General features: G+C 37.8%; 1 long non-coding RNA gene across 1 annotated transcript; it reads right to left on the bottom strand.

The window, feature by feature from the left end:
- Positions 1-57,680: 57,680 nt before the first annotated feature.
- On the bottom strand, positions 57,681-179,720 carry LOC309610889. The gene is made up of 2 exons (XR_014234208.1): positions 178,556-179,720; positions 57,681-58,941 (listed from the first exon to the last, which is right to left on the bottom strand). It is a non-coding gene; the product is annotated as an uncharacterized lncRNA (long non-coding RNA).
- Positions 179,721-288,358: the final 108,638 nt, after the last annotated feature.

Here is a 288,358-nt window from a genome sequence, read left to right as displayed (position 1 = left end):
TCTCCTGAGTACTTTACTTGTAAAGGATACTAGCTATGTATTTTTTTTTTTTTTCTGGTTGATTATCTTCTCCAGGAGAGAGGCTTCTGAGTAAAATTTTTAAAAAGAAAACAAACAACAACAACAAGCACATCTGCACAGACACAAACTCAGTTGTATGGATTGTGGGGAAAGAAACTGGGGTGATAAGGCTAGTCTCCTTTTAAACTATTCATTGATGACTAGTTAGACAGTTTTCATCCTATTTACATACAGCCTCCTTTCCACTTTGTGTGGCTTCTCCAGTCCTAGAGAAAGCTGTTCATCCACACAAAGCTACCCTATGCAGACCAGCCTCTTTGAACAGTTGCTGAGATCACTCACCAAATCTCCCAGAGGATAAATGGATGCTTGGATGAAAAGTCAACACCCTGACTGTTTTATTAAGCCTGACTATATTGACAGCACTGGTCTAGGTCATTTGAAAAGTACAACGATCATGTAGTCCCTGATCTTTGACCTTGGATAGTTTTATATCTACACAGGGAGAATAGATAAAGCATGTGAAACCTAATGCAATACACGTCTAGGCTCTAGTGTTGGCTTGGAAGATGAAGGATGAAGAAAGACAAAATGACCATGAACAGAAAGAGAAAAATGAATTCCTGAAAGAAGTGAGAATTGATCTGGATTCTCAGATTCTTGTTTTCAATGGTCATTTCCATTGGAAAACTTACTTATAAAGAGAGATCTCAAAGTTAAATGACCTGTATCTGGTAACTTCTTCAGTCATATTAGGATCCCCTAACTTCTCTGAGTTTTCCACATTTTTCCCATTCTGCTTTCCTTCCTAATGCATGACTTCTCTCCTTCCACTACTCCCTGGCTTCTTATAATTTTCCCCCCCATCTCCAAGGCCTTTGACACATATTCCCTATGTCTTGTCTTTTTCATGATTGCTTTGTCTCCGTTTAATCATATTTCTCTTCTTCTCTGATGTTGCATTGCCAGTTGTGAACTAAAGAATGTACCAATGAATTCAGGGGGGAAAATCCTGGGAATCTAATGTTTGGGTTGCCAAACATCAAAGAACTTTATGGATCCTCTGCCCAAATTGTGTAAGGGGAATCTCCGACCTAGAAGGGCAATGCCTTCAGAACTGAAGTATAAAAATGGATTTATACAAAGGATTAAATTGATATAAGTTAATCTCAGCTTTCACCTTGGGCTCATGCTCAGTTATTTTAAGGAGGGAAGAAAAGAATCCCCTGCATATTGATTACCTACTATGTACCAAGACTTGTCCTGGGCACTTTCAATCATTTAATTCTCCCAAGAGCCATCAAGGTGGATATTGGTATCACCCAATTATAGACTGGGAAACTGAAGCTCTGAGAGTTTAAGCCTATCACCCAAGGTCATGCAGCTGACAACAGCAGAGACTAGATTCTGTCTCTCTGCCACTGTTTCTAATATCGACTTGATTTCTACCTCCTTTCCGGCAAGGACCACTGCCACCAGACTCTCAGTAAAAATAGCAGTCTTAAGAGTTGTCTCAGCCTTGTAGTAAAGCTTTGATGCCCCTTTGTGTTTTAAGGAAGGACCCTGGCTGCCGTGCTGAGGAGAGGACAGCAATGGTCTCAGGCAGACCAGGAGGAGACAGGGCTGAGGGCTCGATCACACAAGTGTGGGTTGGAAGATACAGGAAGTTGACAGGTCAGAGGCTACTTTCCAGGGAAGTCAGCAAGGCAGATAGATATCAAAAGCCCAAAAAGTCAGAGTCCAGAGACTCAGTGATCACAGCGGCAGGGACAATGGTTCTATTGAAAGAGAGACATGAAGGCAAGCAAAGATCCTAGGACAGGCACTTCTTTTGTTGCCTGCTGAGTATGAGCAGCTTTGGATCCTAGGCATTAAAGAAAGTTAGAAGGATCTCATATACACACAGGAAAACGGTACCTCTTCTGGAGCATAAAACAGAGATGTGGAAATTGTTTGACTGTGGTTAGTGCTGCAAAGGAGCTAAATTTTATATTGGTTGATGCAGACAGGACTGGGTTTAAGACATGAATAGGTGCACCTTTTGCATTGCTTACACTTCATTATGTGTCTACAGAAATCTCAAGAGACAGTGATGTTTTATGACCTCCAACTTCATTATTTTATGCCTCTTCCCTCCACTTATGGCCTAGCATTAAGTATTACCCACTTACTCTTATACTTCCTTCCAACCCCTATCAAAACCTGCTCTTTGATTACATTTAGTGGAGAGTGTCTATGGGAGCATATGGGGCACATTTCTTTCATAGGGGCACTGACTTTACTCAGATGGAAGCCAGGGGGATTTCACTTAGAAAGACTCTGAGCAAAGACTGAGATGAGGCAGGGCCCTCTGGATCTCCTAATCTACTAAGAAGTGAGCAAGCAGGTGGCTATTCCACCCACACATAAGGTCAGCCCTGACAGCAGTAGGTTTTTTTTTTTTTTTTTTTTAATGTGTCCTGGAACCATTTTCTCAGAGTGACATTGACATATGCCCCCATAAATAAATTAGCAACCCCATCTCAGCTGACACATTTGGCAGAAACAAGAAGTTCATGTGCCAGTATGTGGGTTAATTTCCGTGCCCGTTCCACTGGGAAAGATCAAGTGTATCAGTGTGTGTTCATATCACTGGGAAGCAGAAAGCTTTTCTTTTCTTATTCTTGATTTTCACAGAAATATATTTTGACTTATCTATATAAAAGATTTATGTGAGAAGTTATTAAGCCAACAGAAAAGTGATAGAAAGACAGGAGGATAGGTTTGTCAGGAATAGATTTTTACAATTTACAAAAATAGAAATGGGGACTTCCCACAGCTTATCTCCCCAAATTCTCACTGTGCAAGGTGGATATTTATGTTCTTTATATTGTAAAGCTACCTCTGTTAAATCTCCATGTAGAATAAAGACATGGAAAAAAAGCAAAGAATTTCTAGTCCTTTCCACCTCATTCCCTCTAAAAGTGTAGTGACTGCTCAAAAATGTCTTTATGCCTTTCCATATAACCCAATCAACAAAGTTTGGAGAGTCTTGTATGTACCGCTTCCAGTATTAGGAATTCCTTGGGATAAGAAAAAAAAAAAAAAAATAAGTGGACAAAATCCCTGTTACAAATAGTTAACTGGGAGAAGCAATTACTGAAATAAATACAACATGTTTATCCAATAAGTATTGATTGAGCATGTGAAATGTGCAAGACCCCATGCTGGAAGCAGCCTAACTCATGCCCATCCTGCAGATAGGCAGGGCTCCTCATCTAGGTAACATAATTTTTACCACAAATGCTAGCTCAGTCCACCCAGTCAAGATATTTACAACAATGCATAGAGTGTTTTGCCCATTCATTTACTAATTCATTTACATATTTTCCATTCACTTACTGTACATCATTTACTCTTTTAAATGATGGGATTATGAGAGTGAACAAGACAGATGAAGCTCCTGCCCTCATGGAGCACACAGTCTAGAGACCCTCAGGTTTTTATTTTTATTTTTTTAATTTATTTTTCTTTCTTTTTAATTGAAGTATAGTTGATTTACAATGTTGTGTTAGTTTCAAGTGTGCAGCAAAGTGATTCAGTTCTACATATATAAACCTATTCTTTTTCAGATTCTTGTCCATTATAGGTTATTATAAGATATTGAGTATAGTTCCCTGTGTTATATAGTAGGTGTATATATTATATACAGTATTTTATATACAGTAGTGTGTATATGTTAATGCCAAACTCCTAATTTAACCCTCTGCCTCACCTTTCCCCTTTGGTAATCATACGTTTTTCTTTTATGTCTGAGTTTCTTTCTGTTTCATAAATAAATTCATTTGTATCATTTTCTTAGATTTCACATATTAGCGATGTCATATGATATTTGTCTTTCTCTGTCTGACTTAATTCACTTAGTATGATAATCCAACCATGTTGTTGCAAATGCCGTTATTTCATTCCTTTTTATGTCTGAGTAATATATATGTATATATACCACATCTTCTTTATCCATTCAGAGACCCTCAGTTTTTGATGAAGGCAACACAAAGTTCATTTGAGAGTGATTGCACCTATCTAATGTAATGAGAATAGTGTTATTCTTCCTGATGAGTGTTGGCATCCTCCTGGACTAGGAATTAGAATGGCTTCTAAATAATTTATCCCTTGAGCATAATCAATGCAACATCTCTGTGCTTATGTTTTCATGTGCAAAATGAGTCATAGATATTCAAGAACTGCCTTGAACAATGTGAAGGTCACTAGCCTCATGTGGCTATTAAAAGTAAGTTAAATTGCATTCATATTAAATATAATTTAAAATTTACTTTCTCAATCAAACTAGCCCATTTCAAGTACTCATATCCACCTGTGGCTAATGGCTACTATGTTGAACAGTGCAGAACAGAATATTTTCACCACCACAGAAAGTTCTTTTGGATAGCACTGCTTTAGAAGATAACTTCTGGTGTTAATACCTATGATGTTTATTTGTCTTTGGGGTGTTCGGCTGCAGAATTCAACATGTAGCTCCCTGTTATGAAATTCTACATCATCTTCTTACATGTAAATTACATGGCATTATTATGCAAACTCATGTAAATGTTTATGTTTACTTGCACAGTATTCTTCCTTTATTTGTGGCCTTGCTGTCTGTGGTTTCATTTACCTGTGGTCAACTGTGGTCTGAAAATATTAAATTAAAAACTCCAAAAATAAACAATTCATAAGTTTTAAATTGCACGCTGTTCTGTGTAGTGTGATGAAATCTCACACGGTCCCACTCTGTCTTATCCTGGAGATGAATCATCCATTGTCTAGCATATCCTCCCGTTGGTCACTTAGTAGCGTTCTCGGTCAGATCAACTGTCATGGTATTGCAGTGCTTGAGTCCAAGTAATCCTTATTTTACTTATAATGGTCCCAAAGTGAAAAAGTAGTGATGCTGGCACTTCAGATCTGCCAAAGAGACGCCTCAAAGTGCTCCAAGTGAAAAGGCGGAAGTTTCCGAATTAACATGGAAAGATAAAAATCATATGCTGAGGTTGCTATGATCTATGGTAAGAATGAATCTTCTATCCGTGAAATTGTAAAGAAGAAAAAGGAAATTGGCGCTAGTTTTGCTGTGGACCTCAAACTGCAAAAGTGGCCACAGTGTGTGATAAGTGCTTAGTTAGAATGGAAAAGACATTTAATCTGTATAATGAGATATTTGGGGAGAAAGAGAGAGTGAGACTACATTCACATAACTTTTATTATAGTATATTGTTAAAATAGATCTATTTTATTATTAGTTATTATTATTAATATCTTACAGTGCCTAATTTACAATTTAAACTTTTATCATAGGTATACAGGAAAATAGTAGTATATATAGGGTTAGATACTATCTGTGGTTTCAGGCATCCCCTGGGGTTCTTGAAACATATTCCCCATGGATAAGGGGGGATTACTGTATATGCCTTTACTCCCTACTACACTGGAAGCTCTTGAGGGCAGTGATCATGCCATATTCCTCTGCATTCTAAATGCTTAGTACCGTGTCCTGCAGATGGTAGGACCTCAATCAATATTTGGTGAGGAGGATAATTTCTGATATTCAATTGCACCCTAACAGACTCTGAGCTCTGCCTCTAAGCAGCAGAGTGTACCCTTTACTACAGAGAAGTCCCGAGGGACAGATCACGAGTTTGGACTTCTCCACACTGAGTTTGATCTCAAAGGCTATTTCTGTACATCAAGCCATCTGGAGATAGCGTGGGTGCCAGGCATCATGCCTGTGTAGTGATGTATCTCATCCCTTGGTATTTAAATGCTGCCTTGGCATGGGGCACTGGTGTCCACAATCAGCCACAGGCATAAAATAAAAGTTCTGACTACTAGTCGTGGGCTGCAAACTTTATTTCCTTGGTTGAACTTAGTTATTTCCTGGGTGTAGCCACACATCCACTTCTACAGCTGGGAGGATTCTCATTCTGGGTCTCTAAGAATACAATTACAAAGGCTTTATAATAATGAGAAGGAATTAGAGTTCTAAGGGATGGGTCATATCCAAATTCAGTCCATAAGAAACTAAAAAATGACATCTGCTCTGGAAGATCACGTCTGCTCTGGAAGATGAATTATTTTAAGTAGCCTTCAGCATTACTCAGTTGCATCAAGATCCAGCTGCCAAGAAAAAAAAAAATATTTTAGTCACTTAATGTTTCATGTGATAAAATAGTCTTCTTCTTGTCATTGCTTCCTCCCTTACTGAGGTCCATTTTCTCAGTCTCCTTGTCTGCTTGTATTTGCATCAAAGAACCTGTACCATTTTGCCCACAGTGCTGGCTTTGGACATTTGAAAGAGAAAATCTGAAAAACTAGGTCAGTATTTACAACACATCTTTTTTTTTTCAAGTCTTCTTCCTTTCAATATATTGAGCAAGGTGACTCGTATTAACTATTTGAACATATTCTGGAGGCCCAAAAGCATAAGAAATTGTTGGAGGTTCTATTATGAAATAATGGTAGAACCAGGACTAGAAACCAATGTGGGACTTGAAACAAGGTCAGAAAAGAAATTACATGGTAAGATTTCAGAGGTGCTGGAAAGGATATCTACTTTCCATATGTCCCTTTGCCTACTAATTAATTATCACGACTTTATTAAACACTAATAATGTATAGGAATATACAGGCAAATATGGGAAGTGTTAAAAGAAGTTCACTGGCATCAGGATATTTACAATTCCAATTTGGAGTAGTTCTGATAAAACTAACATATCAGAGTAATGTACATAACAAGAAAAATCAATATATATGCAAAAATGATAACTGAGCTCAGAGGAGGAAAAGAAACCTTCATGTAAGTGTTGTCACAGGTGAATTATTATTGATTGGTAGGAATGAAATAAAAAGTAGAGATTAGTCTCTCATTCGAAGAGAAGGGGAAAGTAAGAAAAATACATAGAGATTGGAAAGTCCAATGCTGATTTAGTCGTTGAGGAACAAGCAGAAATAAAACAGGAAAGGCAGGACGGATCCAGATTCTGAAGGTATTTGAATTCCTGGCTAAGAAGTTTTGTCTTTATCCTGCACAATTAAGAGGCACTTTTTCAAAGAATACTTTAATTTCAACCTGTCCTCCTGACCTTATAATATCATGCTTATTTGCATCCCTGTCTTTGTTTTTTGATGCTATTCACACTTTAATTCTCTTTCTCATATCAAATCTAATGAGTTTCAAAGCTCAGTCCAAATTGCACCTCTTCCAGGAAAGCTTCTTCAATTTATGCAGCAGTTATACATAAATTCCATCACCTTCCACTTACATGTTTGATTAGGTATGTTTCCATAATGTTATCTGTTATGCCTGTGTGAACCACATAACTCTGTACATTTAAAAACATTGTTAAACTGTAAACTACTTAAGGTCAAAGAACATCATTTATATCTCTGTTCTTTCAAAGTACAGGCTGGAGCTCATAATAGAGAGAATTATGTTGACTGGAATTGAAGAAAAGCAGTTAGTAAGGAGGAGGCATTGTGTTTACACTGGTAAACTTATTGAGATATAACACTAATAACTCTAAAAATACAAACTACAAAATAATCGCTGTATTATTTCTCATTCAATTTATGCTTTGGGAGTGATAGAGGCAATGGAATACCTGGCAGATTATAACATGCTTTATTCCTAAAACTTTTACAAAGAAAGCTGAAAAATTTTTGAGACATTTCAAAACCATTTTCTTAAGACACAGAATCTAATTTTGTGAATTCAAAGAGTTTGTAAAATAATTATCAGCTTTGGCAAAAAGTGCCTAAACTTTTGAAAAATTGATTGTTTGTCCAACATGTGTTGAAATCCTACTATCTGGGGATGTTGGGCTAGGCGCCATGGGTAGTAAGAGGATGTACCACAAAGACTTTAGAAAGCCTTTGGAATCTGCAGAGTCTATGCTCTTGTTCCAACTGCCCCTTGTACATCATTCCTTTTAACCAGTTATTGCAGTATGTGAAATTTCCTGCCTGTCCTTCAAAACTATAGATGATCGGTGAAGTCAGTGTCTTTTTCATTTTACCTGGGGTCTGGTACATAAGAAGTTAGTAACCAATAAAAGTTTGTTGAACTCAATTGTCATGAACCAGGATTTTTACCTCACATCCTTTCAATTAATAACAGATAAGATAATTCAAACCTCATGCCAAAGATGAATTCTAGGTCCTCCAAGACTTAATTGCCCAAGACATTCAAGCAAATAAATTATAAAGATGGAAAGACCTGGGAACTAAAGAGCCAACTATTGATACAACATTCTTTCTATGGATTAGAGACATAATTAGAGTGAAACAAATTGAGAATTTTTCAAAGCATTATTATTTGGCAGTGAGAGTCTGGACTTTTCTTATTAAAGAGGAAATAGCTTTTCGAATACCACTATGTGAAAACAAGGAAACAGACATCCTTTGTTGCATGGTTGATCCTGCATGTCTTCTCATAACACAGAGTAGAGACAGGAGTCTCTTAGTCCTATTTTTACTGTGAGAAATCAAGCCTCAGGGGATTCAGGGTGGGGTGTTGAAACTGAGTGACCAAATGAATTCAGTATATGTCTTGACTATTTAATTTTTAGCAGACTTCTTCCTCAGCTCATCCAACTGCAGACTGAAGGTTTTATTATCCCTCCAACATTTGGTTCCATTCTCTGACATTTTTCTTGTTGCCTGTGATTTTACAAAGCATCCACTTTTCACAAGTGAAAACTGATTTTGTCCAAACAGATGCTTGTTTCTATATTTTGCATTCTGGAAAAAATATGGATATGATTTGGTTGGGGAGGGGGCTAGAGAGAGATGGGGAATGAAATCGCTGGTGGAGACACAGCTTGAGCTGAAATTAGAAGCCAAGTGAGAGCTGTAAGCAGGAGGAAGGGGGTCTCCAAAGAAAATTTGTTGTATAATAAAATACTCATTGAAAATATTCTGACAGGGAGCCCTAACAAAATTCTCACATATCTTTGGCTAGATAATAAAATGGTTTCTCTCTTAAGTTTGTGTGAGAATCTATGGCAAGCTAGAATTGAACAAGTTATTCCAAATGAGTCAAACAATCAAGTCCTCAATCAACTCCTCAATCAGCAATCATCCCCTGAGCATCATTTTTCATCCTGATCACTTGTTAGGCTTGAATCAGGGGAATCAAGAGAAACACAAACAAACAAACAAAACAAGTAAACACATCTTAGATGATGTTCAGGAGATGCTCATTGTAGAGGTGGGAAACGGGGATAATATACATGCAAAAGGGGTGAGCCAGAGGAGACAGTACAGATCCATCCCAGCTACTATTTCTTTGGGACACAGCTGGCCTGTTGTTCCATAGCTCAGTCTACTGCTGTCTTACTCTGACTTCTTAACATTGCTCAGGATTGGAGAGAAGGCATAATACCTGATGTTCTACCTGCTCTGCAGGCACCAAAGGTGCTGAGGCAGTGTCCATTCTCCCCAGGTGACTTTGCTGGCCTGAGAAGTACCTCACTGTTCTTTGTGCTGAGCCAGCATATGGGAACTGTCTGTACCCCGTCCTCAGCATCCTTAATCACTGAAGGTAAATTTCATGTCCCCAAATAGGGTAGCTGGTACAAATTTTAGGGGCAGAAAAGCTTCCTAGAGAAAAGCTTGATCTACTAAATCAAGTACTGAAGATAGTAAGATCATCTTACCTTGTGAATGTGGTAAGAGCATCTCCTGGACAGCATCTCAACATTTTACTCCACCTACCACCCTTCTCCCCAGGCTAGGGTGTTGATTAAAAGAGATTCTACCTTTCTTCCCAGACACAGGTTACTCACAACAGTGAGTTGTCATGTTCCTCCCATTCTCCTGCAGCATCGGAGAAGGATATCGTTACATGTACTGAAGGCACTCCATGCCCGGTGCAGATTCAACACCACCAAGATGTGATTGGAATGGCTCCCTTCTAATCTGATTTGGCCTCTGATAACTGCTTCCACTTATCAATCAGAGCTCACTGCTGAGGACTTTGCATTTTACATCAAAGGTAATTATTACTTGTATAATTCAATTAGCAAACATTATGTTTCTGTTTGCCTTGTTAAGATGGTACCGCTGAATTTAACAATAACACACTTATTCCAAAGCTACCAAGGGACAAGCACTTATAATGTTGTAGCACTTTTTTTCCTTGTGTTTTTTCCCCCTCTTTTATTATGCAGACAGGTCATATTCAATTTTAAAATGAGAATGTTTCAAATCATGAATGTTAGACCTGTAAAAGGACTTGTAATCTTACAGAACTAATTTCTCAACTTAGAAATGAGGACACTGAGGTCCCAAATCAGTAATTTGCTCTAAATGATACCAGTCTGTAAAAGAATCAGCTTTCTAACTAATGTCTTTAGACACCAAGTTCAGTACTCATGTTTCCTTCTCTTTTTAAACTCTGGATGCAGAAAAGAGAAGTGAACAAAGTCCGGACTAAAGGAAAGAGAAAGTGATCCCGTTTGTGGAGTAACTCTTGAGTGCAAGGTATTTTATACAATTTAATATCTTACGCTGGGCACCAAGGCCCTAGTCTATACTCTGACACCAACTATCTACGTGACTTTGTGCCCTGGTTCTCCATGAACTTTGATTTCCTCCCTCTTGTAATCAAGAGGGCTAGACTAGAGTATTTCAGGAATTCTTTGCACTATCATTCTGGAGCAAGTCAGCCATCTCTCAGTTCAAGCATGTAAGTACCCTTTGAATTTTCTTTTCATGTTGCTACTCCAAGTGGGGAGGGGGTCCTTTTGCTCTGCAACAATATTGCTGTATGTTCCTGGTTTTAACCACAATTGGAAACCTCTCAGATAGTTTTGTTTTTGTTTTTGTTTTTGTTTTCCTCTCTTTATTCCTGAAACTGCTGGCATAGTCAGGAGGAAGAACGTGTAATATCCCAGGCAATGAGCACCATGTGGGGTGGGTGCTCAGAGCTGGGTCCAGCGCAGTGGAAGCCACTCTCTTCCTCTCCCTGCTCCGGCTATGTGGGCAAAGGTCTCTCCAGCAATCTGAAAGCCTGTTTCCATATTATCACTGATTTCCCCTCTCCAGCTTTATTAAGCATGTTAAGTAAGATGTTTTGCCATGTTCTTACAGAGTCTGTTGCATTGATTATTCACAATGCCATCTCCCCTCCTCCCATCCTGCTTAGTAACCTCCCTCCCAGCCTTGATTTATTACCCACTATATTGTTCCCAGCACAGACCTTTTTATCATTGTCACATATGTGAGCCTGGTGATGAGATATACTCAGTAGTGGCTGGAGGGGCAGGAGGGAAGTGTGGGAAGCAAGCAAGGAGGAAGTTTGCAAGTGATTGTGTCTTTTTCTAAAACTCATCTCTACTTATATTTTGGAAGATGGCAAACACAATTCTCTTTGTCTCTTTATAATATATAATTAAATGGATTATTTGAAGAACAACATTTAGACTTCATAGGCAAGTTATACTAGGGACCCTGAAATAAGTTACAAAGGTAAAGGCAAACAGTTATTAAACATTTAGTATGTGCCCATCATGATGTTAAGTGCTTTATATGGATGATCTCATGTGATTCTGTCTCAAAACAACAAACAAACCAAAAGCAAAATACACCATGTTACATAGATCCTGCTTTAATCCCATCCCTCTTTTTCATGTGAAGAAATTGAAGCACAAAGGGGTCTAGTCATACAATTATAAAAGGGTAGGTCCAAGGTTTAATCCTTAGATCTTTCATAGTGATTATACAAATTCTGTCCCCAGATTCAGATATAATGATAGAATTTTTTATTAATGATCTGAGTGGATTTTCCATTTCTGTATTTTTTTTTAAATAATTAGCTAAGGCAAAGAAAATACAAACTATGTTATAGAAGGACAATATATTAAAAGAAAAAAAGAATAAAAGGAAGGTAGAAGTAGAGGAAGAAGCTCTAGAAACTCACCCCCCCCCCAATTCTCCCATGCCTCCCATAAAGCAAAGGTGAAAGAATTACACATCTATGTGTTCATCACTCAGACTACATCACAAACATTTCATTATACTCCACCATCCATCCATCCATTCATCCATTCATGTATTCATTTCATTTCTTTGATGAGACTCAAAGAGAAGTGTGGGCAAAATCTCTCTTTGTTTTGATATTCGAGCACATGTCATCAACCAGAGTTCAACTCATTTCTGTCATTTTTTTTTCTTCTTTATATACAAAGAAATGCACAAATCTTAAATTAACTTTTATTGAGTTTTGACAAAAGCATACATCCATATATATAAACCTGTATCAAAATATAAAACACAGCAATCATCCCAGAAAACCCCCTTATATCCCTTCCCAGTGAAAGCCTGTTCCCATCCTCCAGTGGCAATCATTATCCTGACTTTTTTCTATCATAAATTACTTATACCTAATCTAGAGGTCCACACGTAGAGACATACAGTGTGTATTAATATCTGTGAGGTTTTTTAACACTGGGCATGTTTTTGAAATTCATTCATTTTCCCATTTATTAGTAATATGTTCCTTTTTATTGTTAAATAATATTTCATTAAGTGAATAAATCACCTTTCGTTTACTCATTCTCCTGTTGATGGACACCTGAGCTATTTCCAGGTCTTTACTATTGTGAATAAGGTTGCTAAAACATTTTTATATAAGAATTTTTGTGAACATGTATTTTCATTTATTTTGAGTATATATGGCGGGCTAAATTACTGGGCTAGAGGGTAGAAAGGTGTAAATTTAGTTTTATGATAAACTGTCAGAATGTTTTCAACAATGGTTACAAGTTCTAGTTGCTCTGCATTCTCATCAATATTTGGTGTTTTAGTCATTTAAAAAAAATTTAGCCATTCTGATGAGAGTGTAAATGTGTCTCATGGTGGTTACATTCTGATAACTAACAATGCTGAGCACCTTTTCATTTGCCTAATAAATATGCCTATATTTTCCTCTGCAAAGTGTTTGTTTTTGACCTCTTTTAATGGTGTTTAGCTTTTTTTTTATTGACTTGTGGGAGTATTCCTGAGTAAAAATCCTCAGGACACTAAAACAAAATAGGAACAGAAATCCATAGGTGTAAGCTACCATTGAAACTATCAGCAAGTGCTCTACTAATTCACTGTGACCAGAGATTTTATTTTAATGTATAAACTTTTGCCTTTGTTACTCTATATAGACTTTAATTTTTCCCTGGTGTAAGCAGAAATAGAGTGTAAAAACCACAAAAGAAAAAATAAGTCAATAAAAATGTAAAGAAAACAGGAAAAAGAAACAGAAAGTTGAAAGTCTTACAAAGTAAAATAAATCCAAATATATAATTTATTACAATAAATATAAATGGACTATACACTCAGGTTAAAATAAAAGATTGCCTGATTATATGAAACATACAATTATACATTTTCTACAATAAGTCCTATTTAAGATATAAGCACCCAGAAAAGAAGAGGAAGATTGAAAAAGATATATCATGAAAATATTAACTGAAATGCAGCTGATTTGGCTATACTAATATAAAAAAATATGTTGTAAAGTGTGCCACTACATAAAGGTTTCAGTTTGCCAGGGTGATATAATAATTCTAAATTTGTATGCCACTACTTTTATGGTTTTAAAATATACAAAATAAAAATTTAAAAAGCTGTGAAGGATATTAATAAATCTACCATCAAAATTTAAGAGTTAGCATGTTAACAATCATAGAAAAAAGAGAAAAAATAGGGAATAAGAATACATGCTATTTGAACAAAACTGTTCAAAACTGGACTGACTAAATAGACATACAAACAACAATGAACCCAGAAAGTGAAGAACACAGGTTTCCTTCCAGTTTATTTGAAACATTTATTAAAACTGATACTAAAATATACCTTAAAACATATCTCAACATACAACTAAAAATCTGACATATTCTTTGATGGCAATACAATTAGTTAAAAATCAGTAATGAAAGAAAACTAAAATCAAGACAGGAAAATATACAGGATTATCTATAAATATTAAAATAAAATTCTAAATAATGAAAAATTCCAGGTAGAAAGCATAGTGGATATTTAAATTACTTAGAAAAAGCTATGAAAAAACTACAAACCAAAACTTGTAAGACAAGTAATAGATAATTAGAGAAAAATAATTCTAAATGATTATATTACAAAATAAAAGAGCTGAATATCAATAATACATTATACATATTAGAAAAACAAACCTTTAGAATAAACATAAGGAAACTAAAGAAAGGAAATATTTTTTTAAAGAAAACAGAAACTAATAACATAAAAATAAAGACACAACCAAGAAAAATCATAAAATTAACAATGAATTCATTAAAAAGACTAATACAATTGACAAACTTCTGGTAATGGTGATCAAGAAAATAAGATAGGGGAGACCTTCAATATGGCGGAGGAGTAAGATGTGGAGATCACCTTCCTCTCCAAAAATACATCAAAAATACATCTATATGTGGAACAACTCCTACAGAACACCTACTGAATGCTGACAGAAAACCTCAGATTTCCCAAAAGGCAAGAAACTCCCCATGTACCAGGGTAGGGCAAAAGAAAAAAGAAAAAAACAGAGACAAAAAATAGGGACAGAACCTGCACCTCTGGGAGGGAGCTGGGAAGGAGGAAAAGTTTCCACACACTAGGAAACCCCTTCACTGGCGGATTCTGGGGAGTGGCAGTGGGTAAGCTTCAGAGACATGGAGGAGAGCACAGCAATAGGGGTGCAAAGGGCAAAGCAGAGAGAGTCCCACATAGAGGATCAGTGTTGACCAGCACTTACCAGCCTGAGAGGCTTGTCTGCTCACCCACCAGGGTGGGTCGGGGCTAGGAGCTGAAGCTCCAGCTTCGGAGGTCAGATCCCAAGGAGAGGACTGGGGTTGGCTGTGTGAACACAGACTGAAGGGGTCTAGTGCCCCACAGCTAGCCAGGAGGGAGTCCAGGAAAAAGTCTGGAACTGCCTAAGAAGCAAGAGACCATTGTTTTGGGGTGAGCGAGGAGAGGGAATTCAGAGCACTGCCTAAATGAGCTCCAGAGATGGGCACGAACTACAGCTATCAGTGCAGACACCAGAGACTGGCATGAAACACTAATGCTGTGGCTGCTGCCACCAAGAAACCTGTGTACAAGCACAGGTAACTATCCACACCTCCCCTCCTGTACAGCCCGCCACTTCCAGTGTCCTGTGATTCAGGGACAACTTCAGGCTGTTGCAAAGTCATGTTGGACTCTGCCACCTCAGGCTCGCCCCGCATTCCGTACCCCTCCCTCTGCCCAGGCCTGAGTGAGCCAGAGCTCCCTAATAAGCCACTCCTTTAACCCCCTCCTGTCTGGGCAGGGAATAGATGCCCTCAGGCTACCTACAGGCAGAGGTGGGGCCAAATCCAAAGCTGAACCATGGGAGCTGTGCAAACAAAGAAGAGAAAGAGAAATTGAGGCACTGGTATTTGAGAGCAACTGCAGACTTGGGGTTTGCTTTCTGTATCTAATTTGTTTCTGGTCTTATGTTTATCTTATTTTAGTATTTAGAATTTATTATCATTGGTAGATTTGTTTATTGATTTGGTTTCTCTCTTCCTTTTTTTTAAATATAGATATTTTTTTTTTTTTCCGTTTTCCCTTTTTGTGAGTGTGTGTATATATACTTCTTTGTGTGATTTTGTCTGTATAGCTTTGCTTTTACAATTTGTCCTAGCATTCAGTCTGTCCATATTTTTTTCCTTTTATCTTTTTTTTTCTTTTAGTATAGTATTTAGCACTTGTTATCATTGGTGGATTTGTTTTTGGATTTGGTTGTTCTCTTCTTTCTTTCTTTTTTAATTACTTTTTAATATTTTTTAATTTTTAATAATGTTTTTTAATTTTTTATTTGAAAATTTTTCTTTCTTTCTTTTTTTCTTTCTTTCTTTCTTTCTTTCTTTCTTTCTTTCTTTCTTTCTTTCCTTCTTTCTTTCTTTCTTCTCCATTTTCTTCTGAGCCGTGTGCCTGACAGGATTTTCATGCTCCAGCCGCATGTCACACCTGTGCCTCTGAGGTAGGAGAACCGAGTTCAGGACACTGGTCCACCAGAGACCTCCTGGCTCCATGGAATATCAAATGGTGAAAGCTCTCCCAGAGGTCTCCATCTCAACATTAAGACCCAACTTCACTTAATGACCAACAAGCTACACTGCTGGATACCCTATGCCAAAACACTAGCAAGACAAGAACACAACTCCACCCATTAAAAGAGAGGCAACCTAAAATAATAATAAGGTCAGAGACACCACAAAACACACCACGGGGTGCATTCCTGCAGACCAGTGGGACAAGATCCAGCCTCATCCACCAGAACACAGGCACCAGTCCCCTACACCAGGAAGCCTGCAAAACCCACTGAACCAAATTAGCCACTGGGGCAGGCACCAAAAATAATGGGAACTATGAAACTGCAGCTTATGGAAAGGAGACCCCAAAGACAGTAAATTAACCAAAATGAAAAGACAGAGAAACACACAGCAGGTGAAGGAGCAAGGTAAAAACCCACTAAAACAAACAAATCAGAAGAAATAGGCAGTCTACCTGAAAAAGAATTCAGAGTAATGATAGTAAAGATGATCTAAAATCCAGGAAATAGAATGGAAGAAACAAGAAACATTAAACAAGGACCTAGAAGAACCAAAGAGCAAGCAAACAGTGATGAACAACACAATAAATGAAATGAAAAATTCTCTAGAAGAAATCAATAGCAGAATAACTGAGGCAGAAGAACAGATAAGTGACCTGGAACATAAAATAGTGGAAATAATTACTGCAGAGCAGAATAAAAAAAAAAAAAAAAAAAAGAATGAAAAGAATTGACAACAGTCTCAGAGAACTCTGGGACAACATTAAACACACCAACATTTGAATTATAGGGGTCCCAGAAGACGAGGAGAAAAAGAAAAGGAGTGAGGAAATATTTGAAGATATTATAGTTGAAAACTTCCCTAATATGGTCAAAGAAAGAGTGAATCAAGTCCAAGAAGCACAGAGAATCCCATACAGTATAAATCCATGGAGAAACATGCCAAGAAATATATTAATCAAACTATCAAAAATTAAATACAAAGAAAAGATTATTAAAAGCAGCAAGGGAAAAACAACAAATTACATACAAGGGAATCCCCATAAGTTTAACAGCTTATCTTTCAGCAGAAACTCTGCAAGCCAGAAGGGACTGGCAGGACATATTTAAAGTGATGAAAGAGAAAAACCTACAACCAAGATTACTCTACCCAGCAAGGATCTCATTCAGATTCAACTGAGAAATTAAAATCTTTACAGACGAGCCAAAGCTAAGAGAATTCAGCACCACCAAACCAACTTTACAACAAATACTAAAGGAAATTCTCTAGGCAGGAAACATAAGAGAAGGAAAAGACCTCCAATAACAAACTCAAAACAATTCAGAAAATGGTAATAGGAACATACATATTGATAACTACCTTAAATGTAAATGGATTAAATGCTCCAACCAAAAGACATAGACTGGCTGAATGGATTAAAAACGAATAAAATTTATATATATGCTGTCTACAAGAGACCAACCTCAGACCTAGGGACACATACAGACTGAAAGTGAGGGGATGGAAAAAGATATTCCATGCAAATGGAAATCAAAAAAACGATGTAGTAGCAATTCTCATATCAGACAAAATAGACTTTAAAATAAAGACTATTACAAGAGACAAAGAAGGACACTACATAATGATCAATCCAAGAAGAAGATATAAAAATTGTAAATATTTATGCACCCAACATAGGAGCACCATAATACAAAAGGCAACTGTTAAGAGCCATTAAAGGGGATATTGACAGTAATACAATAATAGTAGGAGACGTTAACACCCCACTTTCACCAATGGACAGATCATCCAAAATGAAAATAAATAAAGAAACAAAAGCTTTTAATGATACATTAAACAAAATGGGCTTAATTGATATTTATATGACATTTATAGGACATTGCATCCCAAAACAACAGAATACACTTTCTTCTCAAGTGCTCATGGAACATTTTCCAGGGTAGATCATATCTTGGGTCACAAATCAAGCCTTGGTAAATTTAAGAAAATTGAAATCGTATCAGTTATCTTTTCCAACCACAATGCTATGAGACTAGATATCAATTACAGGAAAAATCTGTAAAAAATACAAACACATGGAAGCTAAATAATACCCTACTAAATAACCAAGTGATCACAGAACAAATCAAAGAGGAAATCAAAAAATACCCACCAACAAGTGACAATGAAAACACGATAACCCAATACCTACAGGATGCAGCAAAAGCAGTTCTAAGAGGGAAGATTGTAGCAAAACAATCTTACCTCAAGAAACAAGAAACACCTCAAATAAACAACCTAACCCTACACTTAAAGCAATTAGAGAAAGAAGAAAAAAAACCCAAATTTAGCAGAAAGAAAGAAATCATAAAGATCGGATCATAAATAAATGGAAAAAGAAATGAAGGAAACAACAATAGCACAGATGAATAAAACTAAAAGCTGATATTTGAGAAGATAAACAAAATTGATAAACCATTAACCAGACTAATCAAGAAAAAAAGAGAGTGTATATAAGTCCATGCCACTCTCTCACTTCGTCGCAGCTTACCCTTCCCCTCCCTGTGTCCTCAAGTCCATTCTCTACATCTTATATACACTACCAAATGTAAAATCGTTAGCTAGTGGGAAGCAGCTGCATAGCACAGGGAGATCATTTCAGTGCTTTGTGACCACTTATAGGGGTGGGATAGGGAGGGTGGGAGGGAGACGCAAGAGGGAAGAGGTATGGGGATATATGTATATGTATAGCTGTTTCACTTTGTTATAAAGCAGAAACTAACACACCATTGTAAAGCAATTATACTCCAATAAAGATGTTAAATAAAAAAAGAAAAATAAATTTAAAAAAAAGAAAAAAGGGAGAAGACTCAAATCAAGAGAATTAGAAATGTAAAAGGAGAAGTAACAAGTGACACTGCAGAAATACAAAGGATCATGAGAGATTACTACAAACAACTATATGCCAATAAAATGGACAACCTGGAAGAAATGGACAAATTCTTAAAAAGCACAACCTTCCAAGGCTGAACCAGGAAAAAATAGAAACTATAAACAGACCAATCACAAGCACTAAAATTGAGATTTTGATTAAACATCTTCCAACAGACAAAAACCCAGGGCCAGATGGCTTCACAGGTGAACTCTATCAAACATTTAGAGAAGAGTTAACACCTATGTTTCTCAGTCTCTTCCAAAATATAGCAGAGGGAGGAACTCTCCCAAACTTATTCTATGAAGCCACCATCACCCTGATATCAAAACCAGACAAAGATGTCACAAAGAAAGAAAACTACAGGCCAATATCACTGATGAATACAGATGCAAAAACCCTCAACAAAATACTAGCAAACAGAATCCAACAGCACATTAAAAGTATCATACACCATGATCAAGTGAGGTTTATCCCAGGAATGCAAGGATTCTTCAATATATGCAAATCAATCAATGTGATACACCATAGTAACAAATTGAAGTAGAAAACCCATATGGTCATCTCAATAGATGCAGAAAAAGATTTTGCAGAAATTCAACACCAATTGATGATAAAAACCTTCCAGAAAGTAGGCATAGAAGGAACTTACCTTAACATAATAAAGGCCATATATGACAAACCCACAGCCAACATCATTCTCAAAGGTGAAAAACTGAAACCATTCCCACTAACATCAGGAACAAGACAAGGTTGCCCACTCTCACCACTATGTTATTCAACATAGTGTTGGAAGTTTTAGCCATAGCAATCAAAGAAGAAAAAGAAATAAAAGGAATCCAAATCAGAAAAGAAGAAGTAAAACTGTCACTGTTTGCAGCTGACATGATACTATACATAGAGAATCCTGAAGATGCTACCAGAAAACTGCTAGAGCTAACCAATGAATTTGGTAAAGTAGCAGGATACAAAATTAATGTAAAGAAATCTCTTGCATTCCATAACAGTAATGACGAAAAGTATGAAAGCAAAATTGAGGAAACACTCCATTTACCATTGCAACAAAAAGAATAAAATACCTAAGAATAAACCTACCTGAGGAGACAAAAGACCTGTATGCAGAAAATTATAAGACACTGCTGAAAGAAATTAAAGATGATACAAATAGATGGAGAGATATACCATGTTCTTGGATTGGAAGAATCAACATTGTGAAAATGACTCTACTACCCAAAGCAATGTACAGATTCAATGCAATCCCTATCAAACTACCACTGGCATTTTTCATAGAACTAGAACAAAAAATTTCACAATTTGTATGGAAATACAAAAGACCCCGAATAGTCAAAGCTGGAGATAGTCAAATCTTGAGACTTCAGACTATACTACAAAGCTATAGTAATCAAGCCAATATAGTACTGGCACAAAAACAGAAATATAAATCACTGGAACAGGATAGAATGCCCAGAGATAAACTCATCATATATGGTCACCTTATTTTTGATAAAGGAGGTAAGAATATACAATGGAGAAAACACAGCCTCTTCAATAACTGGTGCTGGGATAACTAGACTGTTACATGTAAAACAATGAAATTAGAACACTCCCTAACACCATACACAAAAATAAGCTCAAAATGGATTAAAGACCTAAATGTAAGGCCAGACACTATCAAACTCTTAGAGGAAAACAGAGGCAGAGCACTCCATAACATAAATCAAGGCAAAATCCATTTTGACCCACCTCCTAGAGAAATGGAAATAAAAACAAAAATAAACAAATGGGACCTAATGAAACTTAAAAGCTTTTGCCCAACAAAGGAAACCATAAACAAGAGAAGAAGACAGCCCTCAGAATGGGAGAAAAAATTTGCAAATGAAGCAACTGACAAAGGATTAACCTCCAAAATTTGCAGGTAACTCATGCAGCTAAATATCAAAATAAAAAAAAAAAACTTATCCAAAAATGAGCAGAAGACCTAAATAGACATTTCTCCAAAGAAGATATACAGATTGCTAACAAACACATGAAAGCATGTTCAACATCACTAATCATTAGAGAAATGCAAATCAAAATTACAATGTGGTATCACCTCACACCAGTCAGGATGGCCATCATCAAAAAATCTACGAACAATAAATGCTGGAGAGGGTGTGGAGAAAAGGGAACCCTCTTGCACTGTTGGTGGGAATGTAAATTGATACAGCCACTATGGAGAACAGTATGAAGGTTCCTTAAAAAACTAATAATAGAACTACCATACAACCCAGCAATCCCACTACTGGGCATATACCCCGAGAGAACCATAATTCAAAAAGAGTCATATACCACAATGTTCATTGCAGCTCTATTTACAATAGCCAGGACACAGAAGCAACCTAAGTGTCCATCATCGGAGGAATGATAAAGAAGAGGTGGCACATATATACAATGGAATATTACTCAGCCATAAAAATAAATGAAACTGAGTTATTTGTAGTGAGGTGAATGGACCTAGAGACTATTATACAGAGTGATGTAAGTCAGAAAGAGAAAAACAAATACCGTTTATTAACACATGTATATGGAATCTAAAAAAAAAAAAAAAAAAAAACTGGTTCTGGAAAACCTAGGGAGAGGACAGGAATAAAGTCGCAAATGCAGTGAATGGACTTGAGGACACAGAAGGGAGAAGGGTAAGCTGGAATGAAGTAAGAGAGTGGCATGGACATATATACACTATCAAATGTAAAATAGATAGCTAGTGGGAAGCAGCTGCATAGCACAGGGAGGTCAGCTCAGTGCTTTTTGACCACCTAGAGTGGTGGGATATGGAGGTTGGGAGGGATATGTAAGAGGGAGGAGATATGGGGATATATGTATATGTATAGCTGATTCATTTTGTTATAAAGCAGAAACTAACACAGAAATGTAACACAATTATACTCCAATAAAGGTGTTTTTAAAAAAATGAAAATGAGATAAAAACAACAAATGAGTGTTAAGTTAGAAAGAAGTACCATAAAATGAATAGTAGCAGAGAATAAAAAGTGAATAGAAGAAGGTTATGAGCAATAATCCAAGCCATTTTAAAACTTACATGTAATTTTTAAAATTGTATAAATATAGATAACCAAATCTGACCCTACTATAAATAGAAAATAGTATTAAAATCATTAACATTTTGAAACGGTTAAGAATTCTTCCAAAGAGAAAACATATCTAGATGGTTTTAAATTTTTGAGTATTTTTGTCTTAGAATTTCCCAAAAGCTGACCTTGATGTAAAGATTTATGTGAAGCAGTTTCTTTGGGCAATGATCCCAAGAATCACTGAAGGGCGTAGAAAAGGAAGACAGGAAGGAGAAGAAATCCAATAAAAGATAAGCTGGTGAACAGTTTGCCTGTGGACAACTAAGCCTGATCCCAGGAGAGACTTCTGAGTGATTATATAATCACTGACTTCAAATTTTCCCATTTTGGAGAAAGGAAACTGGTGTATACATAAACTGACATCCATCTGTTAGTAGTTGAGGGCTGTTCCCAAAGGCATTTACTCTCCAGCATTGCTGTCTTGTCTTGAAAGTGGACCTACTGGCTTCCAATGGGCAGAGGAAGTCCTCAGACGGAGTCACTAGTGTTTGCAGCTAAAAACAAAAACAGACAAACAAAAACAACTGTCTATATGTCTGAGACTGAGTGCTGAGGGTAGGGTATTGAGACCATCTGCTATAACTAACCAGTACTTAAGGAGCAGATTATTCCACTTGCCCCAACATAGCTTTACTACTAAAAAGAAGGGAAATTACAGCAAATATATTCTTACTAGAGGCAAAAAAATTTAACTTAAATATTAGTAAATCAAATTTAGCATGCTATTAAGTTGAGTTTATCACAGAAGTGAATGTTTAATTTAACAGTAAACAGTCTATTAAAGTATTTTATTACATAAACAGATTAAAAAGAAAATAGCCATCTTGATAGACAGAGAAAGAATATTTAGTAGAATGTGATATCAACATACAACAAAAATTCCTGTTAAACAAGAAACAGAATGAAACTTTCTGATTCTGATCACCAAATCTGATATGTGGGTTCTTTCCCTACACCAAGCAATTCTCAGACACCAGCTCTGTGTCCTACAGTTCAAGTCATTTCTGACATTATTAACCTGTGATGGCACCAGATCCCACAAGTTAAAGGCTCAGTCATACAAGACTTCCCCTCCCACCTCTTCAGATGCCAATCGTGAGTCCAGTTTATCACCTGTGCTCTTGACCAACCATCTATGGATTGAAAGATTCCACAGTTCCCTCTTTGGGTTTGATTAATTTGCTAGAGGGGCTCACAGAGCTCAGATAAACATTTTACTTATTAGATTACCAGCTTATTGTAAAAGGATATAACTCAAGAACAGCTAGATGGAAGAGAGTCATAGGGCAAGGTGTAAGGAAATGGTGTGGAGCTTCCATGCCCTCTACAAGCCTGCCACTCTCCCCAAATATATACATGTTCACCAACTGGAAGCTCTATGAAACCCATACTTTTGGGGTTTTAGGGAGGTTTAATTACATATCTATGACTGATTAAATCATTGGCCATTGATGATTGAACTCAATTTCTAGCCCCTCTCCCCTCTGGGAGGTCAGGGAGATAAGTCTGAAAGTTCCACACTTTTAATCACATGGTGTGTTCTCCTGGCAACCAGCTCTCATCCTTAGGTGATTTCCAAGTCTCCGCATTAACATAACTTTTCACAGACATTTTTATTGTTCTCATCACAAAAACTTCCAAGAGTTTTAGGATCTCTGTACCAGGAATGTGATGAAGACCAAATATATCTTTCATATTATCAATCACAATATCACACACTTCCTTATCCTGATAAAGAGAAGCAACAAGGGAAACAAAAACCAGAGACAATAATCTACCACATGGGTAAATATTTTAAAGCATTTTCTTTAAAATCAAGAATAAGGCAAAGATGCCCATTATCATCATTTGCAATCAACATCATGCTAGATATCCTGGGCCAGCAAAGTAAGATAATAAAAGAGAAATTAAAGGCATAGAATCAGAAATATAAAGACAAAACAACTTATTTTCAGATATTATGATTGTTTACATAGAAAACCAGAAAGCACTTACAGAAAAATTATTAGTAATAATAAGAGAGTTCAGCAATGCAGCTGTGAGCTGTAAGATCAATACACACAGCCAATTGTATTTCTATATACCAGCATAATTCAGAAAAATATAATTAAATAAAATGTTTCCCTTTACAATAGCATCCAAAAATATAAGGTGTCTGAGAACTAATATAATAAAGGATGTGACAGACTTCTAGAGAAAATTATAAAAGAAGGCCAAAATAAGAGGAGAGCTAAACGATGTTTATTGATAGTCATTATAAAAATGTGACTATTCTCTTTGTATTCATCTGTGCATCAATTTAATTACAATCAAAACTCCAATAGAATTTTAGTGGAATTATTAAGCTGATTTCCAAATTTATGGAAAAGCAAATGACAAAAATCGCAAGACTTTCCTGAAGAAAATGTTGAGACAATTGTACATTCCAGATACTAAGATATAGTACCCAACTGAATTAACTAGGGCAGTGTAGAATTGGATTAAAGAATAAATTAGTTAACACATAGGGTTATATTATAGACTGAATGTTTGTGGCCCCCAAATCAATATGTTGAAACCTTAACCCCCAATGTGATAATATTTGGAAGTGGGGCCTTTGGGAGATAATTAGGTTTAGGTAATGTCATGAGAGGTGGGGTCTCTACAATGGAATTAGTGTCCTTTTAAGAGGACGAGAACCCAGAGCACTCTCTCTCTTCACCATGTGTGGATACAGCAAGAAGTTGGCCATCTGAAAACCAGGAAGAGGGATCTTACCAGGAACCAGATATTCTGGCACCTTGATGTTGAACTTCCTAACCTCCAGAACTGTGTGAAATAAATGTCTGTTGTTTAAGCCATCCAGTCTATGGTATATTATTATAACAGCCTGAGCTGACTAAGACAGGCTGAGACAATTAGTCATTCATACTAAATGCATATGTATATAATAAATGATATATAATAATGAATATACTATATATTATAAAAAGTATGCTATATATGATTATACACTTTATATAATATTATCTAATGTAATCTCACTATCTTATACAAAATACAATTCTAGGTGGAATAAATCTTTAAACATAAAAGGTAAAGTTTAAATTCTTCAACATAAAATACAGAACATATCTTTATGAGATAAGACATGAGAAATTAAAGACAAAAACAAAGAATATTAATATAATCATGAAGAGATACTGTATTAGTTTGTTTGGGCTGCCATAACAAGATATCACATATCAATGGCCTAAACCAGCAGTCCCCAACATTTCTGGCACCAGGGACCGGTTTTGTGGAAGACAATTTTTCCACAGAAGGGGGTGGGGGGATGGTTTGGGGATGATTCAAGCACATTAGTTTTATTGTGCCCTTTATTTCTATTATTATTACATTGTAATATATAATGAAATAATTATATAACTCACAATAATGCTGACAGGAGGCGGAGCTCAGACAGTAATGTGAGCAATGGGGAGCGGCTGTGAATACAGGTGAAGCTTCTCTTGGTTGCCTGCTGTTCACCTCCTGCTGTGTGGCCTGCTTCCTAACAGCAGGAACTGCTACTGGTCCATGGCCTGGGGGTTGGGAACCCAGGCCTAAAAAACGGAAATTAATTTTCTTACAGTTCTGGAGGCTAGAAATCCATGATCAATGTACCATGTGGTTTCTGGGATGACCTCTCTCTTTGACTTGAAGATGGAATCTTACCTGGTCTTTTCTCTGTCTGTATGTGCAGGGAGAAAGCCAACTCTCTTCCTCTTTTTATAAGGACACCAGTACTATTGGATTAGGGTTGCACTCTTATGTCCTCATTTAACTTTAATTACCTCCTTAATAGCTCTATCTCCAAATACAGTCACATGGGGGATTAGAGATTCACCATATGAATTTTGGATGGACAAAATTCAGTCCATAATAGACATGATAGAGATATTAATTTAAAAAATAAACAGAGGCATAAAGTTGAGAAAGACATGCAAGACAAAAAATAAAGGAATCAAATTTAGAACACATAAATTACTTATCAATTGGTAAGAAGAGACAAACAAAGCAATAGAAATCAGGCAAGAGACTTGAAAGGGCTTTCATAAAATAAGAAATACAAATGGACAACTGATTTATTAACACATACTCAACCTCATTAGAATCCAGAGAATTATAAATTAAACCAGAAGGAGATATCATTTTACACCACTTGATTTATAAAGATTAAAATGATTAAAATACTCAATAGCACTAATATTGACAAAGATGTGGAGCAGTAGCAAAACTCCTTTGGTATACAATTGGGCATCATGCCACACACATCTTTTACCCAGCAACTGTAGTCCTAGATAAATGCCTAGAGGCAATATGTCACATGAGGATCAGCAAGTATGGGTCCCAATATTTGTAACAAGATAAAAAAGAAAATGACTTACATATTACATATTTCTTTTCCAAATGTAAGTAAGATCAGGTTTTTCTTTTCCTCCACACGTACACAAGCCAAATTAAGCATCATAATGATTTTCTAATGCTTTTAGGGTTAAAACCAAAATCTTTATCATGATATAAATGTTTATGAACATTGTGGCTTTCATTGATTTTGTGACACTATCATAGATCTTTTTTATCCTTTCTTAAAGGTTCCTAGGTCTGCCTACTTCAGAGCCATTTACCTCCCACCTCAGTGTTTTCACTTGCTGTTCCCTTGCCTGGAATACTTTTCCCTCATATCATTATGGTGCTCATTCTTCATGACATTCATGTTTTTGTTCAAATATCTCCCCAGAGAGGACTTCCCTGGCCACACTACAGTTCCTTTCACTCCACCACTATTTCCTTACTCTGCTTAACTTTTCTTTATAGCATTTATCACTAGCTGAAATTAAATAATTTCTTAGACTATTTACTTCTTTTTCTTACAACTTCCATGAACCAGTCTCTTCCCAGCCATAAAGTCTGCTCCTACTATTACACTTTCATAATGCAATGGAACATCTTTGATAGCATTATCCACCTCTGAAATGTTTACATGTACTTATAATCATTTGACAACTGTTTCATCAAGAACATGTAAGTTTTTTTTTTTTTTTCCCTTCAAATATATGGCTAGGGTGTGGCTGAACCCCACTGACTCCATTTTGTCAGCTCCATCTTAGGCTCACAGTCCCACCCACTCCCATTTCTGCATGACTGAAGTTTAGCCCACTCACAGAAATGTGCCCAAGTCAGATAAGTTCCCTATCAACATTTACCCTTGCCTTCATCTGATTTGAAAACTGGAAGAGTGCCTTTTGCTGATGCACATGGTTAAAGTCATGAGACCCCTACTGGAAGGAAAAACTGCCAGGTCCTGTCTGTGTAAACAAGCCTTTCCTTAGCAGTCAGATTCGATTTTTAGCTTTGACCCCTTTAAATTCCCTTGTACCCCTTTCTGTGACATGGAGTGCAATTGCAAATGCCTCTGGATCATCGTCCACCAGATCCTTCTTATCTGTATATAAGTTACCCACAATAAACTGTATGGAATTGTCTGCTTCATTTTTCAGTCTCAAAGTTCCTTCTCAGTTCAAAGGATATTATTCAATATCTTCACCTCCCAACAGTGAGCATGTTGTAAAGTGCATGGTAGATTCTCAATATTCTTTGAATTCATTCAACTATGAATACATGGATATCACTCAAGTTCTTCTTGCTTTTGTCCTTTCTTATTGACCTCAGGTCCAAAGACAACTTCAAAGACTGGACCATCTTTATTCTTCCTTTTCCTGTCATCTTTTGTTCAGAGTAGAGCAAGACTGAAAAATAATGATTAATAAGTATATACATTATAGTGTGTGAGAGTTAGATGATTTAGTAATGAAAATCAGGAAAAACATATCAGGAAATAATGTGAAAAAAGGAAAATATAAAGAAAGTAATACATTTTGTAGCAAGAAAAAAAAAAAAAAACACAACTGAGATCCCTAGTAAATGCTGGTAAGAGACTGCTATATGTACCATGTTCAAAGTTTTGAGACCATGACACCTTGGAAGTCTTGAACATGGTGTGATGGTTTGTCTCTGGTTTCAGATGGAGCAGGATCTTGGTAGCAGGTGTGCTCAGTGTGACAGGGCATGAGGTAGAGAACTGGGAATGCAAAGCTGAAGAGGTCTATGTATTGTAAAATGATAAGGCACAGCACTTGGCACTTGGAAGTTAGAGTGGTCTCCAGGGATGGGTCACGTGCTGGTCACCATCAACATTTGAAGATAAGGCAAGTATTTCAGTATCTTAAACAGAGAAGGACAGTGGCATATGAAAGGTGGGTCTATGGCAGACAGAGTTCCAGGCACCAGGATTATATCTACAGGTTTTTGACAGCAAGATGTGGAAAGAGCAATCTGGTATGTAAGCAGCTTTGGCAGGGAGATAAAATATCTAGCTGGAACCAAGAAAAAGACAAAAACTTAATTATTTTATTCGTGGTATCAAGGGGACTCTTCACTGAATCTTGAGTACTCAGTCCCTCTCTATTAATAGAATGGAGCAAGGAAAGGGAAAAAAAAAGTGGAGGGAAGGAAACTAATAGATATTGGGCCCTTACTGTGTCTAGGTGTTTTCATTAATTATCTCTCTTAATCTTCAGAGCTGTTCTTCAAGATGGGTAAACACGTAGTGACGAGTGGTGTGTTGACATCACCTGGGGAACACCTTATCAACAAGAAATCTTTCTGGATGTTTTAATCACCAGTGGTCTCCATCCTGTGAGAATCACTGGGATGAGTTAATTCAGGAAGCTACAACATAACCTCAGATGCTTATTATACAGAAGAGGAGAATAAGGTTCAGAATGGATAAAGTATTTCCCAAAAGTGACTTAGCTAGTGTGGTAGGCATAATAATTTTCTTCCCCAAATATCTACTTTTTAATTCCTGGGACCTGGGAACATGCTATGATACATAGAAAATGGGAATTAAGGTAGAAGATGAAATTAAGGTTACTAATCAACTGACTTTAAAATATAGAGATTATCCTGGATTACCCAAGTGGGATCAGTGTAATCACAAGGATCCTTAAATGTGATAAAGGCAGAAGAGTCATTATCTGAGTGGTGGGATGTGAGAAAGATCTGATTGGCCATTGCTACATTTGAAGTGGGCCGTGAGCTACGACATGGGGACAGCTTCTAGCAGCTGGAAAAGGCAAGAAAGTAGATTTTCCCCTAGAGCCTCCATATAGTATCACAGTCCTCCTGACACCAATTTTAACCCTGTGAGACTCAGTTTGAATTTCTGACCTCCAGAAATATAAAATAAGTGTGTTATTTCAAACCACTAAGTTTATAGTAATTTTCTACAGCAGCTGTAGGAAATGAATATAGACAGTTAATTGCAGAATTCCAACCCAAGTCTCTGACTCCAAAGCCAGTGCCATTACCATTTTATGTGCTGCCTCACTGACTACCACCCTGCAAGACAAGAGTATGTAATTTATGTCAACTACAAAAGTCCAGTGGTCAGACTTGTGAAGGGTCAGATCTGTAGGGTGTCAAACCAGGTGTGAAACCTGGTTCTCCATGGATTGAGTTAGGCCACTGCTCTGTAATATACCATGTTTCGAGATGGGGGTGCAAGTCAGTAGTTCTAAACTTTGGGTTACATATTGGAATTGCATAGAAGCTTTTAAAAATTCTTTATTCCCAGGCCACATCTTCCCTTAAATCCTCATATCCCAGGTCAGCGATTAGCTATACTGGTAAATAGCATAATTTGTCTCCAGTAACCCCTGGTTCTCCTTCTTGGTCCCACACATACACTTCTTTTAGTCACCCACTCACTTTAATACTGCCTTTCTCAGTTGAAACCTACTTTTATAACTTCCTTATATGAGTCTAAATCCAGAAATAATAGGAGAGAAATACTGATAAACATGAATATATATGTATACACATATAGATATGAATATAAAAATATATATATACACAAAGTTAAGTGAAAACCTGTAATGTAAAGTTTGAATTGGAAATACTCGTACTATATATTATATATATATATATATATATATATATATATATATATATATATATATATATATATATTTTTAAAACATATTTTCCTACCTATTTAAAAGGACTGGAAACAATAACAAAACCATTAGAAATGAGCACATCTAGAACGCACATAATATACTCAAAATAACCATTCCCATTAAAAGAAAATAGGGTTCCTAGAATTCAGATCTGTGACAGAAAATATTTATTATGAACTGGGATATATTTTCATACCAGAAAACAAAGAAGATATCAAAGACTCTGAGGTTGTGTCAGAAGGGACAATTTGAATTAAAAAAATGAATTGGACATACAAATAACTAAAATGAATTGGATATATAAAATACTGTCAAATCTATGATTTGGCAATGATACTAAAAAGTTATTAATCACTTTAGAAAGATCTTAGGAAATGAGTCCATTATTCTGGAGACTAGTAAATAAAGTAAGGAAAACATTTGTAACACTGTGGTAGATTGAAGTATTGTTTGTAGCTGCAATTCCCCCCAGTTAAAGTCAGGGTGTACCTCCCCACCCTCTGATTTTGCCTTAAGCAATGTGATGAATGGATCTGGGGGAAGAGCAACAAAGTACCAGTTTTGAACAGAGGTGTTAAGAAACCTCACATGTACATCTTGTCCCCTTGCACTTGGGACATGACCATGAGTAAAACATGCCCCAACTAGCTTGCTGGTCCAAAGAAGAAGACAAAATACACATGGAGCATGTAACATGCTAGGTACAAAATCATTAAAGCCACCTCAGCCTACTAGATTTACACTTAGTATTTTGTCAGCCATTGTTGATTACTACCTAGATACACAATTTTATTAGGGATTCCAAAATAGTAAATATCTAATTCTAACATTCACTTTTTATTTTTTAGTTTGAATAGTTTGATAAAGAAAAACATTCCCTAATGAATTATTTGGTTACCTTATGTACTGTTTTAACAAAAGAGTCAGATATACCCTCAGCTATTGTAACAAATAGCCACAAAATCTCAGGAGCATTCGACACTAGTCTTGTGTTTGTCACATGTTTGGGAAGTTTATAACTAACGTGTAGGGTTGACAGCACCTGAACCCCTGGTAAATTTTAACATAAAAAATATTAAAAAAGAAAAACAAAAAGGATCAAAAACCAAACTTTATGTGCCTCCTGATGCAATGAACACCACGCTTATGAAGAATTCTTGTCAAAGTATCCTGCCTGTATTTGATAAAGGCTCTGCCTCGACTTCCAATTTATGGATACAATGGAAATAACAGCATATCAAACACAACAAGGATGCAATCCTCAAAATCCAGAATAGGGTAATGTTGTAGGGCATATTTCTTGGTTTCTTCAACAGATAGATTATAAAGATGAAAAAAAAGGAGGAAGGAACTTCCATGAAAAAGAAAGATTCAAGGAACTTGAGAGATCTATTTTAGATCCTAATTCAAGTAAACCAAATATAAAGAAACACAGAGCCATGGTGGGCGGACAGCAGGGAGCCAGTCGGAAACATTCACCTTTAGTCAATTAAAATGGAGAAATTAAATAATCCATAGGAGGGAACTTCAAGATGGTGGAGGAGTAAAATGTGGAGATCACCTTTCTCCCCACAAATACATCAGAAATACATCTACATGTGGAACAACTCCTACAGAACACCTAATGAATACTGGCAAAAGATCTCAGACCTCCCAAAAGGCAAGAAACTCCCCACATACGTGGGTAGGGCAAAAGAAAAAAAAAAAAAAAAACAGAGATAAAAGAATAGGGATGGGACCTGCACCAATGGGAGGGAGCTGTGAAGGAGGAAAAGTTTCCACACACTAGGAAGCCCCTTCACGTGAGGAGACTGCGGGTGGTGGGGAGGAGCTTTGGAGCCACAGAGCAGAGTGCAGCAACAGGGGTGCAGAGGGTAAAGCAGAGAGATTCCCACACAGAGGATCAGTGTGGACCAGCACTCACCAGCCGGAGAGGCTTATCTGCTCACCTGCCAGGATGGGTTGGGGCTGGGAGCTGAGGCTCGGGCTTTGGAGGTCGGATGCCAGAGAGAGGACTGGGGTTGGCTGTATGAACACAGCCTGAAGGGGGCTAGTGCACCACGGCTGGCTGGGAGTGAGTCCGGGAAAGAGTCTGGAACTGCCGAAGAGGTAAGAGACTTTTTCCTGCCTTTTCTTTCCTGGTACACGAGGAGAGGGGATTAAGAGTGCCACTTAAAGGAGCTCCAGAGATGGGCGCGAGCTGTGGCTATCAGCGCGGACCCCAGAGTCGGGCATGAGACGCTAAGGCTGTTGCTGCAGCCACCAAGAAGCCTGTGTGCAAGCACAGGTCACCATCCACACCTCCCCTCCTGGGAGCCTGTGCAGCGCACCACTGCCAGGGTCCTGCGATCCAGGGACAACTTCCCCAGGAGAACACAAGGCACGCCTCTGGCTGGTGCAATGTCACACTGGCCTCTGCTGCCACAGGCTCGCCCTGCATCAGTACCCCTCCCTCCCCCAGCTGGAGTGAGCCAGAGCCCCTGAATCAGCTACTCCTTTAACCCCGTCCTTTCTGAGTGAAGAACAGACAGCCTCAGGCGACCTACATCCAGAGGTGGGTCCAAATCCAAAGCTGAACCCCAGGAGCTGTGCAACAAAGAAGAGAAAGGAAAATCTCTCCCACCAGCCTCAGGAGCAGCGGACTAAATCACCACAATCAATTTGATGTATCCTGCATATGTGGAATACCTGAATAGACAACGAATCATCCCAAATTGAGGAGATGGACTTTGGGAGCAATGATATATATATATTTTTTCCCTTTTTCTCTTTTTGTGAGTGTGTATGTGTATGCTTCTGTCTTTGATTTTGTCTGTATAGCTTTGCTTTTACCATTTGTCCTAGGGTTCTGTCTGTCCGTTTTTTATTGTTTGTTTGTTTCTTTTTTTAAGTATAGTTTTTAGCATTTGTTATCATTGGTTGATTTGTTTTTTCGTTTGGTTGCTCTCTTCTTTCTTTCTTTCATTTTTTTATTATTAAAAAAAATTAATTATTTTATATTTTTTATTTTAATAACTTTATTTTATTGTATTTTACTTTATTTTATGTTATTTAATTTTATATTCTTCTCTTTTCTTTCTTTTTTTCTCTCCCTTTTATTCTGAGCCGTGTGAATGAGAGGCTCTTGGTGCTCCAGCCAGGCGTCAGGGCTGTGCCTCTGAGGTGGGAGAGCCAACTTCAGGACACTGGTCCACAAAAGACCTCCCAGCTCCACATAATATCAAACAGCAAAAATCTCCCAGAGATCTCCATCTCAATGCCAAGACCCAGCTCAACTCAATGACCAACAAGCTACAGTGCTGGACACCCTATGCCAAACAACTAGCAAGACAGGAACACAACCACATCCATTAGCAGAGAAGCTGCCTAAAATCATATTAAGGTGACAAACACCCCAAAACACACCACCAGATGTGGACCTGCCCACCAGAGAGACGAGGTCCAGCCTCATTCACCAGAGCACAGGCACTAGGCCCCTCCACCAGGAAACCTACACAACCCACTGAACCAACCTTAGCCACTGGGGACAGACACCAAAAACAACGGGAAGTACGAACGTGCAGCCTGCAAAAAGGAAACCCTGAACACATAAGTTAAGCAAAATGAGAAGACAGAGAAACACACATTAGATGAAGGAGCAAGGCAAAAACCCACCAGACCTAACAAATTAAGAGGAAATAGGCAACCTACCTGAAAAAGAATTCAGAATAATGATAGTAAAGATGATCCAAAATCCAGGGAATAGAATGGAAAATACAAGAAACATTAAACAAGGACCTAGAAAAACTAAAGAGCAAACAAACAGTGATGAACAACACAATAAATGAAATGAAAAGTTCTCTACAAAGGATAAATAGCAGAATAACTGAGGCAGAAGAATGGATAAGTGACATGGAAGAAAAAATATGGAAATAACTACTGCAGAGCAGAATAAAGAAAAAAGATTGAAAATAATTGAGGACAGTCTCAGAGACCTCTGGGAAAACATTAAATGCACCAACATTTGAATTATAAGGGTCCCAGAAGAAGAAGAGTAAAAGAAAGGGACTGAGAAAATATTTAAAGAGATTATAGTAGAAAACGTCCCTAATATAGGAAAGGAAATAATTAATCAAGTCCAGGAAGAACAGAGAGTCCCATACAGGATAAATCCAAGAAGTAACACGCTAAGACACGTATTAATCAAACTATCAAAAATTAAATACAAAGAAAAAATATTAAAAACAATAAGGGAAAACAACAAATAACACACAAGTGAATTCCCGTAAGGTTAACACCTGAACTTTCAACAGAAACTCTGCAAGCCAAGGGAGTGGCAAGACATATTTAAAGTGATGAAGGAGAAAAACCTACAACCAAGATTACTCTACCCAGAAAGGATCTCATTCAGATTTGATGGAGAAATTAAAATCACAGGCAAGCAAAAGCTAAGAGAACTCAGCACCACCAAACCAGCTTTACAACAAATGCTAAAGGAACTTCTCTAGACAGGAGACACAAGAGAAGGAAAAGATCCACAATAACAAACCCAAACAATTAAGAAAATGGTAATAGGAGCATACATATCAATTATTACTTTAAATGTAAAAGGATTAAATGCTCCAATCAAATGACATAGACTGGCTGAATGGATGCAAAAAGAAGACCTGTATATATGCTGTCTACAAGAGACCAACCTCAGACCTCAGGACACATACAGACTGAAAGTGAGAGCATGGAAAAAGATATTCCATGCAAATGGAAATCAAAAGAAAGCTGGAGTAGCAATTCTCATATCAGACAAAATGGACTTTAAAATAAAGACTATTGCAAGAAACAAAGAAGGACACTTCATAATGATCAAGGGATCAATCCAAGAAGAAGACATAACAATTGTAAATATTTATGCACCCAACATAGGAGCGCCTCAATACATAAGGCAAATACTAACGGCCATAAAAGGGGAAATCGACAGTAACACAATCATTGTAGGGGACTTTAACAACACACATTCACCAATGGACAGATCATCTAAGATGAAAATAAATAAGGAAACACAAGTTTTAAATGATACATTAAACAAGATGGATTTAATTGATATTTATAGGACATTCCATCCAAAAACAACAGAAAAAACATTCTTCTCAAGTGCTAATGGAACCTTCTCCAGGATAGATCATATCTTGGGTCACAAATCAAGCCTTGGTAAATTTAAGAAAATTAAAATTGTATCAAGTATGTTTTCCGACTGCAATGCTATGAGACTAGATATCAATTACAGGAAAAAATCTGTAAAAAATACTAACACATGGAGGCTAAGCAATACACTACTTAATAACCGAGAGATCACTGAAGAAATCAAAGAGGAAATCAAAAAATACTTAGAAACAAATGATAATGAAAACACGATGATGAAAAACCTACGGGATGCAGCAAAAGCAGTTCTAAAAGGGAAGTTTATAGCAATACAATCCTACCTTAAGAAACAGGAAACATCTCTAATAAACAACCTAACCTTACACCTGAAGCAATTAGAGAAAGAGGAACAAAAAATCCCCAAAGTTAGCAGAAGGAAAGAAATCATAAAGATCAGATCAGAAATAAATGAAAAAGAAATGAAGGAAACGATTGCAAAGATCAATAAAACTAAAAGATGGTTCTTTGAGAAGATAAGCAAAATGGATAAACCATTAGCCAGACTCATCAAGAAAAAAAGGGAGAAGACTCAAATCAACAGAATTAGAAATGAAAAAGGAGAAGTAACACCTGGCACTGCAGAAATACAAAGGATCATGAGAGATTACTACAAGCAACTATATGCCAAAAAAATGGACAACCTGGAAGAAGTGGAAAAATTCTTAGAAATGCACAACCTTCTGAGACTGAACCAGGAAGAAATAGAAAATATGAACAGACCAATCACAAGCACTGAAATTGTACCTGTGATTAAAAATCTTCCAACAAACAAAAGCCCAAGACCAGATGACTTCACAGAAGAATTGTATCAAACATTTAGAGAGGAGTTAACACCCATCCTTCTCAAACTCTTCCAAAATATTGCAGAGGGAGGAACACTCCCAAAATCGTTCTATGAGGCCACCATCACCCTGTACCAAAACCAGACAAAGACGGTACAAAGAAAGAAAACTACAGGCCAATATCACTGATGAGCATAGATACAAAAATCCTCAACAAAATGCTAGCAAACAGAACCTGACACCACATTAAAAACGTCATACACCATGATCAAGTGGGGTTTATCCCAGGAATGCAAGGATTCTTCAATATATGCAAATCAATCAATGTGATACACCATAAAAACAAATTGAAGGAGAAAAACCATATGATCATCTCAATAGATGCAGAAAAAGCTTGTGACAAAATTCAACACCCATTTAAGATAAAAACCCTGCAGAAAGTAGGCATAGAGGGAACTTTCGTCAACATAATAAAGGCCATATATGACAAACCCACAGCCAACATTGTCCTCAATGGTGAAAAACTGAAACCATTTCCACTAAGATCAGGAACAAGACAAGGTTGCCCACTCTCACCACTATTATTCAATATAGTTTTGGAAGTTTTAGCCACAGCAATCAGAGAAGAAAAAGAAATAAAAGGAATCCAAATTGGAAAAGAAGAAGTAAAGATGTCACTGTTTGCAGATGATATGATACATATACATAGAGGATACTAAAAATGCTACCAGAAAACTACTGGAGCTAATCAATGAATTTGGTAAAGTAGCAGCATACAAAAAGTAATGCACAGAAATCTCTTGCATTCCTATATACTAATGATGAAAAATCTGAAAGTGAAACTAAGAAAACACTCCCATTTACCATTACAACAAAAATAATAAAATACCTAGTAATAAACTTACCTAAGGAGACAAAAGACCTGTAGGTAGAAAATTATGGCACTGATGAAATAAATTAAAGATGATACGTACAGATGGAGAGATATACCATGTTCTTGGATTGGAAGAATCAACATTGTGAAAATGACTCTACTACCTAAAGCAATCTACAGATTCAATGCAACCCCTGTCAAACTACCACAGGCATTTTTCACAGAACTAGAACAAAAAGTTCACAATTTGAATGGAAACCCAAAAGACTGTGAATAGTTAAAGCAATCTTGAGAAAGAAACGGAGCTGGAGGAATCAGGTTCCCTGACTTCAGACTATACTACAAAGCTACAGTAATCAAGACAGTATGGTACTGGCACAAAAACAGACATATAGATCAATGTAACAGGATAGAAAGCCCAGAGATAAACCCATGCACATATGGTCTCCTTATCTTTGATTGGAAACTCTGGAAAGCTTTCAAATTTTGGTTTAGAAAATGTGCACAGGATTCTTTTGTTCTGTGAACAAGTGCTGCAGATACTACATTGTCTTCTGTTTACTCTTTATTGTCTCTTCTCCTGTTTTTGTTGTTGGTGTTGTTGTTTGCTAAACCAGATAACTCCTTGGGAAGCATGTTAAAGGTTTTGAAATTTAGATAAAATAAGTATTTTTTCCCCTGTAAATAGCAATGTCACACATTCTTTGGTTTCAGAAAGGCCTTGTTTGCCCATATGCATTGCAAAAATACTCAGTACAGAATGGTTAGCATTAGTGTTTTTTGTACTTTCATTTGAAAGTGCTATTTACTTTAGTAAAAACCAGACTGGACTAATTAATTTTTTTTTAGCCATAAAGGAGTTAAGTATAAAAATACTGGAGTAGAAACCCAAGGTCATTTGCACCATATTTCTGAATTAACATAGTGTTTTTTTTTTTTTTTGGTGATTCTCATAGACTGATGCTCTGGCAAGTGCCCATGGACTTGCTTCATGATTCAGCCTTTCCATCAGTGGAGAATCTTACCATCCTCAAGTTCTACCTCACATAGCTGGATCCGACAGCATCCTCACTCTTACTGGGTGAGAAACACTTTTCATCTCCCTCTATGAATCAACCACAGTTGCCATCAGGTCCCTGACATCAGCTTCCTTAAGTCCACAAGGAACATTCCACCTCATCACTCTGTTTTTTTTCTCACATTAGGATGACCATGGACCCTCTTCTTTCTCCCATCTTTTTAGTCTCAGGCATTATAGTATATATCAAAATATATTTTAGAAAATATTTAGCTTAGTTCTTTTTTCCCATCCCCTTCAGTATGGTCAGGTTATTTGGATTAAAGTTTGATTTTTTTGTTCTTTTTTTTGTTGTTGTTCCATTTTTGAATACCCCCAAATCTTGCTTGACCATTTAGTTATTTATTTTTTGACTATGTGAAAATTAATGTTGTTCTCAATGTCAAAATGATACAAAAGGCATACCCAGAGAGGAGTCACTAACTTCTATATTAATCCCATTTATTCTTTATGTCAACCGTGTTCCTCCACATACTCCATAGGTTATGAATCTCTGTAATCTCTGGCTTATCTTTTCCATATTTTATTTTTGCATAAAGGGCTACAGGAAATACAGCAGGCCATAGATACAACTTTCTTCCACCTTGCTTTTTTTCACTAAAATTATAGTCAGTATGTTAGTACATATGTGGAATCTAAAAAATGAAAGGAATGAATACAACAAAACAGAAACTTTCACAGCTATAGAGAACAAACTAATGGTTATCAGTAGAAAGAGGAAAGGGGGAAAGGGCACAAACTAAGAGATTAAGAGATACAAACTAGTATGTGTAAAATGAATAAACTATAAGGATATATTGTACAGCACAGGGAAATATAGCCATTATTTTCTAAGAACTTTAAATGGAACATAATCTATAAAAACATTGAATAACTGTTTTATACACCTGAAACTAACATAAAATTATAAATCAACTATGCTTCAGTTAAAAAAGTACTTAACTTGAATTCACTCCATATCAGTTCATAAAAATCATCTTCATTCTTTTTTATAATAGCTGAATAATTCTCCACAATATAGATGCTCCGCAATTTATAATTCCAAGCTAATTTTTAAATGTACCTGTGGGCCCTTTCAATGTATAGATTCAGACCTGCATTTATGAAAACTTTTCTTGGGTTATACATTTAAATATTAGTACTGTAACATTGTTCTTTTTCACTTTTTCTTTAGGGATTCTAAGTATGTGACCTTTATCCTTCTTTGCCTGTCCTTAATTTTAACCACTATTTTTCCTGAAACTTTTTATTTTTTTAAGTCAATTTCATTGTTTCACGTGTTTTCTTGGCTTTGTTCAATGACTTATAACTCTTTTTAAATATTATTTTGACACTATTGGTCTCTAGGCATCTTGTAAGTTAGCCTTTATTTCTGGGTCAATTTTTTTTCTTCTATTTCTTTTCTGAGTTCAACTGACTGTTTTTTCATTTCTTTCTCCTGCAGCTCTTTTTTTTTTCCCTTTGGCTAATTTTTGTTCTTCAATTTGAATTTCTGATTCAAAGCAATTTCTCTCTCCCAAAATGTTTGCTTGAGCACATAACTTAATTTGAGTGTTGTCTTATGATTTCTTGTGATATATAGCTGTTTGTTCATGGAGACTTTCATCACTTGAGGTGTATTAAATCTCATTTTCTGATTTTTTAAATAATAATTCTACATGGCTTTATTAACTTCTTTTTCCTGTTCATTTATTTAGTATTAAAGTAGTTTAGAGGATTCCTTATTTTTGTTTGTTTGTTTGTTCAACTGTATCAAAGTCCATATTCTTTAATGGATTTCTGTGTGTGTATGTGTGTGTGTGTGTGTGGTGGGGGTGATGTGTGTGTCCTCTGATTTTATTTTATTTTATTTTATTTGGTTCTCTTGGTCTTACATGACCCTGAATTTCCCTTTTTTACATATTTTATTCTTCACCACTCAATTTCCAAAGTTACTCTCTCTTTCTGCTTGTTTTTAATCCCCCAGAAGTTAAGTATGTTGAAGACTGTAACTCAAGTCATATGCATTTTTAAGTCTCTTTCACAAAGACTGTTAGACTGTGTTCTGATCTACCACAATTCTTTTTAATGTTTATTATTTTTACACATAGCATAGACTTAAGCTTTCTTGCATTGCTTTTATGTCAACATTATTCCCATGATTAGCTCTCTGTTCTCCTTTCCCCACAATTTTGCTGACCTGCACTCACTTGCCAAAAAAACCTTGCAGTAGGAAGTGAATGTGAGAGATTTTTTGCTGAGATTTGTTGCATTAAAAAAATAGTTATTTTGAAGTTAAGGTATTCTACATCTTCAAATTATCCTGAAGGTTTAAGGTTTTTCTGTATTGTTTTCAGCGATCCAAAATTCTCAAGTTATTAATTGGAAGGAAGTTTTGTCTTTGTATTCTCAAGGGTTCAGAAACACTACATTCCTTTGAGGCAGGCTTCTGTTTCTACTTCCTTTGTGACAGTCATATCTCTATGCAGTCCTCTGAGTGTCCCGGTTGCCTTTCATGGGTGCCAGAGCTATCAATTTATGATGGAAGAGAGGACTCTGTCCCTAGAGATAGTGTGTGGCTTGATCTGCTCTTCCCTTTCCCAATGGCTTGTTTCAAAAGGTTTCATTGAATTTCTTGCATGTTGTGCTGCTTGGTTGTACAAAATATCGGCAATGTTTTATAATAAGTAGCAAATAATTGTGTGCTTTGGTATTCATTGTATTACCATTAATCGTCATAAATTCACTGAGTGTATTCACACAAATAAGGAAGGTAATTCCAAAGACAGTTTTTTCATGAAACTTCCAATTTATTAATGTGTTTTCACCTTTAAAGACACATGCAAGGAGTTAAATCATGTTTTTCAATATCATCAGCATCAAAAATGCTTTTTGGAGTCTGTCAGTACACAGTTCTGCAAAGACCCATCTTTAGCAATTATAAATGATGGGAAATTCACCTTTGGCACTCTCTTACTCCTTTATTTTGGAATCACTGGCATATCCCAAATTCTCATTCTGAACCACTTCTGATTATCCAGATTCGCTGACCATCTTTGCCAACCGTTATGTTTAGGTGTGTACTCTATATTTCTCTCTCTTTTTAAAAACTTTAACATCAAACAAAAAACATTAATACCTCTTGGGGACATTTGTATGATTTTTTTTTTAACATCTTTATTGGAGTGTAATTGGTTTCCAATGGTGTGTTAGTTTCTGCTGTATAACAAAGTGAATAAGCTATACATATACATATATCCCCATATCTCCTCCCTCTTGCGTCTCCCTCCTATCCTCCCTATCCCACCCCTCTAGGTGGACACAAAGCACCGAACTGATTTCCCTGTGCTATGTGGCTGCGTCCCAGTAGCTATATTAGAAAATACTTTGTCTTAACCCAAAACAAGTGCTAACAGTAGAAATTTGGGCACTCTTGTAAAATAATTGAGGGACTTTTATAAGAACACTTCAGTTCATTTCATTTGAAAAACTCTATCTTTTACTCTTTATTTTTAGAAATATATCTTTAGAAACAGGAAACCTTCAAAGCCTGGTTTCACCATGTAGTATCTGTGTGTCTTTGACAAGGAAACTAACTTCTGAGCCTCATTGCCACTTCTATAAAATGAGAAGTAATATTGTCCTCTTGATGGATCATGTTGAGGTTAGGGCAAAGAGGATGTGACATTTTAAATTCTGATCCTCATCTTTAAAATAGGATAAGATCAACGATTATTTGATGATCAAGTGAAAATGCATATGCAAAGCACCCTAAATTACTTGGCACATGAAAGCAACCCAATAAATGTTAGTTCTCCTTCCTTCCTTACTGATGGCCTATCCAACCAAATATTTTGAAACCAAGAGGCAATCTTAATTGGAAATGCATATATTTGATGTTTCAGGTATGTGTTTACTGGCATGTGTGTTTACTAGAAAGGTAGAGGCAGGGCAGACAGTGGCTTCTTAAGGGGAATTTGCTCTTTTCTATTCCTACATGAATTCTCAGAGAGGAGATGGAATGCTGGAAGTAGAACACATAGAAATGGACCACAGAGCTTGGGCAGCACTGCAAACCCTTTGTGATATCTGTTACGTATGGCAAGGAAGGAATGGGATAAAATATTACTTGTGCCACTCTGCCTAAACTTTCTTCAGTTGCTAAGTTGACTGAAGATCAGTTTCCCTCCACCCAGTGGAATCCTTCCACTGACGTCTCACCATGTAGATCATTCTTGTTTTTAGATTCTCTGTTGGTGGTTCAGCCTTCCATTGTGCTAATGTCTTCTTTACTATATATTTTAACATCTGGTATGAGTTCTACCTTTTGGAGCCAAAATCAATCAATCAATCAATCATACAGTATTGCTCAGATGTTTTAGGGCAGGCATGCTGAAGGTCCAGTACACCATGTTCTACTGATACATCCAGGATTCCTCCATTCTTTTCTCACATCATAACATCATGCCATTTCATTTGTCCCTCTGTTTTTTTCAGCTCTTCATCCTGCCTATACAATGGAACTGTCAGTTGAAATTCATGCTCCAAATATGCTCTGCCCAACAGACAAAGCAGTGTTTGGACTAATCAAGTCCATTATCTCTTAAACAGATATAACCTGAAAGCACTCTTGCTTTCTGGCAGATACAATAAGCATCAGTCAAGGAAATCTCCAAAACATATTTTATGTAAGTTGTTAAGTTTCCTCAAACCCATGCTTGCTGTCCAGACTGTCATTTCTACTTGATAAATATCATCTTATTAATTTGCTCCCATATTTTCAAATTTCATTTCATCATCCACCAATCGACTATCCTTCCTAGCTTCATATTAAATGCAAACTTTTTTTAAAGTTCCATTGATTTATTAAAAATATTTATTGAACAACTAATCTAAATAGATATCATAGTTAATAAGATGTTCATAGCTTCTATTTTCAAAAAGATTATATGCTACTGATGGATACATACGGGTTAATAAGCTAGACTTTTTTTAATCTCTTAAGTGCTATACAGGGGAATTATATATCTGCTCTTCAAACAGGAAAGAAAGACACTTAAGGAGAGAGGGAATACTAAATGCTGGTCTTTTACAAATGTTAATTTCTTAATTAAGGTGTGTGTAGTATCATTTGTAGGAAAGTGACTCATATAGAAAATACATACCTAAGTATTTAGGAGTAATGGAGCATCATACCTATAACATACTCTCACTTGGTTGAAAAATGACAATAATGTATACATATATGTACATATAAAGAGAACAATTAGAAAAAATTACCAGTTGTGGAAGTTGTGATAAGAGTAGTTTTTCTTGCAGCATATCTGGTATGTTCTTGTTAATAAGTTTGAAATTATTTCAAAATAAGGGGTTAAATAAAAGATGGATAGTTGTTAGTCAGAGATGGGAAATGGAATAATGGTAGCATGCTGTGGCACAGTTCATAGAGTCAAATGTCAAGAGACCTGTGCTATTAAGCACACTTTTCATTGGATATTGATTTATATCACATATACATTACATTGTTCAAACAAAGGGAATCCTATGCCTGTGGGAATGTTAAAAGATTATGCTTCTTGATTTTTTTTTAAGATAAAATGAGACAGTAACATGCTAGTACTTATATAGATGGAGAAATTGGTAAAGATCTAAAGTCAGTATTTCGGAACTCAGCTTTGAGGAGGAAGGTGGCCTTTCCTCTTCTAACATTGTAAAAAAAAAAAAATCTCTCCTTCTCCCACTACCAACTTTAAATCCATTTCTCATAGGAGTCACAGAATGCTTAGTCATGCTCAGTCAGATCATCGGATGAATTGGCATGTTTCATTAGATGAAATAATTTTCAGGACACTTTTACAAAGTTGGAAACTTTGAAAGGTGTCTTAGAGTTTCTTGTCCAGAGTTTCTTGTCCTTCCAGTTTCCAATCCATTCTAACAAATAGACATCTGCACAGGGCATAAACTCTGGAGAGGGTAAAGTCGCCTGTGTTATTCTTATAGCTCCTACCCCAACACCTATGACCTCATGAAGCTGTAATGAATTCAGAATAAGGAGACACAGAACCTAGGATTGATGTCATCAATGACTGTTTGGGTGACTATGTAAATCACTTCTCCTCTCAAAAGCTTTAGCTTCCCATCTGTAAAAGGAGGGTACTGAACTTGATTTTCCATCTCTGACATTTTATGGTTCTATGAGCATTTAGTGTTGTTGAATCCTTCTTGTTATGACAGTAATTAGTGGTTCCTTTCTGGATTACTTGGAGCATTTTTGAAAGGTTTATAGCTTATTCCTGATGTAGATAAATGTTTTTAGAATATTTGGTTTTGCCTTTCATGAATAAAAAGGTGATTGAACAAAGCATGCATTTATCATTCCATTTATTGCCCTGAAACAACAAGTGTAATTTATAAACCAATAATACTTTAGGGAGTGTTATACACGTGTATGAAAAGAATGTCTTAAATTAATGGGAGGCCAAGAAGACACTAATCCAGCATCCCCTGGAGGAAGAGGTAGGAACTCAACCAGAAAGGAAACTTAGATACATTTTATTAGATAGTATAGGTGGTATTACTTTTACTGGAACACTAACAAAAGGAGAAAAAAGATCAATGACTCTGGGTTGGCCTCCTCCCTGTTTTCAAAGATGGATGAGAATGAGAGGGTCAGGCTATCATAATAGGTTCCAAGTGGAACCTGCAAATGCTGGAATATATACTAAAGGACACGTCTAAAAGTCTAAAAATATTCACTCTTTATAAGCCATCCACAGAAACATGATTGATTTTGTTGTTGTTGTTAAGTTTAAGAAATTCTTGGTAAAGCTATAAGAATTAGTAATCAGAAGAGCCTCACTTTACAACGACCATGACCCACAAGGAAGAACATCCTTTTAGAATTAATGGAATTAATGAGAACTATTTGATAACTGTTGTCTGTGATTATTAAATGGTTTACTTTGTAAACTTGTTATTTAGTGTGTAGCATCAGTAAAAGTGATTTCTTATTCAGAATGCCTTTCATTCTCACGTTGCACTAGCAAATCTCCAACATCTCACTCAAATGTGATTCATACTCCAAATTCCTTGCATTCTTAGTCTCAGTCACATAATTTTCCATGTTTATAGCCATAGCTAGAACTCAATTGTCTCTTACCTCTCTTATTTATCTAACATATAGCTAAAAATCTAAGAGGACACAAAATTAAATTTCTGAGGAAATAAAATAAATAGATGTCAGTAAGTTCATGCACTAAAGCTTTTATAAATGGTACAAAAGAGAACTATGTTATGATGTTTTGTAGGACCAATTTACTCTTAATTTACAAAACATACTAATGAGTTTGTAAAGATTAAATGAGTTAAAGTACATAAGGCACTTAGAAATTGCCTGGTACATAGTAAGCATTAAATAATAAAAAATATTATTTATTTTCCATGCCAATAAAATCCTAACAATAACAAACTGAAAGGGAGAGAGGTGCTGCTATGAGTGGATACACTCAAATTTGAGATCAGTGACACTGTCAAGTAATGGAAAGAGCTAGCAACACAATCAAAATCAGACATAACAACTCAAAACAAAGCCATAATTATTCATTTGGTATAGATCCAAACACATCTCAGCAGAATCAGAGGCATCACTGTTATAGTACATTCCAGTAATAATAGCTATTAAAAACAATAACTTTGAGTCATCAGGAACAGTTGAAATAATATTCAATATCATCTGTCTAAGAAAGCATGCAAATCTGTAATAAAAATTTATAGACTCCCATCCAAACCGGTTATGATATTAATGTTAACGTTTCACCAATAAATCCTCTGTAATCTAGAAAACCTACTTTCTAGACTTTTTGAATAATGTATATCTAGAGAGTAAAGGCTTATGTCAATTATGTTCATTAATCTTAGTAGTTTCTGGACATAGGTTTAGCTGCTCAAGGAGACATCCTATTTCTCAAGGACAAAAAGAGTATTTTTCTCAAAGTGCATGACATAAGAATGGGTATTTAATTGACATTTATTTCATATGTAACAAAATGGTGGATTCCTTTTTACATGTTTGGTGGTTGGAGACCATATTTAGGCTAAGAAAGAAAAGTATGTTCAGCATTCAATTCCTCTCTTTCTGTTTGCTGCAATAAAAACATCTCTTAGCTTCAGTTCACAAGAAGCAATGCCCAGAAGGGAATTCTAGTGAAAGAGTTTTGTTAAGAGTGGAATCTAAGATGAGAGCTATAAGACAAAGGATAGAGGAGGGGAAGAAAGCTAAGCAGGGATGCTCTCTTTAGTGGAGATTGGCTCCAGCTTGATTCATGGCAAACCCTGGAAGGTGACTGGTACCACAGAGTTGGTGCAGGAGAACTGGTTTATTCTGCCACCATGTCAGTAGGTCATTGTCTATTGAATGCAGCCTGGTGAGGGTGGAATTGGAGGATTACATCCAGATAAGGTTCCCAGGTGAGAAGTGGCTCCCGTTCAGTAGAGAGGCAAGTAAAAAAAAAAAAAAAAAAAGGTGGAAGTTATGAGCAGTTATCAGTAGATACCACGGTTACTGGGAGATGAATATACTGAGAGATGAGTGTACTGTCAGTAAAGGCAATTTTGGTGGCGTAAAAACAGCAAATACTAAAATCCTCCTCTTGGATCACTCAGATTCACTTACTTCTCACGTTGAGTTCACATCAGCCAGGAAAACCTAATTCATGATTCTGATTGTTCATAATTTCAGAGAAAGATTTGCTGCTGTTGCTGGTTCTGAGCTCTAACACGTCATCATTTTTGCCCATCTAGACTCTGCACATCCTCAACCAGCACTTCTACTGGGCCAGGTGGGTTGTCTGGTGGGGCGATTCAGACCCTTACCCTAGAAGGATGTGACCCCCTGATACCTTGCCTTTCTCATGTTACAGTACCTATCCATTTATAGTGACAGGCACAGAGTACTGAAATACTGTCCAGTGGATCACTTGCATGCCATGCATGCTTCTCTTTTTCCCTTTATGCAGCAGCAGCCCACCCCCTCATGATGATTGGAGTCAAGTATTCCTTTTTATGCTTGCTGGTCTACTGACAGGAGAACAGTGGGCTTGAGACAACCACAGCTTTAAATTTAATAATATTCTTAGTGCATTTCCTGATGGAAACACCTTGCCTCTGGACCCCAGGGCCCACTGTGGCACGGACTGAAAACCCAATTTCCCAAAGTGGGTCACTGAAGGTCATATGAAGCAGCAGCACCTTACTTTCTCCCCTTGAATTCCAGACCAATACATTCCTCTATCAGGGACATAGTATTGTATAATTGCCATTGGTTTAAAGTGTATCCTGGAATATAATCTAATTTAAAAATAGGCAGAGAACCCAAATAGAAAGGTTTCCAAAGAAGACATACAGTTGGGCAACAGGCACATGAAAAGATGCTCAACGTGACTAATCATCAGGAAAATGAACATCAAAATCACAATATAACCGCACAACTGTTAAAATAGCTATTAACAAAAAGACAAGAAATAGCAAGTGTTGGCAAGGATGTGGGAACACTTATGTATTGTTGGTGGGAATGTAAGTTGGTACAGCCACTATGGATATGGAGATTCCTCAAAAAATTAAGAATAGAACTACCACACGAACCAAGAATTCCACTTCTGGGTATTTATTTAAAGAAAACAAAATTTGGAAAGATATATGCTCCTCAATGTTCATCACAACAATATTTATAATAGCAAAAATATGGAAACAACCTAACTGCCTATTGACAGATAAATATATAAAGAAAATGCAAATATATATCTATATATGTATCTATATCTATATCTATCTGTCTATCTATATATCTCTTATGTCAAAACCTGAACAAACTTTTTGGCCAACCCAATATATATATATGTGTGTGTGTGTGTGTGTGTATAAAATGTAATAATACTCACCATAAAAAAGAATGAAATCTTTCAATTTGTGACAATATGGATGGACCTAAAGGGTATTATGCTAAGTGAAATAAGTCAGACAAAGAAAGAGAAATATTGTCTATTTTCGCTTATATGTGGAATTTAAAAAACAAAACAAATGGACAAATATGATAAAAGAGAAACAGACTCACAGATATCAGTTGCCAAAGGGGAAGGGTTTAGGGGGATGGGTGAAATAAGTGAAGGAGATTAAGAGGTTCAAACTACCAGTTATAAATTAAGTTACGGGGATGTGAGGTACAGCACAAGGAATATAGTCAATATTATTATAATAACGTTGTATCATGCATAATCTATAAAAATATCAACTCACTTGTGAAACTACACTTGAAACTAATACAATATTGTAAGTCAACCGTACTTCAGTAAAAATAAATACATAAATAAATACATGCTCAGTTTCTATCAGGACACAGATACATACGAAGAACTGTTTTTCTAATGGTGTATAGCTCTCTGCTGCTGGTGGCATGGCTTTGACTCAGAATCCAAAGTTTGTCCTGTGATTCTATTTTTGGAGCTTGCCAGAGGCTTAACCAGGCATATTTCTCGACTGTGTATACCTCTAGTCATATGGGTCCTTCTGGCTATGGGTCATGTGGCTCAAGTGACAAATCTTTACAAAGTCTGGATCTACTACACAATTCTCTCTCGCTCTCTACTCTGCTCAAAACTGACAACCTTCCATGCAACTCACTAACAAGATCAGAGCAGGATACCAAGTGTGAAATGTGCTGCTTCCAGAACTCAAAGAGGACTGCCAAATATTGTGCTTCTTTCTTGGTGGTAGAAGGTGCAAGTTGAAAGGTGCCAATACTTTGGAAGGGATGCTACAACATGTCCAATATTACTGCACCCCTAAACATGTCATTGATACATCAGGCCTCTCGGTAGGTTTTAGGTCCCACCATGTGGAATACATATGCTTTTTCAAAAAACCTAGCATATTTACTGTTTCATGCTCTTCTGGTTTAATTGACATTGTGTCATCGATACAGTGGACTACTGCATTGTTCTCCAGAAGGTCCAGACAGTCAAGTTCCCTCAGACTGTAAAAGAAAGCAGGACCATTTATATAGCTTTGAGGCAAAGTACACTATTGCCTTTCCCATCTGATTAGAAGCTTCTTCTTATCCTCTTCTGATGAGTATTGAAAAGAACAAAGTCATTATATTTCACTAGCCATCTTTGTAGAGACATTTGGTCCCATGTTGAGGCAAGGGCTAGACTTTGGTACTCCATTCACTTAGACATTGACTGCTGGTTGTACAGAGAAAAGTGAGTGTAACCTCTGAGACAAGGTGGCTCCCATTTAGACAAGGGCACTTTCTAAGAGAAGGAGTAGTAGTGAGTTATTACCACGGAATCTGGCAAGGGTACTAACAAGACCTACTACAATGTAGATACAGTAGTGGAAACATATGGTCTTCCATACAGTTTTGGAGGCATTCCTTGAAAGTTGCTTTGGAGTATGCTCAAAGAAAGATTAAGTGAACATTAGAACCTGAAAAACCTCATACTCATTTTAGATTAGCACTTGCAGATTAATATGAAGCAGATAAATATGATTTGTAAAGTATTTACTAAAAGATCAATCAGTGTTACTAATAATTCATCTATTTTCTAGTTTTCATAGTTTTGATTTTTCATATGTAAAAAATACACAATCGTGCAGATACCAAAAATTGTTCATTCAACAAAAGTTTTTTGAGTACTTCCTATGTGACAAACACTGGTTTAGAGCTGAATTCTTAATCAATTTTCCCTTAATCATTTAGAAAATATGTTGACATTTAATATTTATTTCTATGCATCATAAACAGTAAGTTATTTTAAAAATAATAAATGTCATAATTTTTATAATTTTTACCTTAGTATGAAAGTTTTATCTTGCAATATATAGTGAGCTCTTTTAGACCTATCAGAGTAACAATCCTACAGGTATTCTAGTATAGTGGTTTCAACTCTCTTAAAGCACTTTGGCACTTGAGTTCACTAAATATGAATTAAGTACTTATTATATGGACCTCATGTCTTCAGCATTATGGGGGTTATAATCTAGTGATCTTATGGGAATTTAACATAACCAATGCAAAAGAGAATTAGGAAAAAATTAAGCATTTTCTGGGAAAAATTGTGCGTGTGTGTATGTTAAAACTCAAGCTACACTGTCATTAGTATGTATCTGCAAGCCTTAGGACATAGTAGATTTGTTGTTTAGGGATAGAACATAGAAATATTTGATATAATATCAAGGAGTTACTTAAAAACTATAATTTTTAACTGTTTTTTTGTTTTTGTTTTTTGGATTGAGAAAAACAAAGCTCTCTCTTTGTTTTTTTTTTTTCCCCAGGAGTTTGTGTGATGCTGTTCCATTTTCAAACATTGTACATAGGTTAGGCCACAGAAGAGGTAGCCCTCACTTGAAAGAAAAGCTGAATATATAAGTAGTATAATTATACATGTTGACTGAAACCAGACTCCAAAAAATTACTGTGCAATAAATATGTGTTTTAATTACATGAACCAAATATACTAGCCATAAGCCAAACCCTATATTTTTCGTATTAAGAATATAGGTGAAGCAGGTGTTCTATAGTGTAGGGAGGGGTGGGGGCCCATCTGAAGAACACTGATGCAGACTGTCAAAGAAAAATGGGTTGTGAAGAAAATAAAAGAGACTTTAATGAGGTATTAAGGTCTAAATGACATCAATGCTGACAGAATCCTGTCAGAGAAAGGTTTCAGTGGGCCTGAAAACATGGCAAGAAGTGATGGGCTTAAGCACATTTTTGTCTTCGGTAAAACTGCTATTAGAGTGGGATTTTTATTATTTTGTTGGGTGTTTGATCATCTCATTTCTATTATATATTTCTTCTTAACCGGATCATATATTTATCTATTCATGTATTACGAATGTTCTAATTCTTATGTTTAAATATATGTTAGAGAGGACAAATAGTTTGAATTTATATAGTCATATTTCATGTATAAATAGTCCATCATAGTTTGTATCTACTGGAAAAAATAAGCCTCTTCTATGTAAATCTAGCTCTCCAAGTTCTAGGCCACTCAGTACCATGTACTAGGACTCTAGGAATTAAGATTGCCACTGTGGCAGTAGAAACGCCAAGGAGCTGGTAATATTCTTGGAATCACAACAAAGACCCAGTATGGAAACATCACAAGCAGTGCCTGGCATGAGATTTACAAACAAAGAGTTTTGGAATTCAAGGTCCAAATACAAGTCCATGCAATGAGTGGTCACGATCTACAGCAGGCAGACTGTGTGGGTCCAGGCCACCTGGGAGGAAATGCCAGGCACCTGGGCAGGAAAGGGACACAGGAGGAAAGCTTTGCTCCCTCCCACTCTTATGAGGGCTGGCCCAGCCACAGAGTCTGCTCCCTTGTAGAAGACTCTACCTTGGCTTTCATAGGTGTTGGACCCTTGGCAGATTTTAGAATTTCCCACAAGTGGTTCTGTATAAGGAAATTTAAAAAAGATAATGCTTCACTTCCTTTGTTCATCAAGTGAGTTAACTTTTTCATTAAGAGAAGTATAGTGACCTAATTTTTCATCTGTAAAGTACAGGTTTGCCTTGAACATTACTCAAAATGAGCATAATCCACCTTTGCTCAGAAAAAAAAAAAACTAATCTGTGGGAATTTTAGTTATATAATATTATAAAATCATTAATGTGGCAACACCAAGTGTTAGTATGTGAGAATTCAGAGTAAGTGGAACTGTCAAACACTGATGGATGCATGCAAAATGGGTACAACCATTCTGGAAAAAAAAATTTTTCAGTGTTGTGATAGTACTTTTATGTGTCAACTTGACTGGGCTAAAGGATGCCCAGATAGCTAGTAAATATTATTTCTGGATGTGTCTGTGAGGATGATTCCAGAAGATATTAGCATTTGAATTGGTGAACTAAGTAAAAATATGGCCCTCCCCAGTGTGGATAGGCATCATCGAACTTGTTGAGGGCATGAGTGGATCAAAAAGTAAGAGGAAGTGTAAATTCTCTCTTTCTGTTTGAGTTGGGGCATCCATTCATTTTCTCTTATTCTTGGACATTGGTGGTCTTGGCTCTTGGGCCTTTGGACCAAGACTTACAGCACCATCCGTACACCCCCACACCTCACACATCTCAGTTCTCAGGGCTTTGGACTAGGACTGAGTTTTACCACCACTGGCTTTCCTCCTTCTCCACCTTACAGATGGAATATCTTGGGACTAATCTTCCATAATCACATGAGCCCATTTCTGTAATTAATATCTCTCTAGATAGGTAGATAGACAATAGATAGATAATAGATAGATCGATACATAGATAGATAAGTAAATAAATAGATATATATATAGATAAACTATTATATATCAATAGTATATACAATTGACCCTTGAACAACATGGGGGGTTAGGGGCACTGACTGACCCCTGTCTTCCACTGCACACAGTTGAAAATCCTTGTATAACTTTACAGTTGGTCCTCCATATCCATGGTTCCACATCCGTGGATTCAACCAACCTTGAATTGTGTATCACTGTAGTACATATTTATTGAAAAAAAATATGGATATAAGTGGATTTGCACAGTTCAAACCCATGTTGTTCAAGGGCCAACTGTATACATTGATTTTTTTTCTCTAGTGAGTCCTGACTAACAGAATGGCTAACAGAGTTAAACATATACTTATTCTATCTCTCAGAAATTTCTCTTATGGGTATTTATCCTATAGAACTGTGTATATGTTTCTACAAAAATGTTTCTATCAGTACAAGAATGTTCACAGCAGCACTACTCATAATATCCCCAAATGGAAGCAACCCAAATGTTTACAAGGAGGGTTGAATAAACAAAATATGATGCATCTTACTATATAAAACTATGAAGCAATTAAAATGAAAAAAATACTGATACATATAATCATATAGATGAAGCTTAAAAATATTATGTTGAACAAAAGAATCCAGATACAAAAGATGATATACTGTAGGATCAATTTATTTATGTTCAAGAACTGACAGCACCCTGTATAGTGATGGAAAGTAGAATAATGATGATCTGGGAGTGGGTATAGATGAGGAAGGGGTATGCAGGAAGTTCCTGGGGAGCTGAGAATGTTCTATATCTCCATTTGGATGGTGGTTCTAATATTTATTTTGGCACGTCATTGTGTGCAACAAATTATTCCTTAATGTAAACAAAATCATGCCTGCTTCCTTTGTCAGAGAAATCCACAGATCCTCAGTTCTTGGTTACCTCTCTTTTAGAGCAATTGTAGTAGGGTGATAGGGTAAGGAAAGGTGACATTTTAATACATGATAGATGTTTCTCAATGCCTTTGCCATCTCTCCTTTGCTATTTCATGATAGGCTTTCCATTTTCTTTATAACTTCAGGGCTCCTTTGAGGTTGTGGGTCTCAGGGTAACTTATCTGTCTAGCTCAGGCTAAGGGTGTCAGGAGGTGTTTCAGACTGAAGGATTCATTCTCTTTTACATGGATTTGTCAAGGAAGGCTGTATGGACTGATGGAATGAGCCATACCGATACGCAATGGTAAATATGGACCCCAAGGAGAGCTGTTACTTCCTTCAGGCTCATCTAAGCAGGTCTGAGGTAATTGCACCTCCCCAGTTTGATGTGTCTGGAGCAACCTGCATCCTCCATGGTCCTGCCACTGGGGTTTTGGATGATTTTCCTTTAACTGAACTATAACCTACACACAGTAAGTGTACAAATCTTAAGTGCATAGCTAGAGGAATTTTCACTTATGTATATAACTGTGTAACCACCAGTCAGATCAAAACCTAGAACATCTAGAAATCCTCAGAAAATTCCCTTATTCTCCTTCCCAATCAGTGTCCTTCCTCTAAGGTAACCACTATTTTGACTTTTATCATCATAGATTAGTTTTGCTTTTGTCCTTGAATTTCTTATAAATGGTATTGTTCAGTATGTAATTGTTTGCCTCTGACTTTTTTTGAGATTTATCCATGTGCTTATGTGTATCAATAGTTTGTTCGTTTTTATTGCTGTGTAGCATTCCATTTTTAAAATATACCACAATCTGTTTCTCCAAAGACCTGTTTTATGTTTTATCTAGGATCGGCTATTACAAATAGTGCTTCAGTGAACATTCCTGCAAGTATCCAAATATTTCCAGATGGATTGCTTCCTTTTTAATATTGCTTTTCCTGCCCCTCTGATGATCTCTACCCCACACATCACACAATTGTTTTGTTCACGTTGCTCTCACATTCACTGATTCATTCATATTATCCTCCATTTATTTAGCTGTTTTATAAATATTTATGGGCACTTCTGTGTGTCTAGAACTCTGCTGGACACTGGAGATTAAAAATGAACATGTTACAACACACAGAGAATGCAAAATCTGGCAGGAAAACTGGACATGCATACATATCTTACAAATATGTTACTATAAGAGTTACTAGGTAAGACTAAGATCGAGTATGTAGAATGGGGGAAAGAGTGGAAGGAATAGGGTGCAGGTCCTAGTTCTGAATCAGAGAAGACTCCACAGAGAGGGTAGAAGGAGGCAGAGATATTCCTTTTAGAGTTTCCACACAGTGGTGTGGAGACTGGTTAGCAAACAGCTTCATCCCCAGGAGCTCTCATCTTGCAGGTCAGAAACTATATTTTAAACAAAGAGATTTAGATGCAGGTGGCTGAGTACCATACACTGAAGCCAGCTTATGCCTTTATTCTCCATATCAACAACAGGATTTAATGTACAAAGTTAAGGACATGCAATAAAATCTTATAAAATCATGTTTAAATTCTTCCTTTAAATTGTATTTTTTTAGCATAAGATTGGATTTGTAAACAAAATCTTCATATCAGAATGTATTTTCTATTTGACCCAAGTGTGTGAGTTAGAGCCAGTGCTGAGGGAACCTCTGTATTTAAATTTCATTACATAGAAATGCTCAGCTACCCATACTAAGGGATACAGGAAGAAAGGGACTGGGTGATTCTCAGTTTTCTACAAACATAGCCAGAGAAAAACTCTAAAATGACTTTCTGATGGGAGAGTAAACTTTGTTGTATAACTCCAATGTCAAAGAAAACAAAGCAACATGCATTTCTGTCTTTTTCTGATATTTTCACATGTAGGAAGAACAGCAAAGCTAAGACCAGTAAATAGAATTAATACATTGTTTTCCACTCTCCATGCTACCTCACTAATAAAAATTTTCTTCAGTTGATGGGATGAGGAAGTTAATTTCAGATCCAAGAATACAGACCTAGTCTATATTTGGGAAGAAAGACTTGGGACTACATTTTCTAGAGCAAGTGTTCTCGAAGAGTGATCCAGGCCAGCGACATTGTCATTGCCTGGATTCTTGTCAGAAACTCTAAGTGGAACACAGAACTCTGTTTTAAAAAGCTCTGCTAAAGTTTATGACCCAGTAAATCCAGTGGTATTACTAGTAATAGAGTATGAGTCCATAAAGGACACAAGGTGGTGTTGATTCCAAACAAGGAAACATGGGTGAAAATTAAACGTTTACTTTTGAAGGCATGAAATGGGAGGTACAAAAATAAATAAATAAATAAATAAATAAATAAATAAATAACTGCAAGTGACAGAAAACAAGATCAACAGAAAATTGTTATCTATATACTTTCTTCAAAGTTTTGTTTCCAAAAGCATCTAGCCCAATTAATGCTTGTATCTTGTTGGTGTTTTAATTAAAATAAAGTCAATTTTTATTACAAAATAAAGTATGTCCTCTATCTCAAATACATGATAGAAGACTACATTTTTTGGTAATCCCTCAGAGTTCCTTCTCTTCTTATTTTCAAAATTGTATTTATACTTACTTATCATATTAGCATAATCAGAAATGAAACAGTCCCTATTTCTCTTACTTAGGCATCCTTGCCCTTCCTCCTGCCCACTGCCTTATCTCACAATTAGCATGCACTGCAACTTCTGTCTGCAAATATTGTATCAAAATGATTGTTTTTCACATTAGTATCTTTCCTCCATAGGTATAATGCTTGAATTTCATGATAGTTACTTAGATTTAAATCAATGATGAGATTGTATCAGTTCTTCCTGCTGGCCTCCTCTCACACAACCTCTTCAGTAGTTAGTTTTCTATGTTGAGTAATTGCTTGTGACTAAAATTTGTCTGTTCTCTCTCTCTCTTTTTTTCTTTTGAGAGGACAGGAAGGGGAATAAGAGTTTGTTAAGAAGTGTGTCTGAGGAGACTTTCAAGATGGAGGAGGAGTAAGACATGGAGATCACCTTCCTCTCCACAAATACATCAGAAATACATCTACATGTGGAACAATTCCTGCAGAACACCTACTGAATGCTGGCAGAAGACCTCAGACTTCCCAAAAGGCAAGAAACTCCCCACTTACCTGGGTAAGGCAAAAGGAAAAAGAAAAAAACAGAGACAAAAGAATAAGAATGGGACCTGCACCCCTGGGAGGGAGCTGTGAAGAAGAAAAATTTTCCACACAGTAGGAAACCCTTCACTGGTGGAGACAGGGGGTGGGTAGGGGGAAAGCTTTGGAGCCACGGAGGAGAGAGCAGCAAGAGGGATGCAGATAGCAAAGCAAAGAGATTCCCATAGAGAGGATCGGTGCTGACCAGCACTCACCAGCCCGAGAGGCTTGTCAACTCACCCGCCAGGGCAGGTGGGGGCTGGGACCTGGGGCTCGGGCTTTGGAGGTCAGATCCCATGCAGAGGACTGAGGTTGGCTGTGTGAACACAGCCTGAAGGGGGCTAGTGTGCCACAGCTAGCCTGGAAGGAGCCCAGGAAAAGGTCTGGACATGCCTAAGAGGCAAGAGACCATTGTTTCGGGGTGCGTGGGGAGAGGGGATTCAGAGCACTGCCTAAACGAGTTCCAGAGACAGGTGCGAGTCGTGGCTATCAGCGCGGATGCCAGAGAGGGGAATGAAATGCTAAGGCTGCTGCTGCAGCCACCAAGAAGCCTGTGTGCAAGCACAGGTCACTATCCACACTGCCCCTCCCAGGACCCTGTGCAACCCACCACTGCCAGGGTCCCATGATCCAGGGACAACTTCCCTGGGAGAACACATGGCGTGCCTCAGGCTGCTGTAACATCATGCCGGCCTCTGACGCCACAGACTCACCACGCATTCCGTAACTCTCTCGCCCACACCCCTGCCTGAGTGAGCCAGAACCCCCTAATCAGCTGCTACTTTAACCCTGTCCTGTCCGAGTGAAGAACAGACACCCTCAGGAGACCTACACGCAGAGGCAGGGCCAAATCCAAAGCTGAAACTGAAGAGCTGGGCGAAGAAAGAAGAAAAAGGGAAATTGCTCCCAGCAGCCTCAGGAGCAGCGGATTATATCTCCAGAATCAACTGGATGTATCCTGATTCTGTGGAATATGTGAATAGACAACAAATCATCCCAAAATTGAGGCAGTGGACTTTGGGAGCAACTGTAGACTTGGGGTTTGTTTTCTGCATCTAATTTGTTCCTGGCTTTATGTTTATCTTAGTTTAGTATTTAGAGTTTATTATCATTGATAGATTTGTTTATTGATTTGGTTGCTCTCTTCCTCCTTTCTTTTTTTTTTTTTTTATTAGACGTATATTTTTTATTCCTTTTCCTCTTTTTGTGAGTGTGTATGTGTGTTTTTTGTGTGATTTTGTCTGTATAACTTTGCTTTAACATTTCTCCTAGGGTTCTGTCTGTAAGTTTTGATTTTTTTTTGTATAGTTTTTAGTACTTGTTATCATTGGTGGATTTGTGTTTTGGTTTGGCTGCTCTCTTCTTTCTTTCTTTTTTTTTTTTTAATTACTTTAATTTTTAAAAAAAATTTAATAACTATTTTTATATTTTATTTTAATTATTTTATTTTAATTTATTTTTTTCCTTTCTTTCTTTTATTTTCTCCATTTTCTTCTAAGCTGTGTGGCTGACAGGGTCTTGGTGCTCCGGCCAGGTGTCAGACCTGTGCCTCTGAGGTGGGAGAGCCAAGTTCAGGACATTGGTCCATCAGAGACCTCCTGGCTCCACATTATAACAAATGGTAATAGCTCTCCCAGAGATCTCTAAATCAATGCTAAGACCCAGCTCCACTCAACGACCAGCAAGCTACAGTGCTGGACATCCTATGGCAAACAACTAGTAAAACAGGAACACACCCTCACCCATTAGCAGAAAGGCTGCCTAAAATCATAAAAAGGTCACAGACACACCAAAACACAACACTGGACATGGTCCTTCCCACCAGAAAGACAAGATCCAGCCTCATCTACCAGAAAACAGGCACTAGTCCCCTCCACTAACAAGCCTAAACAACTTACTGAACAAACCTAAGCCACTGGGGAACGACACCAAAAATAATGGGACCTATGAACTTGCAGTCTGCAAAAAGGAGAGCCCAAACATAGTAAGTTAAGTGAAATTAGAAGACAGAAATATGCAGCAGAGGAAGGAGCAAAGTAAAAACCCACCAGACCAAAAAAAAAAAAAAAAAAAGGAAAAGGAAATTGGCAACCTACCTGAAAAAGAATTCAGAGTAATGACAGTAAAGATGATCAAAATCTTTGAAACAGAATGGAGAAAATAATACAAGAAATGTTTAACAATCACCTTGAAGAATTAAAGACAAAACAATGATGAACAACACAGTAAATGAAATTAAAAATTCTCTAAAAGGAATCAATAGCAGAATAACGGAGGCAGAAGAATGACCTGGAAGATAAAATAGTGGAAATAACTACTGCAGAGCAGAATACAGAAAAAAAAGAATGCAAATAATTGAGGACAGTCTTAGAGACCTCTGAGACAACATTAAACACACCAACAAAATGGGACCTAATGAAACTTAAAAGCTTTTGCACAACAAAGGAAACATAAACAAGACCAAAAGACAACCCTCAGAATGGGAGAAAATATTTGCAAATGAAGCAACTGACAAAGTATTAATCTCCAAGATTTACAAACAGCTCATGCAGCTCAATAACAAAAAAACAAACAACCCAATCCAAAAATGGGCAGAAGACCTAAAGAGACATTTCTCCAAAGAAGATATACAGATTACCAACAGACACATGAAAGAATGCTCAACATCATTAATCATTAGAGAAATGCAAATCAAAACTACAATGAGGTACCATCTCACACCGGTCAGAATGGCCATCATCAAAAAGTCTAGAAACAATAAATGCTGGAGAGGGTGTGGAGAAAAGGGAACACTCTTGCACTGTTGGTGGGAATGTAAATTGATACAGCCACTATGGAGAACAGTATGGAGGTTCCTTAAAAAACTAAAAATAGAACTACCATATGACCCAGCAATCCCACTACTGGGCATATACCCTGAGAAAACCATAATTCAAAAAGAGTCATGTACCAAAATGTTCATTGCAGCTCTATTTACAATAACCAGGACACGGAAGCAACCTAAGTGTCCCTCATTGGATGAATGGATAAAGAAGATGTGGCACATATATACAATGGAATATTACTCAGCCATAAAAAGAAATGAAATGGAGGTATTTGTAGTGAGGTGGATGGAGTTAGAGTCTGTCATACAGAGTGAGGTAAGTCAGAAAGAGAAAAACAAATACAGTATGCTAACACATATATATGGAATCTAAGGGAAAAAAAAAAGGTCATGAAGAACCTAGTGACAAGACGGGAATAAAGACACAGGCCTACTAGAGAATGGACTTGAGGATATGGGGAGGGGGAGGGGTGAGATGTGACAGGGTGAGAGAGTGGCATGGACATATATACACTACCAAATGTAAAATAGATAGCTAGTGGGAAGCAGCCGCATAGCACAGGGAGATCAACTCGGTGCTTTGTGACCACCTAGAGAGGTGGGATAGGGAGGGTGGGAGGGAGGGAGATGCAAGAGGGAAGAGATATGGGAACATATGTATATGCATAACTGATTCACTTTGTTATAAAGCAGAAACGAACACACCATTGTAAAGCAATTATACTCCAATAAAGATGTTAAAAAAAAAAAAAAACACAAAAAACCAACATTCGTATTATTGGGGTCCCAGAAGAAGAAGAGAAAAAGAAAGGGACTGAAAAAAATATTTGAAGAGATTATAGATGAAAACTTCCCTAATATGGGAAAGGAAATAGTCAATCAACTCCAGGAAGCACAGCGAGTCCCATACAGCATAAATCCAAGGAGAAAGCTGCCAAGACATATATTAATCAAACTATCAAAAATTAAACACTAAGAAAAAGATTAAAAGCAGCATGAGGAAAACAAGAAATAATGTACAAGGGAATCCCCTTAAGATTAACAGCTGATCTTTCAGCAGAAACTCTGCAAACCGGGAGGGATTGGCAAGACATATTTAAACTGATGAAAGGGGAAAACCTACAACTAAGATTACTCTACCAAACAAGGATCTCATTCAGATTTGACAGAAGAATAAAATCTTTACAGACAAGCAAAAGCTAAGAGAATGCAGCATCACCAAACAACCTTTACAACAAATGCTATGGAAACTTCTCTCGGAATGAAACACAAGAGAAGGAAAAGACCTACAATAACAAACCCAAAACAATTAAGAAAATGGTAATAGGAACATACATATCGATAATTACCTTAAGTATAAATGGATTAAAAGCTCCAATGAAATGACAAAGACTGGCTGAATGTATACAAAAACAAGATCTGCATACATGCTGTCTACAAGAGACCCACCTCAAACCTAAGAACACATACAGACTGAAAGGGAGGGGTTGGAAAAAGATATTCCATGCAAAAAGAAATCAAAAGAAAGCTGGAGTAGCAATTCTCATATCAGACAAAATAGACTTTAAAACAAAGACTATTACAAGAGACAAAGAAGGACACTACATAATAATCAAGTGATCAATACAAGAAGAAGATATAACAACTGTAAATATTTATGCACCCAGCATAGGAGCACCTCAATACATGAGGCAAATGCTAACAGCCATAAAAGGGGAAATCGACAGTGACATAATCATAGTAGGGAAATTTAACACCCCACTTTCACCAATGGACAGATCATCCAAAATGAAAATAAATGAGGAAACACAAGCTTTAAAAGAGACATTAAACAAGATGGACTTAATATTTATAGGACATTCCATCCAAAAGCAACAGAATGCACTTTCTTCTCAACTGCTCATGGAACATTCTCCAGGATAGATCATATCTTGGGTCACAAATCAAGCCTAGGTAAATGTAAGAAAGTAGAAATCATATCAAGTATCTTTCCGAATGCAACGCTATGAGACTAGATATCAGTTACAGGAAAAAATCTGTAAAAAATACAAACACATTGGGCTTCCCTGGTGGCGCAGTGGTTGAGAATCTGCCTGCTAATGCAGGGGACACGGGTTCGAGCCCTGGTCTGGGAAGATCCCACATGCCACGGAGTGGCTGGGCCCGTGAGCCACAACTACTGAGCCTGCGCGTCTGGAGCCTGTGCCCCGCAACGGGAGGGGCCGCGATAGTGAAAGGCCCGCGCACCGCGATGAAGAGCGGTCCCCGCACCGCGATGAAGAGTGGCCCCCGCTTGCTGCAACTGGAGAAAGCCCTCGCACGAACCGAAGACCCAACACAGCCAAAAATAAATAAATAAATAAATAAAAAATAAAGTAGCTATAGAACGCAGCTTTAAAAAAAAAAAAAAATACAAACACATTGAGGCTAAACAAAACACTACTAAATAACTAAGAGATCACTGAAGAAATCAAAGAGGAAATCAAAAATTACATAGAAAATGAATGACAATGAAAACATGATGACCCAATACCAATGGAATGCAGCAAAAGCAGTTCTAAGAGGGAAGTTTTTAGCAATAAAATCCTACCTAAAGAAACAAGAAACATCTCAAATAAACAACTTAATTTACTCGTAAAATAATTATAGAAAGAAGAACAAAAAAAAAACCCCAATGTTAGCAGAAGGAAAGAAATCATAAATATCAGAACAGAAATAAATGAAAAAGAAATGAAGGAAACAATAGCAAAGATCAATAAAACTAAAGCTGGTTCTTTACAAAGATAAACAAGATTGATAAACCATTAGCCAGACTCATCAAGAAAAAAAAGGAGTATATATAAATCCATGAAACTCGCTCACTTCATCCCAGTTTATGCTTCCCCCTCCATGTGTCCTCAAGTCCATTCTCTACATCTTATATATACTACCAAATGTAAAATAGCAAGCTATTGGTAAGAAGCCACATCACACAGGGAGATCAGCTTGGTGCTTTGTGTCCACCTAGAGTGGTGGGATAGGGAGGGTGGAAGGAAAACTCAAGAGGGAGGGGATAAGGTGATATATGTGTACATATAACTGATTCACTTTGTGGTACAGCAGAAAGTAACACACCATTGTAAAGCAAATTTACTCCAATGAAGATGTTAAAAAAAAAAAAAAAAATTAGTTGAGTCTACGGTGTATTACTGTATAAAATTCATCAAGCTGTATATTTTGAACTTCTGCAACTGACTGTAAGCAAATTAAACATGAATTTCAAAAGAAAAAAAAAAAGAAAAAAAAAAGGGAGAAGGCTCAAATCAATAGAATTTGAAATGAAAAAGGAGAAGTAACAATTGACACTGCAGAAATATAAAGGATTATGAGAGATTATTACAAGCAACTATATACCAATAAAATGGACAACCTGGAAGAAATGGACAAACTCTTAGAAAAGCACAACCTTCCAAGACTGAAGCAGGAAGAGATAGAAAATATAAACAGACCAATCACAAGCAGTGAAAATGAAAATGTGATTAAAAAGCTTCAAATAAAAAAAAGCCCAGGTCCAGAGGGCTTCACAGGCGAATTCTATCAAACATTTAGAGAAGAGCTAACACCTATCCTCTTCAAACTCTTCCAAAATATAGCAAAAGGGGGAACACCCCAAAACTCATTCTACAAGGCCACTATCATCCTGATACCAAAACCAGACAAACAAGTAACAGGAAAAGAAAACTACAGGCCAATATCACTGATGGACATAGATGCAAAAATCCTCAACCAAATACTAGGTAACAGAATCCAACAGCACACTAAAAGGATCATACACCATGATCAAGTGGGGTTTATCCCAGGAATGCAAGGATTCTTCAATATACACAAATCAATCAATGTGATAAGCCATATTAACAAATTGAAAGAGAAAAAACATGATCATCTCAATAGATACAGGAAAAGATTTCTAAAAAATTCAACACCCGTTTATGATAAAACCCTTCCAGAAAGTAGGCATAGAGGAAACTTACCTCAACATAGTAAAGGCCATGTATGACAAGCCCACAGCCAACATCGTTCTCAAAGGTGAAAAACTGAAACCATTTCCACTAAGATCAGGAACAAGACAAGGTTGTCCACTCTCACCACTGTTATTCAGCATGGTTTTGGAAGTTTTAGCCACAGCTATCAGAGAAGGAAAAGAAATAAAAGGAATCCAAATCAGAAAGGAAGAAGTAATACTGTCACTGTTAGCAGATGACATGATACTATACATAGAGAATCCTGAAGACGCTACCAGAAAACTGCTAGAGCTAACCAATGAATTTGGTAAAATCACAGGATACAAAATTAATGCACAGAAATCTCTTGCATTCCTAGACAGATACAACAAAAATCTGAAAGAGAAATTAAGGAAACACTCCCATTTACCATTACAACAAAAAGAATGAAATACCTAGGGATAAACCTACCTAGGCAGACAAAAGACCTGTAGGCAGAAAACTATAAGACACTGATGAAAGAAATTAAAGATGACACAAACAGATGGAGAGATATACCATGTTCTTAGATTGGAAGAATCAACTTTGTGAAAATGACTATACTATACTACCTAAAGCAATCTACAGAATCAATGCAATCTCTATCAAACTACCAATGGCATTTTTCACAGAACTAGAACAAAAAAAATTCACAATTTGTATGGAAACACAAAAGACCTTGACTAGCCCAAGCAATCTTGAGAAAGAAAAACGGAGCTGGAGGAATCAGGCTCCCTGACGTCAGACTATGCTACAAAGGTACAGTAATCAAGACAGTATGGTACTGGCACAAAAACAGAAATATAGATCAATGAAACAGGATAGACAGCCCAGAGATAAACCCACGCATATATGGTCACCTTATCTTTGATAAAGGAGGCAAAATATACAATGGAGAAAAGACAGCCTTCTCAATAAGTGGACAGCCTTTTCAAAAACTGGACAGCTACATGTAAAAGAATGAAATTAGAACACTCCTTAACACCATACACAAAAATAAACTCAAAATAGATTAAAGACCTAAATGTAAGGCCAGACACTATAAAACTCTTAGAGGAAATCATAGGCAGAACCCTCTATTACATAAATCACAGCAAGATCCTTTTTGACCCACCTCCTAGAGAAATGGAAATAAAAACAAAAATAAATGAATGTGACCTAATCAAGCTTAAAAGCTTTTGCACAGCAAAGGAAAGCATAATCAAGGCGAAAAGGCACCTCTCAGAATGGGAGAACATATTTGCAAATGAAGCAACTGACAAAGGATTATCCTCCAGAATTTACAAGCAACTCATGCAACTCAGTATCACAAAAACAAACAACCCACTCTAAAAATGGGCAGAAGACCTAAATAAACATTTCTCCAAAGAAGATATACAGATTGGCAACAAACACATGAAAGAATGTTAAACATCACTAATCATTAGAGAAATGGAAATCAAAACTACCATGTGGTATCACCTCACACCAGTCAGAATGGCCATCATCAAAAAGTCTACAAACAATAAATGCTGAAGAGGGTGTGGAGAAAAGGAAGCCCTGTTGCATTGTTGGTGGGAATGTAAATTGTTACAGCCACTATGGAGAATTGTATGTACGTTCCTTAGAAACCTAAAACTAGAACTACCATACGACCCAGCAATCCCACTACTGGGCATTTTCCTTGAGAAAACCATAATTCAAAAGGAGTCATGTACCACAATGTTCATTGCAGCTCTATTTACAATAGCCAGGACATGGAAGCAACTTACGTGCCCATCGTCAGATGAATGGATAAAGAAGATGTGGCACATATATGCAATGGAATATTACTCAGCCATAAAAAGAAATGAAATTGAGTTTTTTTGTAGTGATATGGATGGACCTAGAGACTGTCATGCAGAGTGAAGTAAGTTAGAAAGAGAAAATCAAATACTATATGCTAACACATGTATATGGAATCTAAAAAAAAAAACAAACAAAAAAATGTTGTTCTGAAGAACCTACGGGCAGGACAGGAGTAAAGACGCAGACGTAGAAAATGGACTTGAGCACATGGGGAGTGGGAAGGGTAAGCTGGGAAGATGTAAGAGAGTGACATGGACTTATATATACTACCAAATATAAAATAGATAGCTAGTGGGAAGCAGCCGCATAGTACAGGGAGATCAGCTTCGTGCTTTGTGACCACCTAGAGGAGTGGCATAGGGAGGGTGGGAGGGAGACGCAAGAGGGAGGAGATATGGGAATATATGTATATGTATAGCTGATTCACTTTGTTATAAACAGAAACTAACACACCATTGTAAAGCAATTATACTCCAATAAAGATGTTAAAAAAAATAATTCCAACTCTTCCTACATAAATTTGAAAAAATAAATAAATAAATAAACCACAAAAAGATGCCTGGCTTTCCCTCAGGTCACACTGTGATCGACTAAGTGGCACCTGTAACGAGGGACAACCCAGGTCAGACTTCACAGTGTTCGTGTTGCTCCCTTTACTACAATTAAAAATTATTCTACAAAGCTATGAAAGGCTATGGGAGACCGTAAAATGTGTTGGAGGACAAGAAAAAAAGTGTGTCTGTGTGACATGCTTCCAGATACTTTCTATCCTGAGCATATCTGTTGCTTTCAACCTAATATTCAAAATTTTGCACTTTAGATTTCTCTCTCTTTCCATATACGTATGTATGTAAGTATAAATCTATTTATCATCTATCATCTCTCTATCCACGTACAGATAATTGGTAATTATATGCTATTCTATTGTTTACCAAATGTAAGTTTGTGTGCCCTATGCACAGTGAGACCAAACAAAGGGAAACTTGGAATTTAGAGCAAAGAAAACTTTATTGCAGGGCCAAGCAAAGAGAACGGATGGCTTGTGCTCCAAAAAAGTTCGCCAAAGGGTTTCAGCAAAACATTTTTAAAAGCAAGACAGAGGAGGAGGGCTGTAAGGTATGGGTATGTGATCAGCTTGTGCCTAATTCTCTGACTGGTTGATGCTGCGATAACAGGGTCGTTAACATTATCAATCCTTAGGTGCCAGAGGTCTGGAGGTTACTGCTCATGATCATTAGGTACTTAATTTTTTTCCATTTGGTGGTGAGTTTTAGCATAAAAAAAACTCGGGAAATGTGAATGAGATACTCTTGTCTGGGTACTTCAGAGAGGAACTCCAGCAGAGTATATAGAGCAAGCATCTGTCGCTAGAAGGACCAATAGGGTCCTGCTCGTTTACACTATGTCCTCATTATTAAACTGTACCTTTTTCCTGCTAAATTGTGAAGACCATGAGGTCAGGTAATGAGCCAGTTTTCACAGAAACTCCTCAAAGATTTCATCAACAAAGAGGAACAAAGACATTGACAGCAGGAAGGGGGCATGCAGCTCAGGAAGATGGAAGATATCGCACATGTTTCTTCACCAATGGAAATTTATTTTATCAGTAAAATAAGAGGCAAAGAGGAAATCATCTGTGTGATTTAGGGGAGGAGTATTGAAAATGAGTAAGAAAAAGGTGTGAATTAGCTGATAGGGATGAATGGAGCACTGTTTCTTCTATACAATGAGATCTGCTTGATGTTAGTCATCGCTGATTGACCTCAGCTTAACTAGAAATTTTCCTTCAGCCACACTACTGCTTTCCTGGAGAGGAGAGGAGTTGGATTAAGCCAGGGTTGGGGTTGGGTCAGGAGATTATGACAGAGCAAGAAGGGATAAGGAAGTCAGGAATATGCAAGGAGTGATTATAACAATGTGCCCCTGGAATCAAGCTATAGAAAGGAGGAAGTGATAGAGAAAAAAGTAGTAGGTGCAAGAGGAAAAAAGTATCATTGGTTTTGAATTATTTGAATTATTTATAGTTGCAGGGAGAGTACTTGTGAAGTGAGCTGGAGAGATAGAAGGTGGTAAACAGAGGGATACAACACTGGAGAGTAGGACTGTGGATGAGGGTTGGGGAGTGAGAGGGAGAAAATCACTGAGGGAGTGGAGTACTCAAAGGACAGAGAGGGTGGGAGAGTGCAGTCCATTCTTACAGCTTCATCTGTTGCTCTAGAGCTTTAACCAATCTCTTTTTTCCAAATGACATCTCTCTGTCCTTCTAGCACCTTGTGCCTCTGATACCTGGCTATGAACCTCACTCAATGTCTGGCTTTGGCAGCCAGCCCTGAACATCTCAGTGGAATGACCACTTTGCTCCTGTTGGTGGTCTTTTCTGACAAGCTCCCTAAGTCCTCAGTTAACTCCAAGATCAACCTCCAGGGACATTCGAGAACTTCTGGATCCTGTTGAAATATCCTTGGAATCTGCCATTGCTCTAATTAATTTTAAATGATCCCTCTGCAAAAGCGCCAGGCCATATAGAAGCCCCAAGGCTGACTGAGCTCTAGAGGACATGCAGAGGAAACCTGTCTATCTTGGGCATTCTCCTCATCCCATCTAACACAGCTTCGTGAGAAGTCTCTAGGACCTGGGTCTCTGGGCCTACTTCTTGGTATATTAAAGAAGAAGAAAACAAATTTTGTTAATCCTTTAATCTTTCATAAAACCTTGCTTTAAAGATTATCTTTCAGAAAGGAAGGTAAAAAAGTCATACTTGAGAGAAAGCTTATTTATGGGATTCTTTGTCTTCTGGGAAATCACACCCACATTTTCCTAGTTCCATTAATCTTGAAGCTAAGTCTTAGAGATAAATAGAAATTAAAGGGTAAATTAAAATCCATTGGAGAATATTGACAAAACACTACCCTGTTTTATTAATTTTGAGACACCTTGGCATAATGGAAAGCGAACTGATGTCAAAATACATGAATGTTAGCTGGAGTAAGAGAGTGACTTTCTGCGTGACCTTGAGTAATTGACTTCATTTCTCCCAGGTGCAGGTTCCTCATCTGGAAAATGAAGGTGTTGGCCTAGGTGAACTCTAAGGGACCTTCCAGCTCCTACAATCTAAACCCTCAAATAAGGCTCAAAGGCAAAGGTAATATCATGATCCATTGGTAAGTCAGGTTTTAAAAATATTTTCACTAATCTTAGCTTTTCTGTTATTCAAGGTCATTGGACAAAGAACACAATGTTCGTAAGACTTTTATGTTTTAGTTGCTCCAAAGAGAAGAGTAGATACATGTCTAATGGTTATTATTGATTCTGAAATAATATAGTCAAGAGCAAAATATGGCTAGAGTTCTTCAATGAAAGATTGATAAATTGGCCTTTATTTATGCCCCCTTAATAATGGACACTAATTTGGATGAATCAAACAAATCTGAGCAGAAAAAAAGTAAAATATTTGGAGAGATCTTCTCTTACTATTTCTTAATTTTCTCCTTTCATCAACATATGATGCCAGACTAGAAACAAATAACTTATTTTTTCTTTTTTATTCTTTGCAAAACAATGAAATGAACTTCTTCCATGCATCTAATTGTGCACTGACCCCATTTGCTGCATTAACAAAATCTTCAAGTAAGGCATTTATCTGTATAACTGTATACTGCAGCACATGGAAAATAATTCTCCATGATCAAAATGATACAAAGGAGAAACAAAGGAATTGAGATGCAATATCTGAGTTCCATTCAACCTTTGCCAACAGTAACTGTGTACTTAGGCAATTCACTCTAGGCCTTGGGTTCCTCCTGTGAGATTAACAAAGTCTGACTACAGTCCTTTCCCATGATATTTTGTTATAGCAGCTCTAGCAGACTAATACAATGCCTAAGTCCTACGTGGGTGCAATTGTTATGTCATTTCTAAGGTCCCTATGGATTTGTGTTCTCTTATTATTTAGCAGAGTTTGTTCTGCTTGTGTCCAAAATTTTAACTGGCATTTAATTTCAGGAAAAGAGAGGTGGTAAATTAAGCTCAACTAGAAGGAGAATATAACCTGGAAGAGTTAAAAAAAAAAAAAAAAAAAAAAAAGCCCACTCTTTTCCTGACAAAGTACCACTGAGATTAGGAAGAAACAATTAGGAATAGGTGTGGTCAGGTATGAACCCTAACCTTCCTGCTTAGGAGCTTTGAGATGAAAAGTGGGAGGAGATGTGTTACTTAGGTAGAGGGAAAACACCTAAGACCGAGAAGATTTTAACTAAATTCTTTTAAGAACTTTAAGAGGAACCACCAGTTAGGAACCTCCAGAGCCAACATAAGACATTCATAATGCAATCAGGAGGATGAAATTGTGTGGACAGGGAGTGAGTAGCTAGTTTGCACCCTTGTCCTGCCCCAGCTCCCATGTAACATTCACACTAACTTGTAAGACAATGGTTAGGTTATAGGACCTTTTGTAGGGGTGGGGTGGGAAGAAGGATACTCAGGGAGACAAGATGAGGACAGGGGTGGGTGCCCCTGCAGCCTCTGGGTGGTCTGATCTCTGACATGAAGGAATATTACAGGAGATTAGAAGATCTGAACACCAGCAAATGGCAAGGAGAAGCTATGTTAGCTGGAAAGAATTGCTGGTCCTTATTGGAACAAGAATGACAGAGCCAAAATTTGTCAAGTTTTGGTGTCTGCAAAGGCACAAGCAGAACCCACAGAAGTTGGGCTTCTCCCCACCAAGGCCATGTGGCTTTATACACATCTTCCCAGGCTCCACAGGAAAAGAACTGAGGCAGGGCTCTGAAAGATGTGGAATCCATCCAGAAGCTGCTTTGCCTAAAGAGACTCCTAAAATTATGGAGTGGTGTTAAAATACTCAGATTCAAATAAACATTGTCCCCTCCCCCACCTCACAAGATGAGTGGGCTGACTGAGGAGGAGCACCACTGCAGTTTTAGAGGAAGTGAGGTGATGTATAGTCTTTGACTCTTCAGAGTCGTAGTGTGGTTGTCTTTGCAGATATGTGCCTATTTTAGCACAGTACATCCAAATCTTCAGGCTGTTTCATGCTCATAATAGCACTTAGGGACTGATTTGATTACACCTCTATTACAGGTTATGGAAAGACAAAAGGAAAGTGGGAGGTTGGAGTATCATGCCCATTTTTCAGGTAGGGACACAGAGACTTGATGAGTTTCTATAATCTACTCATGTTAACCCAGCTAGTAAGTAGTGAATTTGCAATGTGTGTTCATGTGGTAAGAATATCTATGGCAACACTGAGCACAGTTCCTGGACCAGGGCAAGCTCTCAGTACATGTGGGCTTCATCCAGCTTCACCCCTAAGGTTTGGGTAATTCCATGCTGGTGACAATTTAATACAATTGTAATAGGTGAAATGCTCCCCAGAACCTGGTGTGAACCCAGTTTAAGGCCGTGGCATCTGTAAGAAGAATAATGACACTCCACCTTTCCATTTTATGGAGATGTTATAGAAACAAAAGGATAAGACCAAGAATGTTAAACTATTTTAAACATAAAACACTTCAGAAATTATTGCTAATCATCAAGCTTTAATCATTTTACATTTAAACATCAGTTTTATTACATCATACATAAATCTAGATTTTCTTTTTCCTTTTCTTTCTTTCTTTCTTTTTTTTTTCTTTCTTTTTTTTTTTTTTTTTTTTTTTTTTGCTTATTGTAGAACACACTGGCAATTTAGATAAAATTCTTCCCTTCATGCACATTTTGGCCAAGGTGAAGTCTATATGTTCATATATCAAATAGCTGGTTATATGTGCATGTAATTTTAGGGGCCCTTAGAATTTTCTGTTTCTCCCCAAAGGTTTATATCCATTGATGCCTGATGTTCCTACAGTTAAATATTTTCCTTTTATGATAAATACTCTGTCTATAAATTTGACTACCTAGAGTAGTCAAATTTATAGACAGAAAGTAGATTATTGCTAGAGGCTAAGAAAAGGGGGGAATGGGAAGTTATAGTTTAATGGGTACAGAGTTTCAGTTTTGAAAAATGGAAAGACTTCTGGAGATGGATAGTGGTGACGTTTGCACAACAATGTGAATGTACTTAATACTACTGAGCTGCACACTTAAAAATACTCAAGATGGCAAGAAAAAAAAAAAAAAAAGTCATCCGAATTGCAAAGGAGGAAGTAAAACTGCCACTATTTGCAGATGACACAATATTATATACAGAAAAACCTAGACTCCAAAAAACTGTTAAAACTAATTTAAAAATTCAGTAATGTTGCAGGATACAAAATCAATACACAAAAAATCTGTTGTATTTCTATAAATTAATAATGAGTTAACAGAAAGAAAAATTAGTAAAATAATCCCATTCACAATTGCATCAAAAGAATAAAACACCTAGGAATAAATTTAATCAAGGAAGCGAAAGACCTGTGCATGGAAAACTAGAAGATATTGATAAAAGAAATCAGACACAAATAAATGAAAAGATATTCCGTGCTCATGATTAGAAGAATCATTGCTGTTAAAATGGCCATTCTACCTAAAGCAATCTACAGATTCAGTGCAATCCCTATCAAAATTTTAACTGGCATTTTTAATATAAATAGAACAAATATTTATTTGGCATTTTTCAAATAAATAGAACAAATAATCCTAAAACTTGTATGGAACCACAAAAGACCCCAAATAACCAAAGCAGTCCTGAGAAAAAAATAGCTGGAGGCATCATGCTCCCTGATTTCAAACTATATTACAAAACTATAGTAATTAAAACAGTAAGATATTGTCATAAATATAGACACATAAATCAATGGAACAAAATAGAGAGCCTCAAAATATTCCCATGCATATATAGTCAATTAATATATGACAAAGAAGCCAAGAAGTACAATGGATAAAGGACAGTCTCTTAAATACATGGTGTTGGGAAAACTGGACAGTCACACACAAAGGAATGAAACTGGACCACTATCTTACACATTACAAAAAATTAACTCAAAATGGATTAAAGACTTGAATGTAAGACCTAAAACCATAAAGTCCTAGAAGAAAACAGACAGTACACTCCTTGACATAGGTCTTGGTAATGATTTTTTTTTTAAACACAAATAAATACATGGGACCATATCATACTAAAATGCTTCTGCACAGCAAAAGAAATTATCAACAAAATTTAAAGGCAACCTACTGAATGGGAGAAAATATTTGCAAATCATATATCTGATAAGGAGCTAATATCCAAAATACATAAAGAACTTACACAACTCAATAGCAAACAAACAAACAAACAAAAAAAAAAACAAAAAAAATCAATCATTAAAAGATGGGCAGAAGATCTGAATATACATTTTTCCAAAGAAGACATAGAGGTGGGCAGTAGGTACATTAAAAGATGTTCAACACCACTAATCATCAGGGAAATGCTAATCAAAACCATAATGAGGTATCACTTCACACCTATTATCAAAAAGACAACAAATAACAAGTGTTCGTGAGGACGTGGAGAAAAGGGAACAATTTTGCACTGTTGGTGGGAATGAAAATTGGTTCAGGCACTATGGAAAACAGTATGGAGGTTCCTCAAAAAATTAAAAATAGAATTACATCAATTCCACTTCTGGGTATATATTCAAATAAAATGAAAGCACTAACTCAAAAAGACATATGCACCCCAATGTTCATTGCAACATTATTTACAATAGCCAGGATATGGAAACAACCTAAGTGTCCATTAGTGGATAAATAAAGACATTGTTTTATATATATATATACACACACACACATATATACATATATAAAAAACATATATATGTGTACATATGTGTATATATAATGTACATATAATGTATATACATGTAATTATATAATTCAGTCATAAAAAGAGTGAAATCTTGTCATTTGTGATAATGCAGATGGATCTCAAGGGCATTATGCTAAATGAAATAAGTCAAACAGAGAAAGACAAATACTGTATGATCTCTCATATGTGGAATCTGAAAAATAAAAAAAAAACAACACAAAAATCAAAATCTCATAGATACAGAGAACAGATTAGTGGTTGCCAGAGACAGAAAGGGGGTGGGTGGGAGAAATGGGCAAAAGGGTCATACACTTATTAAATAGAAAAAAACCCAACCCTCCACAACCACCTGATTTGAGTGTGCTGTATTTTCTCTGATAACATGAGATTTTAATAGTGTTCAAAAATGCTCTAACTAAATACAAATACTTTTAGTATTATAGAAGTATTATAAAAGTAACACTCAGGACTTCCCTGGTTGCACAGTGGTTAAGAATCTGCCTGCCAATGCAGGGGACATGGGTTCCATCCCTGGTCCAGGAAGATCCCACATGCCGCAGAGTAACTAAGCCCACAACTACTGTGCGTCACAACTACTGAGCCTGTGCTCTAGAGCCCATGAACAACAACAACTGAGCCCACGTGCCAAAATTACTGAAGCCCGCACGCCTAGAGCCCATGCTCCACAACAAGAGAAGCCACTGCAGTGAGAAGCCCGCGCACCACAACAAAGAGTAGGCCCTGCTCGCGGCAACTAGAGAAAGCCCGTGTGCAGCAAAGAAGACCCAATGCAGCCAAAAATAAATACATAAATAAATAAATTTAAAAAACAAAAAAACATGTTTTTTTAAAAAAGTAATACCCAATTACTGCAGAAAATAGAAAACAAAGAAATGAGCAAAAATAAGAAAATCAGTTAATCAATCATATATTATACACCTAGAACCCTGATCAGTATTTTAAGATAAATGTTATTTATTAAACTATAACATCTATAAATAAAAGGAGAAAAAAAGGAATAATTACAAATTCATATATCCATAATCAAGAGATAGAAAACTGGTCTCCAGGGGCTGGAGATTTGGGGAAATGGGAAGAGATTGCTAAAAGGGTAAAACCTTTCAGCTATAAGACGTATAAGGTCTGAGGATTCAATGTTAAACATGATGAATATAGTTGACAACACTGTACTGAATAGTTGAAATTTGTTAAGAGAGTAGAACTTAAGTGTTCTCACCAAAAATGTATATATATGGTTAACGAGTAGGGTTGTGAGATATTTACGGTATGCATAGTGGTGATGTGATGTATGTAAGTATTGTAAAAGGATTTCTTACAGATGTGTTAATTAAGTAAATGAGAAGAATCCTTTCACAATGTATATGTGTATTGTGTTGTTGCAATGTACACTTTGAATGTCTTACAATTCTATTTGTTGTTTAAAATAATGGTTAAAACAGTAAGTTTTATGTTATGTATTGTATTTACGTTATGTATGTATGTATGTATTTGGCCACAATTAAACATTTAAAAAGTTTTCTTTTGCCTTTTTCCCTTGCATTCTTGGAGCGGTGACATTTAGGTCTTATCAATCATTCACAACCTATATGTATGAATATAACCTTACACTGGGGCTGAAGAACCCAGGAGGTATTTATTGTATTTTCAGGGGGATGGAGGATGAGGTAAAGGGGAAAGACTTGAAGAAGGAGGAGAAAGGAGATTGGAGAATGTCACACAGAGGGAGAGAGGATATAGGACTGGGAAGCTCATGGCTGATCTGATTTTGTTACATTCACTCAACAAATACTTATTGCACATTTCAGATGTGCTGGGCACTCTTCTAGGCACTAGAAAAACACCAGTGAGTAAAACAGACATACATTCCTGCCTTGAGGAGCTTAGGTTCTACTAAGGGGAGACTGACAGAAGCAGGAGGATCTAGGTAGTGTGTTGAAGGTGATGAGAGAAGAAAAAGAGAAAGATAAGGAAGGAAGGTAGCATAGAGTGTGGTCAGTGCAATCCCTAATAGAGAGGTCAGAGTAAGCCTCCCTGAGAAGGCAACATCTGGTTGAAGAACTGTGGAGAGTTTTTCTTATATTAGGTAAATTACTAAAATCAGGAGAATTGTCTATGGGATGAGGTTTAGCTATTTTGTATCAGAGACTAACCCTGGTATTAATTTAAAACAACAGTAATATTACCACTCATCATTTATCCTGGGGAACCGGCAAGCTTTTCCACAAAGAGGTGTTAGTACTTCAAGTATGTTTACCTGGAGCCCACGAGCAGGGATTAGGCACTGGACTTCCAGGTCTTTCCCTCCAGAGCTGAAAAACTAAATCAGCAGAGGGAAAAAGGATGACCAGCCACACTACTGCTTTGTGCAAGGTGCTGTTGTCAGACTTTAAAAATTAAAAGAAAATAAAAGCAAAGACAAATAATAGGGTGTCTAGCTGGTTAGGTGTCTGACATATTTGTCTGGGGCAGTGCTTTTCCTGCAGACAGACACTACGTGCAATTTTGTCTCAACAGACACGGCCACGGGAACCCAGATGGCTGTGAACTGGGGACCCTGCAGCTTCAGGGCCTCAGTAGACAAAAGGCAGAATGGGTTTGGAGGGCGGCAGTGGGTGCAGACGAGCTCTGCTGCAGGCACAGGAGCCCAGGGTGGTATCTGCCATCAGCCCCAAGCCTGGAAGTCTGCAGAGGACACAGGACAGAGCAGGGGGCCCAGCTGTGGCAGCAGCTGAAGGGGGCCGCCTCCTGACCAGCAGCTCACAGAAGAGGTGCTCTCTCCACCAGCCTGTTGCCCGTTCTGGGCTCCTCATTACTAGCCACAAACAAACGAGAAATCAATATCCACATTAGCTTCATGCCACTGGAGTTCTGGAAAGCAATTTGGTTCCAGGAAATCTAAATGGTTTTGTGGCTGTGGGTGTCAGTTATAGAGTCATTGTACAAAAAGACTAAGAGTGCAAGGGGTGGGTACTGATCAAATAAAGTCCAGGGGAATAAGAGTACCCAGTAAAGCAAATGTCAGCTTTATGTCAGTGTGGAAATGTGGGCCCTGAGCCTGCTTAGCTGTAAGAACTCAAGGGGGCTGCATTGAGACATGGACTTACAGGGGGAGGTGGGCTCGGACCAGAACAAGAGGGTCTGGCTGAAGTGTAGCATAGAGAATAAAGATTCCAGAGAAGGGGTGGGGAACAGAGGATGAGGGGCCAAAAATGAGAGAGAGAGAGTAGAGAGAGTGAGTGAGAGAAAGAAAGATTTTTATATTCTCAAAATTAGGAAAAATCAGAAATGACACTCCCCAAATTTTTCATAATGGTTCATTTTGGGGGTTAAGAGATTAGATGGACTGAAGGAAAATTTTTCATTTCTTACTTTATACAGTTCTAAAGGTAGTAGGAATGTGGGTAATTTTTGTTCAGTGTTTTTCATTGAAAGAAATACACACATATAAACACATACGCACATACATATATACATACCTACATCTTCCTAATCATTAAATGGTGTGTTAGTTACATTCCTAAAATTTTAGCTAAAGGAGGCCTATACTTGTAGCTCAAAGTTTCGTTCCTATTTGTAAATCAAGCTTATCTCTCTCTCCAAATAAACACTATTAGAGGCATTTAACTGGCATGGGAAGGGTAGAATAGTAACAGGGTCAGAGGAGGCATCTAGGATCCTGTGCAATGCAGGAAGCAGAGAAGCCGTCAGGAAGGGAGAGACAGGAAGAGAGCAGAGAAGGAGAGAGAGTTAGGAGCACCTGAGATCAACGTGATTTTCTTCTCCACTCTTTTGAAGCCTAGTCACAGCTGCTAAAGACCAGTAACCCAACCTGAGGATAGAACGTGATGGCTTGTCTGGCTCCCACAGACCCATGTCCATCACTTAAAATGGCTTGTGGTGAGAGCCAAGTGGAGTTAGCCAGTGAACACAGGGCTCCATAAACTTATCTTTATCGATCACCTAGTGTGTGCTTATTTCAGTGCAAGGCACTGCCTGGAAGTAAAAATAATAAAGAAGGAAATCCTTTCTCTTGTAGTTTCTTTATAAAAGGCATCCACAGAGTATAACCGATGTCATGTTAGTAACTTGAAATCAGCCATAGTGGGAATGTTTATACCATGGAAATCGGCAAATACTACAAATCAGGGCTCCCAGACATAAGAAAGTTATAGAAAGTGTTAATAATACAGACTGAACTTAAAAGTATGTCATGTCTATAGCCATTACACTGTGAATAGCACAAAGAAATTGAGGAAACACTTCCAGTATTTTAAAACAATTATCTGAACAAAGAAGTCACTCACAACTCATCGACAAGCACATGAAGATCCATCATACGTCTTAGTTGTTTCACCATTGTCCGACTTAATCATTACTGTAAAACAAGAGTGGCAAATTACAGCCTCTAGGCCAAATCCAGGCTGCCTCCATTTTTGGTACAGCCTGAGAATAATAATGGTTTTTATATTTTTAAGTGGTTGAAAATAAAGAAAAACAAAAGGAATATTTCATGACACATGAAAATTACAGGAAGTCGTAAGTATCCTTACGTGAGGTTTTATTGGAACACCACTGTGTTCGTTTGTTTACGTATTGTCTATGACTGCTTTCATGTTCAGTGGCAGAGTAGAGTAGTTGTGACAGGGACTGTGCCCAGCAAAGCTTAAAATATTTACCGTCTGGCTCTTTACAGAAAAAGTTTGCCAACCACCGCTATAAAATGAAAATATCAACCAAAATTCAAGTCAGAACTACATTTAGAGTCAGTTCTTAAACATTTACCGGGACACCACTGGGCCAGATGGTCAACAATCTGAGGATAGTAACACAGGTCTTAGGGGGAGCAGGGAGGAGAGAAGCATGCATGCTGATCGCAGGAACACCGGCCTCTCCTCCTATTTGGTACCAGCTGATGGCACCATCTTCTTCTCACCACCCTACGCAACTCCACCTACCCTATTCCCCAAGCAGCACACGAAACCCCCAAGGCTTGGAGCCCGAAGTGCTCACTCATTGACTCAACATCAGGGATAAAGAGGCCGCAATCACTAAGCTCTTCTACCATGACTGGTAAGCACATCTGGATGGAAAGATTTGTTCCCATTTTTGTTCCATATTCCAAACAAAGGTGCTTTTTAGCTAGCAGAGGACTTAATATCCTGCTTCTCCATGTAACGATTTTCATCACTTATGCTTCTATTTTTCTTGGATTAATGATGACCACATTTGAACAGGAAAATGGGTAACCAATTAGCTTGAATTCTTTACAGTCAGGACTTGCTATGTGTCTAGATACACCTTTCTTAATCTTCCCTTTGAAACATGTTTTCTCATTTAGGCCAGAAGTAAATAGTACAAGTAACAGGGTTGTTTTCTCCCCCTTCTTCTTTTCTCTCCTTGAAAAATAATGCTGAAGGAATTGTTTTGCCATTGAAAATTAATGTAACCTATTATGTCCAGGAAATTTCTTCAATATATTACTTGCCAAGCCCCTTGGCCGTTGTGAAGAAAATAATTTTAATTCATCTCATTTTTCACCATTGAGTCAATGATTGTTTAACCCAAAATGCCATAGTGACTAAGTGCTCAAACCCCATGGTCTTTGGCTATTTTGAGGGGACTCAGCTATTACATCCACCAACCTGGGCCTTCGAAGCACCAAAATTGTCATATTAAAAGTGCTGCTGTCAACTTGCTTTTGTTTTTATTGTTTTTAATTTCTGCTTTTCCATTTTCTCTGCTATTTATAATGTTCTCTTTAAAAGTTCAAAAATAACATCTCTCTCCTTAGCCTGTTTGTTATTTTCCATTAGTGAGTGTTTCTTTTCCAGCTTCCAGCACCTTTCCCAGGGCACAGAGCAATGTCATCAGCTCGGATGAATTGACTGTTGTGACTATGATCCCCGGTGTGATTCCTATGCAGTTTTACCCAGTAGGACCAGGCCAGCATCCCAAAAGAATACAGAACAATGGTGATCAAAAGAAGAGTCTGAATCATCCATAAGCATTGCTAGAAGATTCCACATCAAATAAAGTCCACTGTAATTTTCAGATCTTAAGGTGATACTACCACATACTTATCTTTTCCATATTTAACTTCCTAGAGAAAAGCAAATTTGCTATCACCTTACATTTTGTATCTGAGATTTTTTCTTCTTTGTGCTTTCCTGCCCATGTTGTAGCAATAAGATTAAGACTCATTCTAGGTTCCTCAGAAAGCAGAGCCTGAGCCAAAGGCATGTGTGTGATGATGCTATATGGGGAGTATAGACCCAGGGAATAGAACTAAGAGATCAGGGCTAATAGAAGTAAGACACGGATAGAAAGAGTCAAATATCAGGATGCATTATGAGCTGGCCACAAATGTAGGTAACTGTTGGCTCAGTTCTATGAAGGTGTGTTTCAGAACTAACTCTTTGGGGTCAGAGATGGGGAAGAATTTTCTACGAGTCCCTAAACTTTGCTGGTCATAGTTCACTCCATGGGTTGTTAACCTAACTGCCCTGAACATCTGGGATATGCTTGCCTAGACTGCAAGCTGGGTGGATTCCTGTGGCTTCTAACACCATGTCCGAGTCCTGAGATACAGGCCTGAAGTCGGGTGATCAGATTGTATCAGCAGGAAACTTCTTGGAGCCAGTGGAACTGGCCACTGTAGTCATGGATGGAGAAAAGAGATGGATGAGGCTGAGAGATTCTAAAATGGTGAATTAGAGGCATCTGATATAAGTACTTAAATTCAGGGCAGGTGTTTGCAGCCACATTTTATAAAGGAGAGACAGAGTTGCAGAGGATTGAAGCTGCTTGTCCGGAGACATGGTTATTGAGGGTTTACTGGCTCTAGCCTGTTCACGTTACATTAGGCTATAATGTGAGTCAGCAACTGTGCTTGATGGTGCCAGATCCCAAGCTTTTCCCTCCAACCTACAAAACATTCCAGAACTGGGAGGAAGATCTTCCTCTGTCATTCTGAAAGCGAAGAGGAACTTTGTCTCCAAGTCACCCAAAGCCTACATGTGTTGGCCACAGCCTAGACAGGAATAAATCTATGCATCTATTATTCAAGATTCTTCTTAAACAATAGGAAATGAAGAAGTTTCTGTGGTTGGTTTGGAAAAGGTCATTTGCTCATTAAAGCCACTGGGGGACTACTGATAAATTGCTACTTGATTTCTGTACAATGTTTCTTTGTAGCTCAAATCTGCTTATAAGACTTTAAAAGGCCCATTTTATTCACTGGAAATGGACATTCAATCAGCCAACATTTTGTCAAGTACACTCTGTAGTGAAGGTATTAAGATGGGTGCTCTGGAAAATAACACGATACTAAAGCACAATCTTTCCCTTGGAGGGTTTTTAATCTAATGAGAAAACAAGGAACATAAAGCAGGACTGTTACTGACTGTAAGAAGTACTCTTGGTTGAGGTACAGAACTTGAATAGAGAGTAACTGACTCACACTCAAGAGTATAAAAGAAAGTTTGAGAAGAATATGACGTGTAAATCTGACCTTGAAGGATTAGTAGGTTTTCACCAGTAAGGGGGTGGTGAGGGATTAATATCACCCAAAACAAGGAGCTCTGAAACTGCATAAAAATATCTATCTAATGACAGATTAGAATATGGGGTGGCTGCAGAGGTAAAACAAAAAAGACTTATAAAGGGGAAAAAATAGCAAAAAAAAGCAAGTTGGAAGGTTTTTCTTGGATCAACCCAAGGAAAGCTTAAATGCCTGTTTGGTTTTGTTTGTTTGTTTTCTGTTATCATTGTCCAAAGCAAAACTTGGATTTTATATCATTGAAAATGGGACAGGAATTATTCATGACATTTTAGAATGAGAGTAGGGGGAGGGTGTGAAAGATATCACCCAAGTACTTTTGTCTGATGCCTTTTAACCAACACAGGCTCTGAGAGGTAAAGCACGTGGGAATGTATCTAACTTCCTCCCAATCACCGGGAACATCTTACTCCGGGTTCCTTGTCCCCAAACCAGCATAGGTGCACCAGCTCCTTTCCATTAAACTTGACACTTCCTGCAGGGATGACTGGGTGACTCTCTCCTGGGCAGTAAGAACCCAAGGACCAGCCCTTTTTCTTAGCAATTTATGGAAAAAAGCCCAATTCAAACATAGATTTCCATACCCACTGCAGGTCTTTCCCATTTCACCATGAGAACTTGTGAACTGCTTTGCCTCTGCCTGCTGTTGGGATTTTATCCCAAGGCAACCAGGCAAGCAGGTTGACCTATCCCTGCAGGGAGAGATCTTTGCATGGACCACAGGAAAAAAAAAAAAAAAAAAGTTCCACAAAATTTTATTTTACTATACAGCAAATGCTACAATCTTTTAAACTCATGAAAATGCTCACACCTGTAGGAACCTCAGCCAGTGCTAGTTTGCTATCCAGAGAAAAGTCAAGCCAATTCTTCTGCATATCACTAAGAGTTCCTCTCCCTTCATATTATTGGCCCTGCCATCCTTCTCTGTGTGTCTTTCAAAATTTCCACTTTCTGTGGTTCTTCCTTTCCACATTTTTCCACCTAATTCTCTTTAAATCTCCTTGCTTTGTAAGTAAACATTTCTACCTTCTCAGCATCACCACAGAACTTTGCTTCTTCTTACTTCTCATTGTGATGAGATTGTCCCATTAGCTGTAATCTCCAAATATTCCTGGAGGTTCTGTTTCTTTTGTCCAAGGTTTGGGAAATGCTGCTCTGGATGGATCAAACCCCAAGCAGAGACTGTTCACTTTTACCTGCATCACAAGCCCTGCAAGGCCCCATGACCATGTCCGGACAGTATTCTTTTATTCTTATGCAAAACAATTCCTCTTTTGAGACTCCAGCCACATGACTAGCAACTTCTTCAATGTCCTCTGCAAAACTCAGGTATTCGTCAACATTCAGTGAAGACTTTAGAACCTGGTTCCAGGCTTCCTCGATACCCTATCTTCTATTAGATTAAAAAATTAAAACCCACATGTGGTAGATCCAGTGGATGTCTTTGCCTTCCCAGCTCTTTTTATGTCATAAACTCCAGGGTCCACCACATGAGATACATGTCTGCCTAATCACTCCTTTTAGATAAGCAAGTGTGGGTCATGATTTGTGAACAGTAGTGAGATATTAGTGAGAATCAGAATCTTGGGAAGAAGTTGATCAAAAAGATTAATGATACATGTTGTTTCAAAAACAACAATATGATAAAGTAAAAGAGACTCTTCCTACCCTGATAGGGATGGTTAGACAAAACTAAAAATCCCAGGTGAAACAAGAGAGGGAAAAGCACAACCTGAAAGAATTGTTAGAACTATTAGTGAAGGGACATTGATCCTGCAGCCTTGGGCTGGACTTACCCTTACAGTGTGAAAAGGAAGATGACAGGGACCACTTCAGAAATGTACTGCCACAGCTACACCTGGAACATTACCACTCTGAACAGCTCTGCCCCTGAGTTCTCACAGCCCAAGACTCCAGGTCCTAGTCACAACCCTCCAACTCTCTCTTTTGTCACTTACTCTCACTTTAATAGTGAGAATGAACCCAACCTCAACCCAATCCAAAGTCTCTCCCCGATCCTCATTTCCCCCATTCCTCTGGGCTTTATTTTTCATTTCCTTGCCTGCTAAGCCCAGAACCAATGAGGAATAACTTTAACCCATTTATTGCCAACCCTTCAAGTGTTTCCTTTTCCTTCTGCAAAATCCAAATCTTGGGTCAATTCAACCATCTGCCTGCATTGGGGCTATTGAGAGCTGCTGAAGGAAACCATATTATTGTTCAAAAATTATAAGACTGTAACGAAGACAATTTGGGAGTGTGGGAGGGGACTATAAGTAAGTTAACTACAGGTTACTCAAAGCATTTTCTGTCTCAAGAATCCAAGTTAGCCTCTCTGGGAATAAATACAGTGGAAGCTGGAAGGCAGGAGGTGGGACATGGAAAGTGGGAGGGAAGAGTTAAGAGTCAACAATCAACAACTCTGAGTCATAAAATCAGAAAGGCATTGAACATTTACAAGGAGATCTAGCCCTATAAAGAAAACAATGCCTCTTATTAAGCATATTATCTGCAGCAAAGCAAAACAAATTTTCAAACATCTTATTGAAACTGCTGGGGAGGGAAATAATGAAAAGTTTCTATTGAGCAAGGGATAGAGAATGGAAATCAATAATACGGTGCCCATTATTACTAATTTAAGATGTATAGAATGCCACTGATATGACCTTTTATACTGCAATGTTGTTTTTCCTTTGTTATGGGGCAACACAGCACAGCTGGGAAACAGAAGAGCAGGGTGGTTGAAGGCCTGGGCTTTGCAGCTTGGGTTTAACGCTCAGCTCAGCCACTCATTAACTGTGTGAATGCTGGTAGGTTTCTAAATCCCTCTTTACCTAAGTGTTCTCACTTGAGAAGAACTTCTATTATTATTTCTCAGCATTTATATAGAGTTGACTATGAGTCATGTATGGTCTAAGGACTTTTACAAATTTTAACAGATTGAATTCTCAGAGTGGCCCTATTAATTCTATCAATAACTCCACTATTTCACAGATGAGGAAACTGAGGCATAAGAGATGAAATAACTTGCCCAAGGTCACACAGCTAGAAAGTAGCAGTGTCAAATTCCAAACCCCAGAAGTGTGACTCCAGTCTGCTCTCTGGTCCACCTGCATTCTTGGAGGGGAGGGTGTTATATGAGTTTACTACTCACTGACTGCAATCGTGCAGTGATGTGCCCCTCCCTTGTGCTCTTAACACCTTCAAGAAGGCTAGTGAAGAGTGAAAGTTGCTTGCCACAGGCTGCCCTGGGACTCTAAGTGGAACCATCCTGTGATACTCTTCTGAGACATTTATTGGGGACATGACTGGGTGGGGGAGGTTGATGTGGTGGAAGATGTGGTATTATTTCATGTGTGATAAATACTGGACGTAGTTTTCATTGAGAAAAAGGAACAAATAGAGACTGAAGGACTTAACCAAGAGGCTAAAGGAGTAATTAATGGAGAAAAGTCCAGAGGAGGCAGAAAACATTGATGTAAGAATTTTAAAAATTAGGGCTCACCCTGTGGAGGTCTGAGAGCACCAAGGATTTGGAAAAATATAGATAAATTTGGAGAAGAATGGAAGGTAAATGGAATTATTTCACTACAATTGACCTTCATTACTCCGTAAATATTTGTTGAACCAATGAATACCTTGTATGTATCTGAAAGGAAAGACTATGTCTTTTAACTTTTCAAGGATCCCGAACATAAATTTGACGCTTAATTAGTACCTTTGAATAAGGCTGCTGCTGCTTCCATAAATGGTCTCAGACTAAACAATTAATTTGGTTGATTCCTCTCAAAACCATACTGACCCACGATCTTTAAATATAGAATAATAGAGCTGGAAGCTATCCCTGGAGACGTCCTAATAAGGTCGGCACAAAAAAAGCAGTTGAGGTGAGGCATTTTGTTTGCAGACTGTTTTGTTTGTTCTGTAGCCTCTTGAGTTGCAAGATTTTAAAAGAGTTTCCACATTTAAAAAATGAAAGATTTCCTATGAAAATCTATACTACCAACCTTGTTGAGATGTTGATTTTTTTTTTTTTTTTTTTTTCAGGAAAGGTTGGCCTGCATTCCTGAATGTCAGCAATTAGCTGGAGCTGAGGAGCCACTGCTCTTCCAGACAGGGTGGTTAGTCAGTTCTCAGAGCTCCTTTCAAATTCTACATGCTGCTGCTTGATCATTTCCCCCCTCTGTCCCAACCCTGTAGGCAGGTGAGTTTGTGGCACCCACCAGGAAACTGAGGCCCAGGCAAGTGAATGAAGCCACCCCATGTAATGAAGCTGGAACTCGGGTTTTCCTGCCCCACGTTATTATCACTCTCCCACGGTAGCCTCATTACCCGATTTCCTTCTGCAATAAGATCCTAGAGTGGCAATTCTACTGGGCCTGACTGTGACATGGGGAAAGCAACGAAATGCAAACGAATCATAATCTAATAGGAAATCTTTGATTAAACAATGCATTAGTCAGTTCCACACTTAGATTACCATGATCAGTTCTGGTCATCACATTATAAAATAAAAGATTGAAGCACTTGACAATGCAAAGAGAAAGAGATGAGCTTGATCTTCTGCTGTGATTATATTGTATTAATGACTTCCTATCATATTACTGGTTTCTGTAGCCTATTAGAGAAAATAAAATGTACTAATATAATGGGAAGGAAGCTAAGAGAGGAGCCATGTTACTTTTCTAGAGATTTTGAAAGGCAATAAAAAGCTCTATCTTTTTTTTTTTTTTTTTCTTGAAAAGAAGTAGTGCTTTCCTAGTCAGGGTGAAATGATTTATTAATCAATAAGACTGTAAATTAGGGAATTATTTATTCAACGGACTAGACAAAATTATATCACTCAAAAATTAAGCTGAACGAAAACAAAAACTAATAAAGAAGCTGGCATACTTTACCAATTGGACATTGTACCCAGGGTACAATTTCACACAATGACATAGTGTAGGGAGTAACATAGTTACCAAAGACACTAATTCTCTTCATAAAGAAGTATGTTACTGAACTATTGCAAGGATCCTTGGTATCACTCAAAATTTGCTGCTTTTCCAAGCTCATTGACTGTTGATGGGGTGGTGAAGTTAAAACGAGATTCAGATTCTTAACTGTTAGGTCTTTTGGCACAAAATATGACAAAATGAAGAGCTTTAAGCAAGCACTGGTCATTGGGCAGCTCTGGTATAATTATGTCCAGTTTACATGCTATTCCAAATACCATATTTGAGTTCAGGTCTTTGCAGATGCCAATTATCGATATCATTAACTCCTCTCAGAGAAAGATGGACGTCATTTCACTTACTTTTGTGTTTCATTCCTGTCCTATCTCTTCCCTATATGTGAGGATATTAATAATTTCCGGTCCTTAAATTAAGTGGTGGGTTTATAAATGTTTATGTCTTATACTTAAAAACACATACAAAAGTTGAATACATACTTTTTTATATATCAGGTGATAAATAGTGAAACTTGGGGACTTTCAGTTTCCGCTCAGAGATGTAGAGGATGGGAAAGAGCATCACTCTCACACATGAAAAAAGAATAAAGAAAAGATCTGGATGAACTGCAAATGAATGACTTTTCCTAAACTCACCAGAGAACAGAATTCACAGACCAAATGGATATATATTATATAATATATATATAATATATATATATATTATATATATAATGTTTATGTGTCAGAAACCTCAATAATATTGATATCAATTCTCTCCAAGTCGATCTTTTGATTCAGTATTATCCCAATAAAACTTTCAGTGAGCTTTTCTGTAGAAATTGGAAAGCTGATTCTTAAATTCCTACAGAAATGCAAAAGACCTAGAACAGCCAAAAATATCTTTGAAAAGGAAGAATACATGAAGATTAACACTACTTGCTTTCACGACTTATTCAAAACTCTAAGAAAGGAATATGATATTCGTACAATGATAGAAAAATAGATCAATGGAATAGAATAGTCAGTTCAGAAATATACCAATATAGAGAAAACTGAATTTCAATAAAAGTGCAAATGAAATTCACAAAGAATGAATGGTCTTTTCACAAATCAGCCTACAATTGGGTATCAATATGCAAAGCAAAATAAACTTTGATTCATACCTCCAACAAGACATAAAACTTTTAACTAAAAATAGATCATTGAAATCAATGTAGAATTTAAAATTATACAATGTCTAGATAAAAATTTAGGGCAAAATCTTTGTTACTTTGGTTAGGTGACTGTTTTTTTGATATGACACCTAAAGTAAGATCCATTAAAATAGAAAGATAAACTAGAATTTAAAAAAAAAAATTTAATCTCTCTAAATATACTGGAAAGAAAAAGAAAATCTAAACCACAGATTAGAAGAAAATATTTGTGAGCCATTTACATGAGAAATGATTTTTATCCAGAATGTATAAAGAAAACCAAAATTCTCAAATATATATATAATATTTGAACAGACATTTATGATGTATGAGTGGCAAAAAAGCTTATGAAAATGATAAAAACTTCATTAAAAATTTAGCTACAATAAGACATCACTATATACCTGTTAGAATGGCCAGAATGTTGCAAAGACATAGAGAAATTAGAATTCACATACACTGGTCATGGTAATGTAATTTCATAAAACCACTTTGGAGAGCAGTTAGACAAATTCTTGAAAAGTTAATCATACAAGTATCATATGATCCAGCCATTCTATTCCTAAGTATTTACAAAAGAGAAATGAATACATATGACCATGCAAAGACTTATAACAAGAGTATTCAAAGTAGTTTTATTTGAAATTTATTTGACATAACCCTAAACTGGAAACAACTCAAATATCCATCAATAATTGAATGTAAAAATAAATTGTAGTATATCTATAAAACAGAATACTACTCAACAATAAAAAGGAGTGAACCATTGATATGTGCAGCAAGACTTGATTATTTTCAAAATGATTATGCAAGAGTAAAAGAAGCCAGACCAAAAAGAAAAAAAAAAGAGAGAGAGAGAGAACATGCTGTATGATTCAATTTATATAAATTACATAGAATTCAAATTAATCTATAGTAACAGAAAGCAGATCAGTGATTGCCTGCGGATGACGGTTGGGAGGAGGGAAGAGTGGAAGTGACAGATTATAAACGGACAAGGGAAGTTTTGAAAGTGATGGATATGTTCATTATTTTGATTGTGGTGATGGTTTCCTAAGTGTATACATACTTCAAAATGGTAAATTATATACTTTAAATATATACAGTTTACTCTATATAAATTATACCTCAGTAGTCTATTTTTAAAATTCATTACCCCCTGCTATCTCTGAGGATATCCTAAGAAATGGGAGAAAAATATATTATGTTATATAATATATTTATAAATATTATATATACGTATATGTGTATATATATAATAAAGGATGATGATAAGGTTGATAAAAACAGTCTATGTAGGACCATTTGGGATTTGTTATTTGTTCCTGTTTCATTTCAATTCTGCCCTAGTGAGTCATAGCCTTGACACCCATTTTCTTGGAAAAAATAGACTCAGATTCTTCTGCTTTTTAAAGATTCTCTCAAAGTGGATGATATTGAAAGCTCTACCAAATATAAGAACTTATTGAAAGATGTCTGGTACCAGTATTATTGTAAAGGATTATTTTCCTCAGGCCTGCCGATGAAAATGTGGGGTAAGGATTCTTACCAATAACACTGATCATCAATAATAATAAAGTTAATGAGGGTGAGGCTGATAATGTTAATTATGCTTATAATGACAATAATAATAGTTCTAATTTATTGGAAAGCCAGAGACTGTTTCTAAGCACTTCAAATATGCCATCTGATTTTTACCTTTATAAGGCCTTATGTGATAATCACCATCCCCATTTTCAGATGAACAAATCACAGTACTGAGATTAACATCTTGTTGAGGGACACATGAAGAGTTTTTTGTGTCCTCAATGCCTGGTACATAGCAATTGTGTGTCAGTCAGGATACTGGCAGGAAAAAGATAACATATCCAAAGTGTTTAATTGAAGAAGAACTATTTATAGCCTTGTGGTCCAGGTTAAAGAAATGAACTAAGGAGAGTGAAACTTCTAGAGACTAGAAAATATGGGAAACTATTAGCTATCACAAACCCTGAAGGGGAGAAAGAGTCTTTCCAATGTCTAGAGAAAGCTTGGTGCCATAAGAGAAGGAACAGTTTTCCCCAATTAGGAGATGATTGGAAACACAATGTTCTCAAAATTGAGTTTGTACTTCCAGTGGAGGTGTGGGCAAGTTGACCTAATATTGGTTAGATCTTCACTGTCATAAACTTCCAATGATTCCTTAGAAATGTTCATGACTTTTATAGAGGCTCAACAAGGTCATTTTCAGAATTAATGTTTAAAATTATTTATGATCCTGAATAAAGCATTTTAATAAAAATTTAAACAAGGTTATTTGAACATAGATTTAAAGAGTTGAACACAAAATCAAACTTATTCTGTGCATTGCGAAAAGTGGATGGGATATAAAAGCACTTAATTGTGTCTTTAGTACATTTTCAAAAACTTATTTAAATGTCTGTTTGGAAGATATAATGTCAAGAATACATTGCAACCTCTTTCCCTTAGACTGTTTGTCCATTGACTGACTGGAAATGTAGTAATTCAAACCTCAACTATCATGAAAATCTTATGATACTTCATGGACATAACACTAAATTATTGAAATACATTTGGGAATATTTATCCTTTTACCTGTAGGATAATTTTAGTAAGCTACATGTCTAGTTAGCTGAAATGCCTGAATTTCATTTATAACAATATTTCCATCATTGGTCATGGGCTTCCAGAGACCCAGGATTATGTTGGTTCTCAATTTGGACCCTGCTTTTCTGGGCAGAGATACCTGTGGCAGCTTTGATCACAGTGATGTTGTCCTCAATGACCTCACTTCACTAGTGATACCAAATTGTTAATGAGAACAAGTTCAGAGCTTTTACACTCATTTCATCTTCTCTCTGGACTTTGATCATCTTTTTAGCCAAAGAGAACTCTTGGTAATAAGGATGACCATGTGTGAGTATGTATATATACCATTCATCAATGAATTTGTTCAACAAGCATTTACTGAGTATCTATTATTTTCAAGAAGAATTATAACATGGTACATTCACAATGGTGACTGTAATATTTCATTTTGGAGGAAATTAGCAGTAGCAATATAATTGGAGCAGTGACGGATACCTTTGTGTAGGCTGACTTTTTATGGGGACAACAGAAATTATCCTAATCTCTGGAACAACTACTTTCTATTTATAATTAGCAGCACATTAATTAAGAGTAACTTTCCATTGTGACTTTGTCAATAATGCATTATGTAAAAAATAAATAAATTAAAAAAATAATAATGTGGTCTGTATCATAGAGTCCAAGCTTCCCTCTAAGTACACTTAAGTCAACCATACATCTGGGAAATGCCTGGATTTTCTGTAAACACACATTTTTGTGGGATTACAGTTCTCTTTAAACATCCTCTGTGTGGAAAATTCCCCAGCATGTGAATTTAATTACTAGTGCAATTTAGAGTGCAACATTTTTCTTCATGAAAATTTTGTTTGCAATTTTCCTATCTTTCTTGCTGAAATTATGTTGAAAAAAATTAACCATTTCTGTATACCTCATATTCATCATCATAAATATCAGTTTGCTACAATGATCCAATAGAATAATGCTCCCAGTATGTGCTTTCCAAAGAAAAGTTTTAAATTATGGTTTTCCTGCTTCTGTTGTCTTCTCCCGTGCCCTTAGTTCTACTTTTTCTCCCTGGTATGTATCTCTATATGGGCATCCTGCCTGCACCATGTACCTTTTAATACACTCTGAATTTTTGGTGAAATAGAAAAAGCATGAGCTTTGGCATTGAACAGCATGACTGGTAAGAGAATGGCATTGAACAATTTGCTCAAATTCACTGAACTTCACTTTCCTCATTCTTTGAAGTTTCCTAAACTTTTTCACAATGAGCTTATTCATCAGTTAAATAGAGAAAATTATAAAACAAAAACTTATATCACAGGACATTTTTAAGGATAAAATGAGGTAATAAATACAAAGCATTTTACACATGCTTGTGACATGGTAAAAACTTAGTAAATGGTACTTGATATTATCATCACTGAGACAATGGACATAACTTCTTGGTATGTAGTAAGTGCTCAGTAACTATTAGTTCATTTTCTTTTCTCTAAAAAAGAATGGTTTCCCATCTGTGTATGTGGATCAACGTACACGGTCTTTGTGATTCTCTTTTCCTTACTGCTATGGGGCCATCCTTACTTATTTCTGGGTTCAGTTATGCTTCTATAGTTTATATGGCTGGATGTCTTCCTGTAAGGCAATGGTGCTACTATATTTTATAACTAGGGAAACCAAAGAATGTAATTATCTGTCTCACTTTCCACTACAGGTCAAGATTTAGTTAATTGACTCCAGTTCATTTTGCCCAGGGCATCTCCTCTGAGACAGATACCATGGTCACTAGTATTAGCTGATAGGAACTGTGGTCCTATAGAGAGAAAAGAGGGATGAGACTCTCCCAGTCATAGAATTCCCAGTGACCACGAAACAGCCACTGGCTGGTAATAACTTCCTCTCCCCTCTGACTTGGAATGGATTGCAAGCACTGACCTAGAGGGGAAAGGCTTCATCTCCCAACATCAGCCAATCTCATCTCATTGCAAGGGAAAGGCCCCTGGAGACGTGCTCCTATCCATCATGTGGACAGCTTTGGCCAAAGTGCCCACTACATCACTGGTTTTAATAAAAAGTTGCTGGAGGCTGCAGTACTAGTGACAGATGTGAACTACAGCATGGCTGGAGCCTACGAATTCTCCCAAGATGGAAGTATACTTGAGGAGGAAGAGGAAGAAAAGGAAAGAGAAGACAAAAAGAGGAGTGAAAAATGATAAGGTAACCACTTCACAATAGCCCTTAAAAGTGAATTTAATAAACTAAAATAGACTCTAAAGGGGAAGCCTTTAGTCTGAAAAGACAAAACCTTGGAAGAGAAATGAAAAACGAGTACAAAAGATATAATAAAGGAAGTAAATCATGAAATCATGAAACTTTTCTATTAAATCCAAGAATGCCAGAATTAAGGGAGCAATAAGTTACCCTAGAAATTTGAAAGAAATAAACCCAGAAAAAATTTTGAAAAGAAGTAACCTTATGGAAATCATTATCACACAATTTTATCAATATAAAAATGTAAATATTCCTTAATGAATTTACAGAACTTCAAGGTCATGCACATATTAGGATTTGAAAAAAGTTTTATCAAGGGACTAATGACTCACCGATTAGCCAAACGTCCATAAAAAGTATACCCGTTACTATTTAAAGACTTGGTCATGTCTCAAGGGCTCAGTTTATAATGTTTTGCACCTCAATATTCCATTTTATTTCTGATTTAATCTCACTATATTCAATAATATGAATAACCCAGCAGTTTTCTCATGAAGTATATAAACTTGAAAACTAAGAATTCTTCCTAAGACACATCATGCATGTGTATATACATGCACATAGATTCAAATAACTATGATGTATCCAAACTAAACACAAATATTGGATGTTATAATAGATGGGTCAGACAGGGCCCAGGATTGCACAGTGCTCAAAATCCTTTCTTTCCTGGCACATCCTAAGATGAGAGTGGATCAGCATGGGTGTCAGAGGAGACATGGAAGACCTCAGATCCTGGACCCATGGACGTCCTCATGTAGAATGTTCTCACTGACTGATGGTGAAGTCATCCTCACCACATCCTCACCATACCTCATTTCCTTGAGCAATAATTCCACAGGGTCACTGGGACAAGAATTGTTACCTCTGCTTTTTTTTTTTTTTTTTCAAACATTTTGTATATACCATGTAGCAGGCAAAAGGGATACAAATAAAATTGTTCACAGTTATATTCTTAGCCCTAGAACTAGCATGGATGCTTTATAAATATGTATTAAATAAATAAAACAAAACCTGACTTTAAATACTATAAAATAATGTGAAATCTGGTTTAATTATAGTTGGTAAAACAATGCAACAAATATGAAAAAAACTTATTTTTTTTTTTCTCTAACCTTTCTAAACTTCCTACTAAAGCCATACCTGCCCCGGTACCCCAAAGAATAACTAACAACTAAATATCTAGTCATGTCTGGTTTAATCAGTCTCTTTCAGATAAGGAAGGTCCAAGAGATAATGGACTTTTGTCTATTTCTTGTTGCAGAGAATGGGGCCTGTTATACTGTAGATGCTTGATACATGTTTCTTGAATGAATGAATTCATCAGTGAATAAATCAATGAATCAATAAATGAATATTAAAAAAAAAAAAACTCAGTTTCTTTGGGAACTAAGCTCAGTTTTTATATATTTTTCTCTTCTTTTCATAACCCTCCCCTAGATAGCATCCAGGTGTATGGGATAGGGGTTCAAGCTTGTGTCACAAGCAATGAAGTCTGTGCCCCAAACCTGGTCTGTTTGCTCAGTTAAGTAAGAGCTTCGTGATCTTATTTCATTGCTTTGGTGCAGTCTCAGCTCTGTCTTAGATGCAAACCAGTCTAATTCCCAGATTAACCTTCACTCATATCCTAGTTCTGGCTACATACCCCTCATTTATGGTAGGTCCATTTTGCTTCTTGCATTAGCATCCTTCCATGTCTACTATAAGATGTGCAAGAAACTATGCATCCCTCTACATCATACTGAAGCCAAGAGAGTTTCAGGACATTAAATACTCCTTTCTCAGCCTAACCATGTTCTGCTACTACTTTTCATTTGTTGGGGCACTCCTGTACTGGCAAGACTCCTTGCACCATATTTTTCACCCTGAATTCCAAGTGAGGAGTGGGAACATAGCCTCCCCCCTTTCAGCTTTTCTTATAGATGCAAGATAATTGACAAAAAAAGAATCAGTCTCTAAAAGCCTAGCCCATGACAGCCAATTCACTAAAAGAAGAATTTGCCAAAAAGAAGAATTGATTTTAACAAACTATTACACACATATTTTATAATCTTTAACAAAGCTTTTGAATGGTACTTAGTATCTTCTCAAATGTTAAGAATCTTTAACACTCTGTCACCAACCCCTACATTTTTTAATTGAATCATGTTCAACTTAAAAAATTTTGATTCAATTAGATTTAAGTTTACTTAAGTATTTGATTTAAATATGAGTTAATATTAACATTTAAATTCAAATAAATAAGAATAGATGTTAAAATTGAATTAAATTTAAAATACTTTTTTTCTAGTTAAAATTGGTTGCTGTTTTTTTTTGTTATTAATAAAAATGACAACAGATGAATTAAAAATGATGTAAACCCATATAAAGATGATGTGAGAGGAGATGATAACAGATGAGAGACATCATCAGTTCAAGTTAGGAAGCTGGAATTTGGAGGCTGGGTTGATATTCAGACAAGGTGCTAAAAATCCAGGCATCAGGTGAAAATCTGCTTCTTGAATGATGAAATCTCCCTGGTTTCTTCTTTCACTTGATTCTCAGAGTACTGGCAGACATCATTATCATCTCATGACCAACATCAGGTATCAAGTTTTCCTCTTTGGAAAAATAAACACAGATACTGCCATTTGTGGGTTTCCAATAAAATGGACCATTTCCTGTCCAATAGCCTTAGAACAAGGCTCACAGTAAACAAAATCTTACCATCACCCCACACAGGACTTCCACAGCTTTTTAAAATCTTGCTCTTAAATATAAATATCTGTGTAAAAATAACATCAGAATTTTTTTTTTAAAAGCTCTCCAACATAAATGAAAAGGAAAATAATTTAATTAAAAAGAAAATCACTGAGGAGAAATCAGAGAGTGGAGAAAACTTTCAAATATAAATTAATGTCTTATATGTCCCAGTAAATATCAAACACACCTGAAAAAATAAAGATATTTTTTGGGGGGAAACTTACAAGTTTTAAAAAATTACCTCCTAGAAAGAGGTTACTAGAAGGTGTCCTTTTCCAAAATGACTGAGTAAATGAAGAAAGAGACAGACATGTCATCTATGGTAAGAGGATAACTTAGGTGAATGTAGGGAAAGGAATTTTGAGCACAAACTTCAGCCCATTTTGGAGCAGAGAGCTCCAGAAGGGACGTTTGCAAGAAAAAAGAAAATAATTCAAAATTTAACTGATTGTTGTATTGACAGAGTAGTTCATGATGGACTCAACCTCCAAAAAATAATAACTATAAATTTTTGATTAAAAAGTGTAAAAAGCTATTTGAAGGTACCAGAGAGAGAATAAAAATAGGCAGAAACTATAGAGGAGTCAATCCTAGAGAGATGTAAACTGTATCAGCTGAGATCTATTATATATGATGTTTCAACTGAAGGCACTCTCCAGTCCATGAAGGAGGCTTAAAGCTTGAGAAGACAAAGAACAAAGTTCAAAACTGAAAGTGCATCAGGTAGGTGAGAAGGAAATCGAACAGGGAGTCACAGAGAGAGAGGCACTAAATCCTTAGACAGCCCCTTAACTATGCTTATAAAGTGGAGTTTCCAGAAAACCCAGCTAAAACTTAATACCTGGATGTTTGAAAGCTAAAAACTGAAACTTCAGCAGTGGCCTTCCACAGAGAATAAAAATGGTTAAAGTTTGAGTCTAGCCAAGTTAGCTCTCTGAGAGAACAAACAACACTCCTAAAGATTACAGAATCCAAAGTCTCTAAATATAACATTCATAAGGTCAAGCAGTTAATGAAACATACTGGACATACAAAAAAGAAAGAAAGAAAGAAAAAGAAAGAAAGAAAGAAAGAAAGAAAGAAAGAAAGAAAGAAAGAAAGAAAGAAAGAAAGGAAGAAAGAAAGAAAGAGACACACCCCATACCACCAAAAAACAAAAAGTAAAAAAAATCCCGGCAAAAAATCTCCCTAGAGTCAGGGACAAAAGCAGTTGATAGAAATTCATCTCAGGATAGTCCATACAAATACTTTATAACACCTATTATAAATATATTCAAGTACTTAAAGTAAAATGGCCTCTTAATAAATGAATAGAAAACCTTGAAAACTATAAAAAAAAAAACAACTAAATAAATATTGTAAAGCTGAAAATTACAGTAAGTGAAAGGAAATCTCCAACAGAAGAGCTTAACAACAGATTAAGATTACAGAAGAAATGGTCAGTGAAGTTGAAGCTAGATCAAAAAAAAATTATGTAAACCAAATAACATAGAGAAAATTATGATTTATAAATATATGAAATGGGAGTGGGAGCAGGAACGGATGTCCACTTCACCACTCTTATTCAGCATAGTGCTGGAAAGTTATAGCTAGGGCAATGAGAAAAAAAAATAAAAAGGACTATAACTAACAAAATACCCTTTAGAATTAATAAGCAATTTCATAAAGGTCACAAAATACAAGAAAAACACACAAAAATCAATTGTACTTCTATATACTAGTGATAAACATGTTGATATCAAAATGAAAAACACAGTATCATATACAGTTCTTAAAACAATACTTAGATGTAAATCAAACAAAAGAGGGACAAGACTTATATGTTGAAAACTTAAAAATGTTGATGAAAGAAATAAGAGATCTAAAATGTAGAGACATACCATGTTCATAATATAGAAGATTCAACATAGAAAAGATACCAATTCTTCCCAAATTGATATACAAGTTTAATGCAATTCCTATCAAAATTCCAGAAAGATTTTTGTAGATGTAGGCAAGATAATTCTAAAATGTATATGGAACAATGAAACAACTAGAATAGCTAAATCAACTTTGAAAAAGAAGGTTAAATTAGGAGGAATTAGTCTACCCATTTTCAATACTTACTATATTAATCAAGGCAGTGTCGTATTGATAAAGGGACTGACACATTGATCAATGGAACAGAAGAGAGAACCCAGAAAAAGACTCACACAAATATGCCAAACTGAATTTTGACAAAGGTGCACATCAATTCAATAAGAAAAGATAGTTTTTTCAACACAATAATGTGTTCATCCCCCTTTTGTTGATATTTCTTTCTAATACAGTGTAGGCTATGTACAAGTTGGCAGTTGAGGAGTCATTGCCAGTGGAGATATTTCCTCAGGTGAAGATTAAAATTAGAAGAGTATAAAATGCCCATAAAATAATCCAGGATTTTGTGTCATGGATCTCTAAACTAAGCTTACATTTAGAGCCTACAGAAGTTAAACCACATCATCAAACAGGTATTTAAAAAGCAATACAAAATTGAAACAAATTAACAAGCCATGAACCTGGATACAAAGTTATAGTGCTTTGGGTTTTGTGAAGACCCAGTTTACTCCATGGCTCATAACTCATTCTCAGCTGTTTACAAAGTTCTCATGACAAAAATCTCATAGTGTGTTTCATTATTTGTAAATGCCACTCCTGATCAAGAAAATTCAATAGTCTTTCATAGCCTTTTTCTAAGATCTAAGTCCAAGTATTCAGTATCCTTTTGTACAAATACCCTGAACTCATGCTTCAACTAAGTCTCAGATTACTTTTTTTTTTCATGGCTCACAAATTCAAATACTTAAAGGGAATAGACAGATAAAATAAGAGCAAGCAGAAATAATTCTGCATCTAGCCCTGATGGGATAACTGATAACATACTAACCCTCCTGCCACGAACAAATATAAAATTGGACGTAATTTATGTCAATAGTTTTCAGGGGGCTTCCCTCGTGGTGCAGTGGTTAAGAATCTGCCTGCCAATGCAGGGGACACGGGTTCGAGCCCTGGTCCGGGAAGATCCCATGTGCCGTGGAGCAGCTAAGCCCGTGTGCCACAACTACTGAGCCTGCACTCTGGAACCTGGGAGCCACAACTCCTGAAACCCACGTGCCTACAGCCCGTGCTCCACAACAAGAGAAGCCACTGCAATGAGAAGCCCTAACACCACAACGAAGAGTATTCCCCACTCGCCGCAATTAGAGAAAGCCCGCGTGCAGCAACGAAGACCCAACACAGCTAAAAATAAAATTAAATAAATAAATAAATAAATAAATAAATAAATAAATTTATTAAAAAAAAAATAGTTTTCAGGAATTAGACAACAGACAGTACAACTCTAAAATTCCTGAGGGGAGGGAAGCTCACTAGGTTAGCCTCATAATCACTCCAGCTTTCTACCTTGTGAAAATATCCTGACTGTGATACAGGGACCTGCACAGAGTTCATAGGGAGCTGAAGAAGCAAAGACCACAGTTTAAGATTGCTGCAGTAACTAGGTCTGAGGCGCCATGACAAGGGGAAGAAGATAGATGCATGAGGGAGGGCAGACATTTAAGTGGAAGTTCTCTATAAATGTTTGACTGACGGCTGGACTGCACCTCTATAGGGAAGACTATGAGAGAAATTCCAGAGGTTGCTCTGGGTTTAACAGTGAACACAGGTATCTGAAGTCAAGAAATGCTGTCAGAATTAAGTCTGGCCTTTCTAGAATAGAGAAACATTTTTAATACCCTAGGCATCCAGCTGAGAATTGCAAATTCACACCTTAGGAGTAAATTCCATACACTACAGTAGAGCCTATTGTAGACTGTTCTATAGATTAAAACCAAACATAACATGACCCACAGAGGAGATTATTTGAAGGCAATGAGCCAGTAACTGAACTGCCTGCTAGAAAAGAACACTTAGGATAAAGAAAACAAAATCCAGAGTCTCTAAATTGCATGTCATGGTATTCAGTATATGACAAAAATTATTAGATATGCAAAGAAACAAGAATATGTGGACTAGAGTTGAGGAAAAAATAAAGGCTGTCAGAGGATACCAATCCCAAGATGTCAGCTATCTCATACCTTGTATTTAGTAGACCATGACTTTAAAGTGTTATTAGAATGATTATCTAAGACTTAAAGGTAAATTTGGTGATAATGAATGGATAGACAAAAAATCTTACAAGAGAAATGGCAAATTTAAAAAGAACTACATGATAAAGCACAAAAATTGAAATGAAGAACTTAATCTATGGTATAATAGTTTGAAAATATCATAAAAATCAGCAAACTTAAAGACAGATCAATAGAATTATTCATTCTAAAAGTAAAGAAGAAAATATAAAAAAGTGAACAGAACTTTTTGAATGAGTGGTATATATTAAACAATCTAACATGCTATTGTAATCCCAAAAGGACAAAAAAGAGAATGGAACAGAAAAAAAAAAAAAAATTATAGCTGAAACATTTCCAAATTTGATAAACATGTTGACTTCCACAACCGAGAGTTGGAGAGAAACCCAAGCAGGATAAATGCAAAGAAAAATCACACCTAAGCCCATTATGGTCAAACTGCTGGAAACCAGCAAAAATCTTGACAGTAGGTATAGGGAAAAAAAGACTAATTACCCATAGGCAAAGAAAAAAAAAAAGAATTCTGTTTTACTTTTTTATCAGAAATATCCAGGACAGAATCAAATAAAATTATATTTTAGAGAGATAAAAAAGAAAAGATAACTGTTCAGCAAGAATTCATTATCAGAAAAAAATTGTTTTTAAAAACAAGAGTAAAATAAATATATTTTCAAGAAAAGAAAATCTGGGAAATTTGTTGCCAACTGCCATGCACTGCAGAAAAGGTGATGAATATTCTTTAAGCTGAAGGGAAATGATACCAAATGGAAGCTCTCACCTATAGGGGAAAAAGAAGAACACCAGAAATATGAGGCATGAAAATAGACACAAGTGATTTTCATTTTATTTCTCATAATTTCCTAAAAAGACAATTAGTATGTAGACCAAGAATAATAATATTATAAGATAAGGTTTATAACATGCAGAGGTAAATGAAATGACATCAAGAGCATAAAGAGCTCTTTGTAAATTGGGGGGTAGGTAAATGGAAACATTTTGTAGTAATATTACTGAATTTGGAACATGAGATGTCCCAAACGGAAAGTGTAAATTGGGAAGTGTTAAGTATGAAGTGGTACAATATTGACTATAAGTAGTTTTTATAAAATAACAATACATATTTTTACCACTAGAATTTGGTTAAACAAACTACTGCCCACAGTCCAAGTTTGGCCTGCTTCTGTATGGTCCATGATAAAGGATTATACTTTCAAAGTTAGTAAATTGTCAGAAAATAAACCAGCAAATAAACAAAAGACTCATCAGAGGCCATATGCAGTCCCCCAAATACTAAAATATTTACTATCTGACCCTTTGAAGAAAAAGTGTGCCAACTTCTGATCTAGAGTAACCAGTTAAAAATTCAATAGAGGAAAAAATTGAATACTAATACAAAATCAATAAATCATAAAGAATGAACCAGAAGTCAATTAAACAAAAAGAAGTTGGTATATGCAGAACAGATAGACAATAACAACAACAACAACAAAATCCAGAAGTGACAAATTGTCATAAAATCAAACATGTTGACAAGCATGTGAAATGTAACTGTACTAAACACGCTAATGAAAAGGCAGAAATAGTCACATTGGATAGAAATGCAAGACCCAATTACATGCTACCTACAAGAAGCCTACTTTAAATGTAAAGCCCCAAATAGGTAAAAGTTAGGCACACATATTGTTAAAAAATAAAAGTTGAAAAAAATATATACAATGCAAATCGTGATCACAATGAAGTTGACATGGCCAAATTAATATCAGACAAAATAAAATAGAAGACAGATTATTAGTAGAGAGAAGGAGGGGATTTCATAATAATAAATGGAACAATTCATTAGAAAAAGGTAGCAATCACAAATGTATATGTACTTAAGAACAAAGCTTCAAAATGTATGAAGCAAAAACTGAGAGAACTAACAGGAGGAACGGTCACAATAATTGAACAGCTTAACACTTCTTCATCAGAAATTAGTAGACAAAATATCAGTAAGAATATAGGCGATATTAACAATACTTTCAAACAAATTATGCTATTTGACATTTATAAAACATCACACACAACTACTACAGAATACATATACTTTTCAAGTGTACAGAGAAATTCTCAAGATGTCATAATAGAATAAATAATTCAGCTATGTCGCTCTTTCCCCTGATTTTTTTGGTGGATATTTTCAAATATAGATAAGTGGAAAGAATAGTATAATAAGCCAACATATCTACCAGTTTGATTCTAGTTATTAACACTTGGCCATATTTGTGCTTTTCTCTTTCTCTTTATAAACAATGTTCAGGCATATTTCAGAAATCCTAACATTCTACCAATATATATTTCAGTATGCCTCACTTTCAAAAACTAAAGACAAAGACTTAGAGAACGAACATGAGGTTATCTGGGGGGAAGGATGGGGGAGGAGGGATAGTTAGGGATTGACATGAACACACTGCTATATTTAAAATGGATAACCAACAAGGACCTACTGTATAGCACAGGGAACTCTCTTCAATATTAGGTAACAACCTAAATGGGAAAAGGATTTGAAAAAGAATAGATACATGTCTATGTATAAGTGAATCACTTTGCTGTACACCTGAAACTAACCCAACATTGTTAATCACCTATACTCCAATATAAAATAAAAAAGTTAAAGAAAACAACATCAATAACAACAACAAAAAAAACTGAAGACATTCTCTTAAATAATTATAATACCACAACCACCTAACAAAATTGACAATATCCTCATATAGTCTAATATTCAGTTTGTATTTCAAATTTCTCCTATTGTCCCCCAAATCTTTTTATTTTTTCAGCTGTCTTTCTGAAAAATCAGAACAAATCAAGAGCCATTTGATCATCCAGATTTTAAAAAAGACCATGGTTTACATATATTTAAATCATCTAACATAACCCATTACATATGATATAAAAGAGAATCAAGATGAGACTTGAACCAAAGAGAAAGCAGAATTGATGGAAGGAGAGATAGGACCTAAAGAAGTGTTGATGGACTGTAAGCTTCTACAGGAAGATGCAGTTACCAGAGCCCTAAAATTCACAATTTGAAATGTCAACCACAAAACTGGGCTAAGAATAGAATCTTTGACAAATAAATATTCCATGAAAGTGCCACCAAGGTTACATGTGTAACTGTTTTTCACTTTATTGTTTAACATTTGAATCTTTCTGAATGAGGATAGACATTTTTATAGCACTTTCTGCTTAGCACTGGACATCTGAAGTGGCACATAACACACACACAAAAAAAACACTTTTGGCTATAAATTGTGACTTGCAAAGCAAAATCTGCATAATAATAAATATCAAGGTTTCTCTCCGCCTGCCCCCATTTTCATTTTTCTATTTTGCTCGTGAAAAAATCAAATCATTCTGGGAATGCATTAGAAGTCAATGACAAAGTAATAGAAAATGCTGACATGTGGAAATCCCTTCAACAGCAAATGAATATAATTTCTAGTTTTCTGAGCCAGTTCTAATTTTAAGTCGGGTCTGGACAAGAGAGCTTCTGAGGACCCATTCTACCTGCAAGAACTTTTGGTGTGGAGAAGGTACACTCAAGACGGCTGTTCTCTTACTCTCTGTACATCCCCTGCTTGACCAGTGCCCGCTTCACCTACACCATATGCACATGCCTGAAGTTCCTAAATAATTGCCCCAGGCCCCAGCTAGTGACTGTTCTTATCAAAGGGACAGTGAGGGGCGTGCCTCTCTACTGGTTACCCTGGTAATTAATGAGCCCACCTGATGTCAATCCCCTTATTACTGCCCTTCCCCCTGTCCTTCCGCTGCACACATGAGGTGTCCTTCCAGAACCTTGCTTCAGATGTGTAAGGTCCCCCATCCATTAAACCATTGATGTCTCTGTTGCTGACTCTGGGCTCTTTCTTCAGTCTTGAAGCTGGACAAGCACAGGGCCTGCAGGCCTGCAGGGTGCAACACAACAGGTATGAAAGCAGTTACCATGGCAATGATCTTGTTCAGTTTCCTCACTTGGAAATCTTGTCTCAGAGAAGAAAAATGGCAAGATCACATCAACACTTGGGATATAGTATAAATTAATGATTCGCTGATTTATTATGCAGGACTGTTTTTGGATGCCATTTTTTTTTTTTTTTTTGGTTGCACCGTGTCTTAGTTGCAGCAGGCAGGCTCCTTAGTTGCAGCTCTTGGCCTCCTTAGTTGCGGCTTGCCAGCTCCTTAGTTGTGGCACACCGGCTCCTTAGTTGTATCATGTGAACTCTTAGTTGCGGCATGCATGTGGAATCTAGTTCCCTGACCAGAGATAGAACCCAGGCCTCCTGCATTGGGAGAGAGGAGTCTTATCTACTGCACCAGCAGGGTTGAAGACAAGAATTGGACTCCAAGGTTGGACAAAGGTGTTGTTAATCAAGTTCAAACCCAGAGCACTCTACACAAAGAAGCCTGTCAAAAACAAACTAGCTAGTCAACAGACCCAAAGAGTACTAACCTACCTCGTGAAACCAGAGTCACAATAATGACACTTTGACACTGGTGAGTGGGAAAATATAAAACAAAGAATCTGTTCCAGCCTTCTGTGTAACCTCAGAGACCCCTAACAAAAACATCTCCTCCTAGGTAGAGAATAAAACTGCTTAAATACCTTGAAGAAGACAAATACCTTAAGAAAGATGGGAATAAGTATCCAGTCATATGTGATGGTAACTTCAGGACTAAACATAAACTTTCTCCAGTTGAATTCTAGGGAGTTGGGAATTGAGGCACAAACACTATTGACCCCAAAGAGACTAGAAAATGGTGCTGAAAGTGTCAGATGAGAAAACCAAAAATCTCAGTCTGCTAAATGTTTTCAAACCAACTTAGACACACAATACTCAGCTTTATTTATGCTGTTTTTGCTTTTGTTAAACAAAACATATATTTCATATGTGCACATTGACAGATGTGTATTGATTCTATTCTTTTTGAATTTTATTTTGTTTTATTTTTTATAAAGAAGGTTCTTATTAGTTATCTATTTTATACATATTATTGTATATATGTGAATCTCAATCTCCCAATTCATCCCACCATCACCACACTCCCCCCTGCTCCCCCCCTTGGTGTCCATACATTTGTTCTCTATATCTGTGTCTCTACTTCTGCCTTGCAAATCGGTTCATCTGCACCATTTTTCTAGATTCCACATATATGTGTTAATATATTATATATGCTTTTCTCTTCCTGACTTATTTCACTCTGTATGACAATCTCTAGGTCCATCCACATCACCACAAATGACCCAATTTCATTCATTTTTATGGCTGAGTAATATTCCATTGTATATATGTACCACATCTTCTTCACCCATTTGTCTGTTGATGGGCATTTAGGTTGCTTCCATGACTTGGTTATTGCAAATAGTGCTGCAATGAACATGGGGGTGCATGTGTCTTTTTGGATTATGGTTTTCTCTGGGTATATGCTCAGTAGTGGGATTGCTGGGTCATATGGTAATTCTATTTTTAGTTTCTTAAGGCACCTCCTTACTGTTCTTCATAGTGGCTGTATCAATTTACATTCCCACCAACAGTGCAAGAGGGTTTCCTTTTCTCCACACCCTCTCCAGCATATGTTGTTTGTAGATTTTCTGATGATACCCATTCTAACTGGTCTGAGGTGATACCTCACTGAAGTTTTGATTTGAATTTTTCTAATACTTAGTGATGTTGAGCAGCTTTTCATGTTCCTCTTTGCCATCTGTATGTCTTCTTTGGAGAAATGTCTATTAAGGTCCTCTGCCCATTTTTTGATACTTTTTTTTTTTTTTAATATTGAGCTGCATGGGCTGCTTATGTATTTGGGAGATTAATCCTTTGTCCATTGATTCATTTGAAAATATTTTCTCCCGTTCTAATGGTTGTCTTTTTGTCTTGTTTATAGTTTCCTTTGCTGTACAAAACTTTTAAGTTTCATTAGGTCCCATTTGTTTATTTTTGTTTTTACTTATTACTCTAGGAGGTGGGTCAAAAAAGATCTTGCTGTGATTTACATCAAAAAGTGTTCTTCCTATGTTTTCCTCTAAGAGTTTTATAGTGTCCAGTCTTGCATTTAGGTCTTAATCATTTTGGAGTTTATTTTTGTGTATGGTATTTGGAAATGTTCTAATTCCATTCCTTTACATGCAGCTGCCCAGTTGTCCCAGCACAACTTACTGAAGACACTGTATTTTCTCCATTGTATATCCTTGCCTCTTTTGTCATATATTAGTTGACCACAGGTACGTGGGTTTATCTCTGGGCTTTCTATGCTGTTCCATTGGTCTATATTTCTGTTTTTGTGCCAGTGCCATATCATCTTGATTACTGTAGCCTTGTAGTATACTCTGAAGTCAGAGAGTCTGATTCCTCCAGCTTTGTTTTTTTCCCTCAAGATTGCTTTAGGCTATTCTGGGTCTTTTGTGTTTCCATACAAATTTTAAGATTTTTTTCTAGTTCTGTAAAAAAACCCATTGGTAATTTGTTAGGTATTGCATTGAATTTTAGATTACTTTTGGTAGTATAGTCATTTTCACAATATTGATTCTTCCAATCCAAGAACATGGTATATCTCTCGATCTGTTTGTGTCATCTTTGTTTTCTTTCATCAGTGTCTTATAGTTTTCTGAGTACAGTTCTTTTACCTACTTTGGTAGGTTTATTCCTAGGTATTTTATTCTTTTTGTTGCAGTGGTAAATGGGATTGTTTCCTTAATTTCTCTTTCTATATTTCATTGTTAGTGTATAGAAATGCAAGAGATTTCTGTGCATTAATTTTGTATCCTGCAAATCTACCTGCAGATTCATTTATCAATGAATCAATAATTCATTGATTAGCTCTAGTTTTCTGGTGGAATCTTTAGGATCATCTATGTATACTATCATGTCATCTGAAAACAGTGAGAGTATTACTTCTTTTCCAATTTGTATTCCTTTTATTTCTTTTTCTTCAATGATTGCTGTGGCAAGAACTTCCAAAACTATGTTGAATAAGAGTGGCGAGAGTGGACATCCTTGTCTTGTTTCTGATCATAGGGGAAATGCTTTCAGTTTTTCACCATTGAGAATGATGTTTGCTGTGGGTTTGTGGTATATGGCCTTTATTATGCTGAGGTAGGTTCCCTCAATGCTCACTTTCTGGAAAATTTTTATCATAAATGGGTGTTGAATTTTGTCAAGAGCTTTTTCTGCATCTATTGAGATGATCATATGGTTTTTCTTCCTCAATATGTTAATTTGGTGTATCACATTGATTGATTTGCATATATCAAAGAATCCTTGCATCCCTGGGATAATCCCACTTGATCATGGTGTATGATCCTTTTAATGTGTTGTTGGATTCTGTTTGCTAGTATTTTGTTGAGGATTTTTGCCTCTATGTTTATAAGTGATATTGGCCTGTAGTTTTCGTTTTTTGTGGCATATTTTTCTCATTTTGGTATCAGGGTGCTGGTGGCCTGATAGAATGAGTTTGGGAGTGTTCCTACCTCTGCAAATTTTTGGAAGAGTTTGAGAAAGATGGGTGTTAGCTCTTCTCTAAATGTTTGATAGAATTCACCTGTGGAGCCATCTGGTCCTGGACTTTTGTTTGTTGGAAGATTTTTAATCACAGTTTCAATCTCATTTCTTGTGATTGGTCTGTTTATATCTTCTATTTCTTCCTGGTTCAGTCTTGGAAGTTTCTACCTTTCTACGAATTTGTCCATTGCTACCAGGTTGTCCGTTTTATTGGCATAGAGTTGCTTGTAGTAGTCTCTTATGATGCTTTGAATTTCTGCAGTGATCATTGTAACTTCTTTTTCATTTCTAATTTTATTGATTTGAGTCCTCTCCCTCTTTTTCTTGATGAGTCTGGCTAAAGATTTATCAATTTTTTTTATCTTCTCAAAGAACCAGCTTTTAGTTTTATTGATCTTTGCTACTGTTTTCTTTGTTTCTATTTCATTTATTTATGCTGTGATTTTTATTTCTTTCCTTCTACTAACTTTAGGTTTTATTTGTTCTTATTTCTCTAGTTCCTTTAGGTATAAGGTTAGATTGTTTATTTGAGATTTTTCTTGTTTCTTGTGGTACGAATGTATTGCTATACACTTCCCTCTTAGAAATGCTCTTGGGGGACTGGGCAAGATGGTGGAAGAGTAAGAGGCGGAGATCACCTTCCTTCCCACAGATACATTAGAAATACATCTACATGTGGAACTGCTCTTACAGAACACCCACTGAACGCTGGCAAAGGCGTCAGACCCCCCAAAGGCAAGAAACTCCCCACGTACTTCGTACTTCGGTAGGGCAAAAGAAAAAAGTAATAACAGAGACAAAAGAATAGGGATGGGACCTGCACCAGTGGGAGGGAACTGTGAAGGAGGAAAGGTTTCCACACACTAGGAAGCCCCTTTGTGGGTGGAGACTGCAAGTGGCGGAGGGGGGAAGCTTCCAATCCATGGAGGAGAGCACAGCCACAGGGATGCAGAGGGCAAAGCGGAGAGATTCCTGCACAGAGGATCAGTGCCGAGCAGCACTCACCAGCCCGAGAGGCTTGTCTGCTCACCCGCTGGGAAGGGCGGGGTCTGGGAGCTGAGGCTCGGGCTTCAGTCAGATCTCAGGGAGAGGACCGGGGTTGGTGGTGTGAACACAGCCTTAAGGGGTTCGTGCACCACGGCTAGCCGGGAGGGAGTCATGGAAAAGTCAGCAGCTGCCGAAGAGGCAAGAGACTTTTTCTTGCCTCTTGTTTCACGGTGCACAAGGAGAGGGGATTCAGAGCACCACCTAAATGAGCTCCAGAGATGGACGTGAGCCGCGGCTATCAGTGTGGACCCCAGAGAGGGCATGAGATGCTAAAGCTGCTGCTGCTGTCACCAAGAAGCCTGTGAGCGAGCACAGGTCACTATCCAGTCCACCTCTCCTGGGAGCCTGTGCAGCCCGCCACTGCCAGGGTCTTGTGAGCCAGGGACAACTTTCCTGGGAGAATGCACGTTGCGCCTCAGGCTGCAGCAACGTCAGGCCGGCCTCTGCCGCCACAGGCTCAACCAGCATCCGTACCCCTGCCTCTCCATGGCCTGAGTGAGCCAGAGACCCCGAATCAGCTGCTCCTTTAACCCCGTCCTGTGTGAGCAAAGAACAGACAGCCTCAGGCAACCTACACGCAGACGTGGGTCCAAATCAAAGCTGAACCCCAGGAGATGTACAAAGAAGAGAAAGGGAAATTTCTCCCAGCAGCCTCAGAAGCAGTGGATTAAAGCTCCACAAACAACTTGATGTACCTGCATCTGTTGAATACCTGAATAGACAATGAATCATCCAAAATTCAGGAGGTGGACTTTGGCAGCAGGATATATTAATTTTTCCCCTTTTCCTTTTTTTGTGAGTGTATATGTGCATGCTTCTGGGTGAGATTTTGTCTGTACAGCTTTGCTTTCACCATTTGTCCTAGGGTTCGGTCATCCGCATTTTTTTTTTTTTTTTTTTTTTACTTAAAACACTTTTTTTATTAATAATTTTTTTCATAATAATTTTTCCTTTATTTTTTATTTTAAAAAAATTAAGAAAAATTAATAATTTTTTTATTTTTCATTATAATAGCTCTATTTTATTTTATTTTATCCTCTTTCTTTCTTTCTTTCTTTCTATTTTTTCTCCCTTTTGTTCTGAGCTGTGTGTATGAAAGTCTCTTGGTGCTCCAGCCAGGCATCAGGGCTGTGCCTCTGAGGTGGGAGAACCAACTTCACGACACTGGTCCACGAGAGACCTCCCAGCTCCACGTAATACCAAATGGCAAAAATCTCTCAGAGATCTCCATCTCAACATCAAGACCCAGCTTCACTCAATGAGCAGCACGCTACAGTGCTGGACACGCTATGCCAAAAAACTAGCAAGACAGGAACACAGCACCATCCATTAGCAGAGAGGCTGCCTAAAATCATAATAAGGCCACAGACAACCCAAAACACACCACCAGACGTGGGCGTGCCCACCAGAAAGACAAGATCTAGCCTCATCCACCAGAACACAGGCACTAGTCCCCTCCACCAGGAAGCCTACACAACACACTTAAACCAACGTTAGCCACTGGGGACAGATACCAAAAACAACGATAACTACGAACCTGAAACCTGTGAAAAGGAGACCCCAAACACAGTAAGATAAGCAAAATGAGAAGACAGAAAAACACACAGCAGATGAAGGAGCAGGGTCAAAACACACCAGACCTAACAAATGAAGAGGAAATAGGCAGTCTACCTGAAAAAGAATTCAGAATAATGATAGTAAAGATGATCCAAAATCTTAGAAATAGAAGAGACAAAATGCAAGAAACACTTAACAAGGACGTAGAAGAACTAAAGAGGAACCAAGCAACGATGAAAAACACAATAAATGAAATTAAAAATACTCTAGAAGGGATCAATAGCAGAATAACTGAGGCAGAAGAATGGGTAAGTGACCTGGAAGATAAAATTGTGGAAATAAGTACTGCAGAGCAGAATAAAGAAAAAAGAATGAAAAGAACTGAGGACAGTCTCAGAGACCTCTGGGACAACATTAAATGCACCAACATTCGAACTATAGGGGTATCAGAAGAAGAAGAGAAAAAGAAAGGGACTGAGAAAATATTTGAAGGAATTATAGTTGAAAACTTCCCTAATATGGGAAAGGATATAGTTAATCAAGTCCTGGAAGCACAGAGAGTCCCATACGGGATAAATCCAAGGAGAAACAAGACAAGACACATATTAATCAAATTCTCAAAAATTAAATACAAAGAACAAATATTAAAAGCAGCAAAGGAAAAACAACAAATAACAAACAAGGGAATCCCCTTAAAGTTAACAGCTGACCTTTCAGCAGAAACTCTGCAGGCCAGAAGGGAGTGGCAGGATATACTTAAAGTGATGAAGGAGAAAAACCTACAACCAAGATTACTCTACCCAGCAAGGATCTCATTCAGATTTGAGGGAGAAATTAAAACTTTACAGAGAAGCAAAAGCTGAGAGAGTTCAGCACCACCAAACCAGCTTTACAACAAATGCTAAAGGAACTTCTCTAGGCAAGAAACACAAGAGAAGGAAAAGACCTACAATAACAAACCCAAAACATTTAAGAAAATGGGAATAGGAACATATATATCAATAATTACCTTAAATGTAAATGGATTAAATGTTCCCACCAAAAGACAAAGACTGGCTGAATGGATACAAAAACAAGACCCGTATATATGCTGTCTACAAGAGACCCACTTCAGACCTAGGGACACATACAGACTGAAAGTGAGGGGATGGAAAAAGGTATTCCATGCAAATGGAAATCAAAAGAAAGCTGGGATAGCAATTCCCATATCAGACAAAATAGACTTTAAAATAAAAACTATTACAAGAGACAAAGAAGGACACTATATAATGATCAAGTGATCGATCCAAGAAGAAGGTGTAACAATTATAAATATGTATGCACTCAAAATAGGAGCATCTCAATACATAAGGCAAATACTAACAGCCATAAAACGGAAAATTGACAGTAACACAATCATAGTAGGGGACTTTAACACCCAACTTTCACCAATGGACAGATCATCCAAAATGAAAATAAATAAGGAAACACAAGCTTTAACTGATACATTAAACAAGATGGACTTAATTGATATTTATAGGGAATTCCACCCAAAAACAACAGAATACACATTTTTCTCAAGTGCTCATGGAACATTCTCCAGGATAGATCATATCTTGGGTCACAAATCAAGCCTTGGTAAATTTAAGAAAATTGAAATAATATCAAGTATCTTTTCTGACCACAAGGGTATGAGACTAGATATCAATTACAGGAAAAGATCTGTAAAAAATACAAACACATGGAGGCTACACAATACTCTACTTAACAACGAAGTGATCACTGAAGAAATCAAAGGGAAAATCAAAAAATACCTAGAAACAAATGACAATGGATTCACGACAACCCAAAACCTATGGGATGCAGCAAATCATTTCTAAGAGGGAAGTTTATAGCAATACAAGCCTACATCAATAAACATGAAACATCTCGAATAAACAACTTAACCTTGCCCATAAAGCAATTAGAGAAAGAAAAAAAAAAGCCCCAAAACTAGCAGAATGAAAGAAATCATAAAGATCAGATCAGAAATAAATGAAAAAGAAATGAAGGAGACAATAGCAAAGATCAATAAAACTAAAAGCTGGTTCTTTGAGAAGATAAACAAAATTGATAAACCATTAGCCAGACTCATCAAGAGAAAAAGGGAGAAGACTCAAATCTATAGAATTAGAAATGAAAAAGGAGAAGTAACAACTGACACTGAGAAATACAAACGATCATGAGAGATTACTACAAGCAACTCTATGCCAATAAAATTGAAGAAATGGATAAATTCTTAGAAATGCACAACCTGCCGAGACTGAACCACGAAGAAAGAGAAAATATAAACAGACCAATCACAAGCACTGAAATTGAAATTGTGATTAAAAATCTTCCAACAAACGAAAGCCCAAGACCAGATGGCATCACAGGCGAATTCTATGAAACATTTAGAGAAGAGTTAACACTTATCCTTCTCAAACTCTTCCAAAACATTGCAGAGGAAGGAACACTCCCCAACTCATTATACGAGGCCACCATCACCCTGATACCAAAACCAGACAAAGATGTCACAAAGACAGCAAACTACAGGCCAATATCCCTGATGAAGAAAGTTGCAAAAATCCTCAACAAAATACTGGCAAACAGAATCCCAAAGCACATTAAAAGGATCATGCACCATTATCAAGTGAGGTTTATTCCAGGAATGCAAGGATTATTCAATATACGCAAAGCAATCTACTTGATACATCATATTAACAAATTGAAGGAGAAAAACCATATGATCATCTCAATAGATGCAGAGAAAGCTTTCGACAAAATTCAACACCCATTTATGATAAAAGCTCTGCAGAAAGTAGGCATAGAGGGAACTTTCCTCAACATAATAAAGGCCATATATGACAAACCCACAGTCAACATTGTCCTCAATGGTGAAAAACTGAAACCATTTCCACTAAGATTAGGAACAGGACATGGTTGCACACTCTCACCACTATTATTCAACATAGTTTTGGAAGTGTTAGCCACAGCAATCTGAGAAGAAAAAGAAATCAAAGGAATCCAAATCGGAAAAGAAGAAGTAAAGCTGTCACTCTTTGCAGATGACATGATACTATACATAGAGAATCCTAAAGATGCTACCAGAAAACTACTAGAGCTAATCAAAGAATTTGGTAAAGTAGCAGGATACAAAATTAATGCACAGAAATCTCTTGCATTCCTATACACTAAGGATGAAAAATCTGAAAGTAAAATCAAGAAAACACTCCCATTTACCATTGCAACAAAAAGAATAAAATATCTAGGAATAAACTTACCTAAGGAGACAAAAGACCTGTATGCAGAAAATTATAAGACACTGATGAAAGAAATTAAAGATGATACAAATAGATGGAGAGATATACCATGTTCTTGGATTGGAAGAATCAACATTGTGAAAAAGACTCTACTACCCAAAGCAATCTACAGATTCAATGCAATCCCTATCAAACTACCACTGGCATTTTTTTTTTTTTTTTTTTTTAGAAATTCACGTTCTTTTATTTATTTTATTTATTTATTTATTTATTTATGACTGTGTTGAGTCTTCGTTTCTGTGCGAGGGCTTTCTCTAGTTGCGGCAAGTGGGGACCACTCTTCATCGCGGTGCGTAGGCCTCTCACCATTGCGGCCTCTCTTGTTGCAGAGCACAGGCTTCAGACGTGCAGGCTCAGTAATTGTGGCTCATGGGCCCAGTTGCTCCGTGGCATGTGGTATCTTCCCAGACCAGGGCTCGAACCCGTGTCCCCTGCATTGGCAGGCAGATTCTCAACCACTGCACCACCAGGGAAGCCCAACCACTGGCATTTTTCACAGAACTAGAACAAAAAATTTCACAATTTGTATGGAAACACAAAAGACCCAGAATAGCCAAAAGAATCTTGAGAACGAAAAATGGAGCTGGAGGAATCAGGCTCCCTGACTTCAGACTATACTGCAAAGCTACAGTAATCAAGACGGTTTGGTACTGGCACAAAAACAGAAACACAGATCAACGGAACAGGATAGAAAGCCCAGAGATAAACCCACACACCTATGGTCACCTTATCTTTGATAAAGGGGACAAGAATATACAGTGGAGAAAAGACAGCGTCTTCAGTAAGTGGTGTTGGGAAAACTGGACAGGTACATATAAAAGTATGAAATTAGAACACTCCCTAGCACCATACACAAAAATAAACTCAAAATGGATTAAAGACCTAAATGTAAGGCCAGACACTATCAAACTCTTAGAGGAAAACATAGGCAGAACACTCTACGACATAAATCACAGCAAGATCCTTTTTTACCCAACTCCTAGAGAAATGGAAATAAAAACACAAATAAACAAATGGGACCTAATGAAACTTCAAAGCTTTTGCACAGCAAAGGAAACCATTAACATGACGAAAAGAGAACCCTCAGAATGGGAGAAAATATTTGCAAATGAAGCAACTGACAAAGGATTTATCTCCAAGATTTACAAGCAGCTCATGCAGCTTAATAACAAAAAAACAAACAACCCAATCCAAAAATGGGCAGAAGACCTAAATAGACATTTCTCCAAAGAAGATATACAGATTGCCAACAGACACATGAAAGAATGCTCGACGTCATTAATCATTAGAGAAATGCAAATCAAAACTACAATGAGATATCATCTCACACCAGTCAGAATGGCCATCATCAAAAAATCTACAAACAATAAATGCTGGAGAGGGTGTGGAGAAAAGGGAACCCTCTTGCACTGTTGGTGGGAATGTAAATTGATACAGCCACTATGGAGAACAGCATGGAGGTTCCTTATAAAGCCAAAAATAGAACTACCATATGCCCCAGCAATCCCACTACTGGGCGTATACCCTGAGAAAACCATAATTCAAAAAGAGTCATGTACCAAAATGTTCATTGCAGCTCTATTTACAATAGCCAGGACATGGAAGCAACCTAAGTGTCCATCATCGGAGGAATGGATAAAGAAGAGGTGGCACATATATACAATGGAATATTACTCAGCCATAAAAAGAAACGAAATGGAGGTACTTGTAGTGAGGTGGATGGAGTTAGAGTCTGTCATACAGAGTGAAGTAAGTCAGAAAGAGAAAAACAAATACGGTGTGCTAACACATATATGTGGAATCTAAGGGAAAAAAAAAAAAAGGCCATGAAGAACCTAGTGGCAAGATGGGAATAAAGACACAGTCCTACTAGAGAATGGACTTGAGGATATGGGGAGGGGGAGGGGTGAGATGTGACAGGGTGAGAGAGTGGCATGGACATATATACACTACCAAATGTAAAATAGATAGCTAGTGGGAAGCAGCCGCATAGCACAGGGAGATCAGCTCGGTGCTTTGTGACCACCTAGAGGGGTGGGATAGGGAGCATGGGAGGGAGGGATACGCAAGAGGGAAGAGATATTAGAACATATGTATATGTATAACTGATTCACTTTGTTATAAAGCAGAAACAAACACACCATTGTAAAGCAATTACACTCCAGTAAAGTTGTTAAAAAAAAAAAAAAAAAAGAAATGCTCTTGCTGCATCCCATAGGTTTTGGATCAGTGTGTTTTTGTTGCCATTTGTCTCTAGGTATTTTTCAATTTCCTCTTTGATTTATTCAGTGTTCTCTTCATTATTTAGTAACATATTTTTTAGCCTCCATGTGTTTGTGGGTCTTTTTTACTTTTTTCCCCCATAATTTATTTCTAATCTCATAGCTTTGTGGTCGGAAAAGATGCTTGATATGATTTCAATATTCTTAAATTTCCCGAGGCTTTATTTGTGACCTGAGATGTGATCTATCCCGGAGAATGTTCCATGTGCACTTGAGAAGCAAGTGTAATGTTCTGTCTTTGGATGGAATGCCCTATAAATATCAATCAAGTCTAAAGGGTCTACTGTGTCATTTAAAGCTTGTGTTTCTTAATTTTCTGTCTGGATGACCTATCCATTGGTGTAAGTGAGGTGTTAACGTCCCCCACTATTATTGTGTTTCTGTCGAGTTCCTCTTTTATAGCTGTTAGCTTTTGCCTTATACACTGAGGATTCCTATGTTGGATGCATATACATTTATAATTGTTATATCTTCTTCTTGTATTGATCCTTTGATCATTATGTGGTGTCCTCCCTTCGTCCTGTAACATTCTTTAATTTAAAGTCTATTTTTTCTGATATAAGAATTGCTACTCCAGCTTTCTTTTGATTTCCATTTTTATGAAATAACATTTTCCAGCCCCTCACTTTCAGTCTGTATGTGTGCCTAGGTCTGAAGTGGGTCTCTTGTAGACAACATCTATTTGGTCCTTCTTTTGTATCCATTCAGCGAGCTTGTGTCTTTTGGTTGGATAATTTAATCCATTCACATTTAAGGTAATTATCAATATGTATATTCCTATTACCATTTTCTTAATTGTTTTGGGTTTGTTTTTGTGGGTCCTTTTTTTCTCTTGTGTTTCCCACTTAGAGAATTTCCTTTAGCATTTGTTGTAGAGCTGGTTTGGTGTTCCTGAATTCTCTTAGCCTTTGCTTGTCTGAAAAGCTTTTGATTTCTCCATCGGGTTTGAATGAGATCTTTGCTGGGTAGAGTAATCTTGGTTGTAGGTTCTTCCCTTTCATCACTTTAAATATATCCTGCCACTCCCCTCTGATTTGTAGAGTTTCTGCTGAGAAATCAGCTGTTAACCTTATGGGACTTCCCTTGTACGTTATTTGTCATTTTTCCCTTGTTGCTTTTAGTAATTTTTCTTTGCCTTTAATTTTTGTCAATTAGATTACTATGTGTCTCTGCATATTTCTCCTTGGGTTTATCCTGCCTGATACTCTCTGTACTTCCTGAACTCGGGTGGCTACTTCCTTTCGCATGTTAGGGAATTTTTTGACTATAATCTCTTCAAATATTTTCTTGGGTTCTTTCTCTCCCTCTTCTCCATCTGGGACCCCTATAATGTGAATGTTGTTGTGTTTAATGTTTTCTCAGAGGTCTCTTAGGCTGTCTTCATTTCTTTTCATTCTTTTTTCTTTATTCTTTTCTGTGGCAGTGAATTCCACCATTCTGTCTTCCAGGTCACTTATCCGTTCTTATGCCTCAGTTATTCTGCTATTGGTTCCTTCTAGTGTATTTTTCATTTCAGTTATTGTATTGTTCATCTCTGTTTGTTTTTAATTCTTCTAGGTGTTTGTTCTTTAATTCTTCTATGTCTTTGTTAAACATTTCTTGCATCTTATTGATTTTTGCTTCCATTCTTTTTCCAAGGTCCTTGATCATCTTTACTCTTATTATTCTAAATTCTTTTTCTGGAAGGTTGCCTGTCTCCACTTCATTTAGTTGTTTTCCTTGTGTTTTACCTTGTTCCTTCATCTGGTGCATAGCCTTTTGCCTTTTCATTTTGTCTGTCTTTCTGTGAATGTGGTTTTTGTTCCACAGACTGCAGGATTGTAGTTCTTCTTGCTTCTGCTGTCTGCCCTCTGGTGGATGAGGCTATCTAAGAGCTTGTGCAAGCTTCCTCATGGGAGGGACCGGTGGTGGTAGAGCTGGGTGTTGCTCTGGTTGGCAGAGCTCAATAAAACTTTAATCCACTTGTCTGTTGATGGGTGGGGCTGAGTTCCCTCCCTGTTAGTTGTTTGGCCTGAGGCAACCCAGTACTGGAGGCTACAGGCTCTTTTGTGTGGCTAATGGTGGACTCTGACAGGGCTCATGCCAAGGAGTACCTTCTAGAACTTCTGCTACCAGTGTCCTTGTCCCTGCCATGAGCCACAGCCACCCTCCACCTCTGCAGGAGACCCTCCAACACTAGCAGGTAGGTCTGGTTCAGTCTCCTATGGGGTCACTGCTCCTTCCCCCTGGCTCTTTATGCACACACTACTTTGTGTGTGCCCTCTAAATGTGGAGTCTCTGTTTCCCCTAGTCCTGTTGAAGTCCTGCAATCAAATCCCACTAGCCTTCAAAGTCTGATGGTCTGAGAATTCCCCCTCCCATTGCTGGACCCCAAGGTTGGGAAGCCTGACTTGGGACTCAGAACCTTCACTCCAGTGGGTGGACTTCTGTGGTATAATTGTTCTCCAGTTTGTGAGTCACCCACCCAGCAGTTATGAGATTTGTTTTTATTGTGATTGCACCCCTCTTACCATCTTATTGCAGCTTCTCCTTTGTCTTTGGATGTAGAGTATCTTTTTTGGTGAGTTCCAATGTCTTCCTGTCGATGATTGTTCAGCAGTTAGTTGTGATTTCGGTGCTCTTGCAAAAGGGAGTGAGCGCATGTCACTCTACTCCGCCATCTTGAACCAATCTCCTGTATTGATTCTCGTCTGTCTTATCAGGCAATCATGCTTTTCTGGATCACAATAAAGTGTGTTTATTTTACGAATAAGAACTGTAATTCACTAAATACCTACTAAAAATCATTCATTTATTAAATCCATTAATTTTACATACAAGAAAACCATTCAGAGCCTGAAACTCACTCACATAAATTCCCATGCTTAGGTTTCTGTTTCCCACTGCATCACTGATCAATAAGGACAAATTAAAATATAGGACAGTGCATTAATATCAGTGAAAATTTACAAGTGAGAGTAGACAGCATTATATATCTGAGTAATTCCTGTGGGCATCACATTAATAAAATATATTATGTAATTCATGTTCCTTTTTACAAATATTTTTTATTGAGGTAAAATTTTTTTACACTACCAGGCAGCAACTTTAAGTGTGAAATTCAATGAGTTTTGTTAAATGTATAAATCCATGCAACAACCACCACAATCAAGATAATAGAATACTTCCATCTTGGGCAAATCTTGCTTTGATTCTTAACACAACAGAGTAGTTTAGCTTGTTCCTGCTCTTCACATGAATAAAATCACACATATCCATTCTGTTTTGTGTAGCTTCTTTTATTCAACATAATTTATTTAAGATTCATCCATGTTGTTGCAGGTATCAATAGTTTTTTTTCTTTTTTCTGCTGAGCAAATCCATTCATGAAAGCCTCAAATTCATTCATGAAAAAGAAAAAAAAAAGTGTTGTGAGTTAATGAGCTAAATGTCCATCTCGAAAATTAGAAAGAGAATAGGAAAACGACTTACATAAATTTGAGCAAAATCGATAATAAAAATAATAACAGATTTATGAAATAGAAAGAAATCATAAAAAGACTGAATTAACAAAGCAAAAGTTGGTTCTTTGCAAAGACATAATTGACAAACTTCAAGGGGAAAAAAAAGGCATAAAATAAATATCAGGACTGAAAAATTCACCGCACATCCTGCTGACTATTAAACAATTAGGACATTTTTTGAAAAAAAATTATGCCAAAATTCTTAGAAATCCAGTTAAAATGGGACGAATTTCTAGAAAAATAAGCAGCATATCTGAACAAAGAATAGTTATATGAATAGTCCTATGACCATTAAAACAATTGACCCAGTAATTAAAAATATTCTCCCAAAGAAAACTGTTGTCTACATGGCTTCACAAGTAGTTTCTAACAGACTTTTAAGAAAGAATTAATTCCAATTTTGCCTGCATTCTTCAGAATATAGAAAAAAAGGTTACACTTCCCAACAAATTATGTGAGTCTAGCATACCCTTGATAGCAAAACTGGACAGGAACAGTATAAAAGTGGAAAATTATATCAACATAGACGCAAAAATTCTAGGTTCATGTAACAAACTGAGTGTAGCAAGACAAAAATTGATTCTTATCATCACCAAGCTAGGTTTAACCAGGAAGCTAAGTGTGGTTTAACATTAAATAAGCAATCAAAGTTATTCCCTACATTAGCAGTTTATGGGAAAAAAGTAAAATAGTTACCTAAGTATGTGAAAAAATAAGTTTTAAATAAAATTCAATATTCAGTCATGCTTAAAATGCCTAGAAAACTAGGACTAGAAGAGAAGGATGGGAACTAACATAATCTAATAACATGTAACCAAAAAAAATGCCGACTCCATAGTTTCTGGTAAAATGATGAAAGCTTTCCTCTTGAGTTTGAGGTTAAAAAAATCATGTCTATTTCTACCACTTTTATTCAACGCAAGTGTAGGTACACCCTAGCAAATACCTATGGTAGTACATTAGCAGATAGATTAGCTAGATGATGAAAGAAAGAAAAAGAAAGAAAGAAAGAAAGAAAGAAAGAAAGAAAGAAAGAAAGAAAGAAAGAAAGAAAGAAAGAAAGGAAGAAAGAAAGAAAGAAAGAAAGAAAGAAAGGAAGGAAGAGAGAGAGAAAGATGGTATAAAAATTGGATTCTGGAGTAAGAGGAAAATTGCCATTATTCACAAGGGATATTTATAGATGATATAATGTCATACATAGAAAATTCAAAAGAACCTATAGATGAACTACTGGGATTCATACAATATTATGGCATGGTTGCTACATACAAACTCAAAACACAAAAATCAATTTTATTTCTGAATATCAATGAAAATATTTGGAAAAATAAAATTAAATTGTATCTACTTATCTATATCTATACCTATATTTACATATGCCATTTTTATAGCTTAAACATTTAAATTACCTAGTAATAAGTCTAACAAAATGTGTGCAAGACTTCTCCTGAGAATACCTAAATATGAGATACACTAGCAAAAACCTGAATAAGTGGAGAAATATGATATGACCATGCATTAGAAGACTAATGCTATCCAAATGCTTATTTTCTTTAAATTCAATGCAATTCCTAATCAAAATTCCAATATGACTTTTTTGGAACAGAAAGGATTGATTTTGAAATTCATATGAAAAATGTGAAGGGCCAAGACATTCTGGGAGAATAATGTAGAAAGACTTGATGTATAGTAATTAAGACAGTGTGATACTAGTGTAGAGATAGATAATAGAGTATGCCCAGAAAAGACCCATGCACATATGGATTTTTGATTTTTGACAAAGTGACATGTGAGAGCAATAGAAAGAGTAGTATTTTCAGTAAAAGTTGCTAGAAAAATTGAATATTTATGTATGAAAAACTCAGAAATTCGATTTCAATTTCACACCAATAAAATATCACTACCTTATGGATTATAGACCTAACCATGGAAGATGTAACAATGAAGCTTTTAGAAAATGTTGTAAGAAATAACATAAGAAAATAAGAAAATAAATGTTCCAGAAAGTAACATAAGATATCTTCATGACTTCAGGATGAAAAAAATTGCATAAACAACATACCAAGAGCACTGAACTTGTAGAAAATTATTAATAAATTTTACTGCATTAAAGTATAGTTTTCCAAAAGATACCTTTAGAAAGGACAAGCCACATAAATTAAAAGGATATTTGCAATACATATAACTTACAAAGGTCTCATTCAAATATAAGAAGAATGCCTTCTTTTTAGGATAAAAAAGAGATGGACAAACGAATACAAAAATGGGCAAAGACTTGAACAGACACTCTACAAAAGAAAAGATCTGATTGATCAATAAATATTTTTAAAGCTGTTTCAACTTAATAATAAGGGAGTTCAATTTAAATCACAGTGAGATACCACTCTCTACCATCCAGATTGGCTACAGATACCACTCTCTACCATCCAGATTGGCTACAATGAAGAAGTGTGAAAATGCCAAATGTTGACTAGAATATATTACAATGGGAAAGTCATACTCTGTTGGTAGGAGTGAAAATTACTATAACGTCTTTGGAAAACTGTTTGTCAGTATCCATCCTGTGAATGAGCAATTCCACCCATAGGTGTAAACACTAGAATAACATCTATGAATGCACACCAGGGTACATAAACAAGAATGTTCATAAGAGCAGTATTTTTTTTTAAAAATGTCTAACTTATGAGACTTAGTTGTGGATTAATTTTGAATATTTATTTATTTTTATATTTATTTTGGCTGCTCCGGGTCTTAGTTGTGGCATGCGGGATCTTCGTTGCAGCATTTTTAGTGGCGGCATGTGGGACCTTAGTTGCAGCATGCATGCAGGATCTAATTCCCCAACCAGGGATCGAACCTGGACCCCCTGTATTGGGAGCATGGAGTCTTACCCACTGGACCACTGAGGAAGTCCCCATAAGAACAGTATTTTTAACTTGAAAACAACAAAAGTGTTCATCAGTGGTATTATGAATAAATAAATTTGATATATTCATATAATGGAACACTATGCAGCAATAAAAAAGAATAAAGTACAGTTATATACAAGAATGAGTTCTAAAATTGTAATGTTGACTGACAGAAGTTAGACACAAAGGAATACTTAACCTCTGAATACTTTTATAAAATACTACATAAATTGGAAAACTAGACCATGCTTTTTTTTTCATGCATGACTAAGTGATTAAAAAAACAACAGCAATGAAGTGATTACAGTAAAAATCAGGGTAGTGTTTGTTTCAGGAGTTTTGCTGGCATTGTTTCCTCTCCTGAATTGCAGGGGAAAGGCTTGTTAGAGGAGAATATGCTTATAATATAATATTGAACTGTACATTTGTGTTGTATGCCTACTCTTTTTTATTTCACAACAGAAATAAAGGAATAAAAATACAGGAAACATATGGTATGCTATAGAATGACCTATTCCCATTCAAATAATTAACTGAGAAAAGGCAGCATTTTTTTTTCTCTAGAACCATTTATCTTATAGCATTATCTTCCTTAATGACTGGAGATAAATGAGGATCCTCTCTGTTGCATTTTCCTATAAACTATACATTCTTATAGATGTTGGGGAAAGAGAAGGGTTTTCATTTTTTCTTGGATTTTATTTGAAAGTTAAGTTACACATAAAGTAGTCAAGAGACATTTGCAAACTGATCTCAAAAGGTAGGTCATGATTCAGACCCTTGCAGCCTTGATGGTGTGTCTTTAATTAACAAAGCAGAAGCTCTAATGGAGAGGCCTCTGAGTGCCACTGTAGTTAATGGTCTGTTAGCATTTCATTTTAAAGGCCTGGGGATAGAGTGCTTAACCCAAGAAAGGGGACTTGGAAAACAAATTAGAAAACACCAAATGATTAGGCTCCTTAAAAACAGTTCCATGTAAAACAAAAAATGCAAAATAAAAATAATAAAATAAAGGTTTTCACTTACTTGATTTGCACTAAGAAATACACCATCTTCTCTAATATCATGTTTCCCCCTGCCTAATATGGTCAGTTCTTCTTAAAAATAAAATCTCTAAAACACATCAGTTTCGGTAATACATAGTTATTTCAACACCTGATAATAAACCTCTTTGTATGAATGACATTTAATTTATTTTGAAGATTATTATCATCTTTTTGATCAAATAACATTTTATTACATCTGTATTTCAGTTTGCTCTTCTTTTTCAGTTTTAGAGATTTTAGTGGGTACAAAAAATTAAAGACCAGAAAACATGATTTCAGTGTAGAATAGCCAATAGCTAAGCAACTTTCTCCAATGGAGTGTAATCAATCAAGAAAAAAGAAAACCTCACCAAAACAAAGATTTTGTTTGTTTGTTTTTTTCCTAGACAAATAGATCTTTCATAAGTGTGCATGCATGTGTGTGTTTAAGGATGAAGTAGCATCCCCAACAATAAGCCATATATTTCTTTAAAATAAAAACAGGGGAACGGGTGGCGCTTTCCTAGAAAAAAAGTTCAAATTCTTCTCCTATTAAACACAGCTATCATGTAGCAACTACATATACCTGAATGTGTCTTTAGTGATGATACCACATTATGCCTTGGCCTTCTCTCCCTTCTTTAATCAATTGAGATTTAGATCAGCTAACAAGCCTGAAAAGACTGCCTGACAAGTCATTTTGACTCTTAATAATTAGAGATTTCTCAGGCAATGTGGGTAATGGATGAGCATCTGCAGTCTCTGTTTGTTAGTAATCTTTCAGTAGAAAGATCTCAATTCTTAACTTTGAATCTCTGGGTTTAGGCCACTGGTACTCCCCATGTTTGCTTTCCATATGACATTCTTTAGTAGTTGGTAGTCTTTCTGAATGCCATAACTTGTCTCATTAAGCAAGAGACAGGACCCAAGAGAAGTTTTGCTTTTTTACTTTGCCTTCCGTAATTTGATGTGATGATCATAGAACTATTTTAGGTGAGTATATATCTGATTATAGACATAGAGTAAACATTGCTTCATCCTATTGCCTTCCCCTACATAAATATTCTCTCTGTAGTGCCAAACCAGCTTATTCTATATTTGGTTTTGATAAGAAATACGAATTCCTTTAACGGAACTTTTTTTAGTTGTATGTTTCATGCCTCACAACTGCACACATGGCGCCTTGCATGCAGCGGAAACTTGATGTCTATATGTTTGGTGTCATTAGATCTTTTCTTTATCACAATCCTATCTAAATAATCCAAAATGCAAGGTTTTGTGTTTTTGCTTGTTTTTTTTGTGTGTATTTTTCCCCCATTGGATTTGCTCTTTAGATTTTTTTTGATACAATGTCTTCTTTTATCAATAATGTCTTAAGACAAACTGAGTCCTGGAAACTGAAGACTGAGGTACACAAAGACAGGGAGAGAGAGCAAACCATTAACCTTTGAGGCTGCTGTGAAATTTGCATTGTGGGTAGCTGGGGCAGAGGACCCCATGTTGCAGGGTGAAAAGCATTCTTTAGGGCTGAGGTATAAATCTCTAGCCTACGATGTGAAACCTATTGTGAACCCTTTATCATGGAGCATCATCACAACACTGGGTGAAAAAACAACATTAAGAAAAAAAATCACAGCAAGGGATGCATATTTACATATTTTAATGAAAATAAATTATCTCTCCTGAAAGAAATTAATTGTCAAATTATTTAATTATGTGACAGTGTAAGGGGGAAACAGTGTTTGAGGTTTTTCAGTAAATTCCAGTTTTAAGTAAACAGTTATTTGAGTCTGGGTTCTTTACTAGGCAACTCTTTACTAAAATCTCAGAATGTCAAGCCATTTTTTTCCAGTAGATGCTACACCCAAATGCAGCAATTATGTAATTAGAAAGAAATTGCTCTTGTGGATTTCTTTCAATTTAGAATAGGCATTTGGAAAGTGGTAGAGAAAGGAGATACAATAGAATTCCTGAGAAACATGGGCTTGACTTTGAAAAATTTATTCAAGCAAAAACTCTCATTGATTGCCATGTCAGTTTCTCAGCATGCCTGCAGAAAAATAAACATAGAAAAATAGAATCTAATATTTGGAAGGAAACCTACAGATTATCTAATCCAGCTCCCCACACAATACAGAACATTTTTCCACTACAAGTCTGTCAGTGGGTCACCAATTTTTACTAACACAAAATGTGTAGTTTAGAATTCACCACCTTATAATTGTTGTGGGAGAGCTCTACTGGTCATGTTCTCCTTAAAATTTTGTCCATCAGATTAATTTCTGCTTTCTCACAGCACAGGATGTGTCGAATTACTATTCCACCTTTAGTCCATCAAATATTTACACATGTTGTTTATTTTTGCCTTGCATGTCTTTTCTGATTCAGGCTCAACACTCCTGTTACTCTCAAGAACCCCAGATATAGCATGATTTGCCTACCAGCCACTGTTCTGGATGCTCTCATTAAAAGGAGCTTCAGTAGGTGAACATTCCCATGAAGTTCAGTCTCCTAAACATAACAATATGTTCTAGAGTGGAAGTGGCACCATCATCACAACAGATCGGTTCATCAAGTGCTAAAAAATCAAGAATTCTCTTTCTTGTGCTCCTAAAATACATTTAGAATCAGCAAAGGATACTGATTAACCACAAGGATGCCACAGCCAAACTACTCACATCATCATATCAGTGCTATGACCTCAGACACATTAATTGACCCCTCTCTGTCCGTTTCCTCATCAGTAAAATCAGAGTAATTATAGTACCTACATTGTAAGTTTGCCATGAAGATTAAATAAATTAATATTTGTAAAGTGCTTAGAAATATGGCTGGCACATAATAAATGTTTTGCAAGTGTTTGTTGGTTCCCAAATGTGAGCCTGTACATTGAGGGTAAGGAGAGACAGAAGAAAGAGGCAGACCACACAGATGGGTAGGTGGCAGGTTTAGTAAGCAAGGGACCTTACATATGAGGCTTATCTTAGGCATCACAAGACAAGTAGATCTCAGCACCCACCCACCAGAATCTTAAGACTTTATATAGAAGACTTAACTGAGTCCAGGTTGTCTCAAAAACACATTACCCTCTCAAGGCTGCATCCTTGAAAATGGTTTCCGCTGTGGGCAGAAATTACATTTCAAGGATGAAGTAGGGGTTGGGAGTGGTGAGGAACCTCCAATTACCTGGTGGTACCTGAGTGCCTCCGATTACTCATGGTCATGTCTTCTTGATGACCTCCTACAAGTGTTCGTTAAATAAATGGCTGAATCTAGGTCTTTACAGATATTAAATTTCTTAAGTTTGCTTTGGATCAGTTGTTCTAGGCTTCAGTTTTTCATACGTATTTGTTTAGTAGAGTGAGCCTTTTTGTCAAAAGAAATATCATGTGTCACCAATGTATAATAAATAAAAGATTTTCTGTGTGGCTGGGGTAAAAGCCCAAATGCCTAGCTGTAGCTGGAGTGAACCTCACTCCATACACACCATGGCAGCCTGGAAGGTATCTATGTAGATGTTGGGTTTTGAAAAAATGATGGAGATAGACTCTTTTAACCTATTGACATATTTTGGTTCTGAAATATTTTTCAGTATGTGTAGTGATTGTTCCATTCTCCATAAATTTCATAAGCAGAAAGGTTTTAATTTACCCATAATTACAAAGATATGGTGAAAGAGGATAAGTTCGATGTATAAGACAGTGGCATCCCTGAAGTTTCCTTTCCTGCTGGCCATTAATTAACATTTTCATTTTGTGAATCACATAATACTACTATCATTCAGTTCACCTTCCTGCATTTTTCCCCAAACCATATTTTGACTTTGTCAAATGCCCCAAATCAAGATATATCCTATCTGTAGCACCCCCTGACCTGAATGCTTATTAATCCTCTCAAGAAAAAAAAGTAAAGCTTAAAATGTTTTATTTGCACTTAATGCTGTCTCCTAGGAATCATTTCTTTTCTCTGTGCTGAGAACCCTTCTGGTCTTTCACACTTTTAAGAGATTTATCAATGATCTATATTCAAATAGAGAAAAAGGTAATAAATTTGGCATCATTACCTGCTAAAAATTGGCTTTGTATTCTGAATATCAAGGACTTTTTTGATCTTTGTTTTAAACTGACATATTACCTGATCATCAAAAATTCTTATTGAAAATCAAAAGTGATTATTTAATAATGTTTCTAATTTTTTTTCTCCCTAAATTTTAGATATCAAGGCCTGTACTAGTTTCCTAAGACTGCCATAACAAATTATCACAAACTTGATGGTTTAAAATGACACATATTTATTTTCTCACACCCTCGGGGGAAAGAACTTGGAAATCAAGGTGTTGGTGGAATAGAGCTTTCTCATAAGGCCCTAGGGAAGTGTCTGTTCTTTGCTTTTTCCAGCCTCTCGTGGCTCCAGGTCATTCTTAGCTTGTTGATGCTTCCTTCCAATCTCTGCCTTCATTTTCACATGGACTTCTCCTCTTATGTGTCCCTATAAAGACACTTATGGTTGGATTTAGAGCCCACCCAGGCCTAATCCAGGATGATCTTCTTATCTCACAATCCTTAAACTTAATTACATCTGCAAAGACCTCTTTTCCAAATAAGATAACATTCATGGATTCTGAGAATTAGAAAGTTACATATCTTTTTAGAGGCCACATTCAATCCACTACAAGGCCCAAAGACTTAAATTCATATATACTTGTTAATCCCCTTTATTATTTTTTTTTTCTTTTCTATCCAAGAAGGGTGGCTTGTTCAGAAAACAAGGTTGGAAGTTTAGAGAATGAAGATGAAAGTGGTGGTGAGGACATTTGAAACCATAATGGAAATGATGAAGGAAATAAAGCTGTTTCTTTTGGAAAAGAGAAGACTTAAGCAGGGTTGGGGTGGTGGTGTAATAGCTTGTAATAGCAAGGATGGTGTGTGGAAGATGGAATTGACTTCTATGTAGTTCCTAAGGGGTAGAATTAAAATTGATGGTCAGTGGTTACCAGAAGATAGATTATAGGCTCAATTCAAGACAAATGTTTCTAAAACAACTGTCCACAGTTGGGACAGATTGTCTCAAAAGATAGCAAATTACCTATTGCTGAGGTTATCCATATATAGCCACATATAAAAGTTATAAGATTAATTGCAACTTCTAAATGGTTTTTAAAATGATTCTTCTGTGATTTTAAAATCAGAATGCACATTAGAGCCACTGGGAATCTTTTTGAAATTTCACATGTTCTCTAAGTAAGAGTGGGGTCTGATCGTGTGTATTTAATAAGCTTCCCAGATTGATGGGCTCCAAAGTGTGATCCCAAACCAGATTGAGAGGCACTGGTTTATAATATCTTTAAAGTCCCTTCTAACCCTGAGATTTTGATTTCAAGAGATGGAAGGTAAGGACAAAGTATTTAATCAACAACAAATCTAAAATTGATTTGAAAATGTGAACAGAGATTCATGGGCACGATTGCTAGCAAATTCCACAGAGATTATATTGTTCTGTGTATTATTCCTCTAAGCCTGGATAATCATGTTCAATGATGTATATTCACTTTAAGAGGATTTTTCAAGTGTAAAATGTTCCTGAAAGGTTTAAACACCGTGAATGATCCCAAACTCATCGTCATGTCATGGGAGCAGGGGCAACTGAGAATACATCTGCAGAAGGAAAATTTTAAAAAGGGGTAAGATCTTGGTGATTTGATGTAGATAAGATTGAGGTTATTATAGGAGGGCTAACTACCTACTTTGGAGGAAAAAAAGACATTTTGTTATGGGCCAATATATGTGATTAACATCTGGGAAATAAACTTTAAAAATTGAATTGAAGTATTTACAGAAAGGGGAAAAGGAAGAACACAGATTTGAGAATTAGGTTCTGGAAGAATAGCAGGTGCAATCATTATCCTCTCAGTGAACATTTGGATATAGATGTAGCATGTCTATCATGGGGAACAACATGTGTTTGCTATTATGCTACATGTAGAATAACATGCATACTTTGGATGTAGAAAGTCTTTCAACTAGTAAACCAGCACATATTCATTGCATAGATCTTGGGTGAGCAATAATACCTTAAGATTCTTCTGCTTGCAAGGGATGAGAACATTAAAACCTCAAACTGATTTTAAAACAAAAGAAAAGAAAACAATTTATTTATTGATATATTGAGAACACAGCATTTAAGGTTTCAGGAAAAAGTTGATCTGACAGCTAATTGATGATGTACACAAGAAACAGTTTTTTTTGTTTTTGTTTTGTTTTTTGTCTTTGTTTTTCTTTGTTTGTTTTTCAGTCTCTCTGCTCTGATATCCATGGTGCTGGCTTTAGTTCAAGGCTGACACTCCTTGTGGTTGCATCAGAATTTCTTCTACCAAATGAAGCTACTTTCCTTCATGTTCATGTCAGTGGGAGAAAGAATTTGCCTTTCCCTTAATCATCTTAGGTCATGTGTTCATCCCTGAATTGATCACCACATCAAGGATTGGCTAAGGCTAATTAAGGCTAATGCTTGTAGTGAAGAGATGATATCAATCCCTCTCTAACGAACAGAAAAATTCCTTTCTAAAAGTAGAAGAAATGTGTGGATGTCAGGCAGGCAATGGGCAACGGAAAAGGGTCAGGTGAGAATTTGCTGTAAGTTTGGAATTTTTCCTGGAGATACACTATTGATAAGTTTTTGTTTAATTTTTATAAACACAAAGTTGTAAATTATATCTCTACCCATAAAATATTTTGATATTTGTCATCTTATTTTTACTTTCAAAATGAAAATTCAATAGACAAGCCAGAAAACCATTTAATAATTTATCAACATGTGAATTCCCAGAGCATACCTTTTAAACCCAGACATCACAATCTATGTATATGTGTAAAAGAGAATACAGTTTCTTTATAGTTAAAGATAAGGATGGCCACCTCAGAGAAGGTAACATGGAAGGACATCAGATATGAATGTAGGTTCAGACTCCACGTCTAAGCAAATCTGAGCCAAACACACAGCCTTCCTGAATCTTTAATTCACTTGTTCATTTAAATTATGAATTTCAGAAAGTATAACCATTCACTTTCCTCCTTGCCAGTTGAAACCATATGACTCTTCTTTCAAGTATACCAAAAAAGTTCTTACTATCTTACTTTGAGACCTGAAACCCATTGGCTGGCATCTGAGAACCAAAAAAAAAAAAAAAAAAAAAAAAAATGGGGGGCCAGAGGGTTCTGAATAAGAAGAGATGATTGTTGGGTCAGTCTCAGGGCAAGGACTTTCAGTAATACAAAGAATTTTCCCTGTATTACCACTTTTTTTACATTTGGTAGGTAGTCGTACCTACAAAAAAGACAATCAGCCACAACGTGGTTAGCCAGGCAAGCTGATACATTGGTCTTCTTTCAAGAGATGGTCTTTACAAACTGGTTTATCTTTTATTTAGAGTGGAAGTTGAATGTTACCCAAAGCAAAGCAAAGCAAAGCAGGAGATGGCTGCTAGCAGGCCCCACATCATGGGTTCAATCAGCAGAACAGGCTCCTGCAGATAATCAGAGCCACCCACTTTTTTTTTAAAATTGGGGTATAATAGTTTTAAAATGTTGTGTTAGTTTCTGTTGTACAGTGAAGTGAATCAGCTATATGTATACATATATCCCCTCCCTCTTGGAGCTCCCTCCCCTATTCCTATCCCACCCATCTAGGTCATCACAGAGCACCAAAGTGAGCTCCCAGCACTATACAGCAGGTTGCCACTAGCTATCTATTTTACATATGGTAGTGCATTTACGTCAAACCTAATCTCCCAATTCATCCCACTCGTGCCTTCCATCCCTGTGTCTACATGTCAGTTCTCTACATCTACCATTCTATTCCTGCCCTGCAAATAGCTTCATCTATAACATCTTTCTAGATTTCACATATATGTGTTAATATATGATATTTGTTTTTCTCTTTCTAAATTACTTCATTCTGTATGACAGACTCTAGGTCCATCCACATCTCTACAAATGACCTAATTTCATTATTTTTTATGGCTGAGTAATATTCCATTATATATATGCACCACATCTTCTTTATCCATTCATCTGTCAATGGACATTTAAGTTGTTTCCGTGTCCTGGCTATTGTAAATCGTGCTGCAATGAATACAGAGGTACATGTGTCTTTTTGAATTATGGTTTTTTCAGGTTATATGCCCAGTAGTGGGATTGCTGGGTCATATGGTAGTTCTATATTTAGTTTTTAAAGGAACCTCCATACTGTTCTCCACAGTGGTTGTATCAACTTACATGCAAGAGGGGTCCCTTTTCTATGCACTCTCTCCGGTATTTACTGTTTGTATATTTTTTGATGATGGCCATTCTGACCAGTGTGAGGTGATACCTCATTGTAGTTTTGATTTACATTTCTCTAATAATTAGTGCTGTTGAGCATCTTTTCATGTGCCTCTTGGCCATCTGTATGTCTTCTTTGCTGAAATGTCTATTTAGGTCTTCCACCCATTTTTTGATTAGGTGTTTTTTTTTTTTTATATTGAGCTGCATGAGCTCTTTGTATATTTTGGAGATTAATCCACTGTCTGTTGCTTCATTTCCAAACACTTTCTTCTGTTTGACGGTTGTCTTTTCATCTTGTTTATGATTTTCTTTGCTGTGCAAAAGCTTTTAAGTTTCATTAGGTCCCATTCGCTTATTTTTGTTTTTATTTTCATTACTCGAGGAGGTGAGTCATAAAATATCTTGCTGTGATTTATATCAAAGAGTGTTTGTCCTATGTTTTCCTCTAAAAGTTTTATAGTGGCTGGTCTTACATTTAGGTTTTTAATCCATTTGGAGTTTATTTTTGTGTATGAGGTTAAAAAGTGTTCTAATTTCATTCCTTTACATGTAGCTGTCCAGTTTTCCCAGCAGCATTTATTGAAGAGACTGTCTTTTCTCCATTGTATGTTCTTGACTCCTTTGTCATAAATTATGTGACCATATGTGCATGGGTTTATCTCTGGGCTTTCTTTCCTGTACCATTGATCTATATTTCTGTTTTTGTGCCAGTACCATACTGTCTTGATTACTGTGGCCTTGTAGTATTATTTAAAGTCAGGAAGCCTGATTCCTCCAGCTCCATTTTTCTTTCTCAAGATTGCTTTGGCTATTCGGGGTCTTTTTTGTTTCCATATAAATTGTAAAATTTTTTTATCTAATTCTGTGAAGAATGCCATTTGTAATTTGATAGGGATTGCATTGAACCTGTAGATTGCATTGAATAGTATAAACATTTTCACAATATTGATTCTTCCAATACAGGGCATGGTATATCTCTTGATCTGTTTGTGTCATCTTTGTTTTCTTTCATCAATGTTTTAAAGTTTTCCAAGTACAGGTCTTTTGCCTCCTTAGGTAGGTCTATTCCAACGTATTTTATTCTTTTTGTTGCAGTGGTAAATGAGATTGTTTCCTTAATTTCTCTTTCTGATTTTTTGTTTATTAGTTTATAGGAATGCAAGAGATTTCTGTGCATTAATTTTGTATCCTGCAACCTTATCAAATTCATTGATTAGTTCTAGTAGTTTTCTGGTGTCATCTTTAGGATTTTCTATGTATAGTGTCATGTCATCTGCAAACAGAAACATTTCTACTTCTTCTTTTCCAATTTGTATTATTTTTATTTCTTTTTCTTCTCTGATTGCCAAGCTAGGACTTCCAATACTATGTTGAATAAGATTGGTGAGACTGGACATCTTTGTCTCTTTCCTGATCTTATTTTAAAAGCTTTCAACTTTGCACCGTTGAGAATGATGTTTGCTGTGGGTTTGTCATATACGGCCTTTATTATGTTGAGATAAGTTCCCTCTGTGCCCATTTTCTGTAGAGTTTTTATCATAGTGTTGAATTTTGTGAAAAGTTTTTTCTGCATCTATTGATATAATATGGTTTTTATTCCTTAATTGCTTAATATGGTGTATCACATTGATTAATTTGCATATGTTGAACAATACTTGCATTCCTGGGATAAATCCCACCTGATCATGGTATATGATGCTTTTAACATGTTGTTGGATTCTGTTTGCTAGCATTTTGTTGAGGATTTTTGCATCTATGTTCATCAGTAATATTGGTCTGTAATTTTATTTTTTTGTGATATCTTTTTCTTGTTTTGGTATCAGGGTGATGGTGGTCTCCTAGAATGAATTTGGGAGTGTTCCTCCCTCTGCAATTTTTTGGAAGAGTTTGAGAAGGATAGGTGTTAGCTCTTCTCTAAATGTTTGGTAGAATTCACCTGTGAAGCCTTCTGGTCCTGGGACTTTGTGTGTTGGAAGATTTTAAATTACAGTTTCAATTTCATTACCTGTGATTGGTCTGTTTATATTTTCTAATTCTTCCTGGTTCCATCTTGCAAAATTGTACCTTTTCAAGAATTTGTTCATTTCTTCATAGTTGTCCATTTTATTGGCATATAGTTGTTTGTAGTAGTCTCTTGCAGTCCTTTGTATTTCTGTGGTGACAGTTGTGATTTCTCTTTTTTAATTTCTAATTTTACTGATTTGGGTCCTATCCCTCTTTTTCTTGATGAGTCTGGCTAAAGGTTTATCAATTTTGTTTATCTTCTCAAAGAACCAACTTTTAGTTTTATTGATCTTTGCTATCATTTCCTTCATTTCTTTTTCATTTATTTCAGAATCTTCTCTCTATGATTTCTTTCCTTCTGCTAACCTTGGGTTTTCTCTGTTCTTCTTTTTCTAGTAGCTTTAAGGGTAAGGTTAGATTGTTTATTTGAGATTGTTCTTGCTTCCTGAGATGAGCTTGAATTGCTATAAACTTCCCTAATAGAACTACTTTTGCTGCATCCCATAGGTTTTGGGTCATCATGTTTTCATTGTCATTTGTTTTATGTATTTTTTTATTTCTTCTTTGAGTTTTTCAGTGATCTCTTGGTTATTTTGTAGCACACTGTTTAGCCTCCATCTATCTGTGTTTTTTACAGTTTTCTTCCTGTAATTGATTTCTAATCTCATAGCATTGTGGTCAGAAAACATGCTTGATATTATTTCAATTTTCTTAAATTCTCTAAGGCTTGATTTGTGACCAGAGATGTGATCTATCCTGGAGCATGTCTCATGTGCCCTTGAGAAGAAAGTGTAATCTGCCACTTTCTGGTGGAATGTCCTATAAATATCAATTAAATCTATCTGGTCTATTGTGTCATTTAAAGCTTCTGTTTCCTTATTTATTTTCTGTCCGGATGATCTGTCCATTGGTGTAAGTGAGGTGTTGAAGTCCCCCACTATTATTGTGTTACTGTCAATTTCCTCTTTTATAGCTGTTAGCATTTGTCTTATGTATTGAGGTGCTCCTATGTTGGGTGCATATATATTTATAATTGTTTTATCTTCTTCTTGGATTGATCCCTTGATCATTATGTAGTGTCCTTCCTTGTCTCTTGTAACATTCTTTATTTTAAAGTATATATTACCTGATATGAGTATTGCTACTCCAGCTTTTTTTTGATTTCCTTTTGCATGGAATATCTATTTCCATCCCTTCACTTTAGTCGGTATGTGTCTCTAGGTCTGAAGTGGGTCTCTTGTAGACAACATATATACGGGTCTTGTTTTTGTATCCATTCAGCCAGTCTATGTCTTTTGGTTGGAGCATTGAATCCATTTACATTCAAGGTGATTATTGATATGTATGTTCCTATTACCATTTTCTTAATTGTTTTGTGTTTGTTTTTTTGGTTCTTTTCTTCTCTCATGTTTCCCGCTTAGAGAAGTTCCTTTAGTATTTGTTGTACAGCTGGTTTGGTGGTGCTGAATTATCTTAGATTTGCTTGTCTGATTTCTCCATTGAATTTGAATGAGATCTTTGCTGGGTAGAGTAATCTTGGTTGCAGGTTTTTCTCTTTCATCCCTTTAAGTATATCCTGCCACTCCCTTCTGGCCTGCAGACTTTCTGCTGAAAAATCAGCTGATAACCTTATGGGGCTTCCTTTGTATGTTATTTTTGCTTTTCCCTTGCTGCTTTTAATATTTTTTCTTTGAATTTAATTTTTGTTAGTTTGATTAATATGTGTCTTGGTGTGTGTCTCCTAGGGCTTGTCCTGTATGGGACTCTCTGCACTTCCTGGACTTGGGTGACTATTTCCTTTCCCACGTTAGGGAATTTTTCCACTATAATCTCTTCAAATATTTTCTCAGACCCTTTCTTTTTCTCTTCTTCTTCTGGGACCCATATAATTTGAATGTTAGTGCCTTTAATATTGTCCCAGAGGTCTCTTAGGCTGTTTTCATTTCTTTTCATTCTTTTTTCTTTATTCTGCTCCTCAGCAGTTATTTCCACCATTGTGTCTTCCAGCTCACTTATTTGTTCTTCTGCCTCAGTTAATCTGTTATTGATTTCTTCTAATGTATTTTTCATTTTAGTAATTGTGTTGTTCATCTCTCTTTGTTCTTTACTTCTTCTAGATCTTTGTTAAACATTTCTTGTATTTTCTCAATCTGTACCTCCATTCCATTTCTGAGATTCTGGATCACCTTTACTATCATTAATCTGAATTCTTTTTCAAGTAGGTTGCCTATTTTCTCCTCATTTATTTGGTCTTGTAAGGTTTTACCTTTCTCATTCATCTGTGACATATTTTTTTCTTGTCCCATTTTTTTTTTTTTTTTTTTTGATTGGTGGGATTGTGTTCCTGTCCTAATGGTTGTTTGGCCTGAGGCTTCCGGCACTGGAGTTTGTAGGCTGTTGTGTAGAGCTTGGTCCTGGTGCTGAGATGAGGACCTCTGGAAGACCTCACTCTGATGAATAGTCCCTGGGTTCTGTGGTTCTATGTTAGTACAGTTGTTCGGACTTGGAGCTCTCACTTCAGGAGCTCAGGCCTCACCAATATCCCACATGCCACGCAGGGTGGCCAAAAAAAAAAAAAGAAAAATAAGAAAAAAGGAAAATAGGAGAACAATAACAAAGAGTAAAAATTAAAATAAGATTAGAAAACTAAAAGATATGTTAGAAAGAATAAAAAGTAAAAATATAGATGAAACGACAGTCAGAAGTTAAAACAGACCACAATAATAAAAAAGAGGAGAAAAAAAAAAAAAAAGAGCCAGAAAAGGTCTTGGCTGGGGTGGTGGGGCTTAGGCAGGGGTGCGGTTTAGGTGGTGGGTGGGGCCTATGTTAAGGACCCACAGGGCCAGAAAAGTCCCTGGGGGCATGGGGGATGGGGTTTAGGCTCAACGCAGCAGGTGGAGCCCAGGAGTGCCTCTAGCCTTGGAGGGCAGAGGACCAGGTCCAGGACCCCAGCAGGCTCACTGGGCCCAAGTAGGTGGGGAAATGCTAGGCGTGTTTCCCCCTAATCCTCCAATCCCAAAAGGCCTATACCCATTGGCCTCTCTTCTTCTTCCCCCCTCCCTCCCTTCTATGCCCCTAGAGCCCATGCTGCTGGATTGGGCCCCAGAAGGCAGGGTACCAGTCCCAGAAGCCCAACAGGCTTCCTGCGGCTGAGTGGACAGAACTAATGCCTGCAGCACCTCCCCTGATCCCCCATCCCTGAAGGGTCCCACCCCATCTTCCTCTCCTCCTCTTTCCCTCTTCCTCACTCCCTCCTATGGCCCTAGGACCAGTGTGGCCCAGATGGGGCCTCAGAGGGTGGGGGACCTGGCCTGGGGCCAACTGGGAAGCGGAGAGGCTAGTCACACTCCCTCCTAATCCTCTTAGCTCCTGAGGGTCCCTCCAGGTGTGGGAACCCCTCTCCCCTCCCAGCAATCCTTCAGGGGCACTGGTCCTGTCTGACCTCCACTTTTCCTCCCCCATGTCCTACCTGGTCCTTTGGGGGGTTCCTCCCAGTCCCTTGGGTGTCGAGGTCCCCTACCAGCATCCAGCTGGTGCCCTAGTTCTGGGGAGACACGAACTCCATGTCATCCCCAACTGCCATCTTGACTTTGCCCACTGGTAAGATGTTTTTGTCATCTCATTTTTTTTAATGGGTGGGGCTGTATTCCTGTCTTACTCATTGTATGGCCTGAGGCATCCAACACAGTTGGGTAGAGCTGGGTCTTGGTGCTGAGATGACCTCCAGGAGGCCTCACTCCGATTAATATTCCCTGGGGTCTGAGGTTCTCTGTTAGTTCAGCAATTTGGACTCAGCGCTCCCATCACAGGATCTCAGGCCCAACCCCTGGCCTGGGAACCAAGACCCCACAAGCTGGGCAGCACAGCAAAAGAAAAGAAAAAAAAGGAGTGGTACAATAATGGAGAATAAATAATAAAATAAAAGTAGAAAGATAAAAATATATTAGGAAAAATAAAAATATAATTGAAACAATTACAAAGTAAAACAGAACCACAACAGAAAAAAGAAAGGAAAAAAAAAAAGGGAAAAGCCAAAAGGAGAAGAAAAATAACAAATTAGAAAAGTAAAAAATTTCTTAGAAAAAATAAAAATTTAAATAAATCAAAAACAACAAGGTAAAATAGAACCACAACCTAAAAGAAGAAAGAAAAAAAAAGGCCACAAATGACCTTGGCTGTGGGGGGGTGGAACTTAGGCGGAAGGTGGAACTTAGGCAGGGGTGGGGTTTAGGATGGGGGGGTGAGGTCTAGGTTGGGGGTGACATTTAAGCATGGGGTGGGACCTAAGCTTAGGCCCTCTGCAGTGGGGGAATGGCAGCACGGACTGAGGGGGTGTCGGAGTGTGGACTTCCAGAGTTTGGAGGTAAGGGCCTGGGTGAGGGTGTGTGGGCTGGGTTTATGCCCAGCGTGGTTGCAGGGGGTCTTAGAGTGTCATGTGTAAGGCAGGGCCCTGGGTGGGGTTGTAGGGGTGGGGCTTAGGCTCTGCACTGCTGCAGGGAGCCTCCGAAGGTGGAGGATGAGGTCCGGGAGCCCAATAGGCTCCCTGGTGCCCAGGTAGGCAAAGGAAATGCTGGCCAAACTCTCTTACATTCCTCTGCTCTCCTGAGGGTCTCCCCACCTCGCCACTGAACCCCTAACCATGGATGGTGCCCACCGGGTGTGGGAACTCCTCCCCTCCCACAGCTACCCCTCAGGGGTGCCAGTCCCATTTGTCTGACCTTTACTTTTGCTCCCCCTTCCCTCCCTCCCACTCCCTCAGGACCCATGTGGCTGGAGGGGGCCTCGGTGGGCAGAGGATCTGGTGCGGGATCTCAGCAGGCTCCCCAGGGCCCAAGTGGTCAGGGGAAATGCTGCCCATGCTCCCTTCTGATCCTCTGCCCTCCCAACGGTCCCCCCCCTTTCCCCTTCTGGGCATGGGAACACTTCCTCTCCCCCAACTGCCCCTCAGGGGAGCCAGTCATGTCTAACCTCCACTTCTCCTCCCCCCTCACTCCCCACCACATCCTACCCAGTCGCTGGGGGTTCCTCTCGTCCCCTTAGGTGTTCGTGGTCCCCTACCAGTGCCTGGTAGGTGTCCTAGTTGTGTGGAGACACGAACTCCGCATCCTCCTAGTCTGCAATCTTCCAGAGCCACCCACTTTGAAAGGCAGTCTAGACACCTGTAAGTATGAGAGCATGCTACAGAAGGGTCTCCCGTTCATCTATACACTCTTAGGCTGCTTTTCAAAGTATCTTTTGGGATTGCATTCAGTCTTTTCCCTGGTAAATATAATTTTCTCTGTTGGTCACATTTATAGTGTTGATTTAGGGTCCTTTTAAACAGGCATTTGGGGCAAATGGCTCAATGACTGGCTCTTTAATCATCTTCTGCAGCTTGCAGTTTTCACCGTGCCTGCCTTGGCTTCCTGCCTTGGCTCTGAAACACATTCCTACTAACGTGAGCATGATTTACAGGTGATCTCTTGTTAACAGGAGAGAGAATGTGATGTAATTGAGAAGACCCTGGACTGAGGGTCAAAGGAGGTCAATTTGCTTCCAAACCTGCTACAAATTAGTTTTGTGGTTGTCAGATCAGGTATGGCACCTACTCTTGGCCTCAGCTTCCTTCTCTGTAAGGTGAGGAGGTTGGATGAGAGTTTAAGTCACCCATGAGCTCTAATTTTCATCTTCCCATTTATTTATGCCACCTCTGCTTATTCATCATGATATTCCCACCCCTATCCAAAGGCCATTCTTTCTCACCTGTTAAAAGAGATAAGGAAAGATTATGAATGCTTCACATCTTCCTACCTAACTCACAGACATTTTGTAAAAATAAATGGCATATTTAAAAAAAAACATATATGCTGAGTGCCGAGAGCGAGTGTATGTGTGTTGTTTTTCTGATTATTTTCTTCCCTCTATTATTTCTATTTATTGGTTTTAAACTTGAAAAAAAAAAGCCTTTCTTTTCAGCAAGTGACCATTCTAAACACTCACATCTTTGTAGCTGCAGAGTTAAGTCCTTTGGTAGCAGGAGCTGAATAATTTGGGCAGAGTATCTGGTGTGACAATACCAATATTATAGCAATAACCACCTGTCAGTCTCAGTTTTAAAGGGAAATCAGTCATATAAAAGTGTTTTTTAAACACTACATTGTTTCTAAAGACAATTGTGAGGTGGTGTTATGAATTTATCTTCATGTGCATTATAATGAATATTCTGTAAAGGCAGGAATTATTATCTGTTCTATTGACTGTTGGGTCCCCAGCCTTTGGAACAGTCCCTGGATCATAGAAAGGGTTCTACAAATATTGTTGAAGGAAAGATGTCACTCAGTCTAGTTTAGAGAAGAGAATGAAGAGAGAGGTAAGTGGTTGTTAGGTCAGCTATTCTTGACCCCAGACTCCTTGCTCAGCTTTAGAGTGGCCAGGTTGAAGCTTACCTAACTATAACTAACACCTTCAATTATGGTGTACTCTCTGCTCTCTCCAGTTCTGAAATTTGTGTCCTTCCCATCTGCTTCCTCCCTAATGGGATGCCATGAACTTTTCTCCCCCTTTGCTGAATGATGTGCTATCTGATGTTGCTGATATATCAGAGATGTCCTCCATTACCAGCTGTTTACTTAACAAAGGTGCCCTTTATTAAGAATTAGCAATTTGTGGAAGCATTAGATGAATAGTTGACTATTATAAACCATCAAACTGACATGGAGAAGGAATGGAATGGAATTGACTTTGGCAAGGCCTAAGGAGAGGTTGGGGTAAGGAGAGGTACTTCTACCCTACTTCATACTAACTCTTCTGAAGACTAGAGACTTTGTTTAGAAAATCATAGGGATGTGGTATTCAGTATTGGGGGCTTAATTTGATCCTCAAGCTTTGAGAGCTCCAATCTGCACTGCACAGGCAGCGCTGTTGAGATAAGAATGTGGGATAGTGTCAAATACAGGTTCTTCCTTTATTTACAAAAATAATCCAGGCTTTTGGTGTTGTGTTTCAACTTTTTGTACTGTTTTTCAGAATCATAATGGATTCTATTAAAGGTATTTAAGGATAATTTAACTGTATATTTCCATCATAAGTCAAATCTCAATCTTCTAATTATGAACATAGTTTATAGTAACTTGTGTCACATACACATTTTTCCAGTACTTGCTCATGTGCCAACCCCTCAGCATTTGCCTCTCTCTGTCTTGTCTCCTTGATAATATTGATGGGTTGCATTTATCTTGACAGACATGAAGGAGAACATCAGCCTGAGTTCCATTCTTCGGTCTAAAATGTCAGACAGGCTCCCCAGTCCCTGCATCCTGACATACAGTGCTCCTACATGTTTCTATTCCTTGAGAGTCCTTCACAGGTAGCCAGGTCTAGAACTGGAGCTCAACTCTACATGCCTCAGCTCTCGTGAAGCCAGTCAGACTCAGCTCATGGCTCTTGGAGCCAGTGTGGTTCACTGGAAATAGGATCTAGTAGAATCCTAGATCTGTTGTTTCTCTACCTTACATTCCACGGCTTCCTCTAAGATTAGAGTCCTCCTGTGAATCCTGGCTGAGGGCTGGATTCTTTAGAATGCCAACCTGTTCCATCCAGCAGGTGGAAGTTCCATCCACTTCCTTGCAGTGGGTTAGGGAGTCAAGTGCTAGAGGTATAAGCCTGCATCCTGGAGCCATATCCATTGGGATTGGATTCTGCTCATCTGTTTCCTCCTGTGAGATCTTAATGAGTTACTCAAGGTCTCTGTCTAATTTCTTCATTTGTAAAATGATGTGCTCACAGTCCCTCCTTCATAAATTTGTTGTGAGGGTTAAATGAAGATATCTAACACATGTATGTTGTCTATAGATATTAGTAATAAAACATTTCAGGAAGGAAGAGCTACCTTGTCCAAGGCTAGCAGCAGAAGGGAAATTCGTATAATCCTCGAGGAATATATGCTGGTTGAGGGATAATAAGTGATACATTATTATTTTTTGATGCATTATCTATTAGACAGAAAGGTCCGCAAAAGGTATCTTCTCAATTACTATTTACTAAGATTGGAATTAACATTCTGCTTAACAGAGACTGTCTATAAGTAGATGGGAGAGCTGGTCTTTTAAACGACATACAATAAAATAAATTTAAGCAATTAAAATCTCCTGAGCATGCTTTAAACCTTTGATGGTTCTGCTATCAGTATATGATGTCCAAGTTACTTTGGGGTCATTATTATGAACATTTCACCCAACACCTTCTTCTACACATGACATGTGCTCAATAAGTATTTGTTGAGAGAGTGGCTAGATATGAATGGACATCAATAATCTTTGCATTATTGTAGATGGGTAAAGTGTTAGTAAAGAGAAAGTCAGATATTTCACTGCCTAGAGTATTACCATTAAAAGCTTTTCAATCTCAAAGAATACCTTTTCTTTAGAGATGGTGAAGTGATTGCTTGGCATTACATGGCTGGACAAGGATATTAGGCTGCAAAGTAGGATTGTCAGATAAAATACAGATGCCCACTTAAATTTGAATTTCAGATAAACAATGAATAATTTTCAGGACAAGTATGTATCAATTATTTAATATTTTTTAGGATAAAAATATGTCCCAAATATTGAATATTTTAAACATGAGTATGTCCCAAATATTGAATGGGACATACTTATCTTAAAATGTTATTCATTGTTTATCTAAAAATCAAATTTAACTGAGCAACCTGTATTTTTATTGCTAAGTCTGGCAACCCGACTTCAAATTCCTATTGTTCTTCTACACACAATTTCTGTGTGGCCTCCTTCTGTAATCTGATATATTTTGGGAGGTTTAGGGCACGTTGGGCAGCTAATTCTCTGAGATTTCATACCTCCTTCTGCTCCCCATGACTGAGAAAAACAAAATCTCTGCCATGTTTGTCTCCTGTCTTACTCTTCTTCACAGAGCTCTTCTGTTTTCTTAAAAATCTTCGACCCTTCTCCTAAATTCTAGTGCTGCAAGTTCAGTTGTCATCAGGATGACTCACTGTTACCTCAAACTCATCTCATTTGTAAGCCAAACTCTTCTTTTCTACAGTTCTTGTTCCTCCTCTAAGTTCCCTGGTTTGATAATGCAATAACCAATTTCCCAAATATCAGACTTGCAAAACACAGAATGACTGCAATCTCTTCCCACCCCTCCTCACTGCAGCCACATTCAATCAATTTCTTGGTTCTGTCATTCCTTTTTCAAAACATTTCCTCAGCCCTTCCTTTACATTGCTAAGGACCCGAGCCTCAGAAGAGGCTCATATCACCTCATTTTCAGACCAAAGTGGCTGTTTCCTGATGGCCTTATCTCTCTCTCCTACAGGCAATTCTGCCAAACACATGCTTAGGTTAATGTCTCTAAAATACAAGACCTTCCAACAAAAGAAAAACAAATATCCCAATAGAAAATGAATAATGTTTATGCACAAACAATTGGAAGTAAAGAAATTACAAATGACTGAGAAATATATGAAAGGATGTTCAAATTCACTAATGATTCAGGCAAATGAAAATTAAACTAATAATGAGATATCATTATATGACCCGAAAAAAGAAATGAAAAGAAAAAAGAAAAAAAGCAGCTAATGCTGAGAAGGATGTAGGAAAAAGTGTCCTTTCATATGCAGCATGTAGAAATGTTGAATGGGTAGTTTTTGAAAGCAATCTAGCACAATTCATCAAAACTAAAAATGCATATGTGTTTTGAAACCAGCAATGCCGCTCATAGAAATCTATCCAATATAAAGAGATCCACTAACACTTAAACACATATGCACAAAGGTATTTGCTGCAGAGGGCTTTGAAAAAGAAAAGCAATCTAAGAAACAAACAAAAAAATCCTTGAGAAAAAGAAATAAGTACCAAGGAATTAGAAATGGTTGAATAACTTATGGTCTATTTACACCATAGACTATTATGCAACCATTAGAAGAATAAATTAGTGTGTTGGCACTATAGGAGTTGATTAAGAGGGATTTCCATGAGTGAGAAAGGATGCAGAAATGTAGATAGATGACACTAATTTATAATAGTGACCCAACCCACTTATGTATTTGTATCTTTATAATGTATACTTGTCTGTATGCACACACATGCACATATACTCATATTCATATGTTCATATGAACATGAAAAACATGGAAAGGTGCATTCACAAAGTTGTTAATATGAGTAACCTTGGGAAGGGAGTCATGGGATCTGATGTGAATTGGCAAGAGCGGGAGAAAATGCCAAACATTAGTTTTGCATCCCCTGTCATAGCTTTTAATGGCCCCCCATTGTCTATAAAATAATAATAAATATTTAGCCTCCACTATCTGACCTCAGTCTATCTTCCTGGCCTTGCATAGTACTGTATCCTGTAAGAACTTTCCATCTCAACCAAAATGATCATTTTTAGTGATTTCTCAATTCATCATAGGTTTTCTCCTGGCCCTGTCTTTTACTTAACCCCCATACTCAGCCAAATAATTCCCCCCCTTCTTTTCAACTATCCCTTTAAGGGATCCCTCAAATTTCACTTGCTTTATGAAGTTTCCTACTCACTCTGGCCTTCTTTTTTATCCTTTTTGTAATAATCCTACTTCATCTTACACAGTGACCCTTCCTTCAAGATCTTTCTGATCATCCCACCAACTTGCCTGTGCAGAGAGCTTTCCACTGACCACTGAGCCTAGTGGACCTGCTCCAAGACACACCACCAAATGATGGAACCCAACTTCCTGAGCCCAAGGCTGTGTTCTTTTCATTAAACCATGCTTGCTATATTGTCTTCTTTTGTATGTGAAGAATGTCATCTGCTGCCTGTCTTTCAAAGACTGGTATTATCCTATTTTTGGACCTTGCTTTCTGTCTCTGGTTTCCTGATCTCTTAACCTTGCCTTTCTTCAGAAATGTAGTGTAGGCAGTTTACCAGGGCTCCTGTGAATTCTGATCTAGACCCCCAGATAAATTTATGGGTTAAATATATCTCATTGCCATTAGTGAGGTCCTGTCTTCGGCTAGGCACCAAGCTCAGCACGTTATATGCAATAACAAGGCAAGCAGTGTTTCATGATTACCCCTTTTACAGATGATATACAAAGATGAGGCAAATAGTTCTGGGTCCCACAGGTGAGTGGCGAAGCCAGAGCTCAGCTTGCAAAACCTGTGTTCCCTTTCACAACCTTCTGTTGGGCAGATCTACCTTCACCTTCAGAATCAGGACCTTGGACAGGGAACACCGGCAGCCTAGCACGAAAGGAAGAGCCATATCCAAGCAAAAGGAACACAGAACTCTTGGCAAATAGAGTCACAGCTGGCAGGAGTCCACACAGGAGCTAGGATGGGAGCCAGGAACCTGGGAATCATTATGGGAGGACTTCCTTTGGTCCTACAGGTGGTGTACTCTACAATTGGTTCAAGACCTACTTGACAATCCCTACATACATTTACCTTGTATGTATTTACCTCTTATCTCTAACTTCTCTTCATGCCTAAATCTTGACACAATCAAATCCGTTTCTGGATGTTACCTCTCCAGTTGCCTCCCAAGTCTAGTTGCTGCCTCCCTGAGTGACAGCAAACTCATCCTGGGAACTTTGAATTAGTTCACATCTGCCTGGTGCTTCAGATGTATTCAAGACTGTCAGCTCATCATTCAGGCAACTGAGTGAAAAATAACACCCTCAACTGGAAGGGGTACATCTCAACATATTTGTAGTGCACCCTTGACTTAACTCTTTTGGAATTTCAGAGAGGAAAACCCACAGTGGAGAGGTCCAGGTTTCCTCTCCCTTTCCCAGTAGGCACAGTCTCCATGAGCTGTGCTATTCACACATGCCCAGCTTGCTGCCATCAAGGATCAAAGGCAGTGTCAAAAGAGGCAGAAATAGCAGAAATCCAACTCTGATGCCTTTGCAACTTGCTGTCATTTAGCATTTCATTTCTACGAATTTCCCAGGGTGCATGAAGTAGTTGTGTGTATTTAAATTTTGACCTTTAGCTGCCATTGTCTCATTCCCTTTCTGAGTATCCAGAGATTCCCACTATTAGTCAAAGGGGATGCACATGGGGTAATAAGAAAGCAATCAACTCTGTAACCTGACCACATTGTCTTAAATAATTTCTGACTCAAAGTGACCATATTTCTACCCTTTTGCTGCCACTCCACTGTACCCTTCTCTCCTCAGCAATTCCTGCTTCCATTCTGGCCTGATGGGGTCAAAATATCATAAAATCACCCATTTAACATGAGTCCAATCCATTTTTTTTCTTGAAATATCAAAGCAGTCAGTGTACACTCAGAAACACTGCATATCAAGAGATTGGTTTCTCCGGTTCTCATTTGAAATTTCTGAGGTTCCTGCAACACTAGCTTAAAGTTTAGTCAGTTTGATGTTATGACTTTGAGTTTGACGTTTAAGGCACTATGAAATAAACATCAATACAACGCTGGCTCTTGTTTCATTTGAACTATTCAGCCCTCTAGGGCAGACTTGGGCAAATCCAGAAATTTGAGTTTCACCGATTACTGAACTTTAAAGAAGGACTGAAGTTACGGATTAAGGGAGTCTGACTTTCAAAAAAAATGGCTTCTAACTTAAGTAAACAGCTCAGGCTCCTCATCAGCATTTCCTGAGCCATCTCTGGTTAAAAGTTGGCCCCACTGGAAGTCAGTCTACAGCCTGTCTCTATTCTTCCAGAATTACAGGTTGCCATGGTTACAGTGGCTTCTGGAAATGAACTTCATAATTGCTGCATATTGCATATAAACAGCTGGATTCCCTCTTTCAATTTCACTCTGAAACAATGAAGGCCCAAGAAAATGTCCTTGTATTTGAATCATTGACATGCTAAAGATCATTATACCAGGAGCAAAGCATCATGGCATAGGGAATCTTGAGGAAATGATAAAATCAAATTCCCCAGATTCTATATATGTAGATGAATGTAAAATGCATATGTGTGATTCCACAGACACGGAATCAGGATACCTGAAAAAGCTGAAAGAATCCTCCCTTTCAAGAACCCATTAATCCAACTCCTGTTTTACAGGGTTTGAAACAGAAACTCAGAGATTGAGAATTTTCTCTGCAATGTCTCACAGCAAGGCAGGTACAGAATGGGATTTACAGAACAACCTGGCACTGTGAATACGGCTGTAGTTTGAGACTCAAAACCTGGGCTTAAGTTCTGGCTCTGCTACCAGTTAGCTGTGTGGCCTCCAAGTGTCATTTAATCTGGCACATCATTTATGTCTGTAAATTAAGGCAGTTGGTTAGAAAGTTTTTGGTGCCTGTCAGTGTTGTCTTTGTTTATCAATAGTGGTGTCTGAGTAGCCATGATTAGGGGCTGTCTCTACCCTAAATACCTACTATACTGGCCCCCATGGGTTCCTAAGATTCTCACACTGTATTTCCCTTAGGGAAACACATTGATTTGATTGTTAAAATCATACTGCTATGAAAGGGGTGCAATCTTAATAACTATCAATACCCTAGTTAATCACATAGAAGCATTGAGGATGTGATGCACCAACAGGTAATAAGAAAGGGGTTCTTTTTGGGGAGGAAGGTTGTTTGAAGGAAACAAGTGTCCTGGGGTTTTTTTGGGAACCCAGCTCAACAGTGAGCATTCACCTGGTTGACAGAGTAGAAGGAGGATGCAAAGGGGATGCAAAAAAGAGATGAGCTCTTTCACAAAATTATAGTTTTGTTTTTTTTTCCTCTGTGTCTTTCAATCCATTCATGTAGTTGTCTCTCTCTGTGAGAAAACCTCAAAATGGTGCCAAGGAAAGTTACACATAGACTAGCAATGCTGATAAGGTAATAATCAAAAACAAATAAGAACAGTTGACCACACACAGCTCTTAATAGAGAAGTATTTCTCTGTCCTACCTAGAGCTTGCATTGGTAACATCCTAGTTCTTCATGGAAAATCTCAGAGGTAAGCCTCCTTTCTCTCCAGGACTGTGCAGCCTGCCTCTCCCTCAGTCCTGTTAAGGTTTGATATTCCACAAGTTGAGCCCTCTTTGGATTACAACCTGTAACAAAGAGAGGATTTTAAGCCTCCTCCTTGGAACTTGACTGACTTTTGAACTGGCCATGGTTTTCTAGGAGTTTTGAAAAGAGAAATATACAAGGCTGTGCAGCAACTGCTCTGGGTGCCTTTGTTCTCTATATAGAGGTCACAAAATACTTATTTTAAGAAAACAACAACAAACAAACAACAAAACAAACACACAAATTTTTAAAAACCCTTCTCTAACTCCCAGGACTACAGCTGGGGCTAAGGAAGACCAATGGCAACCTCTCTACCACTCCTCAGTTGGAAGCAATCCTCCTGGTAATCTGTAGACAATTGGGTATAGCCTGATCCACCTTTGATCCCTTCAAAAATGTTGCTTGTACACTGAAGTTCTTCCTAGATCCTTACTTGCTGTAGATCTTGTCCTCTGACTTGTTTTTCCTCTTTCCCCATCTATATGTTTCCTGCTGTCCCTGTCACTGATAATATCTTATCACCATCAAGGTCCCCCCCCCCAAACACCTTGCCTTTCCCCCTGGCCAAATATATCCTCCAAAACACAAGATGTTCTTTGAGTGGAACAATTAGGTCCTTCACATTTTGGGTTTCTTTCAAAGGACATAGCTCTCAATAGCTATTTGTTGATTTTTTTTTTTTTTTTGATAATTTGATATGCCCTAAAATTTTGATAGCCAGGATGACTGAATACAAATCACTCATTCATCAATGTTTTGAGTGTCTACTATGTGTTAGAAATTTTCATAAATAATATCTTATTTCTTCAAACTTTTTTTTTTTGATTTAGGAACAAAGATAAACCAAAAATGAGACAAGAAGAGAAGATGGAAGATTCTGCTAACAGAAGAAGTGTGAATTTCTACCATTATTGTTTTAGACCCCAGGCTTACCAATTCTCTCTATATTTTTATTTCTGTATGTGTGTGGGAAAAGCCAGAGGGAAAGTTCTGGGTTCGTTGAGGGAAAAATGGAGGTGTTGGAGATGTTAAAATAAGTTTTTCTGACCTCTACTTCCAGGGACCAAAAAGATATATGGATATAGAGCCTCTGGCTAAAACTGTTTTGCAGAGTTCATTTTAGGAAAATAAAGCTTGCCTCTGTTCAGAGACAAGTGAGAAGATTACTGAGTGGGGGTAGAAGTGGAGAGGAGTAGTATTAGCAGGTAGAACTTTCTGTGGCAGAACTCTGTACTTCCTTGTCTTATGTAATCCTTATCCACTCACCCAGGGCTGTCATTCCTGCCTCCGTGCCCTCAAGAACAAACGCAGCCAGTACAGTGACATTTTAATAATAATACTTTGTACTTATATAGCACCTGTCAGCCAGTGATCTCAAAGTACTTCCCCTGAGATTAACTCATTAATCCTCACAAGGATAAGTGACATTCCCAAGGTCACAGAAAAGTGAACATCAGGGGTGGGTGGAAGCCTTAAGTTCCCTGCTCACATCAAAACTCCAAAGGCTGTCCACCTGCCTGCCTTCCACAGAGTTGCCTCTGACATAGCCCAGACTCACAAAGCCATCATGCCTTTGTAATTGTATGCATGGGTCTTCCATGGACATTTTTTTGTTCAATCAGTCTAATAATCAAATCACCTCTGTTTAGAAAACACCCTATCCATAGCTGGAAATGTAAACATTCTTGGGAAGGGGCAGAGAAGGCTGGAATATACCACCTTGTAGAATGTATTACCTTGTATCTTGGATTTGGTGGTTAGCTGCATAAAGCTCACTCAGCCCAGCAGAGCAAAGCAGGTAGGGAAGCCACCTTTGACTAGATCTGCCTAGCAAACAGCTTTATGTGCAGGCTGGCTAACAGTGAGGTTCAGCACTCAAAGTGATTACATCCTCGCTTTCCCATGGAAGTAAATAACAGCCAGTGCCAGGGGCTTAAGCTGGCACAGAAGGGATGCCCAGGGCAATAAGAACACAGAAATACAGAAATAGGAGCTTTGAACAGCTGTTGATCTTTGAACATTGGGACAACCCTGGAAAGAGTCTCTTTCTAGGAGGTGCATCCCAGGTCATCAAGCTGGGGTTCACAGGCTGAACCTCATTCCTACACAATGTCTGGATTACCACATAGGTGCCTGGAACAAAGAGTCATATATAAGGGCCTTGATTGAAGCTCATATTTGCAAGAATTGGGAGATATTGAATTTGAAATTCAAACAAATTGTGAAAGCAAAGGAAAAGAATTGGGAGCATATGTTTTGACCTGTGTTTTGACAGTTTAGAATCATGGTTGCAGAAAGCTTACCTGAAAATACTAAGGACATCTTCTGGATCATGTTAACAGGGAAAGTGGTTACTGCATGGAAGGTCAGAGCATCTTCAGTATTTTCTGAATCACTGGGGACTGGCTCAAGAACCAATGCAGGAAAACACCTTTAGGTGGGGTGGAAGAAAAGACAGAGGTGGGAGACAGTCTCTCTCAGTCCTGTTGGATGTACAAATGGTATGTCCATGACTAGGTAATTAATACAGAGAAGTAAGTGCCAAGTAAGTGTTTTAAAAATAGGCTAAAATATTTTAGAAGAAATACAAGTCAACCAGAGTTAGTACTATCAGAAAAGTTCCACGGTGTGAGTAAAATTTAAAAAAGGTCCTCAAGACGGGTTGGCTGGATTAGAGGGAGTAAACAAGAGTAAAATCATCATAATAATTGCTAAGTATTAAGCCCCTACTATGTGCTAGATACTTTATTATATATTCATTAGCTTCTGAATCCACACAACAACCTAATAAGGAATGAATGATTATACCCAGCTTAAAGTTGAGGAAGCAGCCTCAGAAAAAGATTAAATAATTAAGTAAAGGTGACAGATTAAGGAAGCAGCAGAAATAATATTCAAATTCCTCTGTCCAGTACCTATCTGGTGATCATGCCCCTATATCGTACCTTGTCTCTCTTGCTAGGCAATGCTGCATAAACGTAGGAGGAAGGCCAGGTCCATGGCATGAGGTGGGACCCCTATAGCGGTGATTTATCAGGGACATACAGGAGAATGGAGGCAATAAATCTAGAGGTGGGATTCGAGGCTATAGAGTTCACGGCCTTGAATGCCTAGCCCAGGAGTTTGGATTCCATCCAGCAGACCTGGGGATCATGGAAATGTTACAAGGAAGGAAGTCTCCAGAGTGTTCTCATAGAAACATTGTATAGGAGCATCATGGACTGTGGCCAGGTAAGGAGAGTGCCCTGTGAGGGGTTATTGTAATTGTTCAGGCCTGGGGTGGCACTGCTTGGACCTTCAAGTACCCTTGGTGAGAAGAGATGGATGTAAGAATAATTTTAAAAGAACACTCAAGAGGATATTGTAGCTGTCAGGAGTCATCCCCTTGGACCAACGGAGGACCAGAATCATGAGAACCTCAAGTTGCCTGACTAGGTCCTTTAAGAGAACAAAGCAGCCTGAACACATGATGCTCAGTTTTCCTCTGGAAGACGTCTGAGAGCAAGGACTGCAAGCCCTCCCTTCCTCGTCCTCCTCAGGACCAGACCCCCCCTCTGTGGTCAGGAATAGCTACCTTTATGCAACCATAAACTTCCCTGCTTTTACTTAAACATTAATTTCCTCTACTTAGAAGTTGGTCGATTAGGGAGCTTTAATATCATATTAAGTAGTGATTTGTAATCCAGACATCAGTGACTTCTCATAAAGATGAGGCTGTAAGACTGCATGACCTCGAGGAATCTGCATGTGTCTGGAAGGACAGATTCAGATCTGAATTGACTGCAGGAGAGAAGGTAGATTTTAGGCAAAGAACTTGGGGTAGAATACAGCTATGTGACATTTTCTCACCAAGAGACCTGTATACATCAATTGTCCTAATTCTATCTGGAATTGACAGCCCATTCTTTTTTTTTTTTTTTTTTTTTTTCATGGACTGTTATCCTGCTTATTTCTGTCCACTCCCTCTCTAGAGAGAGGGCAATATCATATAGAGGGGAACTGGAACTTGCCCACATTTCTGCTCTGTTTTCTCTGGGTTCTTGCAAAATAGAAACAACAAGAGCTGACAGGCTCAGGGGGTGTGTATGTGCTGTGTTCAATTCACTCCCCTCCATAGACCCCTTTGTCACAGGTTTAAACAAAGAACTAGTTAGCCATCATTTGCCAAGCATGGGGGCCATGGTGACTCTATGCCAGAGAAGATTGGGGTGAAGGATCTGTGACAGCTTTAGAGATGGTGGCAGTGATAGAGCCACAGGGCGCCAGTGGAGGGAGTCCATCTGAGTCCATGGTGGCTGTAGAGTTTATGTTGGTGTCCCAGCATGGGTCCAGGAGGAACTTGAACTCTGGGTGTTGAAGTCCTGCAACACCAGGCATTGGAATAACTCAGGACCCCCACTGGTAATATATTATATTATTATATTGAAAACCTGTCTAGCTGCCAAAAGGTGGAACCTCTTTTTCTTCTTCTATAATCACTGTTCCACAGTTTTTTCATATAGGATTGGCAAGCAGGTGGGGCAGTGTAAATGTCTGATGAACCACCCTTTACATTTTTCATGAGGAATTTCTAGAAATAATGCTTCCCTCAATATAAACTGTCTAACTCCGGATAGACACAAAAGTTAGGAATTTCAAGCAGTTCTCAGGCCAATGGAAGATTAAAGAGGCGAGTGAAACCAGGAAACTCCTGCAAGATCATAGGATGCATGGTGCCAACCTCTGCCCTCTCCTTTCACAAAGAGTGCAGCTGACATTGAGGCTGCGGAGCTGTCACCAAAGCGTGCAATTGTCTCACTACAAGAGAGAGGAGCTGCACCCTGGGAACCTTCCCAGCGCCCCTGAGGCACAGAGACCCAGGATAACAGTGGGAGATGCACCCCCTGCTGGCTTTTATTGCATGCTAATGCAATGCAGCCACCAGTCTAAAGGCTGTCTGTGCATAGAAAAGGGATTTCTTTGTGTCTAGTTGGAAGTCGTTTGAAATTCCAGAGAGTAGAAATGAGTATGAGTGGTGCAGGAGGGAGGGAAAGAGGAGGAGGACATAAAATAGAAAGGGAGGGTGAATGGGAGAGGGTAAAATAATAACTAGTGAGGGAAAAATGAGAAAAATTCAGAGTGCTGTCTGCTTTAATGAAGTATAACTTAAACAAAATGCAAGGTAAGGGACAGGCAGATACTTTTCATTGCATGTTACCAAAACATATCCCCGAGACGGGGGTTGCACGCAACAGGGAAGCCCAAGGTCACCCAACTTCTGAAGAATGAGAAATTGAGCTCAGGTACATCTCCAGAGTGTGTTTTTCCTTAGGGAAGTGTTGTCACTTACTGTGCTCCTTTCCTCTTTTCCAGAAGGGACAGAATCCTCCTAACGTAATGAGAAAGATTTCTGTGCTCCCTTCAGAATACCTTTCTTTCATAGTTGCGTCTAGTTCCAGGAGTGACTTTGCAGACACTGTTATCAAGTTAGTGGAAAGAACGGAAAAAAAGGAAGAAGGGAAGAGAGGATAAGGAAAAGAAGTAGGAAGAGAGGGATGGAGGGAAGGATGCAAGAGATGGAGGGAGGGAGAGAGGAAGGAAGGGAGAGAGGGAGGGAGGGAGGAAGGGAGGAAGGGAGGGAAGGAGGTAGGAAAGAAGGAGAAATGTCCCCCTCACACATCACATGCCATATGGTAGATGTGGTGCTAGTTCTACTCCTGGCAGTTTTATATAGACATACCTCATCCCCAGATCATACTTAAGCAGAGGCTACAGAGAAAGTTACATAACCTCATCCATGGGAGAGGAGGCTCCATATTTGATCCGTTCATTTTTTCTTTCTCGCTGGTCTTCTCCAGCTCCCAGACCCTGAGGCACACAGCTGGACTATTCTGCACCCCCACCACTGGGTCCTTCATCCCCTCCTCCAGCTGAGCATGGGGCCCTTCAAGCAGGAAGCAGAAGCTCCATTACCTCTTTCTTTTGTAACCTCATGAGTAACATGATGAAGTGTTGAGAACACATAAGGTTTTCAATATACATCTGTGGAGTCATCATTTTCTCTAATGTGGATTAAAAAAAAAAAACACAACTCCATGTAATATCTAAGTTTTAGCTCTATCATAAAAAGAAGTGTCCCATTGCATAATCTTTGGGATGATTGGTGAAAAGTGTTCAGTGGCTTTTCACGGTGACATATCCCTCTTGTGTCAAATAGGATCAAAACCATTTGGTATCAGAGGAACAGAGCTGGGGCATGTGTGTAGGGACAGGGAGCCACCAACAAGCCCCTTTTCTCTTCATCAAAAACCCAAGTATATTTCCTGTGAATTCACAAAATCATTTTGCTGTATTTAAAATTCCAAATACTTTTCAAGCACTCACCTGGACCATCCACCTTGATATATGGACCACAGGAAGGTGAGATATAAAAGAGGTTGATTGGAAACAGCTCTGGGATGTAAGTTCTGCCACTAGTCTGGCTGTGTGATAGTAGACAAGTGTCATCCCTTATCTGTGCCTCAGTTTCTGTCTGCAAAACAAAGAAGTTGAACTTGAAAGAGGTAAAATCTAATAACTCCCAGCCTTAACAGCCTAGGTTTAAGCCTCTAACCTCACACTAGGAATTCTGTAGGAACTTCACTGCCTGGGCACTCCCAGCAGCTTTATGCATTAGCACCCATGATTTCTCTGACTCTCTTAAAGCTATCTTGTCTTACACAAGATTTTAATCCTAATGTCCAACAAAGTCAAAGAGAGTCAGCTTCTAAAATGAAAAGATTAATGTTGCTATGGATAGGAGAGAAACCAGAGGGAGATTGTTACACGAGCATAAGAATTCTATCTTGTAGGATTTTTATTTTTCTTCACAGCAAGTAAGGTTTATGGATTGCAAGGAGGACTCTGTTGCATTAAAATTAGTCTTTTTTACAGTATTTTCCCATTTAAGCCTCACATGGGCAGCCTGCTGGATTGGGCCTGGAAAGGCAGACTCACTAGTTTTTCAATTTAGTTTGTTAATAGCCTGCCTTTCATAAAAGCATCAGGCACAGTCACACCAATCCCTAAATCAATAGGATGATACAGCAATGCCTCACAGAAATGATATTTTTGAAATAAATATATACCATTTCAGCCAGGCCTGTTTGACATCAAATTTATATACTCAATAAGAAAGCACAATTAATGGTCCAAAACTGTATTTTCCTTCACCTATTTCACATTTCAAGAAGCACAGGATTTCTTAAGAAAAAAATAATAAAAGAAGGAAAGAAAAAGGACAAAAAAGTATTCCTTTCATAAATGGAATGAAGGTATTAAAAAACAATGCTGGCTTGTTGCTGCCTCCCCTCAGCCCATCTATCTTTCCTCCAATCTCATTTCTCTCTTGGTTCTGGTCTTTGCACAGATGTTTCCTCTTTAGAGAAAATGTCCTTGACGACCCATGTAAAATAGCACCCCTTCCTGCCCCTTTATCCTGCTCTTCATAACATTTCTTACAGTATATATTTATCATCACCCCTCTGCCCAACAAATGTAAGCTCCCTAGGACCAGGAGCTTTGTTCTTTTGTTCAACACTCTAACCCCAGTCCCCAGAAAAGTGCCTGACTTCTGATAACTGTCCAAAGGAAATCTGTGAATAAATGAATGAATGAATGGATGGATGGATAAATAACTACCCCATTTCCTCTCCAAGGTGTATGGATCATATCCATACAGTAAAATAGATATAGAGAACATACAAACCTTCCCCTTACTAAACCAATCAATCAGTAAGGGTGTATTATTTTTTATAACATTTCCATCTGGTGTATTTGTGTGTGTGTGTGTGTGTTTAGTATGTACACATGTTAGGAGATTATTCTATGTTATTATAAATAATGTAAGATAATAACAAAGCTATACTAATTGGGGAATACTACCAATATTATCGGGCTTACCTGTTTCCCTTCTTTGTGTCCCCACTTGCTAAGGAAAACTTTATCCTTACCTTCATAGGTTTTCTATTTTCCTACCCCTTTAATGCTTACATTCATTTATACCAGCCTAAACTGTAGCAAAAGTGGAGGGAAACCATGTTATGAAAAGTTGCTATGAGTTACTAGTGGGGAACTCTTTTATGGTCTTTGAAAAATCTAATGAAAGACAGAAACTACATTTTAACTCTTTTAAAATTACTCTTGGTTGCTGAGTTGTGTTTCACTGAGTCCAACACATGTTAAGGCTGTATTGCATGGGACCACAGGCTACACTTGGGTTTGGTTTGATGATCTCTGCATGAGACTTGTACTTGTTAAGGTACCCTCTCCAGCTGTAACTCAGGCAGAATCATCTTCCTAGACTAGCATTTCATGAGTGCCTAGGCCTATTGTACTTGTATTGTCAAGAAGTTTGAGTTGACCCAACCAAAGTCATCATTGTTTTTGGACTGCAAAAACTAAGGAAAATTACAAAGATTTCAGACTACAATAATGACTGAATTCCAAATTTGGGGGAAAATATGGACAGAAATAAATGTTTTAAGTAAGAATCAACCTTGCATGCTCTTAATCAGATAAAGGTGTTGAAAAATTCCCTTAACAATATTTGAACAGGATATTAAGTATTTTTTTCTAACTTTTACAGACATCTATTTTCTGAAGAAATCAGTCATTTCGGGGCAAAGAGAAGAGAACAGTGTCAAGTTGAATCAGATCCATGAAGAGCTTAACTGGCATGAGCACAGGCTATGAGGGTCTTGGCTCTGTCCTGCCTGAGACTAAAACCAGCATTGGAACTTCTTGTTCAAGCTATTTGATTAAAAAAAAAAGAATCTTATGGTATCTGAAGCCTACCTTTCCCATGTGCCCTTTCCACGTACCACCGAGAAGTTACTGTGCTCATAACTGAAGGAAAAGGACCGTTAATCATGTTTAGAGCATGCCACTGAAACAGTAGCAGAATAAACAGCTATAGAGGCTGAAAATTGATGGCATCTAAGGGAGAATTTAAAGGACCAGTATCTGTCTACTTTGTTGCAGGACATTCTGCCAAACTGTGGTGCAAAGAAAATGAAGTATATACGATGGTCTCTTCCTTTCAGCAGAGATAAACTATAGGCAAACAAATGCACCATAAGTCAATGTGGACCACTCAACCAGGATTATGGGAAACCAGGGTGTTTGGTCAAGTAGGCTACAGATAAAGATGCATCTGAGCCAGACTTTGAAATGTGTCATTTCCCCAGGTCTTTATGAGAATAACCACATAAATAGAATAACGCTGATTTTTCTAAACACTGGTTCACCATGGAACATCAGTTTAATTCATTAGTAATCAGTAGTTACTCTCATTGTGTATATATGCTGTGCTAAGCAAGGTATTATATCTAATCATTACAACTTCCCTATAGACGTAATGGGCATTATTATTGCTGCTTTTTTTACAGATTAGGAAACTGAGGCATAGGGAGGTTAATAACTTGTTCATAGTCCCAGAGGTTAAGGATCCAAGGCTCCAACCATAGTCTATCTGATGCCAAAGTCATTGGACTCAATCCTGCATTAATAAAAGCTGAATCTCACTGTACATTTGTCATGAGCCAGCGGCCGTTCTAAGTACTGTGTGAGTGCAATTCACTTAACACTTACAACACTGTAGGGAAAATGCAATTATTTCTCATTTTATGTATAAAGAAACAAGAAAAGAGAGATCAAGATATTCGTCCAAAGTCACACAGCTAGAATGTTACAGAGCTGGGATACAACCCTGGTAGTTGATTTGAGAGTCAAGTTCATAAGCCATACACCCTAATGCCTCTCAAGTTTCACATTATGCAAAATGTTCTACATGCATCTACTGTATTCTACCCCACAGTGTGGTTTTAAGGTGTGGAGATGGTGTTGACATTTAAACCCTGATTAATCTTTCACCATTCATCTGACTAGTTATTTTAATTTTTACGTACAACCAGAACAAGCTACCTTGACTTGGGAAAGTATACAGAGAATTATCAGAGAGATGTGGAAGGTCCCATTGGCTCAAAAAACTTCTCTACAGATCCCAGTCAAGTTTTTAAATTTCCAATGTGTTGGTGGTAAGAAGAGAGACCTTTATCAGAGGTAAAACTCAGAGTTATGGTTAGATTGAATGACTTTCCTTTGAAAGAATGGACCAGAGGACTGAGCAGTCAGGATGGGTTGAGGAGAATGAGGGACACTAAAGGTAAAATTTGCAATGGGCTGCTTCGGTACTCAGCAGGCAACACTCGGGACACTAAAATCTATGGAAGGAAAGGGCATCTGCAGAAAGAAGAAAGAATCTCTGGTGGGAAAATAGATGGGAAAGGATAGAAATCCTCAATGGTCTCTGCATCATTTCCTGTGATCTGAACTTTGTCTGAGGAACCATGGCCAAGTCCCATAAGGCAATGGAGGAATACCAGCCTCAATGCAGCCACATCCCCATATTTGTAACGGGTACAGACTTAGAGAGAGACCAATGTTGTGTAAAACATGAGGTTCAGAAAAGAGAATGATATTGGTCAGTATCAATGGCCAATCTTTAGCATGAGGGTAAATCTCTCCTTTCCCTCTGTGTGGGCTTATCTGTTGTAACCGCCTCTCCTCCACATGTACTGCTTAGTCAGGGGATATGACTATGAGGCTACATTTTGTCAATAATGAGTTGAGTGTTTAGGGGAACATACTTTACCTCCTGGGCCATCGTATCTTTACTTGTGTGCTATTGTCATGGCTTTTATTAGACAAACATAAATTATGGGTGCCATATATACACAGTGTGCTTTCTACTCTGGCTCAAATAGCACCCTAAGCAACACCATGAGGTGAATATTCTTTTTTCAATATGTATTTTTAATGAGGTATAATTGATTTATATTAGTTGCAGATATACAACATAGTGATTCAGAATTTTTATAGATTATACTCCATTTAAAATTATTATAAAATATTAACTATATTACCTATGCTGTATCATAAATAATTGGAGCTTATTTATTTTATACACAGGCGTTTGACCTCTTCATCTCCTAGCCCTAACTTGTCCTTCCCTTTTCCCTATCCCCATTGGTAACCACAAGTTTGTTTTCTGTATTTGTGAGACTGTTTCTGCTTTGTTATATTCAGTTGTTTGTTTTATTTTTTAGATCCCACATATAAATGATAATGAACAATATTTGTCTTTTTGTGTCTGACTTATTTCATTAAGCATCATACCCTCCGAGTCCATCCATGTTGTTGCAAATTGCAAGATTTCATTCTTTTCTATGACTGAGTAGTATCCCATTGTGTACATATGTACCACATCTTCTTTATCCATTCACCAATCAATGGGCACCTAGGTTGTTTCCATATCCTGGTTATTGTAAATAATGCTGCTATGAACACTGGGGTGCATGTATCTTTTCAAATTAGGGTTTTCATTTTCTTCAGATATATGCCCAGAAGTGGAATTGTGTGATCATATTGTAGTTCTATTTTTAGTTTTGTTTGTTTGTTTGTTTGTTTTTAATGGCTGCATTAGGTCTTAGTTGCAGCATGCAGGACCTTCACTGAGGCATGGGAGATCTTCGTTGCAGCAAGCAGGCTTCTCTCTAGTTGTGGTGTGCAGGTTTTCTCTCTCTAGTTGTGGCACACAGGCTCCAGAGTGTGTGGGCTCTGTAGTTTGCAGCACACGGGCTCTAGTTGAGGTGTGCGAGCTCAGTAGTTGTGGTGCATGGGCTTAGTTGCCCTGAGGCATGTGGGATCTTAATTCCCTAACCAAGGATCGAACCTGCGTCCTCTGCATTGGAAGGCAGATTCATTACCACTGGACCATGAGGGAAGTCCCCTATTTTTAGTTTTTTGAGTAAAGTCCATACTGTTCTCCATAGTGGCTGCACCAACTTACATTCCCACCAACAGCGTACAGGGTTCCCTTTTCTCCACATTCTCACCAACATTTGTTATTTGTGGCCTTTTTGATAATAGCCAATCTCACAGGTGTGAGGCAATATCTCATTATTATTTTGATTTGCCTTTTCCTGATGATTAGTGATGCTGAGCATTCTTTCATGTGCCTCTTGGCCATCTGTATGTCTTCTTTGGAAAAATGTCTCTTCAGGTCTTCTGTCCATTTTTAATTGGGTTGTTTGTTTTTTTGATATGAAGTTGTATGAGCTGTTTATATATTTTTGATATTAACTCATCGGTCATATCATTTTCAAATGTCTTCTACCATTAAGTAGGTTGTCTTTTCATTTTGTAGATGGTTTCCTTTGCTGTGCAAAGGCTTTTAAGGTTAATTAGGTCCCATTTGTTTATTTTTGCTTTTGTTTCCTTTGCTTTAGGAGACAGATGGAAAAATATTGCTATGATAGACATCAAAGAGTGTTCTGCCTATGTTCTCTTCTAGGAGTTTTATAGTTTCCAGTCTTACATTTAAGTCTTTAATAAATTTTGAATTTATTTGTGTATATCATGTGAGAAATTTTTCTAATGTCATTCTTTTACATGTAACTGTTCAGTTTTCCTAGCATCACTGATTGAAGAGACTGTTTTTCTCCATTGTACATTCTTTCTTCCTTTGTTGTAGATTAATTGCCCATAAGTATGTGGGTTTATTTCTGGGCTTCCTATTCTGCTCCATTAATCTATGTATTTGTTTTTGTACCAGTACCATAGTGTATTGATTACTGTACCTTTGTAGTATAATCTGAAGTCAGAGAGCATAATACCTCAAGCTCTGTTTTTTTCTCAAGTTTGCTTTGGGTATTCGGGGTCTTTTGTGTTCTCAAACAAATTTTAGGTTTGTTTGTTCCAGTTCTGTGAAAAATGTCATTAGTATTTTGACAGGTGAAGTTAATGTTCTTAACCCCAATTTATGGGTGAAAAATTGGGCAGTCAGACACCCTGTAACTTAGTAATAGTTAGAAAGCTTGTGGGGACCAAGCCAAGATTTGATCTCAGTTCTGTTTGATTCCAGAAATGATGCATTTCACCACTGCTGCCTTCCTGTTTTCTTATATCATGCCTAATCTTTTGTTATGAAAATAAAAATCTAAATAAATAATTAAACTTTATTCCTTTTCAAAGGAATATTTCAGGCAGCAGTATGCTGGGGACCTCAGGTTTTGATACAGATGGGGAGTCAGAAAGGGTGTCCATCTTATACCTATTAAACAGACTCGAACAATTTCTAGTCCATGGGCCCATATGCCTGACTGTTCTCAACACCCGAAATTTTGATTGTGTCTCTGATTTTATTTGCTGATAGTTCAAGTGTGACTACTTTCTGGCCTGGAGATGTGAATGCAAGGATGGTGGGGTGGGTTTAGGGAGAAATGTAATTTAATTTAAATTGTATTTCTGAGCAAACAAGACACTTGGATATCATTCTGTATGTACTGGAATATGTCCCTCAGCATATTCATCCAGGCATACTTAAACCTAAAATTCCCCACATCCTGAGGCTACACTTGCAGTAAACAGCATTAAAATTTGGATGGAGGATGCAAATCTGAGATTTGTGAGTCCTGAGTTTTTATTGGAAGACAACAGAGGCCACAGATCAATTCAGAATGAATGGCATGTCCTCTGCACGATGATGTCTGTGAACTAGGAAAAAAAAATCAATAGGTCAGCTCATCCACTGACCACAGTAGCTTACCTGCCAACCCATTGCAGTAGACCCAGGAAATGCAGGGAAATCTATAACAAAAAGGAAATATAAAGTAATGCTGGCTTTAATTATGAAAAAGTGTTCAAAAAACATGAAATAATGTTGATCATCATTTATTCATAAAAAAGTTGGTCGTGAGTCAGTTTTGTGGACAAGATGCTGAAAATTCAGTCATAAAGACTCTGCATCCATTTCGTCTGTGGAAATAGAGTTTACCAGTGGTTATAGGCCTTTACTCAAAAGCTGCACCTGACATATCTATATTATGTTTCCTGACTCTTCACCCAATTCAGCCAAATTAACCATCTGTCTTGTTGGATAAGAGGAATCTTCTCAGTAAAGATCATTGTTCCCAAGTCATTTATTCCAAACACAGTCACTTGAAACCAGGGTTTAGTGCAATCACCCTAAAGATTAAGGTTCTTTTTTATGAACACCTAGCACACAGGCCAGAGATGCTACAAAGCCTCTAGGGGTTGCACATCATGCTCTCATTGACCTGTACTGTTTTCCTGCAGGCTACTGATATGTGATTTGTGTGAGTTCACACCAGCATAGAAAAGTTAATCCACAAACTGTCCAGCATGGGATTTTTCAGGTTACCGTTTTAGGAAAATGCTGCTTGTCTCATCAAGACTGAAACCTTGCCAAAGTCTCAGCCTCACCACTTTCTTGCTGGTTTCACCATTCAACAATTCCTGCCAACATCTTTACAATACTTTACCCTCCTCAAATGACTTTATCTAATTCCATCCACAAAATAATCCCTCCCCTCCATTACTATTTTTCTCACTTTAGAGTTGAAGAAACAGATTTAAATATTCAGGAAGTGGTCCAGACAGAAAGATACAGCAGAGCTAAAGTTAAACCAAGATTTCATGGCAGTGGGCTCTGTCTTCCATCCTCCCTTACCCCTGCCTGAGGCCCCTGACTTAAACCCGAGGTCCAGAACTCCCTTCATTTCTGTTACTCCTCCCTGTGATATTGCTTCCAGAATGCATTATGCAGGCATTCCCCACTGCCACCCGCCCCCCCACCCCCAGTCTTATAAGCTTCCCCCTTAGGGCTCTGTTTAAATATATCAACCGACTACTTTCTTTTGGTCTCTACTTCTCAGTGTAGAAGGCTTTTCAACTAACTTTCAGAACCAATAAACAATAATCTCATTCACAGCACAGTGAAACTGATAATATCTGAAAGTATATGACCTTTCAGAATATTTGGATTTTGAGATAAAATTAATTGAAGAGTCCAAGAAATTAATTTCCAATAATGAAATTTTAGACATGATAACTAGATTGGGATTGTTTATTGCTTGACTTTATGCACACCAAGCTTTTTCAAGAACTTACATCTACCAAACCTTTTCTTCAGGTCTACATTTCCTTTAGGGTTATTTTAACTAAAATTGAAGTTGGAAAACTGATTATGGAATGATCTGGTAGAAGCAGAAAGAGTGACTTCTGGAAGCATCTTTGACCTCCAAATCTTTCTTACACTACCTATTATACAGCTTAAAATTCCACAGCCATTTATTCCTTTAGGTTATGCATTTCTCTACCCATATATCTCTTTAAAAGTGGAAAACGGTCTGAGAGCAGACTTCATTAAGCTATTTTCAATGTCTAATACTTCGTGGTAAATGAGATAATTAGATACTTTTTTCAATCAGAAGAATAGCCATAGCACATGCCTGACAAATGATAAGTACTCAGTGACTGTAACTATCATCATTTTATTATCAAGTAAATGTGGGCAAAGTATCACATCTGCATTTGGGGTCACTATTAACGTAGAGGTATCATTGGATGTGTGTTTCCTTACTGATTAGTGCTTTGTTTGACTGTGTAATCAAGGACAAAATATTTAATAACTCTGAGCCTCAATTTCCCTATTTAAAAATGGCATTCATAATTTCTACCTCATTGGTGATTGTAGAGATTAAGTGAAATGAAAATAAGTGGGTGTAGTGAAGTATACATTGATCTCACATGTAAGGTATCCATTAAAAATAAAGGCATCCTCGATGGATGCAACTGTTTTTACACCTGAGTGCCAGAAATAACATAAGCCCAGCTGCCCCTGAGCTCCCTGAGCCTTCTGGTCCTATTCAGCCCAGGGGCTCATTGCAAGATCACTGTGCCCAACAGCTTGTCCTGGATGGAGATAGTCCTCAAACTACAGGTTCTGTCAGAGACAGCTAACTTGTAAGGTTCTAGATCTTTCATGGTCAAGATTCAAAAAACGCTTTTCGGAAATAATTGGGGGAAGGTGTCTGAGACCTCTATAGGTTGAAGAGACTGATATCTTGGAGTTTTAAAAAATTTGTACATCCTGCCCTCCCATCCCCCCCATCCCCTTTCACAGCATTGCTCAAAGTGGTTCTGTCTCCAGGCTAGCAGATCCAAGACAACATGCCCCATAGACTGCATTCGTCCACACCTTGGGTGAGTAATTGTCAATCTGAGACCCATCTCTGTAAGTCTGATTGACATAACTGTGACCAGATCTTAGGCAGCCCCACCTGGAGTCCTTGGTGAGACCTCCAAAGTCATATAAACCCCACCAGGGAGAGGGGCCTTTCAGAAATGTTACTTACACTGTCTCAATGCCATTTCTTTGCTGTGCTGTTATTGATCATTTATAGTTTTAACAAAATTGTTTGTATTTAAGGTATAAATCATGATTTAATAAACATATACATAGTGAAATAATTTCTTAGTCAAACTACTTAATATATCTATCTCATCTCATAGTTACCATTTTGTGTGTGTGTGTATGTGTGGTGAGAACACCTGAAATCTATTCTGTTAGAAAATTTCCAGGGTTCAATACAATATTAATAACTCTACTCATTGTGCTGTACGTTAGATTGCTAGACTTCTTTATCCTATAAAACTGCAACTTTGTAATTTTTGGCCAACATCTCCCCTTTGCTCCACCTCCTTATGTCTGGTAACCACAATTCTACTCTCTGCTTCTATATATTCATCCCCGTGGTGATAAAGTGTGAGAGGCAGCTTTCTAGACATTCTTGAACACTATAAATAGCTGGAAATACCATATTTGGCACTTATTTGGTCACTGAATTGGATAATTGGATAGTCTTGATCTACGTGCATGGTATCTCTACGTAATCTCTTGAGCTAACTTTCTGGGATATTTTAAACTGTTTGCTACAACAAACACATTGGGGTGAACACCTGGGGTAGAATTTCTGTCTCATGTACTTTCCATCAGTGGCATCCACATAATGCTGAATATGGTGTCAGAAATTCGACAGTTGGAACCCCCTTTGTCTATCAAACTATTCCATAATCTGGGGGGTTAATGCTTGATTACCATGGGCTTTATCATGTTTCAATATTTCACTCTGTCCTAATACATGTATTCTGAACAAAGTAACACAAGAGCAACAAAAACAAAATAAAAGTTGAAGTGGATATGTTTGGACCTTAGAGACATGTGTAATGTCCCTGAAACCAGATTCTTACCTAGAATACTGTCTCCATGTGTCAGAATTGAAGCCTCTTTCACTGTTCTGAGAGATACCATGGGAAAAGACCAACTCCAAAGAGTTTTCAAAATTGGTCCCAGTGAAAGTCTACTATTCCATTTAGAGATGGAAAAAAAATTCCCCAATTTTTGAGTCTTACAAGTACACTAGCAGGAGTGAGGGTATCTAGTGGCAATGTGTCTAGAACCTACTTCCCTCTTCAGAATGTGCCTCAGATACTTAAACGAATGTGAGGAACCCTGGTTCCCCTCATCCCAGGGGCAAAATGCCAGAAGGAAGTATTTGGGATGTTCTCAACTCTAATAATACCTTCCCTGCCAAGCCCAGAAGGGTCTGAGATGAGCACTTGTAGCCATAAATGGACAAAAAGTATAATCATACTTTGTGCTTGAGGTCTCTTTCATTTTTCAGGGTTCCAAACTCCCTGCTCTAATATGACATCTCCCTATTTCCATCTACATTCTTCATATCTGGATGCTGCCTTTTTGCCTCACCTCTTGAATGGAACTTTCTTCTGGATTTCTTGATTAGCTTCAGATATCATTATCGCCCCTCCCTGCTGTCACATGGATTGCTCTTGACACTGCACTCCATGTCCATAAACCAGGTTCACTGATCATCCCTACCTCCAAAAGCCCTCCTACAACCTTAGCCTGAACCAGCTCTCAAGCAGGAGTACTTGGATTATTTTAAGGTAACCACATAACTCCATTTCAAAATCTCAAACTCTCTACTCACCATATTCTTAAATGTTTGCTTTTATATTCCTATGACTTTGCCTGAAGTTTCTGATTGCTTTTGAAATATACACACCCTTGAAGAAGGTAAATTTTACACTTTATCAAACATGTTCATCTCCATACAAATGAAATGTTCACATCTTTTTAAAAGGTGGTAGAAGGGAGAGGTAGGGTAAAAGAAGGTGAATCCTAACCGCCAGACTGTAGTTGGGGTAGAAAAACCTGTCTGTGAGGAAGCAATAAAACCTTTGCTCCTGAAGATGTAAGTTGCCACCCTCTCAATGTTGTGAAGTACTGGCCCCAGTGTAGCATTTTTCTCCATGAACTACAACCACCTGTAACAAAAGTTTCTGATAGGCACTCACCCCTATTTGGGTCTAGGCTGTAAATATTTTCCCATACCCAAAAACTGATGCCTGAACTTTACAATGCACATATTGAATAAATATATTTTGATAAATAAACTTGCAAGCTGCTATATGCATTGCATGTAAACTTTTTTTAAGCAAAGATTTCAATTTTATAGACTGTAAAATATGATTATTGCTCTATTTATCTTGATGTACCTCTATGAAAATGTGACTGCTGTGATTGGAAAGTCATGCCATATAACTAAAATTAGGTACTTTATTTGGAATTTTAAGATATCTCCTGCCCAATATGTATAACCATAACTACCTTGAAAAATTGTTTTTTTGCATAAATATTTGCAAGTGCTCTGGCTTTAATCCTGAAGTGGTTTGTATGCATTGTGAGAGAGGAGGAGCTGGTCACTGATTTAAAAACAGGGTTCAAAAATTCAAGTTAGGATGAGGAGGGGCACCTTCAAGATGGCAGTGGAATAAGACATGGAGATCAACTTCCTCCAGACAAATACAACAAAACTACATCTACATGTGGAACAACTCCTACAGAACACCTACTGAACATTGACAGAAGACCTCACTTCCCAAAAGGGAAGAAGCTCCCCACATACCTGGGTAGGGCAAAAGAAAAAAGGAAAAACAAAGACAAAAGAACAGGGATGGGACCTGTACCTCGTGGAGGGAGCTGTGAAGGAGGAAAACTTTCCACACACTAGGAAGCCCCTTCACTGCTGGAGACAAGGGGTGGTGGAGGGGGAAGCTTCAGAACGGTGGAGGAGAGTGCAGCAACAGTTGTGCAAAGGGCAAAGTGGAGAGATTCCCACACAGAGGATTGGTGCCAACCAGCACTCACCAGCCTGAGAGGCTTGTCTGCTCACCCACTGGGGCAGGTAGGGGCTGAGAGCTGAGGCTCGGTCTTTGGAGGTCAGATCCCAGGAATAAGACTGGGGTTGGCTGCGTGAACACAGCCTGAAGGGGGCTAGTGCATCACAGCTAGCTGGGAGGGAGTCTGGGAAAAACTCTGGATCTGCCTATGAGGCAAGAGACCATTGTTTCAGGGTGCATAAGTAGAGGGGATTCAGAGCACTGCCTAAACAAGCTCCAGAGAGGGGCACGAGCTGCAGTTATCAGTGCAGACCCAGAGACAGGCATGAAATGCGAAGGCTGCTGCAACAGACACCAAGAAGCCTGTGTGCAAGCACAGGTCACTATCCGCACCTCCCCTCCAGGGAGCCTGTGCAGCCCGCCACTGCCAGGGTCCTGTGATACAGGGACAATTTCCCTGGGAGAACACATGGCACACTGCAGCCTGTTGCAAAGTCACACCAGCCTCTGCCATTGCAGGCTTGCCGCACAACTGGTACCCCTCCCTCCCCCTAGCCTGAGTGAGAGAGAGCCCACTACTCAGCTGCTCGTTTAAACTGTCTGGGTGGGGAAGAGTTGCCCTCAGACAACCTACATGCAGAGGTGGGGCCAAATCCAAAGCTGAACCCCAGGAGCTGTGTGAACACAGAAGAGAAAGAGAAATTTCTCCTAGCACCCTCAGGAGCAGAGGATTAAATCTCCACAATCAATCTGATGTACCCTGCCTCTGTGGAATACCTGAATAAACAATGAATCATCCCAAAATTGAGGCAGTGGTCGTTGGGAGCAAATGTAAACTTGGGGTTTGCTTTCTGCATCTAATTTGTTTTTGGCTTTATTTTTTTTGTAGTTTAGTATTTAGAGATTATTATCATTGGTAGATATGTTTATTGATTTGGTAGCTGTCTTCCTTTTATATATAAATATATATATATATATATATAGTTATATATATATAGTTATATATATATATAATTTACTTTTTCTCTGTTTTGAGTGTGTATGTGAATACTTCGTTGTGTGACTTTGTCTGTACAGCTTTGCTTTTGCCATTTGTCCTTGGGTTCTGACTGTCCACTTCTTTTTTTTTTTTTTGCTTTGTTTTGTTTTTAGTATAGAGTTTAGCACTTGTTATCTTTGATAGATTAGTCTTTGGTTGGGTTGCTGTCTTCTTTCTTTCTCTCTTTTTCTTATTACTTTTTAATTTTTTTATATTTAACAATATTTTTTCTATTCTAATAACTTTATTTTATTTATTTCTTTTCTTTCTTTTTTCTCTTTCTTTCTTTCTTTCTTTCTTTCCTTCTTTTCCTTCTGAGCCATGTGACTGACAAGGTCTTGGTGCTCCAGCTGGGGGTCAGGCCTGAGCCTGTTAGGTGGGAGAGTGGAGTTCAGGACATTGGTTCACCAGAGACTTCACAGCCCCATTTAATATCAAGAGGTGAAAGCTCTCTCAGAAATCTCTATCTTAATGCAAAGACCCAGCTCCACTCAAAGACCAGCAAGCTACGATGCTGGATACCCTATGCCAAACAACTAGCAAGAAAGGAACACAAAACCACCCATTAGGAGAGAGGCTGCCGAAACTCATAATAAGTTCACAGACATGCCCAAAACACCACCAGACGTGGTCCTGCCCACCAGAAAGACAAGGTCCAACTTCATCCACCGGAACACAAGCACCAGTTCCCTCCACAAGGAAACCTACATAATCCACTGAACCAATCTTACCCACTGAGAGCAGACACCAAAAACAATGGGAACTATGAACCTGCAGCCTGCAAAACAGAGACCCCAAACACAGAAAGTTAAGCAAAATGAGAACACAGAGAAATACACAGTAGATGAAGGAGCCAGTTAAAAATCCACTAGACGAAACAAATGATGAGGAAATAGCCAGTCTACCTGAAAAACAATTCAGAGAAATGAGACTAAAGATACCCAAAATCTTGGAATAGAATGGAGAAAATACAAGAAATATTTAACAAGGACCCAGAAGAACTAAAGAGCAAACAAGCAATGATGAACAACATAATAAATGAAATTAAAAATCCTCAAAACATTTAACAAGGACCTAGAAGAACTAAAGATCAAACAAAAAATGATGAACAACACAATAATGAAATTAAAATTCTCTAGAAGGCATTAGTAGCAGAATAATTGAGGCATAAGAACGGATAAGTGACCTGGAAGATAAAATATTGGAAATAACTACCATAGATTAGAAAAATGAAAGAAGAATGAAAAGAATAGAGGACAATCTCAGAAACCTCTGGGACAACATTAAATATGCCACCATTCGAATTACAGGGGTCCCAGAAGAAGAAGAGAAAAAAAAAAAGGAATGAGAAAATATTTGAAGAGATTATAATTGAAAACTTCCTTAATATGGAGAAGGAAAGGGCCAATCAAGTCCAGAAAGTGCAGAGAGTCCCTTACAGGATAAATCCAAGGAGAAACATGCCAAGACACATATTAATCAAACTATCAAAAATTAAAGACAAAGAAAAAATATTAAAACAATAAGGGAAAAGCAACTATTAACATACAAGGGACCAGAGGGCAGACAGCAGAAGCAAGAACTACAATCCTGCAGCCTGTGGAACAAAAACCACATTCACAGAAAGATAGAAAAGATGAAAAGGCAGAGGGCTATGTACCAGATGAAGGAACAAGATAAAACCCCAGAAAAACAACTAAATTAAATGGAGATAAACAATCTTCCAGAAAAACAATTCAGAATAATGATAGGGAAGATGATCCAGGACCTCGGAAAAAGAATGGAGTCAAAGATCGAGAAGATGTAAGAAATGTTTAACAAAGATATAGAAGAATAAAAGAACAAAAAAACAGAGATGAACAATACAAAAACGGAAATGAAAAATACACTAGAAGGAGTCAATAGCAGAATAACGGAGGCAGAAGAACGGATAAGTGACCTGGAAGACAGAATGGTGGAATTCACTGCTGCAGAGCAGAATAAAGAAAAAAGAATGAAAAGAAATGAAGACAGTCTAAAAGACCGCCGGGAAAACAATAAATGCAACAACATGTGCATTATAGGGGTCCCAGAAGCAGAAGAGAGAGAGAAAGGACCAGAGAAAATATTTGAAGAGATGATACTCGAAAATTTCCCTCACTTGGGAAAGGAAATAGCCACCCAAGTCCAGGAAGCGCAGAGAGTTCCATACAGGATAAACCCAAGGAGAAACATGCTGAGACACATAGTAATCAAATAGGCAAAAATTAAAGACAAAGAAAAATTATTGAAAGCAGCAAGGGAAAAATGACAAATAACATACGAGGGAACTCCCATAAGGTTAACAGCTGATTTCTCAGCAGAACCTCTACAAGCCAGAAGGGAGGAGCAGGATATATTTAAAGTGATGAAAGGGAAGAACCTACAACCAAGATACTCTACCCGGCAAGGATCTCATTCAGACTCGATGGAGAAATCAAAAGTTTTTCAGACAAGCAAAAGCTAAGAGAATTCTGGTCCAACAAACCAGCTCTACAACAAATGCTAAAGGAACTTCTCTAGGTGGGAAACACAAGAGAAGAAAAGGACCTACAAAAAAAAACCCCAAAACAATTAAGAAAATGGTAAGAGGAACATACTTATTGATAATTCCCTTAAACGTGAATGGATTAAATGCTCCAACCAAAAGACACAGGCTTGCTGAATGGATACAAAAACAAGACCCATATATATGCTGTCAACAAGAGACCCACTTCAGACCTAGGGACACATACAGACTGAAAGTGAGGGGGTGGAAGAAGATATTCCATGCAAATGGAAATCAAAAGAAAGCTGGAGTAGCAATACTCATATCAGATAAAATAGACTTTAAAATAAAGAATGTTACAAGAGACAGGGAAGGATATTATGTAGTGATCAAGGGATCAATCCAAGAAGAAGATATAACAATTATAAATATATATGCACCCAACAGAGGAGCAACTCAATATATAAGGCAACTGCTAACAACTCTAAAAAAGGAAATTGACAGTAACACAATAATAGTCGGGGACTTTAACACCTCACTTACACCAATGGACAGATAATCCAAACAGAAAATTAATAAGAAAACAGAAACACTAAATGACACAAAAGGCCAGATAGATTTAATTGATATTTATAGGACATTCCATCCCAAAACAGCAGATTACACTTTCTTAATTGCACACGGAACATTCTCCACGATAGATCACATCTTGGGTCACAAATCAAGCCTCAGTAAATTTAAGAAAATTGAAATCATATCAAGCATCTTTTCTAAACACAATGCTATGAGATGAGAAATCAATTACAGGGAAAAAAACGTAAAATACACAAACACATGGAGGCTAAACAATACGTTACTGAATAACCAAGAGATCAGTGAAGAAATCAAAGAGGAAATCAAAAAATACCCTAGAGACAAATGACAATGAAAACACGACCATGCAAAACTGATGGGATGCAGCAAAAGCAGTTCTAAGAGGGAAGTTTACAGCAATAAAAGCCTACATCAAGAAACAAGAAAAATCTCAAATTGACAATCTAGGAGGAGCTTCAAGATGGTGGAAGAGTAAGATGCAGAGATCACCTTCCTCCCTACAAATACATCAGAAATACATCTACATGTGGAACAACTCCTACAGAACACCTAATGAACACTGGCAGAAGACCTCAGACCTACCAAAAGGCAAGAAACTCCCCACTTACCAGAGAAGGGTAAAAGAAAGAAGAAAAATCAGAGACAAAGAATAGGGATGGGACCTGCACCAGTGTAAGGGAGCTGTGAAGGAGGAAATGTTTCCACACACTAGGAAGCCCCTTCACAGGTGGAGACTGCTGCTGGCAGACAACGGGAGCTTCAGAGCCATGGAGGAGAGCACAGCATCAGAGGTGCATAGGGCAATGCAGAGAGATTCCTGCATAGAGGATTAGTGCCAACCAGCACTCAGCAGCCCGAGAGGCTCCTCTGCTCACACTCCAGGACGGGTGGGGGCTGGGAGCTGAGGCTCGGGCTTAGGTAGGATCCCAGGGAGAGGACTGGGGTTGGCAGCTTGAACACAGCCTGAAGAGGGCTAGTGCGCCACAGCTAGCTGGGAGGGAGTCTGGGAAAAAGTCTGGAGCTACCGAAGAGACAAGAGACATTTTCTTGCCTCTTTGTTCCCTGATGCATGAGGAGAGGGGATTAAGAATGCCGCTTAAAGGAGCTCCAGAGACGGGTGTGAGCCGCGGCTGTCAGCGAGGACACCAGTGACGGAAATGGGATGCTAAGGCTGCTACTGCAGACACCAAGAAGCCTGTGTGCAAGCACAGGTCACTATCCACACCTTCCCTCCTGGGACGCTGTGCAGCCCGCCATTGCGAGGGTCCCATGATCCAAGGACAACTTCCCTGGGAGAATGCACAGTGGGCCTCAGGCTGGTGCAACTTCACCACAGGCTTGACCCACAATCGTACCCTTCCCTCCCCTCGGCCTGAGTGAGCCAAAGCCCCCAAATCAGCTGCTCCTTTAATCCCGTCCTGTCTGAGTGAAGAACAGATGCCCTCAGGTGACCTACACGCAGAGGCGGGTCCAAATCCAAAGCTGAACCCTGGGTGCTGTGCGAACAGAGAAGAGAAAGGGAAATTTCTTCCAGCAGCCTCAGGAGCAGTGGATTGAATCTCCACAATCAACTTGATGTACCCTGTATCTGTGGAATACCTGAATAGACAACGAATCATCCCAAATTGAGGAGGTGGACTTTGGGAGCAACGATATATATATATATTTTCCTTTTTTCTCTTTGTGTGAGTATGTATCTGTATGCTTCTACGTGTGATTTTCTCTGTATAGCTTTGCTTTCACCATTTGTCCTAGGGTTCTGTCAGTATCTTTTTTTTTTTTTTTTTTACTTACTTAAAAATTTTTTTTTCATAAAAATTATTTTTTATATTTTATGTTAATTATTTTATTTTATTTTACTTTATTTTATCTTCTTCTTTCTTTCTTTCTTTCTTTTCTCTCTTTTATTCTGAGCCGTGTGGAGGACAGGTTCTTGGTGCTCCAGCCAGGCATTAGGGCTGTGCCACTGATGTGGGAGAGCCAAGTTTAGGACACTGGTCCACAAGAGACCTCCCAGCTCCATGTAATATCAAATGGTGAAAATCTCCCAGAGATCTCCATCTCAGTGCCAAGACCCAGCTCCACTCAACGACCAGCAAGCAACAGTACAGGACACCCTATGCCAAACAACTAGCAAGACAGGAACACAACCCCATCCATTAGCACAAAGGCTGCCTAAAATCATAATAAGGCCACAGACATCTAAAAACACACCATCAGATGTGGGATTGCCCACCAGAAAGACAAGATCCAGTGTCATCCACCAGAACACAGGCACTAGTCCCCTCCACCAGGAAATCTATACAACCCATTGAACCAAACTTAGTCACTGGGGACAGACACCAAAAACAATGGAAACTACGAACCTGCAGCCTGCAAAAAGGAGACCCCATACATAGTAAGTTAAGCAAAATGTGAAGACAGAGAAACACACAGCAGATGAAGGAGCAAGGCAAAAACCCACCAGATGTAACAAATGAAGAGGAAATAGGCAGCCTACCTGAAAAAGAATTCAGAATAATGACAGTAAAGATGATCCAAAATCCTGGAAATAGAATGGAGAATATAAAAGAAACGTTTTACAAGGACCTAGAAGAGGTAAAGAGCAAACAAACAGAGATGAACAACACAATAAATGAAATTAAAAATTCTCTACAAGGGATCAATAGCAGAAAAACTGAGGCAGAAGAGTGGATAAGTTACCTGGAAGATAAAATAGTGGAAATAACTACTGCAGAGCAGGATAAAGAAAAAAGAAAGAAAAGAACTGAGAACATTCTCAGAGACCTCTGGGACAACATTAAATGCTCCAACATTCATATTATAGGGATCTCAGAAGAAGAAGAGAAAAAGAAAGGGACTGAGAAAATATTTGAAGAGATGATAGTTGAAAACTTCCCTAATATGGGAGAGGAAATTCCAGGAAGCAAAAAGAGTCCCATACTGAGGGGCAAGATCGCGGAAGAGTAAGACGCGGAGATCACCTTCCTTCCCACAGATACAATAGAAATACATCTACACGTGGAACTGCTCCTACAGAACACCCACTGAATGCTGGCAGAAGACGTCAGACCTGCCAAAAGGCAAGAAAATCCCCACGTACTTGGGTAGGGTAAAAGAAAAAAGAAATAACAGAGACAAAAGAATAGGGACGGGACCTGCGCCAGTGGGAGGGAGCCGTGAAGGAGGAAATGTTTCCAGGCACTAGGAAGCCCCTTTGCGGGCAGAGACTGCAGGTGGCAGAGGGGGGAAGCTTCAGAGCCACGGAGGAGAGCACAGCCACAGGGGTGCAGAGGACAAAGCGGAGAGACTCCCGCACAGAGGCTCGGCGCCAACCAGCACTCACCAGCCCGAGAGGCTTGTCTGCTCACCCGCCGGGGCGGGCGGGGGCTGGGAGCTGAGGCTCGGGCTTTGGTGCTAGCTGGGAGGGAGTCCGGGAAAAAGTCTGCAGCTGCCGAAGAGGCAAGAGACTTTTTCTTGCCTCTTTGTTTCGCGGCGCGCAAGGAGAGGGGATTCAGAGCGCTGCCTAAACGAAATCCAGAGACGGGTGCGAGCCACGGCTATCAGCACGGATCCCACAGCAACAGGGGTGCAGAGGGAAAAACGGAGAGATTCCCGCACAGAGGCTCAGCGCCGAGCAGCGCTCACCAGCCCGAGAGGCTTGTCTGCTCACCCGCTGGGGCAGGCGGGGCTGGGAGCTGAGGCATAGGCTTCAGTCGGATCGCAGGGAGAGGACTGGGGTTGGCGGCGTGAACACAGCCTGAAGGGGTTGGCGTGCCTCAGGGAGCCGGGAGGGAGCCAGAGAGGAGGTCTGCAGCCGACGAAGAGGCAAGAGACTTTTTCTTGCCTCTTTGTTTCACGGCGCGCAAGGAGAGGGGATTCAGAGGGCCGCCTAGACGAACTCCAGAGGCGGGCGCGAGCCGCGGCTAACAGCGCGGACCCCAGAGACTGGTAGAAACGCTAAGGCTGCTGCTGCCGCCACCAAGAAGCCTGTGTGTGAACACAGGTCACTCTCCACACTGCCCCTCCTGGGAGCCGGTGCAGCTTGCCACTGCCAGGCTCCTGTGATCTGGGGACAACTTCCCCGGGAGAACACATGACACGCCTCAGGCTGCTGCAACGTCACGACGCCTCTGATGCCGCAGGCTCACCCCGCCTCCTTCGTACTGCTCCCTCCCCCGGCCTGAGTGAGCCAGAGCCCCCGAAGAAGCTGCTCCTTTAACCCCGTTCTGTCTGGGCGGGGAACGGACGCCCTCAGGCGACATACATGCAGAGGCGGGTCCAAATCCAAAGCTGAACGCTGGGAGCTGTACGAACAAAGAAGAGAAAGGGAAATCTCTCCCAGCAGCCTCAGAAGCAGCGGATTAAAGCTCCACAAACAACTTGATGTGCCTGCATCTGTTGAATACCTGAATACACAACGAATCATCCCAAATTCAAAAGGTGGACTTTAGGAGCAGGATATATTAATTTCCCCTTTTCCTTTTTTTGTGAGTGTATATGTGTATGCTTCTGGGTGAGATTTTGTCTGTATAGCTTTGCTTTCACCATCAGTCCTAGGGTTAGGTCCGTCTATTTTTTTTTTTTTTACTTAAAAAAATTTTTTTTTCCTAATATATGTTTTCCTAATAATTTTTTCCATATTTTCTATTTTTAGAAATTAAAAAAATTTTTAATAAGTTTTTTCATATTTTTTATTTTAAAAAATTAATTTTTTTTTTCTTAAATTTTTTTCTTAAAAATTTTTTTCTTATTTTTTACTATAAAAAATTAATAAATCTACTTTAAAAATTAAAAACAAATTTTTTCTGAATACATTTACTCTTAATAATTTTTTTTCTTATTTTTTATTATAATAGCTTTATTTTATTTTATTTTATTCTCTTTTTTTCTTTCTAATTTTTTTCTCCCTTATATTCTGAGCTGTGTGGATGAAAGGCTCTTGGTGCTCCAGCCAGGCATCAGGGCTGTGCCTCTGAGGTGGGAGAGCCAACTTCAGGACACCGGTCCACAAGAGACCTACCAGCTCCACGTAATACCAAACGGCAAAAATCTCTCAGAGATCTCCATCTCAACATCAAGACCCAGCTTCACTCAACGACCAGCAAGCTACAGTGCTGGACACCCTATGCCAAACAACTAGCAAGACAGGAACACAGCCCCATTCATTAGCAGGGAGGCTGCCTAAAATCATAAGGTCACAGACACCCCAAAACACACCACCAGACGTGGACGTGCCCACCAGAAAGACAAGATTCAACCTCATCCACCAGAACACAGGCAATAGTCCCCTCCACCAGGAAGCCTACACAACCCACTGAACCAACCTTACCCACTGGGGACAGATACCAAAAACAACGGGAACTACGAACCTGCAGCCTGTGAAAAGGAGACCCCAAACACAGTAAGATAAGCAAAATGAGATGACAGAAAAACACACAGCAGATGAAGGAGCAGGGTCAAAACACACCAGACCTAACAAATGAAGAGGAAATAGGTAGTCTACCTGAAAAAGAATTCAGAATAATGATAGTAAGGATGATCCAAAATCTTGGAAATAGAATAGACAAAATGCAAGAAACATTTAACAAGGACGTAGAAGAACTAAAGAGGAACAAAGCAATGATGAAAAACACAATAAATGAAATTAAAAATACTCTAGACGGGATCAATAGCAGAATAACTGAGGAAGAAGAAAGGATAAGTGACCTGGAAGATAAAATAGTGGAAATAACTACTGCAGAGCAGGATAAAGAAAAAAGAATGAAAAGAACTGAGGACAGTCTCAGAGACCTCTGGGACAACATTAAACGCACCAACATTCGAATTATAGGGGTCCCAGAAGAAGAAGAGAAAAAGAAAGGGACTGAGAAAATATTTGAAGAGATTATAGTTGAAAACTTCCCTAATATGGGAAAGGAAATAGTTAATCAAGTCCAGGAAGCACAGAGATTCCCATACAGGATAAACCCAAGGAGAAACACGCCAAGACACATATTAATCAAACTGTCAAAAATTAAATATAAAGAAAACATATTAAAAGCAGCAAGGGAAAAACAACAAATAACACACAAGGGAATCCCCATAAGGTTAACAGCTGATCTTTCAGCAGAAACTCTGCAAGCCAGAAGGAAGTGGCAGGATATAGTTAAAGTGATGAAGGAGAAAAAACTACAACCAAGATTACTCCACCCAGCAAGGATCTCATTCAGACGTGATGGAGAAATTAAAATCTTTACAGACAAGCAAAAGCTGAGAGAGTTCAGCACCACCAAACCAGCTTTACAACAAATGCTAAAGGAACTTCTCTAGGCAAGAAACACAAGAGAAGGAAAAGACCTACAATAACAAACCCAAAACATTTAAGAAAATGGGACTAGGAACATACATATCGATAATTACCTTGAATGTAAATGGATTAAATGCTCCCACCAAAAGACTCAGACTGGCTGAATGGATACAAAAACAAGACCCGTATATATGCTGTCTACAAGAGACCCACTTCAGACCTAGAGACACATACAGACTGAAAGTGAGGGGATGGAAAAAGATATTCCATGCAAATGGAAATCAAAAGAAAGCTGGGGTAGCAATTCTCATATCAGACAAAATAGACTTTAAAATAAAGAATATTATAAGAGACAAAGAAGGACACTATATAATGATCAAGGGATCGATCCAAGAGGAAGGTATAACAATTGTAAATATTTATGCACCCAACATAGGAGCACCTCAATACATAAGGCAAATACTCACAGCCATAAAAGAGGAAATTAACAGCAACACAATCATAGTAGGGGACTTTAACAACCCACTTTCACCAATGGACAGATCATCCAAAATGAAAATAAATAAGGAAACACAAGCTTTAAATGATACATTAAATAAGATGGACTTAATTGATATTTATAGGACAGTCCACCCAAAAACAACAGAATACACATTTTTCTAAAGTGCGCATGGAACATTCTCCAGGATAGATCATATCTTGGGTCACAAATCAAGCCTTGGTAAATTTAAGAAAATTGAAATCGTATCAAGTATCTTTTCAGACCACAATGCTATGAGACTAGATATCAATTACAGGAAAAGATGTGTAAAAAATACAAACACATGGAGGCTACACAATACACTACTTAATAACGAAGTGATCACTGAAGAAATCAAAGGGGAAATCAAAAAATACCTAGAAACAAATGACAATGGAGATACGACGACCCAAAACCTATGGCACGCAGCAAAAGCAGTGCTAAGAGGGAAGTTTATAGCAATACAAGCCTACCTCAAGAAACAGGAAACATCTCGAATAAACAACCTAACCTTGCACCTAAAGCAATTATGGAAAGAAGAACAAAAAAACCCGAAAGCTAGCAGAAGGAAAGAAATCATAAAGATCAGGTCAGAAATAAATGAAAAAGAAATGAAGGAAACAATAGCAAAAATCATTAAAACTAAAAGCTGGTTCTTTGAGAAGATAAACAAAATTGATAAACCATTAGCCAGACTCATCAAGAGAAAAAGGGAGAAGACTCGAATCAATAGAATTAGAAATGAAAAAGGAGAAGTAACCACTGACACTGCAGAAATACAAAAGATCATGAGAGATTACTACAAGCAACTCTACGCCAATAAAATGGACAACCTGGAAGAAATGGACAGATTCTTAGAAATGCACAAACTGCCGAGACTGAACCAGGAAGAAATAGAAAATATGAACAGACCAATCACAAGCACTGAAATTGAAACTGTGATTAAAAACCTTCCAACAAACAAAAGCCCAGGACCAGATGGCTTCACAGGTGAATTCTATCAAACATTTAGAGAAGAGCTAACACCTATCCTTCTCAAACTCTTCCAAAATATTGCAGAGGGAGGAACACTCCCAAACTCATTCTACGAGGCCACCATCACCCTGATACCAAAACCAGACAAAGATGTCACAAAGAAAGAAAACTACAGGCCAATATCACTGATGAACATAGATGCAAAAATCCTCAACAAAATACTCGCAAACAGAATCCAACAGCACATTAAAAGGATTATACACCATGATCAAGTGGGGTTTCTCCCAGGAATGCAAGGATTCTTCAATATACGTAAATCAATCAATGTGATACACCATATGAACAAATTGAAGGAGAAAAACCATATGATCATCTCAATAGATGCAGAGAAAACTTTCGACAAAATTCAACACCCATTTATGATAAAAGCCCTGCAGAAAGTAGGCATAGAGGGAACTTTCCTCAACATAATAAAGGCCATATATGACAAACCCACAGCCAACATTGTCCTCAATGGTGAAAAACTGAAACCATTTCCACTAAGATCAGGAACAAGACAAGGTTGCCCACTCTCACCACTATTATTCAACATAGTTTTGGAAGTGTTAGCCACAGCAATCAGAGAAGAAAAAGAAATAAAAGGAATCCAAATCGGAAAAGAAGAAGTAAAGCTGTCACTGTTTGCAGATGACATGATACTATACATAGAGAATCCTAAAGATGCTACCAGAAAACTCCTAGATCTAATCAATGAATTTGGTAGAGTAGCAGGATACAAAATTAATGCACAGAAATCTCTTGCATTTCTATACACTAATGACTAAAAATCTGAGAGTGAAATTAAGAAAACACTCCCGTTTACCATTGCAACAAAAAGAATAAAATATCAAGGAATAAACCTACCTAAGGAGACAAAAGACCTGTATGCAGAAAATTATAAGACACTGATGAAAGAAATTAAAGATGATACAAATAGATGGAAAGATATACCATGTTCCTGGATTGGAAGAATCAACATTGTGAAAATGACTCTACTACCCAAAGCAATCTACAGATTCAATGCAATCCCTATCAAACTACCACTGGCATTTTTCACAGAACTAGAACAAAAAATTTCACAATTTGTATGGAAACACAAAAGACCCCAAATAGCCAAAGCAATCTTGAGAACGAAAAATGGAGTTGGGGGAATCAGGCTCCCTGACTTCAGACTATATTACAAAGCTACAATAATCAAGACAGTTTGGTACTGGCACAAAAACAGAAATATTGATCAATGGAACAGGATAGAAAGCCCAGAGATAAACCCACGCACATATGGTCACCTTATCTTTGATAAAGGAGGCAAGAATATACAGTGGAGAAAAGACAGCCTCTTCAATAAGTGGTGCTGGGAAAATTGGACAGATACATGTAAAAGTATGAAATTAGAACACTCCCTGACACCATGCACAAAAATAAACTCAAAATGGATTAAAGACCTAAGTGTAAGGCCAGACACTATCAAACTCTTAGAGGAAAACATAGGCAGAACACTCTATGACATACATCACAGCAAGATTCTTTTTGACCCAGCTCCCAGAGAAATGGAAATAAGAACACAAATAAACAAATGGGACCTAATGAAACTTAAAAGCTTTTGCACAGCAAAGGAAACCATAAACAAGACCAAAAGACAACCCTCAGAATGGGAGAAAATATTTGCAAATGAAGCAACTGACAAAGGATTTATCTCCAACATTTACAAGCAGCTCATGCAGCTCAATAACAAAAAAAACGAACAACCCAATCCAAAAATAGGCAGAAGACCTAAACAGACATTTCTCCAAGGAAGATATACAGATGGCCTACAGACACATGAAAGAATGCTCAACATCATTAATCATTAGAGAAATGCAAATCAAAACTACAATGAGATATCATCTCACACCGGTCAGAATGGCCATCATCAATAAATCTAGAAACAATAAATGCTGGAGAGGGTGTGGAGGAAAGGGAACTCTCTTGCACTGTTGGTGGGAATGTAAATTGATACAGCCACTATGGAGAACAGTATGGAGGTTCCTTAAAAAACTACAAATATAACTACCATACGATCCAGCAATCCCACTACTGGGCATATACCCTGAGAAAACCATAGTTCAAAAAGAGTCATGTACCAAAATGTGCATTGCAGCTCTATTTACAATAGCCAGGACATGGAAGCAACCTAAATGTCCATCGACAGATGAATGGATAAAGAAGATGTGGCACATATATACAATGGAATATTACTCAGCCATAAAAAGAAATGAAATGGAGGTATTTGTAATGAGGTGGATGGAGTTAGAGTCTGTCATACAGAGTGAAGTAAGTCAGAAAGAGAAAAACAAATATAGTATGCTAACACATATATACGGATTCTAAGGGAAAAAAAAGCCATGAAGAACCTAGTGGCAAGACGGGAATAAAGACACAGACCTACTAGAGAATGGACTTGAGGATATGGGGAGGGGGTGGGGTGAGATGTGACAGGGTGAGAGAGTGTCATGGACATATATACACTACCAAATGTAAAATAGATAGCTAGTGGGAAGCAGCCGCATAGCACAGGGAGATCAGCTCGGTGCTTTGTGACCACCTAGAGGGGTGGGATGGGGAGGGTGGGAGGGAGGGAGATGCAAGAGGGAAGAGATATGGGAACATATTGTATATGTATAACTGATTAACTTTGTTATAAAGCAGAAGCTAACACACCATTGTAAGGCAATTATTCTTCAATAAAGATGTTTAAAAAAAAAAAAAAAAAGAGTCCCATAAAGTATAAATCCAAGGAGAAACATGCCAAAACACATATTAATCAAATTCTCAAAAATTAAATACAAAGAACAAATATTAAAAGCAGCAAGGGAAAAACAACAAGTAACACATAAAGGAATCCCCATAAGGGTAACAGCTGATCTTTCAAATGAAACTCTGCAAGCCAGAAGGGAGTGCCAGGACATATTTAAAGTGATGAAAGACAAAAACCTACAACCAAGATTACTCTACCCAGCAAGGATATCATTCAGATTTGACGGAGAAATTAAAAGCTTTACAGACAAGCAAAAGCTAAGAGAATTCAGCACCACAAAACCAGCTTTACAACAAATGCTGAGGGAACTTCTCTAAGCAGGAAACACAAGAGAAGGAAAAGACCTACAATAATAAACCCAAAACAATTAAGAAAATGGTAATAGGAACATGCATATCGATAACTACCTTAAATGTAAATGGATTAAATGCTCTAACGAAAAGACATAGACTGGCTGAATGGATACAAAAACAAGACCCATATATATGCTGTCTACAAGAGACCCACTTCAAACCTAAGGACACATAGAGTGAAAGTGAGGGGAAGGAAAAAGATATTCCATGCAAATGGAAATCAGAAGAAAACTACTGTAGGAATTCTCATATCAGAAAAAAAAGACTTTATAACAAAGACTATTACAAGAGGCAAAGAAGGACACTAAATAACGATCAAGGGATCAATCCAATAAGAAGATAAAACAATTTTAAATATTCATGCACCCAACATTGGAGAACCTCAACACATAAGGCAAATACTAAGAGCCATAAAAGGGGAAATCGGCAGTAACACAATCATAGTAGGGGACTTTAACACCGCACTTTCACCAATGGACAGATCATCCAAAATGCAAATAAATAAGGTAACACAAGCTTTAAATGATACATTGAACAAGATGGACTTAATTGATATTTATAACACATTCCATCCAAAAACAACAGAATACACATTGCTCTCAAGTGCTCATGGAACATTCTCCAGGATAGATCATACCTTGGGTCATAAAACAAGCTTAAGTAAATTTAAGAAAATTGAAATCGAATCAAGTATCTTTTCCAACCACAATGCTATGAGACAAGATAAGAATTACAGGAAAAACTCTGTAAGAAATACAAACACATGGAGCCTAAACAACACACTACTTAATAACCAAGAGATCAGTGAAGATATCAAAGAGGAAATCAAAAAATACCTAGAAACAAATGACAATGAAAACACAATGATCCAAAACATATGGGATGCAGCAATAGCAGTTTAAAAGGGAAGTTTATAGCCATACAAGCCTACCTTAAGAAACAAGAAACATCTCAAACAAACAACCTAAGGGTACATCTACAGCAAGAAAGAAGAACAAAAAAACCGCAAAGTTAGCAGAAGGAAAGAAATCATAAAGATCAGATCAGAAATAAATGAAAAAGAAATGAAGGAAATGATAGCAAAGATCAATAAAACTAAAAGCTGGTTCTTTGAGAAGATAAACAAAATTGATAAACCATTAGCCAGACTCATCAAGAGAAAAAGGGAGAAGACTCAAATCAATAGAATTAGAAATGAAAAAGGAGAAGTAACCACTGACACTGCAGAAATACAAAAGATCATGAGAGATTACTACAAGCAACTCTATGCCAATAAAATGGACAACCTGGAAGAAATGGACAGATTCTTAGAAATGCACAAACTGCCGAGACTGAACCAGGAAGAAATAGAAAATATGAACAGACCAATCACAAGCACTGAAACTGAAACTGTGATTAAAAATCTTCCAACAAACAAAAGCCCAGGACCAGATGACTTCACAGGTGAATTCTATAAAACATTTAGAGAAGAGCTAACACCTCTCCTCCTCAAACTTTTCCAGAATATAGCAGAGGGAAGAACACTCCCAAACTCATTCTACGAGGCCACCATCACTGTGATACCAAAACCAGACAAAGATGTCACAAAGAAAGAAAACTACAGGCCAATATCACTGACGAATATAGATGCAAAAATCCTCAACAAAATACTAACAAACAGAATCCAACAGCTCATTAAAAGCATCATACACCATGATCAAGTGGGGTTTATCCCAGGAATGAAAGGATTCTTCAATATATGCAGTCAATCAATGTGATACACAATAGTAACAAATTGAAGGAGAAAAACTATATGATCATCTCAATAGATGCAGAAAAAGCTTTTGAAGAAATTCAACACCAATTGATGATAAAAACCTTTCAGAGAGAGTAAAGGGCAAGATGCCAGAAGAGTAAGACGTGGAGATCACCTTCCTTCCCACAGATACATTAGAAATACATCTACATGTGGAAATGCTCATACACAACACCCACTGAACACTGGCAGAAGACGTCAGACCTCCCAAAAGGCAAGAAACTGCCCATGTACTTGGGTAGGGGAAAAGAAAAAAGAAATAACAGAGACAAAAGAATAGGGATGGGACCTGCACCAGTGGGAGGGAGCTGTGAAGGAGGAAAGGTTTCCACACACTAGGCAGCCCCTTCGCAGGCAGAGACTGCGGGTGGCAGAGGGGGGAAGCTTCGGATCCACGGAGGAGAGCACAGCCACAGGGGTGCAGAGGGCAATGTGGAGAGATTCCCGCATGGAAGATCGGTGCCGAGCAGCACTCACCAGCTCGAGCGGCTTGTCTGCTCACCCGCCGGGGCGGGCGGGGGCTGGGAGCTGAGGCTCGGGCTTCGGTCAGATCGCAGGGAGAGGACTGGGGTTGGCAGCGTGCACACAGCCTGAAGGGGATAGCGCACCACAGCTAGCTAGGAGGGAGTCCGGGAAAAAGTCTGCAGCTGCCGTAGAGGCAAGAGACTTTTTCTTGCCTCTTTGTTTCACGGTGTGCAAGGAGGGGGGATTCAGAGCACCACCTAAACAAGCTCCAGAGATGGGTGCAAGCCGCGGCTATCAGCGCAGACCACAGAGACGGGCATGAGACGCTAAGGCTGCTGCTGCCGCCACCAAGAAGCCTCTGTGCGAGCACAGGTCACTCTCCACACCACCCCTCCCAGGAGCCTGTGCAGCCCACCACTGCCAGGCTCCCATGATCCATGGACAACTTCCCCGGGAGAACACAGGGACCGCATCAGGCTGTTGCAACTTCATGCAGGCCTCTGCCGCCACAGGCTTGCACCGCATCCGTACCCTTCCTTCCCCGAAGCCTGAGTGAGCCAGAGCCCCCGAAGCAGTTGCTCCTTTAACCCCGTCCTGTGTGAGCGAAGAACAGACGCCCTCAGGCGACCTACACGCAGAGGCAGGTCCAAATGCAAAGCTGAACCCCGGGAGTTGTACGAACAAAGAAGAGAAAGGGAAATTTCTCCCAGCAGCCTCAGAAGCAGCGGATTAAAGCTCCACAAACAACTTGATGTACCTGCATCTGTTGAATACCTGAATAGACAACGAGTCATCCCAAATTCAGGAGGTGGACTTTGGGAGCAGGATATATTAATTTTTCCCCTTTTCCTCTTTTTGGGAGTGTATATGTGTATGCTTCTGGGTGAGATTTTGTCTGTATAGCTTTGCTTTCACCATTTTTCCTAGGGTTCGGTCTGTCCTTTTTGTTTTTTTTGGAATTAAAATTTTTTTTCTTAATAAATTTCTTCTTAATAATTTTTTTCTTCTTATTTATTTAAAAAATAAAAAAATTCTTAATATGTTTTTTCTTAATAATTTTTTTCTAATTTTTTATTATAAAAATAATACATTTATTTTAAAAAATTAAAAAATTTTTCATATTAAATTTTTACTTAATAATTTTTTTCTTATTTTTTATTATAATAGCTTTATTTTGTTTTATTTTATCCTCTTTCTTTCTTTCTTTCTATTTTTTTCTCCCTTTTATTCTGAGTCGTGTTGATGAAAAGCTCTTGGTGCTCCAGCCAGGCATCAGGGCTGTGCCTCTGAGGTGGGAGAACCAACTTCAGGACACTGGTTTACAAGAGACCTCCCAGCTCCACATAATACCAAATGGCAAAAATCTCTCAGAGATCTCCATCTCAACATCAAGACCCAGCTTCACTCAACGACCAGCAAGCTACAGTGCTGGACACCCTATGCCAAACAACTAGCAAGACAGGAACACAGCCCCATTCATTAGCAGAGAGGCTGCCTAAAACCATAATAAGGCCACAGACACCCCAAAACACACCACTACACGTGGAGGTGCCCAACAGAAAGACAAGATCCAGCATCCTCCACCAGAACACAGGCACTAGTCCCCTCCACCAGGAAGCCTACACAACCCACTGAACCAACCTTAGCCACTGGGGACAGATACCAAAAACAACGGGAACTACTAACCTGCAACCTGTGATAAGGAGACCCCAAACACAGTAAGATAAGCAAAATGAGATGACAGAAAAACACACAGCAGATGAAGGAGCAGGGTCAAAACACACCAGACCTAACAAATGAAGAGGAAATAGGCAGTCTACCTGAAAAAGTATTCAGAATAATGATAGTAAAGGTGATCTAAAATCTTGGAAATAGAATAGACAAAATGCAAGAAGCATTTAAGAAGGACGTAGAAGAACTAAAGAGAAACCAAGCAACGATGAAAAACACAATAAATGAAATTAAAAATACTCTAGACGGGATCAATAGCATAATAAATGAGGCAGAAGAACGGGTAAGTGACCTGGAAGATAAAATAGTGGAAATAAGTATTGCAGAGCAGAATAAAGAAAAAAGAATGAAAAGAACTGAGGACAGTCTCAGAGACCTCTGGGACAACATTAAATGCACCAACATTCGAATTATAGGGGTATCAGAAGAAGAGAAAAAGAAAGGGTCTGAGAAAATATTTGAAGAGATTATACTTTAAAACTTCCCTAATATGGGAAAGGAAATAGTTAATCAAGTCCAGGAAGCACAGAGAGTCCCATACAGGATAAATCCAAGGAGAAACACGCCAAGACACATATTAATCAAACTGTCAAAAATTAAATATAAAGAAAACATATTAAAAGCAGCAAGGGAAAAACAACAAATAACACATAAGGGAATCCCCATAAGGTTAACAGCTGATCTTTCAGCAGAAACTCTGCAAGCCAGAAGGGAGTGGCAAGACATACTTAAAGTGATGAAGGAGAAAAACCTACAACCAAGGTTACTCTACCCAGCAAGGATCTCATTCAGATTTGATGGAGAAATTAAAACCTTTACAGACAAGCAAAAGCTGAGAGAGTTCAGCACCACCAAACCAGCTTTACAACAAATGCTAAAGGAACTTCTATAGGCAAGAAACACAAGAGAAGGAAAAGACCTACAATAACAAACCCAAAACATTTAAGAAAATGGGACTAGGAACATACATATTGATAACTACCTTAAATGTAAATGGAATAAATGCTCCCACCAAAAGACACAGACTGGCTGAATGGATACAAAAAAAAGACCCGTATATATGCAGTCTACAAGAGGCCCACTTCAGACCTAGAGACACATACAGGCTGAAAGTGAGGGGATGGAAAAAGATATTCCATGCAAATGGAAATCAAAAGAAAGCTGGAGTAGCAATTCTCATATCAGACAAAATAGACTTTAAAATAAAGACTATTACAAGAGACAAAGAAGGACACTATATAATGATCAAGGGATCGATCCAAGAAGAAGGTATAACAATTGTAAATATTTATGCACCCAACATAGGAACACCTCAATACATAAGGCAAATACTAACAACCATAAAAGGGGAAATCGACAGTATCACAATAATAGTAGGAGAATTTAACATCCCACTTTCACCAATGGACAGATCATCCAAAATGAAAATACATAAGGAAACACAAGCTTTAACTGATACATTAAATAAGATGGACTTAATGGATATATATAGGACATTCCATCCAAAAACAACAGAGTACACATTTTTCTCAAGTGCTCATGGAACATTCTCCAGGATAGATCATATCTTGGGTCACAAATCAAGCCTTGGTAAATTTAAGAAAATTGAAATCGTATCAAGTGTCTTTTCTGACCACAACGGTATGAGAATAGATACCAATACAGGAAAAGATCTGTAAAAAATACAAACACATGGAGGCTACACAATACACTACTTAACAACGAAGTGATCACTGAAGAAATCAAAGGGGAAATCAAAAAATACCTAGAAACAAATGGCAATGGAAACATGACGGCTCAAAACCTATGGGATGCAGCAAAAAGCATTTCTAAGAGGGAAGTTTATAGTAATAGAACCCTACATCAAGAAACAGAAAACATCTCCAATAAAAAACTTAACCTTGCCCCTAAAGCAGTTAGAGAAAGAAAAACAAAAAATACCCAAAGCCAGCAGAAGGAAAGAAATCATAAAGATCAGATCAGAAATAAATGAAAAAGAAATGAAGGAGACAATAACAAAGATCAATAAAACTAAAAGCTGGTTCTTTGAGAAGATAAACAAAATTGATAAACCATTAGCCAGACTCATCAAGAGAAAAAGGGAGAAGACTCAAATCAATAGAATTAGAAATGAAAAAGGAGAAGTAACCACTGACACTGCAGAAATACAAAAGATCATGAGAGATTACTACAAGCAACTCTATGCCAATAAAATGGACAACCTGGAAGAAATGGACAGATTCTTAGAAATGCACAAACTGCCGAGACTGAACCAGGAAGAAATAGAAAATATGAACAGACCAATCCAAAGCACTGAAATTGAAACTGTGATTAAAAATCTTCCAACAAACAAAATCCCAGGACCAGATGGCTTCACAGGTGAATTCTATCAAACATTTAGAGAAGAGCTAACACCTATCCTTCTCAAACTCTTCCAAAATATTGCAGAGGGAGGAACACTCCCCAACTCATTCTACGAGGCCACCTTCACCCTGATACCAAAAACAAGCAAAGATGTCACAAAGAAAGAAAACTACAGGCCAATATCACTGATGAACATAGATGCAAAAATCCTCAACAAAATATTAGCAAACAGAATCCAACAGCACATTAAAAGGATCATACAGCATGATCAAGTGGGGTTTATCCCAGGAATGCAAGGATTCTTCAATGTACGTAAATCAATCAACATGATACACCATATTAATAAACTGAAGGAGAAAAACCATATGATCATCTCAAGAGATGCAGAGAAAGCTTTTGACAAAATTCAACACCCATTTATGATAAAAGCTCTGTAGAATGTAGGCATAGAGGGAACTTTCCTCAACATAATAAAGGCCATATATGACAAACCCACAGCCAACATTGTCCTCAATGGTGAAAAATTGAAACCATTTCCACTAAGACCAGGAACAAGACAAGGTTTCCCACTCTCACCACTATTATTCAACATAGTTTTGGAAGTGGTAGCCACAGCAATCAGAGAAGAAAAAGAAATAAAAGGAATCCAAATTGGAAAAGAGGAAGTAAAGCTGTCACTGTTTGCAAATGACATGATACTATACATAGGGAATCCTAATGATGCTACCAGAAAACTACTAGAGCTAATCAATGAATTTGGTAAAGTAGCAGGATACAAAACTAATGCACAGAAATCTCTTGCATTCATGTACACTAATGATGAAAAATCTGAAAGTGAAATTAAGAAAACACTCCTGTTTACCTTTGCAACAGAAAGTATAAAATATTTAGGAATATACCTACCTAAGGAGACAAAAGACCTCTATGCAGAAAATTATAAGACACTGTTGAAAGAAATTAAAGTTGATACAAATAGATGGAGAGATATTCCATGTTCTTGAATTGTAAGAATCAACATTGTGAAAATGACTCTAGTACCCAAAGCAATCTACAGATTCAATGCAATCCCTATCAAAATACCACTGGCATTTTTCACAGAACTAGAACAAAAAATTTCACAATTTGTATGGAAACACAAAAGACCGCGAATAGCCAAAGCAATCTTGAGAATGAAAAATGGAGCTGGAGAAATCAGGTTCCCTGACTTCAGACTATATTACAAAGCTACAGTAATCAAGGCAGTTGGGTACTGGCAGAAAAACAGAAACATAGATCAATGGAAAAGGATAGAAAGCCCAGAGATAAACCCACTTACATATGGTCAGCTTATCTTTCATAAAGGAGGCAAGCATATACAGTGGAGAAAAGACAGCCTCTTCAATAAGTGATGCTGGGATAACTGGAAAGGTACATATAAAAGTATGAACTTAGAACCCTCCCTAACAACATACACAAAAATAAACTCAAAATGGATTAAAGACCTAAATGTAAGGCCAGACACTATCAAACTCTTAGAGGAAAACATAGGCAGAACACTCTATGACATAAATCACAGCAAGATCCTTTTTTACCCAACTCCTAGAGTAATGGAAATAAAAACACAAATAAAGAAATGGGACCTAATGAAACTTCAAGGCTTTTGCACAGCAAAGGAAACCATTAATATGACGAAAAGAGAACCCTCAGAATGGGAGAAAATATTTGCAAATGAAGCAACTGACAAAGGATTTATCTCCAACATTTACAAGCAGCTCATGCAGCTTAAGAACAAAAAAACAAACAACCCAATCCAAAAATGGGCAGAAGACCTAAATAGACATTTCTCCAAAGAAGATATACAGATTGCCAACAGACACATGAAAGAATGCTCAACGTCATTAATCATTAGAGAAATGCAAATCAAAACTACAATGAGATACCATCTCACACCGGTCAATATGGCCATCATCAAAAAATCTAGAAACAATAAATGCTGGAGAGAGTGTGGAGAAAAGGGACACTCTTGCACTGTTGGTGGGAATGTAAAGTGACAAAGCCACTATGGAGGACAGTATGGAGGTTCCTTAAAAAACTAAAAATAGAATTACCATACGACCCAGCAATCCCACTACTGGGCATATACCATGAGAAAACCATAATTCAAAAAGAGTCATGTACCAAAATGTTCATTGCAGCTCTATTTACAATAACCAGGACATGGAGGCAACCTAAGTGCCCTTCATCGGATGAATGGATAAAGAAGATGTGGCACATATATACAATGGAATATTACTCAGCCATAAAAAGAAACGAAATGGAGGTATTTGTAGTGAGGTGGATGGAGTTATTGTTTGTCATACAGAGTGAAGTAAGTCAGAAAGAGAAAAACAAATACAGTATGCTAACACATATATATGGAATCTAAGGAAAAAAAAAAGTAATGAAGAACCTAGTGGCAAGACGGGAATAAAGACACAGACCTACTAGAGAATGGACTTGAGGATATGAGGAGGGGGAAGGGTAAGATATGACAGGGTGAGAGAGTGGCATGGACATATACACACTACCAAATGTAAAATAGATAGCTAGTAGGAAGCAGCTGCATAGCACAGGGAGATCAGCTCAGTGCTTTGTGACCATCTAGAAGGGTGGGATACGGAGGGAGGGAGGGAGGGAAATGCAAGAGGGAAGAGATATGGGAATATATGTATATGTATAACTGATTCTCTTTGTTATAAAGCAGAAACAAACACACCATTGTAAAGCAATTATACTCCAATAAAGATGATAAAAAAAAAAACCTACCAGAAAGTATGCATAGAGGGAACTTTCCTTAACATAATAAAGGCCATGTATGACAAACACACAGACAACATCATTTTCAAAGGTGAAAAACTGAAACCATTTCCACTAAGATCAGGAACAAGACAATGTTGCCGACTCTCACCACTATTATTCAGCATAGTTTTGGAAGTGTTAGCCACAGCAATCAGAGAGGAAAAAGAAATTAAAGGAATTCAAATCGGAAAAAGAAGAATTAAAGCTGTCACTGTTTGCAGATGAAATGATACTATACATAGAGAATCCTAAGGATGCTACCAGAAAACTAGTAGAGCTAATCAATGAGTCTGGTAAAGTAGCAGGTACAAAATTGATGCCCAGAAATCTCTTGCATTCCTATACACTAATCATGAAAAATCTAAAAGTGAAATTAAGAAAACACTCCCATTTACCATTGCAACAAAAAGAATAAAACATCTAGGAGTAAACCTACCTAAGGAGACAAAAGTCATGTATGCAGAAAATTATAAGACACTGATGAAAGAAATGAAAGATGACACAAATAGTTGGAGAGATATACCATGTTCTTGGACTGGAAGAATCAACATTGTGAAAATGACCCTACTACCCAAAGCAATCTACAGATTCAATGCAACCCCTAGCAAGCTACCACTGGCATTTTTCACAGAACTTGAACAAAAAATTTCACAATTTGTATGTAAACACAAAAGACCACGAATAGCCAAAGAAATCTTGAGAAAGAAAAACAGAGCTGGAGGAACCAGGATCCCTGACTTCAGACTATACTACAAAGCTACAGCAATAAAGATAGTATGGTAATCCCACAAAAACAGAAATATAGATCAATGGAAGAGGATACAAAACCGAGAGAAAAACGGACGCCCATATGGTCACATTATCTTTGATAAAGGAGGCAGGAATATACAGTGGAGAAAAGACAGCCTCTTCTATATGTGTTGCTGGGATAACTGGACAGCTACATGTAAAACAATCAAATTAGAACACTCCCTAACACCATACACAAAAGTAAACTCAAAAGATATTAAAGACCTAAATGTAAGGCCAGACACTATAAAATTCTGAATGGAAAACTTAGGCAGAACACTCTATGATATAAAGCACAGCAATATACTTTTTGACCCATCCCCTAGAGAAATGAAAATAAAAACACAAATAAACAAATGGGACCTAATGAAACTTCAAAGGCTTTGCATAGCAAAGGAAACCATAAACAAGACGAAAAGACAACCCTTAGAATGAGAGAAAATATTTGTAAATGAAGCAACTGACAAAGGATTAATCTCCAAAATTTACATGCAGCTCATGCAGCTCAATATCAAAAAAACAAACAAGCCAATACAAAAATAAGCAGAAGGCCTAAATAGACATGTCTCCAAAGAAGATATACAGATTTCCAACAGACACATGAAAGAATCCTCAACATCATTAATCATTAGAGAAATGCAAATCAAAACTACAATGAGATATCATCTCACACCAGTCAGAATGGCCATCATCAAAAAATCTACAAACAATAAATGCTGGAGAGGGTGTGGAAAAAAAGGAACCCTCTTGCACTGTTGGTGGGAATGTAAATTGATACAGCCACTATGGAGAACAGTATGGAGGTTCCTTACAAAACTAAAAATAGAACTACCATACGACCCAGCAATCCCACTACTGTGCATATACCCTGAGAAAACCATAATTCAAAAAGAGTCATGTACCAAAATGTTTTTTGCAGCTCTTTTTACAATAGCCAGGACATGGAAGCAACTTAAGTGTCCATCAACTGATTAATGGATAAAGAAGATGTGGCACATATATACAATGGAATATTACTCAGTCATAAAAAGGAATGAAACTGAGTTATTTGTAGTGAGGTGGATGGACATAGAGAGTGTCATACAGAGTGAAGTAAGTCAGGAAGAGAAAAACAAAAATGTATGCTAACACATATATATGGAATATAAAAAAAAAAAAAAAAACGAAAAATAAAATGGTCAGAAGAACCTAGGGGCAAGACTGGAATAAAGATTCAGACCTACTAGAGAATGGACTTGAGCATACGGGGAGGGGGAAAAGGTAGAGAGTGGCATGCACGTATGTACACTACCAAACATAAAATAGATAGCTATTGATAAGCAGCCGCATAGCACAGGGAGATCAGCTCGGTGCTTTGTGACTACCTAGAGGCGTGTGATAGGGAGGGTGGGAGGGAGATGAAAGAGGGAAGAGATATGGGGACATATGTATATGTATAACTGATTCACTTTGTTATAATGCAGAAACTGACACACCATTGTAAAGCAATTATAGTCTAAGAAAGATGTTAAAATTAAAAAAACTAAAAATATAAAAAAAACCCAATCTAATCTTACACCTAAAGTACCTATAGAAAGAAGTACAAACGAAATCCAAAGTTAGCAGAAGGAAAGAAATCATACAGAGCAGAGCAGAAGTAAATGAAATAGAACAAAGTAAACAATAGCAAAGATCAATCAAACTGAAAGCTGGTTCTTTGAGAAGACAAACAAAAGTTATAAACCATTAGCCAGACTCATCAAGAAAAAGAAGGAGAGGACTGAAATCAATAAAATTAGAAATGAAAAAGGAGACATTACAACAGACACCGCAGAAATACAAAACATCCTAAGAGACTACTACAAGCAACTCTATTCCAGTAAAACGGACAACCTGGAAGAATTGGACAAATTCTTAGAAAGGTATAACCTTCCAAGACTGAACCAGGAAGAAATAGAAAATATGAACAGACAAATCACAAGTAATGAAAGTGAGACTGTGATTAAAAATCTTACAACAAACAGAAGTCCAGGAAGAGATGGATTCACAGGTGAATTCTTTGAAACATTTAGAGAAGAGCTAACACCCATCTTCTCAAACTCTTCCAAAAAACTGCAGAGGAAGGAACACTCCCAAACTCGTTCTGAGTCCAGCATAACCCTGATAGCAAAACCAGACAAAGATACTGCAAGAAAAGAAAACTACAGACCAGTATCACTGAAGAATATAGATGCAAAAATCCACAACAAAATACTCGCAAACAGAATCCAACAACACATTAAAAGGATCATACACTATGATCAAGTGGGATTTATCACAGAGATGCAAGGATTCTTCAATATATGCAAATCAAACAATGTGATACACCCTATTAAGAAATTGAAAATTGAAAACCATATCATCATCTCAATAGATGCATAAAAAGCTCTTGACAAAATTCAACACCCATTTATGATAAAAACTCTCCAGAACGTGGGCATAGAGGGAATCTACTTCAACATAATAAAGGCCATAAATGAAAAACACACAGAAATCATCATTCTCAATGTTGAAAAACTGAAATCATTTCCTCTAATATTAGGAACAAGAAAAGGATGTCCACTCCCACCACTATTATTCAACATAGTTTTGGAAGTCTTAGCCATGGCAATCAGAGAAGAAAAAGAAATAAAAGGAATACAAATTGGAAAAGAAGAAGTAAAACTGTCACTGTTTGTAGATGACATAATTCTATACATAGAGAATCCTAAAGATGCCACCAGAAAAATACTAGAGCTAATCAATGAACTTGGTAAAGTTGCAGGATACAAAATCAATGCACAGAAATCTCTTGCATTCCTATACACTAATGATGAAAAATCTGAAAGAGAAATTAAGGAAACACTCTCATTTACCTTTGCAACAAAAAGAATAAAATACTTAGGGACAAACCTACCTAGGGAGACAAAAGACCTGTATTCAGAAAAGTATAAGACACTGATGAAAGAAATTAAAGATGATATCAACATATGAAGAGATATACCATGTTTTTGGATTTGGAAGAATCAATATTGTGAAAATGAGTATTCTACCCAAAGCAATCTACAGATTCAGTGCAATCCCTATCAAATTACCAGTAACGTTTTTTATGGAAGTAGAACAAAAAATCTTAAAATTTGTATGGAGACACAAAAGAGCCTGAATAGTAAAAGCGGTCTTGAGGGAAAATAATGGAGTTGGAGGAATCAGACTCCCTGACTTCAAACTATACTACAAAGCTACTTTAATCGAGACAATATGGTACTGGCACAAAAACAGAAATATAGATCAATGGAGCAGGATAGAAAGCCCAGACGTAAACCCACGCACCTATGGTCAACTAATCTATGAAAAAGGAGGGACGGATACACAATGGAGAAAAGACAGTCTCTTCAATAATTGGTGCTGGGAAAACTGGACAGCTAAGTGTAAAAGAATGAAATTAGAACATTCCCTAACACCATACACAAAAATAAACTCAAAATGGATTAGAGACCTAATTGTAAGAACAGACACTATAAAGCTCTTACAGGAAAACATAGGAAGAACAGTCTTTGACATAAATCACAGCAAGATCTTTTTTGATCCCCCTCTTAGAGTAATGGAAATAAGAACAAAAATAAACAAATGGAACCTAATGAAAGTTAAAAGCTTTTGCAAAGCAAAGGAAACTGCAAACAAGACGAAAAGACAACCCTTAGAATGGGAGAAAATATTTGCAAATGAATCAAGGGACAAAGGATTAACCTACAAAATATATAAACAGCTCATACAGCTCAATATTAAAAAAAATGAAAACTCAATCAAAGAAAGGGCAGAAGACCTAATTAGACATTTCTCTTAAGAAGACATAAAGATGGCCAAGAAGCACATGAAAAGCTGCTCAACATCAATAATTAATAGAGAAATGCAATTCAAATGTACAATGAGGTATCACCTCACACCATTTAGAACGGGCATCATCAGAAAATGTACAAACAACAAATGCAGGAGAGGGTGTGGGGAAAAGGGAATCCTCCTGCACTGTTCATGAGCTTATAAATTTATACAGTCCCTATGCAGAACAGTATAGAGGTCCCTTAAAGAACTAAAAATAGAATTACCATATGACCCAGCAATCCCACTACTGGGCATATACCCAGAGAAAACCATAATTCAAAAAGACACATACACCCCAATGTTCATTGCAGCATTATTTGCCATAGCCAGGTCATGGAAACAACCTAATTGTCCATCGAAAGACAAATGGATAAAGAATATGTGGCCCATATATACAATGGAATATTACTCAGCCATAAAAACGAATGAAATTAGATCCTTTGTTGAGACGTGGATGGATCTAGAGACTATCATACAGAGTGAAGTTAAGTCCGAAAGAGAAAACAAATATCGTATATTAACACATATATGTGGAAACTAGAAAATGGTACAGATGACCCTGTTCACCGAGTAGAAACTGAGACACAAAAGTAGAGAAAAAACATATGGACAACAAGGGTGGAAAGCATTGGGAGGTGGAGGTTGTGGTGTGATGATTTGGGAGATTGGGATTGACATGTATACACTGATGTGTATAAAATAGATGACTAATAATAAAAATAAATAAATAAAAAATAAACATTAAAATAAAAAAAAAACATACAAGGGAAGACCCATAAGGTTAACAGCTGATTTTTCAGCAGAGACCCTGCAAGGAAGTAAGGAGTGGCAGGACATATTTAAAGTGATGACAGGGAAAATCCTACAACAAAGATTCCTCTACCCAGCAAGGATCTCATTCAGATTTGACAGAGAAATTAAAACCTTTAGAGATAAAGAAAAGCTAAGAGAGTTCAGCACCACCAAACCAGCTGCACAACAAATGCTAAAGGGACTTCTCTGGGCAGGAAACACAAGAGAAGGAAAAGACTTACAATAACAAACCCAAAGCAATTAAGAAAATGGTAATAGGAACATACATATCGATAACTACCTTAAATGTAAATGGATTAAATGCTCTAACCAAAAGACATAGAATTGCTGAATGGATATAAAAACAAGAGCCATACATATGATGTCTACAAGAGACCCACTTCAGACCTAGAGTCAGTTACAGACTGAAAGTGAGGGGATGGAAAAAGATAATCTATGCAAATGGAAATCAAAAGAAAGCTGGAGTAGCAATTCTCATATCAAAAATGATAGACTTTAAAATAAAGAGTGTTACAAGATACAAGGAAGGACACTACATAATGATCAAGGGATCAATCGAAGAAGAAGATATAACAATTGTAAATATTTATGCACCCAACATAGGAGCACCTCAATACATAAGGCAAATGTTAACAGCCATAAAAGGGGAAATTGACAGTAACACAGTATTAGTGGGGGAATTTAACACCCCACTTTCACCAATGGACAGATCATCCAAAATGAAAATAAAGAAGGAAACACAAGCTTTAAATGGTACATTAAACAAGATGGACTTAATTGTTATTTATAGGACATTCCATCCAAAACAGATGATTACACTTTCTTCTCAAATGCTTATGGAATATTCTCCAGGGTAGACCATATCTTGGTTCACAAATAAAGCCTTGATAAATTTAAGAAAATTGAAATCATATCAAGTATCTTTTCCAAACACAATGCTATGAGACTAGATATCAATTACAGGAAAAAATCTGTAAAAAATATAAACACATGGAGGCTAGACAATACACTACTTAATAACCAAGAGATCAGTGAAGAAATCAAAGAGAAAATCAAAAAATGCCTAAAGACAAATGACAAAGAAAACATGAACAGCCAAAACCTATGGGAGATAGAAAAAGCAGTTCTAAGAGACGTTTATAGCAATACAATCCTACCTCCAGAAAAATAAATATCTCAAATAATCAACCTAATATTACACCTAAAGCAATTAGCAAAATAAGAACAAAATAACCCAAAGTTAGCAGAAGGAACGAAATCATAAAGATCAGATCAGAAATAAATGAAAAAGAAATGAAGGAAACAATACCAAAGATCAATAAAACTAAAAAATGGTCCTTTGAGAAGATAAAAAAAAATTGATAAACCGTTAGCCAGACTCATCAAGAAAAGAAGGGAGAAGACTCAAATCAATAGAATTAGAAATGAAAAAGAAGAAATAACAACTGACACTGAAGAAATACAAAGTATTGTGAGAGATTACTACAAGCAACAATAAGGCAGTAAAATGGACAAACTGGAAGATATCGAAGAATTCTTAGAAAAACACAGCCTTCTGTGACTGAACCAGGAAGAAATAAAAAATGTAAACAGACCAATCACAAGCACTGAAATTGAAACTGTGATTAAAAATCTTCCAACAAACAAAAGCCTAGGACCAGATGGCTTCACAGGCAAATTCTATCAAACATTTAGAGAAGAGCTAACACCGATCCTTCTCAAACTCTTCCAAAATATAGCAGAGAGAGGGACACTCCCCAACTCATTCTACAAGGCCACCATCACCCTGATACCAAAACCAGACAAAGATTTCACCAAGAAAGAAAACTACAGGCCAATATCACTGATGAACATAAATGCAAAATCCTCAACAAAATACTAGCAATCAGAAACCAACAGCACATTAAAAGGATCATACACCATGTTCAAATGGGGTTTATCCCTGGAATGCAAGGATTATTTAATATATGCAAATCAATCAATGTGATAAGCCATATTAACAAATTAAATGAGAAAACCATATGATCATCTCAATACATGAAGAAAAAGCTTTGGACAAATTCAACACCCGTTTATGAAAACAACCCTGCAGAATGTAGGCATAAAGGGAACTTACCTCAACATAATAAAGGCCATATATGAATAACCCACAGCCCACATCATTCTCAATGGTGAAAAACTGAAAACATTTCCACTAAGATCAGGAACAAGACAAGGTTGCCCACTCTCACCATTATTCAACATATTTTGGAAGTTTTAGCCACAGCAATCAGAGAAGAAAAAGAAATAAATGGAATCCAAATCGGAAAAGAAGAAGTAAAACTGTTACTGTTTGTAGATTACATGATACTCTACATAGATAATCCAAAAGATACTACCAGAAAACCAGAGCTAATCAATGAATTTGGTAAATAGCAGGATACAAAATTAATGAAAAGAAATCTCTTGCATTCCTATACACTAATGATGAAAAATCTGAAAGAGAAATTAAGGAAACACTCCCATTTACCATTGCAACAAAAAGAATAAAATACCTAGGAATTAACTTACTCAAGGAGACAAAAGTCCTGTATGCAGAAAACTGTACGACACTGATGAAAGAAATTAAAGATAATACAAACAGATGGAGAAATATACCATGTTTTGGATTGCAAGAATCGACATTATGAAAATGACTATACTACCTACAGCAATCTACAGATTCGATGCAATCCCTATCAAACTACCAATGGCATTTTTCACAGAACTAGAACAAAAAATTTCACAATTTGTATGGAAACACAAAAGGCCCCAAATATCCAAAGCAATATTGAGAAAGAAAAACAGAGCTGGAGGAAGCAGGCTCCCACACTTCAGATTATACTACAAAGCTACTGTAATCAAGAGAGTATGGTACTGACACTGAGACATAAATATAGATCAATGGAACAGGATAGAAAGCCCAGAGATAAACCCACACACATATGGTCACCTTATCTTTCTTTGATAAAGGAGGCAAGAGTATACAATGGAGAAAAGACAGCCTCTTCAATAAGTAGTGCTGGGAAAACTGGCAGCTACATATAAGATAATGAAATTAGAACACTCCCTAACACCATACACAAAAATAAACTCAAAATGGATTAAAGACCTAAATATAAGGCCAGACACTATAAAACTCTTAGAGGAAAACATAGGCAGAATACTCCATGACATAAATCACAGCAAGATCCTTTTTGACCCACCTCCTAGAGAAATGGAAATTAAACCAAAAATAAACAAATGGGCCCTAATGAAACTAAAAGCTTTTGCACAGCAAAGGAAACCCTAAACAAGATGAAAGTCAACCCTCAGAATGGGAGAAAATATTTGCAAGTGAAGCAACTGACAAAGGATTAATCTCCAGAATATACAACCAGTTCATGGAGCTCAATATCAGAAAAACAAACAACCCAATTAAAAAACAGGCAGAAGACCTAAATAGACATTTCTCCAAAGAAGATATACAGATTGCCAACAAACACATCAAAGGATGCTCAACATGAATAATCATTACAGAAATGAAAATCAAAACTACAATGAGGTACCACCTCACACCGTCCAGAATTCGCATCATCAAAAAATGTACAAATAATAAATTATGGAGAGGGTGTGGAGAAAAGGGAACCCTCTTGCACTGTTGGTGGGAATATAAATTGATACAACCACTATGGAGAACAGTATGGATGTTCCTCAAAGTTTAAAAAGAGAACTACCATACAACCCAGAAATCTCACTACAGGGCATATACCCTTAGAAAATCATAATTCAAAGGGCCGTGTACCACAATGTTCATTGCATCTCCGGCCAGGACATGGAAGCAACCTAAGTGTTCATCGACATATGAATGGATAAAGAAGATGTGGCACATCTATACAATGGAATATTACTCAGCCATAAAAAGAAACGAAATTGCGTTATTTGTAGTGAGGTGGATGGACCTAGGGACTGTTATACAGAGTGAAGTAAGTCAGAAAGAGAAAAACAAATACTGTATGCTAACACATATATATGGATTCCAAAAAAACAAACAAATGAACAAACAAACAGTTTTGAAGAACCTAGGGGTAGGACAGGTATAAAGACGCAGACATAGAGAATGGACTTGAGGACACGTGGAGGAGGAAGGATAAGCTGGGATGAAGTGAGAGAGTGGCATGGACTTATACATACTACCAAATATAAAATAGATAGGTAGTGGGAAGCAGCCACATAGCACAGGGAAATCGTTCAGTGCTTTGTGTCGACCTAGATGGGTGGGATAGAGAGTGTGGGAGGGAGACGCAAGATGGAGGAGATATGGGGGATGTATGTATATGTATAGCTGATTAACTTTGTTATACAGTAGAAAGTAACACACCTTTGGAAAGCAATTATACTCCAATAAAGGTGTTTAAAAAAAAAGAAAAATGGATTTGTGTTGGCCAGTGTAGGTCAAGGAAGCTAATAAGGAGAGTCCTGGATGGTATGGAGCAACAATGCCAGCAAACATCAACCACAGTTACCAAGTCTGCCCAGACTATTGGGAAAACAACACAAAGCAAAACAAACAAAAAAAAACCTACTTTTATTTTTTAAGTATGATGGAAAAATATATTCTTTTTAAAAAAAAAAAAATTTGGCCATGCCACTCAGCTCTCAGGATCTTATTTCTCCCACCAGGGATTGAAACCGGGCCCCAGCAGTGAGAACGCTGAGTCCTAACCACTGCACAGTCAGGGAATTCCCCAAAATTTTTTCTTTAAGGACCAGATTGTAAATATTTTAGGCTTTGCAAGCCAGATCTAGCTTTTGTTGCAAATAGTTCTTTTATTTTTCTTGTACTTAAAAAAACAAAAACAAAAAAACACTTTAAAAACATAAAAGCCATTCTTATCTCATGGGCCATAGTTTGATTACTCTAGCTCTAGAGCAAAGCTTTCAAGCACATTTAAACAGTAGAAAACTTCTATTCAAGAGAGATCTTATGTCAACTGCAGTAATCAAAATCAACCCAAGTGAAATGGCTGGCAGTTTGTTGGTGGTCCCAGGATCCTGACTATTCTGCCTTTTCTTCTAGATTCCAGATATCCCAGGGGTAACTATACAGAGTATAAGAGCTCTTGGGAATACAGCTTAAATAGTTGGATATCTGTGCCACAGAGAATGCCAAGGACTTTTGGCAAAGTAACAAAAAATATGCAATTATCAAAAAAGCTCAGACCTTACATCAACAAGAAAGAAAGCACTTAACAGGTTGACAGTGACCATCTGCACATTTTTCCTATGGTACTACCATGTTCAGTCACCTAAGTAAAAACCTAATTCTTTATCTTTTACCTGCACCATGTCTTGGACAGAAATACCTTTACAATTTACTCGTTTCCTTCCTGCCCCAGTTCTAACAGAGAGAGTGTACTTTTATCTCTTTCCACCAGAATAACTGTGCAAGTCTCTTAGCTCGTTCCCTCACATGCTCCTTTTACACTCTCCACTCTCTGGCCTTAGCCAGCCCACCTCAGAGAGGCTAAGTTTTGCAATTACATTGCTTTGATTTTGTCTCTTCATTTTCTCAGTGACCCGAATCCAATTCAATTTATTTAGTCATTGATCAGATATTTATAATGCCCAGTATTCAATGTGCTGGAGACTGCAGGATCCACAGATATATGTTAGAATCTCTGCCTTTTCTTAGAAGAGATAAGACAGTGACAAAATACCTGTGATAGAAGGTGGAATGCGACAAGAGTCATTTGAGTAGCATGAGCAAAGTTCAATAAAGTAGCTACAGAAAATTTCTGGCTGGTGAGATTGGGAAAGACTTGAGAAAGCATTTAAGATTTACTAGAAAGTCATTACATGATGAGGAAACTGGTGGGACATTGTGATAGAGAGAAAGGCAAAAGCAGAGGAAGTGAGGTAGGAAATCACACAGATGATTCAGGAAATTATAGTCATATAACTTTAGTAGTTGAGTGATGGAATGAACTTCGAGAATGAGTTAAGCCAAGTTTGTGGAAGGGCTGGATTCTCGACCGTGTTGTTTAAACTGTATTCAGTAGACTTTGGAGGAGAGTTAATGTTTTTTGAAATCCATATGCCCTATGCCCTATTATTAGGTGAACGTATGTTTGGTTTACTTAGCCATGATGTAGTGAAAGGGCTTTACACTCAAAATTAGGGAACTCATAGATTCAAATTTCTGTTATAGCTACTTTTATTTAATCTTTCTAGATTATCAGTAAATCAAAGGGAAATGAAGAAAATGATCCTTTCCATTTATATTTTAAATGTATGTGTGAACAATGAAGTGCTGATGCTATATACAAAGTTAGGAAAGAGTTTTAAAAGATGGAAAGAAAGGTTGGCTGTGGAACTTCCAAGAACAGATGAGATACAGTGGGGTTGTTTTTGGTAAAATTGGAAAATAAGAAAATATATGTCTTTAACCTTTCAACCTAATATGGCAGATCAAGTTTCCCTGCTATTCTCACATTAGATCATGAAATCCTTGGGGAAAGAAGAGTATTTTCTTTGATTCCTGTTTGTATTCTAAGCACACAGCAGAAAGCCTGGCTCATAACAACCACTCAGTAAATGTTGCTTGAATGAATGATCCCTACAAACTCCATCACAGCCTCCATTCTAGAGGAAAGTCTGTAAGCAAATGCATGTTAATGAATAAATGATTATCCTTATATTAAAATGAATTTCCCATATAAGAAATAAATATGGAATAGACCATTGCCAAAGTCCAGTTTTAATGGCAGCACACATAGAAGAGGAGGAGTATTTAGAAGGGCTTCAAGTTCTCTGCAGCTGAGTTCCCAATTGACTACTTCCTGCTTTTTCTCCATCTGGGACCCCTAGATTCCTACCTGAAAGCCTAGCTTTTTCAAGTACAACTGTCTTTAACTGAATTTACTCTGTCTTCCTTTGTCATATGGCAAGAAAAGGTCCTATGGAGAACCCCTGAGTGAGTCAGATCCTCTAGATAATCCCAATTTTTTCTAGATTGTGAGGAACACGTTGTGATACCATCCTCCAATGAATGTCACCAAGCTCTAAGTCAGTGCCCTTATTACTTAGGCTCCCTGTCTGAAAAAAAAAAAAAAAAAAATTACCTATTCTTTCACATGGAAATCCTTCCACAGTTGAACATTCATTTTGCTGTATTGAGCTGTATTTATGTTAAATTCCCTTCCTTCCACATCTAGGAGATTTGACATGCCTTGTGTTCATGGTTTCCAACCTGGCTTCTCTGATTACTTGCTCACTGCATGCAGCTTAGACAAAATGAATGCAATTGGTCAAGGTGGTCACATATCTATTTAAAGTTGAGATGTCATGATAGTGCAATTTTAGTTATCTGAGGTATCTGGAATGTCTGTAGTCAAATATATCTTTTGCATTGAAGTTAAGTGTACTAATTTTACTTCCACTTGAGTATGGTACCCATTCTCCACCCTACATTCTGAAACATTCAAAAAAGTTTTGGAGAGAAGACAGCAAGAATACAAAAATTGCAATAAATGCAAATACCATTAGGAATTTAATCCAAATATACCAACCTGTATATGGTGACAAAACATTACCACAACACTGTGAACTAGTGGAAAACCTTGTTTATGTTGCATATTTCACTTACTAAAAAAATATTAAAGAGGTAGACTAACCAGTACTTTTTGTTTGCAGTAACATAAATTCAACTCAAAGAACAACAAGCCAAAGGTTTTGGAAAGTAAACATTGCCTCACATAACTGGGAGATACAGTAGAGTGTTGTGTCAGGCCCTGCTGACTAGATTGCTCAAATAGCATCATCATCCATGTATTCTTCTCCAGTTCTTTGATAACTTCTTTCCACACAATGGACATGATGGTTTTCAGAACCAGATCCCAGCTGAAAGATAACATTTCCTGGATGGGTGTATTCATTTCCTATTGTTGCTATAACAAATTATCATGAACTTGATGACTTAACACAAATTTATTACCTTACGGTTCTGAAGGTCAAACATCTGAAATAGCTCTCCTGGGTCTAAAATCAAGTTGTCTGCCAGGTTTCATTCCTTTTGGGAGACTTTAAGAATTCAATTTCTTGCCTTTTCCTGCTTCTAGAGACTACCTGCATTTGTTGGCTCATGGACCTACACTCAATCTTCAAAGGTAGCAATCACATTACTCTGTGCTTTCATTGTCACATCCTCTCTAACTCTCCTGCCTCCCTCTTTCATTTATAAGAATGCTTGTGATTACATTAGACCTACACAAATAATCGAGGTTAATCTTCCCATCTCCAGATCTTCAACTTAATTCTATCTGCAAAGTCCCTTTTGCCATGTAAGGTAGACTATCCACAGGTTCTGGAGATTGGAATGTGGACATATTTAGGAGGGCATTATTCTGCCTACGATAACAGGTTTGGCAAAAAAAAAAGTCCTTGGAGAGTGGAGAGAGCAAAATGAATAAACGGAATCAACTCTATGGTGACAGATGGAAACGAAACTTTTGGTGGTGAGCACACTGTAGTGTATACAGAAGTCAAAATATAATGTTGTGCCTATGACATGATATACTGTTATAAACCAATTATGCCTCGATAAATAAATTTTTTAAAAAAGTCTAGGGGGGATTATGAGTAATCGGGCTTCTGTGATGTGCTTATGTCCAACCAATCTCTGTGCCTAGGAGGACTGTATACTCTGATTGGCTAGCCTGAGTCATATGCGACCAAGTCCCATGGTGAGGGTGCAGGGATGATGGTTTTAGCTTTGATCGTTCTTCACGGAATGGTTTCACTGTGGGAAAAAAAGATAATTTCTTATTAGAGTAGGGCAAATAGATGCTGGAAAAAGAAAACAATCACTGACATCCACTGCACAGGCAGATAAATGGGCGTATTTGCCTAGTTCCCAACCTTTGTAAGAAGGATAGCATAAGTTAAGAATTAGCTTAACTTTTAACATTTAAGAATTTTCTTTTTAAAATATAAATATCAAAGTTTGGGTGGGGATAAATATTCATGTTAAGTCACACATCCATGTGAAATTGTGTATTAAAATCTTATTCTTTATGCTGGCATTGGCTAAAGTAATAGTTACTTTGAGGGAGAAAGTTAGAATATCTCAAAATGAGAGGTTCCAAAGAAGACATAAAGGGAAGGTAGAAAACATGGAGTGTGCACTTAGCTCCTCACAACCTGATCATGCGCCAGCTCTGACTCTTCTTTTGCCAACAGGTAAACGGACCCTTGGTAAATGCACCCATCTCATAAATGAGGTCTTTCCTTCCCCGTTCATCCACTCTCCTATGCCTTCTTTAGCATCTTGCCAATCTGAGAACTCTTCAGAGTTTTTGTTCAAAACTCCCATCCCTTATTCCTGCAAGATGGCAAGACCTTCTCTGTCCCAGAGCCCCAGAGGAAAAGCAATTGTGCATGGGCAGAGCCACCTCTCCACTGGCAGCCACTCTTCTGCATTTGGGCATTAATTCATAATCAAACATTGATGAATCATGCTATTTTACTGAAAAGCACAGTCCTTAAGTCAACCATCTAATCTAAGGGAAGAAATTAAACTCTAAACCAACATAAACACATTACAAGTCATTAGTGTAATTAAAAAGGAATGTATAATTAAAACATTTGTGTATTTTAGCTCAAATTCATCTGTGGTCGGAAATTTTAATGAACTGTTCATCAAAGAAGTCTCGGGAGTCTGGGGATAAGTTTAGCATAACAAGAAACTGAATGTTTTCTTCCCTCTGTTTCAGAAGCCCCATTCCCTCTGGTTTCTAAAAAGCAACCTGTCATTCGTTCAACCAAACTAATAATGATTCTAAGTGGTTATGATTGCTTCCGTGTTTTAAACTGATGTTATCTTTTTATCCCTTAAGAATCATGTTTTTCATAATTACTTCTCTTTTGTCCTTTCCGTAAGACAAATGATTTTGTAATTAGCGATGAAGGAAGGAGTCGTCACTCAAAGACATCTGTCAAGTTGTCAGGAAGGATGTCTCCCTGTAGCTATATTTAAACTTTCTGTTTAATAGCCTCTTGCTTTATTTCTCCAGAACATCTCTGCAGAATCATGTCCAGGATCCCCTAATGATCAGGTTCTATAAAACATCGAGCAATTAGACAGTAAGAAATATCGCTCCCCAGAACGTCCTTCTCCCTCCTAACACTCCCTTCCAGGGTCTCCCCACCCACCCGAACCTTCCCTCCGCAAGTTCTGTGGTCTCTAGGGTTAGGCTTTAGCAGGTGAGAAGGTGAAATGGCAGTGTGTCAACAATTAGGCTAACATTTTCCCCAACTTCAGCTTTTCGTCGTAACAATGCTCTACTATGAATGAATGGCAAGCTATTGTGAGAAACAGAATACTTTCCCCTTGGAGGGAGCCCAGCCATACAAGTGCTGTGTATTTCCCGTGCACCCTACAGAAAAACGACGTGCTCGCTCACATCTTTGCTGTTCTTCTGTAGCAAAGAACAGCCTCCCAGTGACTCCTAAAGCCTCATTCCTTAGGAACAGAATCCAGACTGACAGAAATATCCTGTGGAACGCTGAGGACGATGGTGAGCCCATTTTATCATAGGATTCAAGATTACTGCTGATCTCCAATTCCAACGCCATTCTGTCAACAGCTAACACCCTAAATCTCACAGAAATCTCAAGCTGCTCTAATCACTCACTCTCTTTATTTTTCCATAGCCTGTTTAACTCATGACTCTGGTTCTTCATAAGAGAAAGGTAGACACAGGGAGTACTGTGATTGCCCAAGAGCCACATAGAAGTACCAGACAGATCCAGGGACAGCAAAACTTAGTGAACTGCAGTCTGATACTGACTTTTCACCTGGCCCTAGCAGAGACACAGAGACAGCTGAGCACCTTGAGTTCCTTCCATGTCTTAGGAGAAGTCTCAGTATACTTATCCTTCCTTTTGAGCATCCTTCCAGTTTCCCCCTCCTTCAAAACACCCATACTTCTGGCTGGGGTCCCAGGGGCCTATTAAGCTTTCAAATGCCCTGAAAATTATCAAGATAAAGTGGAAAAACTATTGCTTAATGTATTTTTCCTCACAAGGTTAGTTGCATTTAACAGCAAACTCTTGAAGATCAAAAAGGCAATATGAGATTACCAAAAAAAAGGCATTATGAGGTAGAATTACAGGCTTCAGAGAGATCAGGGTATCAAAGCTTCTGTCTTCTGATAGGGTAGGTAGACTGGTCCTGGATCCTTTCTTGTCGCATCCCGTGGTGACTGCTTACTCTTCCTGCCCAAGTGCAGTGCAGGAGCAGAGTGCAAGATGTAGGCAGAAATGTGACACACACAGTGGGTGGGATGCTAAGGACAATAATTTAAATCAGTGTGTTTACTTTTCTGGTTAGTTTCCCAATGGATTCCTCACGGAGTTCATGGATCATGATTATAGTTAAGATGAAATAAAATCATAAAATGTCACTAAGCTTGCAGTTCTCTTTTTCTATTACAAATGCCACTCCTCCTGTATGGCTATTTCAACGTCACTTCACTCCTGTTTCATCCTTTGTAAAACCATTCTTCACATCAATGTCAGACCTAAATACTAGTTGCAACATTACCTTGTCTTTCTGCTGTCAAGAGGCTGAAAGGGCTCCCTGACACCTAAGGGTTAATGCATGGCTTCATGTCACCTGCCCTCACCCCATCCATCCTGGATGCTCATCATTTCTCAACAGTGGTCTTTCTGAGCTCATTAAATTGGTCACCTCCCTTTGCTCCACCCACCTCACCTGAATTCCTATTGGCTCAAGTTTGTTGGCACTATTTCAGAAAGTAGAAATATGGAGAAGATCTGAAAATACCATGTAGCTGCCTTCTGGCCCTCATCTCTCCACTTCTGGAGTTCTTTCACATGAGAGAAATAAAACTCTATCTTGTTTAAGCCACTGTTACATCTGTTGTTGATTATCAGCAACTGAATGCAATTCTTAACCAGATTCATGGGAACAACTATTTTTACCTGTAACACGTTTATTACTAATATTGAACAGGCGATACCTGCCTAATTACTTGGTTTATTTATTCATTTGTTTGAGATGTTGCATTGAATATTCTGAAATTCTGAAACTATTTAATTCAAGTGATGAAACCATCCTTTGTGCCCTTACTTGGAAGGTACCATCCATCCAACACCTCCAAGGTTCATCCTCGGGCTCTCCTTCCCCTGCCCCAGCAGTGCCCTACCTGCTAAGTATTTAAAGGGGAAAATCTTACAAACATGCAATCATATCACCTTCCCATGATTTCACTTGCCTCTAGTGAGTAATTAATATAATTTTGTGTGGTTACCAACGCTTTATGTGAACTTGCAAACATATAGAGGCACAGCTTGAGTGCAGAAAGGTAACCCCAAAAAACTTTTTCTGAAATTTTTTTCAGGCTATAGAAGCTTAAAAGTTGTGGGTGGAATTAATGAGTGAATAACAGAGTCATAGTCAGTAAAAATTCTATATTTAAAAACATAGAACAAGGACAGATACGACACTGTAAGAGCATGAATAGGTGAAAAGATTGACATGAAGAAGCTCCATAGTTTCACATACGTTTACATGATGTGAACTGAGGATTTTTTAATGTTATGATTAAAATTTAATGGTTTTATTTGGAAAAATTATAGTGTCACCTTTGGTCTTTATTACTCTCTTTCATTGAAGCAATATTTATTGGTATGTTGCGGGTAACTAGTATTTGTATTCAAAAAGTTTATGTTTTAGGAGAAAAGAGAAGATATTGAGCATAGACAGAATTGGGGGTGGGGATACCACAAAATAGAGCAAGGATTTTGACCTCCAAGAAAGGGAAGTGATGAGAACAAAGATATCATGATTGCAGGGAGAGGCACATGAAATCTACACCCTAGGGAGAAAGCTGAGAGTTAGAAAAATGTCAGATGAGTTTGTGAGATGTAAGAGAAGTTGTAGACATTCCTCAAAAAATTAAAAATAGATCTAACACACAACCAAGCAATTCCACTTCTGGATACATACCCAAAGGAAATGAAGACAGGAGTTCAGTGAGATATATGCACTCCCATGTTTATTGCAGCATTATTTACAATAGGCAACATAAGGAAACAACCCAAATGCCTACCAATGGATGAATGGATAAAAAAGACATATACACAATGAGATATTATTCAGCCATGAGAAAGGAGGATATCCTGCCATACAGCACATATCCTGTAATGTGCTCAGGGTCCATCCTGCAATAACATGGATGGACCCTGAGCACATTACACTAAACAAAATAAGTCAGACAGAGAACTATATGATATTACTTTAATATGGAATCTAAAAAAGTCAAACCTGTAAAAAAAGAAACAAACAAACAGAGAGTAAAACAGTGATCATGAGGGGTGTGAGGATAAGACTGATGATGTTTAAGCATCCAGACTTGTAATGAGTACATAATAAGCCATAGGGATCTAATGTACAGTATATCAAATATAGACAATACTATTGCAATAAGTAAGTAATGTGATAAATATCTTTAGAGCAGCAACAATATCATAATATATAAATGTATCAAAGTAACACACTGTATACCTTAAATTTACAAAATGTTACATGCCAAATTTATCCAATTAAAAAGAGAGAGAGAGAGAAGAAAAGACTCATGCCTCATTTCCCTGCTAGATTCTCAGACTATGTGTCAGTGAGAAAACACTGGAGAGAAATAGCCATAGTCAGCCTCATTGTGACATAGAAGCCAAAGAAAACTTTTCATGACCCAAAAGTGTGGTGTTGGTGTTGCCTATGTGTCACTTGTTTTCAAAGAGGATCATTAAACAAAATGGAAAGACAGGCCAATAGAGGCCAGATCATCTCAGTGGCAACCTATTTGGACCGATGATCAAGGACTAGATGTATCCTTGCCTCTAACACACTGGCACCCTCTTGAACTGAGACAGCCCTTGGGGAAAAGGGAAACTTCATCATCTTCATTTTACAAAAAAACAAAGCGGTCCAAATAACTTTCTATACAGGTCCTTTCTCATGTGTAGAAAGGGGAAGACCATGAAGAACAAGGCTATGGAATTCATTTTAGGGATGCCAAAAAATGATAATTTCAAGTAATGCATCCAGCATTGATGTGCAAAAGCCCATCATGAATGATCCTTTAGTTTGGGAATGATCCTTACAAGGCTTTTCTCCTAAGTGAGAACACCTCTGGGGCAAGTAATACATTGTGTAGAACATTTTAATATGAAGATCCTCATGAGGTCACCATTTGGAGAGGCTGGTAAGATTTTAGAAAAAATGAGATTTTAGAAATAGGTAAAGAGATTGAGGCCTTACCCTAAGATGACAGTGGAGTCAATCATACGTGATGCTCCTTGTTTATAAGTCCAGAATCCAGGTTAGAATTGCTTTTGCATATATTTTGTTAACATCTTTGTCCACAGGTCCTACTTATACCTTAGTATCCCCCAATTTCTCCTGCAAAAAGTGAGACCAATGCATTACACACTCACTCACACATTCATTCATGCACTCACACACATATTCCCACTCACACATACACTAAATTTTGTGGTTTCCCCTGGGATTACTAAATGTTAGACTTCAATGAAGTGAGTATCCCATGGTTTAGATGCCAGGTCCATAGGCCTTTTGTGATAATCTTATATAATCTTTGATTTTACTGAAGATGATATCATGGACCTATTTGAGATGCTTTATTGTTCATGGCCAGATCAATTACTTTTTAGTATGAGCATAAAAAAGGAAGAGGGAAAAAAAGAAATAAGAAAAAATGAAAAGAAATCTAAAGGTAATCAATAAGACAGTTTTCACATTAAATACAAGAAAAATGTTTCTAACCATTTCAGCTGTTCAACAGAAGTTTTACCTCTCAAATGGGTCAATGTCTTATCATTCTACAAACACTGGTGACATCATAAATGCTCTATAAAAGAGACCCTCTTAAAGATCCTCAGCTGGGTACAAGGACTATGAACTTCTTGGGACTTTTTCTAGCTTCATGATTTTACCCTTCTACTATCCCATGTGAGGAACACTTCCTGATGAAAAGCTTTTGCAGGCATTACCAGCTCTGCCGCTCCCTTGAAATTTACATATTTTCTGGGCATGCATGTTCCCAGGCACACACATTCACACTGAGGCTTTCAAAAATTGTTGATGTTAGCAAGATGAGTATTTAGGTGAACTGCTTCTGTCAGAGTAAATATTTTCAAGATGTCTCCAGTGACCATGTTTTTCACTAGGGTTTCCAGTTACATTTGGTATAATTAATCCTAACATTGTAATCTTATTCAGAAAAATAGAGTATCAGAGGATGCTGGTACATAACTCTTCTGGCTATGAAGATACTACTCCAGAGATTAGGAAGCAAACATGATGGCTACTATTGTCTTTGCAATGACTCTTGAAAATATGTTAATAAATATTGGGTTTCACAATCCCCAGGCAAATAAATATTTAATTATAACAATGGATATTTACTTAAAAAACCTGGATTGAATCTCATGTATTATGATTTGAGAAATTACACATATAATAATTTAACCCTTAAACATCTACCACAATACACTGCATTAGGGTCTGGAATACAACCATTTAAATCCTACCCTGATTTCCAGTTAAACATGGTGAATTAAACACACACATTTATCTTTTATTCCCTCTTTTTTAAAAAAATAAATTTATTTATTTATTGTTGGCTGTGTTGGGTCTTTGTTGCTGTGTGCAGGCTTTCTCTACTTGTGGTGAGTGGGGACTACTATTTGTTGCGGCGTGTGTGGGCTTCTTACTGAGGTGGCTTCTCTTGTTGCAGAGCACAAGCTCTAGGCATGTGGGCTTCAGTAGTTGTGGCATGCAGGCTCAGTAGATGTGGCTCAGGGGCTCAGTAGACGTGGCTTGCAGGCTCTAGAGTGCAGGCTCAGTAGTTATGGCGATCAGGCTTAGTTGCTCTGTTGCATGTGGGATCTTCCTGGACCAGGGCTCTAACCTGTGTCCCCTGCATTGGCAGGCAGATTCCCAACCACTACACCACCGGGGAAGCCACTCTTATTCCCTTTTGAAACTCCTCTATAGTGGGACATCAGAAGAGGCAAATGATAATAATAATATAGAGACAAGAGCTGATGAAAGATGCCAACAAAACTTGAGAAATTAGAATGTAACCAAGAGTGAATTAACTGTCTGAGCACCTCAGAGGAGCCTGAAACGTGCGTACTTGCAAAAAAATAGCCAAATATTGGCAAAATGACTCATGGAAGAGACCTGGGAATGTTTAAGATTTAGAGACACCAGCACCTTGGATGAAAGTGCCAGGTAGGACTTAAAATTGGAGGGTAGGTTGGAAGTATTTATAGGAGCAATTACCAACCTAAATGCCAGTCCTTACCTTGTGTAACCAGGAAACTCAGTGTACCAATGGATGCAGAAGACTGGAGGTTTGTTTTCTGGAGCAATGCGACCATAAAATCTTTGCTCTTAGGCAAAGTAGCCTTAGCTAAAGGTCAAGGTGAAAGGGCTGTATTAAAAACAGATTATTCATGAAAGCATACTTAGTAAACTAATCATATCCTACCGTACTCTTCCTTATCATCTTCCAGAATGCTGGAAAATTGAGCTTTTGCCTCTCAAGTCAATATCTGAATGACTCAGGAGACAGTCTGGCCGAGATGAACAAGCTGTCACCCCCTGATTAACCTAGAGTGACACCCACAATTAGACATCCCTGCTCATGAGCACAGAAATCAGATCAGTTTTTAGTGCCTCACTCTTAATTATGAATATATCACAAGTCATCACCAGATGGTTGTAGAAGGCCTCAAAAATAAGGACAAAAGAGAGATAAAAGCAAAGGGATAAAAAAGACCAGAAGAAACAGAGATAGTGTAAGGAGCAAAAGAAAACTTCCAAAATTCTAAAATGTTTCAGAGAAGAGAGTGAAGACATTGAATCTGTGAAATGAAATTGGTTGCTTCACAAAAGGAACATTCCAAGAAAAAGAAAGCGTTTTTGAAAATTAAAAATGTAGAGCAGAATTTTAAAAGTTCAACCCAAGCAAAAGATAAAGAAAACTTTTAAAAAGCAGAACAAGACGACAAAGACAACGTAAAAGAGAGAAGATTTAAAAAGCTAGAACATCTGTAGAAGGTTACAGGGCAAGAGTAAGAGGAGTTAGAGAAATGGAGATGGACAAAACAGAATTATTGTTATTATCATAGAAATAATGCAAGGGGACTCCACAGATCTAAAGGACATATTTCCATATTATAAAAAAAGAGACCACTAAATAGCATGTAAAATATCAGCAAAGTATGTCCTTATGAGCCTCCAGAATTTGGGGGCTAAAGAGAAGATCCTAATTTTCCATAGACAAAAAGGAAGGGATTTGGAAACAGAATCCTATCTCATTTTTTTTTTAATAAATTTATTTATTTTATTTATTTATTTTTGGCTGTTTTGGGTCTTTGTTGTTGCGCGTGGGCTTTCTCTAGTTGTGGCGAGCGGGGGCTACTCTTCATTGTAGTGCACGTGCTTCTCATTGCAGTGGCTTCTCTTGTTGTGGAGCACAGGTTCGAGGCACGTGGGCTTCAGTAGTTGTGGCTCACGGGCTCTAGAGCACAGGCTCAGTAGTTGTGGCGCACAGGCTTAGTTGCTCCGTGACATGTGGGAATCTTCCCTGACCAGGGATCGAACCCGTGTCCCCTGCATTGGCAGGCAGATTCTTAACCACTGCACCACCAGGGAAGCCCCCCATCTCATTTTTAAAGAGGATATATTTAAGAATAAAAGGAAATGGAGAAGAGCTTTAAATTCACAAAGATAAACTTCTGATTAGAATTGAATATCTAGCCAAACAATCAAACATAAGGAAAAATAAAGATGTATTCAGACATTTCGAGTTCTTAAGAATGTATCTACCATTAACTCTTTTTCAGAAAGCTACTATAAAAGATTTTCAATTTAAATAGGACAGATGGAGACACATGATTCCAGAAATGGGGCTTCAACAGAGAAAGAGGAAATGGAATTCTCTGAATGATGGTAATGGGAAATCCTAACACCATAGATGTGTCTAGAGTGTACCCAGCCTACACTGAAGCAAGGGCAAGGAGGGATGCAGGATAGATATGTCCAAAGGAAAAAAAAGTGAAAAGAAGTGAAACCAATGACACTAGTAACTATATGACACTAGTGATTATATTCAGAGATAAATTTGTGTTCTATCAGAAAGATAGGGGGTTAATTAGAAAACTAAACAAACAAAAAAAATAGAGACAATTATTAACTTCAGAGAAAACAAAAAGTTGGGCAATAATTATGTTGTAATCATGTTCAAGATTACATAGTCCATAGTAATTTTAACAAACTAATTGTATATAATGGGGCTATGGGGTTTCCATCATCCTGCCACATAGAGTTGAAAATACTCTATTCAATCACTTCATGTGTACTGTGCTCTCATTACAAACTGTGTGTGTGTGTGTGTGTGTGTGTGTGTGTGTGTGTGCGCGCTGCTTGTCTTTCCACCTAAGCCAGGAGCTCTTTGGGAAAAAAAGGGTATCTTCTGTTTCTCTATATCCCCACAGTGGTGGGCTTATGCCTCAGTAAAAAAAAAAAAAAAAAAAAAAAAAAAAAGTAAAACACTGAGCAAATCTTTGCACAACTAACATCTAGGTAGAAGGGGAAAAAAACCTAGAGTTAATACATAAGGGGACCAAATAATCACCACAGACAAGATATTTGCAGTAATAATGTGAGTATGAAAACTGGTTGTTTCCTGGGTTCTAAAAAAGTGCTGGTCATTGTTCTTAAGTGCTTTATATGCTTTAACTCATTTAAGTGTCAAAACAAATTTACAATATGTGAAAATAATCTAGAACAAAAAAAGAGTGGATATATGTATATGTGTAACTGATTCACTTTGCTGGACACATGAAACTAACAAAACACTGTAAATCAACTATACTCCAATAAAAATTTAAAGGAAAAACAAATTTACAAGTTGAATACCATTATGATTTCCATTTTACAGGAGAGAAAACTGAGTCACAGTGAGGTTGAATGTGACAAGGCCAAATGAGACAGGATGTATGCTCCTTCTTGTCCAGCCAGACCATGTGTCTTGAATTTCACTGATGACACTCTCCAGAATGTTCTTATTTGTCTCCATGTCTGTTTCCACTTCAGAACCTAGACTCTGAGGACAGGCACTTTCTCACACACTTTCCTTCAAGTCAGACATTTCTAAGTGGAGCATCTTGTATGGAGTGAGCACTCAGCACTTACGCATGAGCTGAACAGAAAGCTGTGATGGATGAGGAGGCCTACTGCGCAGCCTCCGACGGAACACAGAATGGAACAGTCATGGGAGATTAGGGCAGACATGGCTCCATATACCACTGACTATTAAATGATCATAAATAACTGTTCCAAAATGCAAATGCTAGTCAAAATGTTTTATGTGATGTAGGAGAAGACATATTTGGAATATTTTAAAACTATTTTCAAATATGAAATCAAAACAGTGTTTATACATATCTTTTTGTATTAATTTGTATTTCTAATACATTATCTTTTGGAGATTTGAATCAGCGTAATTTAGGATGGTTTTAACATCCTAATCCCTAATGGGATTGTTTTCTTAATTTCTCTTTCTGTTATTTGAAGTAAGTCAGAGAAAGGCAAATAACATATGATATCGCTATATGTGGAATCTAAAAAATGATACAAATGAACTTATTTACAAAACAGAAATAGACACACAGACATAGAAAAGAAACTTACGGCTTTCAAAGGGGAAGGGGTGGAGGTATAAATTAGGGAGTTTTGGATTAAAATATACACACTACTATATATGGAATAGATAACAAATAAGGATCTACTGTATAGCAGAGGGAACTATATGCAATATTTTGTAATAATCTATAATGGAAAAAACGTTTAAAAAGAATATATATATGTATATATATACACATATATATGTATATGTATAACTGGATCACTTTGCTGTACACCTGAAACCAACACAACATTGTGAATCAACTATATTTCAATAAAATTTTTTAAAAAACATGTATTTTCAAAATAGGTACAACAAATAAGATGGTTTTGGTTAAGTTTCAAAAGATAATATATTGAAGCAAAATGACTTTACTTGAACATTTCACATGATTTTGTTAATTTCTCACTTTGCCACATATGCAAAAAGTTGAGGAAAGACAGATTTCTTAAAGAGATGGGCCAGATACTGGTTTTCTTAACTGAAGGCAGCAAAGTGATGCTGCATGGCCAAAATCTCTAGTTTGTTAAATTCTGATTAAATGGGGTTTCTGTTTTTGTTATGTTTTGCTTGTTTTTCTGTATCAGAACTTCACAAGCTTAACCTAAAATGCATGTTTTTATTTATGTCTTTACCAAGCTGGGGGACTTTTGAATCATCGTCTGAGTTTTAGTCCCTCAGGTGTAAGGCATTTCAGTCTGAAAGGACTTCTGAGCCCTACACTGTGTGTGTGTGTTAATTAGAGTTGATTTCCTGATCTTTGCTGTCAGTTTCCTCTGCTCTACAATTTGAGATACAGCGAGGCTAAACCAATCCTCAAAGTTCTCTGGAGACCATTTCTAGTTGCATTACTGATTTATTTTCGTTTTGACCAGATGGCTCCAGGTTCCTATGACTGTACGGGAGTCCTTTTGATTACCCTATTTATCCCTCCCAGTGCTCAATTTAAGGGTCAAATCTCATGTAACACATTTGCTAGCAAGATAAACCATTCAAGCCCACTGCTGCTTGGACACCATACTTCTGACATATGCTCTGTGCCTCATTACACACCAAAGTTATTAGATTTAGTACATGTTTTTATAAATTCCATAACAAAAACAGGCAGGGCTTTCATGAGTTTGCTGATTTTTGGAATATTCAGCCAATGGACGGTCATGAGCCAGTAGGACTTTGCAGAATGGAGGGGGCTCTGTGGGTCCCCCAAGGCTCCCTCACAGAAGCCCTCCTTACGTTTATGGAGGTGGCCATGAAAAAGATGAGCAGAACAATTTTAATGAAACCAATAAAAATGCAAAATAATATTTAATGTTTAAAGAAACAATAAATCAAAACTGACAACTGAAATGAAATATTTCACCATGAGATTGAGGAAATCAATTCATCCAAAGGGCACACTTGGCTTCTGTTAAAAAAACAAAAACAAAAAACTTCCCATATACTTACACAATAAAAGCTATCATATCAGGCAAAGCTAAATAAGCTATAGTTAATAGATTTTGAGACCTTGAAAAACATGCATGAGGCCAGACAATACAGAGTCTCATTGTATTTGGATGCACATACACACACCACAACATCTATAATCCAAGAAACATAAATTACTATAATTAGGACACTCTCTAAGTGAGGGTTAGGACATCAAAAAAATTTTCCATTTTTCAAGATACTCTATGGGCTCAAGATTGCCTAAGTGTCAGATTATTTATTTTGATTACTAAATCATTTTCCTTTAAGACTTCTCATGTAATGAAAAATATAAGTGCATCCTAAAAACAGAAATAGTAACCTTGGCTTCTATCCTCAGGAAGAAATCAAAGAGAATTGTATGCTTTAGGCCCATCTCATCAAGCTTATGTAGAGTGACCCTGGGGAAAATTAAATTTAACAAGCAGTATTCCTGTCTCGTAAGGGCTCACAAGTCAATGAGAAATTGTCACCTGCACTAGAACTTATAATACAATGCAGTTTATAGCAAGGGCTATAGCAGAGGTTAAAACGTGCACTAAAAATGAGCCCATGCATCTTAGGATGATTTTAAGAGGAGTTGTGACTTGATATAGACTTTGAAGGATGAGAAAGAAGACAGCAAGTTGATGTAATTTTGGTAACAGAGAAGAGAGTAGAATAATTTCAATAGTGCAATTTGGGTAGTTCTGGTCCAATATGGTGATATAGCAAGATCCTCACCTCACCTCCTTCCATGGACATACTGAACCTACAGCTATATATGGAACAATTTCCTCTAGGAAAAAAAACCCAAAAAACAAAAAACTAAAAACTAAAAACTGGCAGAGGGACCCCTTCATATAGGGCAATCAAAGAGGGTAGGAAAGGCTGAGACAAAATTTGGCTATAAACCTCACCCCCAGCATAGTGGTCCACAATTGAGAGGGAATGCAAAACCTGGAGCCCAAGGGAAAGAAGTGTTTGGTCACTAGACACTCCATCTTTTAAAACTGATACCTGAGAGACACGTCTCCAAAATATCTAGCTTTGAAAACCAATGGGGCTCATGCCCAAGAGACCAGAGGGGCTGTGGTGAAGTGAGGAATGGCTCATAAAGGTCCTGCACACAGATTCACTTTCTCCAGGGCCCAGTGAAGATGTAGCCCTTTGGAAAGTGCCCAGACTTTATGTGAAAGAGATTTATTTCCTAATTTTGAAGCATTGGTCCAAGGGGTAGGGGCCCACTGAGATATTCTCTGTGGACAAAGGCTGAGGGGTGCCACCTTCCTTCTCTCCCTCTGCCTTGCTAAAGCCAGCTAACAACTAACATCATGTGTTATTTTCCCCACTTTTTCTTTTTTACTTATTTCCTTTTCTTTCTTTTTTCTCATCAATTTTAATTTCTTTCTCCTTTTCTTTCTCTCTCTCTCTTTTTTTTTGTTTTTGTTTTTGTTCTCATCAGGCTCTATGTATGTATTTATACTACCTCTCTCCAAAGTGCCAGTATCTGCTGGAGTGAAGTTTCCACACACATCTGGTGCCCTGTTTTTTTACATCTGGTGACCTGGTTTTTATGGCTGCCATGCAAGGGACACCACAAAATCACCTGGCTTTGGAGGTCAGAAGGACTTATGTTCCTGAGTCCTGTAGGGTTGGAACACTCAGAGACTCAGTACTTGGCAGACTGCCACTCCCAGGGCACTTCACAAATAGCAGACTAAAACACACCCCAGTCTTTCTGTGTCTAGGAGCTTTAGCCTGAGGGGCTAGCTTCTGGTTGGCACACTTATAAGGGTCTACAGAGCTTCTCTCAGGGAATAGAGGACAGTGAATGCAATCTTTGTACTCTCCCTCTACCTCTTTCCAGCTTGCCAGCATCTTCCAGAAAGGAGCTTATAAACTTCTTCAGTGCCCAGATTGCTGCCACTGCTGCCAGGGGACACTTCTACATTGTCTGACTTTGGTGGATAGAGGGGCTTATGGTCCTGGGTTTCACAGGACTGTAACCAATGGAGAAAGAGTTTTTAAACAACTACCACCCTGAAGGCACAGCAAAGGGTAACAGACACAGAAGCTCAGTCTTTCTGTGAAAGAGGTCTAGTAGCTTATAACTATACCTGTAGCCTGAGGGGCTGGCTTCTGATTAAACACACATCTAAGGGCTGACTGTAAACCTTTCCTGAGACCTAGGAGGGCAGGTGCTATATTTGCACTCTCTTTCCGCTGCAGTCCAGAACATAAGTATATCTTGGAGGGGAGCTCCCATATGTGTCTGGTGTCCCCGTTTTTTATATCTGGTGCCCTGGTTTTTATGGTCAACACCTAGAGGATACCCCTTGATTGCCAGGCTCTGGTGGTCAGGGGACTTGAGTTCTACAGGACTGTAATAATTGGAGATACAGTCCTTGGCAGGCCACCAGCCCCAGGGCACTGCACAGGCAGAAGATTCAAGCACATACCCAGTCTTTCTGTGAAAAAGGCTTACTAGCTAGTCCTGGAGTTTTGGACTTAGGGGAAGACATCAGGTTTGGCACACATCTAGAGGTTATGGAGGTGCTCTCAGGGAACATAGGTCAGGAGACCATCTTTGCACTCTCCCTCTGCCTCTCTAGAACTCAGCAGGATCTCTAAGGAATGAACTTATACACTTGCTTGTAGCCCTGATTTTTGTGACTCCTGCCCAAAAGACACCTCCAGATCGCCTGACTCTAGGTGTCAGTGAGGCTTATGCTTGCAGTCCCACAGAACTGTATATATTTGTATTCTTTTAAAGCTTTTGCCTGAGTATCTGATAGGTAGATTTTTTTCCAGACAAGCAAAAGCTAAAAGGGTTTGTCACCACTAACCTGACCTTATAAGAAATGTTAAAGGGAATTATTTAAGCTGAAAGGCAGGACATTAATTAGTAACAGGAAAACATATGAAAGCATAAATCTCATGGTAAATATATAGTAAAGGTAGTGAGTAAAAAATTAAGACCCATCTATATGCTGCTTACAAGAGACACACTTCAGACATAAAACATACACAGACTGAAGGTGAGGTAGTAGAGAAAGTTATTGCATGCAAATTGAAACCAAAAGAAGGCTAGGTAGCTATACTTAGACAAAATAGACTTGAAAACAAAGATTGTAATAAGAGACAAAGAAGAGCATTAGATCATGATAAAAGGGCCAATCTAGTAAGAGGATATAACATTTGTAAATGTTTATGCACCCAACATAGGATCACCTAAATACATTAACTGATCTAAAGAGAGAAAGAGACAGCAATACAATAATAGCAGCTAATACCCCACTTACATCAATGGCTAGATCATTCAGACATAAAATTAATAGGGAAACAACTTAAATGACACATTAGTCAAATGGACTTAACAGATATATACAGAACATTTCATCCAAAAGCAATGAAATACACATTCTTCTCAAGAGCACATGGAACATTCTCCAGGATAGATGATATGTCAGGCCACAAAACACATCTTAATAAATTTAAATGAGTGAAACCACATCAAGCATCTTTTCCAACCACAATCTTATGAAACTAGAAATAATATCAAGAATAAAACTGGAAAATTCACAAATATGTGGAGGTTAAACAACATGCCACTGAACAACCAATGAGTCAACAAAGAAATCAAAGGCAAAATTTAAAAAAAAAAATTGATACAAATGAAAATGGAAATACAATATACCAAAACTTATGGGATGCAGCAAAAGCAGTTCTAAGAGGGAGGTTTATAGTAATAAATGCCTACTTCAAGAAACAAGAAGAATCTTAAATAAACAATGTAACTTTACAGCTCAAGGAACTAGAAAAAGTAGAAGAAACAAAACCCAAAGTTAGTAGAAGGAAAGAAATAACAGAGATCAGAGTGAAAAAAAAAAATGAACTAGAGACTAAAAGGACAATAGAAAAAATCAATAAAACCAAGAACGAGTTATTTGACAAGATAAACATAATTGACAAAAGTTTAGCTAGACTCACTGAAAAAAAAAGAGATAATTCAAATAAATAAAATCCGAAATGAAAAAGGAGTTATTACCTTTGAAGCCACAGAAATACAAAGGTTCATAAGAGATGACTATAAATGATTGTATGCCAACAAATTGGACAACCTAAAAAAATGGATAAATTTCTAGAAATATATATTCTTCCAAGACTGAATCATAAATGAATAGAAAATCTCTACTAGTAAGGATATTGAATCAGCAATTTAAAACCTCCTAATAAACAAATGTCCAGGACACACAGCTTCACTGGTGAATTCTACCAACTATTCAAAAAAGAATTCATAACAATCCTTTTCAAACTCTTACAAAAATAGGAGAAGAGGGAACACGTCTAAATGTATTTTATGAGGCCAGCATTACTGTGACACCAAAACTGGACAAGAACACCACGAGAAAAGAAAATTACAGACCAATATCTCTGGTGAATATAGATACAAAAATGCTCAACAAAATATTAGCAAGAAGAATTCAACAATAAATTAAAAGGTTCATATGTCATGATCAAGTGGAATTTATTCCAGGATGTAAGGATGATTCAACAGTCACAAATCAATGTATGTAATAAACTACCTTAACAAAATAAAGGGAAATAAATCATATAATGAGGTCAACAGATGCAGAGAAAGCATTTGACAAAATTCAACATCGATTTTTGATAAAAACTCTCAACAGAGTGGGTATAGAGGGAACATACCTCAACATAATAAAGACCATATATTACAAGCCCACAGGTACATCATAATCAGTGGTAAAAGCTGAAAGTTTTTCCTATAAGATTAGGAATAAGAAAAGGATGCCCACTCGCAACACTTTTATTCAACATAAATTTGGGAGTGCTGGCCAGAATAATCTGGCAAGAAAAAGAAAGAAAAGGCATCCAAATTGGAAAGAAAGATGTAAAACTGTCACTATTTGCAGATAACATGATATTATGTGTAGAAAAACCTAAAGACTCTACCAAAAAACTGTTAGAACTAATAAATTCAGTAAAGTTGTTGGATAAAAAATAGAGAAATCTGTTGTATTTATATACATGAATAACAAACTATCAGAAAGAGAACTGTAAAAAAAAAAAAAAAAACTCCCACTTACAACTATATCATAAAAAATCCTAGGAATAAATTTAACTAAGCAGATGAGAGACCTGTACACTGAAAACTATAAGATATTGGTGAAAGAAATTGAAGAAGACACAAATAAATGGAAATATAGTCCATGCTCATGGATTGGAAGAGTTAATATTGTTAAAATATCCCTACTATCCAAAGCAGTCTACAGATTCAATGCAATCCTTATCAAAATCAGTCTACAGATTCAATACAATCCTTATCAAAATTCAATGCCTTTTAAAAAATAGAGATAGAAAAAACAATCCTAAAATTTGTATGGAATCACAAAAGACTCCAAATAGCCAAAGCAACCTTGAGAAAGAATAGCAAAGCTAGAGGTCTCATGCTCTGTGATTTCAAATTATATTACAAAGCTATAGTAATCAAAACAGTATTGTATTGGCAAAAAAACAGACACATAGATCAATGGAACAGAATAGAGAGCCCAGATATATAAACCCAGATATATATGGTCAATTAATTTATGACATAGGAACCAAAAACATACAACAGGGAAAAGACAGTTTCTCCCATAAATAGTGTTGAGAAAACTGGACCATCACATGCAAAAGAGTGAAATGACCACTATCTTACAGTAGACACAAAATTACCTCAAAATGGATTAAAGACCTGCCTGTAAAACCTGAAGCCATAAAACTCCTAGAAGAAAACATAGGTGGTAAGCTCCCTGACGTAGCTCTTAGCAATTTGTTTTGTTTTGTTTTGCTTTTGATTTGACATCAAAAGCAAAAACAAAAACAAACAACTGGAACAACATCAAACTAAAAAGCTCTGCACAGAAAAGAAAAGCATCAACAAAATGAAAAGGCAACCTACTGAATAGGAGAAAATATTTGCAAATTATATGTCAGATAAGGAGTTAATATCCAAAATATATAAAGAACTCATGCAACTCCATAGCAAAATAATAATAATAATAATAATAATAAACCAATTTTTTAAAATGGTAGAGGTTCTGAATAGACATTTTTCCAAAGGAGAAGGCCAACCAGTACATTAAAAAATGCTCAATATCACTAATCATCAGGGAAATGCAAGTCAAAACCATGAGATATCACTTCACACCTCTTAAAATGGCTATTATAAAAAAGACAAGAAATAAAATTGTTGGCAAGGATGTGGAGAAAAGGGAACCCTGTGCATTGCTGGTGAGAATGTACATTGGTACAGCCACTATGGAAAACAGTATGAATGTTCCTCAAAAACTTAAAAATAGAACTACTATAAGATTCTTCAATTCCACTTCTGGGTATTGTCCAAAGAAAACAAAAATACTAAGTTGAAAGATATATGTTCATTGAAGAATTATTTGCAATAGCCAAGAAATGGAAACAACCTAAGTGTCCACTGGCAATGAATGAGTAAAGAAATTGTGGTATGCTTATACAATGGAATATTACTCAGCCATACAAAACAATGAAATCTTACCATTTGTGACAACATGGATGGAACTTGAGGGCATTATGCTAAGTGAAATAATTCAGATAGAGGGAGACAAATACTGTATGATCTCACTTATATGTGTAATTTAAAACAAAACAAAACAAAAACAAGCTCATAGATACAGAGAACAGATTGGTGGTTGCCAGAGGTGGGGAGTGGGGGTTGGGTAAAATGATGAAGGTAATCAAAAGATACAGACTTCACGTTATAAAATAAGTAAGTCATGGGTGTATAATATACAACATGGTGGCTACAGCTAATAATATTGTAGTGCATATTCAAAAGTTGCTAAGAGAGTAAATCTTAACATTTCTTATCATAAGAAAGAAAGTTTATGATTGTGGATGGTGACCAATGTTAACTAGACTCAAATGGTGATCACTTTGCAATATATACCAATGTCAAATCATTACTTTTTATATACCTGTAATTAATATAATTTCAATTGTATCTCGATTAAAAAATAAAATTAAAAAACAGTGCAATGGGATAAATATAGAAGAAAATTAGTGCAAGGAATATATGAGAGACAGAGAATGTGTATGCAGGAGGTGATGTGCAAACATAGAGGATAGAGGAGTATGATCCACAATAGATAATAACAGAACTAATGAAAATGGCTTTATATGGGCTGCTCAGTCTTGTCACTATGCCAGGTGGTTGTTATACATTTTCACATTTAATCTTTTTCGCAGCTCTTCATGGCAGGTATTAACTTCTTTTTAAGATGAAGATACTGAGGTACTGCAATGTTATATTTGTTGCTCAATGTCCCAGAGTTTGTGAGTGGCAAAGCCAAGATTCCAAACTTCTGTGTGACTCTGTGACAGGGGACACTGAAGAACTGTGTACTGGTGCCAGATAGGAACTAGTAGGAAGCTTCTGACTGACCAGGCAGCTCATCCACTGCTTACTGTGCTACTCCCCACTGAAGAATTCTCTCTCATCCCCCCACCTGCAATGCCCTTGTGCTCATCCCCAAACCATTCAGTACTACTGTTACCATAACACCACCATGATGCATCCACCCTTCAGTGACTGACTTAACTATAGTAATTTCAGTTCCAGTTCAATACTCCATCATTTCCTTGGATTATTCTGGGAAAGTTGTTTCATGTGTGTGCAATATTTTTCCACCTCCCCTTTTTTAATCTTCCACAGAATTAACTCCTCTATGCTAATCAATGGATCGATTATGTTTTTCCTTAATATTCTACTCAGCCCCACACCAAAAGCGTGTCCAACTCTGTGTTGAGTGCAACCAATTCCTGGAACACAGGTTTCTGCATGTGAGCCAGATGTGGATCCTGGAATATATAAAACCTCAATTATTTCTCACAGGTGTGACCTAGGAGATGTTGGAGAATCTGACCAGAGTCATACAATGTCAGTGCTGAGAAGGGAGGGTTAAGATTTGAGCATGAGTTTGTCATTCTCTAGAACAAAGATCTCCTCCTGTGTGGTCCTGTCTCACTTGGTATCTGTTTCCACTAGATCACTACTCTAATAGGCTTTTCTTGAACCTTGTGAACTTTTCTTAATGTCTGTACAAATAAGTGAGCATTTCTTTCAATGGTCTTTAATTTAAGTGCATAAAGAGGCACTGATTTCAGGATAATACGAACTGAACACTGACATGGATGACAATTCTATCTGAAATACTTGAAATGAGGGGGGACCATATACATAAATGTTGTAAATGCCTGATGTATTTTGCTTCATAAAAACAAATTTTAACCATTTTATAGTACACTTTTCAATAGTATATATATTTTGCATTTTAACAGCAGTTGTAGAATATACTTGAAAATAAATTTTTATAGACACCAATTTTTGCACTGTGAAGCAATATGTTTGTTCATTGTTTTTTGGGATTTTTTGGTTTGTTTCTTCCTTCCGTTATATGTCAGCTGTCACATACCCTTCTGTCATCAGACATATATCTAAGAGCCCACTTCTAGGTCACTGCTTCTAATTCCTGTGGGAAGAGATGTTAGAAAAGCAGGCTTGTTAATGAAATCACAATGCCTGAATGAGGCCCCGGGGGATAAAATGTATAGGTTTAGTGCTTGGGATTTGTCACAGCTGTTTTAGGAGCTTAAAGCCTTTTTATGACATCTTCTTTGTCCAAGTCTTTGATTGAGTTTGCTGCATCTGATACCTTGGATAGATATTATGGCAAATATAAATTCTGTGTAGAATCTCTTGCAAGGTCTTTGTTTAGAGACCGCAAAAAAGGGACACATAATGATTTTGATTCTTAAACCCATAAACTAATTCTGGAGAGAAGAAACACATTATAGATACATTACCCATGAAGCAGGTAAGCATCAAAAAAGATGTTATGACAAAATAAATATGGAACCAATGTTCCTTTGAAGAAGAGACAGGTATGGTCTGGAACAGACACTCGCTGCTGGGCAAAACTGTAGGGACGTCACACACAGGGTGGTTAATAAGTCAGATGGGTTTGCTTTCTAACCAGCAGGAGATGCAATGATTTATTTCCTAGCAAGGGAGAAGGTTAGGTTTTAGATTCACTGGGTCTTCAGTGCACAGAGTTCCCTTGTGTCCACGTGGACTCAGAATGTCTTTTGGATTCTTATCAGCTGCTCCTAATTTAGACCTGTGACTGTCAGCTTTTTCATAGAACAAGGGTCTCTCTGAAGTCACTCCTTATGAAGTTTTGTGAAAAAATTGGACAGCTTAGGACACACACAAATAGGGGAGGAATAAAGAGAAAGAGAGAGAGGGAGACGAGAAAGTGGGTAGATTTTATTTTTCTGCAGTTAGCCTTTATTTTTTAAATAACCTTGTACTCCTTTTCAATTTCCCCTCAGAACCGTTTTTCCTCTGCTCGCTCCCTTTTTCTTCTTTATTTTAATGGCTACATCTTTGCTCTGATGTGTCAATGGGAGTGGAAAATCCTGTGAAGCCTGGGCTTAATGAAACGCCAGCTGGAACAGAGGGATAAAGTTTCTTTGGAGCAGCTTCAAAGGGATGCAGGCTGGCGAGCTCTGGGACAATGGCGCCTGGGCCTGAGGACAGGGACAGCCGGGCCAGCTGGCCCAGCCTGGCCCTAACGAGGCGTGAAGGGATGAGGACCCACGTCACTAAGCAGTGGGGGGTTCAGGATGAGGGATTTAAAATGTACACACACAGACACACACACACATACACACAGGTTGTGTCCTTATATTTCACAAGAAATGGTGTTCTCAGGAAATGAGGGGCCAAAATGTGACTCCTGTGGGGAGAAGCATGAGCTAATTTTGCTCAAAAGCTTTGGCTTTCTGAATGCTGCCAGGCACCTCCCCTTTCCACCCCCCATTTTGGCATAAATTTTACGTTTCTTTTTATAAGAGAATTACCACGGAAATCTTAGTTTTGATAGAACTTGAGAAAGATTTATGAAAACTCATTGGTCATTTTTGGTCAGGTGGCATTTCTTTTTTCTTTTTCGTGAATATAGCAGGTAAAGTGACTTGGAAATAGGCTATACATCTAGAAAGCTCAAATGTCACATCTGGTTGTCGGCCCCATTTAGATCTTGGCTTCTGGAGGACCTTGTACTTTGAATGACATCAAATATTACCAGCTGCAGTTTTCACTTTGCAAGCGATGTTTAGGAAACAACAAGGGACCTTAGCCTCTACCTGGTTTATTTATGTGTATTAATATGCTTTGTATAAAACCTACTGCCTCACCTCTGGTATTTTGCTATTGAGGATACTTGATCAATTATATCGACCCTCTCCTTTTATTAAGTTAACTTTCAGAATTCTTAAAACTGTGGAGATGGGTGGTTAGGTCTTTGCAAACTGAGTCCTTCACAAGCTGAGATACTTAAAGTCCAGAACAAACTTAGAAAATATCATTTCACCCATTTCTCTTGCTTATGAGAACTGACAAACAGGATTTGAGATGTTTTATGTTCCAAACAACAAATATTTATGGAGAAATCAAGCTTTATATAGTCCCTCCTCCTCATGGCCTAGAAAAAATGAAATATAGGCCTTTGTTCAGTTCAGTTCCATACACAGATATAAAGCCCCCACCATTTGCAGCTATTGAGCTACCCGACAAGGAATAAACCCTTCTAGAAGATTGCTCGGCCTTCAGGAGACTTTCCTATGGGCAAGAGAGACAGGCTCTACATATGAACTTGCATTTTTGTTGGTCAAAAACAGCAGAATAGCAGAAATTTCATATGGTCCAATCTAATATTAGGGTAAATTCTAAAAAAAGAAATGTAGTTGATCCTTGAATGACACAGGTTTGAACTGTGCATATACACTTACACATGGATTTTTTTTCAGTAGTAAATACTACAGTACTGCACCATCCACAGTTGGTTAACTAGGAGGATGCAGAACCTCTGATATGGAGGAACCGTGGATACTGATGGCAGACTATAAATGTATACTCAGATTTTCAACAGTGTGGGGATTAGTGTCCCTAAACTGCACATTGTGCAAGGGTCAGCTGTATGTATAGAATTATGTAGACTTTGGCCAAGACTTTCTAAAGGAGATGACATTTGAGGTTGATTGGTATATAGAGAGGAAAGTGTATTCCAGAGGAAATTAAATAAACAAAAGCCTAAAGGCAAGAAGTGACCCAGTCGGTGAGGAGAACTACAAAAAAAAAAACAGTATAATGGTTTAAAATAATTCGAGGAGGCAGAGTGTCTGGGGATGATGACAGAGAGGTCAGCAGGCCAAGAGCAAGGAGGATTTTGAGTGTCTGGCTTGGGCTTGATTCTGTAGGTGGTGGGGAAGCAAGGGAGCATTTTGATGACTGGAGGGATCAGCTAAGTAGAGCATGTTGGAGACATGATTCTGGCTCATCTGTGGATGATAGATTTGCAGGGGGTGGTCATCCTCCATTTACTCCCTTTCACACACACATTCTCTGTACTTCTGTGTCCTGCACTGACCACTATGGCTTGTACAGCCCAGGCCCCTTGTCATCTCAATGCCAGTAGGGGCTCATCAGTGGAAGACATTGGCAAGAGACTGAGATCAGAGGGAGGGGTAGTTTGTTTTATTTATACCACCCAGTCTCTCTACACGTTCCCACACATTTATCAGTGTTTGTACTCCTCTAAGGACATGGCAACTATCAGGCAGCCCCTCTTCTATGGAGCCAGCTTTTTGGCATGAGACTCCTTCAGGGGTGGTCTTGACTTTCTGCTCTTGCTAGTTTGGGTCTTTCACTGAGTCTTTTTGGCTTTGTTAGCCAATTCCTCACCTCTGAGAATGGTCTCTTTATTAAACTCCCTTAAATTAAAACCTTGAGCTTAGCATCTCAATTTTCGCCAGAACTTTGATAGAGGGTCAACAATGGAGACAGCAACTTTAATTGGGAGAAAGGTATGATAGTCCAATGTAGAAAAATGGGGGGCTAGAATGTACCATATGCATTCTAGAAGAATGTGGGATGTAAAAATTAGCGACTGATTAGAATAGTTATTCTAAGACCTATCAATAGGAGGTCAAATTTTAGAAGGTCAGTACAAAGAGGTCTCAAGGGGCAGAGGTCTATGCTCAAGGAGCCACAGGGCAGGGGCTATAGTACCAAGGTAAGTGTCGATCCTAAGGCAGGAATAGTTTGGTTCTAGTCTTGTCTACTTCAAAGACTTACAGTGCTGAGAATTATAAAGCACTAAACTTGGGTGAAGTCTAACATATAATTGTAATAATTACTGAATATTCTTTGGGTATTTTTATGCCTAGATTAGTTTTGCTCATACATAGAAGTAAATCAGAGGCCTGCAAGTGGACAAGAGATGGTATAATTCTGAACTCTGTTTTAACTAGAGCCATTCTTTCATTTAAGACCTTATTTCTCTTCAAAATGCTCAGTCATGTATCTCTGTCTACCCATTCGCAACACTACTGTTATTTGCCCTTTAGGAGCAGAAAATAACACCAACTATCCTATACCATTTTGTCATTGTCGCTGAAGCAGCATTGACTTCTAGTGGCATCTATGGGGTGGATGCTTCTCCTGAGTGATCGTGATGAAGCCATTTGGCAATGCACCTAGGAGGAAACAGGTTGGTCCAAGACAAAAATCAAACAGAAAAATTAGAGGTAAATATTCGAATATAGCTCTCATCCAACTCTTCTTTTATTTATTTATTTATTTATTTACTATTAACATCTTTATTGGAATATAATTGCTTTACAGTGGTGTGTTGTTTTGCTGTATAACAAAGTGAATCAGCTACATGTATACATATATCCCCATATTCCTTCCCTCTTGCATCTCCCTCCCACTCTCCCTGTACCACCCCTCTAGGTGGACACAAAGCACTGAGTTGATCTCCCTGTGCTATGCAGCTGCTTCCCACCAGCTATCTATTTTACATTTGGGAGTGTATATATGTCCATGCCGCTCTCTCACTTCGTCTCAGGTTATCCTTCCCCCTCCCTGTGTCCTCAAGTCCATTCTCTACATCTGTGTCTTTATTCCTGTCCTGCCCGTAGGTTCTTCAGAACCGTTTTTGCTTTAGATTCCATATCTATGTGTTAGCATACGGTATTTGTTTTTCTCTTTCAGACTTAATTCACTCAGTATGACAGTTTCTAAGTCCATCCACCTCACTACAAATAACTCAATTTCGTTTCTATTTATGGCTGAGTAATATTCCATTGTATATATGTGCCATATCCTCTTTATCCATTCATCTGTCAATGGACACTTAGGTTGCTTGCATGTCCTGGATATTGTAAACAGAGGGGCAATGAACATTGTGGTACATGACACTTTTTGAATTATGGTTTTCTCAGGGTATATGCCCAGTAGTGGGATTGCTGGGCCATATTGTAGTTCTGTTTTTAGCTTTTTAAGGAACCTCCATACTGTTCTCCCTAGTGGGTGTATCTATTTACATTCCCACCAACAGTGCAAGAGGGTTCCCTTTTCTCCACACCCTCTCCAGGATTTATTGTTTGTAGACCTTTTGATGATCGCCATTCTGACTGGTGTGAGGTGATACCTCATTGTAGTTTTGATTTGCATTTCTCTAATGATTAGTGATCTTGGGCATCCTTTCATGTGTTTGTTGACAATCTGTATATCTTCTTTGGAGAAATGTCTATTTAGGTCTTCTGCCCATTTTTGGATTGGGTTCTTTGTTGTTTTGATATTGAGCTGCATGAGCTGCTTGTATATCTTGGAGATTAATCCTTTGTCAGTTGCTTCGTTTGCAAATGTTTTCTCCCATTCTGAGGGTTGTCTTTTCATCTTGTTTATGGTTTCCTTTGCTGTGCAAAAGCTTTTAAGTTTCATTAGGTCCCATTGGTTTATTTTTGTTTTTATTACCATTCCTCTAGGAGGTGGGTCAAAAAGGATCTTGCTGTGATTTATGTCATAGAGTGCTCTACCTATGCTTTCCTCTAAGAGTTTTACAGTGTCTGGCCTTACATTCATGTCTTTAATCCATTTTGAGTTTATTTTTGTGTATGGTGTTAGGGAGTGTTCTAATTTCATTATTTTACAGATAGCTGTACAGTTTTCCAAGCACCACTTATTAAAGAGGCTGCCTTTTCTCCATTGTATATTCTTGCCTCCTTTATCAAAGATAAGGTGACCATACGTGTGTGAATTTATCTCTGGGCTTTCTATCCTGTTCCATTGATCTATATGTCTGCTTTTGTTCCAACACCATACTCTCTTGATTACTGTAGCTTTGTAATATAGTCTGAACCCGGGAACCTGATTCCTCCACCTCCATTTTTCTTTCTCAAGACTGCTTTGGCTCTTCCAGGTCCTTTGTATTTCCATACAAATTGTGAAAATTTTTGTTCTAGTTCTGTGAAAAATGCCATTGGTAGTTTGATAGCTATTATATTGAATCCGTAGATTGCTTTGGGTAGTATAGTCATTTTCAAAATGTTGATTCTCCCAATCCAAGAACATAGTATATCTCTCCATGTGTTTGTATCATCTTTAATTTCTTTCATCAGTGTCTTATAGTTTTCTGCATACAGGCCTTTGTCTCCTTGGTAGATTTATTCATGGGTATTTTATTCTTTTTGCTGCAATGGTAAATGAGAGTGTTTCCTTCATTTCTCTTCCAGAATTTTCATCACATTAGTGTACAGGAATGCAAGAGATTTCTGTGCATTAATTTTGTATTCTGCTACTTTACCAAATTCATTGATTAGTTCTAGTAGTTTTCTCATTGCATTTTTAGGATTCTCTATGTATAGTATCATGCCATCTGCAAACAGTGACAGTTTTACTTCCTCTTTTCTGATTTGGATTCCTTTTATTTCTTTTTCTTCTCTGAATGCTTTGGCTAAAATGATGTTGGCTGTGGATTGGTCATATATGGCCTTTATTATGTTGAGGTAAGTTTCCTCTCTGCATACTTTCTGGAGGTTTTTTATCATAAATGGGTGTTGAATTTTATCAAAAGCTTTTTCTGCATCTATTGAGATGATCATTGATTTTTATCCTTCAATTTATTAATATCGTTTATCTCATGGTTTGATTTGCATATACTGAAGAATCCTTGCATTCCTGGGATAAAGCCCACTTGAACACATTGTATGATCCTTTTAATGTGCTGTTGGGTTCTGTTTGCTAGTATTTTGTTGAGGATTTTTGCACTTATGTTCATCAGTGATATTGGCCTGTAGTTTTCTTTCTTGGTGACATCTTTGTATGGTTTCAGTATCAGGGTGATGGGGGCCTCGTAGAATGAGTTTGGGAACATTCCTCTCTCTGCTATATTTTGGAAGAGTTTGAGAAGGATAGGTGTTAGCTCTTCTCTAAATGTTTGATAGAATTCACCTGTGAAGCCATCTGGTCCTGGGCTTTTGTTTGTTGGAAGATTTTTAATCACAGTTTCAATTTCATTACTTGTGATTGGTCTGTTTATATTTTCTATTTCTTCGTGGTTCAGTCTCGGAAGGTTGTGCTTTTCTAAGAATGCTGTCCACATCTTCCAGGTTATCCACTTTTTTGGCCTAGAGTTGCTTGTAGTAATCTCTCATGATCCTTTGTATTTCTGCAGTGTCAGTTGTTACTTCTCCTTTTTCATTTCTAATTCTATTGATTTGAGTCTTCTCCCTTTTTTTTCTTGATGAGTGTGGCTAATAGTTTATCAATTTTGTTTATCTTCTCAAAGAACCAGCTTTTAGTTTTATTGATCTTTGCTATTGTTTCCTTCATTTCCTTCTCATTTATTTCTGTTCTGATATTTATGATTTCTTTCCTTTTAGTAACTTTTGGTTTTTTTGTTCTTTTTATAATTATTTTAGGTGTAAATTATGTTGTTTATTTGAGATGTTACTTGTTTCTTTAAGTAGGATTGTATTGCTAAAAACTCCCCTCTTAGAACTGCTTTTGCTGCATTCCATAGGTGTCAGTCATCGTGTTTTCATTGTCATTCGTTTCTAGGTATTTTTTGATTTCCTCTTTGATTTCATCAGTGATCTCTTCGTTATATAGTAGTGTTTTGTTTAGCCTCAGTGTGTTTGTATTTTTTACAGATTTTTTCCTGTAATTTATAACTAGTCTCATAACGTTGCTGTTGGAAAAGATGCTTGATATGATTTCCATTTTCTTAAATTTACCTAGGCTTGGTTTGTGACCCAAGATATGATCTATCCTGGAGAATGTTCCATAAGCACTTGAGAAGAAAGTGCATTCTGTTGTTTTTGGATGGAATGTCCTATAAATATCAATTATGTCCATCTTGTTTAATGTATCATTTAAAGCTTGTGTTTCCTTATTTATTTTCATTTTACTTGGTATGTCCAGTGGTGAAAGCGGGCTGTTAAAGTCCCCTACTCTGATTGTGTTACTGTCAATTTCCCCCTTAATGGCTGTTAGCATTTGCCTTTTGTATTGTGGTGCTCCTATGTTGGGTACATAAATATTTACAATTGTAATATCTTCGTCTTGGACTGATCTCGTGATCATTACGTCTGTCCTTCTTTGTCTCTTCTAATAGTCTTTGTTTTACTGTCTATTTTGTCTGATATGAGGAGTGCTACTCCAACTTTCTTTTGATTTCCATTTGCATGGGCTATGTTTTTCCATCCAATCTCTTTCAGTCTGTATGTGTCCTTAGATCTGAAGTGGGTCTCTTGTTGACAGCATATGCACAGGTCTTGTTTTTGTATTCATTCAGCCAGTCTGTGTCTTTTGGTTGGAGCATTTAATTCATTTACATTTAAGGTAGTTATCAATATGTATGTTCCTACTACCATTTTCTTAATTGTTTGGGGTTTGTTATTGTAGGTGTTTTCCTTCTCTTGTGTTTCCTGCCTAGAGAAGTTCCTTTAGCATTTGTTGTAAAGCTGGTTTGGTGGTGCTGAATTCTGTTAGCTTTTGCTTGTCTGTAAAGGTTTTAATTTCTCTGTCAAATCTGGATGGGATTCTTGCTGGATAGAGTAATCTTGGTTGTAGGTTTTTACCCTTCATCACTTTAAATATGTTCAGCCACAGCCTTCTGGCTTGCAGTGTTTCTGCTGAAAGGTCAGCTTTTAACCTAATGGGGATTCCCTTGTATGTTAATTGTTGCTTTTCCCTTGCTGCTTTTAGTATTTTTTTGTGTGTGTTTAATTTTTGATAGTTTAATTAATATGTGTCTTGACATGTTTCTCTTTGAATTTATACTGTATGTGACTCTCTGTGCGTCCTGGTCTTGATTGACTATTTCCTTTCCCATAATAGGGAAGTTTTCAACTGTAATCTCTTCATATATTTTCTCAGTCCCTTTCTTGTTCTTTCTTCTTCTGGGACACCTATAATTCGAATTTATAGGTGTGTTTATTGTTGTCCCAGAGGTCTCTGAGACTGTCCTCAATTATTTTCATTCTTTTTTCTTTATTCTGTTGTGTGGTAGTTATTTCCACTATTTTATCTTCCAGGTCACTTATCCGTTCTTCTGCCTCAGTTACTCTGTTTTTGATCCCTTCTAAAGAATTTTTAATTTTATTTATTGTGTTGTTCATGATTGTTTGTTTGCTCTTTAGTTCTTCTAGGTCCTTGTTAAACATTTCTTTTATTTTCTCCATTCTATTTCTAAAATTTTGGATCATCGTTACTATCATTGCTCTGAATTCTTTTTCAGGTAGACTGCCTATTTCCTCTTCATTTGTTTTTTTCTGGTGGGTTTTTACCTTGCTCTTTCATCTGCTGTGTATTTCTCTGTCTTCTTATTTTGCTTAAGTTACAGCATTTGGGGTCTGCTTTTCACACCTACAATTTCATAGTTCCCTTTATTTTTGTTGTCTGCCCCCAGTGGATAAGGTTTGTTCAGTGGGTTGTATAGGCTTCCTGGTAGAGGGGACTGGTGCCTGTGTTCTGGTGGATGAGGCTGGTTATTGTCTTTCTGGTGGGTAGGACCGTGTCCAGTGGTGTGTTTTGTGGTGTCTGTGAACTTATTATGATTTTTGGCAGCCTCTCTGCTAATGAGTGAGGTTGCTTTCCTGTCTTGTTGGTTGTTTGGTATGGAGTGTCCAGCACTGTAGCTTGCTGGTCGTTGAGTGGAGCTGGGTCTTAGGTTTGAGATGGAGGTATCTGAGAGTTATTTCACTGTTTGCTATTATGTGGGGCCAGGAGGTCTTTGGTAAACCAATGTCCTGAACTCCACTCTCCCATCTAAGAGGCTCAGGCCTGACACCTGTCTGGAGCACCAGGACCCTGTCAGCCATACGGCTCAGAAGAAAAGTGAGAAAAGAAAGAAAGAAAAAAATAATAAAATAAAATAATGTTATTAAGTTAAAAATATTATTAAAAATACAAAATTTAAAAGTCATAAAAAAAGAAAGAAAGAAGAGAGCAACCAAACCATTAAACAAATCCACCAATGTTAACAAATGCTAAAAACTATACTAAAAACAAATAATAATAATAAATGGACAGACAGAATCCTAAGACAAATGGTAAAAACAAAGCTACAGTCAAAATCACACAAAGAAGCATACACATACACACTCACAAAAAGAGAAAAAGGAAACAATATATATATTATATATATAAAAAAAGGAAGAGAGCATCCAAATCAATGAACAAATCTACCAATGATTATAAGCTCTAAATACTAATCTAAGGTAAACATAAAACCATAAACAAATTAGACACAGAAATCAAACCCCAAGTCTACCATTGCTCCCAAAGTCCACCACCTCAATTTTGGGATGATTTGTTGTCTATTCAGGTATTTCCCAATGCAAGTACCTTAAGTTGGTTGTGGAGATTTAATCTGCTGCTCCTGAGGCTGCTGGGAGAAATTTCCCTTTCTCTTTGTTCACACAGCTCCTGGGGTTCAGCTTTGGATTTGGCCCTGCCTCTGCATGTAGGTCGCCTGAGGACATCTGTTCCATGCCCAGACAAGACGGGGTTAATGTAGCAGTTGATTAAGCGGCTCTGGCTCACTTAGTCCGGGGAAAGGGAGGGGTACAGAATTCGTGGTGAGCCTGCGGCAGCAGAGGCTGGCATGACGTTGCAACAGCCTGAGGCGTTCCATGTGTTCTCCTGGGGAGGTTGTCCCTGGATGGCTGGACACTGGCAGTGGTGGGCTTCACAGGCTCCTGAGAGGCGATTTGTGGATAGTCACCTGTGCTTGCACACAGGCTTCTTGTTGGCTGTAGCAGCAGCTTTAGCGTTTCATGTCAGTCTCTGGTGTCCCCACTGATAGCTGCAGTTCGCACCCGTCTCTGGAGCTTGTTTAGGCAGTGCTCTGAATCCCCTCTCCTCACACACTCCAAAACAATGGTCTATTGACTCTTAGGCATTTCCAGACATTTTCCCGGACTACCTCCTGCCTAGCTGTGGTGCACTAGCCCCCTTCAGGCTGTATTCACGCAGCCAGCCCCAGTCCTCTCTCTGGAATCTGACCTCCAAAGCCCGAGTCTCAGCTCTCAGCTCACTCGCCCCGTTGGGTGAGCAGACAAACCTCTCAGGCTGGTGAGTCCTGGCCGGCACTGATTATCTGTGTGGGAATCGCTCCACTTTGCCCTCTGCACCGCTGTTGCTGCACTCTCCTCCGTGGGTCTGAAGCTTCTCCCCACCAACCCCCCCGACCCCCTGTCTCTGCCAATGAAGGGGCTTCCTAGTGTGTGGAAACTTTTCCTCTTTCATAGCTCCCTTCCCGAGCTGTAGGTCCCATCCCTATTCTTTTGTCTCTGTTTTTTCTTTGTTCTTTTGCCCTACCCAGGTAAGTGGAGAGTTTCTTGCCTTTGAGGAGTCTGAAGTCTTCTGCCAGATTTCGGTAGGTGTTCTGTAGGTATTGTTCCACATGTAGATGTACTTTTGATGTATCTGTGGGGAGGATGGTGATCTCTATGTATTACTCCTCCACCATCTTGAATGTCCTCCCCCAACTCTTCTTTAATCAGGTACATTTAATTTACAGGGCAATTAATATTTGTATATTCAACCAGGCATCAACTTGTCCTTACTACTCTTTGTGAAGCTTCCACCATATTGGTGAAGCAACATTCAAAAAATAATCAGATACTTAAAGGATCTCTACTCATAAATGCACTCTTTTCTTACCTTAGCTGTGGGTGCTTTTGTAGGAGTCTGTGGTCCATTGCTGTGTGCTGAGGCCCTCCTCTGCCTGTGTCCAAGGTTAGGAGTCTCTGCTCAAGGCCAGAGCACCCAAGGACAGTTTCCTTCAAGTTGTCACTATAGAAACAGTTGCTCACACTTGGTCAAAGGTGCCATAAGCTGGCATGTCCTGCTAAGTCCAAAATACCTTGTGGTCCACTTAAGGCCTTACACTATGTCCAAAGAAATAAGAGTCAACTTCACAACTCTAAAACCTACCTAGTTTAATATAGGCTTTCTCAAAATTCAAGATCAAAATGACCTGTATACCCCTTCAAAGCTGAGTCCCAAAACTATACATCTGGCCTCATCAGAATTCTCATCAGGTACACGATTATTTTCTCTACCAGATCCAGTCTTTTGTTCCTCAATATTGCGAGGCAATGCACAAAGATTTTGAGATTCTGAACTTACTTCACTGGAAGTGCAGCAACCCCTTTTCTACTACTGCCTTAACTGATAAGTCCAAAAGATGTTTCATGCTACCTTGTGTGTATATTTCCACCACTGTAATTGGCATCATTTGTTTGATCATGATGCCATAGATATTATTTTTCCTACAATAAAACAAGGAGACCACAGTAAGGATGTTAGGAAAATCTAAGTTCTGGTGTGAAGAGAAGGCTTGTGCATGATTCCATTTATCAGGACACCTGTTAGTAAACTCTGCTGGTAAACCTGCTGGTGACAAGACAGTTGCCATCTCTCAGAAGAGCTGAAGGTTCATCAGCAATCACTAATAATGCTACTTACATCTTGCTGAGAGATATTTATGCAAAAGCGATTTTGCAATTGCTGGAATTAAAACTGATTGAATTTTAGAATCAGATTCCAGCCTTTATTTCTGGGCTAATTTTTATAGATAGAGGTGTATGGGAACATGGTGTCACCAAGCTTGATGGACATTCATTCCTTCCTCACTGGGGGACCACCACTTAGAGTTTTCAGAGGACATTGCCAATCCACATTTCCATTGCCTCCTTTAATTTTGATGTAAATGCATGCCTACTTACTGAAAAATTCACACTGTGTATTTTATTTTCTTTACTTCTGGTTTTAGGGAATGGATGCTCATGATAGGAGCCTTATCTTTCTTCCTAGATAAAAAGGCAGGTATGGAGATATTTTCTAGGTCTGTTATCTTAGTAGCCTCAACTATTTGGGAAGTCCTTAAGAAGGGATTATTGAAACTGAATTCAGCACACTGAAACATCTCAGAGGCACTTGAGGATGTATTTGAACAATAAAGATATTTAACCATGTAGCAGAAGAGATTAATCACAATGAAATAATAAGCATAGCATATTTATGAAGGTTCCCCAAATGCCATAACAACATGTGATTAAATGATTCCTCATGTAACAAAGCAGCTACATATGTGGACTTTCAGGACTTCAGTCAGGATCTCTTTGGCTGTTTCATGGCATCTAACAGAAAGCTAAGACCAACCATGAGAATCACACTTGCACACACAGTTGCTCAATCCATATTAGGTGAGGGTGTTATGGATTCCCTAGAACACATCTATAAATCGTCCCCTGCCTGGGAGTCTGTCGAGCCCAGATTAAGATATTTAACATTGCTAGGATTCTTCATGGCTCCAAATACTAGGAAGCTTTGATCCTTCCATTCAGTATTATTCTCAGCTTTGGCTGTAAATACTCTTTCACACTTATTATCTCCTAAACTCCATCGTGAAACTTCTCCTGTCAGGAAGATAGCCTAGTTTGCTCCAGTACACTGGTTCATTTTCACCTGCAGACATTGCCCATGCTGCCATCCCTCACTGATCCATTCACACATGTTTATAGCACCTCAACAAGGTAGCTGGCCCTGGGATACATCAATGAACATGACAGACCAAAAACCCTGTCCTCATGGAGGTTACAGTCTACTTTACAGAAATGATGACTCCTTCTCCTTGCCCTCCTCTGTCCTACCAATTTGTCAGGCCAAGGTAGAGTTCCACCTCTTCTTGAAAGCTAAATTTCTTTCCTCTGAAGTTTTGCATTTTCTAAAATGTGTACCACATGTTTGGTCTTCAATGAGCAACAATTTCATTGAGTGTGAGCTTACCTGTATGTACTTATCACATCTACTTATTTTGATGCACCCCCCTAAATTCTCATGATCCTGCTGTATTTCTTGCCCTCTCTATAGAGCTTACTCAGGACACTTTGATTGATTGATGATCATACATGCTATCCTTCCCTAAAATAACCATCAGAGAAACCTCTTAAGAAAAATCGTGCTTTTGTAAGGCACTTTAACTTTTGTATTAACATTTATTATCCTTGTACATTCTCATATAATCTTTTCACTTATAAGGGAAGTAGGGAAAGGGGTATTGTTCCAGTTTTAAATGTAGGAAAGTTAAGGGAAATTCAGGGACTTGCTCAAAGTCACAGAGCAAATTAGTCCTTAAACTAAGAGTAGATTCAAATTATCTTGGGTCCTATCTTGTGCTTAGTTCCTTCCACATTCCAAAGGGCTCCAGTATTATGAAACAACCTGCCATGAAGTGCAATCACATTTTAGGTAGAACAAAATGTGGTGTTCAAGAGCTTTCAATTACTTGTGAATGGGTGGGAGACATACAGCTATGATTGAAATCTACAGGTCATTCAAAGACTCGCATTTATTTCAGCATCCTCCTCCACAAAATTGAGACACATAGCTTAATATAACCTACTCCCTCCTCTTCTCTGTGATATTATGTTTAGGTTTGTAGAGGACAATTCCAATCCCACTTCCCATAGTTACAGATCCTACCTTTAAGGAGTAGCTTGTTATGTGATCTTGAGCATGATCTTGAACTTACATATATGGACTTCAAATTATCTAAAGGGAAAATAGGGCTAATAACTTGTTCTCTAATGGCTCATGAAATATGAGGTTATACTGAGAATGTATGGTGTCACATTTGTCAACATAAAGGTAAACACACTATATAAACAAAAGCTCCAATCCAAGACCCAGTCCCAAAACAAGGGTTATTTTCGACTACCAAAGCACATATGAATTTTCTTCCTTTTCGAGATTCACAGGGTTCATAACATTCATTCCATGGAGCTGGTGCTTAAATACAGCCTTGTACTAATCACAGTCTTGTCTTCTTCCCTTAATAAAAAGATTATAGTAATTCATTCATAGAGTCCCTCAACATTTTCAAAGTGGTTTCATTTACATGATCTCACTGGGTTCTAAATGAAACTGATTAGTGTTAGTCCAACTGGATACTACAGTTTCCATTCTTCATGGGTAGTTGTGATTTGCCCTGTCAGTTAGTGCAAAATTAGGATGGGAATCCTAGTCCTTCATACTCTTGGTATTGATCTTTCTCCAGGGCTGCACCTCACTAATTCTTAAGGAAAATGCACTCCAATGGGAGCCTAAGATGTGTATTTGTCTTTCTACAGCACAGAACCATGCTCATAGAAGGAATTTCAAAACACATGATTGAATGGATGAATTTATGAATCCCAATATCATCATTTGTCATTTGATAAAACAAAAACAAAAACAACAAACAAACCAAAAAAAACACAAGTTTAACCTCTTTTATTTGTTTGTTTCCCAACAATCTATTATCTGGTTTACCTAAGTGCAAAGAAATTGTTTAAGACAGGAGAATATGTGACATTTAGGTAATGGACATGTTAAAAATTCTTTATATGTTATCAATTCATTATTATACTGGCTTCAGACTATGATTTTCTATACCCAAAAGGGAAGAAATGTGTGATTTTAAAGGTTATTATTTCTATTTAAAGCATAGATGTGTTTAAGCAGCTGTAATAGTTTTCTGTAATGTGTTGAGAGGAGGGGTAGCCTGGAGACCTGGAGGCTGTCTCTCAGCTTCAGGACTGAGAGCTGTGTGACATTTGTCAAACCAATTAACCTCTCTGTGTTTGAGAGTTTCCATGTTCTGAGGAGGTTAAAATAATACTTGTTTTCTATAGCTGTCTATACCCACAAAGTGAAAGGCATGTCCTAGGGGAGCTAAGGCAATTATTCAGATGATTCAGGTCAAAATCAATCCTGCCATGAAATAAAAGGAAAAAAAGTATGTGTTTGAACCTCAGCTGTCCAGATTGCCTGTCGACATCAATCAAATTCAAAGAATAAATGGTTCAACCCTTTGCTTCCCTTTGCCTGTGTTATGAAAGCACCTTTAGGGGCATTTTAGCTTATTAAGACCAATGAGTGAATCATTAATGGCTTCAGGCCACTTAACAGACAACAAAGAATACTTAAAACACAAGGAGGCTCTAGATTACTGGAAGGCTTGGGTGTTAAAGTATACTTGTCTCCCAAAATCACCTTCAAAATCAGTATCAAAGAAGAAGGGGAGAAAAAAAGAAACCCAGATTTGGTTTTGTGTGCAGTATGTACTAGACATTGTGAGGGGGTGTTTCATTCATCTTACTTCATTCAATCTTTACAATGACAGTATTTGGTAGGGAGTTACAGAAGAGGAAATTGAGTCTCAAGAGAGTGAAGATCCCCCAATCACACAAATAACAGCTGGCACTCTGGGGTTCGAACCCTCATTCCAAGTCCATGAGCTGAGCTATCCAGCATACCACACTTGCCCCCAGGACATTCCTGATAAGTTTCAATAAAATTCAGTAAACATCAGTGAGTCCCTACAGAGTGCCAAACATGATGCCAGGAGCTGAGCACAGTAATGTGAATTAACCATGGTCCTACTATCATGGATTTTACCTGCACAAGTGAGAGTGACAAACATTAGTCTGACAGTAATGCAGCCTGAGTCATCTGTGTGGAAGTGCAGAAAAGGGACTGTCACAGGCTCCCAGAAGTACCTCTAAGGGACATAGTAGGAAAATATTGTCCCCTGGGCCCAAAATAACCATCAAGAGCCTATTAGAATAGGCACAAATATCTATGCAGAGTTGTTAGAGGATGATGGAGCTAGTTTTCCCTCTCTCTTTAAAGTTCTTGTTGGTAGTAGAGTTTACTGGTTAAGAAAATATACACATAGTTACCAGATTCTCCTAAAAAGTATTAACCAGCTACTAGTAGAACCCAAGATGGCATGTAATTATACCCACTAACCCAAGTACAGAATGTTGATATGTATAAACTTGACTTGTTTAACTAACAAACTGACCATTCAGATAACCTGGCCTTATGAGAATCCAATCAGTGGAAAGGAAAGCTAGATATGCTCTGCAACCTTAGTTTAAATAAGACTCCTGACACAGGGAGCAGACTGGCTAAGTATTGTGAAATAAATCAGAAAAAGATCTGCACCAGATCTTGGCCAGGATAAGTTATAAAACTCTCAGTGCTCTGTTACGTGAATACAAACAGAAAGGACATTTTACTGGACAATGATAAAACTTGGTTGTAGATGAGGAGAAACTAATTGGTGATATTCCAGTTGGACAGACAGGCAAAGGAGTTCATAAAGTCCTCCCCTCCATGTTGAAAACTAGAGTGGTAACAAAGCACTTAGACCAGAGGCATGCTCCCCAAAGGCCCCAAGCTAAGAACTACAATCAGAGGAGACAGATGCTCAACATGTAATGCTGCAGCCAGGAAAGAGGCTAATGAGATTCCAGGCCACTTGTCCACAGGGCCAACCATCACAGTGTCACCAGGCAGGGAGGTTGCTGTCCCTCTTATAACCATTCTTCTGAAACCGCATGTGTGACATGACATCTGATTCTCAGCAGCTTAATAGTGACACTTTCTACTTTGTCTAGCCAGACTGCAGCAGGGGGACAGGGTACTGATTAAGTGGCTGGAAGGAGATGCCTTCTTGAAAGTCTGCAGAGGGTTTGTGTGTGGGACAGGAAGCCATGGTTACAGGAGCCACGGGGAGGAGGACACATACATGAGAGCTCTGTAACATGAACGTGGGTTATTGCGTTGGATTGACGAGGGTGAGGTAGATTTCTGAATTTGGCCATGACGATGCTGTCCAAGTTTCACGAAGTGACCCCACCTAAAATAAGAGCAAAATATAGATCTTATCTCCCTTCCTTCTGGGAGAAGTGAATTTGTCTGGCATTTAATTTAATGTTTTAACAAAAACAAACAAAAGAATAAGCAAATAAAATGTATATAATCAAAAATGTACATATACTTGTTTCTACTTGGTTGATGAAAGGAGCACATGGTTTTGTCAGGGCCAAGAGATGGTGAAAGGAAAACATAGCAGATTAGGACAGAGAAAATGTGGGGATTCATCACAACCCTGGGACTACTCACTATGGATTAGGGACAAGTTTCTTAATCCTCTGGATTCTCAGTCCCATGATCTGTCTTGTGAGCAACATTCACCCTTAAGCGGAGGGTCAAATGAAATAATGGATATTGAATTGATTAAAATTTACAAATATTATATGCAAATAAAACATCTGTGATTAAAACATTTTCCTTCATTGTTTTGCTGGTTAATAGGGTTCAAGAGAAGAAATCAATCAGGAACATTGGAGAGAGTCAGTGATAACAATAAATACACAGTCCTCACAGATACAGTGCCAATTCTGTTCTTAAAAAGATGATTTGAAATCTTCCATACTTATTAAAAATGAGGTTAAAATCATGAAAAGTTGGAGAGGGCCTGTTGATATGCCCATTGTTCACTGGTTATTTAACAAGCCTGCTTAACTAGACATCTGCACTAGTTAAAATCATTCTCTTTCAAAATTGCCAAGAGGTCTTATTCATGCTCAGAGAGATATAGATGGTATTGCACGTACAGTTGCACAGGCTGTGCATTACACAACTTTGCTGCCACATTCACATAGAATTCAATGAGAATGATATCTCCTAGAGTTGTATAATGAAGAGACCATAATTCTGGGAATAACTCTAGAAGCCTGTATTCAAACCAAGTCATATTGAAAATCAGTTTCTCATAGGTCAGATCATTTTTGGTTTCTTCCAAATCCAACAAATGTGAAAAGTAGTTTACTACAAATTGTTTTGCTTTGGAAGAGAGCTACTTTCATCCTCCTACGGAATAATTTCTTTCTGTGCCTGTCTCTGTAACATGGGGTTGGAAAAAATGACTAATATGTAGAAATTCAAGCATGTGGCAAAGAGGTGAGGGATTACTTTGAGGGGATGTCTTGCATACTAAACATGGACACCTAATTCTCCTTCTCACAGGGTTGCCCTGCAGTATAAAGGAAACCATTTCTAATTTTCAGCTTTAAAAAGATGATTTCAAGGGAATGAGAGTGTTTCATTTTCCTTCAATAGAAAGGAAAGGAATGATGCCAAGCCGAAGGCTGATGGTACACATTTTGGCGTTATATACATTATTCTTAGTGAATGAGGTGCTTCCCAAAATGCAAATAAAAATATATTTATTTGCAAACCTATGGTTACCAAAGGGGAAATGGGGGGGAGGGATAAATTAGGAGTTTGGGATTAAAATATACATGTTATTATATATAAAATAGATAACCAATAAGGACCTACTGTAGCCCAGGGAACTCTACTCAATATCTTGTAATAACATATAATGGAAGAGAATGTAAAAACAAGAATATATATATATATATATATATATATATATATATATATATATATATATATATACATATATAGCTGAATAACTTTGTTGTATACTTGAAACTAACACATTGTAAATCAACTATATTTCAATAAAAAATTAAAAATAAAAAACAAAAAAAAATATTTTTTTTTCTTGTATATACCTGTCAGTATATATTCTTAATTAAGCATTTATTAGGAAGTGTTTTATAGGCTGAGATTTTCCCCCATCCTGATCCCTCTCTTCCTTAAGCTTCCTCTATCCTCCACAGTTGAGAAGGGGATGGCTGAATGCTATCTAATGATTTCCCCCTGTGCTACCCAAGCCTCTTTTCTCTGGCCATTGCCAGTCATTCATTTTTAGGGAGCCAACTTGGTCATGTTGTTCTTTAAGTTCGATTGGAGCCTTGGGAGGCAACAACAATGGTGGCCTCTTTTTTTCTCTACAAAAATGTCTCTCCAGAGAATGAATGATAGTCCCCATGTAGTTTTCAAAAAAAAAAAAAAAGTGAGTGAGTTTGATTTGTGATACTTAAAGAATTAACAATATTTTTATAAGACTTTTTGGTCATATATTTTAGTAAATAAGTTCATTCCCCAAGGATTTCAGTTCTTTTGTGTGTGTTTCTTGTGTTGTTTAATTATTGTTATAGTCTCTTACTTGATATTTTGCCTTTATTTTAAGTTTTTATTTTCTCTCCTATGTTCGGATCTTCTCTATTCTTTAACTTATATCACCCTGCTAATTTGTAAAATACGTTTGTGTCCATGTAGGACTTGGGAATGGGCTATAGGAAAACAGCAAGGGTCAATTCTCTTTCTCTGTGAGCCACTGAGCGTTGAAACTGCTAGAAGCCTGGGAATTCAAGAAATGCTGTGTTCACTTGAGCTATATTTCTTTTCTTCACTACAGAGTTTATGATGTCAAATGGGAAAAGAACTAGCTTCATCTTTTGAGACTTTAGTTGATTGTTGGTAATAATAGTTTATAAAAAGTTTACTTTCCATTAGATGTCATTTTGAACAGATTTGTACATTTTTCTGTGACTGTAATAGCTTAGTGGAAGGGAAGATCAACTCCATATAAGATGAGGGATATAAAATCAGCAGCTTAGTCATGAAACTGAGAGCTAATGTAGTAGAATATACAGAAATTTACTTTGCAAACAATTTTGAGGAAACCAATAATTCTGCCTAGAGAGTTCAATCTTCTACCCATTTTCTTCCTCTCTTCTCATCCCCATCTGAGGTTTGTTCCCTAGGTCCTCAGTCTATTGACTGTATAGCTACGGCCAGCCTTAATTGAAGATATTAAAATAGGAACCTATGAGCTACCTTGTTCATTGTCCATCTCCATCACTATTGCTACTGTCATTCCTTCATGGGGGACAATGAGACAGTTATGGGTCCATTATTTTGCTCAATATGGATATCATAGATTTTTTTCCTTTCTTGACCAAACTACTCACAAATTATGTCCCTGTGGTCACAATGGGGATGAGCAAACAAAGATAGATGTATCAGCACAAATGTCTTACCTTATGTCTGCATTTAAAGCAACTAAGCTTGATAGAATCACTCACTAAAAGGAGTGGATTTTACTGTATGTAAGTTATAGCTCAAATCAGTAAGTACATTTTTCTTTTCAATAAATGTTATTAGAGGATCTACTATTTGCTAAGATCTGGGTTCACCTGTCATGGAATGAGTGTCCAGCTTTGCTCTTCTATGCGTTTATACTTTATCCCTAATTACTAGGTGTTTCTGAAAGTAATTGTTGATACAGTGACAGAAATAATATTACTTTCCACTATTCATAAGCATGAAGTTGAGGCAATCATATTTTAGGTCTACCTTCAATCTGACCTCTACCAATAAGCTTTCCCTGGCCAGACTTTCCAAATAATTCTTCAAAGAGGAGGAGATGGTTTATATTTTGGCAACAGCTCCGAGTTAGAAGAGTGATTTCTCACATTATAACTTAATTATCTCTACTTTTCCGATGAGGAAAGTCAAGTCTGGAAAGGTTAAAAAGCTTGTTTCACTGCACACAATGAGGTAGTAACTCAAAGTTAGGAACCCAAACTCAGGGCTGCTGACTTGACTGTTCTTTCTACCACATTACATCACCACACTGATGCCCTCTCTTCATTTGATTTAGTCTGAGGTGCTTGAGGACAGCGGTATATCTTTTTCTATCGCCAGTGGACCGTTATGTCTGGAAGTCCTCATAGTAGTAGTTTCCTCCCAACTTACAGTTTGATCTGAATATGAAACAATGGCATGAGGTCCAAGGAGGGGTAGCTGATTATGAATATGAGCATCTCCACCCAAAAGATATGTGAATACAAATGTCTCCACACACTTTATCCATTTCTCCTGAACTTTCTCTTATCTCTTGCTCAGCTTCTTCAAATCAAACTTTCTCTCCAGAGCACCCTTACCTATCCCTATAAATGTTTCCTCTTTTAAGACCCTCTTCTGGAAGCCTTCCAGTCTACTCAAACACTCATGTCCCCCATTAACAAAAATCTCTCTTCCTCTGATAAATTATCTCTAATGAAATCATATTATTGTATCCTGCTTTCTTTTTGACCTCCCATTTATCTTTTAGTCATTCATTGTTTGCTATTTATTTAATGCACAGATTTGTGCTGTCATTAATATCAAGGGTTATATATTTTTCTGCTCTTTATACACAATTATACTCAAATACTTTTTCATAACCTGATTTGTTATATCTCACTTAGATTCCCCTTTTGTATTGTTCTGTGAAACTTAAAGCTAAATATTTATTTTTAAAGAAATTTCTGCTCAACCGTAAACAACTGTGTCCTAAATATCAGTTTTCTTGTTCATAAAACATACTGTGTATCACTGAGTGCGTCCTAAGGGCCATGCACTGAATGTTTACCAGCATATCTGGAGTCAGATATTAATCCATTGATTCCACAAATCCATATTGACCTCCAAGTTTGTGAAGACTCTGTGCTGAGCCCTGCTGTTATGAAAGATTCAATCCTGCAGAAATACAAGATGTGGCTTACAAACACTTGGGATAAATTTTGACCAAATGATGTATAATCTTTCTCACCAAAGCCTTCACCTCTGCATGCAAGCTTTGTATGTGCAAAGACCACAAATATAATATTTAAATGACCATATCCATTTCTATTTCTGTCCTTTTCTTAAATGCACTTAAAATAACTTAAAGTATGCTGGAATAATGATAAAATCAAGGGCAAAACCACCTAAAGTTTCATTTTAAAAGCATGGGGTGTCCCTCTGCTCTCCTCACCAACTCACTTTCATTCCAAACAACATAGTCTGATGGTCCTTAAATATAAATGTTCACATCCCTAAGGAACAGGAGGAGGCAGAGAGGCAGCAGAAGGGGAAGTACGCGAGAAAGGCATTGGTACCCTAAGGGATAATTTTTATCTCAAGAGAACTGACCTTTTAGAGAAAGCAAATTGAATTATCTTTCTCATCCTTTACTTTTGCTGTGACATCATTAAAATGCATGTTAAATACCAACACTCTTGTTGTTTTGTATTCATAACCTTAAACTAAAATTAATCAGTTGTCACAAGGACTTAATACATTTGTTAATGGTTCCTAGGCAAAGATCTGCATTGTATACACCCTTGAGAAAAACAACAGAGGAGAATTAACTGGTGGACATTGAACATTCTTTTCTCCTGTTCAGAAAATAGCAGTCTCTTCATTCTGTTCTCTGTTTGTTGAACTAGCACTTCTTTGATGTTTGACATGACGTTTATTGCCTCAAAAGGAGGAAACACTATTTTGTCTAAGTCTAATTAATATAAATTAGATCCTACAAAGTTTAATAAATACATTAATTTAGATAACCAGCATTTATTAAGCTATGATTTGGAGCTCAGGTTCTTACCATGGATTTGTTATTCAACACATATTCACTGAGAACTTGAAGAACTGGTGAAAATTTATTTATGAATAACTTAAAGTCATTGTCTTTACAAAACTCATAGTCTTGTCAGGCAAAAGATAAGTAAACAGGTAACAGACAACACCATGTTTCAAGTGCTCTAAAAAGGATAATCATATTCCCAAAAAAAGAGGCTTGGGAGACAAAGTGAGGGCTTCTCAAGGGGGTCATCAAAGCTAGATGTTGCATAGACCTGAGAAAAATATTTTTAAAGAAGAGCAAGACAAAAGGAAGAAAAACAAAATTAGTGCATCCTTTTAGTGCTCCACATGAAAAATGATGTGATGTGGTCTGTATGAAGGTAGTGAAGTTGAGGGTAGGAAGAAGATGTTGCAATCAACCCATGTTAAGGAGCAAGAAGAATCAAAGTGATCAGCTGTATGATCAGACACAAAAGGCATTCAGGTTCGAGAAACATGTAGCCTCCACCCTCCAGGACTTTATATTCTGTTTGAGAAACAAGTTGGAAATGTAAACCTTAAGTATTTTTAAGCAATTTAATGTTACAGAAGTAGCTGAACTTTGTAATTAACAAATATTCTGCAATGTTATTTATTAGCCATATGACTGGCAATAATTACTTTCTACATTATGACCACTAATGTATGGAAAATATGTCATATTAAGAGATAATCTAAAAATATTAGTGAATACTGCTGTAAAATAACTAGTACCATATTAGGAAAATAACACTAATTTTATGTTAAACAGTTGAAGCAAAATGTTTAATTAATTTAAGACATTTTTCTTTTATAAGTCTCTGAGGAAGAAATGAATCATTTCATTGTGCAATTAGGGAATTGAACAGACATAGTTGTTTCAGAATATCTTTAGGCAATGGATTACTCACATCTCTAGATCAATATTTGATCCCTATTCATCAATCAGTTCTTTCTCCTATCTGACCATGATCCCTGTAATTTATTTAAGCCCTTTTGCTTTTACTGAGTCTGCTCAGATTCCTTTTTGCTCTACCAACTGTAGTTATTCTCTCAGTAGGTAGTGGCTTATCAGGACGATATCATGCATTCTTGCTATGCTGGGACTATGGTTATTTTCCTTTGTTTCCATAGCTTTATTTGAAGAACATGCTAGCATATTTCCTTAATACTTGCATATGTTTTCTAAATATACCTCAGCTAGACACTGTTATATATAGGGGGGAAATAACAGCTATCTTTACTATTTTTCTGAAGTTTTTATTTCTCCTTCTAATTCTGAATTTTCTCTCAGAGAAATTGATATGAATGTTTGTTCCATGCAACACATAAGCATGAGACATTTCCAGTGAAGTAAACATAAGGCATTTCCAGTGAAGTTGCTAAGTATTCTCAGTATACAGAAATGCCTGTCCTCATGTTCTAGATGGGACCTGGAGCAAAAGGAAGGTCCTGACCCACCCACATCACATAGCCCTTAGATGCCCATATTCAAATCACCAAACCATTAGAACATGCCTAGCCTTGGATAATTGGAAGTTTATACACACACACACACACACACACACACACACACACATACACACACACACACACATATTATTTAGAATGTCTCAGTCATTTCCTTCAGGGGAGACCTTCAGCCAGCTCACATTTTCTATATTTTCTGTTCTCTTCTCAAACGTACTCCCAGGAAGGGATCTCATCTAACTGAGGTATGTATTTCAGACAGTGTACTACAACTTTCTGGGAGGTTTTATTTTAAGCTTTCTTTGCATTTGTGAGATGGAAGGTGTTTTTCCCCATTAAGAAGTGCAGGCGCTAACGAGCAGGTCGAGGAGCTCATTGGGGGAATAGTAGGGGTCCTCCCCAGAGCACTTTAAATGCTGCCATGGAGCCACAGTCTATTCTGCCTCTATATAAAGCAACAGTACATCTGAATAATGACTCAGTTCTTTCCTCCAGCTGTTGATGTTGATGACCCACAGAGTCTGAATTTAGAATCCGATGCAAACTCTGAGGCTCCATCCTTTGCAGCAGATAACATGAATACAGCGTCTGACACTGTGTGGTCAGATCTGGACTGACAACCTGGACTTTGGCCTACTGATTGCTGGGAGACCTTCGTCAGCTACTCTGAGCTTCTGTACCTTTTTCTGTAGAATGAAGAGTGCAGTTTATTTCATAGGGTTGTTATAAGGATCAAATAAGTATATGTGTGAAATTCCCAGCCTAGCACAGTGCCCAGACTGTACAGCCTTATTAAATGTTCTTTCCACTTGACTTCTTTCTAAATCAAAATCTGTGAGTTTTGCACATGCCATTCTTCTTCCTGTCCAGAGTTTTAGTCTCTAACGCATGGAACAATACTTGGTCAGGGGGAGTAGGGTATGTAAAATAAAGTTATTATTGGTCACTGAAATATATGACAAATTCAACATGCCACAGACTCTAGTAACCTGTAATTTAGATACAATAGTGACCAATTCCTGGGCTGCCCAAAGGAAAGGCACTTATTCAGATACTTACATGTATGAAACATCCAGCATAAATGTTCACTAGTGCATTCACAGCTGTATATTTATAAAGCTTCAATGGCTGCCAGGAATCCCTAAGGTCATCTGGTCTACCTCCCTGGCTCTAAGCAAAGCAGTGTGCTCTGACCAATCTCCAGTCTGGATTGCACATGATAGAAGGATGGACTATGATGCATTGCATCTGTGAATCTGTCTACCTTTTCACATAGAGGTATATATAAACTCAGCCCTATAAATGTCATCTCGGAAAGGTAGGCCCAAAAGTAAAATTGGAAGTACAGGAATTGCATGCATTCAGGAACAAGAACCGTCAGTTATCACAATGTTAAGCAACGTCAAGGACTTTTCTCTTCGGCCAGAAGATTCCTTGAAATGGCTTAGGATAAACTATTATCAACACTAACTTCTTTTCCATACATTATAACTATAAAATTAAGTGGAACAATAAAAGCCATCATGAGGTTTCATTTGAATTTTATATATATAAGGGTGTATTTTGTACAGGATTAACAAATGAAAAAGATTCACAGGTAAAAAGGAATGGCTGAATTATCAAATGCAAAGTGTGTGTGTATTGAAGGTGAAGACATAATAACAAAAAGTCCTGCTCTTTTACTTCCCTAATTCTATGTCTATCTGCAAGGCTGTGTGTGTGTGTGTATGCACAAGTATGTGCCACAGTAGCCACCTATTCACAACCACCATCCTGTAAACATTTGCTTTTAAGTTCACCTACCTCACTGGAATAAAATTATTTAAATTATTCAGCATCTAAAAGCACTAAAATGCACATGGGCCCAGTTGGCAGTTATTTTATGCCTATTAGACCCTGCAGCCCACAATAAAGAAGGAGGGAGCTGGGCTTCTTCCAACATCACAATGACACACTGTTCACACATCAAAAGTTATACATCAGAGGCATTTGATGTTTATGGGATCCTGTTTGCTTGATGTCACTTTGGTAGCTCAGCTCTGAGGTTTCCTTTGAAGAGAGAAGGGATGGAAGGTGTAGAAATGTTGAGAGTAAATTCCACCCTTCCTCCTCAGCAAAGTTAAAGGGTATGATTTCCAAAATGACTTCATCTGAAATTTAGATAACATTTGCCTCTTCCCATCCCTCTGTGAGACCTCTGTCCAGAGGTAGGGGAATATTCACAGAATCTCTTGTTTTATTTCTTGCATGGGGCTCCGAATAACACTTGACCTGAGCATGCTCATGTTTAATGACTTTTTCTGGAGGCAAATTTGCATTGGTAATAACTAGGATATGGATCTGTTATGCAGTTTGCTATTCTCTCACCCAATGACAGATTTCCAAAATCTCACCGAGAAATAAAGTTTGGAAGGATTGGGGTAGGGGCTGTGTAATCCAGATTTCTCTGCATTTCTCCTTGTGTAAAACAAAGGGTACTTGAATTCCTTTAGAGTTTATAACCTTGGGCATTGAATATATTAAGGTCCAGTGCATGTGTGTGGTGTGTACACACAGTAGATATGGTGAATGTTTGAGTATTTACTATCATGTAGTCATTGATACATTGCAAAGAGTCAAATTCATCATTCCTACAAGTAATATATTTATACAAATTGGATAGAGTACAGAGAAGAGCCACAAAAATGATCGAGGGGATGAAGACCCTAACATACAAAGCAAGATTAAAAATATGTAGTGTGTGTAGTTCCATGAAGCTGCTGGCAAGGAGCTATGGTATCACAGCCTCTGCATTAGGGCTGTAAACCCCAAAGTGGAATTTTCAGGCTAGTGAAAGGGGCATTACTGAGAAGGAGTTGAGCAGAAAGGAGTTGTCTACATACCAGAGAAAAAAGTCTGTTAGAGTAGAAGCTATTAGGCAGTAGAATAATCTCCCCAGGGAGACAGTGGAGTCTGTGACCCCATTACAGGAGACATAAAAGCCTGGCGGGATGGTCCAGTTCCCCAGTATGCTATAGTGAGGGACTCCTCCCTGGCCCTTGGAGACTCTAAGGGGCTGGAGGATGAAGTGTTATTCCTCCATTTCTTACCATTTATGGTTCCAGTTTGGTGCTGATAGAATACTGAAGGCAGGATGCCCCAGCTACCTGGATCTGACACTAAGGTTAGATTTTATAATTATCTGATACATATTTAGGTATTATCATCAGACTCTCTTTTCCTAAACCTTTGATATATTTAAATGAAATAAAACCTCTAGATTGCTTTGGAAACAGCATCATTTGATGCATACTTTAATCTGGAGACATTTCCCCAAATATTTTTTAAAATTTGCATGTATGTCCTGTGGGGAGTCGAGTAGAAAATGAACCTATTTGAACTACAATTCATCTCAAAGTTAACTGTTTTTATGCAGCCTATGTTCTGTGTGTGCGTGCGAAATCAGCAGCCATGCTAATGGAATATTAATATATTCTTACTAGGCAGACAGATCAAGTTTTGAAAGGAAACAAAAAAATAAAATAAAGAGAAAAGAACAAACGAAAGAAATTGGAGTCAGTTGGGCTGTGGGGTCGCAGCCACAACCCCCAGGGGAAGGACAGGGGGAAAGAGAGTCAGTGCTTTCTCTTTATCTTGTGAGCAATTACTGACAATTTGTTCTGGCCAGTAAAACTTCTGATATTATCATGGTTGCTGAGTAATTTATCATCAAAGTTTAATGTGAAAACAGGTGACTGTGTAATCACCAATCTAGGAACAGAAATAGAATCGTTATTATTTCTGCCTGAAGAGAGAGATTTTTTTTCTGTCAATTGACTTAACGGCCAAAAGGCTGTTCATCATATCACCATGAATTATAAAACCTCTATTAAACATTCATAAAAGTTTTGAAATGAATGTGTGATAGAGATGAAAGCTGGGCTAATTTAAAAACCTACCAGACCTGTCTTAATTACAGAGGTAAAATGAGATAAAAATTATAGCAGCAAGGAAAAAAAAAAACAAAAACTTGAAAGAGTTGATTCCATACATTATAGAAAATGCCTTTGTAAACCAGCAAACACAATGGCAGAGCTCACAGGACAGCACAGATTTCCATCTCCCTTAAAACATTACTGAAATGGAGTTGGCAATGTCTTTCTTCCACAGGAAATAGAAAAGAAACATCTTTGGGACTTTAGGCCAAATGATTTTTGCTCACTTGCCAAAATGTAAGTAAAAATACCCACTGTAAAAACACGTCCTTTTGCACCTGTTCAAGTACTTAGAAAAAAAAATTGTGTGAAGCTGAATAGATGTCAGGATGTGATCAAAAGAAATCCAATGAAAATTTCCTCTAATTTTTCATACTACAATTATGTGGATTTCATGGACTTGTGAAAGTAACACATGATCTCTTTGTTTTGGTTTGGTTTGGTTTTAAGCCTGGGTTATTATAATCTCTTCTGCCTTCTTAAGAGGGACAATCTCCACAGGAGGTAGTCTGGTCCTAGAAGAATCAAGCAGAACCCAGGATATATTCACGTTCCCAAATAACCTCAAACATAATTTGCTAAGCAAAGAATTTCCTATTCCTTTCCAAATAAGGATAATAGAAATGCAGTTATAACTTTGATCTTCCATCTTTAGGCAAATATCAAATGACATTAAGGGCTATACTATTTGTGAATTGGTCATTACTATATAATCTGTGTATTTCTCAAGGTGATCCTGTGCTTTCAAATATTTTTTAACTGAACACAGGTGTTCTGATGGGCATAAAGAGGAGAAAAGAAAAGGATGCTTTCAGGGACATAAGTCTGTGTTACATTATGATGGACTGTTAGACTAAAGGGCAGGTACCACCTGGCTTGACCTTCAGTGAGGTACTTCACCTTGCTGAGTCCCAGCACTAACATCTGTAAAAGGAGGGGATTAATTTGGTGGTAGCTAAAGACCAATCCAACTCTAAAATTCTGTGAGTCTACAATTATAAATAGGATGATAAGATGCTCTCTGTCTCTTAGGCTGCCACCTGGGAGAACGAATTCCAGTTTTAATTTCCTTTTTGGTGATAGGAAATCTGAAGACAGGCAAGGTTAAATGACCCACCCGGAGGCCCAGAGCAATTTGTGATGGAATCACAGCCTCAATCACAGCCCTGGTTCCTGGTTTCCAGTTTCAATTAGCTTATTGAAAACAAGTATTTTATGCTGTTTGTTAGCCTCTTATTGGCTTATTCATATTGACGTTCTGGATGATACCATTGATTCGGTGGAAATGTTCTATTTTTTAAATATTTCATAAATATATATTGTCTCTTAAATGAAATTATAGGCTCCTAGCATACACGTAAGATGTATATGACTCTTTGCGCTTATTTGATGCTATTTAATGCCCTATTACCACAAATGATTTGGAAAAGTTTAAGTCAAGAAAACAGGAACCATATCAGTAAAATTCAAGGAGGAAATTTTGGACTGGGAAGTTACTGAGAAGCATCTTCAAATGAACAAATGGTAAAAATATATGTACTTATCTTTCCTCAATCTTTCTTCCCTTTTTCTCTTCCTCACTTTTTACTTTCACTTAGTTTAGTCCGTCAATTTATTTTTCCTATCTAATTTCTTTCTGATTAGTCTTCCAGTAGCCTTCCTGAGGATTGCTTAAGTGCATCAGATTATTTCTCTATCTATTTTTTTTGAGGTTTTTTTTTTTTTTTTTGTCTTTTTCTGACATCTCTATTACAGTATAATTGCTTTACAATGGTGGGTCAGTTTCTGCTTTATAACAAAGTGAATCAGTCATACATATACATATGTCCCCATATCTCTTCCCTCTTGCATCTCCGTCCCTTCCACCCTCCCTATCCCACCCCTCTAGGTGGTCACAAAGCACCGAGCTGATCTCCCTGTGCTATGCGGCTGCTTCCGACTAGCTATCTATTTTACGTTTGGTAGTGTATATATGTCCATGCCACTCTTTCACTTTGTCCCAGCTTACCCTTCCCCCTCCTGTATCCTCTAATCCATTCTCTAGGAAAGGTCTGCATCTTTATTTTCATCTTGCCCGTAGGTTCTTCTGATGATTTTCTTCCTTTTTTTTTTTTTTTCTTTTTTAGATTCCATATATATGTGTTAGCATACGGTATTTGTTTTTCTCTTTCTGACTTACCTCATTCCGTATGACAGTCTCTAAGTCCATCCACCTCACTACAAATTCATTTCTCAAATACTCAATTTCATTTCCTTTTATGGCTGAGTAGTATTCCATTGTATATATGTGCCACATCTTCTTTATCCATTCATCTGTCGATGGACACTTAGGTTGCGTCCATGTCCTGGCTATTGTAAATAGAGCTGCAATGAACATTTTGGTACATGACTCTTTTTGAACTATGGTTTTCTCAGGTTATATGCTCAGTAGTGGGATTGCTGGGTCGTATGGTAGTTCTATTTGTAGTTTTTTAAGGAACCTCCATACTGTTCTCCAGAGTGGCTGTATCAATTTACATTCCCACCAACAGTGCAAGAGGGTTCCCTTTTCTCCACACCCTCTCCAGCATTTATTGTTTGTAGATATTTTGATGATGGCCATTCTGACCGGTGTGAGATGATATCTCATTGCAATTTTCATTTGCATTTCTCTAATGAATAATGATGTTGAGCATTCTTTCATGTGTTTGTTGGCAATCTGTATAACTTAATTGGAGAAATGTCTATTTAGGTCTTCTGCTCATTTTTGGATTGGGTTGTTTGTTTTTTTGGTTATTGAGGTGCATGAGCTGCTTGTAAATTTTGGAGATTAATCTTTTGTCAGTTGCTTCATTTGCAAATATTTTCTCCCATTCTGAGGGTTGTCTTTTCATCTTGTTTATGCTTTCCTTTGCTGTTCAAAAGCTTTTAAGTTTCCTTAGGTCCCACTTGTTTATTTTTGTTCTTATTTCCATTTCTCTAGGAGGTGCGTCAAAAAGGATCTTGTTGTGATTTATGTCATAGAGTGTTCTGCTTTGTTTTCCTCTAAGAGTTTTATAGTGTCTGGCCCTACATTTAGGTCTTTAATTCATTTTGAGTTTATTTTTGTGCATGATTTTAGGGAGTGCTCGAATTTCATTCTTTTACATGTAGCTGTCCAGTTTTCCCTGAAACACTTATGGAGAGGCTGCCTTTTCTCCACTCTATATTCTTGCCTCCTTTATCAAAAATAAGGTGACCACATGTGCATGGGTTTATCTCTGGGCTTTCTATCCTGTTCTAATGATCTATATTTCTGTTTTTGTGCTGGTACCATACTGTCTTGATTACTGTAGCTTTGTAGTATAGTCTCGAGTCATGGAGCCTGATTCCTCCAGCTCCGTTTTTCTTTCTCAAGATTGCTTTGGCTATTAGGGGTCTTTTGTGTTTCCATACAAATTGTGAAATATTTTGTTCTAGCTCTGTGAAAAATGCCAGTCGTAGTTTGATAGGGATTGCACTGAATCTGTAGATTGCTTTGGGTAGTGTAGTCATTTTCACAATGTTGATTATTCCAATCGAAGAACATGGTATATCTCTCCATTTGTTTGTATCATTTTTAATTTTTTTCACCAGTGTCCTATAATTCTCTGCATGCATGTCTTCATGTCTTTTGTCTCCTTAGGTAGGTTTATTCCTAGACATTTTATTCATTTTGCTGCTATGGTAAATGGGAGTGTTTTCTTAATTTCACTTTCAGAATTTCATCATTAGTGTATAGGAATGCAAGAGATTTCTGTGCATTAATTTTATATCTTGCTACTTTATCAAATTCATTGATTAGATCTAGTAGTTTTCTGGTAGCATCTTTAGGATTCTCTATGTATAGTATCATGTCATCTGCGAACAGTGACAGCTTTATTTCTTCTTTCCCGATTTGGATTCCTTTTATTTCTGTTTCTTCTCTGATTGCTGTGGTTAAAACTTCCAAAATATGTTGAATAATCGTGAGAGTGGGCAACCTTGTCTTTTTCCTGATCTTAGTTGAAATGGTTTCAGTTTTTCACCATTGAGAACAATGTGGGCTGTGTGTTTGTCATATATGGCCTTTATTATATTGAGGTAAGTTCCCTCTATGCCTAGTTTCTGGAGTGTTTTTTATAACACTTTGGTATTGAATTTTGTTGAAAGCTCTCTCTGTATCTATTGAGAGGTTCATATGGTTTTTCTCCTTCAATTTGTCAATATGGTGTTTCTCATTGATTGATTTGCATATATTGAAGAATCCTTGCATTCCTGGGATAAACCTCAATTGATCATAGTGTATGATACTTTTAATGTGCTGTTGTATTCTGTTTGCTAGTATTTTGTTGAGGATTTTTGCATCTATGTTCAGGGTTATTGGCCTGTAGTTTTCTTTCTTTGTGACATCTTTGTCTGGTTTTGGTATCAGGGTGATGCTGGCCTTGTAGAATGAGTTGGGGAGTATTCTTCCCTCTGCTATATTTTGGAAGAGTTTGAGAAGGATAGGTGTTAGCTCTTCTCTAAATGTTTGGTAGATTTCACCTGTCAAGCCATCTGATCCTGGGCTTTGGTTTGTTGGAAGGTTTTTAATCACAGTTTCAATTTCAGTGCTTGTGATTGGTCTGTTCATATTTTCTGTTTCTTCCTGGTTCAGTCTCGGCAGTTCGTGCATTTCTAAGAATCTGTCCATTTCTTCCAGGTTGTCCATTTTATTGGCATCGGGTTGCTTGTAGTAATCTCTCATGATCTTTTGTATTTCTGCAGTGTCAGTGGTTACTTCTCCTTTTTCATTTCTAATTCTATTGATTTGAGTCTTCTGCCTTTTTCTCTTGATGAGTCTGGCTAATGGTTTATCAATTTTGTTTATGTTCTCAAACAACCAACTTTTAGTTTTATTGATCTTTGCTCTTATTTCCTTCATTTCTTTTTCATTTATTTCTGAACTAATCTTTATGATTTCTTTCCTTCTACTAACTTTGGGGCTTTTTTGTCTTCTTTCTCTAATTGCTTTAGGTGTAAGGTTAGGTTTTTTATTTGAGATGTTTCTTGTTTCTTAAGGAAGGACTGTATTGCTATAAACTTCCCTCTTAGAACTGCTTTTGCTGCATCCCATAGGTTTTGGGTCATCGTGTTTTCATCGTCATTTGTCTCTAGGTAGTTTTTGACTTCCTCTTTGACTTCTTCCATGATCTCTCGGTTATTAAGTAGTGTATTGTTTAGCCTCCATGTGTTTGTATTTTTTATTGATTTTCCCTATAATTGATATCTAGTCTCATAGCGTGGTGGTTGGAAAAAATTACTTGATACCATATCAATTTTCTTAAATTTACCAAGGCTTGATTTGTGACCCAAGATATGCTCTATCCTGGAGAATGTTCCATGAGCACTTGAGAAGAAAGTGTATTCTGTTGTTTTTGGATGGAATGTCCTATAAATATCAACTAAGTCCATCTTGTTTAATGTATCATTTAAAGCTTGTGTTTCCTTATTTATTTTCATTTTGGATGATCTGCCCATTGGTTAAAGTGGGGTGTTAAAGTCCCCTGCTATGATTGTGTTACTGTCGATTTCCCGTTTTATGGTTGTTAGTATTTGCCTTATGTATTGAGGTGCTCCTATGTCGGGTGCAGAAATATTTACAATTGTTATATGTTCTTCCTGGATTGATCATTATGTAGTGTCCTTCTTTTTCTCTTGTAAAAGTCTTTGTTTTAAAGTCTATTTTCTCTGATATGGGAATTGCTACTCCAGCTTTCTTTTGATTTCCATTTTCATGGAATATCTTTTTCCATCCCCTCTCTTCCAGTCTGCATGTGTCCCTAGGTGTGAAGTGGGTCTCTTTTAGACAGCATGTATACAGGTCTTGGTTTTGTATCCATTCAGCCAGTCTATGTCTTTTGGTAGCAGCATTTAATCCTTTTACATTTAAGGTAATTATCTATATGTATGTTTTTATTACCATTTTCTTAATTGCTTTGTGTTTGTTTTTGGAGTTCTTTTCCTTCTCTTGTGTTTCCTGCCTAGAGAAGTTCCTTTAGCATTTGTTGTAAAGCTGGTTTAGTTGTGCTGCATTCTCTTAGTTTTGCTTGTCTGTAAAGCTTTTAATTTCTCTGTCAAATCTGGATGGGATCCTTGCTGGATAGATTAATCTTGGTTGTAGGTTTTTCCTTTTCATCACTTTAAATATGTCTTGCCACTCCCTTCTGGCTTGCAGAGTTTCTGCTGAAAAATCAGCTGTTAACCTTATCAGGATTCCCTTGTATGCTATTTGTTCTTTTTCCATTGCTGCTTCTAATATTTTTGTTTGTATTTAATTTTTGATAGTTTGATTAATATGCTTCTTGACGTGTTTCTGGATTTATCCTGTATGGGACACTCTGTGCTTCCTGGACTTAATTAACTTTTTCCTTTCTCATATTAGGGAAGTTTTCAACTATATTCTCTTCAAATATTTTCTCAGTCCCTTTCTTTTTCTCTTCTTCTTCTGGGACCCCTATTATTCGAATTTTGTTGCATTTAATGTTGTCCCAGAGGTCTCTGAGACTGTTCTCAATTATTTTCATTCTTTTTTCTTTATTCTGTTGTGTGGTAGTTATTTCCACTATTTTATCTTCCAGGTCACTTATCCATTCTTCTGCCTCTGTTATTCTGCTGTTGATCCCTTGTAGAGAACTTTTCATTTCATTTATTGTGTTGTTCATCACTGTTTGTTTGCTCTTTAGTTCTTCTAGGTCCTCATTAAACTTTTCTTGTATTTTCTCCATTCTATTTCCAAGATTTTGGATCAAATTAACTATCATTATTCTGAATTTTTTTCAGGTAGACTGCCTATTTCCTCTTCATTTGTTAGGCCTGCTGGGATTTAACCTTGCTCCTTCATCTGCTGTGTGTTTCTCTGTCTTCTCATTTTGTTTAACTTACTGTGTTTGGGGTCTCCTTTTCACAGGCTGCAGGTTCGTAGTCCTGTTATTTTTGCTGTCTGCCCCCAGTGTCTAAGGTTGGTTCAGTGGGTTGTGTAGGCTTCCTTGTAGAGGAGACTAGTGCCTGTGTTCTGGTGGTTGAACCTGGATCTTGTCTTTCTGCTGGGCAGGTTCATGTCTGCTCGTGTGTTTTGGGGTGTCTGTGGCCTTATTATGATTTTAGGCAGCCTCTCTGCTAATGGGTGGTGTTGTGTTCCTCTCTTGCCAGTTGTTTGGCATAGGGTGTCCAACAATGTAGCTTGCTGGTCGTTGAGTGGACCTGGGTCTTGGTGCTGTAATGGAGATCTCTGAAGATTTTCGCCATTTGATATTACGTGGAGCTGGGAAGTCTCTTGTTGACCAATGTCCTGAACTTGGCTCTCCTATCTTAGAGGCACAGCCCTGAAGCCTGGCTGGGGCACCTAGAGCCTGTCATCCACATGGTTCAGAATAGAAGGGAGAAAAAAAAAAAGCAAGAGAATGAAGATTAAATCAAATAAAATAAACGCAGTAAAGTAAAACATTTAAAAAAATTATTAAAAACAATTTTTTAAACGTAATAAATAAAAAAAGAGAGAAATAAGAGAGCAACCAAACCAAAAATCAAATCCACCAATGATAACAAGTGCTAAAAACTGTACTAAAAAAAAAAAAAGAAGAAACGGACAGACAGAACCCTACGACAAATGGTAAAAGCAAAGCTACACAGACAAAATCACACACAGAAGCATACACATACACACTCACAAAAAGGAAAAAAGGGAAAAATATATATATATATATCATTGCTCCCAAAGTCCACCTCCTCAATTTGGGATGATTCATTGTCTATTCAGGTATTCCACAGTGGCAGGGTACATCAAGTTGATTGTGGAAATTTAATTTGCTGCCCCTGAGGCTGCTGGGAGAAATTTCCCTTTCTCTTATTTGTTCACACAACTTCTGTGGTTCAGGTTTGGATTTGGCCCCACCTCTGCGTGTAGGTCTCCTGAGGGTGTCTGTTTATGCCCAGTCAGGACTGGGTTAAAGGAGCAGCTGATTCGGGGGCTCTGGCTCACTCAGGTTGGGGAGGTGGAGGGGTACGGAGTGCGGGACGAGCCTGCGCCGGCAGAGGCCAGAGTGATGTTGCACCCGACTGAGGTGCGCCTTGTGTTCTCCCAGGGAAGTTGTCCCTGGATCACGGGACTCTGGCAGTGGTGGGCTGCACAGGCTCCCAGGAGTGGAAGTGTGGATAGTGACCTGCGCTTGCACACAGGATTCTTGGTGGCTGCAGTAGCAGTCTTACCGTCTCATGCCTGTCTCTGGGGTCTGCGCTGGTAGCCACGACTCGTGCCCATCTCTGTAGCTCCTTTAAGCAGCACTCTGTATCCCCTCTCCTCGTGCACCAGGAAACAAAGAGGGAAGAAAAAGTCTCTTGCCTCTTCCGCAGCTCCAGACTTTTTCCTGGACTCCCTCTCGGCAAGCTGTGGCACACTAGCCCCCTTCAGGGGTGTTCACACAGCCAACCCTAGTCCTCTGCCTGGGGTCTGACCTCCAAAGCCCGAGCCTCAGCTCCCAGTCCCTACCCACCCTGGCGGTTGAGCAGACAAGCCTCTCGGGCTGGTGAGTGCTGCTCGGCACTGATCCTCTGTGCGGGAACCTCTCTTCTTTGTCCTCTGTACCCCTCTTGCTGTGCTCTCCTCCGAGGGTCTGAAGCTTCCCCACTCCGCCACCCGCAGTCTCCCATGAAGGCCTTCCTACTGCGTGGAAACCTTCCCTCCTTCACAGCTCCCTCCCACTGGTGCAGGTACCATCCCTATTTTGTCTCTGTTTTTTCTTTTTTCTTTTGCCCTACCCAGGTACGTGGGGAGTTTCTTGCATTTTGGGAGGTCTGAGGTCTTCTGCCAGCATTCATTAGGTGTTCTGTAGGAGTTGTTCCACGTGTAGATTTGTTTCTGATGTATTTGTGTGGAGGAAGGTGATCTCCATGTCTTACTCTTCCGCCATCTTGAAGCTCCTCCCTCTGGTAATTCATTTTTATTATTTCTTCTCTGTGGAGAAGGAAAATTCTTGATAATGCCCTTCTTGTAATAGTTCTTTCTGCACTTGAAAACATAGGTTGTGCCTATATGTAAAAAACACATTTAGCAGCTGGTTCCTAATCATGTTTAAAATAATGACAGCTTTTCTATATATATATATATATTTTTTTTTTTTTCCTGCAAAACAACTTTTGAGAAAGCAATCTCTGATCATGTAAAGATTTGACTTGTTATTTAAATAACTTCTTCTAAATGTCTATTTTAAATTATTCAGTAATGTTAGTTTGTCATCTCTGAGCCTATCCTTTATTTTGTCCACAAATTTCTAAAACATGTATAATCAGCAGGTTTCCCTCTCCCTGCAAAGAGCAGTTGTAGGGTGTACTTTGGAACACTAGCTTGGGTCATGTTATTACAGAAATGATGACACTTCACTGAGGGCTCAGAACAGTAGGAAGTCAGAATTTATGGGCACTCATTTAAATACCTATTCTATCCTTTGAGGTCTTTTTTCAGCACACCTGATGGTTTACAGCCCAGCATCAGCTCAGATGGCACCTACCAGTTCCAGGGAAGAAAGGGCAGATGTTGAGATAATTTGCTGTGTATCCATACTGTGCTATGTGCTTGGATACAATGAATTGTATAAGCTGCACAACCACCATATTGGTATACCATGTACAAGGTGAAGAAGCTGAGATGTGAGAGTTCCAGTGACTTGTCCAAGGTCACACAGGCACTAAAGAAGATAATATTTTTTAGACTCTTTGACTATTACCTTTTTTTAACACTAACCCCAAATTACTCTTGCTATGATTTTTTCCTATTATTTTTTCACCTATATGTATTTTTTTTATTGAGATATAGTTGACATACAAAATTATGTTAGTTTACCATGTACTACATTGGGATTTGACATTTGCATACATTATGAAATGGTCACCATGGTAAGTCATCTGTCCCTATATGAAGTTGTTACAGTATTATTGTCCATGTTCTCTATGCTGTGTATTACATCTCTATGACTTATTATGTAACTGGAGGTTTGTACCTGAATCCCCTTCACTTATTTCCACCCCCACCCCAACTCCCATTTAGGGAGGTAATATTTCATTTATTCACCTTCATACCTCTAGTTGCCATCTATTCTTACCTTATGATTTTACCTTGTATTTCATAGAGACATTAGACATTTTTTGGGCAGGAATTTTCAGGTGCCCAAGTTCAAAACCACCACCCAGGTGCAATTAAGTAAGCTCATGCTCATTGACTGTTATGCTGGATGACTGGTGCTCCCTTGAACCCATGACTTAATCCAGATATTGCCTCACTTTTCTGCCCCCTTAAAATAAAACTACTCACCTTTTCTATATTCCTTGTAACAGATTCCTCACTCCTCAATCTGTCTTCAATTATTCCAATTGAACTCCATCTTTCCCTTCACCCAAAGTCAGCTAGTCAATATCAGTAACCCACTACATCGTGCCAAATTCAAGGACCACATCTATGTTCTTATTTAAATTTTAGCAGCCTTTTATGTGGCTGCCCACATCTTTCTTCTTGGAACAATTTTATTTTTTGTGACCTTGTGACATCATATTCTCCTGGACACTTTCCTGCTCCACTGGCAACCACTGCTAGCTCCCATTCATTTGTTCCTCATTTTTCACCTGACCTCTAAGTGCTGGAGTGCTCCAGGGATACATCCCAGGCCCACTTCTCTTTTTAAAATTTTAATTTTTATTTCTAGTGAAACATGAGCCTTTAAAAATCTCAGATTATACTAAAAAACACAAGTAAAAGTAACATTTCCTCTCCCATGCCTCCCCAACTACCAGCTCCACTCCCTGGAGGCAACTACTTTTAATTCATAACAGTTTCTTCTGGTAATTACTTCCATATTTCTTAAAATACTCATTTTGAAACTTTTTGATTTGGCACATTTATATGTATTTATATTTCCTTCATAAAAGGCAGGTATTTCACCCTCTTAATGTCTTTATTCACCTCCTCTCATTCTCAAAAAAAGTTATATAAAATTTTTGATTATTTTATTCTTGTTTAATTCATTATCATTATTAAGTTGTGCTGTACCAAGTAGTATACTGCATTCTATATTGTTTTGTATATCATTGTTTTTTCTAGTGCTGTTCACCCCTAATATTTTTTTCATTTTCTTAGTTTTCTATATTCTTACAGCTACATTTGAAGCCCTTCTCCTTGTTAATGCTTGTGTCTGCACTAGTAGGAAATACAATAGCGGGGTTTCACACTTCATACAATTTTATCCCCAACTCATTATGAAGTTATAATTCTCTTCACAATAGCAGTTGCTTTTTGTATGACAATTTAGACAAGAAAGAAATACTTGTCATAAGCGATCTCAGCTCAAGAGGACTGGGCAGAATGGACATATATGGTCCATATATCATGAGAGTCCAAGATTCAGACTATCAATATTTTCTTTATAAAGCCTACATGAAAGTGATGCCATCCGTATTTGGATAACTATATGTTTACAGTTCTCTTTATAATAAGGTTGAGATAAAAACATACATGTGAAAGCTTTCAAAGAGTCTTTTTGGTTGTGATGGCAATAATGATAATGGTCTTGGACAAGATGAGGAATACAGGAATTTAGAGCCAGTGAAGGACGCTTGCCTGACTTTGACCCTCAGTTTTCAGTTTAATGTATAGACTCAGGTAATTTGGATAAAGAAAAAATACATGAATATATGTATAGTTATCTGAGCAGAAATAACTTGAACCATGGTGTATTCCAGAGAGAACAATGAGATCAGTGCCCAGAGGAGAGTACCCTTATTGTGCATTTATTTTGTTGGAAAAAAAAAATAACAACGGTCTATCAGAGCCCCTCTTCCTGCCCTTGTTCCACCAGCACTATTCTTGCCAGCAACCCAGAACAGAGCACTAAGTCGGTATATTTAGTTGTGTTGTAAGGAGGACCAAAAAAGTGAGATGATATTTTAGAGGGATTATTGGTATCTTTGTAACTTGTTATTTTTTTCTGAATAAGTTTTAATATGTATTTGTAAACCAAAGCTTTCTGGGAACACTAGCTTGTGTTATTACATATTTATATGTACTATAAATTACAGAGATCATTAACAGCTATTATAAAATGTAAATGTATATAAGCAATGCCCTCTGCCTAGTAATCAATTTTATATGGTTCCCCTGTACCTCTCTGTGGCCTGACTTAAGCAGAACCAAGCAGAACTGCTGTAATGTGGGTGAACTATTTTATCAAGAGCTGGGAATGGTCCAGGGACACTGGAATTCATGACCCAGGAGGCTGGGAAGAGGACAGACTATTCAAGCACAGAATTTTGAACTCTCCACCCCACTCCCTCTTACACTACCCCTTGTTATGACCAACTTTATTGTTTCTTGGTTAAAGAGAGACCATTCTTTTTGTCTCTGGTGTGGTATTGAGCAAAGAGTAGAGGCATTCCTGTTGCTACCATAACTTGACACCAAGCAAGAAAGATAAACTCTGAAAAAGAACATTATGCTCAGACATGTTCAGAGTGGATTGTAATTCACTGTAATAACTTGAAATTCACCAAACACGCATGAGTTTTATAGTCAAATTCTCTGTGCTAGAGTGTGCGTTGGAGAGGGAGAGGTGCTGAATACTGTAGAAAGACTAAAGGGGAGTCAGACAATCCCAGCCCCCAATTCACTCCCATAAAAATGATGAGAAATAACAAACACACATGAAGTAGTAGGAAAAACCACACCAGTTTATATTACCAAGTGCTGAATGAATAGTATTCTCCAAAGAGAGGGATGATGAGGGCAGTGTTAGCTGAGTTGAGAGTGTCAAGAAGAGGAAGAAAAGAATGACTTATGAGACAGAGAATGACGGTAGCTAGGTCTTGCAGATGGAGGGGTGGAGGAGAAGCATTCCAGCCAGAGGGATCTAGAAACAAAAACTTAAGCAGAGAGTAGAAGCAATACTTGGAGAAGAGATGAAAGCAGAGTTTGAACACAGTGGAAAAAGCAATAGGAAGTAAGGACTCACACATCAGATGGAGAACAATTAAACGGCATGTCAAAGTTTGGATTTTAGTTCATAGGTGCTAGCAAGGAACTAGGAGAAGGTTACCTGGCAGGCCCTACCTGGCTTGTGTCTATCAAGGATCCATGGGAAGTGACCTGTCCGCTGTGGTCACCATACCTAGAACTCACCCTATACCACTGCCCTTGACCTGCAGTCCATGGATCCATGGATGATGTGAGTGAGAAGGCTTGGGAGTGTCAGATGATAAAATGAATGTGGAGTGAGCATGTCTGCTTTTCTGAGAGGATAGAAACAGTCCTTATATTTCAGGGATGTGGATAAGAAAACATTCACACTAGTTTTGGGGCATCTGAAGAAACCTTTTTCATTTCCAATGCCACTCCTGACTCCCTAAACTTAACTTTTTCTCTGTTCATAGATTTTCTTAAGAGCAAAAATTATCCTTTGATGAAGAGTTGGCAATGCCAAAGGTCTCTTTGTGAGAAAAAAAAAAAAAAATCACTCCGTGAGTACATTTGTTTTTGTATTGCTACCCTTTCATTCTTTAAAAAGTGAAGCAAAGTAAAAGGCTTTCCTTTCCAGAGTTCACTTGGTCATATATAGCAATCAGCTAGCTATTGTTCATTGAGTACCCATTAGCTGCACTGCATTGGGTCAGGCACTTTGGAAGAACATATAAAAACTCTATCTCTACCTTCCAGTACCTTACTAATTCTTGGAAATCTGAGACTATTAATTTATATTATTAATGTTGTGGCATCTTTCAGAGAGTGTATACATTAGAGGAGGTGCTATCAGAGTTTGTAGAAAGGAAAGAGATCCTTTTCATTTGTGGACGTCAGAAAAAGAAGCATAAAAATGATTTTGAAGAGGGATGCTAAAGGTTGTGTGATGGGTTAAATTTAGGAGGATTGGATTCCAGGCATCAGGCACAAGAGGTGCAAAGAGATGTGGTGAGAATGAGCACTGAGTATGCTGGCCCAGGTAGAGTGGATGTGTTCTTTGATTAGGGATGGGAACTAATTACATGGTGGTAGCTTCCATTTTTAAGTACTTAGTATTGCCAAGCCTTGTGATTTATGCTTTTAATATGTTGTCAATTAATTTCCCAATAAATATATTAATTAAAAAGTAATAATGTTAAGGCTATCACATCTTTAGATACTCCGGTTCCAGTCCTAAATAGGCTCTTATTTGTACTGGGCATGCATGTAGCCTCCTGCCGAGATGAGTAGCCTAAACTGATCAGGATATCACATCCTCTACTTTTCGAAAGTTCACCACTTCATTTTTGCAAAAGACCTACAAGAGTACCTGATTTCACTAGCTGATATAAATCAGAATAGGATTTTCACTTTTATGACAAAAAATAAGATGAAAAGTGAAAATAGCATTCAGCTTTGGTTTGCAGTGAGCCATTATACATGCAGGGGGCAACCCGAGCACAGGGAGTGGTACCACCAAGCCTCTTCCCTGGAACTACACCCAGCATCTCAGCATCAGGCCTCCATAACTTTGAACTACATCTGTGAGCATCTGTGCTGGATTTATTTTGTACCTGCATTAGCAAGATGTGTCACAAAGTAATTGCTTCTTCCCTTTACACTATTTCAGCTTATGAAAGGTTTCATGGGAACACTCTACTTTCAGAAAGCAGGGGAAACCTGTACTCCCTTTTCACCCTTGTCAGTAATTGGTTTGATGATGCAAAGGCCTAAGCTAATTTGAATCAATAATAAGAAGGAGGTCACATTTGGAAGCTTCCAGCAAAAAAGTGTTTTGCTGTCAGAGGAAAACAAGAGACACTTGCCTCTCTTTTCTAGAGGACAAGAATGGGAATGTATGCTGCTTGGTGATGAGAGAGGAAGCCAGTGTGTGGTTAAAACCCATACATATCAGGGAGATGTATCAGAGCACAGAAAAAGGGAACAGAGCTCTAGTTATAGCAGGCATGCAACATACACCAAACTACCTTTCAGGTACCAGTGTTACTCATGATTTAAGGCTATAAGAGCCAGATCCCTGAAAGCTGAAGCTAAAAACATTCTAACACATAATTTAATTCTCATGGCAACCCCAAGAGGCACAGACTAACATAATCTCCCACTTTACCCATTAAGAAAGAGATTGAAAAACTCACCTAAAGGCATGCAACCAATAAATGTTGCAGCCAGGGTTTTAACCAAGAGCCTTTGAATCCAGAAGACAGACTCTTATTCCCTGTACTCTCCTGCCTCAGGAGGTATGTATATTGTGTGCTTCTGGAGATGAGAAAGTAGAGGTCCAACTTTCACCTATCAACTATAAACCAAGCTGTGTCAAAACTCACGATCTTAGGCTGGACTTCTAGACTGCCTCTAACAAAGGAGGTCACCATCATGATCTCAGTAATGATGATATCTGATATTACAGAGATTTTACAATGTGCCAGGCATTGATCTAAGCACTATGTAATGGTTGAATTATTTAGTCTTCCGCAAAACCTTAGAAGGTATTTCTTATTATTATCTCCAACTTAGAAATAAATATACTGAGGCAGAGCAAAATTAATTCCTGCATTCATCAGTATAGAGAACAACTATACCCTGAACACTGTACCCAGAGTTTGTTAGGTGTGATCTTAAATTGTCTCCAGTCTAACGTCAATGAAAAAATGTTATGAGTATTTTTCAGATGAAGCACCAAGTTCAGTAACTTGCAGGAGAACATACAGCTCATAAATGTGAGAGATATTCAGCCTCGTCTGTCTGTCCTCCATCATTGCCTCAAGTTTTCATTGATAAGGAGCATGAAGTGTGGGAATCTTGCAAGCCTGGGCTTTGGCCGCCTGGATCCTATGCCTTGGAGAAAACCCCACTTCCCTTGCTCACCTGGGACAGTAAGCACTCTGAGCTGTAGGAAGTGCCTCTGCCCCAGCCCTGCTGATCCTTACTTGTCTGGAGATCCCTGAAGGCCTGGCTCTCAGATAGCCCTGGGCATGAGCCTCAGTTTTAATCAAGTTCGAATGTAGGGAAAGTGGCGTTCCTGGTGGTATTGCTATATTTCTTTGTGGCCCCAGTTTACACACAGAATCACAATGGAGCAAGGCAACATTTCTGAAGATGGAAGAAAAAGAGGTCAGTGGAATTTCTTCTGCATTTCCAAAGGTCTGTGCCTTGGGCAAGTTTTTATTCTGGTGCTCATCTAATCCATGCGAGCTCACCTTATCTGTGGATGTGCTCTGGCAGGTGAGCAGCCAATATTTGCTTTGACATGACTAGGTTTCCCAGTGAGCAGAGTTGTTTAGTGCAGCAAAAGAAATCTGTGATGCCAACCCCACGCTGATACTGTTTCCCATCCATAAAGCTTTCCAGCCTGGCAAGATCTGGGAGATGAACCTCAAAAATTACCTGATGTGACTTATAAAGTTGGAATGTGCATCACTCTGTGATCTTAATTTTTCTTTGATGCTTTTGGACGATTTCACTTAAAAAGGAAGATTATATCTTAAAGAGTAGAATCCTTGAGTATTAGCACTGGAAAGCACCTTAGAGATGATTCAGCCTTTCACTCTAGATACAGACAAAATGAATCTCAGAGAAGTGAAATATCTTGTTTGAAGTCACACAGGTTATTTTAATCAGACTCAAGTGAAGACTCGAGGTTTAGCCATTGGTCATCCTCCTTTTAATGACATTATTTGTACTTGTTTTTGTTTCACAAATAATTATGTCTATAAGCCAAATAACCTCTTGTTTGTTCACTGCATAATATGAGGAGCTCAGGTAGCATGTGAAAGATAATGCACTGCAGGAGGAAACTGAGGCAGAAAAAGGGCAAACGGGAACAATAGGGTATACACAAGGGAAATGTAGTCAAATGAAATTTTTTTCTCTCTCTCCTTTATAAGAATCATCTCAATTATTTATAAATTACATATTCTGAAGTTTTAACAATAAAAATATAATCAAATATACTAATAATCATAAACACTATGTATTAAAAATGAAACTTTCACTTATACCTACTTAATTTTGTTAAACTAACAAGGTAACTATCTTGGATATCTCATGTGCTTATCAAAGCCTATTAGACGTCAGTGTTTAGCCAGAAGGTTGAGGAGGTACAGGATGATATAAGCTATTAGCTAGAAGAGAAAAAAAACAAAAAAACAAAAACAAAAACAAAACTGAAGTAGTAGTGGGAAGCCTAACACTTGTAAAGGAGTCCAATACAGGACCAAATTACCCTAAAGTAAAACTGTTCATCTCATGGAGTATGTGGGGACAGCCAGCCCCTTCCTCTATAACAGACCCTGAGGGTATTTTATCATTACACAAAAACTCATGTTTGTAACATCAAGCATGCATCACTAAGAGTCAAACTGTGATGTTTTGGTTAAAAAAATTAAAAGAGAAAAAAATGAGGACTATTTAAAGGCATCAGGGCATTATATTTAAAAACTCTCAATTTTTTTTCAGATTGCTGAACTTTTGGTTACTGTTGCAACTGAAGTAACACAAAATACTGTTGAGCGCTCAGAGAAATCAGAGGACTGGAGAAGAGAGTGTCTGATGAGAATCTTTCTCTCTTGTATATCTGAGACAATGTGACAAGACTGTTTATTGGTTAAATTTAAGAAAGAACATAGTTAATTTTCTTAGGTACCTTTTACCTTTTCCTTCAGTGCCCCGTCCTGTCCCCACCTGTCCCCACCTTAAATCCCCTTCTCTGCCCATTATGTCAACACTCTGACTTGCCAAAGCAAGTGGTAGGGATTTGTGAACACTGGTTTAGAAAGTCCCCTCTAAAATTAAAAAAACAAAACAAAACGAGAATCTCTGATCTCTGCGAGAGATTTCCATTTTTCTACTGCAAGACCCCAAAGAAACATCACATTCCTTATTCTAAAAAAGTGTGAGTGCATAGCTCAAGTGAATGTAAATTAAATATTCGTCATTTTATTACTTACTATGTGAAATATTGGGTTGGCCAAAATGTTAATTCATTTTTTTCCATAAGATGGCTCTAGTAGCGTTTATTTGTCATGAACTTCATTCGAAACAATTTTGTTAGATGTATTGTGACAGCTGTCATATCAGTGTGCATTTAAAAAAAATCTTAACAAAATTGGTGAATTTTTGTGTGGCCATTTTAATATTGAAGATGGGTAAAAAAAAAAAAAGCAACGTTTTTGGCATATTATGCTTTATATTTTCAAGAAAGGTAAAAACACAACTGAAATGCAAAATAAGATTTGTGTAGTGTATGGAGAGGGTGCTGTGACTGATCAAACGTGTCAAAAGTGTTTTGCAAAGTTTCATGCTGGAGATTTCTCACTGGATAATGCTCCATGGTCAGGTAGACCAGTTGAAGTTGACAGTGATCAAATTGAGATATTAAATGAAGTCAATCAACGTTATACCTCACGGGAGATTGCCAACATACTCAAAGTATCCAAATCAAGTGCTGAAAATCATTTGCACCAGCTTTCTTATGTTAATCGCTTTGTGTTTGTGTTTCACATAAGAGAAAAAAACCCTTCTTGACCATATTTCTGCATGCGATTCTCTACTGAAACAAAATAAAAACGTTCCATTTTTAAATAAATTGTGATAGGCGATCAAAAGTACATGCTGTACAATAATGCAGAAAAGAAGAAATCGTGGGGCAAGCAAAACGAACCACCACCAACCACACCAAAGGCTGGTCTTCACCCAAAGAAGGTGATGTTGTGTATATGGTGGGATTGGATGGGAGTCCACTATTATGAGCTCCTTCCAGAAAACCAAACGATTAATTCCAACAAGTATTAGACCAACTGAAAGCAGCACTCCACGAAATCCATCCGGAATTAGTCAACAGAAAGTGCATAATCTTCCATCAGGATAATGCAAGACCACATGTTTCTTTAATGACCAGGCAAAAACTGTTACAGATTGGCTGGGAAGTTTTGATTCATCTTTTATATTCACCAGACATTGCACCTTCAGATTTCCATTTATTTCAGTCTTTACAAAATTCTCTTAATGGAAAAAAATTTCAATTCCCTGGAAGACTGTAAAAGGCACCTGGAACAGTGCTTTGTTCAAAATGATAAAACGTTTTGGGAAGATGGAATTATGAAATTGCCAGAAAAATGGCAGAAGGTAGTGGAACAAAATGGTGAATATGTTGTTCAGTAAAGTTCTTGGTGAAAATTAAAAATGTGTCTTTTATTTTTACTTAAAAACCGAAGGAACTTTGTGGTCAACCCAGTGCAATGATGTCCTATTGGTAAAATATTAAACCTGTAAAGTTTGCATTGGATTCTCTTGGAATTTCTTGAAGTTGCCTCCCCAACAGAATTATGTAATTTTCTTAACCTCAGTCTTAATTTTTGAAGGTAGAGAGGCAATAGTCTTTAGTTTTCTGAAGTTCCTACAGAGGACATAAGCTCATGAAGGCATTCAATTGCTCTAATTCAGGCCAATGTCTAAAGTTTAGCATTTTTTTCTGATAAAAGCTTAAGGCTTTAAGAAGATTCTGGGAAGATGGTGGAATAAGAAGCATCAGAAATCTGTCTCATCACCTACACATTTGCACAGGCAACATCTGTCTGATGTAATTACTTTGGAAATCTGGAACCTATTGAAGCCTTCCAACTTCCAGGGGAAACCTCCTGTGGTTAATTGTGGTTATTTTTAATCAATTTAAACTGTTAGTTCAGAAGCAACTACCCATTCCCCACCCCCAGCCCATGGCAGGCAGCTGTGCATGTGTTCCTGGAGCAGCTTACCCACAGCTTATAGGAGCCAGGATGGTCAATAAGAAACTGTCCTGCAAATATCAGGGATTTGTGTTCTGATCACTGGTTGATGCTTCTGATCACAGAGGTACAGATAGAGAAACAGGCAGCCATTGTTACACTAATCCTCACTGTTGCAATCTCCTCCTCCTTGGACTGAAGCAATTTCAAGGGGATTTAAAGAGCTGGCACCTTTTCCCCTCCTTCATTTTTCTCTTTTTCCCCTTTTTGGGAGCTAGACATTGAAGAATGGAACATTCAAAAACAACCACATATATGAGGAAAGTTAGGCAGTACTTCACATATGCAAGGGAAGGTGTGGGCTCAGAAAAGACCCAAGAAGACTTTAAATTTACACCCCAAGCCAGTCCTCTGTATGGAGACAGCCTACCACCATAAAAACAAATAAAACAAACCAAACCAAACAACAAATACTGGGGAAGGGGGAGAATATGATTACCAGAGTTACCATATTATTAGATTTAATTTCTCAGCTTTCAACAGAAAAAAATACAAGTCATACAAAGAAATAGGGAATTATGGCCCATTTGAAGGACAAAAAACAACAACAACAGAAAATGTCCCTGAGAAAGACCAAATGGTGGATCTATCAGACAATGTCTTTAAAACATATCTTAAAGATGCTCACAGAACTAAAGTAAGATATGGAAAAGTCAAAAAATGATGTGTAAACAAAGTAGAAGTATTAATAAAGAGACAGAAAACCTAAAAAGAAACCAGAAAGAAATTCTAGTGTTAAAAAAATACAATAACTGAAATGAAAAAAAAAAAATCACTAGAGGGAGACAAAAGTGGATTTAAGCAAGCAGAAGAAGATATCAGTGAACTTAAAGATATGACATTTGAAATTATTGAGCCTGTGGAGCTGAAAAAAAAAAAAATGGAAGAAAAATGAACACAGAAAAAGGCACTTAGGCAATGCCATCAAATGGTCCAATATATTCATGGGAATCCAGAAGGAGAATAGAGAGAGAAAGGGGAAGAGAGATTTTTTGAAGAAATAATTGCTGAAATTTTCCTAAGTTGGAATGACAAATAAAAATATCTAAATATTTAATGAACTCCAAGTAGGATTACCTCAAAGAGATACACACTGAGCCATATTATAATTAAACTTTGGAAAGCCGAAGACGAAGAGACAATCTTGAAAGCAGCAAGGGAGAAGTGACTACTCACATGCAATGGATCCCCAATAAGATTATCTGCAGATTTCTCACCAGAAACATTGGAGGCCAGAAGAGAGTGGACTGATATATTTAAAATGTTAAAAGAAATAAATTGTCAATCCTACATATAAAAATACTGTCCTTCAAAGGTGAGGGATAAATTAAGACATTTCCAGGTAAACAAAAGCTAAGGAAGTTTTTTACCTCTAGACCTGTCCTATAAGGAAAGCTAAAGGAAGTCTAGCAGGTTAAGATGAAAGGACATTAGAAAGCAACTCAAAGTCACTTGAAAAAATTTTAAAAATCTTAGTAAAGATAAATAGATGCACAACTATAAAAGCCAGTATTATTGTAGCAATGGTTTGTAAATCTACTTTTTGCTTTCTACATGATCTAAGGGACTAATATGCTCTTTTAAAAACCCAATTATTAGTCTAAAAGTTAATATTATTGTAACTGGGTCTGTAAATTCACATTCTGTTTTCTACATGACTTAAAAGACATCTATTAAACAAAAATTACTAGTTAATGCTTTTTGGACACACAATGTATAAAAATGTAATTTTTTGATGTCAATAACTAAAATGGTTGCAAGGAGATAGTAATGAAGGAAATGTTAGACAAAAAGCTATATGGCTTTTTGTATAGAAAACAAATAATAGTAAAGTAACATAAGTAAGTTTCTTCTTATCAGTAATTACTTTATTTTTTTTTTACTTTTTTATTTTTTTAAACATCTTTATTGAAGTATAATTGCTTTACAATGGTGTGTTAGTTTCTGCTTTATAACAAACTGAATCAGTTATACATATACATATGTTCCCATTTCTCTTCCCTCTTTCATCTCCCTCCCTCCCACCCTCCCCATCCCACCCCTCTAGGTGGTCACAAAGCACCGAGCTGATCTCCCTGTGCTATGCAGCTGCTTCCCACTAGCTATCTATTTTACGTTTGGTAGTGTATATATGTCCATGCCACTCTCTCACCCTGTCACATCTCACCCCTCCCCCTCCCCATATCCTCAAGTCCATTCTCTAGTAGGTCTGTGTCTTTATTCCCATCTTGCCACTAGGTTCTTCATGGCCTTTTTTTTTTTTCCCTCAGATTCCATATATATGTGTTAGCATACTGTATTTGTTTTTCTCTTTCTGACTTACTTCACTCTGTATGACAGACTCTAACTCCATCCACCTCATTACAAATACCTCCATTTCATTTCTTTTTATGGCTGAGTAATATTCCATTGTATATATGTGCCACATCTTCTTTATCCATTCATCCGATGATGGACACTTAGGTTGCTTCCATGTCCTGGCTATTGTAAATAGAGCTGCAATGAACATTTTGGTACATGACTCTTTTTGAACTATGGTTTTCTCATGGTATATGCCCTATAGTGGGATTGCTGGGTCGTATGGTAGTTCTATTTGTAGTTTTTTAAGGAACCTCCATACTGTTCTCCATAGTGGCTGTATCAATTTACATTCCCACCAACAGTGCAAGAGTGTTCCCTTTCCTCCACACCCTCTCCAGCATTTATTGTTTCTAGATTTTCTGATGATGGCCATTCTGACAGGTGTGAGATGATATCTCATTGTAGTTTTGATTTGCATTTCTCTAATGATTAATGATGTTGAGCATTCTTTCATTTGTCTGTTGGTAATCTGTATATCTTCTTTGGAGAAATGTCTATTTAGGTCTTCTGCCCATATTTGGATTGGGTTGTTCGTTTTTTTGTTATTGAGCTGCATGAGCTGCTTGTAAATCTTGGAGATTAATCCTTTGTCAGTAGCTTCATTTGCAAATATTTTCTCCCATTCTGAGGTTATCTTCTGGTCTTGTTTATGGTTTCCTTTGCTGTGCAAAAGCTTTTAAGTTTCATTAGGTCCCATTTGTTTATTTGTGTTTTTATTTCCATTTCTCTAGGAGCTGGGTCAAGAAGAATCTTGCTGTGATTTATGTCATAGAGTGTTCTGCCTATGTTTTCCTCTAAGAGTTTGATAGTGTCTGCCCTTACACTTAGGTCTTTAATCCATTTTGAGTTTATTTTTGTGTATGGTGTCAGGGCGTGTTCTAATTTCATACTTTTACATGTATCTGTCCAATTTTCCCAGCACCACTTATTGAAGAGGCTGTCTTTTCTCCACTGTATATGCTTGCCTCCTTTATCAAAGATAAGGTGAACATATGTGTGTGGGTTTATCTCTGGGCTTTCTATCCTGTTCCATTGATCTATATTTCTGTTTTTGTGCCAGTACCCAAATGTCTTGATTACTGTAGCTTTCTAATATAGTCTGAAGTCAGGGAGCCTGATTCCCCCAACTCCATTTTTCGTTCTCAAGATTGCTTTGGCTATTCGGGGTCTTTTGTGTTTCCATACAAATTGTGAAATTTTTTGTTCTAGTTCTGTGAAAAATGCCAGTGGTAGTTTGATAGGGATTGCATTGAATCTGTAGATTGCTTTGGGTAATAGGGTCATTTTCACAATGTTTATTCTTCCAATCCAAGAACATGGTATATCTCTACATCTATTTGTATCATCTTATTTTCTTTCATCAGTGTCTTATAATTTTCTGCATACAGGTCTTTTGTCTCCTTAGGTACGTTTATTCCTAGATATTTTATTCTTTTTGTTGCAATGGTAAACGGGAGTGTTTTCTTAATTTCACTTTCAGATTTTTCGTCATTAGTGTATAGAAATGCAAGAGATTTCTGTGCATTAATTTTGTATCCTGCTACTCTACCAAATTCATTGATTAGATCTAGGAGTTTTCTGGTAGCATCTTTAGGATTCTCTATGTATAGTATCATGTCATCTGCAAACAGTGACAGCTTTACTTCTTCTTTTCGGATTTGGATTCCTTTTCTTTCTTTTTCTTCTCTGATTGCTGTGGCTAACACTTCCAAAACTATGTTGAATAATAGTGGTGAGAGTGGGCAACCTTGTCTTGTTCCTGATCTTAGTGGAAATGGTTTCAGTTTTTCACCATTGAGGACAATGTTGGCTGTGGGTTTGTCATATATGGCCTTTATTATGTTGAGGAAAGTTCCCTCTATGCCTACTTTCTGCAGGGCTTTTATCATAAATGGGTGTTGAATTTTGTCGAAAGCTTTCTCTGCATCTATTGAGATGATCATATGGTTTTTCTCCTTCAATTTTTTAATATGGTGTATCACGTTGATTGATTTGAGTATATTGAAGAATCCTTGCATTCCTGGGATAAACCCCACTTGATCATGGTGTATGATCCTTTTAATGTGCTGTTGGATTCTGTTTGCTAGCATTTTGTTGAGGATTTTTGCATCTATGTTCATCAGAGATATTGGCCTGTAGTTTTCTTTCTTTGTGACTTCTTTGTCTGGTTTTGGTATCAGGGTGATGGTGGCCTCGTAGAATGAGTTGGGAAGTGTTCCTCCCTCTGCAATATTTTGGAAGAGTTTGAGAAGGATAGGTGTTAGCTCTTCTCTAAATGTTTGATAGAATTCACCTGTGAAGCCATCTGGTCCTGGGCTTTTGTTTGTTGGAAGGTTTTTAATCACAGTTTCAATTTCAGTGCTTGTGATTGGTCTGTTCATATTTTCTATTTCTTCCTGGTTCAGTCTCGGCAGTTTGTGCATTTCTAAGAATCGGTCCATTTCTTCCAGGTTGTCCATTTTATTGGCATCGAGTTGCTTGTAGTAATCTCTCATGATCTTTTGTATTTCTGCAGTGTCAGTGGTTACTTCTCCTTTTTCATTTCTAATTCTATTGATTTGAGTCTTCTCCCTTTTTCTCTTGATGAGTCTGGCGAATGGTTTATCAATTTTGTTTATCTTCTTAAAGAACCAGCTTTTAGTTTCATTGATTTTTGCTATTGTTCCCTTCATTTCTTTTTCATTTATTTCTGATCTGATCTTTATGATTTCTTTCCTTCTGGTAGCTTTGGGTTTTTTTTTTTTTTTTTTTTTTTCTTCTTTCTCTAATTGCTTTAGGTGCAAGGTTAGGTTGTTTATTCGAGATGTTTCCTGTTTCTTGAGGTAGGCTTGTATTGGTATAAAATTCCCTCTTAGCACTGCTTTTGCTGCATCCCATAGGTTCTGGGTCGTCGTGTCTCCATTGTCATTTGTTTCTAGGTATTTTTTGATTTCCCCTTTGATTTCTTCAGTGATCACCTCGTTATTAAGTAGTGTATTGTGTAGCTTCCATGTGTTTGTACTTTTTACAGATCTTTTCCTGTAATTGATATCTAGTCTCATAGCGTTGTGGTCAGAAAATATACTTGATATGATTTCAATTTTCTTAAATTTACCAAGGTTTGATTTGTGACCCAAGATATGATCTATCCTGGAGAATGTTCCATGAGCACTTGAGAAAAATGTGTATTCTGTTGTTTTTGGGTGGAATGTCCTATAAATATCAATTAAGTCCATCTTGTTTAATGTATCATTTAAAGCTTGTGTTTCCTTATTTATTTTCATTTTGGATGATCTGTCCATTGGTGAAAGAAGGGTGTTAAAGTCCTCTAATATGATTGTGTTGCTGACGATTTCCCCTTTTATGGCTGTTAGTATTTGTCTTATTATGTACTGAGGTGCTCCTATGTTGGGTGCATAAATATTTACAATTGTTATACCTTCCTCTTGGATCGATCCCTTGATGATTATATAGTGTTCTTCTTTGTCTCTTGTAATAGTCTTTATTTTAAAGTCTATTTTGTCTGATATGAGAATTGTTACTCCAGCTTTCTTTTGATTTCCATTTGCATGGAATATCTTTTTCCATCCCCTCACTTTCAGTCTGTATGTGTCTCTAGGTCTGAAGTGGGTATCTTGTAGACAGCATATATATGGGTCTTGTTTTTGTATCCGTTCAGCCAGTCTGTGTCTTTTGGTGGGAGCATTTAATCCATTTACATTTAAGGTAATTATCAATATGTATGTTCCTATTCCCATTGTCTTAAATGTTTTGGGTTTGTTATTGTAGGTGTTTTCCTTCTCTTGTGTTTCTTGACTAGAGAAGTTCCTTTCACATTTGCTGTAAAGCTGGTTTGGTGGTGCTGAACTCTCTCAGCTTTTGCTTGTCTGTAAAGATTTTAATTTCTCCATCAAATCTGAATGAGATCCTTGCTGGGTAGAGTTATCTTGGTTGTAGGTTTTTCTCCTTCATCACTTTAAGTATATCCTGCCACTCCCTTCTGGCTTGCAGAGTTTCTGCTGAAAGATCAGCTGTTAACCTTATGGGGATTCCCTTATGTGTTATTTGTTGTTTTTCCCTTGTTGCTTTTAATGTTTTCTTTATATTTAATTTTTGATAGTTTGATTAATATGTGTCTTGGCGTGTTTCTCCTTGGATTTATCCTGTATGGGACTCTCTGTGCTTCCTGGACTTGATTAACTATTTCCTTTCCCATATTACGGAAGTTTTCAACTATAATCTCTTCAAATATTTTCTCAGTCCCTTTCTTTTTCTCTTCTTCTTCTGGGACCCTTATAATTCGAATATTGTTACGTTTAATGTTGTCCCAGATGTCTCTGAGACTGTCCTCAGTTCTTTTCATTCTTTTTTCTTTATCCTGCTCTGCAGTAGTTATTTCCACAATTTTATCTTCCAGGTCACTTATCCGTTCTTCTGCCTCAGTTTTTCTGCTATTGATCCCATCTAGAGTATTTTAAATTTCATTTATTGTGTTTTTCATCGTTGCTTGGTTCCTCTTTAGTTCTTCTACGTCCTTGTTAAATGTTTCTTGCATTTTGTCTATTCCATTTCCAAGATTTTGGATCATCTTTACTGTCATTATTCTGAATTCTTTTTCAGGTAGACTACGTATTTCCTCTTCATTTGTTAGGTCTGGTGTGTTTTGACCCTGCTCCTTCATCTGCTGTGTGTTTTTCTGTCATCTCATTTTGCTTATCTTACTGTGTTTGGGGTCTCCTTTTCAGAGGCTGCAGGTTCGTAGTTCCTGTTGTTATTGGTGTCTGTCCCCAGTGGCTAAGTTTGGTTCAGTGGGTTGTGTAGGTTTCCTGGTGGAGGGAAGTAGTGCCTGTGTTCTGGTGGATGAGGCTGGATCTTGTCTTTCTGGTGGGCACGTCCACGTCTGGTGGTGTATTTTGGGGTGTCTGTGGCCTTATTATGATTTTAGGCAGCGTCTCTGCTAAAGGATGGGGCTGTGTTCCTGTCTTGCTAGTTGTTTGGCATAGGGTGTCCAGCACTGTAGCTTGCTGGTCGTTGAGTGAAGCTGGGTACTGATGTTGAGATGGAGATCTCTGAGAGATTTTCGCCATTTGGTATTACGTGGAGCTGGGAGGTCTCTCGTGGACCAGTGTCGTGAAGTTGGTTCTCCCACCTCAGAGGCACAGCCCTGATGCCTGGCTGGAGCACCAAGAGCCTTTCATCCACACGGCTCAGAGTAAAAGGGAGAAAAAATAGAAAGAAAGAAAGAAAGAAAGAAAGAGGATATAATATAGTGAAGTAAAATAAAGCTATTATAAAGCAAAGCTATACAGACAGAATCTCATCATGAAGCATATACATATACACTCACAAAAAAAGGAAAAGGGGAAAAATTAATATATCTTGCTCCCAAAGTCTACCTCTTGAATTTGGGATGATTCGTTGTCTATTCAGGTATTCAACAGATGCAGGCCCATCAAGTTGTTTGTGGAGTTTTAATCCGCTTCTTCTGAGGCTGCTGGGAGAGATTTCCCTTTCTCTTCTTTGTTCCCACAGCTCCTGGGGTTCAGCGTTGGATTTGGACCCGCCTCTGCGTGTAGGTCGCCTGAGGGCGTCGGTTCCCTGCCCAGACAGAACGGAGTTAAAGGAGCAGCTGCTTCGGGGCCTCTGACTAACTCAGGCCGGGGGGAGGGAGGGGTACGGAGGAGGCAGGGTGAGCCTGCAGCAGCAGAGGCCTGCGTGACGTTGCACCAGCCTGAGGCACGCCGTGCCTTCTCCCGGGAAAGTTGTCCCCGCATCACGGGACGCTGGCAGTGGCGGGCTGCACCGGCTCCCCGAAGGGGCGGTTTGGAGAGTGACCTGTGCTCGCTCACAGGCTTTTTGGTGGTGGCAGCAGCAGCCTTAGCATCTCACACCCGTCTCTGGGGCCCGCACTGATTGCCGCAGCTCGTGCCCGTCTCTGGAGTTCGTTTAGGCTGCGCTCTGAATCCCCTCTCCTTGCGAGCCGTGAAACAAAGAGGCAAGAAAATGTCTCTTGCCTCTTCGGCAACTACAGTCTTTTTCCCGGTCTCCCTCCCAGCTAGCTGTGGTGCGCTAACCCCTTCAGGCTGTGTTCATGCTGCCAACCCCAGTCCTCTCCCTGCCATCCGACCGAAACCCAAGCCTCAGCTCCCAGCCCCGCCCGCCCCAGTGGGTGAGCAGACAAGCCTCTCGGGCTCCTGAGTGCTGCTTGGCACTGAGCCTCTGTGCGGGAATCTCTCCGTTTTTCCCTCTGCGCCCCTGTTGCTGTGGGGTCCGCGCTGATCGCCGCAGCTCGTGCCCGTCTCTGGAGTTCGTTTAGGCGGTGCTCTCAATACCCTCTCCTCACGAACCAGGAAACAAAGAGGGAAGAATAAGTGTCTTGCCTCTTCGGCAGCTGCAGACTTTTTCCCGGACTCCCTCCCGGCTAGCTGTGGTGCACTAAACCCTTCAGGCTGTGTTCACGCCACCAACCCCAGTCCTCTCCCTGAGATCCGACCAAAGCCCGAGCCTCAGCTCCCAGTCCCGCCCGCCCCGGTGGGTGAGCAGACAAGCCTCTCAGGCTGGTAAGTGCTGGTCGGCACCGAGCCTCTGTATGGGAGTCTCTCCGCTTTGCCCTCCGCACCCCTGTGGCTGTGCTCTCCTCCGTGGCTCCAAAGCTCCCCCCTCTGCCACTCGCAGTCTCTGTCCACGAAGGGGCTTCCTAGCACGTGGAAACCTTTCCTCCTTCACAGCTCCCTCCCACTGGTGCAGGTCCCGTCCCTATTCTTTTGTCTCTGTAATTTCTTTTTTCTTTTGCCCTACGCAAGTACATGGGGAGTTTCTTGCCTTTTGGGAGGTCTGACTTTTTCTGCCAGCGTTCACTGGGTGTTCTGTAGGAGTAGTTCCACGTGTAGATGTATTTCTAATGTATCTGTGGGAAGGAAGGTGATCTCCGCATCTTACTCTTCCACCATCTTCTCTATCTCCCCACAGTAATTACTTTAAATGTAAATGGTTTAAACTATTCAATCTGACAGAGATTGTCAGAAGAGATTGAAAAAAAAAATAAAGATCCAACTCTATGTTGTTTACAAGAGACTTGGTTTAGATAGAAAGATACAAATAATTTGAAAATTAAAGGATGGAAAAGTGACTCTAAACAAATAATAACCAAAAGAGAGCTGGGGTTGGCTTTAATAATTTAACAATAGGCTTTAAATCAAAAGAGATTTTAAGAGACAAAGAATAACCTTATATATTAATAAAATGTTTAATACATCAAGAATATATAACAATTATAAATATTTATGTACCTAAACCCAAAATATATGAAGCACCAAAATATAAGGCCATCAAAATATATGAAACAAAAATTGACATGATTTAAGGAGAAACATAATTCTACAATAAAAATTGGGTAATTCAATACTCCCCTCTCAATAATGGATTTAACAATGAGAAGATAAGTAAGGAAACAGAGGACTCAATCAATCAAAAAATTAACTTGATCTAATAGAAATATATAAAGAAGACTTTACCCAACAACTGAATATACATTCATCTTAAGATAACATGGAACATTTTCTGGAATATACAATATGGTATGTCACAGATTAAATAAAACTCTTAGAAGATTACATACTGCAAAATCTTCATGATGTTGGATTTTACAATGATTTCTTGGATATGACACCAAAAACACAGACAACAACAACATTAACAAAATAGACAAAATGAACTTCATGGAAATTAAAAGCTTTTTGTATCTAGGGAATTATCATTATACTGAAAAGGCAACACATGGAATGGAGAAAGCATTTGCAAATAATACATCTAATAAGGACTAGTATACAGAATATATAGAGAACTTCTAAAACTCAATAACAACAACAACAAAGACCAAAATATGAATGAAAAATGGGCAAAAGACTTAAGTAGACATTTCTCCAAATAAGATGGAAAATGACCAATAAGCACTTAAAAAGATACCCATCACTTATCATTAGGGGAATGCAAATAAAAACCACAATTAGATTCCACCCTACACCCATTAAGATGGCTACTATCTAAAAAATAAAATAAAATAAGAAGTGTTGGTGAGAATGTTGAGAAAAAATTTGGTGGAAATGCAAAATGGTACTGCTGCTGTGGTAAACAGTATGATGGTTCCTCGAAAAATTAAAATTACCATATGATACAGTAATTATGCTTCTGAATATATACCCCAAACAACTGAAAGCAGGGTCTCGAAGACATACTTTACACCAATATTTATAGCAGCATTATTCACAATAGCTAAATCATGGAAGCAACATAAATGCCCATCGACAGATGAATGGATAAGCAAAGACTGGTATATACATACAGTGGGATGTTATTCAGCCTTAAAAAAGAAGGAAATTTTGACACAGGCCACTACATGGATGAACTTTGAGGACATTACACTAAGTTAAATAATCCAGTCACAAAAATACAAATACTGTATGATTCCACTTATATGCTTTTGTAAATAAAGTTTTGCTAGAACACAGACACACCCATGCATTTATATATTGCTTGTGGTTGCTTTTGTACTAAAACCAGTGTTGAGTAACTGCCACAGAGATATTTCCCCCACACCCTTAAAATATTTGCTATCTATCTGTCCCTTTACAGAAAAAGTTTGCAACTCTGATTTGGAGAATAACTTCAGTAAAGACTTGAAAAGCCTTAGGGAAGAGGTGAAAAATAAGATAGGTATTTAAAGATTGGCAGTATGGAAAGGAAAAAGGAAGAAAAAGAGAGCATGCCTAAAGAAGGAAGCAATGTGAATGAAGACATGGGATGAAAAATAAGTATGGAGTGGAGATTTCTGGAGGAGAGGGAGAAGATTTCTATTGGACAGGAGAGGTGCAGAGTGGACAACTGGCATGAAGCCAGACCATGGAGAACCCCGAGACAGGCAGAAAAATATCAATTATACAGGTGAGAAATAAAAGCTGTGGAAAGATTTAGGGGGTATGGGAATGGCATGAGCAAAGTCATGTTTAAGAAGTTTATGATTTCCTTAAATATGTCTGGGACAGGAAGTGGGATATGGAGCTGGAGGCCACTCTGATGGCTCAAAATGGTGAATGCTGCAGGCTTGGAGGTCTTTTAAATGTAAGTTTTACATCTGTTCTGAGTCTCCCTGATATAATACTAGTGTACTGTGGACTGCCAGGTAGAATAGGAAGTCAGGCAGAAAGGGAAAACTCTGTTACATGACAAGAGACAATCCCTGGTGTCCTCTACCTTATAATTTTTAAAAGAATATTATTTACCATTAATTGAGTATTTACAGTGAGATAGGAATTTGCTTCTGCCTTTAGTCTTACAATTTTTTTTTCCCTCTTATATGAGAAAAACGAGGCTTAGAAACTAAGGATCTTCCCAACTACCCAAAGGTCACAGGCCAGCAGGGTGGAAACTTCCAACTAGATGGATCAGATCTCCGAACCACCATGCTGCCTTGGCAGCCTATTGAGGACTGCACATTCCTTCTTTACTAGACTGGAGGGACTTGTGACTTCTATTCCAAATCCTCAACTTAATGATGAGAAGACAGTAGTCTAGAGAAGGGGAAAGGCAAACTAATTTGCCATCATTTGTTCTTTTGCTATTTCTTGGCAGCTATTTCTCTTGCAGCTCTGTGTTCCATGGTCTGGGTTTGGGGTGGTTGGTCCTGAACTAAGAGGCCATTTCTCTGACCTTGTGGGAACTTACCCTGTAATTGTTGGTTAATTGTCTCCAGAGAGAGTCATTTGGAGGAGATAAAATCATCAACATTTGACCATGTCTGACGTGGAATTCCTTTTAGAACAGATTAGTAAAGGAGGAGGAGGGGGAATGAAAGAATAAAAGAAAATAGTTTACTGTAGAAAGAGAGAAGCTGTCTCTCACATGATGGCGTTGACCTCAAGCCAGCTCTTAAGGGAGTGGAGAGAATAAATTACTGGGATATGATTTTAGATGTGATATCCCAGTTGAGACAGGAAGTCTTTGAAATTAGAAGGTCATTTGTGTGGTTAACAATGTTGCCTCAGCCCCAGTACTGCTTTCGCCTGAGCCACAGTAGAGAAAATCATCCAAATAAGCATGGGTTATTATTTTTTTTAAAGGAATGCTGAAGAGCATTTACTTAGTCCTTAGTGTGTAGCAGGCAATCGGGAATATCTTTCATCTAAATGAAAAATTGGAAACATAACTTTTATGCATAGACACTATCAGGGAAATCAAGATATTAATATACAGACTGAGAGAAAATGAAGCTGAAATGAATTCTCTCCTTTTATTTAATAGCTGAAGTTAGGACTTTTTTTCCATTGGAAAAGTAAGCCAAATACCATTTATGTTGGCTAATTGTAAGCTTTGTGACCTGATTACTCATATGTTTCTATTGCATTTCAGAGCACCTAGCATTGTGCTGGGATATAAAAAGTGCTTTGAAATATCAGCACTTTGTTAGTTGGTTTATAAGCTTGACTCTTTAAGACTGTTGGTTAAACCAAGGGACATTTATAAAGTTCCCCTTATGGAAAAGTGTCTTCTCCATGTGTTTTTGTTAAGGAAGTTCAAACACATTTTAAACAAATATGAGCTGTGCTGAGATGGAAAAATATTGGACCAGATCCTCAAATCCCAAATCTTTCAGTGGCCACCTGAAGCCTATACTTGAGAGTGCGAGATGATAGGCAAATTTAATTCTTGTTTACGTCTTTAAGGCTCTGCATTAACAGCCTACTAGGCTCTCCTTGGCTCCTCCATGTATGTTACTTCTGGTGCAGAAGAAAAGCAAAAAAGGATGACAAAATGAAAACCACTCCAAGAGGAAAAGGTAGAGCAGACTTGGCATGACACAGTGGCCATTGATGTAATGGCTCTCACAGGAGAGAGGCTGCTCCAGAATATTGTGACTGTACCAGATTCATGCAAGCATCCAGAGAGGCACAATCCTGGGGAAAAAAACTGCTTATTTAAGTGAAAGAAATCTCTTCAATATTTTACTTTGTCACACTGAAATCTCAGCCCCAACACTCCAATATTCCACCAGGGATATTGGCATAATATCCCTCTTCCTCAGTGAATGAAGGGGGCGCGTTCAGAGTTGAAATTGAGAAGATGATACTGAACTTAGAGATGACTTGCAGAAAATTCTTCATGTGATGGGACATGCATCTGTTTACAAACTTCAATGACCTTTACATATCAAAGAGTCTCCAAGTCTTCACATAGCCAATTTTGAGCATTGGGGCAGCACTGTTCTGAACTACTCAGACTTTCTCACTTGGCAATGAATTTGACTAGGAGTACACTAGTGTGCAATGAGGTTGTGACTAAGTATTGTATATGAGTACAAAGAAAAAGAAGAACTCAAAAAAAGAAAAATAAGAAAGAAAGAAAGAAAAAGAAGGACTCACCCACTGGTGCCCTGGAAAAGCATACAGGTAAATGGTTCAAAACTTCAGACTACAGACACACAGGGCCAAGCCTGAAAGGAAAAAGGAGATTAATACATGTTATTCATTTATACAATTACATGGCTGAAGAGCTAATTCAACTCAGAGCCACTAAAAAATTCAATGGATCGTCTACCCTTTAGGTCATGACTGGAGATCTAGTCCAGCAATAATCAGGAAGAAGTTTTTTTTTTTTTTTTTTTTTTTTTATATATATAGGAAAAGGACATGATTCCACATCTCTTACACCTGAGACTGTGATAGGAGCAGTGGAGATGGGGAGGGGATGGTCTCCCACCACCAAATTTTAATTCACATGATTCACATGCTTCATAGCGTTTCTACCAAGTGTGGTAGAGCATCTTAAAGCCTGACCCTCTGTGCTTTGTTAGCTCTATGGTGAATGATCTTGGAATTTGTGTTTTGTTTTAGGAACATCTGGGTGTAAACCCAGTTTTACTGCTTCCCCACTGTATAGCTTTGGACCAGTTTCTTATCCTTTCTGAACTTAAGTATTCTCATGTGTCAAGTGAGACTATTATAATACCTAATATTAGGGCTGTGGGTGTGAAAATGAAATAGATTTAGTTAATTAGATAAAGATGGCATTTAGTGTATGTTAATTCTTTCCTTTTAATACCTTGGTAGGATAAGAAGCAGGTGGTAGAGTGGCAAAATGTTTGATTTGGTGTCAGAAGACCTTGATGTTACAGACAGGAGCTAACTTGGGTGTGGTCTTGCAGAAAGCAGGGAGCCTCTCTGTGCCTCAGTCTCCTAGCTAAAAAAAGAGAGGACTCATTTTAAAAAGAACATGTTAATATCTTCAGGAAGGTACATGTCACACAAAGCTGTGAGGGAGGCAGAACAGAAAAGAGTTGCTGGGAAGGAAGGAGGTATCTTTCAAAATCTATCTGAAATTTTTGCTAAGATCAGGCCTTTATCTCATGGATTTTGAAAAAAAAAGTATATATACATATTTACATATATAATATATATATATATATATATATATATATATATATATATATATATATATATACTTTTTTTTCATGGAGAACATAGCTTATTAACAATGTGACTACAAACTGTAAATAATCTGAACAAATGTTTCTTAATATCAAGGATAATGATAATGTCTACTATTTATGAGTGCATATCATGACCAAAACTGAGTTGCTGCTTCATACAAAGCATTTCTTTTCTACCTGCTGTAGGGTGTGGAAATCAACTGCAGATTGGTTAAATTTAAGGTCCCACGAATCAGAAATAGTGTAAACAGAATTTCAAAACAAGTCTCTTTGGCTCTAATTGGAGTCTCCCCAAAAACCAAGGCATTTCTTGTACCCAAATTGATGTTGGACTTTCAATTTGATACTGTCAAGAGACAACACCTATTCAGTTCCTTCAGCCAGAATTTAAATCTTTCTTGGTATTTCTCTTCAGTTTTTGCTCCCAGAAACACACCTCTCATTCCTTTTTTCCTAACTTTTGATTTCACACTTATCTATCACACTTGATTCTAATTATCATTTTAATTGTGCAAAACCAAAACCACTTTCAAAGGATACACTTTTGCCATGATTGAGAATAGTTGAAACAATGTGCTTTGGGTTTTGAAGGCAATTCTCAAAAGTGGTTCCAGAAATGCTTAGATGACTAAAATATTAGTATGACCTCCTAAGT

Source organism: Balaenoptera borealis (genome assembly GCF_965194805.1).
Source record: "Balaenoptera borealis genome assembly, chromosome: 14".
NCBI classification, from domain to species: Eukaryota; Metazoa; Chordata; class Mammalia; order Artiodactyla; family Balaenopteridae; genus Balaenoptera; species Balaenoptera borealis.
The sequence above is the reverse complement of the archived record's forward strand: the minus strand, read 5'-3'. Positions and strand labels throughout refer to the sequence as shown.